At 37.6% G+C, this 288,358-nt stretch overlaps 4 protein-coding genes across 11 annotated transcripts; 3 read left to right on the forward strand and 1 right to left on the reverse strand.

The window, feature by feature from the left end:
• The first annotated feature begins 4,461 nt into the window (after positions 1–4,461).
• On the forward strand, positions 4,462–197,516 carry nkain2 (sodium/potassium transporting ATPase interacting 2). 3 transcript variants are annotated; one of them, XM_060864967.1, is made up of 8 exons: positions 4,462–5,114; positions 5,194–5,301; positions 79,905–80,042; positions 88,136–88,216; positions 154,800–155,000; positions 181,580–181,640; positions 188,016–188,097; positions 194,793–197,516. In XM_060864967.1, exons 2-8 carry the CDS (start codon positions 5,248–5,250, stop codon positions 194,800–194,802), a joined length of 627 nt encoding a protein of 208 aa, XP_060720950.1. In that variant the 5' UTR covers positions 4,462–5,114; positions 5,194–5,247; the 3' UTR covers positions 194,803–197,516. The 3 variants fall into 3 exon arrangements, with proteins under 3 accessions (XP_060720950.1, XP_060720951.1, XP_060720952.1); XM_060864968.1 differs by having other exon boundaries at positions 4,462–5,301; XM_060864969.1 differs by lacking the exon at positions 194,793–197,516 and having other exon boundaries at positions 188,016–188,101.
• Positions 197,517–206,996: 9,480 nt separating this feature from the next.
• rnf217 (ring finger protein 217) lies at positions 206,997–233,003 on the forward strand. Of its 3 annotated transcripts, none has more exons than XR_009648100.1 (7): positions 206,997–208,142; positions 219,183–219,413; positions 221,251–221,415; positions 224,896–225,097; positions 228,446–228,517; positions 228,660–229,535; positions 232,001–233,003. XR_009648100.1 is itself a non-coding variant. In XM_060866230.1 (7 exons), the coding sequence occupies exons 1-7, from the start codon at positions 207,291–207,293 to the stop codon at positions 232,060–232,062; spliced, it is 1,638 nt and encodes a 545-aa protein (XP_060722213.1). In that variant the 5' UTR covers positions 206,997–207,290; the 3' UTR covers positions 232,063–233,003. The 3 variants fall into 3 exon arrangements, 1 of the variants encoding a protein (XP_060722213.1); XR_009648101.1 differs by having other exon boundaries at positions 228,660–228,871; XM_060866230.1 differs by having other exon boundaries at positions 228,660–228,713.
• A 4,022-nt stretch (positions 233,004–237,025) lies between these two features.
• On the forward strand, positions 237,026–253,656 carry tpd52l1 (tpd52 like 1). Of its 4 annotated transcripts, none has more exons than XM_060866233.1 (9): positions 237,026–237,164; positions 240,935–241,056; positions 242,826–242,974; positions 246,724–246,825; positions 248,870–248,902; positions 249,281–249,295; positions 250,128–250,154; positions 251,279–251,339; positions 252,356–253,656. In XM_060866233.1, exons 1-9 carry the CDS (start codon positions 237,146–237,148, stop codon positions 252,482–252,484), a joined length of 657 nt encoding a protein of 218 aa, XP_060722216.1. In that variant the 5' UTR covers positions 237,026–237,145; the 3' UTR covers positions 252,485–253,656. The 4 variants fall into 4 exon arrangements, with proteins under 4 accessions (XP_060722216.1, XP_060722214.1, XP_060722217.1 ...); XM_060866231.1 differs by lacking the exon at positions 237,026–237,164 and adding an exon at positions 237,663–237,738; XM_060866234.1 differs by lacking the exons at positions 237,026–237,164; positions 248,870–248,902; positions 249,281–249,295 and adding an exon at positions 237,663–237,738.
• A 5,296-nt stretch (positions 253,657–258,952) lies between these two features.
• On the reverse strand, positions 258,953–261,934 carry hddc2 (HD domain containing 2). The gene is made up of 6 exons (XM_060864970.1): positions 261,824–261,934; positions 261,067–261,188; positions 260,839–260,941; positions 260,649–260,717; positions 260,409–260,547; positions 258,953–259,351 (listed from the first exon to the last, which is right to left on the reverse strand). The coding sequence occupies exons 1-6, from the start codon at positions 261,920–261,922 to the stop codon at positions 259,218–259,220; spliced, it is 666 nt and encodes a 221-aa protein (XP_060720953.1). The 5' UTR covers positions 261,923–261,934; the 3' UTR covers positions 258,953–259,217.
• Positions 261,935–288,358: the final 26,424 nt, after the last annotated feature.

A 288,358-nucleotide genomic window follows, 5' to 3' on the forward strand; every position in this document is an offset into this window, starting at 1 on the left:
AGCTGATGTGTTTTGCAGACATTTCACAACACTACACACTACACTTTTTTTATATAATAGTACATGGATAGTACATTTTATATAATAGTACTATTTTATATAATAGTATGGAGCATGTAACACTGCTTAAATCACACAGATCTGCCAACCATTACATTTAATTTCTTAACACATTTTATCTAGATTTAGTCAAGTGAAATACAAGAGAGATAATTTAGTTCCTGATTTAAAAATAAATAATAATAATAATAATAATAATAATAATAATAATAATAATAATAATAATAATAATAATAAAAACACTAGCATTTTACAAAGAAACCAGAAAGAACCTATTCATTTCTGCTGAAGACTTTCCTGAGACTTCACCAAGCACCTCAACCATTATAAAGTAAGGGTCTTCGTGGTAACGGTAACTCCACTTCACACTGGGCCACAGTACACATTTCTATCACTATCACTATCTTCTATCACAGTTCTATTGCTTATTTAATAATAAATGTATTATTTCAGTCTTTGTCTGAAAAGAAATTGACTGTACTTTCTACTGATTCTACTGATCTACTGACTACTACTAATTTCTACTGTACTATTCTATTTATTTACTCCAGTGAATCTAAACTGTTCAGATTGTCCACATTTAGTATTGCTCTCCATGTGCACATCTTTGTGTTGCATGTGGACAACAGCAGCAAAGATAACGGCTAGTACCAAACCCCAGGCTGTCACCCGTGTGCACTTAATGGACAGGCTGGTCCTCATTATGGAGATAATCAGCCACTCTTTCTTTCCCTATCTCTTTACTCACATGTCCGGCATGTCCTGCATGTGCGTTTGTGTGTGTGTGTGTGTGTATGTGTGTGTGTGTGTGTGTGTGTGTGTGTGTGTGTGTGTGTGTGTGTGTGTGTGTGTGTGTGTGTGTGTGTGTACGTGTGTGTGTGTGTGTGTGCGTGCATGTGTGTGTATGTGTGTGTGTGTGTGTAGTGTTGTATGAAGTCACCCCATGGCCCATATGCCATGCTTTTGGACCAGGCCCTCGGCTGGAACACAAGCAAGTGCAACAGTGAGCCAGGAAGAACTGATATGGTGCAGAACTCTGCTATGATTCCAACAAAGTCAACACACAAAATAATCTGTTCATTAACATGGAAAAAAAAAATTCAGGACCATTTCAGTTCCCAGGTTACAATCTGGGCCATGAAATGGACTTAACTGGGATGTTTACTAATTAATTTACAGCATATGCCTGACATTTAGTGTGACACAAAGGATAATTAAACAAAAAAGCACCCCCTGGGTCAATTGAGCCAATTAGATATAAGCAACTTTATCTGCAATTACAGCTTCAACTATTCTGAAATTCAATTCAATTGAATTTATTTGTATAGCATTTTAAACAACTGACATTTCCTCAAAGCAGCTTTACAGAAGCATAGAAACCGAAGCTACAAATTGTACAAAGCTAGCTAAAGATTGTAATTTTTAAAATTAAGTTGCTATTTATCTTTAACATCTATCCATAATGTTCAAGCCTGAGGCGACAGTGGCAGATGATATGAGGAAGAAACCTTGAGAGGAACCAGACTCAGAATGGAACCTCATCCTCATTTGGGTGACACTGGACAGTAAAAACGGTTTCTGTCAGGCTCTGTCAATCTTTGGGCCTAGGGTAAATTATATTTATGTCCTTTCTTCTTAGTAAATTTGCTCAAGTTGTGGCAGATTGGATGGAGAAGTTACCACAGTCTTTACCACAGATCCTCTATTGGATTGAGGTTTGGGGTTTTGATTCTGGAGTTTTTCACACTAGTCTGAAACAGAGCATGGGTTGACATAAAGAATTAGTAATATGAAAGCTGTCATGTGGACCAAGAAGCTCACCTCGATACAAATCTGGTTGAAATAGAATTGTGCCAAAATTCCCATGAACCAGAACCCGTACTCTGGACTGCAATTGTTCAGGAAGCAAATAAGCCTGTGTTATGTTTGAGCCAATGATAACATCTTTATTTTATGCAACACACCAGTACCAGGAGATGCAGGGGGACACTGTTGGACACAGAAGAGGTGAGATGCCTTGGGTTTTAACTCTGTCATGAAAGGCTGGGACTATTCCCTACCTGGACACTAGGGGGCATTCTGGCAGTTTTTGTCTTATGCCTTGTTTTTTTGAGTATCACCTGTGTTTGCCCCACCCTATCCTTAATCCGTTCCCACCTCTGCACACCTATTCCTTGTGTTTCAATGATTGTTCTACTTATTTATACCAGTTGTCTTGGGTATTGTCTTTTTGCTGAATCCTTGTCTCTTGTTTGTTCTCTTTGTTTACTTCTGTTTCTGGGTTCCTTTGTTTCCCCCTTTATTTTATCCCTGCATTTGGGTCTTTTTATCTGTTAAGACACCCTGTTCAAGGTCTGACAAAGTCACTGACAAGGTCAGTGTATCTTAGTGTTGTCCTACTGAGAGGTAGTGGAGACTAATGCAAAAATAGATTGATCATCTATCAAGTAGCATAAAAATGTGAGACATAAAACACTGTTTTTATTTTCATCTCCTTTAACATGTACAGGTGTCAGTGGACAGAATGTACATTTTCCGGAATGATCTCAGATATAATATATATCATGCTGTACTACAGTACACATGTTTTCCTCCTTCAATGCCATGTGTTGAAGCCTGGCATGTCATGTGTAAATATGCCATGTATAAAGTTATAAGAGAATTATCCAGTGTTTGAAGAAACATAAGCTAAGTTGGCTACATAACTACATAAATATTCCAGAGACATTTTTCAAATGTTAGCTAATTATAGCGCTACAGTTTTGATTGTGTAAGTTTATTATTTATTGTAAGTTTATTTTATCAGTCTAGACATTTGATTACTCATATTGTAGAAATTTAGTTTGGACTATTTAGGTTAGAGATTTAAAGAAGTTTTAAGTTATTGAGCCTTGAAATGCTTTGATGTTATAAGAAACTAGCATGCAGTTTTCTCTCTCTCTGTCTCTCTCTCTCTTCCTTTCTCTCTCTTCCTCTCTCTCTCTCTCTCTCTCTCTCTCTCTCTCTCTCTCTCTCTCTCTCTCTCTCTCACTTTTCTGGGCCTCTGATATCAGTAGCAGTACATAGTTCACCAAATCTAAATTGAGATGGATCATCTTTGTATCATTTTCAAATGCTTTCATAGGAATGTAAAGAACTGAAAACGAGCAAAATACATCTCAGTTCATTACAAAATGTGATAGCAGAATAAACATCACATTGATGAACAAGAGTTCCACAAATGTTTTCAACATTTTCTTTATTTGCATGTCGTCAGCTGACAAACTGAAGAACATGCAGGGATTTTTTTAAACATATATCAGAAGTATACCATTATTTCATCTGTGTTATGAAAAAATTAACAATTTTACTAATGAACTGATTTCCCCGGATAATGAAGTGTGTAATTATTATGCAAATTAGCTAATTAGCCTGTTGTAATTGAATGAGAAGTATTTTAAACACATCTGAGGGATAATAACATCACACGAATGTGCAACCATTTCTATAGTTTTCAGCTTGTGTCAGTTGAACGGTAAGCAATGAGTCTGGCACCATGTGGGGAGCCATATGCACTGTATGACCCAGACATACAAAGACAAAAAAAAACCTACTCTATAACACAAAAGTGCATGAATGAAGATGCTTTGTACATTCAAGAGAGACACTTGGCTGAAAGAAAATATAGTTTTAGAATGTCATGTCAGTGATAATAAATAAGAAAAGGATAAAAAAAAAGAAGAAGCAAAGCTCTCCCTTTGCTCCTTGTGATTAAGATTATTGTAGTTTTTTCTTCCATTAAACACAAATGTAACTTTGCAAGAAATTTCCGTCGATAACATACAGTAACAATAAATACAGCAGCCATTATGTTCTGCACCATAAACACCATCAACACTAAATCTAAACATCTAAACATATTTAATGTGCTTCATGATGAGCTTTTTCTTTGAAGTAAAGGATAGAGGAGGATAAAGAACCACACGGGGGTGTGGTCAGGTGTCCACATACTGTATTGTTGCCCATGTTTAGTCTCACATTTCATAAGCATTGTTTTAAGAATTGTCAAAATTGCACTGGTCAAACTATTAAATACTTAAGGAAGAAACAGGTGATCGTTTTAATACCATTTCAATAATAACAGTGTTTGTTGGCAGGTACTTAAATACCAGTTTGACCCCTGGATATGGATACACACGGGATGGACCGTAAACATTCCAGCCAATCTGGCAACCATGTGAGAGATCAAGCGGTAACCCAACCCTGCGCCCCGTAGCGCATCAGCATCAGCATCAGCGCGCGCGCAAGCGAGTGAGTGCGAGAGAGAGAGAGAGAGAGAGAGAGAGAGAGAGAGAGAGAGAGACACCCCCACCCCCGTCGCGCGCCCGGGTTTCTTCAATCTGGAGCATCAGATGGCAGCGCTGCATCTTTCGTCCCTAGGATTTTTCTAAGCGGTGTGAGCGCGCGACTTTTCTTTCTTTTTCCTTTCTTCCTTTGTTTTTCTTTTGTAAATCCCTTCAGCTTTATAAAGCACCGATTCCTGATCTCCCGAGGATGCACATCGTGTTAGAGACGCGCACTCTCACACTCCGTCCAGCGTCATCTCATTCCGTACGGATTAATGAATTCCCTCCGGTTACCGTGTCGTGCTCCGGGATATAAAACCTGACAAGTTGAACACTCCGTTCTCTTGAAGGTTTTGAACACGACAAGGAAACATCGCGTGCCTATGCGTCCTGTTCTATTCTCTAGGAGGAGCGATGAACGTTGCTCGGTCTGCGTGACCTCCCCACCGGAGTGCTTTGTCTCGTGGAGTAGGCGAAACGGCGCGAGCGTTACGTTGCTTCTTTTCCACACGCACGTATGCTATTTTGCCGCACAAAACAATTTGACCAACTCGAAAACAAGTCTCTTGCATTTTTACAGAACTAACCTGTCATTCCGTGTGGGAGAATAACACTGACATTTCAGGGCTCGTGAACAAACAGACTTTGGAAAGGTGTGAAAAGGGCGCACGAGCTGTTTTAACTCCACCGGCTGGATATTATTGTTGGGAGCAAACGCAGGAACGTGTGGTGAGTGATAGATATTAAGGCATGACATCAACAGGAGTGAGAGATTAAATTATTCAAGTCAGCCTGGTGATTTTGGTAGGAGTTTTGGTGTGTGGCGCAAGTCCAGTGGAGCAGCCCGGAGTTCCGGAGCATCATGGGCTGCTGCAGTGGTCGCTGTACACTGGCCTTCATCTGCGGCATGCAGCTGGTAAGTTTATTTCTCACACTAAGCAACCTTCCATACATTCCACAAGGATGCAATGAACCAACACAATTAACTCTTACAGCCTTTAATTAGTGAATCAATAAATGAACACCAGCCAGGCTTTAAACACACAAACACAGCTTGTTAATTCAACCCAACACTCTCATGGACCTGTTTTCAGAAAGTAGGCCGGTTTTAGGAACCGTGTACGGACCTTTTGGTACCAAAATCGACTTTGTCTTCTCTGCTCTGGGCTAGTGGTACCATCAAGGGGACATTTGTACCTTCTTTACCTTCTACGTCAGTGATGAGTAAAAGAAACTTTAATGATTTCTAATCCATTCCAGAATCAAACTTCAAGCTGTTTGTGACAATAAACAAACAAATACACTTGATTGAAAGGTTTAAAAGGTAATTCAATGCACACGAGCAGGAAAAATCGACAAATATCGTACAATATCGTCTTCATGTCAATATTTTCAATAGAAGATACAGCCACCTTTAGCTCTCAAAGGGAAAAAGAAAGTAAAAGCTGAAAGATATTCCCAAGGAACCTTTTGCTTTTAAATCTTAAATGTCTCAAAAACCATATTAAAGACTAAAAAAAGTTGAATGAACGATTTAGTTATAAATATAGTTACAGATTTAGGCATAAATATGTTTAAACCTACACAGAGAATGATCCAACACTTTTACATCTCAACACCAATTTTTGGATCACTTGTCATATTGTATTTAAATCTCAATATATTATCTGTTAAATATTATACAATGTGGAATTTAAGCATACAAGCTAGAGCTATTAAAATATTATGTAAGACATAATTAAGCAATATATAGTCATTTCTTTTTTCTCACACCTAAGGATATGAGCACATCTTTTATTCAAAATACGATGCATTTGCAATAATAAGATTTTTTCTGTGTGCTTTCTCAGTCATTTTGGAGTTATCTAAAGCTCTGTATATGATCGTATATGTATCTGTATATGATTTTACATAGCAAACAATTTAAAGACTGTGAAGCTGAATAGAGTTTCATTCCTTAATTCATTTATTTCTATATTTATTTTTCTATAAGAAAAAAAGGGATTTTTTTCTCAATATTGAAACTGGATCAAAGTTATTTCTATGCTTTATACTTTATACTTTCTGATTTAATACGGGTTCATTTTATAGTGTACATGGAAATTTGAGAGAAATACATGAAAGACAAACATCACTACACGTTCGTATTTGTGAATTAAAGTGTTAAATAGACTCTTACAAGGATGAATTAACACTCTCGTACGAATCCAAACGCACACAGAGTTAATTCCAGCTATGCAGGTTACTTCACTGCTGCAGGTGTTAACCTTGCCGTGTAAAATGTGGGTCATGCAAGGCCAAGGAGACATAAAACAGGCAATAAGAGAGCAATCTTAGCCAAATCTAGTCTAACACTAGGAGGTCTGTTTCTGTCTCATAGGCTGAAGCGTGCTGCTAGTGAAAAGGCGTCTGGGTTAAGCTGTTAGCCTGAGGTGACTATTATTTATGCTCATCTTGATTGGCTTTGAAACAGGCAATTAGCAGTCTGTCCGCTGAAAAGAGGTTAAGAAAAGTCCTACAGTGATGATGCATACTGTACTCTACTCTACTGTCCTGAATTGCACTCCATACTGTGCTTGAGTAAATGTTGTCTATACTAAGAATGCGTTTTTTTTTTTAATCATTTCTGGTTCCTGTTTTTTTTTACTGCAGCTTAAGCAATCGAAGTGCGATGAATATTACCGTCGCACTAAAATATGCGTTGTGTTTACCCCCCATGAGCTCGGTTCTGCTGCAGGATCGTTTATGAGCTGCAAGAGTCAGTACATTAAGCTGTACCTGATTACTTCTTTAGCAGACTCATTTGCTTTGCCTTATCTGAATGCACAAGGTAATGTATATATTCATGACTGCATTATTTTTTGGCGGTTTGAAGTGTTTAGTGAAGAGTTTAATTTGTTGGTCTTTTGTAATATATTCAATAATTTTTTTTATTTTTTGCAGTTTTACTTATTTTGGGCTCTGCATTATTTACATTAATGTTTTTAACTAGTTTGTAATGTACAGAATGTACAGTGACAAACTTATTACCAAATACTTATCTACGCGTTTACTCGAATTTATACAGGGCTTAAACGAAAAGACATTAACAAATCATTTTAAAGTTTTTTTTTTCTAAAATGACATATTTCTCCTTTAAACCTGTGAAATTGAACAATACCTTGAACGTTTTCTGATGTTCTTAATACTGAAAACTGTTAAATCATGTTTTAAATTTGTCCTGGGACTCGTAGTAGTCTCTAGTCTTTAAGCTATAAATCTGTACACATTCTCTGAAGACATTCAGCTGTTGGCAGTTTTTGTTGGACTTCATGTTAAATAACTCACCAGGTCCAGCGCTTTTTATAACTCCCCTTTTAATTTGTGTAATATGTAACTCAACAGATTTTAAAGTCGTTGGTGATTTGTTGGCAAATCCTCAGCAGAACTAAATATCGGAATACCTAAATATCGGTATCTAAAAATCTAAAAATCTCTGCAATATTCTAATCAGAACAGTTTGAGTGTAATACAAAATGTACTGCACATTAGTGCATCAATAATTGAGTAGCCTAACATTGAAGAACCACTAAACTCTGATTAAGAAGATATTTAAAGCACTGGGTTGCTGTGGACCATGCTGTGGAAGACCAGTTCACTTTGCTTGAATTTATGTTTTTTTCCTTTTAACAATTGTCTCTGGTTTAAAGGAGCAATATGTCTTTTTTCCAAGTGAAGAAAAAAATGAGTTAAATATACACAATTAATGTTTGTACGTTCATTGTGGTTACATTGTGTCTGTTCGAAGCCCTGAATAAAATCAAAGCCTGTTGTCTCACTGCACATGTAATCAGGTTCATATTTTATTCTATAGTTATTACTTGCCATCAATTTACATTATTCAGATTAGTAATTAAAAACTTCCAATCATCCATCCATCCATCCATCCATCATGCAATGCATCCTTCCATCTATTCATTCATCCATGCATCTTTCAATCCATCCATCCTTCTGTCCTTCCACCCATCCATGCATCCATCCATCCATCCATCCATCCATCCATCATGCAATGCATCCTTTCATCTATTCATTCATACATGCATCTTTCAATCCATCCATCCTTCCGTCCTTCCATCCATCCATCCACCCATCCATCCATCCATCCATCCATCCATCCATCCATCCATCCATCCGTTCTTCCATCCATCCTTCCAACCGTCCGTCCTTCCGTCCATCCATCCATCCGTCCGTCCATCCATACATCCATCGATCATTCCATCTGTCCATCCATCCATCCTTCCAACCATCCGTCTGTACTTCCCTCCATCTATCTGTCCGCCCTTCCATCCAGCCGTCATCTGTCCGCCTGTCCGTCCATTAATTCATCCATCCATCTATTTTCTGTACCATTTATCATACACAGGCTCAGATGGCACCTGGTGTCTAGCCAAGGTTGAACACATGCAGAGTTTACATGCACAAGGTGGAGGCTGGCATCAACCCCCAAAATCTGAAGGTGCAACGAAATCACCTTTATATGAGCAGCTTAATATTTTTTAAGGAAACTATATGTAATACAGGACAAAGTGGACCAGTACATTTCCAAACACCTTTGTGTCCTCTGGGAGAGACTACAGGCTCATTGTGACCCTGTTTAGGATAAACGGTAAAGAAAATGGATAGATCGATAGACTAAGCCTTTTCCATCTGGGGTGGACTGATTTTCAAGAATATCTGTTATATTATTAAAAATATCTGTTACTATACACTTGCTTGGAAATACTGAAAAGAAGATTGTAGGTATATTTAACATATGATGATGATCATCACAGGCCTATATTTAATACTATACAACATTGCAGACTGCACCTTTAAGTGTATTTGTATTCAAGTTTTATGGATAAATAGAGCATCATGCTCAGCATCTTGTACCATAGTGCTGCTGAGATCTTAATTCTGATTGGTCAGAAATTTCTATATTAATGATCTTCAGGATGAAGAGATTTTTGTCTTATTAACTTCACGTGAGAGAAAAAAGAGCTATTTTTAAGGGAACAACTGATAATCGCTGCTATATATTTCATTAAGTGTAATCATAAGTTCATAAAAAGTATGATATGTTGTTTTTTACAAATTGTTTAATAATAACTCAGCAGAACTGGCACTGGTGCTGTTGATTATATTCCTGTAACAGTAGGTTCTGTTGTGGGTTTTTTTTTTCATTACATAACACACTGTCTGGCCTCCTGTATGCTGACTCACCAGAGTGGGCACTGATGGTCTGGCTGTGCCCAGCTGGCATGCTGAATCAGGTCTATGTGATGTGATGGGTCATTTGACATTAAACAAAGCTCGTTTAAGCTAACGAGCTGACTATTTTGCCCTTTAATTTATTCAGATTGTGCAAGGTGATCTCATCACCTGGAAGAGGTTCAGTAAAGCTTACAGTGCCTTTTCTGCTCGTTGGCAGCGAGCTGCCAAGAAATTAGCGCTAGTCATCTTTGCTGGGTGCAAAGCTAAAAGCGAATCTAAAAGTGCGGTAATCTGCCTTACTGTTAATGTATGAACACACACATACACACACACATCTTTTAGAAATGACAACCAACAATTATCAATGTAATCATAATTGAGTAATCATAACTGAGTCCTTAGTTATTAGATGGTTTGTCTGGTCCCTTCAATATGGCTTATCAGTAGCTGAAACATCAAAACCTTGAATCCAATGAACGTGTTAAAAAGCTCCTATAAGACACATAAATAGATAAAAATGCTTATATAAATCAGATAAAGCAACGTACAGCTGACACAAATACATCCAAAAAAAGTTCTCTTGGTCCATATAAAGTTTGATATCTATTATACAACTGCACCTGCTTTATCAAATTATTATATACTTCATAGCATTTGATATTATTTATATTTTATGTATCTCGGAAATGTCCGTCTGGGTTTTCTCTAGGTTTTCAGGTTTCTCCTCCCAAAACATGCTACCAGGTGTAGGTGTAAGCATCTTGGCTGTAGATGAATTGTATGGACTGGTTTTCCATTCAGCAGTTATTCCTGCCCATTACCCAGTGACCCTGGGATAGGCTGTGGATCAACTGTGACCCTGACCAGGTTAAAGCATGCTTTGATATTAAAGATAATAGCACCACCTCTGATAATAGCACCACCTCTGCTAGAATAAAGCTGGTCAGTTTTATATCTCTTACTCGACAGCAACAAATGCGATGAGGAAAAAGGGTTGCTTTTCAGTCTTTAATATAACAATTCTAATTTTTCTTATGGACAGCAGAGGGCTTTAAATATGTGGCCAGACATCTTATGAACATGATGCACATTCTTTCATTTTTGAAATATGTTTTTTGGGAAAATAATTTGATAGGAATCCTTAGCAACCTCACTACACTTTCTTCTTGACTTGCTATTTGTTGAGATAACTATATTGTATGCTACTCATTTAAATGTATAATTATTATTATTATTATTATTATTATTATTATTATTATTATTATTATTATTATTATAGTAAATCTCTCTTAATTCCAAATTATTTCATCCATGGTAGGTGTGTTAATCATGGTCTGCTTTGAGACTAGCATGTTATTGCTCCTGATTACTACTTCCTGTTCTTTTGTACATCATTTGTTCTCAGGTCAGCACATCAGTAAATCTTGCAGCATTTTTAGCACTGAGAGTTATTTTAAAAGCCATATTGAGAAATATACTTAAACCACCATGTAATTTTATCCCCGTTGTTGTGTTATGCCACAACAGCGCATGTGTTCACATTCCGGTTTGCGTTGCCATATTGTGATGTTGCGTGTTCGTACACGTACTGGACTTTCTCTTTGTCAAATGAGCTAAGCTTGAGCATGGCCGAGTCGAGCCAAGAAAGGAAAATACACAGAAGTTATTCCCTGCAGTCCATTAGCAGCTCATCAGACTCACTGAACTGAAATATAAAGCAGCGCATGAACTTTCCACCTTATTGATTGAGTTTAATGAAAAGTTAGTTACCGTTGTTTCAGTAAGAGCAGCTATAGAAATGAATTCGCTGAGCTAATGTATACGGCTATAATGTATGCAGCATTAGCGCAGAGGCTACTGTTATCTGATGCTAATCATAGCTTCCTCTGGTTTAGGTCAGACTTGTATTTCTAAGGATATTTTAGATACTTGAAGGCCATAAATACAAATAAATATATAAAGTTTATATATTATAACTATATACAGTAAAGAATAAATAAATCAATTATATTTAAATACCACACAAACACACACACTTACCGAGATGTATACAGATGTATTTTGTGTATTATTTAAAAGTTTCTATATATTATATGTATATGTATTAGAGCAATTATTAAAACGGCATCGTATTACCTAGTCTAGTCTTTGCAGTTACCTGGTTACTGAACTTTTTTTTTACTGATTTTAACAAATTTGATAGATTTTAACATTGTCCATACTACAATTCTACATTTGAAAAATCACAAGTATCAAATATTGATGGATAGTCAGGGCTTTGATATGAAAAGTGAGAAAATATGATGAGGTCATTCCTGTAAGAGCCAATATTATAAATTATACTCTAAATAATTTGATTGGTTGAGTGGCATTCCAAGGCTGCTTTGTATTATTAGTTAGTAAAACTGCACTGGGATGTGTAGTGGAAATTTTCACTGTGACTAGAGTTTGCAGTTGTTTTCCTAAAACAGCTTCCAGCAGATCGTTACACTGTGGGATTTTTACCAATTTCACCAGAAGCCTCTTTAGCAGGAATGTACAATGAAGTGTGGGTTAGCTAGCCAGCTAGCCCATGTGCTGTAAAGTGAGTGAAGCTTCTTCAGGAGCAAAAATCAAAAGAACCTTCGGTCATATTGTGTCTAAAATTTCACTTACCTGACATGTTGTATAATAGCAATACTCTGAAATTCAGCATGACCGCATACTACGGAAGTGTGATGTTGCTTAAATTCACAAGCTGCATGAAAATAAGTAACCATAATGACCTCACCGTTAAAAAAATTCCATATAAAAACCTAGACACTATATTTGCATGCTCTTTCTGTAAATAAAGCCAAAGAATTATATTGTGCTGGATACTTAATAGGTGCACAGATAGTGCCAACATGCTATAATTTAAAATGCCAAATAAATCATTGTTCCAGCATATCCGAATGCTGCATTTCTGGCATAGAGACAAGTTACAAATGAGCTCAAGAAGTAGTGACTTATATAAGTAGTCTAAATAATGTGGAAAATTCTCAACACCAACTTAGGCATTTCAGAAAACCAGCCAAATTATTGCAATGCTAAGAAAAGCTCACCTAACAATAGTGTAAAGCACTTTGGACGTACCACCGGAGCCCTGTGTCCATGATAACAAAAATATGAGAGGTGTTTGTGTGAGGAAAATTGATGTGTATGTGTGTATAAAGAAAAATAACATCTGCCTGGGAGGAAGCTAAAGAGACCGTAAAACCTTGGATACACTATATGACTTTTTAATATTTCTAAGGGATAATGAAAAAGCTCAGCATTGCACACTCACTGACTGATTTACGCATGAGTGTGTGTTCTTGATTTTTTTATGGCAAATTGAGGGATAATGCATTATCCAACTGGTGACTTGATGATGAACTGAGCTGAACACACAAGACTCAGATAAAAATGGCAGCTTTATTATAGTGCCAATGGCATTCATTTTGAGTGACCGGCTTTCTTTTAAGTCAGGGCTCCTGAATCTATCCTAGGTGTGAAATGAGAATACACCTTAGATAGAAATCCAGTCCATTTTAAGGTAACCAGTCTACATACTTGTGAAGGAATTTTATGAAGAGAACATGCAAAACACACAGCCAGTAACCTGATCTCGGGATCAAACCCCAGACCCTCAAAGCTCAGGGTCTGGGGTTTGATCCCGAGATCAGACTAAAATCTATTATTATTGGCACTATACCCATTATTGCGAGATTGTGGGTGGGAAGAAGTGTTGTACAAACATGTTATAGAGCATTCATGTACCTTCCTTGTTCATTCATCTTCAATAACCACTTGGCCAGACTTGTCAGGTATTGACACCCTACCCCCAGAATACTGGGTGGGAGGCAGGTCTACATCTCGGATGGATAGTAATTTAGGGGTAAACTATTTGGGAAGTCAGAGAACCCTGTCCTGTAGGATCCAGAGGAAACCTACACAAACACATGCAGGAAATTCAAGCATGGATATTTATATCAGTTCAGACTGCATTTTTTGGCAGGCTGGAACAATGTGATCATTTCTAAAGTTGGAACAAACAACTTAGAAAGACTTGCTTTGACTGAATTGAGATGAGAAAAGCACATTTTGTTCCCAATGGTGATGCCTGCTTTGTGTTTTGAGCTTTTCATCACCATAGAGAGACAGAGAGATCTGTCAAGGTTTATAGTTCAATCAGATTTATTTCTTAAGGTTCAGGAGTGCCATAAAGATAAGGAAGATAGAGACAGTTCCAGGCATCATGAGTAGATGACAGAGGTTTATGGCTGGAGATATAGAAAAGGAGATATACCTTTGGGAAAAAAAGGTTACCTTAAGGGATAAAATTGATGGTTCATGGGAAGTAGGGATGAAGATTATGGTGGCACAAGGCACTAGGAACATGGGATACAAGGAAGAGATGTCAGTCCGTTGCAGGGCATTACTCACAACAATACTCAAACTTCTTTACATGGAATTTCAGAATTACCGGTCAACATCCTGGCATGTATTTTAGAAGTGGGATGAAACCAGAGAACAAGGCAACGCGGCTCAATTAAATAATACAAATCATCATGACACATGAGGGACAGGTGTGCAGAGGCGGGGAGGAAAAGACAAGGGCGTGGAGAGTGGCCGAGCGACGTCCACAGCCGAACAGGAGGGCCGAGCGACGTCCACAGCCGAACAGGAGGGCCGAGCGACGTCCACAGCCGAACAGGAGGGCCGAGCGACGTCCACAGCCGAACAGGAGGGCCCGAGCGACGGCCACAGCCGAACAGGAGGGCCCGAGCGACGGCCACAGCTGAACAGGAGGGCCCGAGCACAGCCCCCGACACACCGCAGCCAGACCCACGTCTCGGGAACCAGGAAAAGGGGAGGGAGGGCAGGGAAAAAAAAAATCCTCCACAAAACAGAAAAAAAAAACCCCAGAAAAAATCCAAGGGCAAAACACGGGCCTGCAACACCCCCCGCGGACAGGAAGTGAGGCGCCGTCCCCCACGGAAACCGGAAGTGAAGCGACGCCCCCCGCCGAACAGGTGTGGGGCGATGTCACAGGACACAGAAAAAACAAAACTCGGGCTGGTGACATGGCCCGCAACCAGGAAGTGAGGCAGCGCCCTCCGCGGAGAAACCGGAAGCGGAGCAGCGTCCCCCACCGAAAAAATGCGGACCGATGTCACCAAAACCCACGAAGTCCAGGGGGAAAAAAAATCCAATAAGAAAAAAAAATGCTCCCAAAATCGGCCGGTCCAGGCTGCAGCTGTCCTGCTGGGTCCTGATCTGGCGGAATCCTTCTGTCACGGATGCGGGGGTAAAAATGGAACCAAATGCAGGACAGCTTAACAAAAACAGGGTTTATTAACTAAAGGAAAACGAAACAGGACAAAGACAACAAACGTAGACAACAGCAGACAAGGACAACAGAGGATTCCGCGCTGCACAAGGCAACGCGGCTCAATTAAATAACACAAATCATCATGACACATGAGTCACAGGTGTGCAGAGGCGGGGAGGAAAAGACAAGGGCGGGGCAGACATGTGCACAAGGAACATAAACAAAAGGCACATGGCCAAAGTCCAGGCAGAGTCCTGACATTCTTGGTGTAGTGTACAATAAATCTACCTAAGTGCAAACCAAAGTTTCTCTTACAAATAGTATAGCTACCCTATCTCTAAAAGGCTTGATGGCATAGTGCATTGAGGACCTACATGGTCCTATGCTTCTTTAATTTATAGCATTTCTCATGACTTATATTGTGAGAAAGTACATGAATCTGTCAGGGATTCCAGAATTGGTGCCAACTACTGCCTCTGTCTATTCTAGAAATTCTCTGAGATTGTTCTAGAGAATGTCTCTGAGATTATTCTAGAGACTTTTTATAGTAATATAAGTTACAGCCCAAGATCTGTTTGCCTCCAAGTTAAATTCAGTCTGCAGTCCCATGCCTATAGATTTGTCACAGATCTATAGCACATTTGATCATTTTGCAGCTCTAAGCTAATTAGACTTTGAAATTCGATGCTGCTAACCCTTTAATGAAGACCACTGTGCAGTCCTCACTTAATTGAATTGGCATTTAGCAAAGTGTACAGTACAGTGGATAATACCTTTTCTCCTCTAGCAGGGTCTGAATAATCCTTACCCTTGTTTAGCCTAAAATACACACGGATTGAGTGTTTAGCATGAAGAACCCAACGGATCTGGGACTCATTATCAAATGCATCTCATTAGCATGTGTCCGCTTACCTCTCTCCTTTATATAATATAGCTCAGCTAAAAGAAAATGCATTATTTTGTCCTTACTCAAATAAAGTTTATAGTTGAGACTTGTTTAACGTAGCTAACATTTAGCATAGAGTAAAAAAAGCATGTGTAAACCATTCCACACTTGCCTTAAAAGAAATAAAATGACAAGTGTGAAATACTTGTAAAGAAAGTACTGTATCTAATACAGTTGGGAAAAATATCTCCTTCATAGCTAAGTGCTGAGGAGAAAGTGATTTAGTTTTAAGATGGCCACTATACTCTCTGTACTCTGTTTCTTCTCTGATATGCTAAGCAACAAAATTTGCTATAATTTTCATGAATAATAGTGTATCATAGAGTGCCACATCCAAATAAGCAAGTTTGTCTTTCAGTTTGTATGATTCTAAGCTTTTAGCTAGCTACAGTATTAGGATTCCCTTCCCTTTTAGCTACTAGCAGACCCTTTTAGCTACTAGCAGACTAAAGCAGTAAGCCTCAGGAACAGAACATGTCTCATTTGATCATTTATTTTGTGGTAGAAATGGTATGAATTGCCTTATTGACCACATAGGACAGAAAACATATTACTAAATGTCAGATATGATAAATTATGAGAGTATAACATTTTTCATGGAAGCTAACTAAGTAAAACCATATACTTATTTATAATGGTATAATGCATTATTGTGGGTTTTTTTGTTTGTTTTTTCAGGCTCAGTCAACTTAGAGCAGTCTGCAAAATCAAATTATTCTTGGCCTTTCATAACCGAGAGAAAATCAGCCATGCCTTTATATAACTCCTGTAACTCTTGATTACTTAAATCCCTGAACAGAGGTGACAGTCTCTAAGTCTTGATTACGAAATATGAAATGCCCTTGCTAGAAAACTGAGATGCCGCAAAACGTGTATTATAGCCTCACTTGCGTGTTATTTGTTATTTAAAGATGAATGTATTCTTATATTTAATTAATGTTGTCTTTAGCTCTCATGGGATTGAGGTTATAGTAAAGGATAAGGACATTCAATGAGTGAATGCTATCATTTTTTTAGAAAATTGCATTGAAGTTTGAACTTTAGTCATAACCTATTGACTTCTGGCGCAATCTATCATCAAATGAAATGATTTGGGGCAAGTTTCCATGAACACACCAGGGACAAACTATCATCACATATCAGTTTATACTGTAGTCAAGTCCCTTAGTGTGTTAATTTGCTTTACAGATAAAATAAAACATAAAGGTTCTGTTTACACTGGTTATTTTATGTGTTTTGTTTAGAAAGTTTGCAGGTTAACAGGAAGTAAAAATATAGATGCAAATGCATGAAGTTTCTTATGAGATGTTATACAGATTTTATAGTGTATGTTATAAAAATACTTCATACGTCAGTCATACTGCAAACAAAATAAATAAATAAAATAATAATAATAATAATTATTATTATTATTATTATTATTATTATTTAATTGGAAATTCTATGAAATTTACAATTTGTCAAAGTAAATATATTTTGTAGAAAACAGAGGAACAACACAAGAAGCCGTCATGTCTTATAAGCTGAATTTAATATTAAGATGCACAATAGACAAAGGGGCATATATTTTTATCTAATTTTATAAACTTCAGTTCAATTTTATTTATTTGTTTAGTGCTTTTAACAATTGCCATTGTTTTAAGGCAATTTTAAAGAAGCATAGAAACAGAATAAAAATGAAAAATAAGTTTTAAATGAACTTACTATATATCTCTAAAATCAATCTCATATAAACAAGCTTGAGGTGATGGTGGCAAGTAACTGTGAGAGGAACCAGACTCAGAAGGGAACCTTATACTCATTTGGGTGACAGTGGACAATAAATAAAGGAATTGTGCAACCAAGAGCTCCTGAAGAACTAATAGGTCAGGGTTCAGGTCAGGCCAAAGGCTTTAAATGTTAACTAATGACACAACTCATCAAGTCATTGGGAAGTCGTGGCCTAATGGTTAGAGAGTTTGATTCCTAACCCTAAGGTTGTGGGTTCGAGTCTGGGGCTGGCCATGACTGAGGTGCCCTTGAGCAATGCACCGAACCCCCCCCAACTGCTCTGGCACCGCAGAATAAATGGCTGCGGTGTGAAGTGTGTGTGTGTGTTCACTGCTGTGTATGTGCAATTTGGATGGGTTAAATGTGGAGAACGAATTCTGAGTATGGGTCAACTTACTTAGCCATATGGCACGCCACTCACTCACTTATCAAGTTAGGATTAAGGGCCTTGCTTAATGTCCCAGCAGTGTCAGCTTGGTGGACCTGCGATTTGAGCTCACAACCTTCTGAGAAGTATGAGGTATCTGAGGTAGTGCTGGCCATTTTGCGAAAGTCTTCTTGTTTCTTACCAGAAAGCTGCCTTTTTTTCTTTTAAAGCCTTAAACACAAAAAGTGGGAACAAGCATTTCTGGCTCTAATGGATACAAACTGCAGATATTTGAGTCAGTGAGGAACCGGAGGTCACTGAATAATCTGCTGTCCATCATGGACAATCTGTCTCACCCACTCTACAACACAATATGGAGGCAGTGGAGCTCATATTCCAAAAGACACATTCAGATTCATTGTCCCAGAGAAGGTTACAGGAAGTCATTCTTTCCATTCGCAATAGCATTATAGAACAGCTCACCTGTGGGTTACAGGTCTGAACAATTTCACGTTGTACTGCTACAACAATTAACATCATTATATTCTAGAGTCTCAAAGTTCTTCATATTCATTATCTACTGGCAGGTTGTACGTGTACTGTGACGTAAAAATACAAATATATGTATCTGTCAGTGACACGGGGATAAAAACAGACCCAAATGCAGGATAACTTAAAGAAAACAGGTTTTAATAACTAAAAAAACACGAAACAGAGACACAGACCAGCGACAGGACAAAACAGAAGACAACAGGGGATTCGACACTGCACAAGGCAACGCGGCTCAAATAAATAGACAAGACAATCAGAAACATGAGGAACACGTGTGCAGAAGCTGGCAGGAAGAGACAAGGGCGGGGCAGACACGTGAACACAGAACATAAACAAATGCACGTGGCCAAAGTCCGGGCTGAGTACTCCCAATATCTGTATATGCCTATATATTGAGGGAAAGTGGTTGATCACCAGTGTGGGCAATTGGTAGTTTAGTGGTTAAGCCATCATATTACTGAATGGAAGGTTGTGAGTTTGAGTCCCAGGGCCTTCAAGCTGCCAACCATGAGCAAGGTCCTTAACCCTCAATTGCTCAGCCGTATAATGGAGAAGTTGCTCTGGATAAGGGTGTCTGCCAAATGTTTAATTTACCTTATGTTTTTTTCTTACTATCTTGTTTTTGTTAACATTTCACAACATTAAACGTAACTATAAACCCAAGGTTGCTATTGAAAAATAATCAAATTTGTTTCAGGCTAATTCACATTACTGCTAATCCATCATTTGCATTTTAACGGCTTCCCCTTCTATAAAAAATGATCAATTACTATTATTTATTGTGAATTCTTTTCCATGTAGTCACTAGATTCACAAGCTTTGGTTTGTACATATGAGAAAACGAAAGGTTTAGGGCTTGTTTGAGCTTGAACATTGAAACATTGGCTAGAAATCTGTTTCCCCAAAATCTTTCAAAATCCTAGATGGAAAATCTAGTGAAAGATATGAATTTTATTTCTGTATTTTCACACATATTGCAGTATAACAGCTAGCATGACTTTGCCTGAGGTCTGCCATACAGTTTTTGTCAAGGTCACAGATGCAATTATTCTTTTTCTGTTTATCAAAATCTGGCCCCATGTACAAAAGAACTCTATTAAATTTGAGAAAGTTTTGAAAGTAAACATGATATTTTTTATTTGTTTTTTTTGCTGATGGCTTTACCCATCATACCAGTCTCCTGGAAAAGGTTACAGCACGGTGCATTTAATTTAAAACCGTTTGAAATTGCTCTGAATTTGTGCCAAGGTTTTAATGTACCCATAGCGAGAAATCATTTAAATACTTATTTGTTTGCACTATTCTATCCTGATGTAGAATTTCTTAACTTGTCTTCGAAGAAAAAAAATAAAAATTAAAAAAAAATAAATAAATTAGCAGTGTGTCACAACCAGGAAGGAGGAAGACAGACCTGTACGCAGGATAGCTTCAAATGAATGGGGTTTAATAAATAATAAAGACAAAACAGTAAAAAGAAGATAACTAAACAATACAACGGACGAGGAAATAATAAGGTAACACATTCAACTAATGATTCCGCACCGCCATCGGCAACGCAGCTCAGTTAAATACACATGACAATAATTGACAATAAGGAACAGGTGTGTGGACACAGGGAGGAGTGAACGAAGGCAGGGCAGACACATGTGACACGGAACAACAACAACAACAACAACAACAACTGCACATGGCCAAAAGTCCGGGCTGATTCCTGACACAGTGGTGGTTAAAGTGGTTAAGGCTTTGGCTTAAGGCTTTGTTCTGAGAGTTGTGGTCACCCATCAACACCTCCACCACCCTCTCCTTCACCCTCAGCACATTACCAAAACCTCCAAAATCTTTCATCAGTGTCATGACTGATATTTTGCACTTGTGTCTATTTTATGCTTTATTAGAAGTTAAACTGCATACAATACAGGAGATAAAATTCAATTCATTATTGAATTGAATTATTATTATTCAATTCAAAATTCAATTGCATTTATAAACATGTACAATAGATGCTGTATTGTCAGAAAGTATTGTAGTGTTACACAAATCTAAATGTTGATTAAATTATTAATAAGAAAACCAGCAGTGACAGAAGTGTTGGCTCCAACAGTTATGGTGCTTGTTTGTTGATTGGAATGTTGAGGGTTCAAGCTCCAGCACTTCCAACCTGCCACTGTTGGTTCCTTGAGTGAGGTCCTTAACCCTCTGTGCTCCAGGGGTGCTGCATCATGGTTGACCCTGCGTTCTGACCCCAACCAGCAAAGATGGGATAAGTAAAGAAAGAATTTCACTGTAACGAAAATGTGGTGATAATAAAAGGCTTCTTTTCTATTGAAGTCAAAGTTTGAATGGTGTTAATGGTGTGCATGTGAAAGAGTGTGCGTCTTCAAGGTTGAGCAAAGACTGCACTTAATGCATGCTGGGAGATGACGGTAAATAGCAGCATGACCGAGGGAGGATGACAGAGAGCTGCCTGTCAGCCAGCACAAGTCCTTGACATTTGGCAAGCAAAATGAATCACCTTTCATACATGGCCACCCAGACCTGAAAAGACAGAGAGATTTAATACCTCTTCACACATTATAAATCACTCCTGGCTTAACAAGACCAATAAATACAAGTGCAGTAAAGGCGCTTTGAAGGGTGACTTTGCTTTTGTATGCTTGTACACCTTGCTTTCTGGCTGTAAGAACATATTAACCTTTTCTCTCAAGTCTTACAGTCAGCATATTGGACCGGAGGGTTCGGTGAGGTTGGATTACTTGTGCTTTTTATTTTACATCTAGGTTCTTGGTACATTCACTTTTGTGTGCGGTGTAAATCCCGACAGAAGACAGTACCTTTACCTGCCCTTTAATAATCAGATTATCAGATTACTCGGATGCTCGTGTAAAATTTGTTATCTGAAATCCAGATCACTATTTTAGACCACGCATCACGTAATAAACATCTTGATATGTGTGCACTGTGTGATATGATACACAAACATGGGATTTTGTTATTTTTGGTGTCTTGTAACATGACAAACTGCATTTTATTTGGCTTATTAACTTAAATAGAGAAAAATGAGTTCGTTAATACCAAACATCCACACAAGAAAACATGAATATTTTGATGGTTGTCAAGGATCTTCGAGATTTCAAATCTCTCTCTCTCTCTCTCTCTCTCTCTCTCTCTCTCTCTCTCTCTCTCTCTCTTTCGTCATACACACGTGACAAGGAGCTACGCATCAATTTCAATGACGTATAATTTTTTTCTTACATTTTACTCCGCTTTTCTTTTTACACCCCCGCTGTAATCACGTTAAGCCGATTTTCAGACTTTAGAACAATAATCAAGTTACACAGCACATGCATAATGTTTGTCTTATATATATTGCTGTTTTTCTTTTTTATAAGCCATCCCTTTCGAGGTAATTGCACTTCAACTTCAACCAAAGAGCAAGAAATTTGAGATATTGCTTTAAAATAATGCTTTCTCCCTCTCTTGTTCTTAGATGAATATATAAATGTTTGCCTAATCCAAACGGAACTACAACGTTGATGTTCTTCACACAAACATTTATACGTTCATCATCTGTAAAGGTGTTCCTGGCACAGCTCGTTAGTATGTAGTGATGCTTACAAAACTCCATAAAAGTTCATGTATCCAGACTGCTAGCAGCACAGACTGAACAATTATGGTGCAGAAGTGAAAGTTATTTTGACTAATTATTGTGAAGATAATAATGATTAATAATATGTAATATTCATACTAATAATAATAAGTCAGGACTGAATCTTTTGTGAGGCATTTGTTAGGACTGAGGCATTTGTGTACAACTTACAGCTACACATAGATACACCATTACTTTAGAGAGAGAGACAGACAGACAGACAGACAGACAGACAGACAGACAGACAGACAGATAGATAGATAGATAGATAGATAGATAGATAGATAGATAGATAGATAGATTTTTTTTTTGTTGCAAAATTGTCCTTGATGGCACTCTTAGCCTCTTTCTAATGAACTAACATGAGGATGTGTTTTTGATAGAGACCCCAAAGCAACTCTCAAAGCAGCCAAACTGTTTTAAGATTTATACAACTGCACAGAGAGAAGTATGAGTCGCTCTGGATGAGGGAAGCTCCGAAATGCGGTAAATGAATGAATGAAATGAACACCGGATATATGTGTCTTCTAAACCATGTAAACGTAATAAAATAAGGTATTTTGAGGAGGGCAGGCTCTGTGGTTGGAACTGAGCTGGACACACTGGTGACAGTATCAGAGAGAAGGACCCTTGACAGACTGCCCTCTATCCTGGACAACACACACCACCGTCTGTACAGTATATTCACCAGGTAGAGGAGTGTGTTCAGTGGCACACTGCTGTCTCGGTCAGACTCTACTACAAGACTGAGGGACTCTTTTGTCCCCCTGGACATTAGACTTTACAATATCTCTCAGGTACAACAGGGTGGAAATACACTGAGGAGTGACTCAGTATCTTAGTTTTTCATCTCTATGTACTTGTCTGTACTTGCTGCTACTGGACTTTAAATTAATTGCTTTAAATTATATCTAATTGCCATAATAAATTCAAATTTGCTGCTACTGGACTCTAAAAAAATAAATAATAAAAAAAAGAAAGAACTAATTTTCACATGTTTTAGTGGTTGCTACTGAATGCTTGAATTTCCATCTATCCATTATTATCTATCTATCTATCTATCTATCTATCTATCTATCTATCTATCTATCTATCTATCTATCTATCTGAACTCCATTTATATTAAATATACTATTTAAAATTTCTATGCAAATGATATGGTTTGAAGAGTGAGGTCTAATTACTTATCACTTATTAGTATTTTTTCATGATTACTCAATTTTCATGTAAAATTTCTTGTGTACACACACATATGAACAATTTTTAAATAAATCCATTTGCATCAGTCTTGACAAAAGGGGTTTGTTAATCTGATTATCACAAAAAACCAGTCTAGTATTTACTTGTAGTTCATATTGCTATCTATGAACACACTTTTCACACCATTTTCTATAAGCAGTAAAAGTCTCTAAGCACAACCCTGTACATAGCCACGGATAATTAATATTAAATGATTAATTTAAGACTCTGTGTTTCGTATGTTTGTCTGTCTTGTATTTTGAGATGTGTCCAGGGTTTGTTAGTGGAGCTACTACAAGAAATTCAGTGTGCAGTTTTCCATGCGTCTTCTGTACAAATGACAAATAAAGAATCAGAATTTTGGATTCCTGGTTAATTCATTCCCTGTGTTTACCATATCTGTACCACATACAGAAGATACAGTATATTGGGTTTATCGTGAAGCTGCTGCCGATCTACTGAGGTGTCGCAAGCCATGACGTGAAAACACCAAATCAATTTTGTTGTGACAGCAGCCAGTGTTCCCCTCCATATCGAAATGAAAATGCATTCCTTCATATCGATAAATAAGAAACACAGTCTTGGCATAGTCATGGTTATCAAAGATAGAGGGAAATCAATAATTTTTTTAGTCACACTCTGCTCTGTGATATGAATGCACTCACTTTTGTATTGAAATGAAATACAGGCTACAGGAGGTGTCGCTGCGGGCGGCTCTAACCTGCCACGAATTTACTCTTTAACCAAAACATTTCAGGTGTTCTTCAGTGAACCAAACCTTCACTGAATCAAACTGGTCCTAAAAGATTCATGCAGCTCTTTGGATTTCTAAGATTTTGGTTTTTACCACAGCGCTGTTAATTCTTCATTTTGATTGGATTCGAAGGCGTTAACATTTCTGTGCTAAACTATCAATTCACAGTCATTTACACTTTACACATAATTTAAGCTTATTTAGAAACAAATGTAAAAAAATAAAATAAAAAAGTCTTTACCTGTACACCGGCATTCCATTGTGACTTACCAGACATTTTTAATCAGTATAAACAAGAATTATTTTAGAGACGTTTGTTTTTCCTTCTGTTGATTATACAGAATTTTTGGAGCATCTCAGAGAGCAGAAATAGATTTGCGATCACCATTTACTTTAAAGATACATAGATAGAAAATATATATTTTTATTTCATTTTCTATAAATATATTGGCCAGGGGGGGCTTAGTGGTTAGCACGTTCGCCTCACACCTCTAGGGTTGGGGGTTCGATTCCCGCCTCCATCGTGTGTGTGGAGTTTGCATGTTCTCCCCGTGCCTCTGGGTTTTCCTCCGGGTACTCCGGTTTCCTCCCCTGGTCCAAAGACATGCATGGTAGGTTGATTGGCATCTCTGGAAAAATTGTCCATAGTGTGTGATTGCGTGAGTGAATGAGAGTGTGTGTGTGTGTGTGTGTGCCCTGTGATGGGTTGGCACTCCGTCCAGGGTGTATCCTGCCTTGATGCCCGATGATGCCTGAGAGTCACAGGCTCCCCGTGACCCGAGAAGTTCTGATAAGCGGTAGAAAATGAATGAATGAATGAATATTGGCCAGGTTAAAAAGTGAAATACTTGAAAAGAGAAAACTACAAATTCTTAAAGTGTCTACTGTCATAGAAAGTATTAAGCACCACTGGGAAGTGTGACATGACCAAGAAATCTAATGCTGAACATGGACCCAACAGGGGTCCAATTTTCTCAAAAGTTTGTATACCATTAAATGAGTACCATTATGCCCATATTAAAGGTCACCCTATTGCGAATAAGAAGGGAGCAATGCAGCACAAAATATGCAAAGATTGGAGGGAAAATAAAATGCAAAATTAAAATAACAGTCCTTTGAATAAATGGTACTCGTGGGGTTCATGAGATTGCCATGGATAGGGCAGCTTGGAGACTGTCACACCGCTGCGTCAGCCAGCTTTGTGCTCGGGAATTTATCAGCGATCATTTAAAAACTTGGTCAGGAAGGAATTACAGTTGGGTCTGTGGTGAGCTTGGAAATTGCGCTGACCTGTTAGTTCCTCAGGAGCTCTTGGTTGCTTAATTCCCCTCTACTACAAACTGTTGTAGAAAGGACATTATTTACATTGACATTATTTCCTGTCCAGTTTCACCCAATTGAGGATGAGGTTTACTTCTGAGTCTGGTTCCTCTCAAGGTTTCTTCCTAATATCATCTCAGGGAGATGTTCTTCACTGCCGTCTCCTCAGGCTTGCTCATTAGGGATAAATGTTGGAGATTTCTAGTAACTTAATTTTAAACTTTAAATTTTACAATTTTTTATTTAATTCTGTTTCCATACTTCTGTAAAACTGTTTAAGACAATGTCAATTGGTAAAAGCGCTATACAAATAAATTGAGTTTTGGGGCAACATCTCATCACTGATTATTTTCCTATTACATCATGCCTGGAGTAAAACCCCTCCATTAGTTGCTATATTGCTGTTACACTTAATAAAGGAAAGCACTACACTACAAGATACTGTCATTGTGATCTGTTTAAAAGAAATGTTTTTTTCAGCTATCTGTATGAAGCCTGAATTAAAGGGCGGTGTGTTTTAAATTCGTAAAAGGAACCATATTGATTATTTGACTAAACTAGAAACACCTCACAGAAATTATTCAGAGGAGGAAACATCTGGATTAGCAGACTAAAGAGATATCTACGTATTAAAAGCGATGTCTGTTTGCTAGTTTTAATGCACCTCCAGGCAAAAAGACACTAATAGAGAAAAACTGCATTAATGTGGAACATGAGTAAAAAGCCTCTGCTGCATTTACTGTAGGCCTAATGGACTGTTTTTACCTGAGCCATTTTTTTATCCGCATTTGACGATTATGTGCTTAGAGATAAAAAGAGCCTTTGAAAATAAAAACCGCTTACCCTTTAACAGAAAAGTGCTTCACGTACATCTTTACTATCTGTCTAAATTGTCTTGCATGCTGCGTGGCATTTTTACAGAGGTGTGTTTTAGATTCGCTAATGCACCATACATTGTTTTTAATAAAACAGTCTTTAATAAACCTGCATTCTATTTCGTATTTCTTCAGAATTGCTGTCTAAATGCATTTAAACAATACTGTATTTAGTAAATTTGAATGAATGAGATATGAAATATATTTACATCTATGCATGTTCTATATGTTGGGAGTTTTGTATGTTTTCTCCATTATGGTATCGATATCATATAAAAATGCATAAAGGTTTGTTGTCAAACTTTCTGGATGATTAATGATTTCATGTTCTTCGTGGATGATGCTCCAGAAACGTTTTAACAACAGGTGCTAAAAGTCTTATATTAGGTCTTAATTGAGATCACATGATTTTGCTCATTCAGTGAGGATTTAAGGCGTTTAGAAAATCTTCAAACAGTGAAATCTGAAATTTACTCTGTCAGCGCTCATGTGAAGTGTGGAAGAACTTAAACGTTGTGTCTCATTAGCGTTGTAAATGTGTCTCCTCGCCGTTATCTGATGAAAGATAGGATGAGCCTGATGACATATGTAAACATCGCCCTAGCACAGGCTGGAAATCCTTTTTGAGCGTGTAGCTCTGAGTGTAAACAGAACGCCACCGTTGTAATCATCGTTCATCATGTTACGTTCATTATGTCGGAGCTATTAAACTGGCTGCTTCTTTAATTGCGAGCTTATAAATAACAAAGAACGCCATGTTCCTGTCATGTGCATGCGCAAATATTGTTTTCAGCTATTAATTTAATATCATGATGATTGTGGTTTATTCAGTGTTTACTATCTAGTATTTAGATCTATTGATGGGCCTTGTAACGTGGTGTGGCAGTTTAGCGTTTGAGGAAGAGTTACCTCACCGCGTGTCTGAGAACGAAGCCATCTATTTTCCTTTTGGCTACATTTCAGCACATGGTGTAAGAGCATCTTCTCCCAAGTGCCTCTGCCCATTGTTTAAGATCTAATAATAAACACTTCCAATGGTGCTGTCAAGAAATATGAATGCCCATAATTCCTCAGCACTACCTGTCTCTGATAAATCCTACAGGATATTTTATTTCTTTGTCTCTGCAGCGGTTGTTTGGCTCTGCCTGCAGCGGGAAAGTGGGAGGATTCGGTCCCCTGAGACCCGAGACAAAAGGCGCTTATGCGCTTTGACTGAATGAAATGAAGCAGATGAACAGACTGAGGCTGGGAATCAGCCTGACTTTTAACTTTATATATTCCTCTGGAGTTGCGTGTGTGTAGGAATTCAAGTGCGAGCTTGGTGAATCTTCCCACAAATAGCGACAGAGCCGAGGAGGCCTGGCTGGTGTGTGTGCAGTCTCGCTGAAGCTTTAGTCATCGCTTTCCTGTATCCATAGGAATTTTTCCCCTCGTATCAAGATATAATAATCACACAGTGGGCGGCAAATTGCTTTCTCGGGCAGAACCTGAAGTCTGTAAGGAGTGTGTAGGCTCTTGTTGTGTATGGGGGTTTCAATGTTTTCAGTATAAGCAGCAGGTTGAGTTTCCACTCCCTAGTTTGTGCAGGAGATTTCATCTTATCTACCAGCAGTAAAAAAAAAGAAGTGGAATCCGCCTCTGGTGTGCTTCCTCTTTTGTAGCACGCGCCGTGAAGCTGGATGTCTTTAGCGCTAAATAAGACTCTTTGAGAAACATTTAAAAAACAGAAAGGAGCCAGAAGTGTGGAAGGAGCTCAAGGACTCGCTATTTAATATGGTTTGACTCACTGAAGAAAAGCCATATTGAACCTTCTCTTTAGTTCTCTGCAGATTAATGGAGTGTCATTTACGTTGTAAGTGCTAATCCAGTTGAGTAGCATCTTGGCAAGCTAATATTGGGCCACAGATCACAGTGATGCTAACACTGGTATTGTACCACAACATATTTTTTCAACTGAAAAATAAGCTTTCACTTTTCGACTAAAAGATTAAATAAAAAAAATTAATTTTAACCTCAGGAAACATGACGGGATGTCCATCAACATGATTTTTGGAAACTCTAAAAAGTCCTCCTGTGAGCACAAACAAAATATTACATAGCTAATATAGCTAGCTGGCTAGTTAATTGCTAGTATTCTAGCATGAATAGATCTCATGTATACATGTGTGATTTCAGTAGCATAATTTGCATCACGAGATTCAGAGCATTTTATTTAACAGCAGCGATATTTGACAAAATATAGCAGCCAAAACCAAAATAGTTAATCGCTAGCATTAGCAAGGTTAGCTAACTTTAGCATTTTGATGCTAAACATTGTTTGAGTGGCATTTTTTAAACTCAGTGATTTAACTATGATTTTTTTACAGATCAAAATGTGGAATATATAAGTCTGTGCTGAGTTAACAAATTAGTTGAAATCTGTTTGTACTGGTTTGTCCTGCCATGAATTCGTCATCTCTTATGTGAAATGTCCTTCTGCTAACCGCTGGCAGCCTTACAGTCATTTCCAAACCACACTTACACTCTATAAAACCTTTAATTAATGGCTGCAGTGGCATTACACAGGGATTTGGACTTCTGCATAGCACTTACCTTGATTACAGAAGCTGCATATGCTTGCATGCTATTCGGCTAAAGGCTTGACTGTATGGCCGAAGAAATCGACCAAGATTAGAATGTCACTCAATGTTCAATCATTTCAAGCATGAATGTTCAGTAATTTAGATGGTTTTTAGCACCTCAGTGTATCAGTATTCTTTGCATGTCTCTGTCTAATGTGGTGTTATTATGAAGCTTGAAAAAACTCCAGCTAAGATGTGTGTTTTGAAACATAGCTATTTTCCCTAATATGTGTATTCTAAAAAAAAAAAAATAGCAGGCTTCATCAACGCAATTTTTGAGTGACACGGATTTGGCTCAGACTTTTTTTTTTCCCCCAGATTGAAGGATTTGTTAGTTCTGCTGAATTGATCATATGGTAAATTTGCTTCAAGCCACTTCCAAGAAGAATCCTCTGTGCACAGGATAAATTGTGATAATGTTTCCCGAGCACACGGAAAGACGCCTCTGCTGAATACATTAACAACGCTATATACACATTGTGTGAGGCAAATTAAACCAGGGTTCCTCTCAGCCCTTATGTTTGGGGTATCAATAGAGTGCTAGCCATGACAAATTGATTGTTATGCTATCCTGGATAAGGATTTTAAGTCAGTCTGTGAGATCATCTGAGAACTGGGATGGTCTGACAGGAAATACTGTCAAGCATGGCCAGGCAGTGTAGCTCACTTTTCATTTGCGGTCTGTTTTATTAATTATTGTTTGCAGTACTGGTGACTGCCTCTGTGCCAGGCGGGTGATATTATTGCATGCACAAATGCACAGGCGACCCCTAGGGTACCGGAGCTTTATTTTCAAACCTCAATATCATGCCAACAATGTCTCCTGGATGCAAATTTCATAAAAAAACTTGCATTTGCCAGTTGAGGAAAGAAGATGCAAACAGTCTGGATTGGCAGACATTGCACATACATGTTTGTGAGAGCATTTGAAGGCTGTACTTTAACAAACAGAAAACTCACATTTCAAGTACTAGAGCTGAATGAGTTTGTGTCTTAGTTAGAACAGTACTACCAAAGATGTCTCTTGTTCCTCTATGAATTAACATGCAAAATAACCTAAACTGACCAACCTTAATATAGATGTACTCTATATTTTTAGGGAATAGTAAAGACACATGACTACTCTTCATGCCTGAGGACCTTCAGGTGGTACGAATGACCACCCAGATTTGGATGAGTTCCAGTTTGACTCTAGATCCGGGCTTGTATTCTTTCATTTATTTTTTTGCTTATTGTATTTTTTTGCCACTGTTGCCTCTAGCATTGCTCATTTGGGATATGTTTACTTCTCTATTTGGATTCCTTATGCTGTTTTGTGACAATTTCCATTGTTAAAGACACTGTGTGAATTAAATGGAATGCAAAGGCAGAATTTATTTATTTGTTTATTTGGTTTATAAGTTTTATTTAAATCTGTTTTTTTTTTATTCTAAGGTGAAAACTTAAAACGGGTCATTTGACCCAGACAGACTGCAAAGATTAATGTGTATACACAATTACACATGTTTTTAAGATTTACTACATTCACACAGCTTTTAAAGCTACAAATTTCCACACTCATGATGTTGCTAACACGGGCTGTTCCCTTGCTGGTACCTTTTATTCCCAATATTCCTGCATACCTTTCAGTTGCTGAATACTTTCTCCATCAATGCACTTCCTAAAGAAACTTTAGCCCAGAATGCAGGTCACCCTACACCTGACAGCATGTGGGTCATTTGGGGACTTTCGCTCACAAACCTCTCAAAACCTTAATGGCACAAATAACTCAAACAAACATTGAGCAGTTCCCATGAGTCATCATGCTCGTCTTCTCTGGCAATTGGAGGCACTGGTTTGGATGTCAGTGTAGATAGTGATGAGGTGATTGCCGCCTGTGACTTATAAATACAATTTCCTCGAAACCCCTGAGCTATGATGTCTTGATTGTGCTGGAGGCCGAGGTGGTGGCATTTCACATTTCTGACCTTGTGAGAGGGCTCAGGAATGATAGAGTTCCTTGAGCTAATAATGTCTTTTGCGGTTCCTGTGGGAAAGCCTCTTCTCGATGAAGAACACTGAACAACAGAATTTTTGGAGTTGCCATTAAAAAAAATCCCCTTCCACAACAAAAATTCTGTTTAGTTTTATTCAATTAAATTTTATTTATTGAATTGAATTTAAATTTATTTGTATTGTATTTGTTTATTTAACAATAAACATTGTCTCAGCTTAATAGAACATAAAATATTTATGTAAATTCATTTGCATTTATAACTATTTATCCCTAATGACCAAGCCTCAGGCAGCTGTGGCAAGAAAAATCTCCCTTAGACGGTATAAGGAAATAACCTTGAGAGGAACCAGACTCAAAAGGGAAGTGTGAATATAAATTATCATAAACACCAGAGAGTGTGATTATAAAAAAATGTCTTTTCATACAATCAATTAGAATTGTGTAACCAGGAGCTCCTGAGCAACTCATAAATTAGCTGAATTCAGAGATTCAACACCAACTCCTCAGTGCCGAAGTCTTGAATGCTCAATGAAGGAGATACAGCAAATGCAGAATGTTATTTTGTGTATTGACTATGAGGTTATTCTCCTCAACGTCATTCTATTCAAATGTCCGAAATCTTCATGAAGAAAAATTTAACTGGAGCTGGTACATCTCTAGATGCCTCAGGATCCTTCTATATTTAGTGCTCTTCTATGTATTGAGTTATTTTGAGCTCTGAACTTCATATATTCTCTTATCACTGCCTGTGTATAGTCTACTTTAGATGCACTATTTATACACTATACTGTAAGTCACACTTCTCCAAAGAAAAACAATACACTGTCACTTGGTAGGAAAACAGAAATTGGTGTGAATCATAGACTGGAGGCTCTTGCGATATTACAGTAGTTTAAATGACACTGCGTGGTTGTTCTTTTTCTGTGTAAATTTGCGACGCATACCACGTATTTGCATATTTCTGTGTGCTACATTTCACACGTCACTGTCACCAAATCAGCTTGAGCTTTTCTAATCTCTAGCATAGCCGAGCACTACTGTCTTGTTGTATAAATCTTTCTGTACACACAAGTACACGTACACATACAGACACACATACAGAGGCCACAAACTGCATAATGGGCAGAAATTAATTAGTGAGCACTGGTTGAATTCTGAGGTTCAGGCCCAGAGCTTGTTGGTGCACAAAGTGTTTAGCTGGATAATGAGATGTGGGGGCAGCCTGGTTAAAGCAGCTCCAGCTCGTTTAATAGGAAAGGTCATGGATGTCAGCTACCATTATTGTTCGTCTGCCAGTCTGAAAGAACAATGATCTCAACATGCTAATAGTGTACACTTTACCCGGGCTGTTGTTAAACTGTCCAAAACTTCCCCCTGCCTTTACCTGATGTGTGAATTGTATCAGCGTTTGTGGAAAAAACAACAGCACTGTGGCCTACATGAAGAGAACAAATGATGCTCCAGTACAAAAACAAGAGCTAGTGTCACATCCTTTCTTTTTCTTTTAGATTAATTCAATATATAGCCTGCTATTAGATCACATACAGACTTGATTTGAAAAGGGATGTTAATACATAGCTATTACACATACTGTATCTGGATAGTGAAACTCATCTTATTATTTATATACCTAATTAGGTATTCAAATGATACATTAGGAATAAAGAAAGAAAGAAAGAAAGAAAGAAAGAAAGAAAGGATATTTTTAATTTTGTACTGAGTAAAAAATTGTCTTTCCTTATTCATTTTTGCTCACATAAAATTAAGTAGTAACCTTCTGGAAGTGCTATATATAAAAATACTTAGGCTACCGGATACTTTTGTTCTAGTAGAGAGGTTTTCTAGAAAGATAGAAAGAAAGAACATTTTTAATTTTGTACTGAGTAAAGATTTTTTTTTTTGCTTATTCATTTTTTCAATTTTGCTTATTTATTTTGTATTTTGTAAAAAATACTGAATATGGATGCACTCAAAAAGAGTTTTTTTTTTTTTTTTTTTTTTTTTTTTTTTTTAAATAACCTGTCAGTTTCCGTAGCTTTAGCCTTGCTTAAGCCTGTTTGGTTAGTCAGCTAGCTGGCTAGAATTAGCAAAAATACTATGGATTAGCAATAAATATTTATGGAAATATGTTTCAAATCCGGTCAGGTTAGTTCGTGTTGGCCAGTCAACAAGCATTAGTAGTAAATAATATTTGCATTCATGAAAATAGCTTTGAATTTCAGTCAGCAATCCAGTCAGGTTAGCTAATATTAGCTTGTTAGCTAGTGAAAGTAGTAAATATTATGAACATCAAGTTGGCTAATATTATACATCTAGCTATCTAACAAACTAAAAAGTACATAGAATATATACATGGAATATAACTTTTTTATGTCCCACATTCTTTCCAATTACAATAATTTTTCTGTGAAATGTTTAAGTAACCATTTTAAAATGTTTAAATTTGAACAGCTTCAACTGCTCATTTATTCATCACATGTTAAATTTTTATTTATTTATTTATTTGTTTGTTTGTTTATTTGTTCATTTATTTATTTTGGTCGACACAATTAGCTGGAGAAACTGGAGCACCGTTCTGGTCTTCATCAGCAGCCATTTGTGTGTGTGTGTGTGTGTTTAATTGCCTGGGTCTCACTAGTGCTGCTCACACACATCACCTCACGCACACATTCATTCAGTCTCCAGTCAGAGGGCTTACATGACCTACACAGCAGTCATTTCAGTTGTGAAAAGTTTAATTGACTGTCTTGTTGGGGTTGTTTAAGGTCCTTAATGATTTAGTAATTAGCTAGCACCTCATACACACTGTAAATTAACGAAGAGTCAGGCATCACTGTAGATGCTTTAACAACCTTGGCACTGTATGTGTATATGCTTCAGGACACACCGAATTTTTAGGTCAGTGACACTTTGGATGTTAGCATCAGCAAATACAGACAGTTTTGAATTATATTCCAGAATGAATATCTTTCAAAATGGAAGATGCTAATAGTCAACATGACTATAAATTTCTTATAGGGTTTTAAGTTTTAATTATTGAATGATATGAATTATGGATTAAGTCTAATTTTAATAAGCTGATTAGCGTACAACATGATGCATCATGATAAATAGTTCACCTGTCTTCATTCCCTGTATTTGCACATCTGAAAACTCTTGTGGTGTAATTTGGAAAATAAGATCATAAATCTGATAACTGATAACACTAACATAGAATAAATGTTTGGTGCTTTCTTTAAAAAAAAATGATTGCTTATACTTTTTGATAATGGTTGAAAAATACCAAGGTTAATATTTCACTTCATTTACCTCATGAAATGACTTATAAAGTTAATGTAGTTTATTCTGTTCTATTTTATTTGGATGAAAGGTTGAAAGGTTCATTTGGATGAAAGGTTACAGCCATTTGATACTATTAGAAGGTTGTGAGTTCGAATCCCAGGCTGACAATGCTGGGCCCCTGAGCAACGCCATAACCCTCAATTGCTCAGTGACATAAAAATATAAGTCATTCTGGATAATGGGGTCTGCCAAATGCCACAAAGGTAAATGTAAGACTTACAACATGAGGAAGATACCTCAAACCAGAAGTGAACCCATCTTGTACAGGATGATACCAGATTGTGAGTTATCAATCATTACAGCAGTGATGATTGATACACAGGAAAGGGAAACATTTCTAAATGTGTTGTAAGGGTAGAGAAGAATCCAGTTAGAAGCATAAGGCAGGAATATTTATTGTCATTAGATAATGCAAAAATAATTAACTAAAGCAGGAATGTGAGTTTTTAGTATGAAACGGTTTTAGGAAAATCTTCGGTATTCTGTAAATAGAAGCGGGAGTACAGGAAGATAGCAGTAGTAGAGGATCAGGATCAACTACTTTATTCATATCAAACACAATCCAACCTCATTTTTTGAAGTAACCGCATTAAAATATGAAGGAAACAGCAGTTTTTACTATTTGTAAACACATTATATTTTGCAGTGTCAACATAAAGGCTGTAAAAAATTTAGGAAGTTTCTGAATTTTATAAGAATGAAAAATAATATGATTTTGCAAAACATGTACAACATAGTTTTACGTACATAGTTATGTAGACAAAAACTAGCTTATGTAGACAAAAACTTGCTTATCATTTGACTGGTTTAAAAGTAAATATATTTGCAGGGTATAACCTTAATTTTTTTTTTTTTATTTATTTTTATTTTTTTACAACAGGCAATGTTGTGGTTTTATTTTGATATAAAAATCATTTATTTTTATGGTTTTTCTAAAAGAAGGCACACAAGAAGGCACAACATAAGGCTTGGTGTATGTTTGTATGTTTAATGAACTATGTATGTTTAATGAGTAATTGCTATCAGTACTTTAGCTAACAGAGGCACTAAAATACACCTAAAATACTAAGATACTAACTGAAATACCATTAGTGTTGGTAAAAGTGTTTACATTTAATTTCAATTCAGTGAAATTTTAATTCTACAACACTTTTAATAATGAACATTATCACAAAGCAGCCACAGAGATTTATAAAGTTATAAATCTATGCTAAATGATCAAGCCAGACGGGATGGTGGTGAGGAAAAACACTTGAAAAGGATACCGATGTTATGAGGCATTCATTTTAATCTTTAATGTTATGAGATGTTGATTTTGCTACAAATTTGTAAAATTATATTTAATTCTGAACGTCAATACCAATAAATTTATGTAATATTGAATGGTTGCTAAAAGGGAAGTTCACATTTGGAACACATCCTGAAAAGTTCCTTTCACGTTATCGATATTAAAGAGAAGTGACCGAATTATAGGACGGTAATTGAGAGTTATTTCCTATAGGGAGGTTGAGGAGAAACAGGTCATTATGGCCCCTGGTGTTTAATTCATTCTTATTAGCTGGCCTGGGAAATGAAAGGTCATAGCTGCTGTATTGGGTTCTGCAAAACCTCAGCATATCTAAAGACCTCTACAGCCTGGATTGTGCATTGACTCATTAGTCATTTTGGATGAAACATCACCTTTACACATTTACACAAACCCACATTCACTTTGGGAATTATTAAAGGCCTACTTACAAAGCCGTACACGTCCTATGCTAAGCAGCCCTTAAAACATAGGTTCACACACTACGGCTCATTCTTCACTCTTCCGTGACTGGTAATTAAGTGCTGAAATTTTGATGTATTCATTACAGCAAAGCGTACCAACAGCAGCGTTCACAGCACTTTATGGGTCATAACTAGTGTCACTGCTGTCAGAAAACTGTTGATGGAGGGAAATTATCATGCATTTAGAGAGCATAATTAAAGGAGCATGGACACTTGGGAGCGAATGAATGCTGGTTGCATTTTGAACAGTATTCTACAGGGGGCTTCACAAGACATTTTAGAATTCAAGAACATGATCGGTCAAATGTTTCCATCGGACATGATTAATCCCCTTTTTTTACTTTTCTTTCTTTTTTTATGTTTAGTTCTGACTAAACTGTTTATTAAAGGCCACCCCCAGTGTATACTGTGGTCATGTCACATTGTAGTAGTCAATGAGATGTTTATGCATTTTCTGGTGTGTCTACCAAATTTGAAGCAAAATTTTTACAAAAAGTTATCAACTACCAGTAATGGGAAATGTTCTAATCTGCATGCAACTACGTTTTCTATGACAAACATGGCAACCCAAGTTAGGTACATTTTACATTTTGCAGCCTGGGCTAAAGGCATTGATGGACTGGAATACACACCTACCATCTGGAGCCATCACTTTTTTTCATGAGTAATATGTCACATTTTTGACCCTAAGTAACAATACGTAGGTGTTTTTTCCATCTGACTAATGATGGCTGGAGATGAAGACACCAGATTGCAGAAGAGCAGCACTGCTGTTACTCAGTGACATGTGTTGATTTAAAATAAACATGCCGAACACAGCCCTCTGAACTGACATGGGCTTGAGTAGTACCCCTTAACAGCGGTCCAACCCTTGGCCAGGCTTGATGCTGCTAAGATAGCTCTCACACTCGCTGGCAAGTAAACAAGACACACCAGCAGGCTGGAAATGAAAGCCTGAAGAGTGATGGGCAGCAAAAGATATTGGCTGACACAGAGAGAGCAAGAGAAAGATGAAGAGACAGGGTAGGCTGCGAGGGTAAAATGAGATTGTAAGAGATGGTGGAAGAACAAGTCCAAAGAAAGAGCAAGAAGAGAAAGCATATTAATGAGAGTGTCTTGGAAGGAAACTGAGGTTATGAGTGTGTCAGGATGTATAGGCTTGACTCTGAGTGTACAAAAGTGAGTTTGAGAGAGGACTGATCAGGTCTGTTGGAGGGCTTGTTGAAGATTATAGGGGATTGTTGGACAAGAATCTGAGAGTCCCAGGGTAAGGTTGCGGCTAAATGCTGAGGATTTCAGAGAATACTGAGGAATAATTTAAGAATTGTAGAGGAAATATGAGGATTGTGAGGAAGTATTTGGGTAGAAGCTTTGGATTGCAGGGATGTGATTGGGAATATCATGAGGACTGTGGTGATAAAATTGGGTATTATCTGAGGATTTTGTGGACGTGTTTAAGAATAAGAAGTTTATTCTGGGTTTTCGACCATTGGGATGTGTTTCAGCAATAGCTGTGGATTGTTGGAATATATTTGTGTACTAAGACGATTGTAGGGATGTTTTTGGGCTAAAGCTTAGTATTGTTGGGATGTGTTTTGGAAAAAAACTAAGTATTGTTATGTTGGGTTTGGGGATTATCAAAGAATTGTGGAAATCTGTTTGGGTTAATATTGAGATTGAGATATATTGTAGGCATGTGGTTGGCAAAAAGCTGAGGAATGAAAGAAAATATTACACTAAATGCTATGAATGATGAGCATGGAAATTATATTGGGGCTGTAAATTTTGAGTGTTGCAGTAAACAGTTGAGGAAATAATGGTTTGACAAAAACATTGAGAGAATCGTATGGGAATATGAGTTTATGTTCAGAGAAATGCTAAAGACTTGGGGAGAGTGTTGTAAGGAAATATGAGGGTTTTATGGATATATATTGTTATAAATCAATGAGAATTGAGACCCTGGTTGCTGGAAATACTAAAGGTTTTGGGGCAGTGTAGACAGATGGCATAAAGTAGGGTAATGAGAGAATTAGCAACTGAGGGTCAGAGAATGTTTGAGTGGTTAGAATAAATTGAGCATTGTGGCAAATTGTTTAGATGAAATGCTGATGATTGTGAAGTTGTGTTGTGGGGAAAACTGAGACTCTGTGGTCAAACACTGGTAGAAATATGAGGACTGTGGGAAACGCAGGGAAAATGCTTTTTGGATAATGAAAGGAAGAAAGTTGTGATAGGGAAACAGATTGCGAATGGGAGAAAATGTATAGGGAGGCAGGGATTTGGATTTCAGAGAAGTGTTTGGAGACAGGGGATTTGGGGATAGTGTTAAGCAGAAATCTGAGCATTGTGGTTGAGTGTTGTGGGTTGTATACTGTATGTGGTAAAGCTTGAGACTGTGAGTAATATTTAGTTTCTCCATCTTATATGCAATGGTTGGACTGACAATAAAATTTCACTTCAGTGCCTGACAACTGTGAGGAACAGAGTGAAAAGTTGAGGCTTGTGGTGAAGCAGAGGCTACAGAGTAGATAAGAGAAGTGCATCGTGGTTGTTGATGGCACCTGGAGGGGTGGCTGGAAGACAAACTGTCCCTGGCTGTCAGGCCTTCAGCTTTGATTGATTGCTTATCTGTCCTTACAATTTATCAGCTTTATTGCACCAAGCCCGTGTGTAGGTGTTTGCCAATCTGTGCATGTGTGCATTGGAAGAGACAGACAGCAAGCATGTCTGGCAGAAACAGTATTTTTCAAGGAAAGGTGTGCCTGGATGATCGCCAATGTAATGAGACCTCAACATCAAATTTCTAATTTCTAATATGTTGCCAAACTCAGCCTATGCATGGAGACTAATTATACATCTTCATATGAATTATTATAAGTAATAATATGTTACAGCAGAATTATTTAATTTAACAATTCAACATTACAGTTTATTGATAAATTTAATTACTGAATGTTTGTAGAAGAAGATAGTTTCTGTTATCACTTACAATCTAGCAGCTGAAAATGGATGTTCACTAACTTTCTGTTTAGTTCTCTGCATTTCGTTTTCATATTAGTTAATAAGACAACAAACACAATGCAGACAACAAACAGAAAGATGCAATGTTGCCTTTAAACCTTTTTACTGGATACTCCTTATCAATTGTCTTCTTTATCAACTCCTTTTCAACAATTATACTGAACACTCTTTTTTTTTTTTTTTTTTTTACCAAAAAATGTATTTTTCAAAATGTTCAGCATTGATTTTCTTCGTCACATCACACTCCACAGTGGTGGTTAATGGTGGACAATGGTCAAATTTGTAGTTTCATTTTTTTTTAGTATTTTTGTTAATAAAAAAACATCTGTTATTTTTTCCACACAGATATTTCTAAAATTTGAAGGCATTTTCTTTAACCACTGAAATTGAATATAAGGTTATCTCAACAGAGGGAAAAAAACGTCTAACACTGAAAGTCACTGTGACAAATAAAGTAATTAATTTATTTATACAGATAAAAATCTCCTAAAAGTCAGTCTACTGGTAAAAGTGGCTTAACACTTTTTTTTTTAAATAATATAAAGAATGTCTGCCATTCAAGTAGTAAGCTTTTAGTAAGTTTTTTTCATACTGTCAGAGCTGTTTTTATAGACAATTAATCAACACTTTTTGACATATCAGATTTCTCAGTTCAACCCAGGGAAAGATTTTGCAGCAAAAGTAGATTCTAAATTGAAAAAATTCTATAAATCAATAATAAGCAGTCTGTTTTAGACGGTCTTAGTGTTCAGTTTGCTATTAATGTAATGAAATGTTTTAAATGAATCCCAATTTCCTCTTGTTATTTATTACCCATTATTTGTTTTCTTCAGAATAAAGAAAATGATAGAATCTTTTATTCTCTAATCAGAAGCCTTCATGCTGTGTGTCTGTGAAAAAAGCCTGTATGGGACCAATATCTTAAGTAGCACGAGACTATGAGCCTTAAACTGCCAGAGTTGAACATGGATGGAAAAAGCGGACAAACTGCATTATTTAGAAAGCATTGAGGGGAAGCTGCCAATGCAGTCAGAGTTGAGAGGATTGGTGAATATGATATCATATGGTTGTATTAGCCAGCATCTTTAATGCTCTTTTAGATTACATTTATACCATTTGGAAGATGCCATTGATCCAGAGCGACTTACATTTTATCTCATTTTTATACAAAAGCAATTTAGGATTGTGGAGTTTATCCACAGGTGGACCTGTGGATAAACTCGCACACATTAGTACAACACCTTATCCACTAGGCTACCATATCCCCAGACCACTTTTCCCTTTCTCGCTGTTCGTAATGCTGCTACAGCCCACTGCCTTGCATGTACTTGATAAAATGCTAAAAATATGATCATTTTCTGATCATATCATCCACTGATTTAATTTGCATGCTCTAATAATTCTTGTCCAGTGTGGAGCCTTTAATCATATTTCATACCTCGCTTGATTCCTTAAAGTCATCTTCACAATAATCGTCATCATTGCCGCTTGTGACTTGAACCGTTCCAATCATATAAGACCAAGGTCACTGGAAGGCCTTAAGCAACACGCAGGCAATCAGGACCCTCTTATTGCCGTGCATTCTATGACAAGAATGAGACAGTTTGATTTTTTATTAGCGCTCTTTATTTCTCCTAGGCTGTTGTGACTCCACCAATCAGTGAGAAATTACTCTGATTATATTCAGCATATGGGGAAATAAAATCCCATTTCCCTCTTCAATCTGTGGATGATTCAAAGCAGCAAATTGTGCTGGACAGGAAAAGGTGCTCGCTAAAGACTGATTGAGGTTCGCCATTAAAGGAAGACCGTTTTCAGCTTTCTGATTTATTCAGACTTTTATCAAAGTTGAGAATTAGGCAAACAAATGCTAATGTTTGACTGCCACACGATCACAGTCACAGCAGTCATGTGCTTGGTGATAAAGGCTGATACTAATCCAAATGAGCGTGTTTGCTAAATTGATATGCAATCATAAAAGCAGTGATTTTAGATGTCAAACCCAGGGTTGAATCTCAGGAGTCTGTGGGCCAGGTATTGATGTTCATGTTTGATTTGCTTTCACTGAGAAGGAAAAGTGAAACTCTTTATTGCAATAATTGCTTTTGTTGGGAAAAGGAGGTACAGTCTCTTTAGACTAGTCTCCTAGGGCATGTAGAAGATTTAGAAAAGTAAAAGTACAATTATATTAACACTTGAGTGTTGCTTATTTGTGTGTGTTTTTTTGTTTGTTTGTTTGTTTGTTTTATTACTCGCCCTAAAACTAGTTAACGGTTGTGATGTGACTTAATTGGACCAAGTCACATTACCATATTTTTAATACATATTCATATCATTGTTACTACAGTTATATTCACAAATACACAATGATACTTACAAAAAGATTATATCAGATACAATACTTGTTTAGTAATACATTAGAATTTGTTTTGGTCTTTACAGTGTTTATTAGAGATATTGCTTTGTATCACTCTAGAAAGAAATAGACAATTGTACTAAAGAACACAGTAACAAGTAGAAAAATTAAACAACATTGTGATATCTCTTAATTATGGATTGAGGTATTTAATTTTCTTCAGTAACACATGTGTCTGTGGCAGTAACAATAGCTATCTAGCTGCTAACTAGCCATTTTTGCACAAAGGTAATAAGGTTTTTTTTTAAACCAAAAAAAAAGTGTGTATGCTAGTCTTTACACAGTTAGCATCATAAATGTGATTACTGTGAACTAGCGTAGCTGCTAAAATAATTAGCTTTTTTATTGCAGCTTTATGGATAGAACAAGCATGATAGTTTTACAAGTGTATCTGTTTTATAAGTCTGATATGGGCCTGTATCTGTTGTTGTTGGTGTTTGTTTGCTGTTGCTGTTCTTTCAGTGTGACAGGACAGTGTGGGTGGGTGAGCGCATGTCAGAAAATTCCTAATTAAGCTACACATGGTACAAGAAGTAGGAGAGAAAGTCCTGAATATTAGAATGCCTTAGTGTTTTCAGAACATTTCAGAATGAACTGCTTAGCATGTACAGATTTGCTTACAGTAATTATATTTGTTCAGGGAAAGTAACATCTTGAAGGTTCTTTCTTCTTTATGATGAAGCCAGCATATAACAGCAGATGAGACTAGCATATGTGAGGTGGATAAAGAATGTGATAGCATATGTATGAATAAGACTGAACCAGACTAGTGTATGTTGTTGGATGAAGTTAGCATATGCTGGGATGTGACTATTGTATTTTGGAGGAATATGCTAGTATATGTTATATGTTGTCAGTGGATGAGACTGAGTATGTGTGTGGTGGATGAAGCTAGCGTATGTGGACAAGACTAACATATGATGGTAGACAAAGCCAGCATATGTCAGGAGACAGGGCAGTCACACGTGATAATTAGCACATTAGCAACATGTAGTTTATAAACTAATCAGGTCTTTGAGAGGGATCTTCAGAGTTGAGAGAAAAAGTTTTTCTTTTTTCCTTTTTGGCAGTTGTAGTCAAACACACTCCATAGCGCAAATAGGTAATTGAATTTAATCAAATTGATTCCATGAAAATGATTTTTTTCCAGCATCTGAGTTCTTCATTGCCATGAACTACTTCATCTTCAATACAGTGTCATGGTCCCATGGTGATGTTTGATGTTGCTTTTGTTTCAATGCAGAAATTTCTTTTCTGTGTCTGCTTTATGTTAAGATGTAGCACTAAAACATGTGGCGTATCTTCTTATATAATCATTTATTGGAAAATAATTCTCATTAGTTAAAATGTAACATTTTGAGAAAAAATTGTCAATGAGCCAGCCATTTTGAAGGTAAGAGGCTCAGGGCTTAATGGTGAGCTAAGCCATATGATATGAGTCACTGAAAAGAATTTACATTACTACTCCTAACCTGTATGTTTACATACCACCTTCCTGCTCTCTTGCTTTTGAACTGGCCTACAAGACAAAAGGTTTGCAGATTCAAATATCACAAAGTTAACTTGGATAAAGTTGGCGCAAGCAAAAGTAACCTCTAGCAAAAGCAAATGTATCTTTTATGCCCTGCAGGCTTTTCCCTCTTTCCACCATGAGAATTTTATTGATGTTTGGTCTGAGCATTGTTTGAAAAAATATAGAAAAATCTAAACGGCTAGCTGTTGGCTCAGCCATGTGCTAGCATTGGATTCTGTCTCAACTTAAGTTCACTTTCGATAGCCGATGTGTTGGTTCAGTAGCTTTTTGGACTTGTTTCACTTCCAATAGACAGATATGAACAAGAGCCAGAAAGTTCAAGCCATTTCAAGTAAACTAACCCTCTGTTCCCTCGCTGTGGTTTATATTAATGACCCTCCTGATGGAACTGACTGATCGTCTCCAGCTGCACTGGCCCTGAAATACGCGGCAGTAAGGCAGCGATCGCTTAATTCTGCCGCCATGCCGTGCTTTTAAAAGAACGGATCAGCCAAGAGCGGCCAATTTCCTTCTCGCAATGGGTGCGTTGTATTGATGGAGTGGACGGGTCTAATGTTTTTAGCCTTCTGGGTGTCCATCTGTGAGCATTTCTCCAGTGTCATCACTGGTCTGTTTAAGTAGCTACAATGGCTTCTTCAGGCAGAGGAGAGATAATGCTGGCTATTTGTCATAGAGGAATTCAATTTCAGGCCCAAGATTTCCCTCGTAAAAGAGTTTCCAATCCATATATCAACCATTTAGTTGTCTGTTTTCATGAGCGGGAAATCATTTGTATGCATTTTATTTATTTATCGTGCTGGGAGTAGTAGCGGGAGGGGGCTGAGCGCCTTAGGGTTCAGAGAGAAAAATAGTACTGCAGACGATTAGCTGCGGAAGCAGGAGCGAGAAAGGAAGTCTACAATCTCTCTTCCATCTCTTTTCTCCCCACTGCAGTCCAGTTAGTGGCCATAACCTACTGTATTAGCATTCTTTTCATAGCTTGCCTGAATGTCAAGGGTGTCCAGATCCACATTTAAATGTGTTTTAATAACAATCTTGTCCTTTTAGCTCAAATATAACCGCTGTGAAAAGGATGAAAAGAATGAAACTAGCAATCATTGTGAATTATTTATTATCTCCGTATATCAGGTTATTGGATCACAGCTGATGTTCGGCTTCTCTGTCTCTACGTCAAAAAGTAACAGTACAATATCATAAAAACTACACATAACACAGCAAGCGTTGTGGCTCATTTCTCTGAAAACATTTATTTTTTCAGTAAAATTTCAATAAGAAATGTGATATCTATGAAAATGTAGTTGCTCTGTATCATAAGAACTTGTATCACTAATCACTAAACTCGATCGATCCAAAGAATTGCAATAATTGATGAAGAGCTGATGTAATGTTATATACTGATTAAGAAGATATTTTTAAATCATTTCTTTATTTGTTTGAATTGTTCCTCTATTTAGTGAACATTGGGTGAAACTTCAACCTGATCGTTTCATGTTAATGACTCAAAACATAGCAATCCAAAACAAATCCATAAATTAGGACAGAGAAGACTAGCTACTGGAAACATCCTTATAAACTCTTTTACTGTTTACTTCTCATTTTGTCTCAACTCTGTCAGACTTTTATGGAGGATTGTAGGTGTCACTAAATGCATATCACTTGCCATAAATTCTAAGCGATTTGCATTTATCTGTACCTGAATATTTTTTTGCCCAGTTTGGCTTAATCAACATTTTGTCAGGGGCTACTGGGACAGTCCCCTGCCAGACCACCAGACGGTGTTGGCAAGCGTTTCATCATAGCCAGCTTTTCTGTTTGTTATTCCCCACACATGAGTTGTGCCACACCATTCCTTTTGTTCTGCTTTCCCGCCATGCCACCAATTCCACCTTTACCCTAATGTTTTGCCCTATATATTTCAGCCCTTTTATATCTGTCTTCATCAGTCATTGATTTGTATTTGCAAGGTACAGTCAGATGTTGTGTTTCCAAGTAGGTTTTGTTACTCATGTTGTATTTGTCCTGTTTTCTGCATAAGTCTCATTTTATTTTACTTTTGTTAATTAAATCTGTGCTTTTGCTCGATCTTTATTTGGGTCTGATTCCCTGCACACAAGTGATTGCAATAACCACAGAAATCCGGGTTCGATCCCCGCCTCAGGCGGTGTCTCCTGACCGTTACACATTTACACCATTGCTAAAAGATTGATATATAAGGCCCATATTTATTTGTCAAATTCAGTCCTTCCCATGGTTCCATTCTCCACCATGCACTTGCTTTCCTAATGAGCATCTCGGTTTCCACACACCACCTCTCCACTGATCAGCCTGACCTCCAGGCTTACGGTTAGACGATTAGCAAGAACATGACCCTGAAAGATCAAAAAGAACCTGCACCTAGTATTCCTGTGATGAAGCTCTGCCACTGTTAATAGCCACCAACTCTTCTTGATCATCCTCGTGGGTGTGCTGTCTGGCCTTGTGTGCCTCTGAGTGTGTATCTGTATCACAGAGCACGCAGTACCATGTGCGTTCAGGAGACTCCAGCTGCTAGTGCTCAGTGTGTGTTCTGGTCAAGGTCGTCTGTTTGGATCGGCTTTTGCGTGTGTGACAGTAATTAATTGTGCCATTCTCTGCTTCGTGAAAATTTCCACAGAGGCCGCTGACTTTCAAAAAGTCTCAGCTGTCGTAACATGCCAACAAGGCTAATAAACCTGATAGAGAACCACAACACACTATACTGATGCTGCTCTTCATCTTGCTATTGTTTTGTCTCCTTTAATACTTTAATGAAATGACAGCTAAGATATTTTCTCATGACTTCTATTGGGGCATGTGTTGTAAAGGTAATTTCTCCTGTATGCTTCACAATAGGACCAACACAGAGGAAGCTTTTTTTTGGCTGTGAGTGACACCTATCATGGTAGTTGAGTCCAGCATTTAATATCCTCTGTTTGGCAGCTCTAATGTTGTTTGAGGAGCATTTGCTCAACAGAAGATATTTTTTTCATTTTGTTGTCACTCTTAGTTTAGGTGATGCACACACTATCACTAGACGAATAAACCGTCATCTAACATACGAGTACATTAATAGTAGACACTTACAGCGAGATATAAGGCTCTGTGTGGGAGGGAGAAATCTCTTCACTCTATTAGATCTTATTCCCTCTGCATTTTAAAATGACCTACTTATGAGAAATAAGCCAACACTCCCTCAACACTCTGAGGGACTTTTGGACAGCATAAACATTAGGTTATATTTAGCATATAACATTTAGTCCATATGGCAAAATTAGCATATCTTGGCACAATGTGTGGTGAACTGGGAAAATCTTTATATGCTTAAATATTGACATTATATACTAGAATCCTAAAGACTTTCCTAAACTGAAAATAGATGTTCAGAATCTTGTGCCTGTATGTCAGGTTCTAGCTTGTCAAACACTGTCATGGTCATTGTCACTGAGAAATTATGTGTATTTAGGGATGGGTTACACAAGACAATTTTTGATTTTGCATGTCTCGGAGTTTTTTTTTTATTTTTACAAGCGTCTAACTTTTAACCACAAGCAATTGCATTTAAATCTGAAAAAAAATTCTTTGCTATAATATGAAATCATTTAAATAATTTAACAACATTGATAAAGCTATGAGAAAATGGTAATAATTTTAAAATCATCAAACTTCTAAGATGAGTCTATTGGGAAAATATTGTTGCAGTTTAAATGACTAATTGAATTGATTTAATGAATAAAAATAATCTTCTAAACAAAAACAAACAATAAATAAATACATATGTATAGATGTTCTAAAATAAATAAATGAATAAATGAATACTTTTTTTTTTTACATTTCTTTTTTAAATTTTACAAAAGTCAATGTGTTACATTTTGCTGCTTGGCAGCTGATAAAACATTTATATAACTATATTTATAACTTTTGATATGCCAGATCAAAAGCATTTGATCTGGCATATCCTTAATATAATTAAATTAAATTAAATTAAATTAAATTAAATTAAATTAAATTAAATTAAATTAAATTAAATTAAATTAAGGGGGGCACGGTGGCTTAGTGGTTAGCACGTTCGCCTCACACCTCCAGGGTTGGGGTTCGATTCCCGCCTCCACCTTGTGTGTGTGGAGTTTGCATGTTCTCCCCGTGCCTCGGGGGTTTCCTACGGGTACTCCGGTTTCCTCCTCCAGCCCAAAGACATGCATGGTAGGTTGACTGGCATCTCTGGAAAAATTGTCCCTAGTGTGTGAGTGCATGAGTGAATGAGAGTGTGTGTGCCCTGCGATGGGTTGGCACTCCGTCCAGGGTGTGTCCTGCCTTGATGCCCGATGACGCCTGAGATAGGCACAGGCTCCCCGTGACCCGAGGTAGTTCGGATAAGCGGCAGAAAATGAATGAATGAATGAATAAATTAAATTAAATAAAAATTTTATTTATTTATTTGTTTGTTTGTTTGTTTGTTTGTTTGTTTGCTTTTATCTCATGCTCCAACATACTATAAAAAAGAGAGATTTAAAAAAAGATATATTTTAATAATATTTAGAGGAATAGCAGTATTTCTTCCTGGAACTGCTCTATCTGTATCTACTACGTAGGTCACTTATTTTGTTATTCCGATACTGCACCTTGGATTTTTGCACAATATTTACACAACACTCAGTGACCTTATTCCTTATCCCTTGGGGATCAATAAAGTCCATCCATCTGTTCGTCTGTCCATTGGTCCAGCCATCCTTCCATCCATCTATCATTTGTTCGAAGCATAGATTGGCATGTTGGTCATGTCAAGCATACACATGAGCTCTTTAGGATTAAATTGATTCATCAACACTCTATGCTCTGCATAAATATGAAGGAATCCTGTGTAAATGATGAACCGATCATAATCTAAAGGCAACACATTGTTACAAATTTAGCTGGATCATTGGATGTACAGTGAGTAATGATAATGTTCCCTGAAGCAGATAAGGCTAGTCGTGTAGCTCTTATAAGAAGAAGGAACAGGCTTTTACAAAGACAAAGGGAAGTGTTTACAGCATCTGTGCTGCAAGTTTATCTCAAAGGCTATGTAGCGTATTATTTTAATCTTATCGTCTCAGATCCGCCTTTGGTATTTATGCTACAGCGTGCTCTTGGCAGTCTGCCTGTCGGATCTTTATAGTCATTCCCTCGGGATGCATTATTATTGGCTCTATTTTTCTAGAACATTTTTATCTCTCTGTTTCAAATCTCATTTGCTGCCTCATTTTTTTCTGATCTTCTGGTTCTGTGCTTTTGCTTCTCAAAAGTCTGTGATGAAATTATAACAAGATGATGCCAAAAGAAGGAAGGTTTGTGTAGAGGTTGCAAGAGGGAGGGAAAAAAGGGTGGGTTAGACATGTTCATTGTTTAGTAGAGTTTCGTCAGTGATGGCTCAGTTCAATACCTGCCCTACAGCTGTAGAATCTTGTGACAAAGCCAGCACAAAGGTGTGTGTGTGTGTGTGTGTGTAACATCACAGCTAGTCTCTTCATCATGCTATAATAATCAGCTGTTGCACTTGTGTCATGTCCTATTTTTCTTTATTTTTCTGCCCCTGCTTTTGGAAAAAAAAGCAACCCAGCTTTTTCAACCCAGCTTTTTCAACCCAGCAAATTTTATTTATATTAAAATAAAAAATTATGAAGCTTAATTTTTTTTATGTTACAGTAAATGTAGAGGTCCCTGTTGCCCTTGAACGTCCTCATCTGAATACTTCTTAATTAAACTTGGATAATAATATAGCTTAAAAAAAACTTGTGTGACTTTTAAATGTCATTTCTTTATTTTTAATCAGTTCTTGGCAAATTCTCCAAAGCAAAGTTTTCATGATGGCAAACAAGTGCGTGTGCTTGATTAATGGCTCTATTTCAGTAAAACACCAGAAGTTGCACAATGTACTTGGTCACCTAATTCAATGCATTGTGCTCATTCAGCCTACGATTAGCATTGAAATGGCTGACATTGTGGTATAATGGATGAAATTAAAGCCCCAGTGAATGTTGTAGTCTTTATGTTGGCACAAAAGGGCAATTAATTATAATCCAGACGCATAATAAGGAAGAGGTGGATTTTTCTCAAGCCTGCCTTAGGCCCTTATTTCTTCTAAAGGTCCTTTTGAAGTGCCTTCAGATTCGAAAATTACAACACACCCCTTTTCAAATCTAAGAATTCCTTATTTCATTGAGGACAGATAAAAATTTCTGATTTTGTTATGTCATTATTATCATATAGAGAATAGAACGTGCAAGTGTCCCTTTTCAATATAGCCCTCCATTCTCCATTTGCCAAGCATTAAAGTCAGAATTAGCATTGTGAAGGTCAAGGGCTCTAAATAACACAACGCCTAATGTCAGCTAATCAGCTCTTCAACAATGCTCATTGAGGCAGAAATGAAAAGGAAGGTGTTTGCATGCACAATGGCTGGCTCGATTTACACAATGATTAGCATTAGAAGCGCGAGTGGCATGTTAAGAATACCACTTGGCTGTAATTAAGGTGCAACTGGAGCTGTTCTTTGGATTCCTGCCTTAGATCGGCTTCATTTTAAAATCAACATCGCTGTTTAGAGCTCACTTCCTTCCTCCAGTCTTAACTTCCACGTTTTATCCTAATGGTATGAGGAAGACATTGGGCTGATTGATCTGGCACCCTTTATCCTGTTGAAGTATCCTGTGGCAATGGCAGGAATCACGTCAATGGGGTAGAAGTCAAGTCGAGTCAAGTCAAGTTTATTTATAAAACACTTTTTTTAAACAACAAGTGTTTGTCAAAGTGCTGTACAAACAGAAAGTACACATGGTTTATTAATACAAACACACAAATAAAAGGAAAAATACTTAAGACACAGTAAAACAATAAAAGAAAGCAAGCAGCTCTCACATGGCATCATATGCCAGACTGTAAAAATAAGTTTTTAGGGCAGATTTAAAGACCTCAAGAGTTTGAGCCTGTCTAATATAGAGAGGCAAACTGTTCCAGAGCTTTGGGGCCACGCCTGCAAAGGCTCGGTCCCCCCTGCTCTTCAGTTTCACTCTTGGAACAGCTCAGAGCAAGTGGTCAGCAGACCTTAGTGCTCTTGACGGAGCGTACAGATTATTCAAATCTGATAAGTAACTTGGCACTGACCCATTAAGAGATTTAAAAACAAGCACCAATGTTTTAAAATGAATCCTATAATGGACAGGAAGCCAGTGAAGAGACGCGAGAATGGGAGAGATATGTTCCAGCTTTCGTGTGCCCGTCAATAGGCGAGCTGCCGCATTCTGGACCATTTGCAGTCTGGAGAGGGACTGGAGAGGTCAACTGTATCAAATGCAGCCGAAAAGTCCAGTAAAATTAAAATAGCGCAGTCACCAGAGTCAGTGGCAAGTAGTAAGTCATTAAAAACCTTCAATAGTGCAGTTTCTGTGCTGTGTAGTGCTTTAAAAGCAGACTGAAAAACGTCATGAATACCATGTAAATCTAAGAATGAGTTCAGTTGTCCAAATACAACCTTCTCCAATAGTTTGGATAGAAATGGGAGTTTTGAGATAGGTCTATAATGAGCAAAAAAAAAAAAAAAAAGGTTTCTTGATTACTGGTTCCACAGCTGCATGTTTAAAATATTTGGGTACAACTCCTAAAGCCAGGCTGCTATTGATAATAGCAAGAATTTTAGGACCAATGGTTTCAAATGAATCTTTAAGAAGACAGAGAGGGACAACATCCATACCACATGAGGATGGTTTCATTTTAACAAAGGTCTCTTTCAGTGAATCAAGAGACACCGACTCAAACTGATCAAAAACAGCAGAGCACTCAGTGGGAATGGATGAAAAAGTCGAAGGGAGCACAATATTAGCTCTAACAGCCTCAATCTTGTCAGTAAAAAAGTCTAAAAGTTTCTCACACATCTCGGCTGAAGGCTCTAGGCAGGCTGCTTGGGGAGTGTTTAAAACGAGTTAATTGTGCTAAATAGCACAGCTGGCTTGTTGGAGTTATTACAGATGACACTAGAAAGATACTTTGATTTCTCAGATTTAACAGTTTTTTGGTATTTAAGCAAACTCTCCTTCAATATATCAAAGGAAATCTGTAATTTATCCTTCTTCCAGCGGCGTTCCGCCCTTCTACACTCCAGCCTAACAGTTCGAGTTGTAGCATTCAGCCATGGTTGAGTTCTAGGTTTTGCTCGAACCATCTTAAAAGGAGCCACAGTATCCAAGATATTAAGACAAGTTGAAGAGAACAAAGAAGTCAGATCATCAGTGTTAAGGCTGAGTTAAGTTAAAAGCAAATTAAGAAAGGCTTTAGCCAAGGGTTTGACAGGACAACACACATGGATGTTAAAATACCCAACAATTAAGACCCAAAAAATCTGAAAACTCCTCAATAAAGTCTTTGTTATATTTGGGTGGGCGATAGACAACAGCGCACAACACCGAATAACTCAAGCTTAGTTCAAAAATACTGAGTTCGAAGCTGGAATAGGAGTAAGCAGACAGACGACGACAGTTTAAGTGTTCTTTAAAAATAGCTGCTACTCCACCTCCTCGACCCGTAAGCCGTGGAGCATTAAAATACGTACAATTCGGAGGTACGACTTCTGAAAATACACTTGACTCACCAACACCGATCCACATCTCCGTCACACACAACATGTCCAAGTCCCTGAGAGTGAAAAAGTCATTCAAAATAAAAGACTTGTTGGCTAGTGATCTAGCATTCACCAAGGAAAACCTCACTGGGGTTGAGTCTTTCAGCAACGTAGGTGCACGATCAAAGGATCGGAGGAGCGAGAAGTCCACACCACCTCTTCTAAAACGAGGAGGCCGATAAATGTTGGCCGACGGCTTCCCGTCCACGCCAGCAACTGTTACCGGCACCAGCCACCCATACGCGGGATCCCAAGAGCGCGGGAGCACATACCGGCAACAATCCACGCCAAGCTTCGACAAAATCCAGCGGGGATCAGTCTCTGGAAACAAGGCCATCAAGGTCTTAGCTCTCACCAGTAGGCCACCGCGTTTACCGCGGCGTCGCTTCTTCCTCCCGGGACCGCATAGGGTCCGACAAAGAAAGTCAGGTAATCCACACAGGAGTGGAGGAGGGGGTGAGTAGTATTTTCCACCCTGATTAACCTTATAGATCGCTGTATTTTCAACAGCCGATCTACTATAAGAAGAGTTTGGCGATCATACACCAATAGAGAGTCTGCAGTATTTAACACAGTCAATAAAAACACAACAAACATCCAAACAACCAGGAGCAGTAGACGGCCGGCCAAATACACTGGCGCCATCTTGGACAAAACATGTGACCATCCAGTAGAAGGGAGTGGGTGGTTAGGCGGTCGAAGGGTGAGTGAGTACGCAGGGCCCTGGAATGTAAGGGGCCCTCAAAGATCTGAAATTATTATTATTATTATTATTATTATTATTATTATTTCACAATTGTACATATAGCACATCTGCACCAAGGCTCTGTGTTGTTGACTGACAGGTTGGTGGTTCAAGCTCCTATTGGGCCCTTGAGCAAGGCCTTAACCCTCTATGCTCCAGGGTGTTGTATTATGATTAACCCTGTACCCCGGATGCCAACTTCCTAAGCTGTGATATGTGAAGAAAATAATTTTACTGTACTCTAATGTATATGTGATGAATAAAGTCTTCTTCTTCTACTACTACTTCTTCTTTTTCCTCACCTGGTTGACAAGCTCCAGCACACATCTGTTTTCACGCCTCCCTTGAGTTCAATATATGCGCAATTTGCATGATTTGATTGGTTGTCTAGGAGCGATTCCAAATGCTAATTGGCTGTGAGGGAGAGCGGACTCTGTAGAGATGCAGTTATTGAGTGAGATTTTTCGAGTTGTGACATGCACAAACAAATGTCCAAACAAATATTGAGGGAGAAGTAGAAAAAGAAACAAAGTGAGGAGGAACTCTAACCCCAAATCCACAAAATTCCTTCCAAACAATTAGGTAAGAACAAAAGTGTTTGAAGCCACGGTAATGTAATATGCTGATGTTATGTTGTAGAAATAAATGCTTGCTGCTCAGTAGTCTGTGTTTTCCTAAAAACCATTAAAGTTCTTAACAGCTAAAATGATCGAGCATAAGCCAAATTTTTAGAGATAAAATATTAGGAGATATATAATTGAAAAATTTGTTAAACACTCAATTTCATCTCTTTCATATCTAAAGTGCTTTATTTCTTTTTAGCTGTAACCAATTCATACACAAATATGATTCAGCATATGCAAATAATGTGTAATTTTATATGCTACTGTATAATACACATTTAATTTTTTAATACTGGTTAACATTACATTAGAGTGCTGTCTGTATACTTATTTAACCTAAAAAATGTGATAGATTATGGGATGAACAATAAAGGGCCACCAAAAAAAAGTGTAAATAAATAAAACTTGGAAATTATTCTAGGTGTTCAAATTGAAATGATCAGTACTACTCTAAAAAAAGCTGAAGCTTTTGATTGAGTTTTTTGGAACAGTGACTTTAACCCAAATCGTCTTGTTTTTTTGTCAGTGCTTCACCCAGATGTTGTCTCACTTGTCGTGTGCCAGTTCTTTAGCTTTTTTCGTGACGTAGTGGTGACATTTACCGATCGATCATCTGATCGATGACATGCAGGTAATTGATTGATGGGTCAAGCAATCAACATCTCTCTCTCACATGGCTTTAGAACAACACCATAAATCAATTCCGCTCCCAGCAGAGCCATACCATTAATGCTCAGGAAGTTTCAGGAACAGCAGGGGCTATTATGTTCTGGGATCTGGTATATATTTGACTCGAGAACAGGCTGTTGACTTTGCCAAAGTCAAGACATAAACACCAAGCGCCACAGGGTGTAGAATTACTTAAGCAGCTCACACACACTTTTTTTTTGTTTCCAGGAAAGTGGAACCCAATTCCAGGGATCCCCTTCATACCAGATCCTGCTTATTGAATTTTTGATTTAAAAAGGCCAGTCATTAAAACAATATTTGTAAATGTTTAAGGTTCGGAGTTAAAAAATAGACCTTTGTCCGCACTCTTGTATACCAAAGATATTTTTGACTCATTATGGGATCAGTGTTGACTATATGATACCTCCAATGGTTCAGTTACTCTTAAAGCACATCCTTTGCTAGTGCCTGATCACATCTCTTCTGCTGTGGGTCCTCTCATCTGCCGGACAGGTTTGATCCAACCTGATGTTCTATTTCTCTGTTACTTGGAGCTTTTGTACACATTTTGTGGATGGTCCCATGTGATCTATTTGTGCCCTGGACAACCTCTTGCTTCAGTGGATAATCTCATGTGGAGACTGTAGATTTGTACCCAAGAGCTACTGCCTTAATCATGTCCTCATCCCACATAGTGTGACTGTTATTCACAATGTACTCATACTGAATATCCTTTCAACACACTTAGACACTCATAGTTGTCCAATCATATCAGTGCAATGGACTGGAGTGGGTGCAGGTTTTCATTTTAATCAAGCAGAACCAATTCCCGATTCCAGTTTAATCAGTTCAACATGCTTTAATAAACTCAGGTCTTTTCAAATAAGATTGCAATTGCATTTTGGTTGAAAGAAGATCTTTTTGGTCAAATATACATTGCAGCACAGTAAAAAAAATGTCTTTACCCAGCTCGTTAGGAAGTTAGTGTTAGTGCACATTGTTAGTGCCTCTGGAGCAGAAAGGGTTAAGGGCCTTTCTCAAGGGCCCAGGATTGGCAGCGCTAGGGCTTGAAACCCCAACCCTTTAATCAACAACCCAGAGCCTTAACCATTTGAGCCTCCAGTCAAAAACCCAGTGCCTTAACAATTTGAGCCATCCCGACTTTATTCTTCTACATCTGCATATGCTACTGATTTATAATCCCACAGAAGAAGACGGAGTTGTTTTTTTGAATCAGACTTCTCCACCTTTATCATGTTGTCTCAGTAAGTTCTTGTTAAACACTAGGAAATTTTTTTCTTCACATATCATACCAGCTTAGGAAGTTTGGGCCAAAGCACAGGATTATCCAACATTGAAAGGGTAAACGACCTTGATCAAGGAACCAAGAGTGGCAGGTTGGAAGTGCTGGAGCTTGAACCACTAACCTTCCAATAAACAAACAAGCACCATAACTATTGGAGCCACCACTTCTGTTACTGCTGGCTTTCTTAATAATAATTAAATCAAAATCTGAATTTATGTAACACTACCGTATTTTATAATAATACAGTATCTCTTGTATCTATTTAAAAATGCAATTGGACTTTATCTCCTGTATTGTAAGCATTTTAACTTTTAGTAGAGCATAAAACAGACATGAGTGCAAAACACCCGTCATGAAACTGATAAAAGATTTGGGAATTATTTTTTCCACTTGTGCTGAAATATGAATTTTAGTGAAGGTGAGGGTGGTGGAAGTGTTGATGGGTGTTCAAGAAGTAAGTGGTGTGAATCAAGAAGTTTGTGTGAATGCTGTACTTCTTCCTAAATATGAAGACATAATAGTGATACTTTCTGACACACCACTTGGTACTTTATTCCCTTAAGCCACACTCTTAAAAAGCCCAGTAACTCTAACAAGTTTATAGTATGCAAATCCTTGCAACAGATATCAGGTTCTAGATCAGAGACTCACAGAATCAGAATCACAGAAGTAGAGGGACTAGACTAGAAGTTGCCCAGGACCAGGCTTGGTGAAGTTCCAGGAAATCCAAGACACTGATAAGATTGATGAAATGAGCTGTTTAAACAAAATGTGTTAGTGAGAGATATGGAATTAATACTTTTTTTATGTACAATATATGATCAGGCAGAATAAGCTGAAAGAATAGTATGCTCCATCGATTGGTGAATAACACGTATTTTCTAAATTCAGCTTGGATATTAAAAATACCTCCTCAATGGAAACTTGTAAAATTTAGAGAGCGACAACAATTCACAACATTGCTATGTACTGCAACAGCAGAAACTAAAGTAGAATTTCACATTTATAAATGTGTGATTTTTGGTATTATACAAGTACTTGTTTTTGATCAAAATTGCAAAATGCAAAATCAAGCAAACTCCGACAATATGCGTAGGAGCTTGAAATTTTAAAGTTACTGCATATTGGGGCCATGATGCTTGTGACATCATCACAACAGTCAAAACCTTTGATTCACATGTTTAGCATTAAGATAATTTAAAAAACGTACCGTTATTTGTCCCATGATGGGGAAATTTCTCAAGTTAGTACAGCTATCATAGAAAGTAATAGCATAAGTGTCTTCAGTGATATGAGTTTAAAGAATTTTGCCAAATCAAGTTTTCAGCATAAAAAAGACTGTTGTCTTCATATACACGGGTGTGGATGCGGTGGAGTCAATGAGCAAACTGACCATTCCAGTGCTTTTATAGAATTCCTCCCATTTCACTTTGAGCCTCAGGACAAAACAGGAAATAGCCATAAAATAATTCCACCCATAATTACGACATTTGTAATTAGAAATCATTTGCCCAACATGATTCTATAGGACATTTGTACACCAATATGTCAGCATAAACACAGTCACATCCCTGTTGAATAGATCAGACCTTCACAATCAACATATGTTCCTCTCCAAAGGGGGCCAGACACTAGAAAGTGTATGCTTGTGGCAGTATGACCTCACTAAAGCCTTGGCTGTTGAACATTCCTGAGTCCTGTGGAAAGATTTACATAAGAAGTACAGAGCTGCCTTATGCATATTCATGCTCTCTGACCCATCACACTCATCTCCTTGACCCAGAAGTTATTCAGCATTAGAGTTCCACTCGAAGGAATAGCACACTTTGTTGAAATCCATTGTGATATTGATGTGTGCAGACATTAGCTTATAAGTGTGGAAGTGCGGTTCAGCGTCCCTACTCCTGAGTGTTGTCCCGCCGAGAGTTCGAGTCTCATGCGCAGGCTTATTTCTAGGAGTGGAATAAATGCATGTGGCATAAAGATTTAGTTAGTAAGTTGGATGGGCTGGTGAACACTGAAATACTGATTTTTTTTATCCTAACATTTCTTTTAAGAGCATCTTCTGAAAATGTTGATGTCACAACCAGGGAAGGAAGGAGACGGACCCGTACACAGGATAGCTTCAAAGGAATGGGGTTTAATAAATGATAAAGACAAAGACAGTAAATGGCGAGGACTAAGGCAATACACATGACGAAACCTAACCTTGACTAGACGTAACCAATGAATCCGCGCTGCCATCGGCAACACGGCTCACTTAAATACAAAAAGACAATGAGACACAATTGGGAACAGGTGTGGAGACAGGGAGGAGCAGACGAAGGCGGGGCAGACACGTGACAACAATAACAATAACAACAGCACATGGCCGAAAGTCCGCGCTGATCCCTGACAGTTGATACTGCAATTTTCTTTTTTTTTTTTAAGTGTACTATTTATGTGCATGATGGGAACTACTGCTACTGCCTACACACACATAGACAGGAAGGGACAGACTCCATGCACTCCAAAGACATGTGTAGGATAAGTGGTACAAATAATAGATGAACGGATAGATGGATGGATGGTTATAAATGGATGAATGGATGGATGGTTGGATGGATGGATGGCTGAATAACAGAATTGTTACTGTATACTATTCAGTTTACAAAAATCAAAGGCATTAATAAAGCATATGTGGGTGTATTTATATCTTCATTTCCTCCTTTCCACAATATGTGCACTATCAAAAAGCAGTTCATGGCAAGTCGATCTCTTTCTAAGTCTTAATTCCACAAAGCAAGAAAGAGATCAGGGTTGTACTGTACCCTTGTGTGTCTGATTCACAATCTATACAGAGTAATAAAGCTGATTACAGTAAGGCTGGCTGTCTAGGAGAGCATCTGCTTTGTGCCTAAAGCAATATGCATTAATTAGAAACAAAGGTAAAGATCGATCTACTGTAAGTGAAAAAAAAATCTACTATTCTGCCCTAAAGATAGGGAACATATTTTAGAGAAGATACATGAACATTATTTATAAATGCTTAAAGTTGTATCTAATGTTAGTGCCAAATGCAGAACAAAATCAGGAAACAAAAAAATATTCCAACAGGCGGAGACTGGCACATGTCAAAAAATATTGGAACTGACAAAAATGGAAACTGCATAAAATCTCTCAGGCAAAATCATAGATATAATTAGGCTCAGTAATGTCACAGACCGAAGGAACAGAGAATATACCTAGTAACATGAAGCTGAAACCATATATACTGTAATTATAAAGTGCAAAAACCAAACATACGTTATTGAACATAATCAGCAGGCTGGTGACTGTGAGCGTGAAAGTGCTGTTGATTGCTCGGTATTGGAGTATGTGGTTGTCATGTTGTTGTCATGTTGTTGCTCACTATTTTTCCTTTCTGGAAATGAACCGAGCTCTCAGCCAAATAGCTTGTTATTGTTGATGTAGCTTTTCAATGATTACTTAGACACTAGCTAGCCTACGATCCTGAATGAAATACCATGAAAGTAACATGTTTGATCAAGCTATCAAATTTCTAAGATATATAGATCTTAGCAGTCCCCGAACTTGTGTTGTACGCTATACTTATTCACCAGCTAGGGAGCTGGAAAGCTGAATAAGACACAGCCCATGTTTGGGGGTCACTCTGTGTTTTGTAACCTGAAAAGCAACATCACTTTGTGTGACAACATGACAACAAGACGATCAAAAAGCAACTTTATTACAAAATTGCAACTGCATTACTGTATTAGTTACTGGGTTCTGAAAATAGGAGGAAAGTCATTCCAAATTGAAATAAGAAAGAGGTAATAGAAGAAGGAGAATGAAAAAGACAGCTGACTTTATAGTCTTTTTTTGCTAAACCTTGTGAAATAAAAATACCCAGTTATGTATCCCCTGAGCTGCTCCAGCTCCGCTCACTCCATCATAAACACTTTGACTCACAGTTTTTTTCATACCAGAGACATATAAATTGGCATTCTGTACATTACTAAAAATGTTAAATAGTGACCCATAAAAGCAGTCCCGTTAGTCTAATGTCTTTCGGGTGTTTTCATTGGTGTGATTGTTTTTTTGCTGTCGCATGGAATCTTTCACAGAGTATTTTATTATTTCTATAAATGCATAATCTGAGAAACACTGATCTGGAATTACAAGGGTGACTGTTATATTTCTGCTTCCTGGCATGTAATAGTGTATTTATGTATAAATTAGTATCCATGTTCTTAAGGCTTTCGTGCCTGGCCTCTTTTATACGCAATCGATACTTAGTCTACTTTTAGATATTTCTAGAACTCTCTCCGAACACTGCAGAGATTAAGCTAGCTTGAATAGTGCATTTGTGTTCGAGACTCTAAGAAAACAGAGAGAGTGAGAAAGAAAACTGAATCTATGAATCATTTATGATTCGGAGAGAATATTAGAATAGAAATCCAGAGATGAATATTTGCATCTGCATATTTATTTTTTTTCCCTGAAAAGAGCAGATGTGTGAGTAAGAATCATCTCAATATGTCTGTTTATTCTCACATTGGTATTTCATAGTGGTTAAGCTCTGCTGAATAGGTTTTTTCCAAGTCTACGATGTTCTCAGAGTAGGTTTCAGTCATAAAACTAACAAATTCAAACGCTTTATCCAAATTCAAAACCGCCCTAGTCAGACTAGTTTCTTATGAAGTGCACTTCTGAAGCAGATTGACATCAAGGAGCTTAGAAGTGGCACAGAAAAACCTGCTCTATGAAAAGGAATAAACAGAAAAATCAAAACGGTTGAAAAGAAAATGTGAGTTTAAGGTCAGCCAATTAGCAGCTCTTGGGTCGATATCAGCTGTGTTGATCTCTCTGACTCATGTGGGATAATGACAGTCTGAGAGCATTTGCTTTGACCTCTAAACATTGCAGAGCTCTTTAGACATTTTTAGATGTTTGATCCAATCAAGTGCGATCGCAACATTTATCGTCAGACAATAAATGTGAAAACGACTGCACATTTTTAGCACTCTCAGTAGACGCATGCATGGGACTGGGATTTAATCCAATTCCTGCTTGATCACAAAGGAATTTTGACCAATCCTGCCTCTGACCATGCATCCTGCACATTTCTGCTCTACTAGAAGTTATTGTTTGCACTTGTATGTGAGCTTTTCTGATGAACGTCCAAGATTTGGTTCTATTTCACAAAAAACATTTCACAAGCTACCATAAGCTCAGAAACCTGTCCTTGGCTAACAGGAGTGGAAACTGGTCTAATCTTCTGTTAGTGTAGACTATCCACCTTAAAGTGTGATGCTTCTCGGCTCACCATAGGTTAATAAAGAGTGTTTATTAGGAATATGATATTATGTGTAATATGCCCAATTGTCCCTCCTAACTATTGCTATAAGACAGCGATGCTTTGAATTTGTAAAAAAAGGTGGGCGTGGCCTGAGATCTGTAATACATGTAGGTACAACAATATTATAAATTTGCTAAAAGTCTAATTAGATGCTAATTATTTATCAACAATGTCAGGAATGAACAATGTCAGGAACTTGTAATGTAAATAAGTTATTAAAATTAAATAAAGTTATTCTTGTAACGTTATAAAGATCTAAAATCATATTAACTCCACATGCATGTAGGCTCTGTTGAACAGCAGTGGAAATAACTAAATTCTTGTATCATGAAGTCTTTCTAATAAACAACACAGCGTGACATTTTTCAGGTTTATGTCTTTGTTGGTGTTGTAGGAGCTGTAATATTTGCTGAATTGATTTATCTGGTTAGCATGGAGAAAATTGTTTTGTTGCGTTGCGTTGCGTTGCGCTTCAGTCACAAAACAGGCTATTACCGTTCTTTAGGATAACACAATAGCTGAAACACATTTTATTTGTCAATCCTAAAGCCGTAGACACAGATTTTCTGCACAGACATTTTAAATCTATCTGTGTTTCTTGATGCTATTGTCATTCGTCCTACTGTAGTTTTTTGTGCCATTGTGTGTTAATTCAGATTCTTAAAATGCGATATCACATTTTGTTCCCAATTCTGATGTGATCATTGTAAACCCTATCTTCATGATTTTCCGCACTGTATCGCTGCCACATGATTGGCTGATTGGATAATTGCATGATTGAGCAGGTGCACAGCTGTTCCAAATAAAGTAGACGGTGACTGTATATATAATTAGTGGAGGATGTTGGGAATAAAGAACTTCATTTGGTTAAATGAGAATGTTTCAACTTATAATGAATCTAATGTACATATGTATAATTTCCATGGACAGAAAAATATCAGCACATACTACATTACTACTAATTATTAACAGTAACAATTAGTCACACATGGGGGAATTAGTTTCCACATGGGTTTACCATGAATCTCCCATAAATATGCTGGTAGCAGGATTGGTAACTCTAAATCTGCCCTCGAAGTGAAAGAGTGTGTAAATATGTTTGCATGGTGTCTAGTGATGGACTGTGACCCTGAACGTAGTGAAGCATTTACTGACGATAAATAAATAAATCTCTGGGAATTTGCTCACACCGAGATGACAACACTAAGCACCACTAAAGCCGTGTTAGGGAATTTTCCTTTAAAAGATTCTCTGGAAGTAATACTATAGCTTGAGGCAAAAAAGTAAAATGCCTCCACATGCAGCATTTGTTCCCTCAGGCAGAAGTGTTCATTGTACAACCATCATGAATAGATGAAAGGTGCTGGAATGATTATCAGGAGTAGCTCAGGAATACACTGGTGGCTGGAACAGCAGTGGAGTTGGCATCGTCTACAGTTCATGGAAAATCTTTGTTCATGTTGTGTTGTGGAAAATCAAATCGAATCAAATGCTGTTTTGTACTGTAGTTATTTAATGTGTTTGTGGAAAGATTAAATAATGGCTCATTGAGTAAATCTTTATACTGCATACACCAGGATATTGTTGACCAAAGGCAATTCTTTGGCTGGCTGATACTTAAGAAGCTGCCCTTGGCAATTGGGCATCAGTGCAATCAAGTACAGTCCAGATCCAGAACATTTTTAGTGAAGTGGCTAAGGTAGGACACGTTATATGGCCAAAAGTTGTAGTAGTATAGTCACATGACAATCATACCCACATATGGGCCTTCCAGAAACTGTTGCATGAATGCAGAAAGCACAAAATAGTCTGTATTTGTATTTGTATTTGTATGCCTTATAATATAGATTTAAGATTTCCCTTCAGTAAAACCCTAGAGCCAAGCCCTAACCTGTTCCAGCATGACTATGCCCCTGTGCACAATATACAGAAAGTGTTCCAACGTCCACCTGAACATCTTCAGCATGAATTCAGATGAACAGCAACTGTGCACCAGGCTTTCATGCCTGACCTTACTAATGCTTTTTTGGATAAATAGACAAAATCCCCAAGCCATGTTTCAAAACCAGTGGAAATCTTTTCCAAAGGAATGGGGCAGTTGTAAGAGCAGGGATAAAATAAGGAATAAACTGAGGAGTGGCTTAGTGCAGATTTTCAACTGTATTTACTTGTGTTCATTTGCTGCTACTGGACATTTTACATTTTTATATTATATAAAATACTGTGTTAATCTTATTTCTCTGTATTTTGCTACTGGATGCATGATTCCCCCTGAGATCAATAAAGTATCTATCCATTCATCCATCCATCCAACTGGTTTCAGAATGGGATGATCAACAAGCATATATGGGTCTGATGCTCAGATGTCCAAACAATTTTGTCCATATGAAGTAAACATGTACAAATTTAAATTTTACATTCTACATTATTTTTAATGTTTGAAAATATTTAAAACACACTATTGTTAAGACAAGAAATATTTTTGTATACATGACCACTATTTAAGGCTTTTCATTCATTCATTCATTCATTCATTCATTTTCTACCGCCTATCCGAACTACCTCGGGTCACGGGGAGCCTGTGCTTAAGGCTTTTCATTCGTATTTTAAAACATATTTGGACCAAGCAGTAAACTTACCAGCCCTATTTAGTTTGGCATTAAGAAAATTTTTATGCATATACTTTATATATATCTACAATTACATGATGTATCAATCCTAAATATGGATTGAATTTTGATTGAATTCTGAATTCTGGTTTACTTTCGCATAGCTTCAGTCCATTTTTTTCTCTATGGACATGTATAAATATAATTTAAAGACAGTTTATAAAAAAGATCATGTGTAGTTTCAGTCCTGGGATGGCAATTAATCATTTGGGGATATATTTTTTCCTATTCAATCCATACTGAATACATATTTGATATACTGTATAACAAGATGCACATCCAGATTCAGTGATGTTCTGCTCCTGAACCAAAAACCATCCATTGTACAAATGAGATCCATATCAGGCAGCCTTAATCTGTATCAGCATTCAGGTTAGAGTTGACCTGAGTATCCGTTATGCAGAAATACTGTACACACAAGTGCTGAAAATACTAATTTGCCAATGGCTAAATCTTTTCCCAGATGAACAAGCGAACAGTTGTAGGAAGAACAAAGCGAGCAATAACTCCATGCAAAATGTTTTATAGTACTTTGGAGTCATAATACAGTCAGTCAGACTGCAAACAGCATAATCCTGCAAGTTGAAGAAGGCTAACTTGCTATAATAATAGTGATGCACAATAATGGCAGTAATAACAGAGCAGTGGTTGACACTGTGAGCAACAAAGTCATTGATCAACTTGAAAGGTACAAGGTAGATAGTTCTACACACAGACACACACACACACACACACACACACACACACACACACACACACACAGACTGAGAGTCCAATGCATATTTGAATTCTACTGGGAAATGAATCTTCTAAAAATAGTCACTTTTGCAATGTTTTTTTTATTATTAAAGGGCAACCTAATTTTATTAAAAATGTATATAAATTTGACTGAATGAGGGCAGCATGGTTCGTTTTTGTTTATTTCATACCAATTTGAAAGAAAATACAGTATATAAGATATTCTTATCCTTAATAACTATTCACACTGTATTTAAATAGTTAAAAAATGGTTTCAGTACTTCCTGTGTGGAGCTTCACAAAATTGTGGTCTGTATTATTTTCCTCATGATAGGAAAAACATAGAGATCAACAATCAACAAGTATTTGCCTGTTTAAGATAACAAGGTAACACATATAAGAGATCCAGAACAATAGTCAATCTCAAATCTGGTATCAGGCTCAGGTCATGTGATCAGCAACAGGTCACGGGATATCAGAGAACCTAATAAGACAGACCACAGAAGAAACTGAACATGTACTTTGTAAAGAAGGGGGAAAATGACACACAAAAGTTTAAATACATACACAAATTAATCTGCAAACTGGAAATTAATCATGACACATGGGAGCAACAAACAAGCAATAATACAGACAATACTGAAACATAAACCAAAACAAAGCACGTGGCGATGCAGACAAAACAAACACAATGGAGTTAAATCCACAAGGGACACAAAGGAACCATCAGCTGAGCACAATGAACCTGCAGAATGGTTTTACTCTTACAGCTATAAACTGTATTATTTTTTGATACATGATTGATTTGTGGTTTGGAACGAAATTATGCCGGCAATGATCCTGTCTTACAGACGTGCAGAACTGAATATTTAGATCAAGTGGAAAAAATATCCAGATGTCTGCCCGAACTTTGACGGAATATGACTTTTAGATTCAAAGCTGTTCATGTCTGTTCTGTATCCTGCCATCAAAACTCTTATTAATACTCCTGAGCACTGATTTATAGTGGCACATCTCATAGAGGTCTCTCTCCACATGTTGGCAGCTACCTTCCTATTCAATAACGTGACATTTCTGTTTAGAGACGTTTAAGCCGCCGGATTAGGGCCAATCATTATTTTGGTTCTTCAGGCAAGCCCATTTTTTATCTATTTATTTTTTACTCTGCCTCATTGAAATGCAAACGAATATTGAAATGAATTGTGCTCATTAACTCTGAAGCACATCATGATGAGTTTTATTCAGTTGCTGCCCCCTTTGTCCTGGAGCCATTAACAATATCGACATTTGTAGCAAACAAGTCTTTGTGCCTCAGGGTGATATCAAAGAATCTCCCAGTGTGGTTTCACAGTACAGTCTTTATTCTCCTTGATTTATTTTTTAAGTATTTATAGGCACTGTGAGGATGATGCTATGGGTGCTCATAATCTCTAAAAAAAAATCTCAGGCATTAAAAAAAAAAAAATATATATATATATATATATATATATATATATATATATATATATATATATATATATATATATATATATATAAATAATTAAAATATATTATAAATATATATAATTAAATTAAATGTGTGATCCAAACAATTAGGCAGGAGATAGCCTTGAAATGGTTTTTGGTGGTATCCACTTTCAGATGTTGTCACTGACACTTAATTCTGAGTGCTAAACCTGCACAGCTAACGGCCCCTTTTGGCAGCAAATGGCCGTTGAAATACTAAATTGAGGTATTATTGCAAAAATGGGTACATCATTGCAAAAATGACTGCAGTATTTCTGGAAAAGCATTCCCCTGCCATCTGTGAATCCCAGAGGTTTTATTTTGTATGATATCTTAGAGATCTGGTGCTTTTATGAGCTTTTATTTGGTATTGTACAGCACATATAGCACAGCCTTGTTGTAATTTTTCCACCCAGTTTATTCCTCATATTATCTTAAGGAATTTTTCTTTGCCGTAGTAACCTCAGGATTGATTATTAGGGTTGCACACAAATATAAATTTCAATATAAGTTTAATATTAAACCTTAAAATTTCAATTCTATATTTCTTATGTTCTGTTAAGCTGCTTTGAGACAATGTCCATTGTTAAAAGCACTATACAAATAAATTTAAATTGAATTGAATATCTAAAGATATAATAAATAATCTAATATTATTTGATTCATAGCTAGAGATTCATGATTATTTCGCACTGATATAAACTGGAATCAAGTGACTAAAAGGTTATAGACTGAAGACAAAATAATTTCATTGCTTGAACTAAATGTAATTCAAACAAGTTGCTAATTACTAAATTAAATTAGTTAGGTAAGTCAATATTGTAATAACATTGTAAAATCTCATGAGGATGGAAACTCTAGAGATTCCATAGAGCCTAGAAGACATGTCTTTGGACCTGGGAGAGCAAACCAGAGAACCCAGAAGAAACCTGTGAATCACAAGAGGAACAGCAGATTTAGTTGCTAGTTAGTTAGCTATTCAATAAAATATTGAAATTAAATATGAAGTATGAAGTCCACTGTATGAAATTCTTGTATGAGCTCACCTTCATTTAGCCAAGACTCTAACAAGTGGGGATGTGGCAGTTTAGTGTTTAAAGTGTTGGGTTAGCTTTGGCTAATCCCAGGTACACTAAGCTGCCACTGCTGGGCCCCTGAGCAGTGGCCCTCAATTGTATAAAATGAAATAAAATTGTAAATCACTATGGATAAGGTTGTCTGCTAAATGGCAGAAATGTAAATTGTGCAGATGAAGCTCCATAAATGGTTTTTCAAAACACACCTCATTTTATTGATCAAGTTTACTCAGGAAAGAAATCCCTCGTGTACTCACCTTCACTCAAGGCAATAAAGTGTTCAAGTCACCTGAAAGAAGCCAAGGACAACTAAAGGTTGTTTTCCTATTTCCTGTGTATATCTTCACATTTTCACTTGCAACAAGAGCGAAACGAAGAATTCTTTATATTGTTTGCTGAAATGACTTCGACGCTAATACAAATCTTTTTTGTGCTAACATGGAAAGGGTTTTTTTTTCTACATTAGTGTTGCTGAAGCCTCGCTGTGGATACAGGTCAAAGAGCGAGTGGTCGGAAGGACAGTTGTGCCTAGCAGATAATGAACAACATTTTTCATGTTCAGCTGTGTGCTCTGACAGCAGCTACGGAAGCTCTCCATGGAATAAAAAAAAGAAAAAGAAAAAAAAAAGCCCTGCACTTAAACACATAGTTTCTATCACAACACAAGGGGACAGACGTTGGAAATCATGAGCATGGTGCGTGACAAATGGCGTGTGTAGCCTCGAATGTCAGACATGCGTCATCCGCAGCAGAGCGTCAATGCCGAGCGCAGGCCAAATCACTGTGACAGCTTTGGAGTCGTGTGCATTTTTTACCGCAGCCTCTAATTGGCCGCATGCAAATGCACGTCCTCACTATGCTTCAGTGGCACATTGTACAGAGTACGCAAAGTCATGTCTCTTTTTATTTAAGCTGTCTACCTAGATGTTTTTTTTGGAATAAGTTCATGGTTTTTGTCACTTTTGCTTAAATGGTGTCCTTAAAGAGATTCCAACAATGTCATCATCACAAGTGAGCAGCTGAAAGTATTTGCACGGGTCGTTTGAAATCATTTCTTTCCTTCTGGGTAAGCAGAAAAATATTTCTGCCAGAACAAGTTAGGACATTTTTTTAAAGGTTAAGATTTTTGAAATACATTTTCCTGAAGAAAGATGCTTTTAAGCTTAAAAATGGCATCTATGGCTCAAAAAAGGCACTATCGAGTATAGATTTTCTTTATGGAAAAGAAGTTCATTAATTTTCAAGAACTGCACATCAGATTTATGGGGCCCACCATATGCACAATTGTTAGGTCCCTATAGTAAATCTCTAGCGTTGGAATGGAGGAAAAATCCGGAGAAGGTGAGGGGTAAGGATTGCAAACCTACAGGAAATAAATCTAGATGTTGTGACGAGGATGCAACAGTCATAGGTCACATGACAAAGCCAATGTGGCAGAGGCAGTATTACTTATTGTATTATCAGCCAGCAAATAACTTGAGTAAAAATGAGATTCTCAAAATAGCATATTAACCTAGTAACCTTTTATTAACGACACTGAACTGCGGTCAGACGTCTGTTAAAGAAGTGAATCAGCATTTTATCACTTTTCCAGCCATTCTTAAAAGAAAATTCCAATTTTATGTCACATACACATATAAAAATAGAGACAGAATAAAAATAGTCAAAAAAATGGAATTTAAAATGACAAAAATAAATGGAAATAGAAAGTGTAATAATCTGTACAATAACATGGAAATTAAGTGGAATTCTTTGCACTAGGTTTAAATTATTAAAATACACTGAAATATAAATGTATATCTAATTTTATGCTGTCTGACCCGAATTTTAGCAGCGGTGTGAGTGCATTAAGTGTCAGAAAACTATTTATTAGGTAAAAAATAAAAAGGTTTCCTAATATTGAAAGTTTATCATGAGCTTTAATGATTTGTGTTCCTTTGTTACCTACAGCAGGGCTTCTTGAACCTTTTACAGCCAGGGGCCTGTAAGAAACAAAAGGAAGGGCATTATTATGTGCATATCTCACACTGTTGGCTGGCTCTTATGGCAGTGAAGGATCCCGGGGGATCTAAACTGCCTACATCTTTCTGTTCTTTCATCGACCTGACTGCATTTTTTTCTCTTTCATCCTCCCTAGCAATCCTCTTTCACTGCTTTTGTTCAGAATTTTTCTCTGTGATGTTTTGCTCTGTTTCGGCTGCTTCTTTGATGATTTTATAATGTACTGTCCTTTCTCCTGTCTAATCATTTCTCATATGTGGGTTTATAGAAGTTTCATAGCTCAGGAAAAGACGCAGCCTGAAGTTTGACAGCATGCAGTAAAGATTATGAGAAAAATGTAGAATTATATGTATTTGTGTCTCTGAAATGTTCTGTGATGGTAGATTATTACTTAAAGTTGTAGTTAGGGATGTAAAAAGATACCTTTTTTTAGTCATAAAGTGATAAATCTAAATATACACATTGGAAACACATTTTTGGAAAAGTGTGCCAGCTGGAACGGTCTTGTCTTCATGGTAAATTGCCAAAACAAAGTGTAAAGTAAAAAAAAAAAAAAAAACGTGTGGAAGATACTCACCATCAAGAGCTTTCTGAAATCGCCTGTGGGAAACTGTGGTGCCTGAGATGGCTGGCTTCTCAGAGGTTGCGCTAATGTTTGATTGAAAAAGACAGAACAGTCAAAGGAGGTGCGGTGCAAATCCGACAAACAGAGCCTTTGTTCTTTGAGATTTTTTTTGTGTGGCAGCTCACTGAGTATGTAGACTTAGACATAACATTGGCTCAGAGATATGGTAAACATTAAAGTGTGGGAGCTGAGAATGTCCTCTCAAGCCATTCACTTACTAATAAGGCATGGACAAGTGGATGGATGGATGGATGGATGGATGGATGGATGGATAGATAGATAGATAGATAGATAGATAGATAGATAGATAGATAGATAGATAGATAGATAGCTACTTTGAATCTCTTAAGAACAAGCCTGTAGTAAAAAACTCTTGAGAGGAACCAGACTCAAACGGCAACCTCATCCTCATTTGGGCATTTCCACTGTCTGTCTGTCTGTCTGTCTGTCTATCTATCTATCTATCTATCTATCTATCTATCTATCTGTCTATCTTTTATAAAAATTATAAACTTTGCAAATTTTATAGCGCACCTTTTCTGCATGCCAAGTTTTAGTATATCAGATTGTGAATGTTAACCAGAGAGAACCAAAATGTCTGAGAATGCACTGACTTATTTTCATTTAAAACTAGAAATAAACACAGTTTTAGTATTTTAAAAGATTTAAAACAATTAAAAGACATTTTCAATATTTTGAATATTCAGTATGCTTCTTCTAGGTCACTATTTATTATATTGTTAAAAAAAAAAGTCCTTGAGTCTTATCCCTTCTTTCAAAGCACATGTTTAAATAACACTGATAGAGTCTCAATCATGGTCTCAGGCTTATGGACCCCACTGTGTATAAAAAGTAATCAAATTGTAAAGGTGACATGCAGATTATTCCGGATTATCCATCTGTTTCAATCTGATTTTTATATTTGATTGTTTTATTGGAAGATTAAGGGATTATACTTGATATTTTTTTGGTTGTATGTAAACACAGTATTTTATCAACACTTAAAAATTATTTGGTTTGGAGTTCTGGAGTTATTTCTTGGTGTAAACTGTTTCACCTAGTAACAAAATTCGAAGAACATTCTTAGAAATGTGGGCATTTCCCCTTAAAATTTAAGAGATGATCCTAGTAAAGATACACGTTATTCATAATGCATCTTAACCATTAAAAGGGCTCATAAGGTCAAAAATTGTTTGAATTTAACATGTTTAAGAGTTTCTTTAGCAGAGGATAAAAATGAGGAAGAAGATATGTGTTGTATACAATATTTAATGATTGTGAGTTAATAAAATGATACAGATTAGATTGTGTAGGGATTATTTTTGTGACCAATCATATTAGAGATAACATCTTTGACAAAGAACAGAAATATATATATATATTTATATTTAGATTCTGCCGCTGTGTCATTTAGAGATACACTAACATCTCCCAAACAGAGCTGAAATGCCACAGTGGCAGAAATGATATAATTTGTCTCTATGACATTCCTGCACTGTAGTCGGAGATGTTCACATTTACAATTACATTAAAATTATTACATTCATAACATACAGATGTTAGAACATCTCTAACATTATCGGTCACGAACGGAATCCCTACACGATATAGACTCAAATATCTTAACATAGAGACAAAGTAAAGGTTTATAATAGACCAGATTTAAACAGCAAGGATTATTTTATTGGACAACCAATCACAGTCTTCCAAAGAATGTGTCATACCTAGTAACGGGTTTAGCTCCGTCTCCTCTTTAAGATAAAAGTCGTTGTATTTTCCTTGCTCAGAGTTGCTCTGTGATCGGTCCTGACTCACTTTTAAGATAAGATTCATAGTTAGAAAGGTTTAAGCATAATTGGGAGTTCTCTGAGATCTGTGAGATCAGTTCTCTGAGATCACTCTTTATGAATACCGACCCTGGTGTTTCGCTTTCAATACGCTATCTACTTATGTGTTTATTTAAAAAGCATTTCATGGAGGTTTACTGTGCATAAAAAGAAGCAAGTCGTATGCGCTACAATTAAGCTTTTCTGTACTAGAGATGCAGTATGTGGTAAAGAGGGCTGATTTGAGTAAAGTGCTCACTTCAGCAACTCTAACTGAAAAGATTTTTTTTTTTTTTTTTTAAAGAAGGGTTTGTCACTGTCTTTCTTTCTTTCTCTTTCTTTCTTTTTTTGTGTGTGTGTTGTATTTATTCTGGTGTGTAAGGACAAGAGCTTGTTCTAATCAGTGAGACAAAAGCCAATCAATCAAGTCTGGTAGCCTGAACAGAGTGTACGCTCAATTCAGACACTAGTGAGTGAGCAGGCTTTAGGGTACACAGGCTACAGAGAGAACACTAATCAGGAAGATCCTTTAAAAACCCTGGACACTTCTCCTAAAAAGCTTCATCTTGAGCACAGGATCTTGATCATGGTTAACGTGAGGAAATTTCTATGACAGTGATGAACAAATCAGTAGTTTTTTTTTTCATGTCGGGTGACATGCTACTGTACATAATTTACATAGAAACAAATGTGAAAACATAAAAGATATAAAAGACACATGACAGTAAAATGTATAAATAGAGTGAATGGTGAATGTGGTAAAAAGCTGCATGTGTATACAGTTAAATGTGCAATATTTAATTTGATATCTAGCTTTAAATGTAATGCTGTGGTGTGACACACAAGGAATAGAGACCAATTATCTATCTATCTATCTATCTATCTATCTATCTATCTATCTATCTAGCTATCTATCTAGCTATCTATCTAGCTATCTATCTAGCTATCTATGTGTCTATCTAGCTATAGCTTTTTACTAGAGTTTTAGTTTTTTTAACAGTTTCATTACTCTGCATGGATGACTGATGACATGTGGGTATATGAAACACTAATGATAGTATTGTTCAGTACAAGGTTGACCTGCCACACTTTCCTACTTATGACACAGTGAACTCACTTAAACAAATTGAAGACACTAACCAGGCTTTTAATATCTTTTACATCACATGTAAAACCAGAAATTCTGTCCAACTACATGATCTGTCACTTTAGAAACCCGTTATTGTTATTAGTCATCGATAACACGATAATCATGCACTAATATCTGAATTTATTTTTACTTAGAAAGAAATAATTAATAAAATATGTACTAATCACAGACTAATGACTTATGAACTTTAACTACAATGTTAGTCTTATGAATTCATGCCTGAATAAGGACCACCATAAACGTGTTTGTTAGTTAATGTATCAGTTAACATGTACTAAAGGTGTAAATTACATCAAACATCCTCTAGGAGAAAGAATATGAATTAAACATGCATCATTTTAAACTGTTTCTATAATTTGCCATATGCACCTGCTTATACAGATATCATTGGCTGGGTGGTGATTACTTTCATAATCTACTGATATTCAGCAAATGTTTACTACTTGTTTTGCGTCATTCTCCATTCATTTCTCATTATGTCTCACTGAAGTACTAGTATGTGCTCTAAGTGGCTGAGGCCTGGGGAAATTCTGCACTTCTGATGAAAAAGAATACGGCGCACTGACACACACAATATGTCTGTTTTTATTTATAATATTAAGTCATGATTTACTAATGAGGTTCTAATACATGACTTCAAGAAAGGTAACTATGGGATAAATAAAATCTGTCTGTATGTCTGTCTATCTACAATAAAGTTTACAATAATAATTATAAAGCATCCTTCCTCTTGAATTTCCTTTCATGATCAATAATCTATCTATCTATCTATCTATCTATCTATCTATCTATCTATCTATCTATCTATCTATCTATAACAATGATTACAAGTTGAAGATAATACTGATGTTTATTTACCTTTCTTCAAGTCATGTATTTGTACATCATTAGTAAATCCTGACTTACTCATGACTTAATATTACAAATAAATAAAGAAAAACATCCATTTTGGGTGTGTCAATACTCTGTATATGATATAACGATATGCGTCTATATCCAGATAACTTTGTATCAGAAACAAATAACAAGCAAATCTTGAATATTATAATATTTCTCATTATTATTTGCATTGTTTCAAGTTGAAGCTGTCACACCTGCTGTTTCCAACCATATTGTTGCCTCTAATTGCTGGAGTGTTATCTGGTGAAGCTGTCACATTGTGTGAACCTGTCACACCAAAGCAGGATGAACAGAGCCTCGGGGGTCGTATTAGTGATAATGGGGACGTCCTGTCTTCAACCAGGGCACTCAGTGGCAATCTATCCAAAAGGCTGTTCACCCTTTACTGTCCATTCCACTAAAATATCTCAGAGCTTTAACACTTTTTACCAGTACACTAATGCCCCAATCAACCGGCAGAATGAAAATCGACGTTTGAATCAGTATAAACAAATGAATTATTTAGATAGAATTACACAGAATTTTAGTGGTTGAAGATAAACAACTTCAAGATTCAGATGTTTATTAACAAACACTTTGGGAGAGCAGAACACATCTCAGAGAGCAGAAATGGGTTTGGTATCATTATTTAATTTACATAGATAGAAGATAGAAACTTTGTGGGGGGAAAAAATGGAACATTTTAGATTTTTGGACCTTTTCTATGGATATATTGCCCCTAGCAGACTAAGGAAAAAACATAAACACTTATGAAAACTACAAATTCTTGACCTTCTGATTGTCTATCCATCCATCCATCCATCCATTTTCTACCGCTAATCCGGGGCCGGTTCGTGGTTGCAGCAGTCTAAGCAGGGAAGCCCAGACTTCCGTCTCCCCAGACACTTCCTCCAGCTCTTCCGGGGGAATACCAAGGCGTTCCCAGGCCAGCCGAGAGACATAGTCCCTCCAGCATGTCCTAGGTCTTCCCCGGGGCCACCTCCCGGTTGGACATGCCCGGAACACCTCCCCAGGGAGGCGTCCAGGAGGCATCCGGAACAGATGCCCGAGCCACCTTAGCTGACTCCTCTCGATGTGGAGGAGCAGCGGCTCTACTCTGAGCTCCTCCCGGGTGACCGAGCTCCTCACCCTGTCTGATTGTCTACTGTCATATAAATATTAAGCCACTGTGAAGTGTGATGTGACAAAGAAATCCGATGGTAAACATGGACACAACAAAACAGTTTAAAATAAGTTTGTATACTAAATGAGCCCCATTATATTTAATGTCACCCGATTTGGAACGGTCAAATTGCAATATCACATAAAATGTGCAAAACGTTGTAGGAAAAATAATAAAATTAAAAATTAAAATAACGACCCTTTGATTAAATCATTTCTGAGCATATGTGTCCTTTTCCTTTTTTTATTGAGTCTGTAATGATTAATTATTTTTCTTTCATTTTGTATTTTCCCCTTTTTAATGAGATTATAATGAAAAGATGAAAAGCAAACATTTAATTGTTCGATTTTTTTATACTTTTTTGTAACAAGACTATAATGAAGAGCATATATTTATATTTGTTTATTTAATTGTTTCTTTTAGAAGCTGCTAATGAAACATTTGACTTTTCTCCATAAAGCGTCTACCTATAATATGAAGATACCGTTTATTTTAGCGGCTGTTTTTTCACTACGCTTCTCAATTATCACGGAAATGCAGAAGTGCATAAGTTAATGCTCTGTTTGTTTTGCTTTCTTTCTGTTCTACACCTCTGAACGCTTCTGAACTTTCCCCCAATAAAGATTTTCATAGCATCATGAAGAGCTTAAGTGTCAATATTTCACAGCCTGGATTCTCAGCTTTAGTTGGTTTCTGTTGAATCTGTTAAGGAAACAGATGGTAAAACATCAGCCATCTTTTAAGCCGTCTGCTTTATGAAATGATTAGTGAGGCAGCATGGAGAGGTGCCAAAGCAACCGGAAAGAATGCACAGGATTTAGGTATGTGGAGTTAAAAAAAAAGGTGCTCTGCAATTATGATGAAAAAAAATAAAGCCTGCTCCAGAGGTGTCATCAAGTGCTGTGAGCCTCTGCAAAACATTACAACGTAGTGCGCAGAGTTCTGGGGGTTTACTGCGAAGTAGAGATTTTCCACCAAAATACAAACCATGCCCACCTATGCTGCATGACAAGAGCACAGAAATGTCTTAATTAACCATATCCTTCTTAATAACTTTGCCCAAGTGAGGCGTGCCAGCGGTGTTCCATGTCAGCAGAGCCGTGTTTATTATGATGGATGATGCAGAGAGTGTGTGCAGGATACACACGCTTGCCAGATGTACGCTAGCCGTGGCTCGTAGTTTGGGAGAGACAAGAGGAGACGAGTCTCGAGGGGGTGGTCACCAGCTGGTCAGCGCTGCACCCATGACAGCAGGCGCTGATTAACTCTGTTCTGCTCACTAGCTAGTAATAGATGGCACATTGACCTAGACCATCTTCTTCTGCAGTATATTGTATAATGTGCTTCACACCATGGAGAGTTGATGGCACGTCGTCATTTAATTAATGATACCAACAAGATGGGATTCATTCATTCATTCATTCTTACAGTAGCTTGTTTGGTGAGGAAATTGATACTAATTTTGTTTACTTGTTTTTAACTATTTCTACAATTTTCAATTGAATTTTCAATTATTTACCTTTTTACAAATATATCCGTCTGCCAGCAGAATTGTAATCGAGTTATCAGACATTTTCAATTAGTATAAACAAATTAATGATTTTCTAGCTGTAAGTCCAATCAAAAATGAGTCAGGACTCTGTTGGCTTTCAGTGTGAGATGCTTGTTTTCCCCTCTGTTGATAACCTTACATTGAATGTTAATGGTTGAAGATAAACACCTTCAAATTTTAAAAGATTATGAACAAACATAACAACTTGGGGCATCTCAGAGAGCAGAAATGGGTTAGATATCAACATTTACTTTGAAGACAGAAACATTTGTTTGGAAAAACAATGAACATTTTTGTTTTTTGGAACTTTTGTATGATTTTATTGTCCCATGTAGGCTTCTTAAAGCTGCGATTTTCTAGTTTCATATAAATTATTAAGCACCTTTTTTTTTTTTTTTTTTTTTTGGAATTAGTAGACTAGGTAAGATATTTATGAAACTCCAAATTCTAAGTTCCTACTTTCATGTGATCCACAAACCACCACAGTATATTGTGACATGACAAAGCAGTTCAATTCTGAAAGCAAAAACAACAAAGCAGGCAGAAAGTCCATTTCTTGGCCTCTGGTAAAATGAGTTACTTAAATACTTAGAATAATCAGAAAGTTAACTAAATCATTCATTTTGAACAGATTGTAAGTGTTAGCAGATGCTCCAGTACAGGCGGATGATGAATCCGTGGCATGAAGTGATGTCCAGTTATGTCACGATTATCTGTAGATTTGTTTTTTCTCTCACTAAGTGTGTGAACATAGTCATACTGACATCTTAACATGACTCACACAATGTGTTGACACTGAAGCCAACTCACAGCTTTTTTTAAAAAAAATCAAAAACACATGCTCAGGTTAAACATTATCTAATATTATGACATTATGAGTTTTCAACATTTAATATAAAGCCAATATCAAGATATAATCAGTAGTTCAACAACCATAGAAAGAATCTTAGCACTGCTTCTTATTGTTTTCACTAGGTATGTTTAAACCTAGCATCCATATCAGTACTTATGGATCCCACAACCTGCTGAACTACACACAACAGACACCGTAATCTTCAGGTACAACACACAGTCACCTCAGTTAAACATACTGAGGTCAAAAAAAATGGTGCTAGCCAGATTTGAGTAATATATTTTACGTACAATGCAAGGACAGATCACCAAAGCTCAACAAAACAAAATGACCAACACTATGCTAATGTCTTTATGGGTGCAAAAACATGGGAGAACATATGATATATAGCCTTTTTCTTCGGGACCAAGCTTTACTTTTACATTAACCCTTTCCATGAATACACTGGTCTTCGATTCTATTGTCTCCGACACTTTCAATCAGGACAAACTAATAAATAAATTTATTGCTTCCTGTTGGGTTCGTGTGTGTAGAGGACCATGACTCTGTGTGTTTAGCCACTGGTGAGCAGGGCGATGGGAAAGGGTAGGGGTGTGAGCTCCCAGCTGTTCAAACAATTCACACCTCTCTACAATAACACTGGTACAGAGATAAAACAGACAGGACAACTAAAGTGTTTTGATAATAAACCATTGTGTATGACTGCCACAATAAAAGGTTTCCGTTTAAATCTTTAGTATGCTAGGTAAAAGAATTACTAATAAACATCCAAACCTGCAAATTCTTTAACCCCTGTGTGTCTGCTTTCATATCAGCCATTAAACATTACAGTGAAGTGTGATGTCACAAATATTAAATGAAGTGATTAAAACAGGCTTTAAAAAAGGAAGAAAGAAAGAACTTCCCTGCAATTTTAAATAAAAAAATAAAAATAGCTGAGTGCTGATCTCATTTAAACAATTCATATATATATATATATATATATATATATATATATATATATATATATATATATATATATATATATAAATGATAAATTTTCAATTTGAATTGAGCCGTAATGAGCAGGCCACAGGTGACAGTGTGGAGGACAAACTCCCTGAGATGATATGCACTGCTTGGGGCAGTGGTAGCTCAAGTGGTTAAAACTCTGGGTTGTTACGTAATTGCGGTTCAAACTGCCGCTGTGGCCATTGAGCAAGGCCCTTAACTCTCTCTGCTCCAGTGGTGCTGTGTCATGTCTGACCCATTCTTACCCCAACCTTAAAAGTTGGGATATGCAAAGAAAGAATTTCACTGTGCTGTAATGTGTGACAAAATAAATGTTTTCTATTCTATGAGGAAAAACATTGATAGGTACCAGATCTGTGTGTCACTGGTTAGTGTGATTATGTCATTTCCATTATATAACTGTTTACTATATGGTCAAAAATAATCACATTAGGCTATATTCAACTTGCTTGCTTGATCAAACTTGAAGAGAAAAGGAAAAAATAACAAGTTGATATGAGGGACATCTTACTTAATAGAGAGGAGAGTTTACGAAAGATTATTACTGCTCACTATACATAGCAGGCTATAGGGTCTCAGAAGCCATTAGCATTAGCTCTGCTATTCCCAATGGCACTGGGTAAACCTTCATTGGGAATAAGACCTGACATTTTTCTTTTCCTTGCCTCTTGAAGTACTATTGCTTGTTGAACCCAGAAGCTGGCCTTGTCACTTTTAATTTGCAAGCTATCTGTGCTATTGCGGAACGATGGCAAGTCCCTAATTTCAGCCCCAATTAACCTTCATGTTCTGGTCACTACTTAGAAATAGATGTATCATTGACCTGAGGTGAATATCTAAATGGACTGTAGCATAAATACAGCTTTGAATATAATTTTTCATGCTCGTAAAAGAAACTGAAGCGAGCACATGAACTTCCATGACTGTAAGATGCTGTAAGTGTAGGTGTGAGGTGGCGAAGCAAGGGCAAAAAAAGTGTGGTTTATTTTTTTTATATTTTAAAGCAAGCCATTAGAATTATAATTTTGTGTCTGTTCCATTGACTTAACATGTATATTTCAGTCTAATTCAGTCAGCTTCAGTCTATTTTTCACCCTCCACAATTCTTCATACTTTCTAAATAGCTTAACTTTTTTTTTTTTTTTTGTAAAAATTCAGTCAGGCATTTAGGGTCCTATAAATAAGATCTACTTTTTGTATCCCTTTAACCAGTACACTTGTGTTCCTTTACTTTACTTGCCAGTGTGGAATAGAAAAAGACTTCTGGGACATTTTCAATCAGTATAAAGAAATAAATTATTTTACCGCCACAAGTCTGGTATAAAATAAAAAATTCAGGACTTTGGTTTTCAGTGTGAGACATATTTTCCCCTCTGTTGATAATCTTATACAGAATTTTAGTGGTTGAAAATAGCAAATTTTATGTTTATGAACAAGCACTTGGGGCATCTCAGAGAGCAGAAATGGGTTTGATATCACCATTTATTTTGAAAACAGAAAATTTGGATAAAAATAACTAACAATTTTTGTCTTTTTGGAACTTTTCTATGAATTTTGACCCACTACGTTAGATAAAAACAAAAATACTTATAAACTACAAATTCGAAAAGCCCTGCGTGTCTATTTTCCTATGAACAATTAAACACCACTGTGCAGTGTGACATGACAAAGACATTCAATGACGAACATGGACACAACAAAACTTCAAATTCCATTTGGCTTCTCGGAAAAGTGTCTTAAAAGATATATTAACAGGTTAAGTCTAGAGGTGTGTATTACTGGGAAGTTATTGCAGGCTAGAACAAATAGACAGCATATTTTAGCAAAAATAACAAGAAGGATTTAAAATAATGATGAACTGTCAGAGTCCAAATTCACACTTCAGACCTATTATTACGGGTTTTGCCAGGGATTTCTACGTTGGGTTTAATTGTAAACCCAATTTTAACTTTTAGCAAGAATGGGAAATGATTGTGGAAGTGAGCTAACCGGGACAGGAAGGTATGACCTTCTCTATAAGGTCATGCGGTCACAAATGAAGGACAGTGATAGACTGAGATGCAAAATATGATGGTTTGATCGGGACGAACATGACAGTTCCATATTTGGCAGATATATTAAATGTGGCTTCTAGCACAAACTGGACAATTCATCATCAGCAGTTTATGAGCAGTGCACCACCAAATGAACGTAAAAGCAAATAGAACTTGACTGCAGCTACACATGGGTCATTTCAATAAAAGCATGACAGCATTGCATTGATTTCTTGCTATAGGATTTATGACTGCTGTGTTCTTTATCCTTCAGGCTAGTTAATGACCTGGTCTAATTTTTGATTGGATTTAATCTGTTTCTGTTACAGATTAGCATTTTGGAACGGCAAATATTTGACTTTCTTGGTTATCAGTGGGCGCCGATCCTCACAAACTTCATCCACATCATCACAGTGATTCTGGGCCTGTTTGGGACGGTGCAGTTCAGGCCAAGATACGTCACCGGGGTGAGTTTAGACACTGTGTAGACATTAATATTCTTAATAAACAAAAACATGGGATACTATTAATGTTTTGTCAAAATTCATATATCATGCAATAATTTAAATAAAAAAGATCTATAAAAATATAGATATAATAGATCTATATAAAGATATAGAAAAGGAGAATATCTGTCTAAATATTAAATGTATGAAAGGGTAAAATGAGTGTAATTTCTGTAAAATTCTACATTATTTTCTGATACTTCTAAAACAACAATATAAAAATTATAATAATAGCAATAATAATAATAACAATAATAATAATAATAATTGTTGTTACTACTACTAATATTATTATTATTATTATTATTATTATTATTACCTTTTGGAGAATGTTCTTTCAAATTGTGGTTCTTAAAAGGATGTGTAATTAAGGCTTCTTAACTTTCTAAAAGGATTGGACATACTGTAAAACACACTGATAATGAACAATGTTCTGTTACAGAACATTTAGTTTCCTTTAAACCTTAAAAATCTATTAAAGATATAAAACTCTGTACTTTCAGAACCCGTATAAAATGTTCTTTAAAAAACATGTCCTACATCTCTGTTGATCCAAGACGCTGCTGATTCTCTGACTGAATCTGATCGCGCAGCATCGAAGACAATAATTCATTTTCAACAGGATGAGAATCAACGTTCCGATAATTTGTGTCATGTGGTGTCTGACTGAAATTAAAGGCCTTGTTATGACAGCATGTCAGTAAAATCAGGTACAATCTTTGAAAAAAAAAATTCCCCAGCTTGTGTAGTGCTTTGAGATATGGATGTTCTGAAGGACAACGCTATCACACTCAGGCTGTGTCAGCTTACCAATATATAGCAGATTTCTTTTTCTGCCTCGGGGATCAGTTCAGAAGCAACGACTTCTTTTTATTTTCTCTATCAAACATCCTGACTGTGGTGTGATCATAAACTAGTATGAAGAAATTTTGTGATAAGGAAATAGGAATTACTTTTACTGTTATTGGGTTTGGGAATCAGTGTCATAATGTCATGCTATATGCGATATCTCAGAGACCTTGCTTCTCTATTTTTATTTCCATGCAGGAAACTATAAAATACAGTGGTGTTATATATTTTTATTATTACATCAAACATGTCCCAACAATATGATGGATTTCCCATAAGTAATTGTCATGATGTTTCCAAGACACATATGTCTGCTAGACTTAAATGTTTGTTAACTAAGATAATAATAATCAGTTATATCAAATATCACACATCTCGTATATCATAAATTACTATAATGGTGCGTTCAAGTCATTTCAGGAATATTGTATTTGTGAGATAACCCACATGAACAGCATAACAAAGTCAGAATAGGGAATCTTTGCTTTTGAGTGGAAAAATTTCTGATTTGGGGGTGTGTCAGTAAAAAAAAAACTTTTTTAGAAGCTGATTTCAGACGTTTTTCAGACAAAATTACAATAAAACAAGATAATACAATGTACAGTGTTCAGTTATGGTACAATACTTTAGATAAATGTGTTTTAAAAACATTAACAAAGTGAAACACACCTAATGAGCATTCTTTACTTTTAATTTTCTAGAAGTGGACTCACAAAACCTTGCTGTATTTTCAAGAGAAGGCACTTATATGCTTTACTCTGACCAAAGAATGCAGTTGACATTGTAGTTACAACTTCCCTCTTTGTTATTTTAAAAAAATACATTTGAGCAGAAATTCCTAGCTAACAAGGAACATTATGAGAATATTCAGTAATATATATCAAAGGTTTTTGCAGTGTTCTCTAAACTTCAGGCTATAATGAGTTCTGGTTTCACAAGAACTTTTTGGAAACCATATGTTAACCTTCTGATAATAACCTTAAGGGGCTTTTTTTTACACCTGGTCACTTCATGCGTTTTCTGTGATCGGATAGCTGCATGTTAAAAAGACCAGGTCTAAATGCCCTCTGAAACGTTTTCGAGACAGATATAAATCCGATCGTTCAAACCACTTCAGGAGGTGGTCTGGGACACATTTCAGATGAAACTGGACAGGTGTAAATGAATGTGGTTGTTCAAGACACATACGTCAGCGCTATACTCCTCGCAAACCGAAGTACATCAGATAGCTGTCAGATCAGAGAAAACACATGAAGTGACCAGGTGTAAAAAGGCCCTAAATTTTTCTTCAATGTCATTTCAACATTTATATAATTTACCTTATGTGGGAAAAATAAATCCAAACACCTGGTTCATTTCTTGCTACTGGTTTCATTCAGAAAACTTTGCTACTTTAAAATAGTTAGATTTGTGTTTTTTCTGTCTCCAATTAGAGAATGTGCTGCATAAACATACACAAAAAAACCTGAACATGATGGGATTTTCATCTAGTTTCATCTAGCTCTGAAAATCACACACATCTATATGACAGTCAAAAGCTCTAGTGTTTAAATTGCAATAAAATGAGACCTACTGTTAGGGGGACTCCGGTTTCACTTATCCACTCGTGTAGTGGATGGGAAAGCGGACAGGTATCCGAAGAATTTAGAGAAAGCGTGTGGCTTGATAGGGAGTAATGACAGTGTAGGTATATAAATTGGTGCAAACATAAATCAGGGGAACATGCGGGGGGAAGCTTGTCACTGTAAATATATATATATGTATATACATATGAGTCCGGGTCATATGTATTACCGCTATGCACTCTGATACATATTACCACTCTGAGACTCAATCGAAAACCTTTTTTCTAACTCCTAAGGATATATCTATTACCTCTCAAAGCGCCACGCGATACATATTACCACCCTGAACTCTGGCACGCCGCCGAGCGCCAAAACTCAGGGTCTAAAATAGCATTGTGGGCAGGTGTCGCAAATTGCACTAATTGTAGGTACATGACCCAGAGCCTATAAAGAGGCTGGTGCTGATGTTACAGTGCCCCCGCCCTTTAGGTTCCCAGGCTCACTGCTCAGCCTCTCCGTAAAGTCCTAACCAGCTCTGGGTCCAAGATGTCTCCTTAGACCCAGAGCCCTCTCAATCAACCAGGTAATGAATACTTCTCCCGCCCAGCTTTGGCAGCTTGGTGGACCTGGGTTTCAAACTCACATCCTTCCAATCAGTTGTCCAGTGCCTTAAACACAAATGATCACATCACCATTGCAAGATGCAGGAAAACATTAACCAAAGTCATGAAATTCTCATTACACAATAAATGTATGCAATAATATGCACATTAAGTGTCCTTAGGAACCAAATTATTCAATACCTGTATCAGCGAACGCGGGATAAAAACGGACCCAAATGCAGGACAGCTTAACAGAAAAGGGATTTAATAACCAAAAAAAACACGAAACAGGACACAGACAAAACCAGACATGAAGACAAGAGGATTCCGCGCTGCACAATGCAACGCGGCTCAACTAAATAATACAAATAATCAATAAACATGAGGGACAGGTGTGCAGAGGCGGGGCGGAAAAGACAAGGGCGGGGCAGACACGTGAACATGAAACATAAACAAAAGGCACATGGCCAAAGTCCAGGCAGAGTCCTGACAGAACCCCCCCTCAAGGCGCGGCTCCCGACGCGCCAAACCGTCCTGACAGTCCCGACGGGTTCAGGAGGGGGGGAGCAAGGCACACGGCGAGGCAGGTGGGGGGAGCAAGGCACACGGCGAGGCAGGTGGGGGGAGCAAGGCACACGGCGAGGCAGGTGGGGGGAGCAAGGCACACGGCGGCGCAGCCAGAGTGGCCGAGCGACGTCCACAGCCGAACAGGAGGGCCGAGCGACGTCCACAGCCGAACAGGAGGGCCGAGCGACGTCCACAGCCGAACAGGAGGGCCGAGCGACGTCCACAGCCGAACAGGAGGGCCGAGCGACGTCCACAGCCGAACAGGAGGGCCCGAGCACAGCCCCCGACGCACCGCAGCCAGACCCACCTCTCGAGAACCAGGAAAAGGGGAGGGAGGGCAGGGAAAAAACAAAATCCTCCACAGAACAGAAAAAAAATCCAGGGGGTAAAACACGGGCCTGCAACACCCCCCGCGGACAGGAAGTGGGGCGGCGTCCTCCAAGGAAACCGGATGTGAAGCGACGCCCCCCACCGGACAGATGCGGGGCGATGTCACAGGTCACCGAAAAAACAAAACTCGGGCTGGTGACACGGCCCGCAACCAGGAAGTGAGCGGCGTCCCCCACCGGAAAAATGCGGACCGATGTCACCAAAACCCGCAAAGTCCAGGGGAGAAAAAAAAATAAAATAAATGCTCCCGAGCGGCCGGTCCAAGCTTCAGCTGTCCTGCTGGGTCCTGGTCTGGCGGAATCCTTCTGTCAGTGAACGTGGGATAAAAACGGACCCAAATGCAGGACAGCGTAACAAAAACAGGATTTAATAACCAAAAAACACGAAACAGGACACAGACAAAACCAGACATGAAGACAAGAGGATTCCGCGCTGCACAATGCAACGCGGCTCAACTAAATAATACAAATAATCAATAAACATGAGGGACAGGTGTGCAGAGGCGGGGCGGAAAAGACAAGGGCGGGGCAGACACGTGAACATGAAACATAAACAAAAGGCACATGGCCAAAGTCCAGGCAGAGTCCTGACAACCTGGAGGTTACAGTTTCCATCATGTATATTATTATTTCTTCTTCTTCTTTTTCTTCTTCTTCTTCTTCTTCTTCTTCTTCTTCTTCACTTACAGTCCAGACAGCAACTCAGATTTGAAAAGGCAAAAATTAAACGTCTTTTTATCAGACTACCTCTTTTTTTAACTCTGAGACTGAAATATAAACACGCAAAAAGTCACGGAATAAAATATAAAATATGGACCTTCTCCAACTGAATCTTCTTCACAGGAATGTAAAATTTCAAGCTGTTCTAATTGAAGTCAATGATCAGTTTTTCTCCAAAGTTTAAGATCAGTGGGAGGCTCTTTATAAACTGGTCCTTTGTTAAAGCCTCTTGCGTCTGTATCGTAGTCCCATCCCATCCCCACCCCAGGCGATGTGTAAATGAGAAAACACTTTTCTGCACCTGAGACCTTTCCAAGGCCATCGTCAATAAAATCCCAGCTTAGTCTGGTGCATTACTCTGCTATAAAGCTACACGGCATCCATCTTAGTCATGTTCTCAAGGTTTGCTAGGATTGATTTGCTGTTGCTCCGACTTTGTTGACGGAAAAGACATCGGCGCCGGTTTCTAATTCTCTTAATGTCTGTTTTTCCACTGAGCCAAATTGGCCTTCTAAGGCCTTCACACAAAGCAACAAAAAATACCTATGACATGTGCCAGTCTAGAGAACAACACTCGTCTTGCGCTCTGAGCGCTCTGAGTCACTCAGCATTGATACGTTCTTGCCTGCTAAAATGAAAGATTCTGGCTCAGCTTCTCACAGGTAACCGGAATTGATTTTCCATTTCTGGCTGACGGTCTACTTATTTTTCATTTCAGTCACATCAGCTATGTATGATTTGATCTAAAAGCACAGCCAGCTTAACATTATAGAGCCAACATGACAACAACATAAAAAAAGGTTACTAATAGTTGCCACTATTTTTTACAGCTTTACTAAGCACTTTTATTATTCTCATTTCCTCCTCAAGGACAAGCAGAGCATGTGTTTAACAGACTGAAAATCTTTTTATTTAATTTTTTATTTAAATCTCCATGATCTTGCATGCTCATTGTTTCTGATTTGTGTCATGCTGTTTTGAAAGCTTCAGCACGCACAGCGGGGAGCACGTGTGCTAAACACACTCCTACACACACTCCTACATGGCAACTCTGCTTTAGTGGGCAAAAGCAGGTCTCAGTTTTGTGGAGGACGGGGTTGAGGTTCACGGATGACACGATTAATTATGGAACAAACCTACTCATCCTTTTGCTAACCAACGAGTCACTCGTATGGGAAAAATGTCAGGTTTATCTAGCCTGTTAACATTCACGGTTTGAGATTAAGCCCTATTTGGACTGGATTTTTTTTTTTTTTTACAAAAACTTGAAAGTGTTTTATTTTTTAAGCACTTTTAACAATGCATTTTTAGCTTTAGAGGAATAGAAAAAATCTGCATATAATTATAGAATTTTAAAATGTATATTTATGTACATATTTAAATGGTATTTTTTTGTATATTTAGATCACTATTATATATATTATATATAATCACCAGTCAATATACAGCAAATTCCATTTTATCGTACAGCTTATTTTATTTACATTTACTTTTATTTGACTATTTGTATTTGTAATTCATTTTTATAACCCAGACAATCATAAATAGCATTTTACTTGTCGTCTTGCATGTCGTTTATAATTTATTTTTATGTTTTTTTTTTGACAAGTAAAATTTGAATTCTTTTAAAGTTGGCAAGGAAATATTTCATGAGATGATATGAGGAAGAAACCTTGAGAGGAACCAGACTTATCCTGGTGATATCGAATTGTAATTAATGCCATTGTACATAATTTCCTCGTTTGGCAGACACTTTTATCCAGAGTGACTTACATTTATCTTATTTATACAACTAAGCACTTGAGGATTAAGGCCTTGGTCAAAGGCCCAGCAGTGGCATCTTGGCAATTTAAATTCACAACCTTCTGAACTTTCAGTAGTCCAACATCTTAACCCCAGAGCTAGCACTTCTCCACAAGAGGAAGTGAAGTAACATCATTATTAACAAAATATCTCTAGGCTTTTAGTCATGACTGAATCTATCTTGTGAGTCATTTTTACAAACTGCTCACTTTTGTTAAGATTATGCCATATTTTGCCATCTAAAAAAAGCACATGAAGAAATAACCCCAGGCAATTTACTAGATCATATTGGAATTGAAATGGTGGTAAAAAAATTCCTTTAAAATCCTGGTGAACAAGGACTCATGTTATTTCTTCAGTATAAACTCTCCAGACACTCCAGGAAGCACTCTTTTTCTTACCTCTCCTACAAACATAAACCGAGTATTGGATGATCACAATACAAGAATATGTATATATAATGATTTGTAAAGCTGCTTTGAGACAATGACCATTGTTAAAAGTGCTATACAAATAAAATGTAATATTAGATTAGATTAGATTAGATTCAACTTTGTCATAATTGTCATTACACATGTACAAGTACAAGGCAACGAAATGCAGTTTAGGTCTAACCAGAGTGCAATAGTAGCAAGTGCAGGATATAGTGTTTACAAGAGTTAAATAAGTTAAATAAAGTGGTAATATGGAAGTAATTTACAGATGTGTGTGTACTATGAACATAATGTACAGATGGCTATAACTATAAATTGAAATTTACTGAAATTTACTGAAATTATAATCTAAAATAGGTCACGACAAAGATTTTTGTGTTTGAAGACAAACTTTAGATGTTTTTGAAGAAGCATTTTAGGCATCTCATAGAGCAGAAATGAGCATGCTATCACCATTTACTTTGAAGATAAAAACAATTGTGAAAAAAGATGAATATTTTTTGTTTTTTTCTGCCATTTTTAATGAATATTTTGCCCCCAGCGGGCTGGATAAAACAGAAATACTTTAAATAAAAAGTACAAATTCTGTGTGTGTTGTGTGTGTAGAATTTTAATATTTGAATATAATGCCTTTAAATTTCCAGTGCTTAGAGATCTCAGAGAGCAGAAATGAGTATGATATTATATGGTTTACTTTGACGATAGATACATTTTTAGAGGAAAGAAAACCAACTTTTATTCTATGAATTTATTGCCCCTAGTAGGCTAGGTAAAAAACAAAACAAAAAAAAACCAAATAATTAGGCAAAAGATAAATGTTCTTAAAGTTCTTTCTCATATCATCTCAGGGAGTTTTTGCACAATATTAGACATCTTAATTTAATGTTTAATGTTCCTTATTTTATTTTTGTGATTTTTTTATTTATTTTTGGTAAAAAAATAAATTAAAAAACATGTATGTGGAATTCTTACAGCACAAAGCCAACCCCATGTCTGTGATTTATACATTTGAAAATCGATTCTAAATTTTAACACAAGTTTCCTTCAGACAACATTGTTTGGAAATCTTAACTTGTCCATATAATACATTTATATCTTTTCTGTTGTTGTTTTCTTTTCCCCCAGTATGCAGTCTGGCTGGTGCTCTGGGTCACCTGGAACATCTTTGTCATCTGCTTCTACCTGGAAGTGGGTGACCTTTCCAAGGTAATGGATCTTCACTTGGTTTGTAATACAGGGCTGCAATTTATTTCCAAGGCATAGATCTGTTTTCTAGATAGCACAGAACAATCTTGCCAGTTGTTTGCAGGTTCGTTTTCATCACATATCTCATAAATTGTTCGCTGTAACGTCTTTCACTCTCAAAGAGATGTTCTGCATACGAGGTCACTGCCGAGAGCAAAATCCTTCCTGTCAACAGCAACAGCGAGCTAAAGCACTAGTTCCTGGTTTATTGTAGCCTTTCTTCTATAATACTTTCATATACATGCAAATATGTAAGAAATGCATTTTATTGCTTTTTTCACTATTTTCTTTGCCTCTGCTTTTATTTTAAAGGAAAAATGATTCTCCTCCATCTGTTATATATGTAGAAAAAATTTAGTATAATTAAAATGTCAAGATGTCAGATATTGTGCCCAATTAAATGCCAAACCAGGCATGTAAGTTGATTTTCGGATTCGTCAAGCACTCCATGTACCGCGTTTTCATTTTCCAAGTAGCGCCGCTTCCCCTCAAGCAAACGAGACACCTCCGGATCTTATTTTGATTTCTCGTTTTTAAAGCTTGCTCCTTATCATCTGTGCAAATGACAGCCGTTGAACAGAACTAGACTTCAACTACATGAGTGCCTCCCTCTCGCACCTTCATTAATCCAGGCCAAATATCATTGCTGCTGCTGCTGTCATCGCTTCCAAGGTCATATGTGTTACACACTTCATCCCGACTAGCGTATGATGTTAGGTGGTAGTCTGGAACAACGTCATTGGATAGAAGAAGATAGAAATAAACACAACGCCAGATGGCTGTTGGGTCATTTATGAGTTTCTGTCAGTCATGCAGCAGATCATGAAATAGAATTGTTAGAATTGAATGATAATACCGGGAGTGGTAATGCTGGATTACCCGACAGAACAGCACTCTATTCTTAATGATGAGAAATGGCCCGTAGCTACAGTAATGGGATTGTTTTGTTGGTTCCTCAGCTACAGATCTTCACTGGAGATTGATTACTGGATCATTAAATCACACCGTCGGTTGCGAGTCAATCAGAGCTCCAAGTCGGTCTGTCACGACTGTATAATCTTATCACTGATCTCGTATTTCACAAAAAAAACTTATAACAGACTAATATCTTTTCAATGCGTCTTTCTTCACACTGATCTGGTTATTTATAGATCTCCAGAAAGCCTTTCAGATCTATTTTCAGGTCATCTCATCTTCCTGTGATATAATTCTCTCACTTAGTTTAAAGACAGATAAAACATGATTATCTAAGAAAGAGAAGAAAGAAAGCATTCCACGCTTTTTTCTGAGTGAAAGCTTCCATCTGTTGTATCGAAGATGTTTTCAGCTTTGTTGATTTTATAAAATCTTCACGACTTTGCTTTACTGTCTGTTTTTTATTTCACATGAAAAGCTATACAATCAGTTACGTGTTGGGAAACAGTGTGTCTGGCTTATGATTTATAGTCGAGTCATAACTTATGTAGCAACAAATCCTTACATATTCTGACAAGAAAATTACATGATGTAGTAAATTCACCAAAGAAAACGTGACACATTTGAAAATAATTTTTTACTTTGAGGTTTTCTTAACTGACTCTGGTTAGTTACTCTGTTATTTAAGAATAACAAATGAGAAGCTCTGGTATTAATAAGCTTTTGCCAGGTCAACTCTGTCTTACACAGCAACGCCTACAAACATGGCCACCCTGAAACTACAAATCTCAGCTTCACACACCATGGTTTACAGTCTCCGGTGTTGTAACACACACACTTTACTAAGCCTTTTGTTTGTACAGCACACTATTATGGGTTTGTGGTTTATTTCCTCTGTTTTAATTTTCTACTTAAATTTTCTAAATATGCAGTAAAGCAGCTTATTAACTGATGTTTGTGTGAATGTTCATGAATCATACCCGTATAACAGTTTATTCAATCCAGCACAAAATAAAATCCTACATAACAACAGAACAACATACAGTAAACGTACATCATTTTTGTAAATAGCGGAACTTGCTGTAGCATCCCAAATGGTGCACTACACATGAGACACTTTAAGAAATTGTATTTTTTATTTTGAATATTTCTGTTTTTATCTTGCCTACTAGGGGTAAAATATTTATAGAAGCAATTAAAAAAAAGTCAATTTATTTTTCACACAAATGTTTCTATCTTCAGAGGAAATGGTGACATCAAACCCAAGTGCTAATTTAAAATTTCAAGTTGTTTATCTTCAACCACTGAAATTCCCTTAAATTCTCTTAAATATTATAAATGTCTTGATAGTTCGATCTTTAAGCCAGTGTCCTGATAAAATCAGTTAATGATTCGTTCATGTTCGCCAGTATAATGCCAGCCAGGACAACAAAAATGAGTCATGTTTATGAAGAACCTCTTTTTTCTTGAGAGCAGTCATGACATGCTGATGCTCTGCTAATGTCTATGAAATATTATGAAATTGTGGAGATACAGTAGAAATTGATTGTAATGCAGAAGCAGACTTCAGGGTTGGATGCCTATCTGTCCATTTGGATTAATATATATATATATATATATATATATATATATATATATATATATATATATATATATATATATATATATATATATATATATATTAGTATATATATAGTATATATATACTATATACTATAGGAGCACAAGGTGCTTTCCAGTAAAACAGCAATAGACAATAAAATATAAGAACACAATGAACATAAAATAGCAGTATATATAGAGAGACAGAGATCTAAAATTCTTCCTTTTTTTATCTGAACACGTATGCTCTAGTAGCTTCTGAACTGATGCTGAGCTGCTGAGATAAAGATTGTATTAATACTATCTTGCAGCCATTATTGCGTGAAATCATTGCGTGATTAGCTTCTTATCAAGCATTTACATTTTCCTCTTCCACTTGTAGCACGGTGCTCTTTAAGAAGCCAGGCCAAGTCAATGCGGTTATTTCCCCCCTAGGCTCACACCGGCCATTTGCTGTTGTCCAGTTAGATTTTTGAAAGCTTTGAAGATTTTCCTCCTGGCAGGCTGTCAGTGCTGCGGCACAGAGGAGTGAAAACAAAACAAAAAAAAATAATAATCCAAAAGCTTCAGCCTGCACTGCTCAAGAGCTCTTCCGCTGCTTTTAGAGGAGCCTTGCATCTTCAGCATCTTTACGTCCCCCAAGTGATCTTGTCAGTTGGCAGAAATGAAAAGTGGTTGGCAGCATTTCATCTCGTGTTAAACTGGCAAAATGATTACGGCAATACAAGATTATTCAGTTCTATTTTAACGAGCTAGCAATGGCGTATTAGTTATTGTGATTTATCTCATGTCCTGGTTGCATCTCACTGTAATGCATTTAACCAGGAATGAATTTGGCACTCTGTGGTGGCAAATGTAATTGGGTTAGATCAGCAGCATAAACAAATGAAGATTAATAGGTGAGGAATCCCCAATCTTGCTTGGTGCACTCCATCTCTCATGTGAAAGCAACCTGCAACCTCTTTGTGCCGAAAGGCTGAAATCAGAAAGTAGAAAAAGTGACCGGAGTGACACAAATACAGTTTTGCTCCTTGGGAAAAAAAATCCAATCTGCCATTTGCCATTGCAGGTCAATCTAATTTGCACTTGCAGAGAAAGGTAATATCGTCTGTCTTCCTCACAACACGGATGATGAGTCTCCAACCATGATGTCCTCATACAGCACACACAGATCCGCCCGATGTCGAAAAAATGACATCTTATCTTTGTGCTTAAATATTCAAGTGGTTACTGTCAGTCCCTGGCCATGGGTTGTGTCTTTATGTTTGGAACAGGATACAATAGGCTTTATAGGGATAGACTCTGAGAAGTTGTGGCAGAAGTAGACAAGAGAGATAGCGAGAGAAAGAGATAGAAAGGCAGAGCAAGTAAATAACACAGCAACGTCTTCTAGTCTGTGTGTATATTCAGGCAATTTGGCAGAAATTGTAGCTGTTCGTTGTGGCCAGAACATGAGACATTAACCAGCAGCTTAGCTGTGCCTAAGAACCCAACTGCTTTTCCTCAAGGATATGTGAATATGTAAACTTCTCTTCCTTTCTCTACTTTTGTGCTTAGTTCCATATTTTAACACAGGCAGATTTTCCGCAGACCAACCAATAAAACATTTTCTGCTTCAGAAATGAATGTATGGAGAATGTTACTTTGAATAAAAAAATAGTTTTTGTTTACAAACTACAAACGTTGGCTATTCTTAACACTTATTTATCCTTTATTCCTATGTTAGGAAATTATAAAATCACTTCAATCAATATATATATTTTTAATATACTTAAATACCCCTAACTATATATGTTCTAGTTTCTTCTTTTTATATATATGTATATGAGAGAGAAAGAGAGAGAGAGAGAGAGAAAGAGAGAGACAGACAGACAGTAAGAGAGAGAGTGACAGAGGAGAGGGAGAGAGAGAAACAGAGAGACAGTGACACCGAGAGAGAGAGAGAGAAAGGCAGACAGACAGACAGACAATCAGTAAGAGAGAGTGACAGAGGAGAGAGAGAGAGAGAGAGAGAGAGAGAGAGAGAGAGAGAGAGAGAGAGAGTTGAATATTACTATTGTACTATTGTTACAACTTGAAAAACAGAAAATCCAAAATACACATATCCGGATTCTTATAGAATGTGATATGTGAATAAATAATTAATGTATGAGCTTGTTAAACAAAGCATGAAAATGCTTTTAAAGGGTAAAAGAGATGCATTTAGTTCATAAATATATACAGTACATTCTAACAACCGCTGCTGTAATCATCAAGACGTTCACCCTTGGACTCTTACTTATGAACTGCTCATACTGAAAATAATGTCAACATACTCAGTACATGTTTTTCTTTACACTTTTACACCTATATACTGTAACGATGTAGAATCCCATTATTCTGTAACTCAGAATAAGACACATCTCCTTTTCACTCTGCTCCTTCTCAGGTTTTCTCCCTTGTCTCAGGCAGATTTTGTTTACACCGTTGCCTCTGGCTTGCATATTAGGGATGTAAATCTAATAGAAGGATTTATATAAAAAGATAAATGTACAAAAGGTAAAAGAAAAATAAAAGATGGACACTGGCATTGTGCATGAGTGTGAAGGTTTGACTGACAAAATAAATAGGACAAAAAAAAGAAACTAATATTTTGTAAGAAAACAGTCAGTGTATTAGGTTTCACAGATGTTCCTCCAGTAGCTCAAGAGAAATGTGACTAAAATAGTCAGTGCATGCTGAAAAGAAGAAAATCAATTAAATTACAGTATATCAGTTTATAGGTTTGTGCTTCATTTTTGAAACATGATATAAATATACTCTGAAGCTATTTTAATAGCCTTTATATCTGTCTGCAATCATTTTTATCCCTTGAGCTGCTTTTGAATTCACTCAGTTATAATATTCACCCAATTTCTGACATATTTAGGGCCATGGCAAAGCTTTGTTTAATTTGAAATAACTTTTTATTTTAAGAAGGTTTCTATTTTATACAGTAGGTTAACATGCAGTTGGGTCTTGTTGCAGAAGATGATTTACAAGATGATATATTTACACTCTTACGTCTGTGAAATAATCATTGCCGCTGCTTACTCTGATTATTAGATATATTGTAAATACAAGTGAAATTTGAACCTGCCCATCAATACAAAGTCATAATTAGTAATTAAGTAGAGGTTTTAGATATTAATACCCTAGTTTTTACCAATCTGTTAATGTTCTTTACGTCTTCATTAGGATGAAGGATGGGATGGTTTCACTGGTATAAATTTAAATGTCTATCCTTTGCCAGGGTGAGACTCCTTCACAGGCCACACAGACACTCTATGACACACTTTTTAACACACTACAGACAGTTTAGAGATGCCAATCAGCCTACGAAGCATGTCTTTGGACTAGGGGAGGAAACTGGAATACCAGGAGGAAATCCCTGAAGCATGTGAAGAACATGCATACTCCACACACACACACACACACACACACACACACACACACACACACACACACACACACACACACACACACACATACACACACACACACACAGGGTGGAGGTGGGAACTGAGCCCCCAAATCCTGAAGGTACACGGCAAAAGCTACTGTCCTGTCCTCTGACTCTCAATTATGTGAAGATTTAAATTAATATTATATTTCTCAATTATGCAGGTTTAAATAAAGTAAACACTTAAGAAACATAAGAAGTAGGTTTTTAAGAATTAAGGATAGGGCAGGGCAAAGACACGTGAACATGAAAAACACACTGCCGGAAGTACAAGCAGCAAATGTCCAAGCAACCCTGACAATCAAGTTCTGTGACAATAGCTCAGTGTTAATTATGTAAAACGCCTGAACAAATCTGATTGGCTGATGGCAGACATGTTTTTGGAATAACCATAAATCATCATCATTTCCATGAAATCCACTTACAGTCAGCACATTGTTGTTGTTCACCCACTTTTAGATGATCAGACTTTACAGCTTTTGAAACTTAACTCCACCACTTATCAATGCCCCAAACTTTCTTCTCAGACCTCCATTTTGCCTTGGAGTAAACATGCCTTTCAAGTTTCATACAAATCCATGCAACCAGACCAGAGTTACAGTACAGCTGCTTCAATAGACTAAACTCCACCCAATTAGGACTGATTGGCACGTGGTAGTTATATTTACAAATCGTAAATATGTTTTTGTGAATTTTGTGAAGCCGAGCTGGTGATGTGATTTCGACACATCATCTCATTTACTCTAATGTTTAACATCTATTCCTGTTAAAATGACCTGATTTAAGTTTTTGATTATTTCATGACATTGTCATTATTGTATTCTTTCCGAAAAAACATTTTAGGACAGTGAAGTGCTTGAGTGAAGTGCCACTGACTCACACCTGCACTGTTTTATTTCGTTGTTTGTTGATGAACCTCAGTCCCTTGTGCTGCTGCTCATAATGAATGGACGCTACATCTGACACGTTTGGTGTGGCTTTTGTGTTTTTCTGTTTTTGTGCCATCTTTGTTTTTTGTACAGCCCTTTTGAGCATATAATTAGTTTGATAGATTCGATTTGCTTGAAATTATTTGCTATTGCTGTAATTCCTGATCTCCAGGGCCTCTGTGAAATGGATGTCATAGTCAAAAAAATTTGCAATAGTAAATATGCAATGAAAAGACATTAACCTTAAAAATGTACAAATCCAATTGCCACAGCTTAAAGCTAGTTAATGTGAATTTTTAAGAACAGCTTTTTAAAAGGGATTAGCTCCTGCCTGGGAATTTCTGACTTGAAGTCCTAAAACTTCCAAAGAGCTGTTCTAGAGAGTGAGGGGTTTAAACATCGGCTTCTCCAGTGGTGACATTTCAGTGAAGATCTTGTGCTATGTGAGAGAAAAAAACAATCTTTTTAATCTAGCAAATGTCAAACTAAAACACTATCTAGTGCTCACAATGCTCAGAAGGATATTTTTACTCCGATTTCCTCTAGCTTAACAAGGCTTGGCTAGTTTCCAATGTATTCTCGGAAACGGTCCAATTTTACAAAAAGGGTCAGTGGGCAGTTTCAAAATATTAGCTATGATTTCTGAAATTTGGAAAACATGGACTGAATCACAGAAATTAGAGATAAAAACAGATTTCTGGTAAAAATGACAATTATTTTGTAATCTTTTTAGATTTTTTTTTTTTGTATTTTGTTATAACAATACAGTAGATATAAGATCATTTATAATAATACTGGACATTTATATGAAATACCAAGCATTTCAATCATTCACTTCAATTAGGAAAAGTCTCAAAAAATGCATCATTATTTTAGATTTGTTTGAACATAATACTGATAATAAATATGAGGTCCATTTAACTTTATTTATGATCTTCCCACATTCTGCACTGTGGATACATCACATTCCTTCAGGTTGTGCTCAGTAAATACATGTTTTTCGGCCAACCTTTTCTTGTGCACCCGTCCTTAAAAACTTTTAACAAGTTTGTCTGCCCTTATGAGTTGCCATTTGTCATATGGATATTTCTGTGTGGGTGCAGAAAGTGATATTGCTGTTAAAGCCAGAAACTCAATCTATAAAAGTCACTTGCTCGAGGTTTATCTTTGCCCTTTACTATGAAGGAGGCTTAAAATGCATCTCGCCCACGCTCTGTCAGCACACTCCAAGTGCTCATATACAGTAAAATGGAGAGATTCTGATAAACTGTCAAGGGGATAAAATAATGTGATAAGGTGATTTCTAGTAAATTTCACTGGGAAGTGGTGGGGAAAAGGCTGAGTCTGTCAGCTCCAGGCCCATCTGAACAAATGAGTTAGAGTCCATGCACTAGCTCAATAAGACCATCATTTCCCATCAGCACCCATCAATGCCACTGGGGCATGGAGGGAAAAGAGAAAACGGAGATAGTAGTCTAGCAGAAAAGAGGTCTGCCAGACTTGTCTGCCTATTTCAACATAGTTTGTGATGTATCTATTTCTATCTGTTAGTCAGTTACAAAAGGGTGCAAAGGTCCACTGACTTGAAATGTTCTTATTTTATCTGCTATCACCTATTTGGTTAGTGGCATGGTGAAACAGTAGGTAGCATGGCTGCCTCGCAGCTCCAAAGCTCTAGGATTGATCCTGAGCTTGTTTTTCCAGTCTTCTCTCAACCTCTCAAAAATACATGCCATGTATAAATTGACATGACTAATGCAGTGGACTGTTATTTCATCCAGCACGTATTCCTTCCTCACACAAAGTAATCCAGTGATTGAGGCATCAATATGTTACAATCATTTCAACCTTTTTACCACTACACTGTCAAAATTGATATACCGGACATGTTCAATCAGTATAAACAAATTAATTCTTTTACAAATCTGATTTAAAACGAATCAGAACACTGTTGGCTTTCAGCGTGAGACATTTTTACCCCTTCTGTGAAAACACTACAGAATAGTGTTTGAAGATAACACCTGAAGATTTTAGATGCTTATGTGCAAGCACTTGGGGCATTAATGAGTTTTATATAACCTTTTATCTTAAAGGTATAAGCATTTGTGTGGGGGAAAAAACTAATTGTCTTTGTCTTTTAGATTTTTTTTATGAATATATTTCCACGTATAGACTTCGTAAAAACAAAAATACCAATGAAAAACTAAAGATTCTTAAAGCTCACTATGTCTCCTTTCATATAAGCTATTAATGATATGACATGATGGAATGACATGATAAAGAAATTTCCCAGGCCATTTTTTGGCCTCTGGTAAAAAGTTCGATTGGTTACATCATCAGATTAGCTGTTCTAGCTTTTCACATGGAATTTACTTCTTTGTTGTAGGGATTTACATATACAGTTTAAGGAAGAATCTTTTGTGGTTCTAGATTTATCCTTTAAGGGTTATAGCAGGTTTCTGCAACAACTACAAACTATGGTTTCAATTTCTTGGCATCCCAGGAGTTCTAATGTCTAGAGATCTAGCGACCCTCCTTTAGACCTCTGACCATTTATCCATTACAGTACATATTAGGGAACATTAACCTGTTAGACTGTTCTTTTGAATTCTCATGAATTATCATGTCCAATTATTCAAGAACTGCGATAATAGTCTGTTGTGTCAGAACCATATTATAGACATTCAAGTACACAAACCTGAGGATAATGAGGTTTCTTTAATAATGTGATAGTGATTTTTATCACTGTGGTGTAATTAGTGACTATCTCAGACTCACAACCTTGAGTCTTCTAGCCTTTAGGAGGAAATCTATATATCTGATTTCCTATTATTTAAATGGATCTAACCCTTTGTTAAATAAGTAATTAAAACTTCCTGATACCGGGTTTTATTGGCCTATTACTAACCTCAGGAGAGCACTTGCCAACAGCAAATTAAAGTGCAAACTTTACAGAGTGTCAAAGTTACATAGGCCAAAGTTACCATCAATATACACTATATAGACAAAAGTATGGGGAGAACTGACCATCACACCTATATGTGGTTCCTCCCCAAACTGTTACCACAAAGTTGGAAGCATACATATTTATTTAGAATGCTGGTATGCTGCACATTACAATTTTCCTTCACTGGAACTAAGAGGCCTGAACCTTCTTCAGCATGATAGAGCATGAACCACTTTGCTACTAACAAGGTCCATGAAACATGGTCTGCCAAGGTTAGGGTGATATAAAATTGAGTGATTTCTAACTAGTTTCATGTCCAGTTTCACTATAATGAGGATCTTATCATTCACTTGCCTAAACAAGATGGACTTAACCAATGCCGCGATTCCTTTTTTCCTGCCACTGAGATCTGCCCGTGTGATATTCCTGACACGTGTTGAGCTCAGGCAACGCAAACAGCCTACAGTGAAACATTTCCAGGTTTCAGTACTGAGGTCAGTATTACAAATACCTTAGCCAAGCTTAGAATGTCAGCATAGGGGCAGATTTTGTGCCCTCTTTTACTATCATCACTGTATCCATCATGTAGGTGGCTCTGCATTTCATCGAGCAGAATTGTTAGTCAAGCCTCATGGTGCTGAACAGTGTGCGAAAGGGTCAATAACTTTTTCCACTGATTGACTTTCCATGCAAGATCAGGAGCTTTGTCTGGTTCATCACCTGATCATCGGCTTTTTGCTGCAGCTAGGATAGGGCTCTTTTAATGTTTGACCAGATTGACCATTGATCACTGACCATTGTAAATCATCTTATAGCACAAACAGCATACCATCCTTCTCTGGTATACAAGATGTTCTGAAGTTTCAATAATTACCAGGATGGCCATAATAATCTGGACATGTTTCTGTTCTAAAGTCAAATACCAGCATTACTGACTACTTACTAGGGGTTATGTCACAAGGGGTCAACTGTCCTATTTGTTCCTTACTAAAAATGAGATCAAAGAAATTAGCCATGTGGTTAGAAAGGAAATAAAATAACAGTATTTTATAAAAAGCATTTACATACTGAGGTTTAATTATCCTAAAAATCCTTAAAAAAAACAGCTAAGCTAAATATTTGTGATGCTAAGACAATAACAATCTATATAACAAGCAGAAAGCGAGTATCATTTAGTTAATTCATTCATTCATTCATTCTTTTTCTACCGCTTATCCGAACTACCTTGGGTCACGGGGAGCCTGTGCCTATCTCAGGCGACATCGGGCATCAAGGCAGGATAGACCCTGGACGGAGTGCCAACCCATCGCAGGGCACACACACACACACTCTCATTCACTCACGCAATCACACACTACGGACAATTTTTCCAGAGATGCCATTCAACCTACCATGCATGTCTTTGGATCGGGGGAGGAAACCGGAGTACCCGGAGGAAACCCACGAGGCACGGGGAGAACATGCAAACTCCACACACACAAGGCGGGAATTGAACCCCCAACCCTGGAGGTGTGAGGCAAATGTGCTAACCACTAAGCCACCGTGCCCCCTATCATTTAATTTCTTATTCTAAATAAAAATGGGTCTTTATTAACCAAAAAGAATTGCATTTATGCTTAAACAATCGTAGACAAAAATAATTAGCTAGCTACTTTCACTTTACAGTATGTCACTGATGTAGCTACAAAAAGATATTTTTTATATATATATATATATATATATATATCAGTGACAAAGTGAAAGTAGCTAGCTAATTATTTTTGTCTATGATTGTTTGAGCATAAATGCAATTATATATATATATATATATATATATATATATATATATATATATATATATATATATATATAAATAAATTGTAAAATTGTAAAAGACACTAAGAGACCCTTTACATGTGAGTGTGTATAGAAATGTGTGTGCACAGTGCCCACTGATAGACTGGCATCCCACACAATGTTCTCATGATAAATCCTGAATATAACAGAATTTAAAGAAGATCAAAGTGGATGAAAGAATAATTGAGTTTCTTGTTTGGAACTTAATTTGGGCTTGTAATCTTCTATTGGTTTTGAATGATCACCTGATTAAACCTGTTTTGATCTTTTGTCATTTGAGGGAACTCTACTGCAGGGTTGTGCAATGGAATCATATATTGTCCAGCACAAGGTGTTTATCATATTTTCTACTGGGGACTGTGATCACATATTATGTTTCTGTGTAGGAATTATTTAAACTGACCAATTATTCCAGTTTTGTAACACTTTCATGGCAATTCTTTAAAAAGTATTTGCTTGACAACACCAGAACAGTAATACATTCAGAATAGACTCGTTTTGAAGTGTGCTAGCACAAATGCTTTAATGGACTGTGGATTTTTGGCATGTTTTATTGTGGAGTTTATTGGAAGCTTTACAAGTACGTACTGCTTTTCAGGTTTTGTAAAGCAATTCATTGCCATTCCTAACTATCTCCTGAACCTGAAAAAAGAATGGTTCTTTCTTCAGTATGTGCAGTATATCAGCTATATGTTAACTGTGGTCATTTTTATTTCCTGAGGATTTATCAAGGGTTTTTCATAGTGTTTTTTCCCCCAGGCATAACCATTATCTCTACAGAAGGTCTTAATGAAATGTAGAACGCCCCACATTTCATTTTACAGTTTGTATTGGATGCTATAGGGGGGTATATCAAAGTTAGGAGTGGGCTGAACTCCAGGGTACCAAGGCACTTCATCTCAGATGAATATGAAGCTGTGTAGAGGGTTTTGCTGTCATTAGAGATGACAATAAGAGTTCCTATTCCAGCACACCATTAAGATCAGAGTGACACTAATGTGCTGGCCAGACAAAGAGCAAGCTTTTAGGAGCTGTACACCTGTATGGTGGAGGTGCATTCATTCCCTATACTTTTACTGTCAGATGTGTCATTAACCATTGCCAGATACCCAATACCCATAGCCAATTAGCAATATCATTGGGGTTTTATACAGTTTAAATAATGCTTATTTTGTCATAGTATTTCACCTTTCATGTTAATCCATGGAAAAAAAGAAAATTAATGAAGGTAATGATTTACACAATAGAGTGCAATAAATAAAGGAAAATAAATCAACAAATCCGTGATATAGGGAATGATTTCCTGTTAGGTATCTATGATTTAAAACAACCCTGGAACAATGGAAAGGTTTTCTACCAATATACTTGAATTACAACATACCTACTGTACTCAGTGCCTTAGTACAATATCACAGTTGAAGTAGCCAGCTAAGATGAGATGTAATAATTCTAGGTTTGCCTGCAATGCGTGTCGACTGGTTCTGTATTTGAGTGAAGAGCTGCGATCTCTAAATCTGACAGCGCTGCAACTTGACAGAAATGCAACCATAGTGATTTGTCCAGAGCACTGTGATTGGCAGAGTTGGAGGAGTCAGTCATCTGGAGCAGACCTTGTCATTTCCAACATGGCCTCCTCATCTTAAGGGTGACGCATCAGCAGAATGACAATAAAACAAGACCCAACTCACAGTGGCTAAGGAGAACATATTGCTTCCTCCTCTTTCCATGAATTTCAGTCTTTTTCTGCTGCTAAAATCCAAAGCCCACAATATTTAAAAAACCATATTGCTATGGCCAGAAATTCACTGTGTGAATACAATGGGATTTAAACATCACTGTCCACTTAAGTGTTGAATATTGCTACAAAAAATGGCAAGCGATTCACCTCAAGTCCACTGTATTAATTTAATCTCAATGAAAGGCTAGGTACAAAATCATAAAGGTCTATTATAAATATTCAGATTTATTATTCATGTATGGTATGTTCTCTTTCCTTACCATTGTGTGACTTGTCAAATACACAATTGAACGAACAAATTAATAACAAATTGATATATTTTCTTAAGTTATTTATAAGTTGTGCTGGTATAAGCTTCACCATACCTCAAATCTTTAAAGATCTCCCAGTAATTCCATTTAGAAACCTGGTAGCATTTCAGTTTGTGTACTGTTTCATTGCTTGAGTCACAGTGTAATGGCAAGAAAATGGATTTAATAGCCATTATTCTGCAACACACTTTCAGAGCAGGTCATAGTGCCTAGATCCCACTTTACCTCACAGGTACAGAAGTGTTTAATTGCTGTTAGTTTGATCGGATGGGAATTACAGAGTCCACAGGTTTAACCTGTGCTGAGAGACTGCTATTTATCTTTCCGAAATGTTTAAAATCAGATGTAACATCCAGCTCTCTGACCTCCAGAAACAGCTATTTTAAGTCATAATTCAATGCTGTACTTACTCAGTAATGTGTTATGAAGAGTGTTCTGAATAAGGTTTTAGGAAGAGATACTTGACTCATTCTGCTTGCAACTGCAAGTGAAAGCACTTTAGAGGTCATTTATAAATGTGTAGACAGACAGATGTGAATTGAGGTTTTGTTCAATCTTACAGTAAGTCTACAATGGATCCAGTTCAGTCCACCAACGGCAGTTGTGTAGCTGAATAGCAGCTGTTTTACTAGCAGTGTGGAGGTATAAGCCAATAATTGAATAGGTTTCTTCATATAGATTTGAGAGATTGTGTAACATGGGCTTGTTTCCTTTCTCACAAATCTATATTTTCATGTAAATACATTTATAATAATTTTTCTCCTGTCGCACAGAACTGTGACACAAAATTGAATGGATTGGTGGATAATTAAATAATAGATGACTAATTAGTTGTTTGGAAGGAATAGATAGATAGATAGATAGATAGATAGATAGATAGATAGATAGATAGATCATGTGCATTGTTGGATAGATGGCTGACTGGATAGATTGTTGTGTAGATGGATAGATGGACAGAAATGCGGATAAAGTGGTAGATGGTAGACAATTGAGTAGATAGATGGCTGAGTGGATAGATGAATAGGTAGATGGATGGCTGAATAGATGGATGGAAGACTAAATGGATGGATGGATGTAAAGGTGGATGGAGGAGATGATTCATAGATTTATGTATGGATGGATAGATGGATGGATAGATTTCAGGATAGATAAAATGATGATTCATAGACAGGTGGAGGGGTGGATCGATAGTTCATTCTCCACAGTGTGCACAGTGAGCAGTTTTGTATTTAATATCTCATTCTATAGATGAAGCTGGCTTAACCTAATCAAAGTGTACTCCTTGTTTTTAACATTTTTGTTTACACAAAACAACGCCTAAATCTAAAGGGAAAGCTTAACTGCTAATTGCCTGGAGGAAAATGGTTGCTGCTTAAGACATTTTAAATATTAAAATCAACTTAATTAAAGCCATGCTTTCATTTCTGTCTCTAGCTTCTTTTTTTTCCAAGTTGAGCCATGGTAAATGCAGTACAGTACAGTGAATACAGATTGAGGTTTTTATTAGACACTAACACACTTGCTTGCACATTAGGGTGTTTGTCATTGGGAGCTGTTTTGATTTTGGAAATGCAATAAAATCTACTATAAAACAATTTCTTCTGGACAGGAATATAAAAGTGAAAAAAGGAACAGCTCAGGAATTAATAACATCAGCTACAGTTGTGTTCAAAATTATTCAACCCCCACTGAAATTGATTGTTTTGGTCGGTTTGACATTGATTATGATCATTCAGTCATCCTGCTTACAATTAAATCAAAGAGGCACATGTAGGTCAGACAAATATAACATAACATTTATAATGAAATAACCACAAATGTCTTTTCTGAGCTCACATCATTATCAGTTTTATTCAACCCCCAAGTGACATTCAATCTTAGTACTTAGTACAACATCCTTTTACAGTTATAACAGCTTTTAAACGTGAAGCATAGCTTGACACAAGTGTCTTGCAGCGATCTACGGGTATTTTCGCCCATTCATCATGGGCAAAAGCCTCCAGTTCAGTCACATTCTTAGGCTTGCGCACTGCAACTGCTTTCTTTAAGTCCCACCAGAGGTTCTCAATCGGATTTAAGTCTGGTGACTGCGATGGCCACTTCAAAATGTTCCAGCCTTTAATCTGCAACCATGCTCTAGTGGACTTGGAGGTATGCTTGGGATCATTGTCCTGTTGAAAGGTCCAACGTCTTCCAAGCCTCAGGTTTGTGACGGACTGCATCACATTGTCATCCAATATCTTCTGGTACTGAAGAGAATTCATGGTACCTTGCACACGCTGAAGCTTCCCAGTACCTGCAGAAGCAAAACAGCCCCAAAGCATGATTGACCCCCCGCCATGCTTCACAGTAGGCAAGGTGTTCTTTTCTTGTTCTTCCTCCTCCAAACATAGCGTTGATCCATGGGCCCAAACAGTTCTAATTTTGTTTCATCAGTCCACAGAACACTATCCCAAAACTTCTGTGGTTTGTCCACATGACTTTTGGCATACTGCAGTCGACTCTTCTTATTCTTTGGGGACAGCAAGGGGGTGCGCCTGGGAGTTCTGGCATGGAGGCCTTCATTACGCAGGGTGCGCCGTATTGTCTGAGCAGAAACTTCAGTACCCACATCTGACAAATCTTTTCTCAGTTCCTCAGCAGTCACACGGGGACTTTTCTCCACTCTACGCTTCAGGTAGCGCACAGCAGTCGAAGTCAGCATCTTCTTTCTGCCACGACCAGGTAGCGTTTCAACAGTGCCCTTTGCCTTGAATTTGCGAATGATGCTTCCTATGGTGTCTCTTGGTATGTTTAACATCTTTGCAATCTTCTTATAGCCATTGCCCTTCCTGTGAAGAGTAATCACCTGTTCTCTTGTCTTCCTGGACCATTCTCTTGACCTCACCATGTTTGTAACCACACCAGTAAATGTCTAGAAGGAGCTGAGTATCACAGTCATTTTAAAGCTGCCTAATTGGTGCTTATTAGGCTTTATTGCTGCTCCCTGATATCCACAGGTGTTTTCAATACCTGACTGAAAACACTTCATTGAACCTCTGTTCTTCAGAGTGGTAGTCTTTAAGGGGTTGAATAATTATGTCAATGAAGAATTCACAAAAGAAACATTTACTACTGTATTACAAAACTAATTGATGTCATTTTAGTTGCATATGGTTCTTTAAGAAGTCCTTGTAGGATTTCATTCTGAATACAATTACAAATGTACACTAAATTCCCTAAAACCATTTACAGCATTGGGGGTTGAATAATTTTGAACACAACTGTATGTTAGAACAGGAAAACATTAAGAACTCGTTCCACTGCATATCTTTTATATAACACAATAATCAAAGTTCTGAAAACAGATATTGAAGGCGAAGACTAACCATTAGCCAGAGCTGTATAGTTTTGAAAGTGGAATGCTTGGGATTCCAAAAAAAAAAAAACAGACAGTCTATAGGATAGATAGTGAGGTATGTAGAATGTTGGATAGATGGATGGATGGATGGATGGATGGATGGATGGATGGATGTTTGATAGATTAGTGAAGGAATGGATGGATAGATGGATGGATGGATGGATGAATTGATGGATGAATGGATGATTGATAAATCAATGAAGGGCTAGATGGAAGAATGAGTTGATAGATGAATGGATAGATAGATATGTTACTGGAATGGCAGATGGATGAATGAGTTGATAGATAGATGGATAGATAGATATGTGAGTGGAATGGCAGATGGATGGATGGAAAGGTGTTTGGATGGAAAGGTGTTTGGATGGGTGGATGATTCATAGATTGATCGGGAACTGGAGATTGAGAACTTGCTAGTTGTACAGTGGACTGCTTAGGATTCCCTTAGAAAAGAAAGCAAACAAGCAGAATACAGGAGGTAAAAAAAAGAAAAAAGTGAAACTCTCAGCAGCTGTTCACATTTTGGTATAAATCTGTTGCGCAGGCTGTGTCCAAGCGGACTGCCAGAAAGGAAGCAAAAGCCTGTTTTACAGTAACGTAACAATAATATACATACAATGGCCACTTTAATAGGAATTCTTCTATAATCCTGCTGATTCATTCAATTAGCCAATTATCCAGCCATGTGGTAGCAGCATAATGCATTTAATCATGCTAAAACAGGAGAACTTCAAATTACATTCACATTGAACATCAGAATAGAAAAGAAACATGATCTCAGTTATCTTGGTATATTTCTCTGCTGTTTTATTTATTAATAACAAAATCATCAGACAAGGTAGAATATTAAGCAAAAGCTGTATAACTTCTCACGAGTCATGATGGAGGCTGTTTTGAATTTGCAAGTGTGAAATCAAGTTGCTCAGTCAATAAAACTACCACGGGCCAGTGTGCATGTTTTGAAGAGAAGTTCATGCTACAAGGCACGGCATGACACATTATAGATTGATCTATCACACCAAGGTCTAAACTAAACTATGCTGCATAAACACAAGCCACTTGGAAGTTTTAGCTGTAACTCCCGCTATGTATCGGCTGATATTTCTCTGCTTATTTGATCCAAAATCCAGAAAGTAGGTCATCCAGAAGCAGTAAGAAGGCAGACATCTCGTCTATTTCTCTTATGTTGTATCTGATTTATGTTACTGACTTAATTTTAGTGTTTTGCATTGTAGTATAGACTCAACATGTTTGTGCAAAAACCTTATGATCCATTTTAGACTAAATCCTTCAGAGTGACGTCTGAACATGCGTCAATAGAAGATATTAGGCATAAGGAAAATATGAGCTTTTGTATGGAGCAGTTAATATGATAATGATCATTAATTTGTTTACATTTAAAGGAACTAGAAATAGTGCAGAATCTTGAATCTGAATTAAATATTATAGATATTCTTAAATATTAAAAAAAAATTAAGGAGGAGAATGATACTACAGCCCTGAAATATCCATGTCTTCAATTTATATGATATATACAGACCTGTTGCTGCACTGTATTCAGGCAGAATCGTCTTTTTTGAGGATTCAAACCTGCATGAAGATAACGAATTTCAACAAATTGATGAAGAATCTACCAACGCCATCCAACATGACTCCAAACAGTTTCTTTGTGTGTCGTTCTATAACTCTTTCTTTCTCTCTCATTAGTCTTAATTTAAACCACAGCCATTGTGAATCTTTTTTCATTTTTGTAATGAGATACAATCAATACAATCACCCGAGCTGCCATATTCACTTGTAATCTTTCCCACTTTCAAAGTCTCCACACAAAGCCTCTTTTGTTTGCTTCGGATGGGTATTGTCCTCCTTCTTTGTCAGGTCCAGCTTTGTGTCTTTCTAGGCTTTAATGAAAGATTGAAGACTTAATGACACTCTCCCATGGTGAGGGGAGCACCTCGGAGCTCTCCGGGTCACCCGCTCTCAGCATATGTTTATCATTCAGCTTATAAAGAGAGCATTAACATGTGCATTCTCTGCGGCTGATGATTTGTGTTGTGTTCATGAAGGTCAAGGACAATGTTGTGAACATGTCACGCTCTCCCAGATCCTTCTGGCATCTGAGTTCTCATGGAAAAATTGGGCCATCCTTGACCGAGTGCCATCTAATCACATAAATCCAGCAGAGCCTTTGTGGAAGTAATCCATGGCACTACTAACTCAGCTGGGGCTCTTTTCTTCCCCACCTTCCTTTTCGTTTTCTAGTTTTCTTTCATCTATTTAGCTTTCCATTTCTTTTCGTTTCTAATTTTAGTGACACTTGTGGCTTAACACAGCATGAGCAACTTAACTAAAGCGTAGTGCACTTCTCTTTCCAACAAGTGTACCAGAGCACAATATGAATTTTATTCACTCAACATTCCTCTCATTTTCATCTCTTCGTTCCTTCTTCTGATGGTTCCAAGTATACACACTCACAGCCTATATTATTACTCCTTTCCTTTCGCAGCCTTCCTCATTTCTGGATGATCCCTCTGGCAAAGAGCTGTAGATATTCATCCTGGCATGGGTTGACCCAGAAATAGAAGGTGTATTTCTGGGAGCTCTGTCTCCCTGAGGGCCCATGAGCAGGTGAGGTCATGGAGATGACAGCAGTTAAAGATCACCCATGTGGGAGCATATCCAGCTGAGACTGGGCTTCAAGTCCGTTTCCACAGCGAACCCGACACATCTCCTATGGGGCTGCTGCCACGATCTAGTCAATCGAGCAAACTGAGGAAGCTGGTGAGCTGCCAGCCATTTCTCTACCCTCATGCACAGGATGTGCAAGACAGTGTCCAAATTCAATAACCTGCATACCAGTAAGCCTTCAGGCAAATGTCTCATGGTCCTTTGGTGTCTTGGAGGAACCATACATTATCCTTCGCTGACATTGCTAGCTGCCATGTGATAAATTAGCTTAGTCAATGAGATGTGTTAACAAATGAAGTGAAGTTTGCACTGGACAACTTTTCAAACTAAGCAACAGACAATTGCACTGTAGAAGTGTGAGAACATTTGAATTTGTGGCTGCTTCAACAGATTACCAATAGGAGAAGGGCGTAAGATGAGACAAATTTTTTGCATCTTAATAAGTGTTTTAAATCAGTACTTGTTCACTTAGTGGGCTCCAATTATCTGAACACACTCCTGAAAATACTTCTAATGTGCATTCTTTTCTACACAACACATACAAAAATTTTTATTACAGATTATAAAAATTATCTTACTTGAGTGAATCTTTTTTATTACAGATTACAGAGTGAATCTTTTTTTTTTATTACAGATTATCAACAACTTGAGTGATCATGAGCAGAATCCTTAAATGAATCATGATGAATCTACTTTTTTTGCTTTAATTGCAGTGTTTAGTCGAGATGGTATGGACTTGACAAATTCCAAAAACATAAAAATATTACCGAAATAATGCATAATCTTGAATATTAAATATTACATATATTTATTGTATTGTTTACTTTTTTTGTTCTAATTTCCAATTATACTCCGCATTATCCGTATGTAATCATAACTATCTAATATGACCACCATACATAGCTAAAAACCTGTACACTTTTCTTCATCATATAAAGTTTTTAGTTTAGTCCTAACACTCGGATTGTCCAGAATGATGACTTAAGCAAAAACAAACGAGTAAATGGGATTCAAGTGAATTTCGAAAAAGCTTATTATCCGTGTCCCTTGTTTAATATACAGTAAGATTGTACAGCACAGCTAGATGCTACCTGAAAAGGTGTTAGCCTCCTAGCAAATCAAGGTTCCTTCATGAGTTAGCAAGCTAATGTCAAGTTGCTAACTTAAATCCTGCCACTGACTTCAAACTCCAGAATCAAACTCCAGAATCCAGCTACACAGAATCCAGCTTTCTCCCTGCTGCTATTAGACTTTACAGTACAATCAAAGCTGCTCCCAGTGAACCAGTCACCATAAATATACACTGGATTACTGTTTAACTGCAATAATAACAATAACAAAGTATTTTAAACAACACATGTGCAATAACAGAAATTTTAAAAACGTGCAATATTACCTGTGTGCAATACGTCTGTTAGCGTAACTACTTACTTATGGTCTCTTTTTTCTTCTTTGTATTTATACATTGTGTTGTGTATATTCTGTATACTATATTATGTCTTTTTTTATATATATTTGCATTTCTTTCTCTTTGCTGTTGTAATAGAGAAATTTCCCCATTATCTTATCTTATCTTATCTTATCTTATCTTATCTTATCTTATCTTATCTTATCTTATCTTATCTTACACAATAAATCCCTAAGTCTAAAACATGCTGATTTTTCCATTATGTGTTTTATTGTTTGCTGTGCAGTTGTAGCTGGAGTCTCTCTGCCCCAGTTATCTCCTGATTGTGTGCATACATTTTGGCAGAAATGAGAGTAGCGCGCTTGGGCTAAACGATTGTGCCACACATTAGCATAAGATCCTCATTGTGTGTATGTGTGTGTCTGTGTTTGCAGCCCCGTGTTACTGCCTTGTTTGTGCATTTCATGTGTTGGTACCAGAAAATAATAATAATTCCCAAGGAGTTTAATAATGCGCTTGTGCAAATGAGGCGGTTAATGAAGAGAAAGTGTAATTGTGAGGCAGGGTGCATATCATGTGGAAATGATCAGGGGCGGTCCAGCTTGCTGTTAGACTTTCTGTACCAACACTCATACAGACACAGTCACTATGAACCCACATAGAGTTAAGTTTGTACTGTAAGTAATAGAAGAGCCCAGGGTAATAAATAAGATTTAGTGCACTGTAATGGTTAATTACAGTATGTTGTTATGTCTTTATTGCTAAATTTTACTACTAGCTCAGTGGATTTGCATATTTTCAGAAGATTTTTTTTTTGTTCTTATGTATTGCAGATTTTTCATTTTTAGGGTGTCCACCATTTTTCTTCATCTGATTTCACTCCTATAGCGTTGCTAGTCTATAGAGGAATCATTAGAGTCATTTCTGACCGATGGAGACCAGTAGATATCCATTTTTCCGGAAAACTTTGAAGATTCCTTTTTTATTGTTGTATTTTCCTCAGGACATCCTCCGTATCTCCATATTTCCAGTCAGTATCAGCAGATATTCATTTGTTCGACTGTTTTCACTCCTATAGAGTTCCTCTTGCTTAGAGGTACCATTAGAGTCATTTGTGACTGATTGTGATCAGTAGATATTCATTTTTCTGGAAGATTCTAAGGATTTTTTTGTATTTGGGTTATGAAAGATTTTTTATTACTCAGGATGTCTTCTGTATCTCCACTATTATTTACTATTATTACTATTATATTATTTATACTGTTATTTAGTCCGGCTCATCGGATACTCCATCACTGAGGGAGTTTTCACTCCTATAGCGTCCTTTGTCCTTAGAGGTGCCATTAGAGGCATTTGTGACTGATGGCGGTGCTTTAGTAATTTCTTATGGCAGGCTTATTAGAGATGCAAATGAGGGTGGCATTCTAGGGGTCAGCGACGCAAACTCCCATTGTAGGCATAGTGATTAGTTAATACCCACCTGACAAAAACTTTAGAGCTGCAAACTAAAGCCTTGTCTGTTTCACAGCCTTTGCTATTGTTTGTTTCGTTCGGGATCATGAACCGTGTAATGGTGCGGTAGATTGTTAGCATTTACAGTTTTGGTACAAGGTTTGAACAGAAAATGCAAGCTAAAATATGTGCCTTTTCTCTTTGTAATATGTTTTCTGGTTGCATAGTTGTTTTGTGTATGAGAAAGACCCAACAATTCAATTCAATTCAAATTTATTTGTATAGCGCTTTTAACAATGGACATTGTCATTGTAAGTACAGTCATCATATAAAGTAAGTACATACTGTATGTAATTTACATTTACAGCATTTGGCAGATGCCTTTATCCAGTGCAACTTTTTTAATCGTCATTTTATACAATTGAGGATTAAGGGCCTTGTTCAGAGGCCCAGCAATGGCAGCTTGATGGAATCCTGAACTTGTAATTTATGCAATTGAAGTTGTCGCAAGTCTCTGCAAACTACGCAAGTCGCATCTTTAAATGCTGCAAAATCATGCTTTTTGGCTGTAAAAATAACAAAAAGTTACTAGGGTTAACTATTAAATTATTTCTGGAAAATTGATTCTTCTCTATTGATGTGCCTTACATCATGTTTGTCTAAAGCACTTCTGTCAGAATACATTATTGTGTTCGAATTGTTGGCTGCACACAAATTCTACACATAGGCCAGGAATGCTGAGTGCAGAGCATCTTGTGGAGACTCATGTGGCATTGCTTTTTGTGTGTTGATTTAAGGTTGAGTAGAACTCTATGCAACAGTCTGTATTAAAGCACTTAATTAGCTAACTAGCCTACCATGTATTGCCGCATCACGATACCAGCCCCTTTTTATGGTTTCCAGGCAACTAAAATAAGTTCGTTGGCAGCATTGGAGCATCCACTAGCCTGAAGTGCTAGCTAATTTAAAAAGCTTAAAAAAGCTTTTTTTTTTAAAAAAAAAAAAAAAAAAAAAGCTTCTTGACTTGAATTTATCATTTGTCTACCACAGACAAGGTTTTGCTAAATGTCGGATTTGTTCTTTATTATTAATAGCAAAACTGTAGAATTCATAGTATTGACTTTCAAAGATTTTTGAATGTAGTAACTAATTTAAATTAACTTGAGCTGGATATGTAGTAAAATTTCCACAGGACTAATAAATGTGGGTGGGAATCAGGTTGGCAATCATGTTCCAGTCATGGCAGCTGCCACCCATGTAGCCTCACTCTTGCTTTATTAAAGTAGTAAGGAAAGGCTGTTGTTTGGGAAAATGTGCCTTTCGACCTTAAATTTAGCGTGTCCCGTCTTGTGCCCACGTATCCATCCATCCATCTATCCATCCATCCATTAAACCAACCCAGCCTCCTACGTTTATCACTTTGTTTGTCAGATCTGGTGGGAGGCCGCTGTCCTCATCTGTCAGAGGCGCACTCGCTGAAGTGTGATCATCCTTCTCATCCAGCGTGCTAAAGTCCTTCCCCCTAAAGGCTGTGGCGCTCATTCTTCACCCCTCATTCGTTATCTGCGGACACTTCCCCCACTCAGCAGCAGACTGTCAATAGAGCAGAGTGCTGATTGATTGCCTTTGTCATAATATTGGTGTGGAATCAAACACTCGCTTTTGCTCCGACTATATGTCGGCTATTGAAGATCATGGAATCAGTGTTACATGCCATAAATAACTAAATGTTCCACACATAATTTCTCAGTTTTGCAGAAATCAATAATGGACTTTGCTTTTCTACAAAGTTCATGAGCGCAGCAATAAAATAAAGCAGCGCTTTCCAGAATTAGCTCTGGCATTTACTGAAGTGGACATATTTGCTGACATGGAGGTTTTTTAAGTCTTTAGTGTAAAATTTGTAATTGGTTTGATGTTCCAACTTAATTTTTAGAAGCATCATTACGCAGTGCATTTCTCATTGACTTTACTGTATAAACGGCACAGTGACCCACAGAATCACACCAAACCGTTAGAACTATGAAGTGATTGCTTTCATGAGTGTTCCTCACAGTCAAGTTATTATCCATCACTGTCAAACAATTCATCTGCATTTATTTAAGACGTTTCATTTTTATATTTAAATATCCTTGGGAGTTAATGAACGGATATTTGACTAAAACAGATATTAACTGCTTGGAGAATAAGTTTAACGTGTAGCATGATAATTCTAGGTGCAGCAAGCGCTATTTTTCCCATGAATTTTACAGTCAGTGGCACTAAATGTGATTGAAAGCAAATCTTTCAGCCTGTTGTAGGAAGCGCTGTTCTGCTATGGTTTTGTGATGAAATCACAATGTTATGTCATCACCATCACTATCACTGTGACAATACAGGTGTACAGTAAACCGATGGTCAGTGCAGATTTCCGTGCTGTATTTTCTAAACCTCTGAAAGGAACCAGAAATGAATGCATCACACAAGAGCAGTGGCCAGTGTAAAATGTCACTGAACAGTTTGGACGTAATGCGTGCAGCACCACTTCTGCTGTAAAACTGACTTAATGTCCAGTTATCGGAAATGTATTGTCTTTATATTTTGTCCTACAAGCGTTAGACCTGACATTCCACTCCCACTCATTGGAGAGTTAATGAGAGTTCAAACCATTTACAGTATGTGTCAAACCGTTTTGCACAATGCCCACACTGTTTACGTTTGTGTAAATCCTCCAACACTATTATTAAAATAAAGCTGGTGTTGTTTTCAGATGAAGATGGAATATACTATAGAATATCTGAATTTGTTGAGAATTTAATACCATATTGATAACCTTGTAGGTGTTCAAAACCTTGTTTTGTTCGGTGTTACATAGCACCAACAATTGAGACTCCTTCCATTAAAGGAAATCATCACGATACGATATCACATTCGAGCGAGAGCATTAATATAAACCTGAGATTTGTCCTTCATCCAAAACTACAGTACTATTAGAACTAATGCTCTAGAAAATGAATTAAAACCAATAAATTAAAAAATTTAGCAGTGTAGCTGTATAAAATATCTAATACTTCTGTTGATATATTTGATTACTCACCAAATATCCTCAGTTTGAGTTATATTAAACTAATAATACGTAATATAAGTTTTCAACTGAGGCTAGCTAAGGTTTATACTGTATAACGACATTGATGTTGAACTGAACTGAATTGAATAATCAAGACCAAACCATGTAAATATGTCAAAATCAGAATAAATTAAGCACAAAACACGAACATGAGATCGTATCAGTTTCATTATAATTTTCCCCATGTTCGTCCTGCTTACTTTTAGCACCAGAGTAGATATTTGCACATACGAAAAGTTTTACAAAATTCTTCATTGCTAGTAAAGCTACCCATTTAAAATGCCTACTAGAGAGCAGAGGCTTTTAAATTTTTTTCTTTGTACTTAGCTCAATTATTCTATACAAACTTAGAATGCTGATTAGATTAGGCTTCGGTTATATAGCATGACACCAGTTTATTAGTTAGCCCTAACCTTGCTGAACAGAATGCGAATTTTTTCAGTTAGTAAGTGTGTAGGTGTGCAGTTACTGACTGTAAGTGTGTTGCTATGCACAATTTGTGAGGCCTTCTCCATCTCATCCATCACGAGTGTGAAAGGGAACACATTAGGACCACCATTTGACTAATAACACACAAGTCTTTACCTGGTTCTGTTGTAATCAAGTAGTAATGTTCTGTTCTCTTCATTTAAAAAGAAAAGGAGGAACATATTTAACCTTTATTTCTTTGACTGATGTCATTCTAAGCATCAGGCATCAACCAATTTAGTAACAACGTTCTAGGTTTTTGCTTTTCATCCTCTCTAAGCATGTGAACATCCTTTGATCGACACTTCTTGCCTGGATTTTTGTCATCCATTTCCCTTATTCATTCCCTTAGCAGCCCGATGATGACAAGAGCGAAAATAAACAAGCGCAGAACAGACAGTGACGCCTGAAATTCATATTCTTTTTTCATTTCCGTCTTGATCCTGCCATAATGACATTTCATACCGGATTTGGAGGGCTCGGGCCGCACAGGAGGGCAGCAGGAGCAGCACTGGAGCAGCACAGGAGCACGGGCGTGACGGATTTGGCATTCTAACTGAATGTAAATGACCTCCTCGCTAGGTCAGAAATCAGTCTGATGAACTTTTATGTTCTGCCGGATGTAAAAGATGGCTTTTTTCCTTCTCCTCAGAGAAGGCAGCTGATCTACCTGATGTTATTTCTCTCCTTGTAAGTGGCTTTTGTCACGTTAGACCAAAGGATCCTTGCGGGTTTGCAGAAGTCTTGGAGGTGTAGAGGAGATTAAAAGGAGCAGAGCGAGACGCCAAATTCTCAGACTGATGATCCGGACCAGGGGGAACCACACCTCCAGCTAAACACGCTCTCATGCACACTCTCACACACACAGGGTAACACACACAGGGATAGCAGATGTTTCTTTTCGAACATTCAGGAAGCTGTTCATCACTAAACCTACTTGCCTGTGCAAAGAAAAATAGCATCTGGATTCAATTCAAAATGACTATTTTGACTTATCTTGTTGCCTCTGTAAATTTGTTTTTGTAGGTGCTTGTAGGCAGGCACCTGTAAGGTTTGTTTAGTATACTTGAAGAAATGACATCCTATCCATGGTGAATTCCCTCCTCAGGCCCAGTGCTTAGTGGTGAGATTGTCAGAAGTAATGAATCTTGAACAATATGACCATGGTCTCTTTCTTGAAATTAATGATTTCCAGTGCTACATAGTGCAAATAACTGAGACTAGCTCCATTAAGGGAAATCGTTATGACAGATAAAATATCACATTCGAGCGAGAGCATTAGCATAAACCTGTGATTTGTCCTGCATCTGAAACTACAGTACTGTTAGAATTGCTGTTCTAAAAAATGAATAAAAATCAATAGATTGCAGAATTGTCCTGATTACTCCTAATTTACCTTTAGAGCATTTAGCAGACACTCTTATCCAGAGTGACTTACATTTTTCTTATTTCAGTTTATACACCTGAGCAATTGAGGGTTAAGGGCCTTGCTCAGGGGCCCTGCAGTGGCAACTTGGTGGACCTGGGATTCGAACCAGTGACCTTCCAATCAGTAGTCGAACACCTTAACCACTGAGCTACCACCTCCAAGAAGTGTTGATGTATAAATAGTATAACAATATTTAATACTGTTGTTGATATGTTTGTGCTACTCACCTAATGTGCTCGGCCTTGTTATATTACACTAACATGCAATATAAGTGTTCAACTGAGGCTAGCTATAGCTTACTGTACACATTTTTACTCATTACACTGAAGTTGAATTGAATTGAATTGAATACCTATGGGGGGCACGGTGGCTTAGTGGTTAGCACGTTCGCCTCACACCTCCAGGGTCGGGGTTCGATTCCTGCCTCCGCCTTGTGTGTGGAGTTTGTATGTTCTCCCCGTGCCTCGGGGGTTTCCTCCCCCGGTCCAAAGAAATGCATGGTAGGTTGATTGGCATCTCTGGAAAATTGTCCGTAGTGTGTAATTGCGTGAGTGAATGAGTGTGTGTGTGTGTGTGCCCTGTGATGGGTTGGCACTCCGTTCAGGGTGTATTCTGCCTTGATGCCCGATGACACCTGAGATAGGCACAGGCTCCCCGTGACCCGAGGTAGTTTGGATAAGCGGTAGAAGATGAATGAATACCTAAGACCAAACCATGTAAATGTGTCAAAATCAGAATGAATCCAGCAAAAACCACTAACATGAGATTTATTCAATATCCTTTTAGAAATGCTTTTTAATCAGCAAATGTTTCATTTTCATTATACCTTTTGTCGTGTTCCTTTTAGCGACAGAGTAGATATTTGTACATACAAAAAGTTTTACAAAATATTTAATTGCTAGTAAAGCTATCCATTTAAAACATCCATTTGAAAGCAGAGGCTTTTGAATCATCAGAACACGGTGTCCCTGTTTTTATTTGTTTATTTTCTTCTGCATGTAGTGATGCTTTATACTGCGTTATTTTCTGTAGAGCCTTCATAAAGCAGATGAAGCGGAGACGTCTCGCTTGAGCCTCTCTCTCACTCTCTCTCTCTCTGTCTCTCTGTCTCTTTGTGTGAGCTATGATTCCATTAAAAGCGTGTGTGGATTTGGGTGCATGTGTGAGTGTGTGTTGGGCGGTCAGTGCCTCTCAGGCAGAGCCAACCCAAATTGTTTGTCTTTGTGTTATTTCCGGCCGGTTGGGCCTGCTTGATGTGCTCGGCCTCTGTCACTTTTGTCTGAGGCGCAAATGGTCCCAGCAGGCTGGGCTGCATCCACCATCGCAGGAGCCCCGACCTCCCCTGCTCCCTCCCTCTGTCTGTCCTGATCCAAACGGGCTTTCTTCATCTGCTCCTGCTGGAGCCGTTTCACTTGGCTCGTCGTAGGTTTGGGAATGGGATATGTGTGGGTGGGGGTGTGTGTAGGGGGGACCTTATGTCGATGGGGGAAGTCTTCTTTCTCCCATTCTGCACCTGCTCCTCACAAGGTGATTGGAGTAGATGGAAACTATTCTTGCCTTAGGCACGCCACACCATTGAAACCTCCCCACCTTCTCACACACACACACACACACATATATCTACCCTCACACTTTCACATACCCCCCTACTCCCTAAAACCACCCCAGGCACCCGACTTTCTCATTTCGCAATTACGAGCAGGTCACTAGTGTTATTACAGTGATGGTCGAGCTATTTCACAACTCCTCTCTAAAGGTCTCCATTATTGGCATCTCATTGTGTGAAGGAGGGTGCAGGGAGGAGTTCAGGCCAATTTTATTAGATTTGTCACATATGACTCTGTGTGCAAACACACAAGCTTGATGAGCATGAAATGCCTTTTTTTCTGAAGGGAGCAGCTGTTCCCTTAACATAACACTTTATCAAAAATGAACATGGCTGACAAAAACAGCGTGAATTAAATTCAGGTCCTGGTTATGCTTCTGATAAATAATGAAAGTATTAATTTTTGAACTGAGAACCAACCATCAGTTTATTTTCAATTTGAAATAATTCATTTGTATTAATGAACGTGAAGTCAGGGCTGCGTAAGGGTGACTATCTTCATCCACACACTCTATTTGGAGAGTAAATGATAAAACTAAGCTCCAGAGCTGTGGCAGAGAATAATAATGACCAATGTGAAATGATCAGCACTTCCTAAATGGAGCTGGAGCTGTGAGTTGTAGTCATTAGTGAACAAGTGAACATTTTTTATTTTTTAATGCTTCAAATGTGAAAAAAGAAATCCCCTCCCCCACCCCAAAATGTGCTTAGACAAAATATCTCTGGTGTTTTGAGCTAGAGTGAGGCTAATGCAGCTAACAGGCACAGAAAGTCTAGCAAAGTTTAGCATTAAAATAAATCACACACTTTCTCCTCAGACAGCATGGAGTTGTTTAAATCTTAAACAGAATTGTTTATCTTGTAAAAACAGTAGCATTCATGGTGAATTTGAATCATTTTCTCCTTTACCATGTGGTTTGCTGTCGCTCTGCACTGTGCTGGAGCTTATACATAAAGATGGTTATATATTTAATTCATACAGATCAATTCTGATTTTTTATGAAACGTTTTTTGTTTAAATAGTAGTTCTGAGGTGTCCTATGAGGTGAATGTGTGATGATTTAGATATCCGTGACGCTAACAGGAAGCTAGCATATCTTGAGAGGTACATTAGTTTCATTGCTTTAATTTTATATTCATCCATCCATCCACTCATCCATCCCTCTATCCATCCATTTTCAGTAGCATATTGTAATGGACACGGACGCAGGATAAAAGGGACCCAGATGCAGGATAGACAAACAGAAACGGGGTTTAATAACCAAAAGACACGAAACATAACACAAACTACCAACAAGACAAAACAACAGTAGATTCCGCGCTGCACCAGGCAACGCGGACTAACTAAATACTACTAACAATCAAGACACATGAGGGACAGGTGTGCAGACCGGGAGGAGCAGACGAAGGCAGGGCAGACATGTGACAGAAAAACATAAAAAAAAGGCACATGGCCAGAGTCCGGGCCGAGGCCTGACAGAGCCCCCCCGCAAGGTGCGGCTCCCGACGTGCCAACCCGTCTTGACAGTCCCGACGGGGTCCGGGTGGGGGGAGCAAGGCACACGGCGAGGCAGGTGGGGGGGAGCAAGGCACACGGCGAGGCAGGTGGGGGGAGCAAGGCACACGGCGAGGCAGGTGGGGGGAGCAAGGCACACGGCGGCGCAGCCAGAGAGGGCCGAGCGATGTCCACAGCCGAGCTGAAGGGCCGAGCAACGTCCACAGCCAAGCTGAAGGGCCGAGCACAACCCCCGACGCACCACGGCCAGACCCACCCCTCAGAAACCAGGAAAGGGAGGGAGGGAGGGAGGGAGGGAGAGGAAAAAAAAAAAATCCTCCACATAACAGGGAAGTCCACAGAAAAAAATCCAAAAACAGGGCAAAACGTGGGCCTGCAACACCCTCTGCGGACAGGAAGTGGGGCAGCGTCCTCCACGGAAACCAAATGTGAAGCGATGTCACAGGACACCGAAAAACCAAAACAAAACTCGGGCTGGCGACATGGCCCGCAACCAGGAAGTGAGGCGGCGCCCCCTGCGGAGAAACCGGAAGTGGGGGACGTCCCTCACCGAAAAAATGCGGACCAATGTCACCAAACGCGTCAAGTCCAGGGGGGAAAAATCAAATAAGAAAAAAAAAGGTACTCCCAATCGGCCGGTCCAGGTTGGCGCTATCCCGCTGGGTCCTAAATGGCGGCATCTTCTGTCATGACGCGGAACAGAAATGGACCCAAATGCAGGATAGCTAAAACAAAAGGGATTTATTAACACATACACAAAACAGGAACACAGACTCGAGACAGGACTAAACAAAACTAAGACCACAGTAGATGCTGCACTGCACGAGGCAACGCGGCACAGTTAAATACACAAGACAATGAAGACACAATAAGGATCAGGTGTGACGACAGGGAGGAGCAGACGAAGGCGGGGCAGACACGTGACGAGAAACGTAAACAAACGCACGTGGCCAGAGTCCGGGCAGAGTCCTGACACATACTGTATATACTACACAAGGTCACAGGGAACCTGTAGTCTATCCCATGTTAATCAGGGCACAATGTGGGGTACATCCTGGACAGGGTGCCAGACCATCGCAGCACAATTAGACTCAGAATTAGAGATGAAATTCAGACTACAATTCATGTCTTGGTCAGGGAAACAGATGTCCTTCCATTTTCTGATTAATGAGCTGTGTCCATGTTTATTTCTCTGTCTACACAAAGCCCACCTTGACACACATACAAACATGGTCATCCATTTATTTCCAGTATGGCTCTAATTTATAAACTGTCTGTGATTGTGACGAGCTGCTTTAAGAAAATATGCTCGCTGCATGGCGGAGGCAATGAAGGGCTTCCTGCTGTAATTGGTCACGGTGTGTGTATTTTTTCTCAAGGTAAAGTGCTGCGTTTTGCTTGCAGAGGTCCTTGCTGGTACACAGCCATCTGTTCATCCATCCTTTTCCTCTAGCAGCACTCATAAATTGGGCTTGAGACCAAACAGTGATGGAGAAAGCTTTTACCTCGATTGAATATGGTCCAGTCTGATTAATACGGCTCAACAAATTACAATAACAGGCTCGAACTGGATTTTTTTTCCCAGAGTTATTTAGTTTATGCACAAACAACTTCATTAGTTAAGGAGAATAATTAGTGGCATTAGTCAAATTAAAATGCAGCCAAAGGTCAATTATAAAATGGCACATACAGTTGTGTTCAAAATTATTCAACCCCCACTGAAATTGATTGTTTTGGTCGGTTTGACATTGATTATGATCATTCAGTCATCCTGCTTACAATTAAATCAAAGAGGCACATGTAGGTCAGACAAATATAACATAACATTTATAATGAAATAACCACAAATGTCTTTTCTGAGCTCACATCATTATCAGTTTTATTCAACCCCCAAGTGACATTCAATCTTAGTACTTAGTACAACATCCTTTTACAGTTATAACAGCTTTTAAACGTGAAGCATAGCTTGACACAAGTGTCTTGCAGCGATCTACGGGTATTTTCGCCCATTCATCATGGGCAAAAGCCTCCAGTTCAGTCACATTCTTAGGCTTGCGCACTGCAACTGCTTTCTTTAAGTCCCACCAGAGGTTCTCAATCGGATTTAAGTCTGGTGACTGCGATGGCCACTTCAAAATGTTCCAGCCTTTAATCTGCAACCATGCTCTAGTGGACTTGGAGGTATGCTTGGGATCATTGTCCTGTTGAAAGGTCCAACGTCTTCCAAGCCTCAGGTTTGTGACGGACTGCATCACATTGTCATCCAATATCTTCTGGTACTGAAGAGAATTCATGGTACCTTGCACACGCTGAAGCTTCCCAGTACCTGCAGAAGCAAAACAGCCCCAAAGCATGATTGACCCCCCGCCATGCTTCACAGTAGGCAAGGTGTTCTTTTCTTGTTCTTCCTCCTCCAAACATAGCGTTGATCCATGGGCCCAAACAGTTCTAATTTTGTTTCATCAGTCCACAGAACACTATCCCAAAACTTCTGTGGTTTGTCCACATGACTTTTGGCATACTGCAGTCGACTCTTCTTATTCTTTGGGGACAGCAAGGGGGTGCGCCTGGGAGTTCTGGCATGGAGGCCTTCATTACGCAGGGTGCGCCGTATTGTCTGAGCAGAAACTTCAGTACCCACATCTGACAAATCTTTTCTCAGTTCCTCAGCAGTCACACGGGGACTTTTCTCCACTCTACGCTTCAGGTAGCGCACAGCAGTCGAAGTCAGCATCTTCTTTCTGCCACGACCAGGTAGCGTTTCAACAGTGCCCTTTGCCTTGAATTTGCGAATGATGCTTCCTATGGTGTCTCTTGGTATGTTTAACATCTTTGCAATCTTCTTATAGCCATTGCCCTTCCTGTGAAGAGTAATCACCTGTTCTCTTGTCTTCCTGGACCATTCTCTTGACCTCACCATGTTTGTAACCACACCAGTAAATGTCTAGAAGGAGCTGAGTATCACAGTCATTTTAAAGCTGCCTAATTGGTGCTTATTAGGCTTTATTGCTGCTCCCTGATATCCACAGGTGTTTTCAATACCTGACTGAAAACACTTCATTGAACCTCTGTTCTTCAGAGTGGTAGTCTTTAAGGGGTTGAATAATTATGTCAATGAAGAATTCACAAAAGAAACATTTACTACTGTATTACAAAACTAATTGATGTCATTTTAGTTGCATATGGTTCTTTAAGAAGTCCTTGTAGGATTTCATTCTGAATACAATTACAAATGTACACTAAATTCCCTAAAACCATTTACAGCATTGGGGGTTGAATAATTTTGAACACAACTGTAAATCGTGTTAGACCGATCTGTCACGGCGGACATGATAAAGCTACAGCTTATTGTGTTCCAGGTGCAAAATAATAATAATAATAATAAACATAAAGCTTCCTGCACACAGGTAAGCTATTGAGCAGATTATTCAGCAGAGCTCGACTTGATACGTCTTTAAATTTATCATCACACTTTGACTTGAAGTGAAACTTGCATCATGTTTTAATTAGAGCTTCCTTTCTATCAGTTTTTATATCTATTAGCTTTATGTATGAATTAGTCACTTCTACGTACTTGCTTCGTACTTGAGAATGACCCGGTGTTGACTGATGTTATTCCTTATCAAAGGAGATAATTGAAATCTAAATAATTCAGCATGCATCATCAATATTGGATATGTACCACATGTCCACACTTTTTGCATGGGTTTGGATTATATACATGAAATTAAGCCTTTGAATGCCGCAGGTTACAATTATTACTACAATTCATAATATTAAAAGTGATTTATTTACAGTTACTGACTTGATACCATAGATTTAAAGTTCCTGTTTACACAATGAGCAGTTGTTGACTATTTACAGTAGTTATACAAGACATAGTATTCAGAATCTCGCTGAATCTTGGGGATGGGTTCTCTTATGCTTCCTCAAGGTTTTTTCCTCATGCCTCATGGAGTTTTTCCTCTGTACCATTACCTGTTGTCATGGATGGCTTGGACTATTCTCTGCCTAAACACCAGGGGGTGTTTAGAGTTCTGGCAGGCTTTGTTTATATCCTGTTTTACGTGTCTTTGTTTGTTCACATGTATTTGCCCCGGCATGATCCTTACCCTATTCCCACCTCTGTAAACCTGTTCTGCATGTCTCCCCAGTTACTTCCCCTATTTATTCCTGTGGTCTTGCATCTGTTATTATTTATTTATCTTTTTTGCTGTGTGCCTCATGTTTCCGGGTTTTGTTTTTTTGTCTAATGCCCTTCTTTTAAGTTCTCTTGTAACCTTGTTCCCCCCTTGTGTTTCCCTGTGTTTGGTTGTAAAAGATGTCATTTCTTTTAATAAAACCCCTGTATCCTTGTTATATTTGGATTTGAGTCTGGATTTCGTACCCCTTGAAGGAACCCGTGACTTAATCAAATCTCCAATTTCAAATTTCTGTAAAGCTGAAAGTCACTCTTTTGTATTAACTCCTGTAAAAAACATTTTTCAAATTAAAAAAAAAAAAAACATTTAGGTTAAGCTTAGGATTCGTAACTTTTCTTATCTCTTTTATAAAACATTTATACAACACTGAATAAAATCCTTTTGTGAAAAAAATATAGGAAAATACTGTGAAGGGGAAAAAACTCTCAGACTTTTTTATTTATTCAGTATTTATTATATTTTCAGTGCAAATATCAGTTTTAATATCTTGAATTTATAAACCATAATATGGGTTCTTAAGCTTTAACACAGGCATATTTTAAAAATTACAACTGATTAGGTTCAAATGTTTCCAACCACAAATTAACAACATTAGAGCTTGTTTACAGGTTTACAAGTTGTTGCTGGCTTCTAGTAAGAAGTAATTAGCTTTCTGCAACATTGTGGTACAATTTTGGCTCTTTCCACCTGGCAAATCATCTTCAATTCCCCAACATTATCAAAATTCCTCTTCTGTCTTCTCAATTTCAAGATCCTCCATAAAGTTTTAATGGGATTCAGGTCCAGAGATGTGAGGCCTTCTTGAGTTCTTGAGTTATTTTGGCTGCATGTTTAAGGTCATCATCTTGTTGAAAAATTCTCCTCACATACAGTTTCTTGCCGAATTAACTTAAATTCTACTTTACTCTGTCACGATACATCAAAATCAATAGCCTTTTGTATGTTTTGCTGTTTTGGTTCATTCTCCCAATTCTCCCAGAAGAGAAGAGAAGCAAAGTGAAGAGTAGAATAGAGTAAAGAAGTGTAGAACAGTGAAGATAAACAAATAATAAAGAAGAAAACAAAAACCCTAAGTTTGTCACATATACCTTATCTACAAACATGCTATTATATTCATATCCCAACTTTGGAGGTACATTGGCAGCTTGCACCTTAATCCTCTAATCAACAACCCAGTGCCTTAACTGCATGAGCCACCACTGCTGCCACTGCTGCTACAGAGAAGAGATTTTATTACAAAAGAGAAAAGAAGAGAAGAGAAGTGAATAGAAGAGAAGAGCAGAGAAGAGAAGAGAATAGTCAAGAAGAGAAGAGAAGTGATTAGAAGAGAAGAGAGGAGAAGAGAAGAGAAGTGATTAGAAGAGAAGTGAATAGAAGAGAATAGTCAAGAAGAGAAGAGAATAGTCAAGAAGAGAAGTGAAAAAAAGAAAAGAGAAGAGAAGGGAATAGAATAGAAGGGAAGGGAAGAGGAGATTTTATTAGAGTAAACTTTATTAATCTTGGCGGGGAAATTCAGTCACACCTGCGCAACAGAAAGGCCTCGCTCTAACGCAAGAGCAGGATAAGACTGAGGATAAACTCACACACATCGCTAATAAGAAGAATGATTATACTGTACATATACACTGTGATCTGTGTAGCTGTTTACACACTGACAGTGAGCTCTCTGTTCAGATTCATTGTACTGTAATAATTTCACATGTCAGCATTTTCAAACTGTACAATAGATGTATGATGTATGATGAGATTGTGGTGTGTGTGTAAAATAAACATGCAGTGGTCATAATTAAGTCATTTTTTATTTACATTTCCAAACTTTTTCATCTGGAATGAGTTTGACTTCGCTCATACTATGCTTCAGTCTTCTTGAGTTTAGAGCTGTCATCCTGCATGCGAAGTATAGTCAAGAGTGACAAACCTGCCGTCTGTTCTCCTTCTCTCACTCACTTCCACACACATTCACACACAAGTCCTTGTGTGAGCGAGAAGCATAAATCAATATCATGTAAGTGTGGCAGGGTGCGGTGTGTGTGAGCTGTGGCTATGAAATGAAACTGATAATGAGACTCGATGCTGGTACTTTGGCTTGCAATAAGACGTGCATTATTTTCTCCAGAGACTTCGGCTTTTACTTTCGAACTCTGGCGACTGCAATAGCCTTTGTAAACAATTTATTTCTTGTATGACATAGCACGGAAATGGTTATTGCAGCTTTGCCTTTCTTTTGATGCAATTTGTAAATCATTAATTGTTTTCTTTTCCTTTCATTGTTTTCTTTATTGTCTGAAAATCCATTTGAGTGTATTTAATAGGGTCTCTATTTGCATACTCCACAGCTGCAGGGTGGAATTTAATGATTGAGCTTTACTAATAGCTAAATATATACTGTATATATATTTATGGTGTGAAAATATCTAGTGGCTAACAGTGGAGCACTTAACATGCAGTGCACAAGGTAGGGTTCAAGCTGTGTGTCAGAACATGCGAACTAAAGGATTATGGGTTAGGTGAAGTGAAATATAAGCTTTAAAGGAATAAATATGAGTGGATAAAGCATCCAGAGGTCATGGGCTATAATATTATTGCTTACATATGAACCAATTAGTATTTGAGATTCTTAATATATGAGAAAGATAATGTAGATAGGTGTCTGAGATCATGTTTTAGGTTCTGATCCACAGTGTTTGGTGCCAGTGGGTTGTAATGCCAGGTGGGTGAAAATGCCAGATTGACAGTCATATGGTGTCAGAGGGCAGATTGTAAAACACGAGCCAGGGACGATCCTATGGTCTTATTTTATTTTTACTTTTTTTGTTACTTTTTTCTCTCCACAGGCGTAATCCAGCAGGAAGCATCAACATCTGTAATCATTAATCCTGTTTGTTGTGTGTGTTTGTGAGTGTGTGTGTGTGTGTGTGTGTGTGTGTGTGTGTGTGTGTGTGCAGTCATACACAGATTTTGACCCACCAACAACCTTGTTTTCTAAAAATGAAACATTGTGCCTCTCTATGACAGTAATTAAAAAATTAATGGCAATAATTATCTACTTAAGAATATTACTTCATTCATTCGTTTGTTTGTTCATTTATTCTTCTGCTTGGCAGCATGTATTTTTGCAAACCCTTTAACCCAAATTAAGATTTAATATTCATTCATATATGCATATTTTTGTATAATATGTATATATTTTTACATAATTTATGTCATTGGGTTTTTAAATCATGATTTTAAAATGACATTATTTCACATACTATTATTTCCATCTTATGTAATGTAACCAGCATGTTTTTTTTGTTTTGTTTTGTTTTTTTTACCCCAGTGGCACATTGTGGTAGTATTACATTGTGGGTCTGAAAGCCCCTGCATTTGATTCAGTACCTACAACATTCGATTCAGTGCATACTGTGTTTGATTCAGTATCTACTACATTCGATTCAGTGCATACTGTACTTGAACACCTACCTACTGTGTTCAATTCCTACTGCTTGGCCATTTATATAGTAGGTTCTGATCAGTATATGTAATGTTATGAATACCATCCCGATATACAGTACTACATCCGCCATCTCATCTCAATTGTTTTTTTTAAAACATTAATAACAGTTTACACATCTGTTGTTAAGCAAGTACAATCTAACCACAAGGAACAGCATGTAACACTTACAGGTACCAGAGATATATGTTACTTGATTTGATACTTATATCCAAGTCCCTACACATTGCTCTATGGATATATATTATGAATCATTTGATTTACACTTGAGTTACATTTTAAAGAATTAATGATACATGGAATGAGATGTGGAAGAATGGGAACAGATCTCCTCCAGAGAGGAACCCTCCACTGCATGACCCACTTTTTCCTTCTCCAAGTACTTGAAGCTACAGAGAGCTGAAAAAACAGGATTTGGGGGGAGTATTGGATCACGTCCTTGGCACGAGTCAGTCCCACAGCTAACCCTTTCATCCTGATCCATGGTTTCAATTTAATTTGCACCATCATTTCCAGATTAGCCCCCTTCCTTGTTGCTGCTCCCTCACTCGTCTGCTTTGTTTGATTTCTTTGTGTGCTTAATAGACTGGATTCACCATTGATCAGAACGCTGACCTGCTTTTGACCTCGTGACCCACCCTTTATTTTAATGCCTTAATGTCCTCTGAGAACTTTAACATCCTCATTATAACATCTTAATACATCTGCCCCAAACTGTCCCAGCTGTGTGTATGAGTTACATTAACGCTTTCTCGTTTGCTACCCTATGGCTGTAGCCCATATTTGCATTAGTCCTGGAAGAAGGACATATCTTCTCTTCCATGGACCATTGCCTCTTCCAGGCAGATTTGTTGGATGCATCCGTAGATAGGTTTCGGTGTTTCAGTTTAATTTCCGTAGTGTAAAATGAAATGTGCCGGCATCTGTAAATGATTTCCGCACATACTGTCCTGCCGTTAATCTTTCCTGCACCTGTTTTTTTTAAATAGAGGAGACGATAAAAGCTCTGGGCAAGTTTATATTACACTCTTTCTACAATGTCAGCGGGAAAATATGAAGATGTAGAAGTAATTGAACTACTGCCAAGACATTTTCATTTATAGGGTTTGTTTCTCCCCTGGCATTATCTTCCGCATCTGCCCTCATCGTCTTTGCTAGCATGATGGTGCAAATCTGTAAAGCGCTACTGATTTGCGAGGTCAAAAATCATAATTCTCCTGGTTCATCACTGTTAGAGTGGGTGATATCTTCAAAATGATTACTTCTAAATTTTTTACAGTAATATTAAATCACAGTAGCAAGGGTTGGATGAATCAATAGTGCAAATGCCCAAATATCATGTCAGGGCTTTTAGTCTGTTATTAGCAGTTCCACAGTGTCACAGCCACCACAGACATCCCCCTGCCCTTCAGACAACCAAAGGACACCTTACCCATTGTTTGAACTTTTTCTTCTGCTGTTTATGCCATTTTATCCTTTGATTATGCTTATTTTTTGTATAGACTCATTTGTTGCCATATTATACCAGTGTTTTGCCTGTTTAGACCAAATAGCTTTGGTTTCCACATTCAAGTTTTTGCCTTGCCTTACCTTGCCTTGCCTTGCTTTGCATTGCTTTACCTTGCTTGCCATGCCCTGCCATGCCCTGCTCTGCCCTGCCCTTGCCTAGCCTTGCATTGTCATGCTTAGCATAGCCTAGCCAAACTTAGACCTTGTGTTCTTGTTGTGTTTTGTTTCCTAGTCTCTGTTTGTTCTTTAAGTTCTCATCTCATTCTAATAACCATAACAACCAGAAAACCCCTTTGAGGCAAGGTTTTCATTTGGGATGTAGCTATGTTTAGGTTTAACACGTTGTCTGACTCGCCTTATGCTGTAACTCTAGTAGAAGCATAATTTGCTGATGGTTATACAGATAATAAACTTAAAATCAGGAACATGCAGATATTTGGCAAAACTAACCCAAAAGTCATCCTGTGACTCTCCTGATAATATAACCCACTTAACAGCAAAACATATTGAAAAGAAAATAACAAATTACATGAGATGTGAGAACAAAACACTTAATCTTATTGATCTCACTGCCAAAACATTGGCCTACTATTTGCTTACTCTTTGACACAGACACAAAGACAATGTGCTACATTAGGATTTTTGGTTGAATATCATATTAATGATGTCTTTATACTTATGTAGTAAATTAGCTGACTAGCAAGGATTACCGCAATTTTAAACAATGCTAGTCACAACTTTTTTGTCTGGGAAGCACATTTGCTACTTTTGATTGCAAGGTGGGTTTGCTAATATTAATAATGAATGGAAATAGAGTTGAATTTTATATAGATACCATTTTTATGGACAAACTCATGAGATGCCTTTGTCAAAAGGCATTTTAGAAATATCCCAAACTTTCAAAATTTTCATTTCTACCACTGTGCCACCCACCACTAATTGTTTTACGTTATTGAAATTTCTGATACGAAGTCGAGCTGTTCTGCAGTTTTATTTCATGCTTTACACAACAGCATGGTGAAATAGGAAGAGGAAGTGCACAGCTTTAATCAACACCCTTCACCTCTCAGGCTTCAACAACTGCATCTGATGTCAAGATGGCTTCACAGATTCAGGATCCAGCAGCCATGAAAGAAAGCTTTGCACAAGTTTATACTGCACGGTTAGAAAAAAAATACTAATCTTCAATGAAACCTTTATGTCAAAAAGGTTCTAACGTAACAAAAAACCCAGTTAGCACAAAGAGTTCTTTAAACTAAACTTTTCTTGGCATCATGTATTGGCATTATTTTGCTATATTTTGCAATTGTAAAATACTTTATTAAATATTGTAAAATATTTTTTATAATTTTAAAGTAGCATTTTAATAATATTTTTTTAATTCAGTATATTGCATTCATTTCTTTTTGCAAGATTATTATTTCTATTATTATAACAAGAAATTACTCAACAAATGATGAAAGAATGAACCCATTAAATGTTTTGCACAGAAAGACCCCTTTATGTTTCTTTTGATTAAACAATTAAAAATATCATCTCAGGGAGTTTTTCCTTGCCACTGTTCCCCTGGCTTGTTCATTAGGGATAAATATAAATTTTAATTTAAAATGTAACCATTTAATATTCAGAATTTGTATATTCCTGTAAAGCAGCTTTGCGACAATGGATATTATGAAAAATACTAAAGAAAGAAATGAATGATAGAACCCTTTAAAGCTTTAAGGTACTTTATAAGACAATATGACAGAAATTTCTGTAATTACTGTATTTTGCTTCTCTGTTTGTATTCGTTTAGACTATGATGGCCCAGAAGAAATAAAAGCCACTTGATACTTATTTAATCCGAGTCAAATATAAAAGCTGTGCACTCCATGAATCTCCAGTGGTCATTTTTATGTGTGTATGTGGATACATCCACTTGTTATACTGGCCCAATTATTTGCTTTCTAGCCCCAGATTGCTAGCAGAATCTGAAGGTACATTACTCTCACTCAAGGTTCTTGCTGACACCCTAGGTTTCCAAGGCAAAACTACAAGCAAACCAAAGCAGAGAAAATGACTAGTGATGTAGGGTTACTAGTAGCTGGTTACTAGCCAGGATGGATTTGTTTGGGAAAAAATACTGACAATAGAATCTGTTTTGTTAAAAAATGGTTCTGGTTAAGGGAAAGGACAAAAAGTTGTATATTTCAGTTATTGTATTGCAGTTGCACTACACAAAGAGTGGAGCAATTTCTTCAGCTTCAGCTAGCATACATTAGAATGCAGCTAACTGCATATGTCTTTATCTTATCTCATCAGAATTCTTCTTATTATTAGGTGCTTTCATCCTTTTGTTTGTTTTTGATTTTTGTATAATTATATACTATACAGAACATTTTCACACTGAAAATTCCAAGAAGAAGAAAAAATTCAACCAAAAAGTATGGAATGTTGGACACTTCACACACTCAACCATCAAAGCATTACTTAGAATTAGTGTTAAGTCTGTAATGAACTCAGAAATGACCCGGACTTTCTAGTTCCTCAGGATCCTTTCAACTACAAACTGTTGTAGAAAAGACATTATTCAGATTTACATTATTTCCTGTCCAGTGTCAACCAAATGAGGATGAGGTTCACTTCTGAGTCTGGTTCCTCTCAAGGTGTCTTCCTTGTTTCATCTCAGGAAGATTTTTCTCACCACTGTCGCCTCAGGCTTGATCGTTAGGGATAAATTTTAGAGATAAATAGTAACTTCACTTTAAACTTTCCAATTATTATTATCTTTCTATACTTCTGTAAAACTGCTTTCAGACAAAGTCAATTGTTAAAAGCTCTATACAAATAAAATAAATAAATAAATAAATAAATACTTACTGTATATAGCTGAAGAGCTACTAGGCATGGGCATTGGATGAGAAAGCATTTTCAAGATGGCTAATGACACTCCGGTGTAAAAGACATCCTGGAAATAGCTTTTTTAAATTAGCTCACGTTGTGTGATTTATTATTCAACACTTTAAAAATGATTCCACAGAAGCTAGGGGCATTGCATGACGTGTATTGCTCTTTGTTTGCTGTTGACTGACAAATGACTGTTAGAAAAAAAAATAGACAGTATGTAGTGGTGCATAGTGTAAAGTACATAGTTTATAGTACATTATTTGGGACTCTCCTCATGTAATAAAATGAGCAGAACGACCAAAAAAACACCTTCCAGGCAAAGAAAAAAAAATACTTATGAAACCTTTATGTCAAAAAGTCACATCATGACAAAAAACCCTGATGGCACAAAGAGTTATTTAATGAGTTCTTTCTTCAACACGTATTAGCATTATTTTGCTATATTTTGTAATTGTACATAATTTTTTAAACATTGTAACATATTTTTATAATTGTAAAGTAGCATTTTAATAATAATTTTTGCATTCAGTATATTGCATTCAAATTATTTATTTATTTTTTATGATGAATATTATTTCTTTTAGTATAACAAGAAATTACTCAACAATTTATGAAAGAATGAACCCATTAAATGTTCTGTACAGAAAACTTTCCCAGGCTGCAATGACCCCTGTCATTGTCTAAGGGGCAGAAGGAGTTTTTCCTTTCCACTCTTGCCTCTGGCTTGCTCATTAGGGATCAATATAAATTTGAGATATATTATCACATATTCTATGATATGATATATATTATCTCAGACATTATCTCATAATATCTCATAATATTATTTCATAATATAAAATAATATCTATAAGATATTTCATATTCATGTATCTCATGTTCATCTCATATTATCTCATGTAATGTTATGAGATGTTCTCTCATTTCTCATTTTCTACCGATTATCCAAACTACCTCGGGTCACAGGAAATCCCAGAGGCACGGGGAGAACATGCAAACTCCACACACACAAGGCGGAGACGGGAATCGAACCCCCAACCCTGGAGGTGTGAGGCGAACATGCCAACCACTAAGCCACCGTGCCCCCCTGTTATGAGATGTTATCTTATGTAATATGCCTTCTATCTACATTACCTAATGGGACTAATTAAAAGCTAATTAAAAATATTGTCTCAGAGTTTTTCCTTGCTACTGTTGCTTGCTCATTAGGGATAAATATGAATTTGATAGATATTATCTCATAATATCTCATAATATTATCTCTTAATATCTATAACATATTTATGTATGTCATATCCATCTTATTTTATCTCATGTAATGTTATGGATTTTATCTATATTATCTAATGCAATATCTAACAAATATATATATATATATATATATATATATATATATATATATATATATATATATATATATATATATAAAATTGTAAAAATAAAAGAATCCTACCCACAAATATCCACACAAGGCTGCTTGTTGTTCTTCAGTACATCAATACTGGGGGGAAAAAAAAGAAGATTTTGTTTCTTTTGCCACTTTATAATATAAAGATGTGTGCTGCAGCCACATGATAGCTAACAAGAACGCTAATGTTAGTGACCTGCTGTCAGGACTCTGCCCGGACTCTGGCCGCGTCCGTTTGTTTACGTTTCTTGTCACATGTCTGCCCCGCCTTCGTCTGCTCCTCCCTGTCGTCACACCTAATCCTTATTGTGTGTTCATTGTCTTTTGTATTTAACTGTGCCGCGTTGTCGCATGCAGTGCGGCATCTACTGTGGTCTTAGTTTTGTTTAGTCCTGTCTCGAGTCCGTGTTCCTGTTTTGTGTATTTGTTAATAAATCCTTTTTGTTTTAGCTATCCTGCATTTGGGTCCGCTTCTGTTCCGCGTCATGACACTTGCACAGCTGGATGGGGTGTGATGAGCTCTTGCTCACCCAAATCCACAACCAGCTTTACCCTACACCACAGTTTTATGAATGTAGATGGGCAATAAATAGCTCTTACAAAAAAAACAACAGTTTTGGGAAATGTTGATTTAATTTAAGCTGTATTTAGCCTTTATGAGTTTAATATTACTTTCCCCAGCAGCTGTCATGAAACTATTAGACTCAGTAGCAAAAGCCTTGGTGCTAGAACACTGACTGCATATGGAGTGTGTCTTAGCGATTAGCACTGCCTCGGTTTAACCATATGGACTGTTAGGGAGGAGCTAAGGGTCTGTTAATGGAAGCGTGGAATTTAATTATTCGTGTGTGTTCAATGGCCTTAGTGCAAAATTGTTCTATGAAATCTAATTTCATCTGATCTAAGATCTACCTTTTCTTTTCATCATTGATAATCAAGATATCATCAGTTCACCAGGGGAACATGAGCTCAGCGGGTGACATCATACGTGCAAGCAGTCCTCATTTTGAGCATCTTTGTATCTCTAATCTTGTCCTTGTGTTTGGTTGGTAAGTTAACTAGCTTACAAGTAACCGGGTTCTGCCAAGCTAACAAAATCTGACTTGAGGGTTAAATTGGGATGTGGTAGCATTGTGGTTAAGGTGTTGGGCTACTGATCAGAAGGTTGAGAATTTGAATCTCAGGTTTACTATACTGGCACTGCTGGGCCCCTGAGCAAGCCCCTAACTCTCAGTTATATAAAATGAGATCCAACTTAAGTCGCTCTGAATAAGGGGGTCTGCCAGATGCAAATAAATGAAATGTATGATATGAACATCTCTTTCATATCGAAAACCATTAATATTATAATGTTATAATAAGCCCTACGCTTGACTACTAGGAAGGATTAATTATTGTTAACAAATGTCTTAGCAGCAGCAACACAGATAGTCATAAAAATAAAAATAAAACATTATGGTATGAAGAAGTAAATCTGGGACTGATTTTCCCACCCAGACTATAGATTCATGCCAGTCTGTCTCTATTTTCTTTCTCCTCCTTCTCCTTTCTAGATTCCCTCCTTCCCTTCACTATATCCATCTTTCTTTATCCTCTTTTCTTTTTCTTACTTGTCAATTTCTTTACACTGTTCCTGTCTCTTATTCTCTCACACTCTTAATCTGATACAATGGCTGAATGTCATACAGATGAAAAGTTTGCTGTAATTTTATTTTTGTCCTATTTTTCTCTGAGTGCCGTTCACACGTCTGCTTTTTGTGTCTTTCGGCTTTGATCTTCTCTCTGTGCCTTTTGTTTTTTGATCCTGCATTGGCTGTTGGTAATAGAAATATAAAAGCCAGAGCTTGTTCTACATAAAGCACGCCACCACCTCGCCCACATAATTCACAAATGTCATGTGATTCCCTCTCAACTGAACTAAATTCAACTCTCAGAATTATTTCCGCTTCGTTGGCGTTTCTCTCGCTAGCTCTTTCAGTCTATTAAACACGATTAAAACAAGTTTTCACGAGTGTTCATTAATACCGAATCTTCTTTCTCTGTAATAATAATCCACCCTTGGCTGTGTTTATGTTTGCATTTCCCTAAAGGTCAAATGTTTAATTACATTTACATGAAATGAAGAAATGAATTCAGTGTTGATTCAAATTTCTTCTTGTTCTTTTTTACCTGGAACACAGAAGAAGACAAATTGCGCAAAGCTTCTATCTGCTTCATAGATTTCACTTAATTTCATAGCATTTCTGGAGATATGGGTGTCCTTGGTTCTTACTTTGTCACCTTTAAACATCATTGTATCAGGACATAAAGAAAGGACATGAAGAATTCACTTCATTTTGGAAAAAATGCCTGGAAACAAACTGTAAGGCAGGGAACCAGCTTTTCCTCCATGTCCGTTTGGAGTTGATGAATGTCCATAATGGCTGCAGAGAACACCTTGACCTCATCCTCTTCTTATTTAATCTAACACCACCAGTGAGATTGAAGGGTTACACTCTGTTTATAGCAGCTGGGTAAATTCAGTAAATGTAAGGCCATCTGAGTTTCCAGGTTTAAATGTCATAGCTTTAGCAGTTAGCTGAGGTGGAGAACAGGAAGGTGTTAGCAATCCCACCCACCCCTGCCTACCCCCAGATGACTGGTTTTAGTGGTTTCCTCCGTCTGGGTAATAAATGGGGTGAATCCACAACATCCACTGTGAAAAAAGTGAATTAGCACTCTAATATCAGACCACCAAAGAGATCAATACGGCAGCCAGAGGTACAGATGAGAAGGGCTGTCTGAACGATTACACTCTCTCTGTTTTAAAACACTCGGAGTCCATATATAGAAAGACAGTGGCTCTTCTAACTGTCAAACACACGCCACAAGTATCATTTTGACTTCGGATAAACGTTTAAAATCACTCTGAATAAAACAAATAGAACCAAGATACATGAGTTGGACTTGCACAGGATGCACTGAAAAGAAATGTTATTGAATTTATATAATATAAATGTTCCACATGATTAAATTGAATTACATTAATACAATTTGTTTTTGTACATCTGAGATGATTTGCGTGTGTAATTTCAAAGCCCTGAATAAAATTACACTAACCTTATAGAGGTGAGGATCAACCCCAGGACGCTGGTGTATTGGAACAGCCACGATACCGCTATACTATTCTACTGCAGTGGTTTAATCATTAAATCATAAATTTAATACTATAGTTACATATAACTCTATATAATTCAATCCAGTCATTGGAAATTTGTTTAAATTCATTTTCATCTATGCAATGAAATTACTTTTTTGATGCGAAACAATATTTTCCTTATCAGAAATACCTGTACACCTGCATTTTTATGGAGTTAACCAATCATCCAATCACAGAGCAGTGCATAATCACATGCAGGTTCAGACCAAGAGCTTTGTCTTGTTCATGTCAAACATCAGAAAATGTTAAAATGTGATCTCAGTGACTAGAGACTGTTGTGTGTGAAATTCCGAAGAGATCAGCAGGTTCTGAAATACTCCAACCAGCCCATCTGTTACAAACCTCCATGCCACAGTTAAAGTCAGAGAGATCACAATTTTTTGCATTCTTGATAACTGCAAAAATATTCAGGTGTGAAGGTGTTCCTAATAAAGTGGACTGTCGGTGTATATCTTAAAAAAAAGATATCTTAAATCTGACTGACCAAATACTCTATTTTAAACTGAGAGGAATATTTCTATTTATTTATTTAATTAATTGTTTGTTTGTTTGTTTGGTTGGTTGGTTGGTTGGTTATCAGAAAAATGAAATAAAAGCACCAACTGTTACATGCTGTGTACTGTAATTCCAAGGATATAATGAATTAATAAAGTTTAAAAAAATAATTATAATAATAACTGAAAGAAGCAAAATAAATAGAAAGCAACTAAATAACTGTAGGTCTGAGCTATGTTTGCTAACTACCATATTTCTTTAGTTGACTAGCTTGTTAACTAGAAATTTAATATAGAAATGTTTATAAATCTCACTACTAAGGCTAGCTTGCTAGCTAGCTAAAATAAGCTGTATTTAGAAATGTGTATAAACATCACAACTTGTGATAGCTTGTTATCTAGCTAAAATAAGCTATATTTAGATATGTTTAGAAATGTCACTATTAATGTTAGCTTGCTAGCTACTTAATGAGCTGTACTTACAAATGCTTTGAGATGAGATGTCACTGCCAATGTTTCTGAGTTCCTAAATATTTTGTAATTCTTAACTTGTATTGCTGACATGCTAACATGGGTTAACTCCAGTCAGATTATTGTTACTGTTTAGTACGGTGGCCGGGAAGTGCAAAACAAATTAACAAATCCGAAAACAAATTAGCAAATCCGAAAAAACATTAACAAATCCGAAAACAAATTAACAAATCCGAAAACACATGAACAAATCCCAAAACAAATTAACAAATCCCAAAACACATTAACAAATCCCAAAACAAATTAACAAATCCCAAAACAAATTAACAAATCCCAAAACACTTTAACAAATCCCAAAACACATTAACAAGTCAGACAACCCGGAAGCGGTTGGTATAGTTTGTGAATGGAAACTTACCATCATCGAACGAGACACCTTTCATTCACCTGTATATCTTTAATGACAGTTGTCTTGTCCAATGATCGGTAAGTTTTGTCATGATTCAGCCCGGACTTTTGGCCATGTGTTATTGTTGTTGTCACCCCGCCTTCGTCTGCTCCTCCCTGTTTCATCACCTGTTCCTAATGTTGTCATTATCTTTACTGTATTTAAGTGAGCCGCGTTGCTGAATGCAGCGCGGAATCATTAGTTTCATTATATCTGGTGTGGTGTCTAGTCCATGTTAAGTGTCGTCATCTGTTTTATTTCTGTTCTCGTCATGTTTTTGTACCTGTCTTCATCATTTATTAAACCCCCTTTCATTCGAAGCTATCCTGCCAACGGGTCTGTCTCAATCCAGCCCCCGGTGGTGACAGAATGATTCCGCCTTAAAACCCAGACCCAGCAGGATAGCTTCAGCTCGGACCGGCTTTTTATCTTCTTCTTCCCCTGGACTGTTCCGTCAGTCCTTCGAGCCCTTTTCTGTTTTTTGCTGACATTGCTCCGCCCTTTTTCTGGTGAGGGACGCTGCTCCAGTTTTCGGTTCCGTCCGAGGCGGACGTCGCCTCACTTCCGTCGCGGAGGACGTCACTCATCCAGGTTTTGGCTCCTTTTTTGTTTTTTGGTGCCCTGCGGCATCGCCCCGCCCTTTTTCCGGTTCCGTCCGAGGAGGGCGTCGCTTCACTTCTTCCGCGGGGGGTGCTGCAGGCCCAGGTCGATGGATCTTTCCCACCCTCCCACCCTTGGTATTCTGGTCATCAGGACGTCTGTGGATATCGCTCAGCCCTTCAGCTCGGCTGTGACGTCATTCAGTCCTTCATCTCGGCTGAGGATATCGCTTGGCCCTTCAGATCGGCCATGGAAGTCGCGTGGCCCTTCTGCTCGGCTGAGGACGTCGCTCGGCCCCTCTGCTCGGCTGTGGACGTCGTTCAGCCCCTCTGCTCGGCTGTGGACGTCGCTCGGCCCTCGCTGCTATGCCGCCGTGAGCCTTACTCCCCCCGCTTGCCTCGCCGTGTGCCTTACTCCCTTCACCGGCCTCGCCGTGTGCCTTGCTCCCCCACCGGCCTCGCCGTGTGCCTTACTCCCCCCATCGGCCTTTGCCGTGTTCCTCGTTCCCCCATTCGCCTTCGCCGTGTTCCTTGCTCTCCCCATCTGCCTTCGCCATGTGCTTCGCCTCCCCTCCTGGACTCTGACAGGGTTTGGCGCTATATACCTACCGCTTCCGGGTTGTCTGAATCAGTGCACGAAGCACATTAACAAATCAGAAAACACATTAACAAATCAGAAAACACATTAACAAATCAGAAAACACAATGACATTTCAGACAACCCAGAAGCGGTTGGTATAGTTTTTGATTGGACAAGACACCTGTCACTCAAGGTATACATAAAGTTCAACAGTCTGCTGCAGGGAAAAGTTGGAATGGATGGATGGAATGGATTACTGTGGATTAATTCTGTTATTTTCTTATATTTAAACGGAGAACTTTACACATTACACATAAGATTCCATACCTGTATATCTTGAGTGACAGGTGTCTTGTCCAATGATCGGTAAGTTTCCATTCAAAAACGATACACTACCAATTCTGGGTTGTCTGACTTGTCGTTGTGTTTTCGGATTTGTTAATGTGTTTTCGGATTTGTAAATGTGTTTTCGGATTTGTTAATGTATATTCTGATTTGTTAATGTGTTTTCGGATTTGTTAATTTGTTTTGGGATTTGTTAATATGTTTTGGGATTTGTTACTGTGTTTTGGGATTTGCTCATTTGTTTTGGGATTTGTTAATGTGTTTTGCACTTCTCGGCCACCGTAGTTTAGCCACCTATGAAAATATTGTAGTAGTTATTTAATTGTCTATTACAGTACAGTACATTAGTTTAATTTAATTGATAACATTAGCTCATAACTACCAGTATCAATAATATCCAGTGAGCTAATACAAGCTAACATGACAAAATATGCGTGACAAGATTTTTATTTAAAATATATATATTATGTGCAATTATAGGTTGATTGGCATCTCTGGAAAATTGTCCCTAGTGTGTGATTGCGTGTGTGATTGCGTGAGTGAATGAGTGTGTGTGCCCTGCGATGGGTTGGCACTCCGTCCAGGGTGAATCCTGCCTTGATGCCCGATGACGCCTGAGATAGGCACAGGCTCCCCGTGACCCGAGGTAGTTCGGATAAGCGGTAGAAGATGAATGAATGAATGAATGTGCAATTATGAAGCTAGTTCTGAGCATCTACTCAGAAACATTTGAAGAGTGCCTTTGAATTTAAAAACAGGATTTAATTTGCAGCCTAGAGGCTAGATCAAGCACTCAAGTACATTTTTACTATATCTTTGATTGGTTTTTAAATTTAAGCTGATTAAATTTTAAAAAAGGTTTTTTGTCCAGACAAAGTGCTCATCCTTCATTTATTTGCAGTGAGAGACTGGCAGGTAAAGGATGAAAACGTATTATCAGCTTAGGCCAGGGATTCCAGTTTATTAGTTAAGTTACTTGACAGCGAAGTAAAAGATTAATATGGCTAATTTTCCTGAGATAATAACGATGTCGCAGCTGATGAACTACCAACGTCTGAGCAGTGCTGTTGTAGAATAATGAAATAGAGTTCTTCTTACTAATGCAGATGTGTATACAGATGTGGTCAGATAAGGAAATGTATGTAAGGATGCAAGTTGGCATTTGAAAATGAAAATGAATTTATCTAATTGCATTCATGGAGCTGTTGATTGAGGAGCGATCTAAAGCTTCAGAATTCAAATAGAATTATTTAATAAGATAACAATGTTAAAAGATTTAGTTTCATGAACAAATATCTTTGGCCTTGGTGATGTTTTTGCAGTCTGGGCCTTACTCTGAGCTAACTGTGTAGCCCTGAGATAAGCAACATAAGACACAATAATAGAACACTTTGGGTCACATGGTGACATCAAATTTAGCAAATATTTTTTACTGAAAAATAGTATGTGTTCAAGTATGTGCTCAAATACACACCAGTGCATCCTACTCAAAAACTCTCATTTATTCTCTCTGAATTTCTCTCTCACTGTCTCTGTTTCCCATTCTGTCTCAGTTTATTTCTCTCTGTCCTCTCTCTCTCTTTTTCTCTCTCTGTCTCTGTCCTGTCTGTCTCTTTGTCACCTTCACTCTGTCTTAGTCTCTCCCTCAGCCTCTCTCTCTGTCATGTCTGTCTTTCTCTATGGTTTCTGTCTCTCCGTCTCTGTTAGTCTGTCTCAGTCTCTCTATCTCTGCCTCTCACTATCCTTTCTGTTTGTCTGTCTGTCCCTTTGTCTCTCTCTATCCTGTATGTCTCTCTGTCTCTGTCTCCCTTACTCTGTCTCAGTATCTCTCTATCCTGTCTGTCTCTCAGTCTCTTTGTCTCCTTCACTCTGTCTCAGTCTCTCTCTCTCGCTGTCTCTCTCTGTCTATCAGTCTCTTTCTCTCCCTCACACTTTCTTATTCTTTCTCTCTCAGTATGTCTCTAAACAAACAAACAAAATACAACAAAAATATACTGTCAAATTAAGAGATACCATTCTTAAATGTTACCAATTTTTAAAGTTATGGAGGCATTACAGTGAGCAGAAAATTTGTTTACCAAACAAAAGAGGCAGAATCATTGATTTCAAAGAAGGCTTTGATTCATTTCTGCATAATGTGTCTCTCTCTCTCTCTCTCTCTCTCTCTCTCTCTCTCTCTCTCTCTCTCTCTCTCTCTCTCTCTCTCTCTCTCTCTCTGTAAACAGTTTAAAACACTTGGAAAAAACTCAAGCTTTTTTCCCCCTGCTTGAATTGATATAAGATGCCCCCGTGGCAGCATCATCGGTACACAGATGCTATTCTTACGAGCGTGTCATGGTAACATTTCAGCGTAGTGAGCAGACACATTCTCCCTCCTACTGTTAAATATGTACTGTGCATACTGCAATATTCATAAATGTAAACAATCCTCCATCTGTTATTGGATATATCTGAAATATCTCGTTTCGCCCTGGGACAGACACATAGCACTTAAAAAGAGACAGAAATAGAAACTTTATTGCGGCAACAGCTCTTGCACCTGCTTTTGTTTTATTCACTGTGGGTTAATTCAGTTCTACCAAATGAGCTAATTTCATGCTCTTGTGAACAGACGAAACTCCTTCACTGCTGAGGATCGTCTCCTGCGCAGCTGCTGGAAAGAGAACACAGCGCATGGTGATGATGTGACCTTGTTTACAAGGGACCTCATATTATGCCCTGGATGGATGTATAACTCTTGTCTTTCACTCTTTGTTAGTTACAGAGCATGACAATCGTGCTTGGTCTGTGCATCAAGCAGGTTAGTTACAGCTATTAGAGCAACAGTATAGAAACACTGCATGTCTTGTTGCGTCTTGGAAGGTCATATAAAAATGTGCATATAGGTGGAAAATAAACGGGACTTTATCAGTCTGTCAGACCAAATGCAAAGAATTACCAGCCACAACATATATATACTATAAATACAACATATAGCATATATACTATATACATATAGAGATTTCTAATCAAGCCGTAAAAAGAAAAATAAATATCCTAAACCACTAGGATAACAAATAATTGCAATGCAGCTACAGTTAATTTGTGTCTGAAATGCAAAATGCTGCATTAATGTTTAATTTGTTATGTCTTAACAACAGACATTAAGTTTACATGGTAAATGTTTAGCAATGAAAAAATCAAAATCTGAATCTGAATAGGAATTCAGTATGAACTTATGATGAGTGAATAAAGCATGTACTAATCACAGACTAATGAAGAGCTAACTTTAACTATGATGTGATACTTATGAATTCATGCTTCAATAACAACAAACATAATTACATGACAGTACATGTTTATTAGTTAATATGTTAATTAAAACGTACCATTAGCTTAAACTACATAGAAAAATGCTGAATCTATCACTTTTTTTTTAGAAAATATTCTTATAGATTAATAAATTAGATGATTTAGATAAATTATTTAGATTTTAACAGAATAAATGAATAAATGTTACTGGATTCATTTCACCCTTGTGTTTGAAGTAGCAAACACCACGGACACGGACCTAGTGCCCCAATGCTTCACCCACAGCATGTACTACTGTACTATCACAGTGAGATTAAAAAAGAAATGGATGGACAATGAGGCAAAACGAGTTGAGATGAAATGATCAGTGTTTCTAATTATTGTGCCTTTATTCATTTGATAAGGAAGATAAATGTAAATTATGAAAGTTATCCAGTGCTATCCATTATGTATTGTTTGTATATGCAGTTGCAGATAGATAGATAGATAGATAGATAGATAGATAGATAGATAGATAGATAGATAGATAGATAGATAGATAGATAGATTGTTAGTTCGCTCGTTTGTTCATTCGTACGTTCATTCATTCTTTTGTTTGTTCTTTTGAACAAACAAGCAAGCGAACAAACAAACAAACTTTATAGTCATAGCATAGTACAGGTACCTAGCAACAAAATGCAATTTAGCATCTACCAGTAGTGGAAATAGTAGAAAATGTGCAAAGGAACAAGTCCAGATAAACATGTCAGTATATGTACAACAATATATAAAAGTATGCAGGTCGTATGTGCAAAATGGGAATATGTGATGGTTCTATAGACACAGTACAATATGTCTAATATGTCTAAAAAAATAATTATATATTTTGTGCAAATGTGTGCATTATGCACATTGATTGTACAAGAGTAACCAAGAAATATTCATGTATGTACAGATAATTTGCATAAATGGATGTAAACTATGGTAAGCAATGAATGTACAGTTATATTCAATTCAATTAAAATTTATTTGCATAGCACTTTTAACAATTGACATTATCTCAAAGCAGCTTTGCAGAACATAAACATAAAACAAAAGGTTAATATAAAGAATAATATAAAGATTAATATAATACAAAAATTCAAGGTTAATATATTTAAATGATTATATATATTTAAATGTATTTGTATTTACATTTACCAGACACCATTATCCAGAGTGACATACGTTTTATTACAGTTTGAGTAATAAATTACTTTTAATACTTTTAAAAAAACTATTAATTGAGGGTTAAGGGCCTTGCTCAGGGACCTTCCAATCAGTAGTACAACAAATTAACCACCACATCCCCAATGAGCAAGTCTGAGGTGACTCAGGTGACTTTGGCAAGGAAAAACTCCCTTGAATGGTAAAGGAAGCAACCTTGAGAGGAAACAGACTCTTAGGGGAACCCATCCTCATATGGGTAACACTGGAGGGTGTAATTATGAATATACAGTCTGACAAATGTTGTATTGATGAGGAGGTTGTTGTGGAAGGTGGAAGAAGGCTGTTTTTGTAATATGGGTGATGTGATTTTCAAAAGACAAGTTGCTGTCTAATATAACACCCACGTCTTTCACTGTTGAGCTATAGTGTAGAATGCAGCACTAAGGTCAAGTAGAACTAGCAGTGACATGCAGTCTTGGTCCGAATCTAAGAACAAGTCATTTCTAACTTTAAGAAGTGCACTTTCTGAGCTATGATGGGGCCTGAAACCTGATTGAAACTCTTCAAAGATATTCTTCTCCTCTAAGAAGGAGCACAGTTGAGCAGGAACAACCTTTTCGGGTATTTTAGACATAAACGAAAGGTTTGAAATAGCAATTCAAAAATTATATGCAGTTGTAATAGGTAGAAACAGATTTAAAGGCATGTACAGGGTGGAGCAGATCTGCCATGTGATTACATACAGTGAAGTATTAGTGAGACAGTTCAGTAGGTTTGTGGTTGTGGGGAAATAACTAGCACTGAATCTGCTGGTTCTGGTACAGATGGTCCTGTATCTCTTTCTGGATGGAAGGAAGTGAACACTTTGTGACTAGGTTGGAAGGAGTCCTTGATGATATCTAATGTGGTAAAGAGACTCAGTGGCAGGAAGTTGTGTGCCAAAGATGTGTTAGGTGGTTTTCACTTTGAAGTGATTTCTTTACCCACTCTGTGGAGTTGTCGTAGCACACTGGGGTGGCATTCCGGTGGATGCTCTCCATTATGCAGCGGTAAAAGTTGGTCAGGATCTCGGGTTTAGATAAACTTACATGGCAAATTATAAAAAAATTATTTTAATTATTAATTCAGGTGTATGTGCAAGATCTTTCATGTACTGTTATCGTAAATTGTTAATAAAACCAGCATATTGCATTGTCCCAAAAAATTGTAATTACAGTTTGCCTGGAAAGATAAGCATAAAAACCCTTTTTGAATTAATGTGTAAATCCATAATATGGTAGCTTTTGAAAAATGTACATTTTATCTCACCAACATTTACTCAACACTGTAACTTAAACTCATTCACTCTCTAAAATATGCAGATTGTTCAACAGGAAGTTGAATCATCTAAAGTTTTCAATGATAACGTGATATTGACTGGCATGGTGATATTGAAAATAACCCTTTTTGTAACCCTGTTACAAATTTAAAGATCTAACTCAAACTTAATAATGTCCTCATGCCATTACCATTGATTTTGCGTATTTCATAATTATATTTAAAAAGAATAAAACTCTCTCCTGTTCCATTTGACCTTGTTGTTCAGTTTAAGAGAAGAGTTATCTGAAGAAGAAACCTTGTAAAACTGAGATAATGTTGCTTGAAGGTTAAATGCTAGATTCAGTGTTGAACTTGCAAGAACTTAAACATAAAACATAAATGTGAAATTCAAGTGAAGTGTGAAGTGACATTTTGTGCCATGACATGTACACATTTGATTAGAAAATAGCTACTATGTTCACAGCATACATTTGGAGCCCTTCTACTGGAAGACATAGATATAGATAGATAGATATATATATAGATATATATAATAATACATGGATGTTATGGATCCATTGCTTATCTTGGGAAACCCGGAGTCTCCTCTAGGGTACTCAGGGCACAGGGTACAAGCCAGGGGACACTCTGGACAGGGTGAAAACTCATCTTAGGCCACAATCACACACACACACACACAAACACACAAACACATACACACACTCACACCCCTGAAGCAAGGGGAGAACATAAAACTCCACACAACAGGGTAAAAGTGGGATTCGAAACCACAACCTCAGAAATGCAAGGAAATCCTCTGACCTCTGAACCACCCATGCACATAAAAAAAAGAATAATATATGTTGTCATAAAAGTCATAATAATAATTATTCTGTATAAACAGAGTTTTTCTGTACTCATTAGCTAGCTACAAACATTGTAGCTGTGTTTCTTTGCACCTCATGTCCCTATTTGTCTAGTCTTGATACTATGTAACCGTGAAGAGACGTCATAGAGATGTTCTGCACCAATTCAACAAACCGCTCTTGTTTAAACACTGTATGTTGTGTTTAGGTTAGGTGTTTGTATCCCTCCTGTGAGTTTTGCGTAATCATATGCTGTCCATATGCTAATGGTGAATTTTACATGAGTGCAGAAGCAGCTGAGATTTTAAACAAAATGGCCACCAGTGAGTATGTCACTGTAACAATTCCCTGCCTCGTGCTCCGCTGCTGAACACCAGCAACGAAAACTCTTCGCTGCTTGTGTTCTGTATATGTGCTGCATTGTTCTGTTTACTTTGTTTGTTTTCATTCATGTCTATTCTCTGCCCATGCCTTGTTACAGGTTGTTTCCCAATTGTGATTAATCTCACCTGTTCTATGTTTCATTTTTGATTTGTCTGTGTATTTACATCCTCATGTTTCATGCTCTCAGCACAGAGTATAAGTGTTGTTTCTTTGTGAACCTGGTATACAAAACCTTGCATCCTGTTTTCTGGTTCTTGTTTGTCTTGTTCAGTCATATCTCAATTGGTGTTAAACTCTAATATTTTGTTCCCAGATTTCTGTGCTGAGCACCTGACCTCTGATTGTTTCATGCATTTTGAATTTGCCTCATGTTTCAGACTGCATGCCACCGTGTTTATTAAAAACCTTTCCATCTGCAGTGCGCATCGTCCTTCATGTTTTCACTGAGGTCTGAAAACCTCCATTCCTTGACAGTCCCATTATACCTTATACAATCTAGGACCACTGAGCTAAACTCACAACCAAAGATTATCCTTTACAATTTGCAATTGTGCCTGTAACCGCAAAACCAGGCAGACTATCATACAGTAGATCCAGCTTAACTCATCCCATTATTTACCAAAGAAGCAGACTGAACTTGCCAACTACTGTAATTCCAGCAAAAAAGAGCTCATCTGTGTTGTTGCTTCTGTCTCTATCTCAAAACTGTAATAGTTAATGAACCATATATTAAAATAAAGTACAGCAGGGGAAATTAATGAGCAAATATCTAGCAGCATTGAACACAGTTCAGAGAATCCCTGTTGTAACTGGATTCTGGAGCTTCAAGCCCAATGTTTGCTGCCTACACTACTTCTACATCAGATTTCTCATTAATATGATATCAAACATAGCTGGAAAATAGTAACTGAGTAAAAAACTTTTGTTTGAATGGTGCTAACATCGAAACCTGATTATTATCACTCATGTTTAGGATAGTTGAAATTTATTTTCTGCTATTAAACGACATTGTAACTGTGCTAGAAATAATGATGTCGTCCTGCGTCTTCAGAGAGAAAGACAAACCTGCCAATATCTTACAGAAAAAAAACGAAATGCAGCATGGACCTAGAAATTAGCACTAGAACCAAAATCTCTGTAATAAAAATAAAATCAGGTTAAAGATTCCCTGTATGCATTTGTCATATGCATTATGAACAGGTTTATCTGATTGGAGTAAAAGGTTAAGTATTACTGAAGCATTTGAACTTTAACAAGTCACATCATCATAGTATCAAACATCTCACCTGAGAGCTATTTATAGTCACATCAGACAAAAATAAACATACAACCAGACAAAACAAAGCAGAAGCCACTTGAATGTTGAATGTTTACTAATACTCAAAAGGGTTAACAGATTTTTCTATGACTCTTGTTAATCAGGATACATACAGTACAGTGACACATGTTGTTGGAAGAGAGAAGAAAATCTTGAGCAAGGAAATTTAAAAGTCATATTCAACAATTCAAACTGCTTTCAAATAATAGCCTGCTAAAGAGGAAGAGTTGTGTTTATAATTCCAATGGTTTTAAGGTTTAAAGGTTACCATCTACAAGACTTTGATGCCACTTTGAGGATTCTTGCTGGGATGGTTTTGACTTTTCCACACACTTCTTTTGTTTTGTTTTTTTGGGAATTTTCAATTTAAGTTTAAGGCATTTGTCTGATGCTCTTATCGAGACCATTTTTTCATTTTTTTTATTTTATACAACTGAAAATTTGAGGGTTAAGGGCCGTGCTCAGGGGCCCCGCAGTGGCATCTTGGTGAACCTGGAATTTGAACCCCCAACCATCTAATTAGTAGTACAACACATTAACCATTAGGCATCCACATTTATGCATAAACATAAAAAAAAGAAAAAGTTCTTTTTAACATGTACTGTACAGAGTTATAGAGGGAAATAATTTATAATCACGTCATCTTGTGTCACCCAGATGAGGATTGAGGTTTCTTCCTCATATCGTCTCAGGGAGTGTTCCTCACCACCATCACCTCCACCTTGCTCATGAAGGATACACTGATATATTTATAGATATAAAATTTCTATCCTGATTATTTCGTTAAGTAAATATTTATTGTTAATTCCCATTGCTATAAAAATGAATTGAATATATGTTAGAATTCTAATATAACTGATTTGATAATGAAGTTGGTGAGAGATGTTGATAGAGAACTGAAACAATGAGTGATGAGAACATTTTCAGGGGATTTTTAGAAGACTGACTTGCTCATTAATGATTTAAATCAGAATATCTGTAAAGTTGCTGTGACAGTGCGATAAAAGACCAGTCCTATACAAACTAAATGGAACAGAGGTTCACTGATGTAGAGGTCCATGTTCAGCTCATAATGGAATAACACAGTGGTGAACTTCATACCCTTCAGTATCTACAATCAGCTCTGCTATGAATCATCATCTTGGACAATAACTCTTCATGTACCGCACTTTTTTGTCCAACATTCATACATTTGAATGAAAATGTATACTGCCTAAAAGACCTAAACTCTGAGCTGTCTCTAAGCCGCTGTTTACTTGCCATACTGTTTTCTTTCATTAGTGTTGATGGTGTGGCTTGCGCACCTGTCTCTGCACCATGATATTTATTGCTGACCCCATGCTGTGTCAGTGTGATGAGAGTGAACATATCTCAGTAGACAGGTAATTAGAGGTCGCATGGTGAGCTGAGACTCCTGCACCTGCCTCGTCTCGCTGTAATCGTCCCTGACAATGAGCAAGACCGCAATGAGCTCTGTGTGCCACAAAAAACCCTAAATGTCTGGCTTGATATATTTTAGATCTATAACAGACCGTTAGAGTTGGAACAGCAATCAGTGCCCCAAACCAAAGAGCTCCCCCAAGCACCTGGGACAGAGCTCTCATTTTAGCACCTGAATTTCTTTTAGCCTTAGCTGTGGGCTTTAGATGGAATGATGTCTTATTGACCCAGTCAATGTCTCCATCTGAAAACAGCAGTGCTTTTTTCACATTTGATTTCTAGATTACATATACAGAATGCATATATATTTTAGATCAGAGTGATCTCCAATGCTGGATTCTGATTGGGCAGAAAATGTTCTAACAGCAGCTCTACTAACATGCTTATTTTAATTAATTTTTTGCTATATACTCTAAATGCATGTAGTAAAAAGATTTAATTGTTGATATGGTCAATGAAGACTTTTGTCTTGCCTTGTCGTATTATAGAGAAAAAAAAACGAAACCTTTATCATTAAATAAAGAGTTTATTTAACGTTGTTCTGTAACATAGAAATAGCAAAAGGATGAGAGGGAGAAAAGACAATTCAAAAAAGGAAGGAAAGGAAGGAGGGAGGGAGGAAGGAAGCAAGGAATGAAAGAAAGAAAGGAAGATTCAGTAAAAGAAGGAATTAAGGAAGGAAGGATGGAAGGAAGGAAGGAAGGATGGAAGGAAGGAAGGAAAATGAGAAAAGAAATAATTTTATTAAAATGAATGTGAAACTGATTGCATGAGTGAATGAGAGTGTGTGTGTGCGATGGGTTGGCACTCCATCCAGGGTGTATCCTGCCTTGATGCCCAATGTCACCGAGGTAGTTCGGATATGTGGTAGAAAATGAGTGAGAGTGAGTAAGTGAATGTGAAACTAAAGTCTTTATTTAGGGATATTTTCAGTATAATAATGTTAACTAGAAGATTAACAGTTTGCTACCTAACATGTGGCAAAGTTTTGAGTAATGATTGAAATAATGATCTGTTTACCTTTTTTTGAATCTCAGTGTTTCAAACATACCTGGTTTGTTTTGAAGGACTTTAAAAGTCTGAAGGGTTTCAACTACAGGATGAAAAAATCTTTTCCTGTCACCATCATAATCTTCTATTTTCTCCCTTTCTGTGTGCCAAAGTGCTAGCCTCAGGGAAATACAGCTGCGAATCAATAGATTACAGATGGATATTGATGACCCATAACTGTACCAAAGTTTTGGTCTCTTTCTGTTTTGATCCCCTCCAAATGCCCTTTTATTTCCTATTAGAGAAAAACACACTGTTCTATGGTGATATGGTGGGGAAAAAATAGTTTGACACCACCACTGGACTCATTAATCAAGAACAATAAAACCCCATGTGAGCTGTCTCACTTCAGTCTTTACTAGAAGATGCAACAGGTTTGGAAGAAAGGCTGTGCTTTATTTCCAGTATATTCCTTTAAAGTGTACGGAAGCACTGCACCTTTATAGATGTTTGCACTACATCAAAGATTTCTTGAATTTTGTCTTTGACTACAGTAAACTGGATTTGATCTAAATTTTTTCACAGCCTCTGTCAAGAGGAAGAAAACTGTAAAAGTGGAGGACAAGTGAAGTATCACTTGAGATTCTTTTGTTGGAAGCTACAAATAGATTTTTTTCTTTTTGCTTGAGTTTTGTGCAGCTACTGTAGGTTTGGGATGAAAAATAAATGAAAAATATGTTTTGGTGGCAAGAAAGATCAAGTTTTACCGTTTTCAGAAACCACAACTGGACCCTTGAATATGACCCATAATTCTTTATCAACTCCTTATAAGGATATAATTTGGAAATCTCTTTAGAAATAGTTTTGAATAAAAACATCTACAGTACCAAGTGGTTGAATGTGTATGTAAACACAGTGCCGTATTTCAATTTTAAAATATTTAACCTGTACGCATAAGAATATCTGGACCATCTGCCTGGGCATTTTTTTCACTTTGGAATGTACTGGAAATTTTAATTTGTTGTTTTTTTTACTTCTGAGTACATTTAAGAAAGCTATACTTCTTTAAAGGCAGACTTCAGTTGTTCTCAGAAGGAAGGAAGGAAGGAAGGAAGGAAGGAAGTAAGGAAGTAAGGAAGGAAGTAAGGAAGGAAGAAAGGAAGGAAAGAAAGAAGGAAGGAACGAAGTGCTTTTTAGTGTGGAGAAGGCAGGAATGGTGCTTAAATAGAGTGTTGCTGAGAAGCTGAGCAAACTAGTGGATATCCTTCACAACATATCATTCATTCACTTATTACTTATTGCAACCTTTTGTCAATTAGTGCTGCACGTTCACACTGCTTGAATCCCTGCCCTACAGAAGCAGCCGTGTCAAATAAAAACTTCAAATTTAACTTTATAGATTTCAGCGCAGACCGAGCTTGCCACACCACCCTCTGCACCATCATTAGTTTTGACCATGATTGGTGAAGTGCGACACAGTTGAAGGAAAACGGCTTCATCCATCACCATCTCGCATGTCAGGCAACAAACTGTGGATAGGAATCTTGAATGCCCTTACAATAGCTCGGCCATACCAATGAACAGCATTGACTTCCTGCTGGGTCTCACATAGAATGGCTGGTGTGTAGAACAGCCAGTCATGCTGTTTGGCTGCTGATGGATTATGTTCGTTCACTTGGCTGATGTTCAGCTTACCTGCTAGAAAGGAGTAAACATGCTTTCCATTCACGGTTCTTTGTATTCTGCTTGAAATTTGTTTGGTATAAAAGTAGACATACAATTCTAATTATATTGATATAATACTTAACAATTACATTGTCTGCTTTTCAGGAATCTTTGTAAGCCAGCGGTGATATTGGCAAAGGAAAAATGTTATCTCATGAGCTTATTACAGTACATCCGTTCATAAATGTGTATGCATGTAGATTTAGATACCTATAGAAACTATACTATATACCTATAGAACCTACCTATATACCTATACTTTTAGGTTTTCAGATCTCAATTGAAAATTTAAAAGCTATGATCAGTGTGCCACTAGAGCAAGATTCTATTAGCAACCAACTAAACAATGTGTTATAGTTACCGACTTCATTTTCCTTTTCCTTTTTAAGGAATCGACTTATGGGATGTTTTCAGTATAAAAAATGAATGATTTTCTGGCTTTGAGTCAGGACTCTGTTGGATTTCAGTGTGAGACCTTTTTCCCTCTGTTAGAAAAACCTTACACAGAATTTTAGTGGTTGAAGATAAAACCTTCAAATTTGATTTTGATATCACCATTTACTTACTGTAGTAGACTAAATAAATAGTAGATTTAAATAAAAACAGATTCATTGCAACCAATGTACTGTATATGTATGTGTTTGTGTGTCATTATATATATATATATATATATATATATATATATATATATATATATATATATATATATATATATATATATATAGTATATATGATCTCTATATGGATCCTTAATGCAAACATAGTGAATTTGTGTTGCTTCTTGATGGGAAATGTTTTCTTTTTATGGAAAATGGGTTCAGTCTGGCTTTTTTTAATACACTGCAAACTGTATAAAACCTCAGAAAGCGCAGACAGCTTGCTGCATGAAAAGATTGTTTAAAGGCACGCAGTTGAAATGTCAACTCATAGCTTTTTAGAGCAACTTCATTGAGCTATGGCCCATTGTGCAGCATCAGATTTATTTTTCTTCAGCCTTGCTTGTTTTAGAATGAGTGCTAAGGCAGAAGCTTTCTTTTCTTTTCTTTTTAAAAAGTTATTTGAGTGGAAATAAACACAATGACATGAAATTTTTGTCATATATAGCAAGGATTTTCTCACTTTCCAGCTGTTGTATATAATATAATAACTGCACATAGGGAAAAGAAATCCAGTATGAGAGAATCTGAGAGAAATTACAAATGATATGAACTGATCATCCAATCTACAAATTTGAACAGTATGTCCTCTAAATATGTGTAGATTTTGATTGAAAGCTAAGAGAAAGCTGTTCTCCCTATGTATGTTTGATGTTCATTCACTGTGTGAGGATCTAAATGTGTGTGTGGACTTTGTTTTGGACATTACCAAGGCTTCCCACATTTGCAGATAAGCAAATGTCACATCAACTGGACCAGCACACAAAAGTGCAGAGTTGGGATTGAGGAAATTGGAATCCCACCACTCACTTGTAGGATGCTTGTAGGAACACCTTTGCGAAAGCTAAATGTGGCTTAGCATGCATGGTCAGATTGTGAATCCCGCACACAAAATGAACAGCGATCTGAGCCGTGTGGAACTAAACAGCGTAAATCATTGTGCCACGAGAGGCTGACCAAAAGGTTATGAAATTATGAAGGATTAAATAGAAGGACAGCTCCTTAAATATGACAACAGATGTTCGGATTTGCAAAGGTGATTTGGGAAATGTTTAGAGATATTTGCTGATTGCAAATAGACAAAGTTCACAAATAAAAGAAGGGATATATGTGAGAGTAAATTCTGAAGCTGGAATATTTATAGTCAAGTCAAATCAAGTCAAGAAGCTTTTATTGTCATTTAAATAAAAATGTACACAGCAAAATAAAATATCGTTTCTCCAGGTCCAGGGTGCTACAAAATAAAAACACAGAACTGCAAGAGAGAACACAGAAATAAGAAGAGAAATAAGTTGTGCAAGACAATATGGTAAAATAATTCAAATAGGATAGTGCAGCACCAGCTAGTACACAGTTATGTCACGAGTTCTGCAAACTGTTGTAGAAAGGACATAATATACATTACATTATTTCCTGTTCAGTGTCACCCAAATGATGATGAGGTTCCTTACTGAGTCCGGTTCCTCTCAAGGTTTTTTCTTCATATCATCATTTTTCCTTGCCATCTTTGCCTCTGGCTTGCTCATTAAAGGAAATTCTAAGAGATATACTGTATAGTGGCTGAATTAAAAAAATGTTATACTGTTTTTGTACACACACTCCCAGTCAATGTTATGAACTATTATTGGTAATTAAATAAGGAAAGTAAATTTAACCATCAAATCTTTGCATTTAAGTGCTTCTTAATCATCCGTTCTAATTCTATCGGGACTCTAAATGAGTGCTTTGTTAAAGGCAAGTTCACTTATTTACAGAAGCCATCACTGTAAGACTGTAAGTTTCTATACAATACTGCTCTGTGTGCTAATGGGATTGTTTTATATTTCAAGGTAGAGTTTTGTTTCAGTTAAATAAAAAGGTGTAGTACGGTTATGTAGTGCGTAAAGATAATGCTTTATCCTCCATTCAGTCCTGAGCTTCGGTATTCTCTGTGTTTCATATACATGTCAATGTGGGTTTCCTCTGGGTTCTCCAGTCTCCCCAATAACATGGTAGTATGTGGACTGGCCACACTAAGCTGTCCCCTAGGTGTGTGTGTGTGTGTGTGTGTGTTTGTATGTGTGTGTATGGTGCCCTACAATGGACTAGAATCCAGACTATGGTGAATTCCGGTCTCATGCCCAGCGTTCCCTGGATTGACTGAATACCAACCGCAACCATGACCGGCATAAATCAGTTACTTAAGATGAATCAATGAAAGCTACATTTTTTTTTTAAATCACAGACATTCGTCAGTTTACTGACAAGAATTTCATGTGAACCCATGTCTTTTGACAACATATGACTGACATTGTGACATTGTCGTTCTTTGAACATTGGATATCTACAGGGGTATCCTGTCACTTGGTGAGAAGTTTCTAGAAGGAATTCTGGCTTCTACTAATGGCATTTTATAGTGATATACATCCACCATGTGATTTTGTGTTGAAAAGCTAATGTACGCATACACACAAGGACACAAGAAGGCCTAAAAATAGTATAAAATAGACACAATTTACATTTAACAATATTTAAAAAAAAAGATGCAACCAATATTTATGTGCACCCATGATAAATGAATAATCTATGTAAGTAAGCAAAGAAGGAAGGAAAATTCAGAAAAGGAAGGAAGAAGGAACATTGGAAAAAAGTAGGAACAAAGAAACTAACGATAAAGAACTAATGATGTCACTTGTACAAAGACAGTATCCAAGCATTGAAACACTGTGCCAATATGCCTGTGGTGGTGTTTATACCACAATATAAACCTGTAAGGACATTTAATTTACACTTTTTACTGAAATTGAGATGGCGTTTTTATCCACACAAGTCAGGCATCCTTTGAAATATCTCATGATATGTCATGTCATCACATGATATGTCATATGATATTTTATGAGCTGTTTCTCATGCCTGTTTTTTTTGTGTGTGTTTTTAACCCACAGGACACAGACTTGATCATGACCTTTAATATTTCCATGCATCGCTCCTGGTGGATGGAGAACGGTCCTGGGTGCAGGGTGACCCCCGTGACTCCTCCACCCTCCTGGGCTCCTGAAGACCACCGCTACATCAGCATAGCCGGCTGCGTGCTGGAGTACCAGTATGTGGAGGTGGCGCACAGTTCCCTGCAGATCATCCTGGCTGTAAGTGTTTCCCTCGACCCCTTATCGTTCACGCCTACTCAATCATCACAATTCACCCATGTACAATATATATAAAATACACATGCATCTGCTTAGAATCGAGGTGAAGATTATATATCATGATATACTGTATAGTTGTATAACAGATACCTCAGGACAGCGGGAAACAGGTTTTGATGTCGCATATCGATGACAGCGTTGCACAAATTGGCCTACTAATGGGATATTACAATAAGCTGAGCATGCTTTGAAAAGAATGAAATTTAAACATGTTTGTTTTGCATTCTGAATTAAGGCCCCCAAGGAAGTGGATTATTAATGGCATCATTTGCTTGAGTTTAAGAAATACAGTGTATCTATTGAAACTGTAGATAACTTTTACATTATGGATTGTGACTTTATTCAAGATCCAGAAATGTTAACAATAAATTAACAACAAAAAAAAAATTAAAATAGAGACAATCTGATTACTATATACAGCACATCAGACGTTAGACTCTGAGCACATCTGACCCCCTTTCCTTTTTTAGATTTACAACTACTGCCACCTTGTGGTATGGAGAGTTGGAGTTAATTCCTTTTATGCAAAACATATGCTATATAGCTGAAAGTATGTGGAGACCTGATCTTCACATTTATGTGGTTCTTCCCCAACCCCACAAAGTTGAAAGCACATTGTTGCCTATTGTCTAATATTTCTCTTCACTGGAACTAAGGCCCAAACCACCAATGCACTGTTGCACAAGGTGAGCTATATACAGTAAAGACATTATGTGGCAAGGTTTGAACAGTTGAACTCAAGTAACCTTCACAGAGCCCTGACCTCAACCCCATTGAACACCACTGATTAATTTAAACGCATATTGCATACCAAGCCTTCTTGTCCTACATGAGTGTCTGACCAGTCTAATGCTCTTTTAGTGAAATGGGCCAGAGACATGCTGAAAAACATGGGGGACCAACTCCACATTAATGCCCATTAAAATTCATTCAAGAAGCACACACACTACATGAGTGTGAGTATAATGTGCTTGCAAACTTTTGCCCATATAGTGCATAAGCTTCACTTTGTAGTTTATTCCACTTTGTAGTCATCTTTGTAGTTTATTCCAGCACAAGTGCAAATCATCAGTCTGATTTTATTGGTGAAAACACTGTCAGGGTTTTAGTAAAGCTATCCTTACATTTCAGCCTAAGCAGCAGCCTGTGTAGTAAATGGGAAACAAGGGCTTGCATTAAATATTCAGACAGTTTGTAATCAAGTCTGACATTATGTCAAAGCCTAGATAATTTTAACAGTGTGCCGAGACGTTCTGAAAATAGGCGCTCTCGTCCTCAACTCGACCAAGCTAGAGTTGTGTTCATGCTGTATTTATAGCCGTCTGCACTCTGACAGCTAATGGTCCTGCAGAGATTTTATATCAGAAAACAGTGGCGGAGAAAAACAACGGCAGCATTCTGACTAGGAGCCTGTTGGGAGCTTTTAGTGGCTTTGCAGCGCTCCACTCCTGGGACTGCAGGAAGTGCCGCTCTTTCCTCGTAGAGTATTCACAGCCTGTGTTCTCCTGCAGCATTGTATGTGTGTGTGTGGGCTTATACTCTCAGGTGAAAGACGATGCAGTATCCCCAGTGCATCCTTAACTCTCAGCCTTTCCTTGTAATTACTAACCTGGGGCTCCCAGTTGGCTGTGTGTGTGTGTGTGTGTGTGTGTACGCCAGTGCCGAGATCTTTCAGAACGGCTTAATGTATGCCATGTAATTAGGGAATGTGTTTATAAAACAGATCTGTGTATTTGCACTGTGCAAATGATCATGCTGAAGCTTGCGTGTTCACTCCTCCGGTGCTGAATGTGAGAAAAGATGCTACCGTCTACGCTAAGCATTTGTCAGGATATTGTGACACAATGTTTTATCCAGCTGCTAACACAAATAGTGTTAAACATTGTGGTGTATAAACAACTAACACTTTTGAATTTTAATTTTTGAAGGTCACACCGTGAGTGCAGCATTTTATCTATCCATTGAAGTATATTTTTCTCAGTAGTTTTTGTTATGTTTTTTTTTTTTGTGGACACTTAAAAAACACCTTCTAAGAGCAAAACAGTTCAAACAAAATGGCAGACTAAACTTTTTAGTCTTCAATCCAGTAGGTTAGTAAATCCACTTACCTATGTGCGTAGATTCATGCAGATACAGACCAAGAGCTTGAGGTATTGTTCAGGTAGAAATAAAAATGGCCAGACTGGTTCGAGCTGACAGAAAGGTTAAGGTAATTCAAATAACTACTCAAGTAACTGTGTTGAGCAGAAAAGCATCTCGTAATGTATAACATGTCAGACCTTGAGGAGAGTGAACTACAAAGCAGAAGAACACATCAGGTTCAAGTCCGGTCAGACAAGAAAAGCAATCTGAGGCTCACTGAGAGTTGAAGATTTGGAAAAATGTCACCTGATCTGAAGAATCTTTCTTTCTACTGCAGCTGATTGGAACCAATCTTCAAACCCGCCTTGAGTTCAGAAGCATGTTCGGGAAGAGTTCATACTGGTGGAGGTGGTGTAATAGTGTGGGGAATAGTGTATTCTTATAGTTCATATTGAGCCACCAGTCAAGCATCGCTGGAATGCCACAGCTTATCTTATCTGATGACTGTTGTTAACCACATGAATTGCTTCTAATGACTAATTCTAGCATGATAATGTGCCATGTCACAAGTGTCATGTCAAGCTGCAATGCAATCATGTCAACATGGAGCTAAACATTTCAGAATCCATGCCATGAAGATCTGAAGCTTTTCTGAGACTATACGTGAATTGGGTCATACTTGTGTTCACATATTACATGGGAAGTAATGTTAAGGAAATTGTTGCAGGTATAAATCTGTCTAGACAATGAAGCCAATAATGCAAAGAATACAAAAATAAAATGGCAAAGACGTATCAAAGAAACACAAGTAAAATGCTGCCCTTTGTGACATTCATTTGTGAAACAAATCTCTCATTATTGCGATTTTCTGTATGGATATTTTTCTCCGGTTGCTTAACTCAATTTCAAGCCACTAACAGAATAATTCTAAAATAAATTCATTTATTTTCAGTGATGTTCACCTTCCAACATATGAGCCAAAATAACTTGCAGTGGCTTGAATAAGATGAACATGATTACATTTGTGCTATAATAATTCTTTAAATATACTGAATACTAGAAGATTGCTTGACTTTTACTACAGTCCAGATATCTAGGCTCAAAGATGCATTTTAACAGCATTAAATATGTGCCAGATGGTGCGAAAAAAAAAACCCCAGCTGTCCACATTTCAGGTTCTGTTCCATACATAGACCTTGGACATCAAATGCTTAAGCACCTGCTTGCAGATCAAAGGTGTGCTCAGTGCGTTTCAAATTGGTAATAAGGCAGAACATCATGAAGGTAATGGCTGGAGTTATTGTACCTTTAATAAAGTTTAGTCTTCTCAGCGTGAGCATTCGTACACCCATGTGCAGGATCGATAATACAATGATTGAATTAAGTTTGCTTTGAAATACAGACCTGACAAGCTTCATGGATTTTACTGAGAAGCTCTGCATTTTAAAAGCCCAATACTGCAGTGCGAGTTATCACTCAAAGCATATGCCAGAAGGAGCAGTCTTATTTTTGCCATTAAGTAAAATCAGGAGATGAACCAATCAACATATGAATCTAGACTTTTTCCAGACATGACTATTCAATACATATTGCTGCTACCAGACTTCATCTTTTTTTTGGCACAGCACATATAGGTATCACACATGTTCTGCACTATACCTGCACACAACATTCAAATAATCACAAAGTGTTCGGTCACAAAAGTGCACCCACACCAAAACCCAAACCAAACCAACAGTTCAAAAATACTGGAACAAGCATAGAGAGGAAAAACTCAGCAAACAGTCCAAAGGAATATTCTGAAATCATAGTCAAACAGTCCAAGGTAAAATACACAAACACTATTACAGTTACACTTTACAGATAATGCTAAGGTTAAAAAACAATATTTGTTTCTCGTGCTTTCGGTGTCGCAGATCACCAGTGAAAATGTAGACCGTGTGGAATTATTTCATGATTTCTTTCATGGTTTTAAAAGAAAATATGTTTGATCGTGTTTCAAGGACATGAACAATGTCGTCAAGGTTTTTATCTCTGTCTGTGGTGCAATTTTTCTTGTTGGGATTATTTTCTGATTACAGTTTGGGAAATTATTTTAATATGCACTTGCAACACATCTTGATGAAGCTCATTTTCTTTGTGTGTGTATGTGTGTGTGTGTGTGTGTGTGTGTGTGTTTGTGTGTGTGTGTTTGTGTGTGTGTGTGTGTGTGTGTGTGTGTGTGTGTGTGTGTGTTGATCTCATTTAATCACAAACAACTATTTCATGATGAGAGCACATTCATGTAGAAACACTGCATTATTTATGCACGTCTTCGGAAGCCTCCAGATCTCAATTTTCAAAACGAACTCAGAGCATCTTAATATTCAAGATGTTTTCAGATGTCGGGATGTTATGGCTGCAATGTGCCACTATTTGTATCTGTATTTAAATGAATGCTTAAAAGATCTGTATTTGAGTTCACTAATCAGGCAATCAAATGGCAGCAGCACAATGCATTAAAAAATGTTCACATCAAACATGAACATGAAGAACATAAAGATAGAGTCTGATCTCTGTGACTTTGACCAGGTTGCCAGATGGGCTGGTTTGAGTATTTTTTGAAAATGCTGATCTCTTGGGATTTTCACGCACAGAGCTCTCTAACATTTACACAAAATGGTGAATCTTACAGAAAGCTATTTTAACCTCACATTCATACTGAAAGGCCTGAGTGGCCACTGGTTCTGATCGATTGTAGCGAAATTGAAACATTCACCAAACTAATGATAGTGATTAGTATGGTCAGTTTTAGAGATTTAACCAATTACTATGTCTGTATACTAACTAAATTATTATTTACAGCCAGTAATGATATTAACTTACTTAAAGGTAGAAAGAAAATGGTACTTGAGAAGGCTATACACCAATTTGTGACCTGGAAGTTAGAAGAAGAAGTCTTTATTTTGTAATAAAACTTTATTCCAACATTGCCAGCTTGGGCTTGAACCCCAATCGTCCAATCAACAACCCGGAGTTTTTCCTGATTATTTACTTTCAGTATCTGCCCTTTATTTTGCTCTGTTTTCCTGACGTTGGACCGACATTTTGAATTTAGCTGATTTTAGTTTACATCTATCTGCCTTTATCTCCATATATGCACATAAATGTTTTTAATTGCTTTCAATATCACATTTAAACACAATTTTGAATGTTTTGAATTTTTGAATTTTGAATAAAGGCTAACAAATCTAGCAAAATATAAATATAAATATAAATAGAATAGTTGTGATTAAAAATCCTGGGAATTTGGGGACTTCAATTGTATAAAGGTTAATAATTATGTGATAAATGGAATCAGGTGGGTTTTTAAGCTGCAAAATCCATGAGGTATAGAGAGGTCTAGACTCGGATCAAACGAATCAGCCAAGACAAAATGGACATTTATCCATCCAGCGTCTGCTCCCTAGTGACACTTTCACCTTGAGTGCTCCAATTTTCAGCACTCTTGATCCAGCATGTGTCTTCACTTTAGCTTGTCTGGCTGAGGATGTAAGATTTCCGAAAGAATTTTCCTAGTGTCTTCCTAAACCCATTAAAACGAGCTTGCCTGGAAGCAGTTTGTTCAGCGACAAAAGTTGAAGAGCAGTCTCATAATTGGACAGCGGTACATGTGGTGTCCCAATCTCCATGCCTTGTGATGCATCTCTTCCTTATTTCAGTCACTTCCTGATTAAATGGGAAGGAACAGTAAGAGCTTCATCGCTGTCTGGATGCACAGGCAGTGCTGTCACTCTCCACCCTCGAGCTCACACAGGCATGGATTTTCTTTGTTTTTTTTTACCAGAAATGGCACTGAAACAAAGAATCCGTTTGTTATCTTTTTCACACAATGAATGACTGACTGTTTGATTGGTAAACTGCTGAGGCAATTTATCTATCTTTCTTGATCTCTGCTCCAAGCCCACAATTTATCTGCATTTTTGCTTGTCATCTCTTTTTGCTAAGCACCAGGCATGTCACAGCATGCAAAGTGCCCAAGATGTAATTTCTTATCTCATTTTTTATTAATGAATCTGACCTTCAAGGTTAATTCGATGCAGTGATAAAGAGACGGAAGTACCGCGTCCTTTTTTTTATGTGAAGCAAAGCAATGCAGCTTAAACTCTTCCTCCCCTGCTGCTAAAACACAGACGGGTAATTATGAAATTTACAGAAAAGACATGCGGGAAACACAGTTAGCCATTTTCCTGTTTGCAGTGTTTCAGTTAGCTGCTAGTCAGCCAAGGTGGAGGCCATGTTTTTTTTTTCAGCCTGAGTAGCACCTTTTGCTTAATGAGGTTTCTTCCGGACCAGAAATGGATGCTCAGTCCTAAGTCATTCATTTCCACACTGCTCAGACATTAGTAAGACTGCATGCATCATTACGCCGTAAGGAAGCATCGGTCTGAAAGTAATTAAATAGAGCCGCACGATAATGGCGAGCTCACAGAGTGAGCTGATATATGAATCTGTGGATGATCTGATGATTTTTTTCTTTTGCAATAATCTTGCCATTCTCTTTTCTCTTTTTATGAAGATTTTTTTTTTATTAATCAAATAACAAGGTAATTCTTATGCTGACACCAGGCTCCCTTATTTGTTGTTTGTGCCTACTGTGTCACTACAGTAGTACCACTTATGCAGTGAGAGGAAGATGATGATCTCTTCCACTTAACACTCACCTTCATGATTAATACCCAAGAGGCCAGGTTTCCCTACTGTCTTACTTTTGAAAGGGATTCCGATTCCGGTCTGCCTATCTGGATGGATTGTCATATTTTTTATGCCAAATGTTGTATGCCATTTGTATCATTCTGGCTGAAAATGTGTGGCATTCTGTTAAAGGAGCAGATGCCTCAGTATTCACTGGGGTTTTTTCTGAAAAGCGCAGAGTGATGAAATCCCGAGCCATTCCTGTCTGCATTAACCCATGTGCACTCACCGTTCTTCCTGCCAGCTTCAACAGTCATTAGCCAAGGAAAATGTGTTAATTTATTTCAGAAGAATACAAAGCTCATGTTCAGGCTGTCTGAGTAGGGCATTGTAAGATTGCCCAGAGAAATCCGCCCAGGAGATGGTGAGATGACAAGTTAATGCTGCTGCTCAGTGATTAATGCGCTCTCTCTTTCTCTCACCTCTTGCCCCATGAGCTTGTGAGGTCCAGTGTGTTGCTACGCACCAGTGTCCACATCCTGAACCTATTATATTGATGTAATTTTGCAGAAAGGAGGAGGTAGTCCACTGTCCTTGAGTATTATTCTGGCCGTTGAAATCAAAGCCCAAATGGACTGTAATACTGCAAATTTTGGGTACAATCGATGCGCCCATGAGAAAAGCATTGTTTATTTTTTGCCAAGTTGCCAGCTCAGATCTGGTCCTCAGACACTGAGACCTCTCCTTGGGCAGATTTCTCCTTCACACTGAGAGGAAAGGAGAATGCTTTGGCAGACATGCACTGTCACATCTCTACAGGGGGGGTGAGGAAAGCTTAGCATGGCCGGATGCACCATCAAATGAGCTGTGTCCATCATACTCAGACAAAACATCCATTAAGATCCTGGCTATCAGAGAATGCCCAGATATTAGCTGGTTTTAAGTGGCTCAAATTCACCTCTGGACAAACAGAGTCCCTCCATTAACTTATCGCTCCAAAGCCAAACTACAGTATAGAGCTTGAACGTTGGCATGAAATTGAGATCTTTTTCAACTGACAAGCAAGAAGGAACCCTTGCTTGTCCTGATAGGTTGGACCTTTGCATCACTTCCTTTGTCTCCAGTTTAATGTTTTGTCCAGGGTCTGTCAGAGACCCAAGTTCTTTTTGTGAGCAGACATTTTATTTAACTGGGATAAGAGAATATGAGCAGAACCTAAAAATCATTGAAATTTCATTTTCATTTAAAGGCCAATCAAATAACCTTTTTATCATTTAATACCATATTACACAGGTTCCCAAACCGCTAACCAGAGTATCCCATGTTCAGCATGTGTGTTTTACCACACATTTAGTGTGTTTACCTGATTCAAACTCAGAAAGGATTGTTAATCAGTTGATTAGTTGAATCAGTGTAAAATGAGAGGTAAAACACTGAGTACTTCAATACCAGGGTGTTGGAAACCTACCTCTTAAGAGAAGCTTTGCCAATCTTGATTCCAAAAGCATAGCTATATCATGCAGTATGTTATTAAAGTAGAAATATTCTCAGCCACATGAGCACTGGCATTTTTTTCATGGTTATCCTTGTTGGGTATGGCATCTGTGAGCTGCCACAGCTGCTTAGCATGCTGTATGCTAAGTTGAAACCTCACCTAGTTACAAATACTGTCAGAGCATATCTTTCGTGTTCGTATGCTGGCTTCCAGCATGCCCACCTTAATGCCTCAGCTCTGCCAGGCATTACACACACACAGACACGCACACACAGACACACAACCTCTCCAGCGTGAGATGCTCTCGATAGGCTGCCATGAGCCACAGTTGGCCGAGAGCACCCTAATGAATGAGCCTATTATAGTCCGGCTCTACTGATGAGCTTCTGAGTGCGTTTTAAATGACACTCGTAATCCATCAGGCCTTGTTTAATTACAGTATGTCGTAGTGTGCCTTGATTGTGCTGATGTAATTGTTTGGAGGAAAGCTTAGTCTGGGGTCCATTAGGCGGCAGATGAAAGTCTGGGTCGTGTTCAGTAAGAGCTTTTTCTCTTTACCCCCCCTCCATGCCAAAATGTATCATATTTACTTTATTAATCGCCCCGCTTTGCTGGTTTTTACTCAGATGTGTAGTGCTTATCGAGTGGCCGGATTTGCCTCATCTGCAGCATGTAAACAGCACCTCGCTCCCCTCGCTTCATTTCCTCCACTGTGCTCCTTTCATGCTTTTTCCATCGTACATGTCGCAATTGGTTCAGAGACCACATTTATTTCATCACCTCCCCAATCCAGGCAGTCGTCATTTATTTCAGGGCTATGTGCAGCGGCGATAAGAAAATGAAGAGATGGACATCTACAAAGAGATCTCTGAGGGAAAATGTTTCCCCTGTTGAAGGGAAAAGACAAATACTAAGGCAATTTGTATGAAATAATCACAGCAAGACTGAACATTAAGAGAGCAGGAGAGAGAGAGAGAGAGAGAGAGAGAGAGCCTTTCAGCTAAAAGAAGAAATGTTACAAATATCTATTAACTAAAACAATTTTAATGGTTGTAACTCCATTCCACAATTTATTACTAAAAACCACAGCCATATAACGCTCTCCATCCATCCATCCATCAGTTCATCCATCTAACTTTGTTAATATGCTGCAAAATAAAACAGCAAAAAAAATATTTTAGAGCTCACAATCCACAGCATTTTTATTATATAATTATATCACATAACATAAGACATACAAATTATTTTAGGACCTCGCATTTTTAGCTACAGCTTATGTTAAGCTTATGTTGGTGATTCTCGTGTCTACTCTCTCTGTCAGGAAATATGAACTCTATTTCATAGAACCCTATAGCATGTAACACACTCACCTCCAGACCTGTCAGATGACCAATGGGAAAAAACAGCTTTATTATATCAGCAGTATACACATACTTTTCCTTTGTTTGTGTAACTTTCTGTCTATCTGCCCATTCATCCATCCAACCATCCATCTATGGCTGGTTCTGATTACGAAGAGGTTACATCCCCAGCCATTCCCCTGGTACACTACTGCACATGGCCCATTTTCTCCAGACACTGGCTTACTACAAATACACACCTCAAACTTGTTTGTGTTTTTTTGTATTTGACAATTAACCACTTAACCAGTAGGCTACCACTACCCCAAGAATGAAGCACACTCTTGGCATCAAAGAGAAGCTAGTTCTGTAATTAATTAATCATGTATTTAGATTTTAATGGTGTCTGTACTTGGGCATTGGCAATTGGATATCTTTTATTTATCATTCTCCCTAACCATGATTTCTCACCCATGAGTGAAACTATTCTTTGCTTTTTGTTCCCTTTAAATTACATACACTGTGAGGCCAAAGTACACAAAATACATAGCAAATGATCCAAAACCATCTATCCTACCCTCAGTTTCACTCACAGCAAATAGACGAATAGGTTAGAAAGTGCTTTTAAAAGTTTCTAATTAGACTACTAAAATGTTCTGCTCCATTTAGAAAAGCTTCTAAATGTAATTATTTTTCAATGGGGAAACAATTTTGTAAAGAAAATTAATTATTAACTACAGTAAATTACTTATTCTAAGTTATTTCTTGTTTACTCTCATTGTGAAGGAGTTTCCTGGCCACAATTATCAGCTTTTTAGACCAAAATATAGTTTGTCATGGCAAAAAGTGTTCATTTGCTATTGATATTTAATTTTAACTATGCCACCTCTCCTGTGCTTCATTAATCATTCTCTGTAAATAAATAAATAAATAATTGTCAGTGGTGTGTATGAGATACAATTTCTCAAGCTGTCACTCACTGACTAGCATGTGCCAAACACAAGACAAAGGAAAGGGTTCTGTTTTGACAAGGCCTGCACCATGGGAAAGAGAGTCCGCTTGCCTCATTACAAGTCATTCCCTACAGCTGAGCATGTAGAGCCATGGTCAGAGCCAATTACAGTCCTACACTAATTGCACTGGAGCAAGTACGAAGATGAGTCATGCAGAGCGGATTTCAGTCCAACAGGAGAGTCGTCATCCACAAACATCAACTCCAGGCCATAATCTTTAGTTTCTTTTGGTATCATGCATCTGTTGGTAGACGTCTCTGATCTCTAGTGGGCAGTAAAAAAGGATAGGAGAAAAAAGTGATTGACAGTAAGGTTGATATTATCAGACTGGGGAGGGGATCAGGGAGCACAGCAGTCTCTACTGTATTTCGCAAGCGCCATCAGACGGGAGCGGCTTATTCTTTCCAGGCTTTAATCACCCGAGCCGCTGGAGTAATCAGTGCTGCCGGACTGCTGAGGCAGCTCTAAGCGGGGCTCAGGAAAAAAGAGAGTGCATAATACAGTGAGCTAAATGGAGGGGGCATGGATGAGTGAGATGGATATACATACAAAGAGGAGAGTGAATGAGGTGGAGAGAGGGGGTTTGAGGAGAAAGAGAAAAAGAGAGAACGAGACAGAGGAGGTGACAGTTTGAGCGAGAGACAAAGAGCATGAGGCGGTTAAAAGATATACAGAGATGCCAAACAAGTGAGAGAGAGAGATAGTACTTTCTTTCATCCTTTCATCCTTTATTTTCTGCATGAATGAGTAAATATTGTAGCATGGCAGACCATGCTCCATTCCATATACTCACATGTATGCATGCACACACACACCACACACACACAGTCTGTCTTGACTCAAACCCTTGTAAATTGTACGTATTGTACCATTGTACCACTGCATTGTACATATGTGACTTCTGTGTTATTGGTTGAATATCTCTCGTTGAATATCTCTTTACATTTTTTAAATGTAAAAAATACATTTAAAGCACTTACTGTATGAGCCAAAATAGAGCCATTTTGATGGAATATGTCTATTTTAGTACTTGAAGTGTGGCCTTTTTTGTCTAAATGGGTAATATCAAAGGGGTGGTTTCTGTGGAGCAATGTTAGTGAAGAAGGAGTGGCCTATAGGCCTCAATCACATGACCATGTGTCCTCTGTGCATCAAGCTCATGAAGATGGAATTCATTCCCATGTAGAAGGGCTGGCCTCAGTGCCTCAATACTATTGACAAAGTCATGGCCTCTGTACCTCAATTCCATGATTGTGTGCCTTAATCCTATTAAGATAAAATTGCCTATGTTCCTCAATCCGATATACAAGGCGTGGTCTCTGTGCCTCAGTGCTAGTGATGATGCCGTGGCCTCTGTGACTTAATTTTATAAAGACAGAATGGCATCTTTGCCTTAATATCATGTAAAAAGTGTGGCATCTGTGCCTCAATCCCAGTGAAAAAGGCTCAAACCTTCTATAACAATCCCAGGAATGCACTCCAGTAAACAAGGTAGACATGACATCTGTTGCGTCAACCCCAGAGAAAAAGACATGATCTCTGTCCCTCAGGCCTTTGTGTCTCATTTCAATGAAGAAGGTGTGGCATCTGTGTCTCAATCCCATAAAGTAGGCATTGCCTCTGTCTCTCAATCCCATGAAGAAGGCATTGCCTCTGTGTCTCAATCCCATAAAGAAGGCATTGCCTCTGTCTCTCAATCCCATGAAGAGGGCATTGCCTCTGTGTCTTAATCCCATGAAGAGGGCATTGCCTCTGTCTCTCAATCCCATGAAGAGGGCATTGCCTCTGTGTCTTAATCCCATGAAGAGGGCATTGCCTCTGTCTCTCAATCCCATGAAGAGGGCATTGCCTCTGTGTCTTAATCCCACGAAGAGGGCATTGCCTCTGTGTCTTAATCCCATGAAGAGGGCATTGCTTTTGTCTCTCAATTCCATGAAGAGGGCATTGCCTCTGTGTCTCAATCCCAAGAAGGAGTGGCCTCTGTACTTGGTAAAAAAGAGCAGGATATGTAAATGTAGTATTTATCAATACACAGAGTCCCGATCCTTTCAGTCACAATTGCCAAACACCCTGTAGTGAATTAGTGCAGGCACACTGTAAATATTGATTTGGGTTGATGAATCTTTAAAGCCTCCTGCTGTCACACTGAGACCAAACACCAGTCTGTTATGGTTATAGGACGAGAGGCTTCAATTTTCCTCTGTGAATTATGATAAACCAGATATTATTCCAGATCTCTGCTTTGCAAAACAATGAGCCCTTACAGTGTATAAAATATTTGCAAGCAGCGCGCGTGTGTGCGTGTGTGTCATAATACTGCTTTGCTCACTGCTAGCCCTGGTTCAGAAAGGCATTAGATAAAGGATATTCACACTGACACAGAGAGTAAACACACTTTGCTTATACCAGCAGCAAGCGTCACTTTAACGTGCTATTCTCCTGTATTATATCACTCGTCTCATGTCGTCCTCTTCATCTCCCACAGCTGCCACCTTCAAATCTGCTTGTATGGTGCTGTATTTCTCAAACTGACCTGCGCTGTGGGAGAAAAGCTCCCTGATGTGTTCTGAAACGGCCTTCACTGCGCCGAGGTCTGGAGGAGGTCATGGAAGCAATTATCACCCAAGTTCTGCCCCAACCAAATTTTGACCCCAACTTCTGCTTCAGCCTGATCTATTTTTATGTTCATCACTTTTTTTATATATTTTTTTTAATAGCTAATGAGAAACAGGACGCTAGGAAACCATTTAATCATTAGAACATAGTGAGATGTGCATCAAATAGAGCTAACCTGTCTTATATCTTCTCAAAGATAATGATTATTGAGCCTAAAAATAGTTTATATAATGGTATAATGCTGTGTTCATAAAGGCTGGGAATCCTGTATTTGTAACTTTAAATTTGTAACACCATAGAGCATGTAAACAGTGTAAAAAGTACTTTCTGAGCTACTGATTTTATGGCTTCTTCCCTGTGTATGTTGCATTTTATTTAAATATTTCCAAGGACTCACTCTGAAGTCTCTTTTCGGAACATTGGGTATGATATGGGATTCCTGACACCATGCACCACATGTATTCGCACCTGTGGGCAAGTTATCATAACCAATTCACTTACTGGCATGTTTATGTGAAATAGAAGGAAACTAGAGATCTGAGTTAGAGTAGTCTGAGTTCAGGATCAGTATCGGAGCTTTTAGGGATAATGCTACCCACTGTGGCACCTTATTCCTTTTGGTGGTTTTAATATTACAATTTTAATCTGTTACAGTTACATACAGTATTTTTGTATCAGTGATAGATCTACATTACAGATATCCCAATCTCAGCAGATAAGAAATAAGTATGTTCTGTGACTGTTTTTATTCACTTCAACACAGTCCTACATGCAAAGTAGTGATTTGACCTGTATTTTTGGGGCAGATCAATGTAGTGCCTGAATGCATTACAGCAAACAAAGAGCAATTATGCTATTAGCTGGATGACTCGGCTTTTCCCGTGGCCGATCAATCCAAAGGCGAGAGCTAAGGGCTGCATAATGAATTATTATCAAGTGAAGGAAACGCGTCGCCACACAAGCCAATACAGATTAGCTGCTGCTGAATTAAACTCAAACTTGTAAGTGCTTCAGCAAGAGACAGCAATATCACTCAACATGGGCCATTGTAAGAATTTCTAAGCTGTGTATTCAGTTAAGGGTGTGTGTGTGTGTGAGTGTGTGTCTGTACATGGGCTTTTGGAAATTTACGATCTATGTTAATTTACATATTTTGGATGGAGATGCCAACTAATTTTTGAAAGGAGGCATAGCATCTGCTACTGTCCCAGTGAATAAGGTGTTTCTTCTTTTGAAGTCCAATTGAAGGATGTGTGACCTCCATTACAGTACCAGTAATAGAGGTGTGGCTTTTGTTACGGTCCCAGTTAAGGAGTTGAGGCCTTCTGGACCTCTCAGTCATCAGTAAAGGAGGACATTTCAGTCCTAGTTAAAAAGGTGTTAGCAACTGAATGACGGTCGAGCAGAGTTCAGTCTTAGTAAATGAGGCACTGATTAAACTTAATTAGTTTAAGAACAATGGACATCAATGGACTTCTCCTGGAAGCCTCCTGGCGTCATTCAAGGCGCTTATATCTTGGATCTGCACTACACTTCTGTCAGTCCTTATCACATATTCAGTTTTTTTTTTGGCATACAGTATAAATCCAGACAAATGTTATCTGTCCTACAAACAAGACTTATAATACGAACTGCTAGTTCGTATAGATTAAACAGGAGAGACAAGTGTTACATGGTTTCTGCTGTTGCTGTTTAGTTTTAAGTCCACTGTCATTCTCTTTATACCTTAAATTCCTATTGTATTGATCTGAACTGTTTCCCGTGAATCTCTCTTTTATTTATTTATTTATTTATTTTTACTACAAGGGAGGGCAGAGCCAGTAGAAATCTGTGATCTGCGAAGTGTTCTATTTTTTCCACTTCCTGTCTGAACTGTGTAAAGTTTAAGGCGGTCTTCAGATTTATCTCAGTGTGACTCCTCAATTGAACGAGTGCGTTAGATAAAGGAGCTCTGAGCCCGGGCAGATTGGTGTGTGTTTGTAAGAGAGCCAAACAAAGACCTCCTCTTTGTGTGTGAGTGTCGTTACGGCCGTGTCACAGAGAAGCCTATTTTCCCCTGACGGCTAAGTGTCCGCTCGAATGTGAAAGTGGAAAATTGGGCTTGATGTGCTGTTTGGAAATCAAAGTAGTGGCGATGAAAGCGAGGTCCTTTACCCACTTTTTTGCTCTGTGGGAATTCTGCCGTTTGTCAGCCAAAGTGCTCTCGCAACAGAGCATTGATTTATAGATCGCGTCCTTTTAGAAACACAACCGGGGCTTCAGACCGTGCAAAAGATCGTTGTTTGTATTAAAACAGTTATTGATAAAATTCTATGTATGAACATAATTTCTATTCATGCTTAAGGTGACGTGTTGGAACGTTTGAACACTACTACACATCACTGGAAAAATTTGTTGTGCAAACAGTTTCTCTTTCTTAGCTTAAAAAATGCAAATAAAAAATACAACATAGGATTCATAATTTTTATTATAGATCACTCCAATTCTTACACTTTTCACCAAACCAAAGTTCAAAAGTGCAAATCCTCCCCATTTAAAAACACAGACAAGCAATGCTAAAAGTTTACACTGGCACCAACTAGCGCATGAAAGAAGGCACTAGCTATGAAAGAGTCACATTTATGGAAAAGGAGCCTTTTTACAAAAATCGTACCAGGTAAAAAAAGAAACTGCGTCATCTTCTGTCCTCACACTGCTGATGGTCCTTGACATTTTCATTCTCAAAAACCTCAGCTTTTTTTTTTTTTTTTTTTTTTTTTATTTTAATATTTATTTTTTGCTAAATAGTTGTTTAATTTTTCAGATATCAAAGTATTCTGGTCAATAACTTGGCACCAACATTTGCATAGCCTTTAACTTATAGAATTGAATTTATAGAAATTGAAATGAATTAAGATGCTAACATCTGGCATATGGCTCCTTTTTTATTTCTTTACGCTTTTAACAATGGGATATGTAATGAAGCAGCTTGTTAATGTAGCTGACAAGTAATGGAAGTCTATTTCACACAAAACCCCTTCTGTAAATATGTACAGTACCAGACTTGCAGAAGTGAACTAGCATGCCTCAAGTAGCTGAATGATGTAGCATCATGGACACCATTTTGGATCATCCTGCCCCCAGGCATCACCCCCAAACACTTAAACCAGGAAGGAATATGATGTATAAATGTATAAATTAGATTTCTAATTGCAAAATTAGTTATTTACAAAAAAAAAAAAATAATGATGTTTATCAATGTTGTTAGAAGTGAGAACATAACATTTTGGGTGGCAAATAACTTCCATTTCAATCTTGCCCCGGTGCAAAATTAAAGAAGGAAATATCAGACAAAAAACAAGTCTTGGCAAATAAACTAAATTTGATGTGAAAAGGAAAAACTGGGTACAACTGGATTTTGCACTGAATGTTTTCTTTAAATAGCACTAAAGGTACACGTTTGAAAAGTCATCAAAGAATAAAGAAAATAATCAAAAAAAGTAATCAAATCAGGTTGAACATATGCAATAAGTTTCAAAAGTGGAAACTTTTTATCCTGTGATATTTCATCAGATATAAGACCATTTGTTATTCAGAAATACGTTATTTAAAACTGAGACCAGTCCTCATATGAAATTAAAACCGATCTAAACATGAATCTGTTTGCACCATTTTCAAATCGTTGCATCACCACATGCACAGGAATTTCTACAAACGCAGTGTTTTGCATCTTTGACTACATGACAACAGGATGTTAGGATCTGATAATATGGTAAAAGATGGCCTGTTACTGTGATTAAAAATAGAACCAGGCAAACAAAAGAACGGGTTTTGCTCTGAGCCCTGAATGGCCTTGCTTGCTCTACTGCACTTCCTCTAATTCAGATGAAGAGCTGGTTTAGGGAGTTCCACTGCAGAAAATTGGTTCCCGCTAGCAGGGTCGAGACAAGCACAGGTTAATTTCAATTAGTCCGGAAAAGGGCTCTTTGCAACAACTATACTCGAGTCATTTAGCAATAACGTCTCTGCAGGTGTCACTGAAATGAAACGTGCAAACAGTCAGTGGAAATGTCTAAACTGATCCGACTTCAGTTTCTTTATTTGGTTAACGCTGTCTTTTGGCAGTCAGTGCTCATTTGATGTTACTTTCTTTGTGTGGTTTCTTCTTTCAAGATAGTACCCCAACCACGAAGGTAACTCTTCCCCAACAGCATGCTCCCACCACCCTGCTTCACTTTAAGAGCGGTTCTCTGAGCATTGTTGAATTATATTGGACTTGGGGCCAAGGCCATCTGACTTTTTTGCCTTTTGGAAAACTCCAAAGAGGATTTCAATATCGGGGCTGTGATTATCCAGTGAAAGGCTTCTCCCATATGAGATATAGATCTTTCCAGCGTCTTTAGAGTTCAGGCCTCACGGTTGCTTTTCTGGCTAATGCTCTTCTTATTCGTTCACTGGTGGATGTCACTTGTGTGGTTTTTCTTACATTTTTCAATAATACATAGAACAATGCTCTGTGGCATGTTCAAAATTTGGGCTATTTCTTTACATTTAAATCTCACGGATACCTTGGACATTTCTCACAGATACCTTAGGGCATGTTTGAGTGTAGCTCTTATTTTGATGTGTGTGTCAGTTGTCACCTGTTTTGTGTTAGGCAATTAGTCACTCAAGTAGTTAGCTACCTGTTTTATGCCCTATTTATTTATCTAGCGTTTGTTTGATACCTGTGTATTTATCTAACCTACTATATACTGGCCTGGCCTAGCCTCAGTTTTGTATGTATCCCTGTATTAGATAATTAGATCTATTGTTTCTTTGCTTTCCTTTGCTTTCATTCTCTGAATCTGGATGATACTTAACTTGTTAACTGATCATTTTTCTCACTTGGAACTTTGTGCCATGTCTTGTTTTGATAGCACCTTGGTCACACTGTTAGTTTAGATATGTTCTCCCACAACGTTAGGGGCTTTTCAGGAACAGAGGTATTTACTGTATAAGGAGATCATATGCCTATTCAAGTAAAGGGTCTGTACATTTTGGCAGTGAATAGTTAGGAAATTATGGGTTTATTTGGAAGCTGTATTGATTTTCACCTCAGTTCAGAATTATGGGGTATTTTGTGTAGGTTCTTGACATGTCAGCACAATTTAGTGTATTTTAGCTTAAGGTTGTATCATGGTAGATAGGTTCAAAGGGTGTGAATACTTATGTAAGTCACTGTAAGACTTCTTTAGTGGAATTGTATCAAAGGCCACACCTCCTTCACTGGGACTGTTATAAAGGCCACACCTCAGTGACTGGTACTGTACTTCGAATCAGTCACTCAATCATTAATCAAAAAAAAAGAAAACATTTGCAATTTGTTGGTACATTTAAAGCATTTAGTGATTCAGTAATGGGCTTTGCTATTCCAGAGCTTAGGATTAATGCTTTAGGTCGTCTTGCAAAAATGTTACATTTTTACCGAGTGCCATGTTCATAATCAATACTGTGGGTCACGTAGTCTAATAACAAGAACAGTCACCTGTACTCTGGATCTTGTGAACTGTGTGGACTTTACAGCAGGTGGCATGTAAATCAGTACACCAGTGGAGTGCATGAGCGCCAGGAAGCCCAGATGGATCTGACCAAACAGTCAAGGACATAGAAGATGACTCAGTCAGACATGTTCAAAGTAAGAGAAACAGCAGGAGAAAAAAGTATAAGCATTATTATTATTTGCTAAATGAGTTTCAATAAATAAGTATAAAAATAAATAAAACTCCTGGTGATCATTTAAAAATACATAAAAGTTCACCAAACTAGAGATATTTTCTAACATAGTACAGACGTTACTGTCTATATTTGTCTGAAATACCGGTAGGAGGCATTCCCATTAGAGATATGGGACACAGCCAATCCTTAAGTGGTCGGTCACCACCTGTGAGCCATTTGTGCTCAGAGCCTAGGGAAAGCCATTTGTTTGTCCTTTTTCTTTAGTTTTCTAAAAAGACATTAAAACAAGATGATCGATTATGTAGGAGAATAAGTGCAGCCATATGGGAAATCATCTACAGGGATTTATAGATATGTTTCAAATTTATCATCTTTAGACATCATTTCAACTTTTGCACATTTATGACACTTTGATGTTTCAGATCATCAAACAAATTTAAATATTAGTCAAAGATAACCCAAGTAAACACAACATTCATTCATTCATTTTCTACCGCTTATCTGAACTACCTCGGGTCACGGGGAGCCTCAGGCATCATCGGGCAACAAGGCAGGATAAACCCTGGACGGAGTGCCAACCCATCGCAGGGCACACACACACTCTCATTCACTCATGCAATCACACACTATGGACAATTTTTCCAGAGATGCCAATCAACCTACCATGCATATCTTTGGACAGGAGGAGGAAACCGGAGTACCCGGAAGAAACCCCCGAGGCACGGGGAGAACATGCAAACTCCACACACAAAAGGCGGAGGCGGGAATTGAACCCCCAACCCTGGAGGTGTAAGGCGAACATACTAACCACTAAGCCACCGTGCCCCCCTTAAACACAACATGTATTTTTTAAATCAAGGTTTTTATTATTATGGGAAAACAAAATCCAAACCCACATGGCCCTGTGTGATAGTGTTTGCTTTCCTATTAAAACATAACTGTTGTTTATCAGACCTGAGTTAAATTTCTCCAGGACTGATTACTGCCATACCTGTTCGCAATCAAGAAATAACTGACATGTTTTTTTTTTTTAATACAACTGAGGGTTAAGGGCCTTGCTCAGGCACCCAACAGTGACAGCTTAGTGGACCTGGAATCGAGCTAGCAACCTTCTGATTTGTAGCCCAACACCTTAACCACTAGGCTACCACATGCCCAGGTTTAGGGGGAAAGCACATGGCGCCATGTAGGTTTGGATTTTGTTTTCCCTTAATAATAAAAACCTTCATTTAACAACTGCATGTTGTGTTTACTTGTTATTTTTGACTAATATTTAAATTTGTTTGATGATCTGAAACAAACATGCATGTGACAAACATGCAAAAAAAAAATAATAAAAAATCAGGAAGGGGGCCAACATTTTTTCAAACCATTGTATTTATTTGCCTTTATTTGTGTGTAATTTATATTAATACTTGCTCTGCAACATTATATGACATGTACATCACTGTGAATTAAGGACAAAAATAAATCTGACAAACTGTCAAAACATCAAACTCTGATAGCTCTGGTTCAAAAATTTCTCAAATAACTGGATGATGCATATTAATTCTGCCGCCCCCACTGCATTAAGTCGTGGGCTCAAGTTACATAATCCGTGGCCATGACTTTGGTATTTGTCTGGTATTCATAGCCACTGATATTAAAAGGAAAATCCTTTCAGAAACGGTGGCTTCAATTTTATTTATAATGCAGTCTTAGCTTTTCAATTTCCACTGTGCATCAATTTTATTAATTGAGAGTGGAGATTCTTTTCTGCAGTGCTCATCATGAGTGAGTAAACACAACATGCAGATGTATGTGTGGCCCATCAGTTTACTAGAAGGATGCATCACTGCTGCATACAATCAAATACGTTTCATTAGTTCGACAAAATGAGCTTAATGTGCTTTCAAAGCCATTTCTAGACTATAACATGCCACTGTTACTTCTAATGTGCTTTTAATTCTGTTATTGTAGTTAAATGTGTTAACAAGAAAAAAGATGCAAGCCAGACAACACAGGCTATGATATACAGATAAGGCACAGAAAGAGACTTAAACAGATGCTGTTAAGTTTTGTCAACAGAACAGGTTTTATACAATCCTGAGAATTTAAGTACTTGCATTTTGAATGTCAAGTGTTCAATCTGTGAGAACGACCCAGATATGTACATTAGTGTATTTGCAATTTAGTTCTTAAATGCATTCAATTATATTCTGTCTGTTTATTAGAGCCGTAGTGCTTCACTTCCTGAAATAGAATCTCTAAACATTGTTCTATCTAAAGCAAATGCAATCAAATCTAGTTCCTGTTTCACATTCCAACATCTACACTATTCTTCCATTCAACAAAATAACTTTCTCACTAGATACATTTTATGCATGCTCATTCTCATTTAAGTCTCAACCATGTTCAGTGAATCTTTTCCGCAGTGATAAACCAGGCAGTAATGAATGTCTGAGCTCCATGACTGCTAAAAGATAAATATTAGGATTAACAGCTTTTATTTAGTGGGTATTCATGCTTAATGCATGTGAGTACCAAGAGTATTGGTACTCACATGCCCAGTATATAACGTACACCTTTCTGTTGTATGTTCTGGGTCCACAATTAATCAGAAGCAGATTTCCTTATATATGAAATATACAGGATATGTATACAAAGATGGACAAATAATCAGCCCGGGCTTTCACTAGAAGCAGATTTCATCATTAGGGTTTTTTTTGTAGTTAAGCGTTAACTAAGTAGACTAAAATAAATCTTGCTGGCATTTTTCAGAAAAAAACCACTGCTAATTCCATCATCTGCTGCACTACACACATCAACCAAGGTGTCTTCTAATTGATGACAGAATGCTTTTTATTAGGCAGATTTATTTCCCAGTACAGATTAGGGATGTTCAGATAAAATACAGCTAAAGATAAAGATATAGTTATATACTGTATGTATGTGTCAGGAGCAACTGGGGCAGTTCCATGTGTTTCATCATAGCCTGCTTTGTTTGTTATTATTGTCCTCACGTGTGTTGTTGTTTCACGTTCTTATTGTTTTACTTTTCTGATGTTTCTCCAGTTTCCTGCTCACCTTGATGTTCTGCCCTATATATGCCTGTCTTGTTTTCTCTGTTTTTGCCACTCATCCCTATGTTTGAGCTTTACGGGCTGATCCTATTTTGGTTTTCAGGTCCCCATGTCATAGTTACATCTTTGTTTCATGTTGTATTTGTGCTGTGTAAGTCTATAGATACAGCTATCGACAAACATATAACTTTATATACAGCTATAGATAAAAGTACATCTATATATACAGGTATAGACATAGTTTTATATACAGCTATAGATGATACAGCTATAGATAAATGTACAGCTATATATAAAAGTACATCTATATATACAGCAATAGACAAAGGTTTAGCTTTATATACAGTTATAGATAATGATACAGCTATAAATAAAGGTACAGCCTTTATTTAGATTTAAACACCGCTAGAGATCCTAACACAATCCTAACAAAGTGAAACATTACAGTAACGTAATACAGATGCTTCAAGGTTAAACCTCATGTGTTATTCCACCTTCACTGTACGACTAACTGTACTTTGATTATCATGACCCTGACACGAGCCCCACACCCACACACACTCACATGTACAGTTTTATCAGTTTCTGCTGCACTCTGGGAGATCTGGTCTGGGATTCACCTGGATTCACTGCTTTAACACAATGCTTCTTTTCCAAAGTAGGTTGGCATTTTGAAGATAAACATATTAAAGATTTAAGCCAGTAATCTGGACTGCAGACAGTAAAGAATGGACAGGTTTAAGCGTGTGATGCAAGCTTAAGATACTCGCATTGAGATCAATCATTGCTCCTGGACTTAACCTCCATTATTTAGAATCTCCTCTACATGCATTATTCACACCCATGAAATCTAATTTTAGTTTTCCATTAGGGAATAGAGCAGCTGGAGGAACAACTATATGGAACTGTGCTCTGCGTTTTGTGTGTGTGTGGTGTGTGTGTTACCTTTATGATGACCTGCTTGGGTCCACATTTCCGGTCCACAAATTGGGTTCATAATCATACCAAACAATGAGAAGTTGATAATCTAGCTCTAACTGGTGTGTGTGTGTGTGTGTGTGTGTGTGTGTGTGTGTGTGTGTGTGTGTGTACTGTGCCCAGTCTATAGTCCTGTGTGAACAACCTGTCTGTTTTCCTTGCGTGTGTGTTGTTAGTGCTGTGCTGCCAGGCAGAGTGGCACAGAGGGAAAAAAACGAGAGAGAGAATAAGAGAGAGAGAGAAAGAGAAGCCAGCACATTATTTTGTGTAAATGAGGCCGAGACCTTGAGGTATTGCAGGAATCTTAAATCTGCGCTCGCTCCGATTTCCTGCCGCCCCGCATTTATCTAACAGCCGTGTTGGAAATGGAGTCCCAAAGTGTCGGCCATATGTGTAGTTAATTGAAGCACTCAGACGATAAGGGGTTGGAGGTTTGGAGACGCAGTCGCATTTCCCCAGATGAAAGTAAATATGTAAACTGCACAGAAGCTTCAGATTAGCAGCATCGCTACATGCGTTACCCCTTATACTCTGTTTACTATTACCAATAGTGCTCATTGATACATGCTGTGTTTGTACAGATGATTTAAAGCTGTGCAGTATTTCAGTGGTTGTTAAAGACTGTTGGGAGGATTCACAGAGTAAGAATTCATTGTATGGTGTAACAGACTACAGGTCAGGTTTCCCATCATCCCATGTCACTGCTGCATCACAGACCAGAGTAACACACACAGAACACAGTGCATGCTGCCCTCTTCCAAATCCCTGAGCTCACAGATGCTCAAGATTGGCTAGTGTCGCTGTGATTGACAGGAGAAAAAGAGTCTGCCATCCCTTTTATACAAAGAGCCAGGATAGCTGTGGCATCCTTAGGATCAATCAATGAACAAAATCTTTGGCTGATAGGATACTTTTCTGTTGCCCCACAATTTTATTTTAACTGCCACATTAACTCAGAATCTCAACTATTGCACTGTTACCGAAATATTTTGCTCATGTTGGTAAATTCATTCATCTTCTACCGCTTATCCGAACTACCTCGGGTCACGGGGAACCTGTGGCGACATCTCAGGCGACATTGGCCATCAAGGCAGGATACACCCTGGACAGAGTGCCAACCCATCGCAGGGCACACACACACACTCTCTTTCAATTACACACTACGGACAATTTTCCAGAGATGCCAATCAACTTACCATGCATGTCTTTGGACCGGGGGAGGAAACCGGAGTACCCGGAGGAAACCCCCGAGGCACAGGGAGAACATGCAAACTACACACACAAGGCGGAGGCGGGAATCGAACCACCAACCCTGAAGGTGTGAGGCGAACGTGCTAACCACTAAGCCAACGTGCCCCCCTTTGGTAAATTCAATAGATCATAAATTATACAGATATAAGACACCCAAACACTCTTTTTCATTCACTGTCTGTCTCTCTCTTTCACTGTCTGTCTGTATTTCTCTCATTCTGTCTGTCTGCCTGTCTCTTTCACTCTGTCTGTCTGTTTGTCTTTCTTTCACTCTGTCTGTCTGTCTCTTTTTTCCACTCTGTCAGTCTCTTTATTTCACTTTCTGTCTTTATCTTTTTCATTCTGTGTGTATGTCTGTTTCTTTCTCAGTCTGTCTTTCTGTCTCTCTCTTTCACTCTCTCTGTCTGTCTGTCTGTCTCTCTCTTTCACTCTGTCTGACTGTAACCAGCAGTTACTCTGTTTTGATGCAAAGCTCTGGCTGCATCACCAGCTACTGTATATTCTTCCCACTGAAAAAACATGCTCTCCTCTCTCCATCACCTCTGATCTCTTTATCCAACTCTGCTTTTCAACACCTTCCTCTGATCCCTAAATACCTTGCTGTACACAAACACTTCTTTGACGCTTTATACCATCTTAACAAAACAGTTCAGCGTTAATCTTCCCCCTTAGCATGGATAAATAAAGCCGTCAGGAGTGCAACAAAGCCACTTAGAAGTCTGTATTCAGGGTGACGTTATTCACTTGGAGCTTTTTTGAATTCCTCTCTAAGCGGTTTAATGCAGCACTTATTTGAAACGTCTGAATGAATGAATAATTCTTAGGTTATTATATTACTTTATTACATTATAACACATTTTATAAATAAATATCTGACGAATAAAAATTTTGCATAACAGAAACATCATTTGAATTAGAAATCTTAATTTCATTCGAAAATCATTTATCTTGTAAGCATCAGTATGTGATGTGTGAGTGGAATATAATAAAGCTTTATGCTCATTATTAATTAGTCATTTTCTAGGGGTGGTGCAATACTTTCAGATCAGTTGCATTGGGTTTAACAGCAATGAGCCTCATTTATCATGTTGGATATGAACAGATCTGTGTCGAAATTTGGTATTCATGAAAATCGTGTAAATTTAGACAACGTACTTATCCTACTCGTGCTCCTGAGTGTTGTCAGGAGTTTCTCTGACAGTTCCTTGCTAGACCACCGGGGGCTAGCAAGTGGTTTATTCATAGTTCACTGCCACGCCCTTTTCCTATTGTTTTCCCTCTTTCTCACCTGTCCCTTGTTTTCCCTTGATGCACTGCTTTATATAAGTCTGCTCCTGTCATTGTCACTGATTCACGTGAAATGAGTATTTTGTCTTTAGATGTAAAGTTATATGTGAGCCGAAACGTCGGACGCCGTTTTATTCAGGTTTTTATGTATAGTTATGTTCTTTTGTTTTGTTATGTTTTATCTAGATTATTTTAGTCTTCATTTATGTTAATAAAAGTAGTGCACGCACTGAGACCCTGCATTTAGGTCTGATCTGCTAAATGCTGGAGATTGACGTTACCGCAGAGATCCAGGTTCGATTCTTGCTTCAGGATGTGTCTCACACACACTATAAGTGTGTAACTAATGTAAACTTTAATCAACATTAAATCTTAGACTTCTTCTCTGATGGTTGCCTGTGATGCAGTTCATGTTTTCAAGATTTTTACCTGTTTCTGCTTTTAAATTAAACCATTTTGTTTCTTTGTTTTTTTTAATTAGTACAGTAAATTAAAGCAGTAATCTTAGGAATTTTTTTTTTTTCTGTAAAAATCACAAATTAGTTTTTTTCTCATTTACTGATGCCATGATTTGTTTGGTTTTGTATTTTTTTTTTTCACTGTAATCGTGAATCAAAATAATTTCACTTTTTCAGGCATTGCCCTCATACCTGCTATTTAAGCAGCATTCGTCAATAATTAACAGGCGTGAATACTGTAAGGATTCTTATGTCCATGTAATGACGAAATCACACATTTTCACACAAATTGAATGAATGAAATGCAAATGCATTAATAAATAAAAAATATCTAGTCTGGTCCACAACACTGATAAACTGCTACACGTGGATATTATTTCTATACTATGTAAGAGGTCACATGATCAGGTATAAGTTTATGCAGGCTGTGTGATGCTTTCCACAAGGTCAAGGGTCACATCCGTAATGCTGAAATCGCAGCTTATTGCCTCAGTGTTAATAAGATTCAGTAGCTTTCTTTGGAAAGCAGGTGCTGTTCTAACTGATGATTGTGTGTGTGTTTTCAGCTGGCTGGGTTCATCTACGCCTGTTACGTGGTGAAACTCATTTCAGAAGAGGAAGACAGCTGTAAGTATAAGTTTGAAGCAGAGTTATATGCTTTTGCATATCTTTTGTCCTGGCGTTTATTTTTTGTTGTTGTTGTTGGTGGGTTTTTTAGGATAATGTGATTCAGTAGATGCAGTATTGAGTTGCTTTTGAAGTAAATTCCCTGTGTAGTAGCCAGACGATGCCTCTCCCAGCATGCATCACAGATAAAAGAAGCATAGTCCCATTTTTCCGTTGAGGAACATGAGTGCACCTAAGCACCGCTATTTCTCTTAGCGCAGGATCTTTAGCCTAGTTTCAGTGACCCAGCGTGCATTTGGATTTAGACATTGGACGGTTTAAAAGATTGCTTTTATCGATTGTATACTTCCGGCTCATGGGCGCATGCTTTAAAGGGTGTGCATGGGAAACAATCCCATTTGTTATATTCCAACGCTGTGCTGCACTCGCAGTGCCTTTAAGAGGCATGAATTATTCTCTTTAGCCGCCGTCCCATTTCACTCAGTCGAGCGAGCACAATAATTAGGACAGAGGTTTGTTTGGTGTTCCCCTGATTTCTAATTAATGTTTATGGCTCTGAGACATGACTTTGTAACTCATTTTTTTTGTCATGTTGGAAAGGGAGCTAGCAATGCAAGCATGTTAGATCAATCATTCTCAAGTCCAGCTCCAGGTCTTGTCTGGTCTTGTCTTTCACACATCAACAAGCAACACACACACACATATATATGAGAGAGAGAGAGAGAGAGAGAGAGAAAGAAGCATAGGCTCCATTTAGCATCCTGACTAGCTTCTTTGTGCCATGTCGATGCATTTTCCCCGTTGCTTTGTTTCATCATCAGAACCATTAAACCAGAGTGCAATTAAGCACATCCGTATTTAGAGTGCTACTCTTGCGCTTCACGCTCTGGAAACACTCCTGCAGTCATATCCGTTGTGCTAGGATATAAATAGACAGTGTATATTCAGATTTTGAATACATCACTCGATGCGATACAGGTTGTACACACACTGCGAACACGTCATGTATCTAAATGTAGATGATTTATTAGAATTATTAACACAAATTTACCTCAAGCTTAAATTTGGCTTCCTTTTTATTTTTCTGCAAATAATTGCTGATTTACTTATAAAGGATCTGACAAAAGAGCAAGACATTTTTATTCTTTTTTTAGCATTTAGTAAAATCAGGATTGAAAGGATAAAATTTTACATTTAATTAGTTTTATTACTAATGATTAAGCCAGAGGTGGAAAAATTTCTCATTTGAGGAGGAACATCGAAAAGAACCAGATTCAAACCTGACCCCATCCTCATCTGAGTTCTATAACTGAACACTACACAGTCAAATATAATTGTGTAACCAGGAGATTTGAGCAACTTTTACATTTTAATAACTTAGCATCTTTTAAATATTTTCTGTTAAAGTTATAAAATGTTTCATGATGGAGACTTGAGCGCAAATCTGATCGTAACAAAAGCAGTCAACATAAAAAAACAACTGTGTTCGATATCAAGTGTAGTCAGAAATGCTAATAAAATTGTAGAAAACTATTTTCATTTACTGATATATATAAGGGGGTTTTTACACCTGGTCACATCATACGTTTTCTGTGATCCGATAGCTATCCGATCGTAAAAAGACCAGGTCTAAATGCCCGCCGAAACGGTTTCGAGACGGATATAAATCCGATCGTTCAAACCACTTCAGGAGGTGGTCTGGGACGCATTTCAGATAAAACTGGACAGGTGTAAATGCATGTGGTTGTTCAAGCCACATACGTCAGCTCTATAATCCTCCCAAACGGAAGTATGTCACTCGCGAATCGTGCGTCGCGCCAGAAAGAAACATGTTTTCCCACCAGTGCTGGCTCCGATCTTTCACCCAGGTGTCTCGTTGGGTCTTAAAATGCACTGCTGCCGCCAGCGAAAATGCAGCAAACAGTAAATGCTGTTTTTTGTAGCAACCGCACACACCAAAGTGTGTTCCATTTCAATTACCCCGGAAATGAGGTAAAATATATTTGCATTTTGGGCGGGAGTAGAAAGATCAGATTGATATCCGATTCGCCGAGACGCATTTATGTGGCCTAATGTAAATGAAACAGTTTTAACAAATCAGATAGCTATCGGATCAGAGAAAACACATGAAGTGACCAGGTGTAAAAAGGCCCTCAATGAAACCTTTAAAGCACTTTATTAAAACTTTACCGCAGAGGAAACACAGATTGTTCAAAGAAAATAATTTGCTCTTATGAAATTCTGTTTCGTTAATATAAACTCTACAAGTTTATTTACCCTGAGCTGTAAATAAAATCTTTCTCTCTTGTACAAATAGACTGTAATTTAATCAGCGCACATTAAGCCTGCTGCTGAATAACGGCTGGAATGTCTTCATCAGCGACGCCGAGACATTCTGGGGAAATGTCCATAATTGAAAATCTCTCCTCCCAATCACTGCCAGTTTGTGTAGAGCGAGCACGGTGTGTGCGGTGGAGTGATTAGAAATGTCCAGGGCATATTGGGAGGTTTGATTTCCTCTGCTAAGGACTGTCAGGTCTGTCTGTAGCTCTTCAATTTTCCATATGAAACATTATTGTTGTAGATTCTCCTGCGATGTGAAAGATATCGGTGGCTAATCAGGCAACCGTATTGGCTATTAGGTGCCTAATTAATACAGCATAACAAAGCACCCTTGCTATCGATGTAATTTCGGCAACCGCCAAGAGTAATGTGCTGAGGTCCAATTAAAGAAAAGATTATGAAATAATTTAAAATAATTCAGCCTTCAAAAAAAAAAAACCTGTGAAACCGAGGCAAAAGATAATCAGGAAATGGCTCTCAGCTTGTTTCACACACAGTCCTTGCATGTGTAACAAAAGGAATTAGGTCTCATGCTTCATTTGGGAATACGCAATCAGCTTTCTGGTATCACTGAGCTAAAATCGAACTTATGATTAGCATTGCACTGTGCACAGTTTACAAATCCAGCACAGGGTGAGACAAACCAACAAGGCTCATAAAGGATCGGGGAAGCGACATGTGCTTCAGTTTCCATCTATTTTCCCAAACCCTGCCTCCTCCATGATCCTACGCTTTAGAACCAGTCAATAGATCAGCTAGCCAGGAGGCATTTAGCCATTTAGCTGGGTCGGAAATGAAAGGTGTTGTAAGAGCATATTAGTACTTACCCTTCCAGACGTAATACAGTATACGATAAGAACATACAAAAGAGGCTTTGCTCTACACTTATTTTCACACCTCATTTCAACTTCAATTGAACCGAACATTATGTCATGTTATTCGATTCGCTCTGCCTTTTCTTCAGGCTCATTAAATATATTAGCACTAATTTCAATTGGTGCGATAATGCAACCGTTGTGGAGCTGCCTGTCCAATTTACGTAGTTAGGTGCTCTCTTCTAGCTCCTTTTTTTTCAATCATTGCTGTTCAGTGAACCGGCAAACCTTTTAAAGAGTCGAGCCGTGTTGCCACCAAATCAGTACATTAGCAAACCATAAAGTAAAATAATTCTGAATTTGGGTTTTTACTTAATAAGTATTATTTATAGAGCGTATCCAAAGTCACATCTTTGTGCATGTGTGATGAGTTTTTATGGTGTAGCATTGTTAAGATTAGCATTGGAGCTCCTATTTTGGTGGTAGCTCAGTGGTGTTGGACTAATGAAGAATTTATTTTTTGTCACATTTACATTACAGCAGTGTTATTATTTTTCGCAATATCCCAGCTTGTTAGGAAATTTGGGTAAGAGCTCCCTCAGCGGAGCAGAAATGGTTAATGTTCTTGCTTAAAGGCCCAACAGTGGAAACTTGTATGTGCAGGGGCTTGAATCCCAACTTTCCAATAACCAACCCAATGCCTTAACCATAACCATGCCTATATTACACCTAAGGGCATTTTAGAGCACCCAGTTCCCTGGATAACCCTGAGGATACTGATTCAAGACAAAAGAAGAAATTGTAGAATACTATTTGGGTAGTAACCCGAGTTCAGTATCAAACAGGGACTTTAAAAAAAAAACAATAAGGCACATTTTTTCACAGTGGTCTTTGAAATATTTTGAGTTTGTGGATGAAAACTGATGCTACCTTCCAGCCCTTATGCTGATGTTCTTGACGATGATGATGATGATGATGATGATGATGATGATGATGATGATGATGATGATGATTATGGCAGCAGTTCTTAGTTGTAGCATTTCAGTACAGGAACCTAAACCAGTTTACTACATCAAAAACTATTTTGCTCTAGAAGAGTATGGAATGATCCCAGATCACTATGCAGGCCTCACCACACTCCATTCTTAAAGAATGGAGTTATTCTTAAAGAGTTCCTGAAATGCTTTTGGATGGATAAATGGTCTTTGGATCCCAATAGAAAACTTTTAACTGAATATATCTTTTGAATATTTCTGAATATATCTTTTGAATAAACCTTAAAACAGTGCCATTACAATTGAGAAACAATTCCTTGAATGACCCCACGAGAAGACTACACTCTTAAAAATAATTGTTCTTAAATGTTTTTTGGCAGAGTGTATAGTTCTCTGAAGAATCTTTAACATCCATAGAACATTTCCATTGCACAAAAGCTTCTTTGTAGCTGTAAAAAGGTTCTTTCAATTATAACAATGAAAACAGGGGTTCTCTTAAGAAAGAAATGTTTTTTTTGTGGCATCACTCCAAAAAGCCGTTTTTGGTCCTAGAGTGTAAAGAAAAGAACCATGCAGAGAACTCTTGTGAAAAGCCCTGTGTTTAAGGGTGCAATGTTTCTGTAAAAAAAAAAAAATGCATGCACCATTATGGTTGGATCTTTGCAGCTCTTGTTACGAACACCAATAAGACCATTAGGTCTAATTTCATAATGAGACCATTATGGTGTGGATCATGGGCTTTGTGGGTTTGTGTGTCTTCTCAAACGCAGCCATCAGAACACTAATAATCCTCAATCTGTGCTTCTTCTTCTGTTAGTGATGCTCAAGAGATCAGCTCAGCTAATTGTCCTTCTTATCTTCTGTGTTCATTTGAAAAGCTGCCTTTGCCAGAACCACAATGGATCTTTATCACTCATTACTACCTCTGTGTCTTTGAAACAGCTGGCCAGCTGCTGCTGCTACTGGCAGTCCATGGCTTTAGCTGTCAGTCTGTGCTATTTTAGGCCGTCTGCTACTCCAGAGACAGGAGCTGCCTCGGATATCACACCCTCACAGGCCTGCACAGGCTTCAGACACTGGCCAGGATTATTTCACACATGGATACACACAGACACAAACACACACTGTAACTTATTGACTCGCTCAGGCACACGCAATAAAAGATGAAATAAAATAAATAATAAAATAATAAAACATGATGGTGTGTGCTTTTATACGAAAATATTCAACTACCAGTCGCTGTGATGCAGAGATACTTGTACCACCCTGAAGTTTATTATTTTCCTGTAAATGCATCATGAAGCTTTTTAATTCGCTTAGACAAGTGAAAATTGCCAGCAATTGTTTATACACAAAATAATGACACCTCATACTTTTTATCGATTTACAGTCCCATTTTATATTAAAATGGAACATCTGTGAATCAGGTTAATTCCTGAAATCACTCAAAGCAATAAACACTCATTCCATCACCAGCCTTTCTATTTTAAGTTATGATAATAAAAAAAAATCACTGATACTGGAGTCTCCTTCCATAGTTCTGTATAAATAAATACAGTTAGCCTCACCATCTCAACAATTTTACACTTGCTAAATAATAACATATTTTTAATCTATTTTACTAGTTGTTTTAAAGGTTTTCACACTGAGTTTAACCCTGGGTTATTATCATTCTAAACACAACTTTTCACTCTGGTTTAAGAAATGTTTCACATTTGTAATTTCGTAGCGGTGTTCACATGGCACTGATCTAAAGCTCTGAAGCTTTGTTATGACTTGAGGCTTAGCAACAGACACCAATCAGAAACTTTACATGAAAACCCTTCACAAACACTTCACAAAAATAGCTCGGAAGCATGATGCAGTGAAATACTGAACATTGCGGAAGTGCAGAAGCGAGTTATGAAATACATGCCACTGAAAAAGGAGTGGATGAAATACAGGACACTGAAAATTAACTGGATATCGACAAATTCCTGGTCAACTACACAGTATTCTGTTATCCCAAGTTGTGTGTGACCCAGCAGCAGCTATTTTAAGTGCTAAAAATCCTTATATATTGTGGTAACGTAAGTCCCAGTTTATGAGCTGTTGCTATCGAAACAACTGATAATTCCTCAACACCTTCTGACAGTCAGCTTGGAGAATTCAACAGCACTCTGTTATAATCATCTTTATAGTTAATAACCTGCTCTCTTTTTTTCTTGTATTTATTTTTCTAGTTGACTTTATAGGTGGCTTCGACTCCTACGGGTACCAAGGACCACAGAAGACATCTCATTTGCAACTGCAACCAATGTATATGTAAGTAATGGAAATGCAAATTTGCAGCTACGAGTCCTAAAGTGTCCCTGTGTTGCTACTCTTCACTTTTATTATCCATTGGTACGGAAATAATAATGCCTACAGTGCTTCCTGGGTTCTGCTTTTGCCCACTGTGGGCAAAAATCCTTCTATCGAGAGCTCAAGTTCATGAAGATTCAGTACCATATTCACCAGTTTCCAGCTCACATTTTTACTTGAAATTGATGTTTGTAGAAAAAAGTTTCACTGTTATGCCATGAATCATAGATTGATAAAGAGAAACCTGCAGGAGTTCACTGTATGATCAATAAGAAATAATATCACTCTTAGCCCGGCTCAGATAATAGTCTGAGTCAACATGAAGAGAGCTGGGATTGTTTGCTCAGTGTCTGTTGACAGCTTAAAAGTTTATGAGGATGTGGCTGGATGCACTGAGGTGCTTTTGGTTAGCCCTGGGAGATTTGAAGGGATTTGGTTTATTGACACAGATACAACATGGATAGTTTTATATACACTCAGGATAAGTCTCTGTACTTAGTGAGCTGTCAATGGTGTAACCAGGAATTCATTTGAAGGCTACGATTATTTTTAGGTGTGAGGTTTAATTCGATCAATCTTGCCATATTAGTAACTTTTCTCTGGGTAGGAAATAGTTCATTCATGACACTTTACCAAGAAAATAATACCTTAAAACATATTAACTCTCAAAGGCAGAACCTTTCTGTGCTAGTCTTTTAACGCTAGTTAAAAGTGTGCTAGTCTAGTGCTAGTCTAGTATTTCATCAGCTGTCACTTTGATATCCCAATACTTTATATATAGTACCTATAGCAGGCTAATAGCTTTCAAATGGAAACATTATTCCAGTTGGTTAACCATTTTAACCAGTACACTAATGTTCCATTCCTCTTGAATGTTTGGACATCAATCAGTGTTTTTTTTTTTTTTCCTTTGGCTGCTCCCTGTTCAGGGTCTTCACAGCAGATCACGTGGTCCGCATATTAGATTTGGCACAGGTTTTATGCCGGACGCCCTTCCTGATTCAACCCTCCCATTTTTATCTGAAATCAGGACCGGCACTGGAAATCGAACACTGGCCGCGGCAACGAGAGCCGCAAATTCCATTAATTTATTGCTCTTAGTAGGCTAGGTAAAAAAGCTACAAATTCTTAAGCATCTGAGTGTCTACTTTCAAATAAGCTTTATGTTAACCACCACTGTGTAGTGGGACATGACAAAGACATACAATGATGAATCTGGACACAACAAAATAGGAGCAATTTTTTTTCCCTCAGGTAAAAAGAGATAATCATGTAACTAAGAGATACCTTCCCAATAAAAATCAGATTAAATAAATTATCCGACGAATCCGTTTGACATCCCGAGTAGTTCGGAATCATAATGTTGGCTCTGTTAAACTTTCTTGAATGTCATTATAATCATTGTAAAGACCCTCATTATCGCACAATTGCTGTGCAAAACATATTATTAGACACGTATATAATCAGCTGCACAGTGTGTATTATGTTAACCACTTACAAAGAAACATTAATAAAAAGGTCAGAAGGGGCTTGAATCCCAAAATGCCAAGCCCCTTGTTACACCTCTGGTTTACACAGAAGAAAAAAAGGCAGTTGTAGCTCTTAAAAAAAAAGATTGCATTAAACTCTACCATCATTCAACTGGTTATGTTTCTTTACTGACTTTATATACATGTTATTCTATTGTGTCAGTTTAAGCCAAACTGCAGTCACACACAGTCTGAGGAAATAAAGCTGGTGTGCAAAATACCAAAGCTTTATATTTCATATATATATATATATATATATATATATATATATATATATATATATATATATATATATATATATATATATACGTGTATATATATATATATATACATATATATATATATATGTATATATATATATATATATTTCTGTAATCAGTAATAATGAAATAATGACCATTGAACCACTTTGCATTGTGTGAATTAGGCTGAACACTGAAATTACAGTAGAATGATTTAGCCTCCAATCTACAATGATGGTCAATAATCAGATCTATACAGGACTGAGTGTCACTTCTCAGGGAGGGATTGTGTTTGATTTTGTTACACATAATGAATGATGTCGAAATGTCGCTTTTGTTATAGGAATGGTCTGTGCCTTCTCGGCATTATCGCATCACGTCTATTACTCACGGCATGCTTCTTCGTTCCTTCAGCTAACACATTGTGCCTGAGGCAAACAAGCTCCATGTGTGCTCTTCGCTTTACTCACAAATGTCCTGCCACGGATCATATTAAGAGCCCTGATGACGGAATTTAAAGTGGTCATGTACATTAACTATTCAATTCAATTCCGTTTTATTTGTATAGTAATTTAAACAATGGACTATGAGTGTCTTTTTTTTGTTGTGGTTTTGTTTTGTTTTTTACTTCTGTTAGATCCTGAGCATCACAATTTTCTGTGAGGATTTTGAGAATTATCCTCAAAAATGTGAATTAGATTTGAATTACTCTGTGAATTTAATTTGAATTACTGAATTATCTTTGAATTTCTTATTGAAATTTTCAATTGAATTTGAATTTGAAATTCTTGTTCTGGGTCGCCACAGGAGATCACGTGTCCGCATATTAGATTTTGCACAAGTTTTACGAATGCACTTTCGGACACAAGCCTCCCATTTTTATCCAGATTTGGGACCGGCACTGAGAGTTAACTCTTTAGTGACTGGGTTAGCGCCCTGCCCGGGAATCAAACCCGGGCTGCAGCAATTAGAGCGTGGGATCCTGCCACGGGATGGTGAATTTGATTCATTGAGAATGGAAATTCATTGGAAATGTATGTGTTTTGAAGAAGGTGTTTTGAAGAAAACGTATACATTGAGAAAGGAAATTCATTGGAAATGTACTGTAGGTGTTTTGAAGAAAACATACTGTAACTGCAACGTCTTCACATACAAAAGTTTTAACACTTTTGAAGGTAAATGTAAATATATTAAATATTGCAAATTGTGTGTTGTGAAGACATCAGGTAGTATGACATTTTTTACTGTAGTTTCCTATCCTAATATAGACGTTCTGTTACATCTGTAAAAGTTACAGATTGATGCATTAAGCCTATGAATGATTTTACCCAAAGTCACCTCTCTGAAAGAACCCAGCACCTGGCACAATCCCTCTGGTATGAAAACACAGAGCAGGTGTTCACAACACGCTTGGTGTGTGAATGACTCTGACAGCAGTCCACCATTCTCGGACAGTACTCTCCCTCAACTGAGTTTGACCCGCTTGGCATTGAGCCATGCCAGGAAGTCGGTGGAAGGTGGGATGGCACATATGGCTGTGGAGAAAGGCGGGGCTGCCATGACTCACCTTCCGGCACTGTGAGGGTCGAACAGCTACTCCCAGTTGAACCGCCTCTCATTATGAACTGTGCGTGAGGTAACAAGAGCAAGGTGAAGAGCGCACGTGGAACTCTCTGCGTCCATTTTCCCACAGGCACAGCGTGTAGGCTGATGAGTGGAAAAGCATGCTAAGGTTTAGAGTTACGTGTGGGCAATGTTAATAAGCCAGAAAATATTTTTGTTCTTGTGTTTTTTTTTATATTTCATTCTGTAAATAAAAAATCTCAGTTCTCTTTAGATAGTATCAGTATTAGTTAGTACAGACCTATAGTGTCAGTAGATCATTTATCACACCCTGTACTGCACTATGTTCCCTTCGATCCTCCGGCACTGCTAGATTGATAACACAATTTCTCAAAATACAAGGCATCAAAACACTTCTCTGTTCACACACCTGGGTGATAGATGTCCGAACAGTCTAAATGTCTAAAGACTTTCCTGTTTCTGAAGTACTTACACTAGTACACAACTTCCTCCTAATTTTTATACCTTGAAGCAATTTAATGGGGAATGTGGTATCCTAGTGTCTAAGGTGTTGCACTACCGATTGGAAGGTTGTGAGCTCGGATCCCAGGTGCACGAAGCTGTATAACTGAGATAAATGTAAGTCTCTCTGGATAAAGGCATCTGCCAAATGCCTTAGATGTAAGTGTAAAATGTAATTATCATGATTTCATAAGTGCTATCGCTTCATCTCTAAAGTCTTCGTGCTTGAAGTTTTCACAATCATGAAAGGTATAAGGTTTACGTAGCTACCATACCCTGGGTTTAAAATATATGATCATTCTGCCAGATTACAGCTAAAATTGCACATCATACATTCAAGCCATCATAACCAAAGACCACTGATGACTTTGTTAATCTTTTATAGCATGAGTGCTGCTACAATGCTCGTATAAAAAACACCATTAGGAAAGATAGGATTAACCCTCAGGAGATTATGTTTGCCTGCATGACGAAATATTTCATCTTTTATGTTAAAACAGAAAGAGAAAGACGTCAATCGATCAGTCGTTATACAGTAACAACTTCAATTGAACCAATTGAAATGCAAAACAATTATTCCTGGGATGAGTAATATGCCTGAAACCAACCTAGGGTACAAGTTTTATGTTATTGTTTTCAGCGAAACTGACAGGACTACATTTTTTTCTCATATCAAACTTCACAGTGGTTCTTAAAGACTCATATGAAACTGGACACTCAGCGCTGTAAGAACCTGTAGTTTTTTCTAAATAGTTCTATTATTAATTTGTGTACTGGGGGGAAATATTTTAACAGTAAAGTTTTTTTTTCCACACAAACGTTTCTATCTTCAAAGTAAATGGTGATATCAAAGCCATTTCTGCTCCCTGAGATGCCCCAAGCGCTTGTTCATAAGCTTTTAAAATTTGAAGTCATTATCTTAAAAAATTAAAAATCTGTGTACGGTTATCTACAGAGGGAACAACAAGCATCTCATACTGAAAGGCGACAAAGTCCAGAGATTACTCATTAAAAATGTCTGATAAGTTTATTAAATTCTGCTGTTGGGTTGATGTCAAAAGCAAAATTTTAACAAAACATGCTAACTGACAGAAAATATTCTACAAGCTCAATTAAAGAATATTTCTTTACACAAACCTGTTTTCTGCACAAGCCCCAGATCACGATGTAAACAGAATGGAGTCATTTTGTTACCTCGCAGGTCTATCGTTATGACAGCCATTATCACAGAGTCTGCCATAATGTGGCCAAGATTATATTAGGATTATTGGTAGGTGAGAGAAGCAATAATCTTATGGTCCTTTTATAATTGCATGTAACTTTAGGATTCGATGCAACTAAAGAAGCAAAAACATCTGTGCATGTGCTTCACTTCCAGCTTTCCCAGTTGCTGCAAACGGCTAAAATGAACAGGTTTTTGGTTATGAAATAAATTAGAACATCTCATGCAATTCCTGGATTCATCCATCCTTGTCTGTGGGAAACATCTGCCTTAAAATTGGGATTAATGAGGATTATATCTATTCAGGATATGTAAAAAGAGGATTACAGATAAGGTGCACAAGCTCACTCCAGTGAATGCTTATCTCTGCATGTGTGCGATCGGTTATTTCAGATGTGCTGTCACAGGGTTTGCCATCTTTACAAATGTCAAATTTGACTGAACTACTCTTTTGCACAATATTTTTTGTGTACATAACACTTTATACTTTGATATATATGGAGGAAATGGACTCTACTGTCTCTGCAGTGAAAATTCATGGCAGTATGTATTTTGTAGTGTAAAAGTGGCTAAATAAAAAAGGTCACATGTCCAGTAATTAGCCAGTAGGGAAAAGGGCAGGCAGATGAGCAAACCTGAATGTAAATGAGGCTGTAAACAAAAATAAATAAAAAAATTCCCTGTGATACCCTGTGGGAGAGAAAACAGCCTAGAGTTAAAGCTGCCACACAGATCATGAGACACATTTTGGCTGAACTTTAAGGAACAATTTGGCTCTTAAATTTATATCCCAGGAATGCCTTAAAGAGCCAATGTTGGGCCCTGGAGCAAACTCCTTTACCTTTTTTACCAGTACACTGGCGTTCCATCCTTTCGCCAGGATGGAAATTGACTTATCAGACACGTAATTCTTTTCTTGTTGTTGGATAACCTTACATTTCAACAAATTTTAGATGACTGTGAACAAGCACTTGGGGTATCTCAGGGAGCATAAATTGGTTCGATTTCACCATTTTCATTTAACATCATACATTGTAACTTTTCTATGAATATATTGTTCCTTATATTTTTTAATGCATTTTTACACTCTGTAAAAATAAAAACCTACAAATTCTTAAAACCCTGGTCTACTTTCTAAATATGGTATCTATTTTAATTAGACATTAACAACCACTGTGGAATGTGACAGGACAAAGAAATTAAATTCTGAATTTGTACACAACCAGAACATGTAGAAGTTATATATTTTGGCGTCCATTAAAAAAAAAAAAAAAAAATCAGAATGGATTATGCTTCACTTACAATGCATTTTGTACATCAATTCTGCTAGATAAATAAATAATGTAAACTGTATTATATTTGACAAGTAATATTGCCATTTCTCAAAGGTTATTTGGATGATTAATGGTTTTAGCTTTTGTTTTACCTTGAAACCTTTACGCTTTCCATCAGAGAATAAGAACCCTTTATGGTGTTAGATGTTACATGAACATATGTCATCTAGGAATGTTCTTGTATTTGAGCGCTTTACCTTTCCAGCTTGTTAACATTCTTTATTTTATTTTTTTTTCTCTCCAGGTCAAAGTAACAAGGACAAACTGCCTTATGAAACGATGAACTTCTGTCTCAACCTTTCGTCTTTTTACATAAATGTCTTAATATGATAGTGTCTTAAGAACCATTGGAGGAACGCAAGATGTGGCACTTTAACTAGTCAACAAATGGAGAACACTAGAGCCAAGGCATTGGATTTTCTCAGTTTGGAGCATCGTGTCTGGCTGGATTAAGCAGGAGCAAGAGCGCCACCATGTGGCAGAAACTGCAGAAACACAGCACAGTGGGGTTCGAGATAAAAAAGAAGAGAAAAAAGAAAAGAAGAGGCTGCATTCATCTCTGTGGACATGAACACGAGGGATGGAACCAGGAGACGAAAGAGTGCTGCGTTCTTATAGACTCCATTAGAAAAAAACTCACTTACCGAATGTTTCTTAACAGGTCCGAATTGGCTCTAGATATCTTATGTAGTACTTGAGTGGTTAATAGAGTAACTTAAGGAGAATTATACATACGTGTTTACATATGGTCATTCCAGTTGTTGGAATACCGTTACTAGGTTGTCCTGATGTCTGATAACTGTACTCTGAACATGTTTTTAATCTGTATTATGGATGTTTTCATCTTGAAAGTGCCAAGAACAGTTCCAACAAACCCAAAACTGCCCAGAGACTTTCAACAGCAGTCAAAAATAAGAGTAATAATAATAATTATCATAATAATAATAATAATAATAATAATAATAATAATAATAATCATAATCATAATCATAATAATAACAATTCACCTAGTAATTTCATTGGTTGGATGTGGTTCGCAGGTCAGCTGTGTTTGTTGCATGAAGTGTAATTTTGAATAGCATATTTAATTTGGATCGACGGCAGGAACTAGCAGAGCTTTCTTTTAGAACAAAAAAGATTCTGTGAATATGAATATTGTGCTTTCTAAGACGCTGTTCAGTCTCGTGAAGAAGAAAACAAAGCGAAAACTAAACCTTCTTCCTACCTATTCTATTTTTTTTGTTTGTTTGTTTTATTTCTAACATGTGTGGCAGTGTTCAATCTTTTTCTAGTAGACTAATCAATTGTTTTAAGGGAGGGCCGTTCTGTTAAACTGTATATAGACATTTGGAGAGGGGAGTAAAAGAGAAAAAAAATGAGAAAGCTGCATTTAGTAGTGTGATGTGAGAAGAGTGTGTGGTAGAGTTTGTGCTGTGGCCAAATGTGCTAGTGTGTGTGTATGTGTGTGTGTGTGTGTGTGTGTGTGTGTGTGTGTGCGTGTGTAGAGTCACCATCGCAGGAACCCATGAGGAGCCCTAAAAGCAGATGTGCTTTCTCTGCAGAATTGTTCCTTTGACGTCACAGAACTAACAACATTAGTTGTAGTCCATTAACACACCGCACACACGACAGACAAATCATTTACAACACAAAGCCATTCGCGTCTTTTAACTCCTGAGCGAACTGAATGGCCTTTTGTGGAAATACTCTGAACCGTGCTTGTACGTGAAAACAAAAGAAACCAAGTTCCTCATTTAAAACTGCACTTTCACTCCCTAATTATATTTCAATTATATATTAAGTCTGGAATGAAACATGAACGTAAGGAACATCATTTAGGTCTCACAAATGAAACCACATCCCATAAAAATAATAAGATGTGTGTTTTCTGCGTGTAGTCACACACCTTTTTTTAAACTTATAAAGCAGACGTCTCTGTGGTCAGAGAAAATTTTCCAATGTTGGATAAAGTCTTTTACTGAGAAGTGCATGACGCTCCACTCCAATTAATAACACTTTGCCTCCTGCTGACAAGCCGAAATGAGCCTTTTTTCATCACTACCCTCATGAATTGCACTGAAGCTTTGATGATTAATCAAGATATTGCAACAGAGCCATTTTTCAGTCTTTATTGGCTAATAATTCCCTACAGTCATTGCTCTTTGGTTATAGACGCACAGGATGAATATGAATACGCCAGACGATATTGTGAATTTACGCCGTAAAAAGAGATCACTGCGTGTGCTACATCTGTCTTTGTAATTTGGCTTTGGATATGAAATATTAAAGCAACAAAGGGTAAGCGGTGTGCAATTGACTCAAAAAAGCAGAACTCACAAGATTCATTAGTTTATTACTCCGAGTTTATCAAATCAGCTTGACTGTAACACCAGTTCTTTCTACTCAAAGTGTAAATATACTGCATCTCTATTCCAGACATGGTGCTTGATCAACCCTAACAACAACGGCGATCATGCCGTCTCTCACTCTGCCAGCTGGTGAGAGGTTTACAGGATTGTCTAGATGTACAATTTGATGTCACCAGTTTAAATGCGAGACTGGGAGACCATTGTGAATGATGATGCTACTTCTTGGGTTTTATTTTATATACATCGATATGACACCTTTCTGACGAGCTTTATATACCAAACATTCTGTGTTTAATGAGTCTACATTTCAAAAGAATGGCCTTGTAATAGTATTTAGAAGGTACTTCAGAATTAGTGCAATCAAATTTAGGTCTGTCGATTTCTATTAAGACATTCTAGAGGTTTTCTTAGTATCTTAGTTTAGACCTCATCAACCACTAGACAGTCCAAAATCATTTATTCCAGTTTCTACACTCTTAATCTTTTGGCACCAATGTTTTTCCACCTGGAAAAAACCAAACACATGGACTATTTGGAGGTTCCAGAGGTCTGGATTAGAATTTTTCATTTCTGCAGATTTAGGCTGGAATGATTGGGTTCAGTGCTGTGTTCAATTTTTTTAATAGACCTTGTATTTTTTTCTAATTCTGTTCCTTTAAAAGAATGACTGTAAATATAATAAACCACACTGGAACAAAACTGTTGTTTTTTTGATTTGTTAGTAAATGAAATTATGAAATGATTTGAATGTCTGACTGCTGCTTAGGTCATATATATGATGTATACACTATACTACAGAAGTTAATAGTGCAAAATTTAAGGTCAAATGATTCAGGTCAATGAAATTCTATTTCTGTTGCACTTTCAGCAAGGAACAATGTCTCAAAGCAAATACAGTATACAAATATAAAAATTAAGGATATATTAATATTTAAATTTCCAAAATGCCAGAATTAAACGACAATCCTGTTGTTAGATAAATGATTGTACATGCGATTAAAAACCTGCAATTTTTAACAGTCCACCTAAAAATTGTGAATATACATTTACATTTTCAGAAAGTTGGGATTGTTGACTTCGTGTAGAGAGGACTAAAGATTTAAAATTATTAAGCAATTATAACAGTGATAATTCAAAAATAAAACATCACAATAAAAGAGAATGCATTTTCAGTTCATTTCATAGTTATACTGATCAGAGCCTGAATATGTAATAAGTCTATGATCTTTTTGGTTTAAATGTGATCAGCCAAATTTATACATTTCACAAAAGTTTAAAGGAATAAAGATGTATTTTAACTTTAAGATCATTTTGCTCACATAGATCCTATGAATGTCACATATTTTCATACCTTTATGGGACCCACAAAAAAATTCCCATTTTCAGCCCATTCCCATTCCCATGCTCCCTGTTTATAACGCAAATGGGCCCCAGACATCAAACTAACACAAGTACAGTACATTGAACCATGACGGATTCTTACCATGTAACAATAGAATAAAATCATTTATTTTGTCACATATACTGTACATTACAGCACAGTGAAATTCTTTTTTTGCATATCCCAACTTTTAAAGGTTGGGGTCAGCCACGATACAGCACCCCTGAAGCAGAGAGGGTTTAGGGCCTTGCTCAAGGGCCCAACAGTGGCAGCACTGAGGATTGAACCCCAGTCCTCCAATCAACAACCCAGAGACTTCACCACTTGAGCCACTACTATCCATCAGAAACTGTTACAGGTACTAGTTGCGACTGTATTTAATTGATAATTCAGTTTATTTCGTCCATTTAAGGTGTGTTACAAGATCTTCAATGTGAGCAGGTTGTGAATCCTGGGATGAGCACAGGACAATCTGTAGGATTACAGTTGCAGTCCTATAGGATCCAAATAGGATCATTTGCAAGGATTTTAAAAGACTGTTCTAGAACATTCTAACATACTATTGGCATATTCCGAAGCTTCTCATGGGCTGTTGGTTCATAGATTTGTCTTTGCCACTTTGCCATCAAACTTGTAATACACAAGCTTTCTTCAAGTTTCCAGTAAAAGAGAATAAAACTACTGCATGCAGACATCAATGGTTTATACTTTGTACTGCATATTTGTGCCCTCAAGACCATTAACCTGAAGAATAAGCAATCATAAAGTTTAGGTTCCATGGAACTTGTGGATGTCTGTAAGGCATTTGTAATGACATCGATTCATATAAAGCCACTGATGGTATCAGGCAGCTCCTGTTTGCTCATACGCCCATGACTGATGAGTTATTGACAAACCTTCATGATCCACTGCTTTCTGAACATATTGTTCTTGGAAGATTCCGACACTCGTGATTGCATAAGAAGGGTTAAAAACCATTTCAGATTTGTTCTCTCTTCAGATTTTGTGCTAGGCATTTGTAAGAATCATAGCTACTGTACTGCACTACTGTTGTTTGTACTGTGCTTGTGACTTGAATTTTTAGAGATCAATTCTCATTAATTTCTAATTACAATCTGTCAGAGAGCCACCACTTTTCTGTTCAAAACTTTTCAATGTTACATGCTCATGTCTATGTTTGGATTCAATTCATGGCTCACTTGAGGGTCATACTGAATAAAGGTAAAAATGGATCATGTAAACGTTTTCAGCCAACATTGTGTTTTGTTCAAACAATAATATATAAATTCATTCTCTGATTTGAACATTGATCAAGCTCCTCAAATAACTGGGATTTTTTTAGACATCGGTGCATCTTTGCTTCAAGCATAGAGATAAAAATTTTCAGGACAATTCCCTGAACACAGAATTGAATGATTCTGTTCTGTGTATTTTTTGTCCTGCACACTCTTGCATACTCTTACTGGAAGTGTTGCACCATGTTCATGAGGAAATGATTTCATCCCAATGTGTACATATAGAATGTGAATTTGCTCTAAGTTCACTGTGGCCAGTGGTTTTGTACTGTACATAACCCACAATGTCATTCTACTGTCTGGTAATAGTTGGCAGATATTAAGTGATTGAAATTTCCTCCTACTGTGACTGTGTTATATCATCGTAAATACAGCATGAGCCAACAAATGAAAATGGCATTCCAAACATTGCACTATATAAACATATATAAATTTTTTATAGTGGAGTTTTACCTTAAGCGATAAGGCCCCAAGTCTCTGGAAGTCAGTGAACTTGGCATTGTAACCTTCCATCAATATCATACAACCATAGTGTTAAGGATTAAATGAATGAAATGATTCACAGCATTGATTCAGCTTGATTATCAGAAAGGTTTATTCATAAAACAACAGCTGGACTGAGTGCTTGTCTATACTTTTTTGCTCTCAGAACTGCTTTAGACACTGCTGAATAACTTTGCTTCTTTAACCTTTTGCTATATTTAGCAGCCAGTGGAATCCCAGCTGTAAATAATAACCAAACCTGTGTAAAAAACATGAAGCTTATTCAATCTTCACTATAAATCTTAATGCAAAAAAGAAAAACTGAATATTTGTAGCAGGCACTGGTAGATCGTTGATTAAGGCTGAGCTATATCGTGATTAATCCTGCGATCTGAAGACAGCTTTCTATCAAGCCTGGATATGTAAAATATAGAATTTCTCTGTTCTGTAATGTAACAAATAAAGGCTTTTTGTTCTTCTTATATTAGTTAGCCAACCGATAAGTAAAAATTCCAACCTTTTATGAATACAACTTTAAGATCCTGTCAGAAATCCTCTCAGGTTACCTTATGTTTGCTAACTGGCTAGCATTAGTAGTCAGGTTTACAAGCATGTAGCAATACAACTTGATATTTGACTCAACAATCAACTCAAAGTTGAATCATTATTAACATTATTTTTTTTCTCATTAAACAACATTTACCATGTAGCATCTTATTTGATATTTAGGGTTCTATTTATTACTCATAATAACTCTCTGGTGTTTATAACAGTTTATAATCACACCCTCCAGTGTCACCCAAATGGATGATGTTCCCTTTTGAATCTGGTTCTTCTTAAAGTTTCTTCCACTTCCATTTAAGGGAGTTTTTCCTCACCACAGTCACCTCAGTCAAGTCAGGCTTGTTCATTAGGGATAAATACAAACACATTCAAAAATATGTGAAATATTAATCTTGAACTTTTGTTTAATATTAATCTTTGTATAATAATCTTTTTGTATTATGTTAAAATTGCTATACAAATAAACTTGAATTGATCTGAAAATTTTATTGAATATTGAAAAATGTTTTTAAAATGGAGTGTCAATTTGTCTGGATGATCAAAGATCTCATATTGATTTTTACAATTTTAACTGGATATCATGTTTTTGTTTCTGCAAAGTTATTGGAAATTACAGACGGTGTGTTGGGAGGTATAAAATCTTAAAGGAAAACATAATAGCATTGCCTACATTTAAAAGTATTGTATCTTTTAACATAAGAAAGCATCCTCTGAGTATCTTAATCTGTATTAGTCTTTATTAATGGTTAATAATTCATAGCACACAACATTTTAAAGCTCGCATATACTGTTCTGGTAATTACAATAAAACGTTGTAAACATATTTATATGCTTACATCAATTCAGAAACATTCTCAAAAAATATCACTCACTCTCACTCACTCATTTTCTACCGCTTATCCGAACTACCTCGGGTTACGGGGAGCCTGTGCCTATCTCAGGCATCATCAGGCATTAAGGCAGGATCAAAAAATATCACAAGAAATTAAATTCTCAAATAGACCTGAAAAGAAACCCCAATGGATCACTTTAAAAAATCCTGTAGAAGTGCTTCTATAGCATATTTTCCTCCCATAAAATCCTCTAGGAATCATATAGAAATGGTTTGAAAATGTGATAACTATTCTGATTTTTTTGACAAAGGAACTCAAGCGCTATATAATTAAATATAATTAATTTCTAGCCCTTCTAATCCTGTCTTTTATTGTAAAAAAGTATTGGTTGTCTAAGGTCTAGCACAGTCCTCGGCAAAGATTCTTAAGACATATTCACTCATATATTCTCATATGTCTTTTCTGGTTCATATTAAACTTTCCTTCCAGTCCTGCTGCTACACACAGTGTGTTTATTTCCTACGTAATATTTAAATTGCTGTATGGATCAAAACTGCAGCGTGTGTAAGATAATGTATAGTGTAGTGTAATGATTCACCTTTGTGTCTAGAAATGATGGCAGCTTTTTTCTGTGTGACATTAGGGAACGGCTCAAACGTCAGAAATAATGACGAGACATAAAGACCTAAAGATTTAAACACACTCTTAACGGATAAACAGCTTGTGATGGCTCCATGGTTTCTCGCTGAATATATTCTCTCTCCAGGAATCTCAGTTTACCACTCCTACACTTCGAATGTGACTGATGGCAAGCAGCAGCATTAATTAGTTACTGGCTTGTCCCACCTTTATGTGAGACAGCTGTCATGCTCCAGCAGCAGTGTGTGAGTGACGTCCAGCACAATTTAACGAGCACCTGCTGACTGTTATTCTAGCAGTTTTCACTTTAGTGCTGTCTGTGTTTTTACAGATTGTCTTTCACCTAACACAGTTCAGGTTTACATTTGTTAATATGGAGAATGCTCTTATTATAAGACATGTACGGAACTGGACAAGGGTCTCGTTCATAGTCATGATACACACAGACCTGGGATTTTACTTCACAACCCGAGCCAAGTAAATCATCAATTAATTTTCTCAGGAACTTATCTGCTGATCTCCACTAGATCCTCTGATAAAAACTTATCTTGTCAGTTAGGTGATACCTTCAAGGATACATAAAGCTTTTGAGGAATTTTGCAAGAATTGCATGAACTTTAACAATTTATTAAAAGTGTTAAGCGTGAAGCTTTAAAGATACATCAGTGGTCTGAAAATACTTTTTTGTTTTTTAAGTTATAAAGAAAAAAGCTACAAAAGCTACAAAGGCTGTACCCTTGATGTTCCAACACTTTGGTAGCTTGATTTCTGAGAATGTTGTGAAATTTTTCTTGGTCTTATGTCTTTAATAGCTCATTTAAAAAAAATATGGGTCAAAACAAAATGAACCAGGGATGAGTTTCCATTCAGATAAATCACGTGTAAAACAATCATATGCTTTTCATATGTGATTATCTCAGTAATCTGTATGTGGTCTGGTACAATTCTCCACGTTATGGTCTGAACTGAATATCCATGTGTGATTTTTAGTAAGCACCTGACATCATACAAGTAATGTGATCATAACATATAACATATTGTGAAATTTAACATATAACATAACATATTGTGAAATTTAACATATAACATAACATATTGTGAAATTTTGGAAAATGATTTAGTTTCATGGAATTATTCACATGTGTGGTTTGTATTGAAACTTTTTTAAGTTCCTCCTTGTGGGTAGTTATTTTTTTTGTACTGAACAATGCAGATTGGTCACACACAAGCTTGATAAATGTATGGTATGATGAGACTATAAGTCAAGTTAAGAGTTATCTTCTTTGGAACTATGCCACTCTCATGAATAATTTGATGAGATCCTCATTAAGCAAAACTGAGCAAAGTCTGGGCTGACAGGTGGGCCCTAGGTGGGCTGTTCTTGTGACTGGGTGGGCAATGTTTGACAATAGCCACATGTGGGTGTGATGATCAGGGGTCTTCATCCACTATCTATCTATCTATCTATCTATCTATCTATCTATCTATCTATCTATCTATCTATCTATCTATCTGTCTGTCTGTCTGTCTGTCTGTCTGTCTGTCATCTAATCTTCTTGTTTATGTTACATGCATTTATACAAATGTATTCATGCACTTAAATTACTTCTACTCATATCAAATCAAATCAAATTTTGTTTGTCACATACACATACATACAGAGTACGACATGCAGTGAAATGCTTTTTGCATCTGTCTGGTATTTAAACATAAGGAATGCCAAAATAACCAAAAGGAGGTAGATAAATAAAAAGGTATACACTATATAAAAAGAAACTATATGAAATATGAAAATATGAAAATATAAGTGAAAAATAATGTATATACATATACATAAATATTCATAAATGTGTGTGGTTTTAATTATTGTCCTTAAAGTGTCCATGTGTGTGCTTCAGCGCCCCTCAACGCGTTTGTGCCCATAACTCCTAAACCGTATGTCCAAATCTCAAGTGCTTTATAGCATTGGAATCCTTGGCTCATGTCTTAAAAAATGTATATCTCCGATTTCATTCCTCCCCTGAAAAGTTTTTCGCTATAGTGCATTTTGTCCGAAACCTACTTTTGTGAACTAGTCCTAGGTTTTTCGCCTGATCAAGACCAATCCAGTTCAGTAATATTCTCTGGAGTCTCATTGTCAATAATTATCGAAAAAAAGTCGAAATTCTGATTCAGGGTCCTTAAGGGGCCCCAAAACGTTTGGACTGTGAGGAGCCAGTTTTACTAAAATGTCAATAACCCAAGAACTAAATGAGCTATCAACACCAAACTTGGGACACATGTGAAAGAGGTCACAGTGAGGACACAGTTCAAAAACCGCAGTGATTGGTCACTTGGTGGCACTATAATGAAAAAATCACTAAAAACAGCCATTTTTTAAAAAAAAAGCCCTCTAGCGCCACCAACAGTCCAAAAACCCAAAAACCCTCTTAAGACAAAAATTCTTAAGATTCTGCTTCTCTCCCCCGAGCACATTCAGCTTCAATTAAAGGGCTCTATTGTTGTTCATTCGCTTTTAGTATGTCAGACTGTTCATGTATCCCAATTTCTTAGTTATTTTGTGTATGTGACTTTCAGGTCAAATACACTTGCGGGTCAAATACACATTTTGTGTATGTGACTTGGGAAAACGTCAAAGCTTCTTTAGTTGATTTAACACAAGGTAACACTCTTCTTTTAGTTTACCAAAAACATCTTCTGTTGTATCATAAGCAAAACTTTGTGGTTTATCATGAAAATAGTATCCAGTAAGACTGATATCATTCTCAAAATAGTTTGGCTTTAGCCATGTCTCTGTTACATAAATTATATCTGCTGCTTTTTTGGACATGTGAAAGAGGTCAAACTGAGGTTACAGTTCAAAAACCGTGGCGATTGTTTGTTCTTGTTCTCTCTATCTCTCTCTTTGCTCCACTATGTATCTTTTCAGATCCCTACCATTGGACATCAAGATAATTGACAGGAGATGTCAATCTTCATTATCCTGTGTGACATCACAGTCTGAACACAGTTCTAGAATCAGAGTTTACCATGTTGTCATAGCAACATGGTAAACTCTAGAATCAGAGTTTACCATGTTGCTATGGCAACATGTTGCAACTGTGTTCGGACTGTGATGTCACACTCCCTAAAGGCCTTAAACGCTTGAACCCGGGAAATGCTGCTTGCAGCTGTAATTACTAGGGTTCAAGCGCGAAGCGCTGGAAACCTATTGTTTTTGTTAGGATTTTTATTATTATTATTATTATTATTATTATTATTATTCCGCCCTAGAAATGATCGTGCAGCCCAAACCGTAAGGCCTAGAGAGCTCAAACTTGGTCAGATGGTAGTACTGGTCACAGTTACTCAGGGCGAAAATCTCAGCGGAATCGGACAAAAACGTGTTTGTCCCCATAACCCCTAAACCCCTAAAACCCCTATGTCCAAATCTCAAGTGCTTTATATCATTGGAATCTTTGGCTCATGACTTAAAAAACTTATATCTCCGATTTCATTTGCGCCATTAAATTTTTTCGCTATAGCGCATTTTATCCGAAACCTACTTTTGCTAACTAGTCCTAGGTTTTTCACCTGATCAAGACCAATCCAGTGCAATAATATTCTCTGGAGTCTCAATGACAATAATTTTCGAAAAAAAGTCGAAATTTTGATTCAGGGTCCTTAAGGGGCCCCAAAACGTTTGGACTGTGAGGAGCCAGTTTTACTAAAATGTCAATAACTCAAGAACTAAATGAGCTATCAACACCAAACCTGGGACACATGTGAAAGAGGTCAAACTGAGGTCACAGTTCAAAAACCGCAGCGATTGTTTGTTCTTGTTCTCTCTCTCTGCTCCACTATCTATCTTTTCAGATCCCTACCATTGGACATCTCCTGTCAATCTTCATTATCCTGTGTGACATCACAGTCCGAACACAGTTCTAGAATCAGTGCTCTCAGTGTTCTAGAATTAGTGTTCTCCCCAAGCACATTCAGCTTCAATTAGAGGGCTCTATTGTTGTTCATTCGGATTTAGTATGTCAGACTGTTCATGTATCCCAATTTCTTAGTTATTTTGTGTATGTGACTTGCGGGTCACTGTGTGTACGTGACTTGCGGGTCACTTTGTGTATGTGACTTGCCGGTCACTTTGTGTATGTGACTTGAGGGTCACTTTGCGTATGTGACTTGCCGGTCACTTTGTGTATGTGACTTGGGATTGTTTGAAGGTGGGATTGTTTCTTCGCTTTATGGATATGACTTTGTTTATTTTAGGGAAAACTGGAGTACTTCACATGACATATATTGTGCAATTGTGTAAGCTTTTCTGTATTAGAGACACTAGGTTAGAAGCGGGTGCCACCCTCTGTAACTTGCGGGTCACTTTGTGTATGTGAAAATCCTTTAAGGCCTTAAACTCCCTAAAGGCCTTAAACGCTTGAACCCGGGAAATGCTGCTTGCAGCTTTAATTATTATTATTATTATTATTATAATTATTATTATTATTATTATTATTATTATTATTATTATTATTATTATACTTCTACTACAACAACCACCATCTTTCTCACAACAACAACAACGTTATAACATTAATAATGATAATCATCTCATCCATAACACACGTACCATAGTATTTTTTATACAAGCGCCCGTAAAATTCGTGCTTTATTTTGTTTCTTTCAAGAACGAACGTTGATCAAACGTAATTTTATACACACACACGCAGACCAAAACATCTGGACATAACAAGCACGTACACACGTAACAAAACATGTGAATATTGCGACATTTGAAACGACGACATTTCCTGGAATTACTATTATTGTTCTGAGGTAATATTTGATCCGCTTTATAATCGCGCTCGTTATACCGGCTTTACGGTAAATGTCATCTAGAACTATAATAAGGGAGCGTGACGCTTGACAAACTGATATACTCGCTCTCTCTCTTTAGCTTTCTTTACCATGACTTATTATGATGCGTTTTGAATTCCAGTGGGACAGTAAGGTGTGTTTGGTTCATTTTAAAAGAAATGACGTCGTTTACAACGGCTAACGGGAGCTGGGATGAAGTGAACAGGGATTTGTTTTTGTATCTTGAGCCGGAAGTGGAAGCTTCATGGCAGTTGCGCGCTTGTTTAGGAGTTTAAAACAAGGCAATTTCACAAATGTGGACTTTTCTGTGTGTCGGGAATGGGAGATGATGTCGGCTGCGTGAATGTGGCCTCGAATAATATGCTTAGTTTTACTGGAGAAAGCGTCGATAATGTCTCGGACGTGGTTGTTGAAGTTGGGACGCAAAGCTCTGATTTTGGAGAGAAAGACGAAGAGACCAAGGAGCCGAGTGTGGACAATGTTTTGGACTTTCAGTACTACAAAAACGAAAGCAGGGATAAAGACACGTGTAGAACAACGTCACCGGTAGAAATCCTGAAGAGAAATTTTGGAATACGTAAAACATCTGTAACTGGTGGTGACGGTAACGTGGAAACCCCGAGAGAGTCGGACAAAGTCGACTCCATGCTGGAGAACTTGGACCACAGAAGGAACCGAAGGACACGATATAGCAACTCTCTACACGACGAAGAGGAAAATCCCAGATCAGAAGTCCCAGATCTCTTAACATCCTTGGAATTAGAAGATCCAGAACTTCATGTTTCTGGAGAAAACCATGATTCCACAAGCGCAGTTGAACATCACCGATCCAAAGAGCACGTCTACTGCACCGTATACTGTATAGCCAATGACAACTATAGGAAACCTTCAGAAACCACGCTGTCGTCGGAACATGGAAGTCCGTCTCAGTCGGATGTGTATGTTTTACCTCATACAGACTCCTCAAATTCAGATCCAGAACTTGATCATTTTCCAGAGATGTACACGTTGAGCGACCTTGCAGAACCTCCAGTGTTGAACAATGTTCTCTACGTGGGTAACTTTCCCTTACAGTGTCGCGTGTGTCTTGTTGTCAGATCCATCACTTCCCTGCACTGTTGCAAAAAGCCGGTGTGTGAAGAGTGTATGAAAACATACATCACTTCTCAGGTACCACCTTGGCTTGGATGCCATTATTTCTTCATTTCTCCTTATTTTATATTGAAACTTCCTTTAAAGTCGATTTTTTTTTTTTTTTTTTTTTTTTAACCAGGAGAGCTTATGTTTGTGTAGGGTGTAAACAGAACTCTCACTGGGATTGATCAAGCTGGCCAATTTACAACAATTCAATTTAATTCAATTTTAATTTCCAATAGGTATGAATACTAACCCTTGCCTGTATGTTTACCTTTTTTTTCTTTCGATATTAACTTTGAGAAACATTCGGGTCTTCGAAAAAGATAAACTAATCCTGCTTTTGGACCGGACTTCACTTTCATACCATTTTGATGTGAAAACAAAAAGGTGAAACTTTACCTCAGCTTTCATTAGCCTATGTTTTGAAATGCTAAACTTCAACCCTGCCTCGTATTTACCGTTTATTAGGTTTTGATTTCTAGAAAAGCTACTTCACCTCAAAACCTAACATAAGTTTTGTACTATTTGATTCCAAATAGGTATGAATAGAAACGCCACCTTACCACATAGCATTATCTTTATGTAAAATGACCCATCATGTGGTTTGTGTGACTTGGTTCGCATTGTAAATGTGAACCAGTGTAGAATTATTTACCAATGTAGAATCTTTACCAGTTTGCTGATCTCCACTGTTTCAGAATCGATCGCTGTATTAAATGTCTAGCTCTCGTAACTCAAGAATTTGGGGATTTTTTGGACCTGTCTTTCAATTTCAAAACGGTTTCCACTAGAATCTTGAATTTATCTGTCGTTATGTTTTGAAAAGGTATAAAGTTCCACCTCAAACCTTAATCTTTAAAGTTCCTTTACTAAGAAGCTCTCGTGATATGGCCAGAATAAGGAACTTTATAACACAGCTGCCTTCCATTTGGTGCAGATTTTATCTCTCTAGTATTCCAAAAAAAAGTGAAGGGAAAATATAATACAATACAATACAATTTCAGGCCCTAAGGCTTATAATTAAGTAACTACATATAAAATGACACAAAATCATTCAAGTACGTCGCACTGCCAGTAGAGGCTCCTTCAATGTTAAATAAAAGTTAAGTCCCAGTGGATTAGCCGTTGCTATAGAAACAGTATTCAAGTATTGTTGATGCTAAGTTTTCAGTGTAGCTCAGACGTGATCCATGTGTTTGTGGGTGGTTTACAAACCTAAAAGCTAAAAAAATCTTTTAGAGATTGCTTCCAGTGTAGGGAAAATGTTGACAGGAACGCAGTTTCTGTCTCTTTTTTTGGTCTATTCTTCTACTATATTAATGGCCGCCTGAGCTCAGTCGTTTTCAGTTTAGGCTCCTGATCTAAACATTCTGCTTTGTCATCATCATCAGCAAAGCCTAGTGCGGGAAATGTGAACGTGAAACGATAGCATATTACAGCATACATGAAAAGGCCGTATAAACTGACCAGAAATATTTGTGTTGCGTTTTTGCTAGTCGGATGACAGCTATAATGCAATTCTGTCTTGACAAGAAACAATGAAAGGTTCCTTCCTGAGTGTTTGTGTGCGTGGAGGCACAGGGGAGGAGGCCGGAAGTCGTGCTGTACTGAAATTGATTGCTTAATCACAGAGCACAGCCTCTGGAAGCACTAATTACATTAGCGTGTAGTTCAGTGGAAGGGCTGTGTGCAGGCCGCAGGCTTCAGAGATGGCATTGGCGTAATCGAGTAACACCGGCTTGCCTGTTGCAGCTTTTCTTCCCTAATCTCATTTGCACTCGTATGAACAATCGTTCAGGGGTCAGAGAGAGGCTGATCTGATGAGGACAATCTTTTCGTCTGATGTTTTCTTGACTCTTTTGTAGTTCCAATTGTCCTGGCAAGTTTTGCTCGGTACTTTGTGGTACGTGGGGGATAAAAATGAAGGTCGGACAATAGCGACTGTGTAATGTCGATGGTTGTGTAAATTGATTTACTGCTACACATTCTGCAATATATTTTAGTGGGGTTTTTTTACGTTTGTTTCTTTTGAAAACCGAGTGCTTTTCCGTTTGTTTGTCAGGTTATCTATGCATTCATCCATTCATCTATCCATCCATCTGTCTGTCTTTTCATCCATCTGTCTGTCTTTTCATCCATTTGTCTATTCAACAGTCCATCCATCCGTCTGTCTGTCCATCTGCCCATCCATTCATCCGTCCATCTGTCTTTTTTCGTGGCCAATCAAGATTCATGAGCACTGCTTTTGTGGCATTATTTTTATTTCATGAAAAAACCTAAAGTTACATGGCTGAAGATAACATCAATTAAATTATCACACTGCGATTAGGCCTATCACTGTGTATTTCTGAGTTCTGGCATTGTATACTAAGGTTTTGTCAGGATTTGTGTCATGTGACTGTATGTGTGAGGCTCAGCAAGTCAGACCTGTTAAAACAGCGTTCGTCATTAACTGTGTGTCTGAAAGAGGTCATGATTTGTGAGCATTGCGTTGTGCTGCATGATAAAGTACAGCATTGTCGATGTGTTCATTCAGGAAGAATTCTACAGTTAGACTCCGCCCACAAGCCGCTCATCATAATGCGTTTCTATAGTAACAGCTTAACCAGGGAGTTGTATAGCAGACACAACACATCTACTAAGGCTAATAATATACGGATTAAAGACGTGTAGTAAAAAAAAATAGATCAGAGTTGCTATGGCGAAGTTTAAGTTTAAGAAGCTAATTATTTTAAGGTTAATAGATGTTGTTGATGTACTCGGTTCCTTGGGGACCTTTTGTTTTTTTAACTTTAAGAGCAAGAAAATAAAGCAGGACTTTGCTGTAAATTTGTTTTGCAGATGTACAAAACATTTTTAAAAAGATGAAAAATAAACAAATTTAAATGTCGGCACATTTCTGTAGTTTAAGAGGAATAAAACTTTAGGAAATGCTGTAATAGGAAAACAGTAATCGTATGCCATATCACACCACCTCCCTGTTGATTCATATCCCATCATATCATGCACTGAATGTTGTATTTATGTAAAATGAAGGGTTTTAGGTGTTCGATCGTGTTACACTACAGCTAGGTTAAATTCTCAAATCTGATTGGTCTGAGAGTGTGGATTAACTTTTATAACATGAACGATGTTCTAATAGGATATTGTTTCTATAGTAACAACTCAAACACTGAGACAGACAGACAGACAGATAGAGGGAGTGAAAGAGAGAGGCAGAGAGAGACAGACAGATAGACAGGGAGTGAAAGCGAGAGACACAGACAGAGGGTGTGAAAGAGAGAATGAAAGAGAGAGACAGACAGAATGAGAGAGAGAAAGACAGACACACAACAGTGAAAGAGAGACAGACAGACAGAAGGTGAGAGACGGATACACACACAGACAGTGAAAAAGAGGTAGAAAGACAGGGAGTAAAAGAGAGAGACAGTGAAAGAGAGAGAGTCAGACAGAGAGAAAGATGGAGTAAGAGAGATAAAGAGGGAAAGAACAATAATAATAATAATTATTATTATTATTATTATAACAAATAGATTTGGTTTAGTTTACAGAGCTGCTGTTGATTAAATGTCGAATCATTGATCTGGTGATGTTTGAGTCTCAGTGCTGTGTAACAGTCAGTGTACTTTATAACGTTTCTCAACACAGGAGAGTTTTCTAAGGTGAATCTTTTCCAGAGAGATAAAATTAGGAGCTGGTTAGTAAAGTGTTAATAAGCATGATATGACATTCAGTGCTAAAAGTCAAATTAGATTGTTTCAAATTGCTGTGGTCTGAGCAGAATGACACACTTCCCTAAAACCCTGCAGTTAGATAAAAAAATATGTTTGTATCACACACATACAATAAGCTCTAAAATAAATAAAAAGGGGAAAAAAGATTACCACAGGAGGCGTAACCTAATCAATCCTGAGTGGCCAGTTGAAGTGCTTGATCACTTCCTTGTTTGTTGTTGTTTTTTTTGTTTTTCTTCTCTTGCTCTGAGGATGTAAAAACAAGGACACGGTGACTTTACAGTCTTGCCGATCAAGCGTGACTGTTCCTTCCAAACCACAAGCCGAACACGTGAACTGACGAGATGCTGAGGGATTGATTCAGGCTCAAGGAAATCATTCCCTAAGCACTTGTACAGTTTTTTTTCTATAAATAAAGAACCGCCGTGAAGCGTCCACGCCGAGAGTGTTGACAGTGCTAGTGTTTTGTAAGCGTGTAGAAGAACCGAATGGAAACATATTTAGTTGCTGTTTGTTTGGTTAACCTTTAGAACCGGAACCGTTCCATTACACCTAAACATAATACAAAGTTATCTTCACTTATGAGTATGATAGCCTTTTTTTTATTTCTTTAATACCGTTAAGCTGGTTTTGTTTGGTTTATCTGATCGTGCTAATATTGCTAGGTTCTAGCGTTTCACTGCTAGCTCACCACGTCAGCTCAGGTGTCTCTGATATTCTCCAAACTGGTTCCACAGGTTCCTTTCTGCATGTTTGTCTATGTAAGAGCAAGAACACGGTGACGGCCATAGGTTATGAACACTCTAGGCCAAGTTTTGCCCTAGGATAAGAGTGCTCTGCTCATGCGCATTAGCAGGACCTGGGCTAATAACCCAAAGCATATGATAAGGAAAGTGATCACTTGATCACTGGGATTTTAGGCTTGGTATCAGCTAATGCAGGGTTTAGGAGCTGCAATGAAATGTGATATGAAAATCTAAACTTGTGAGCAAGATACACTTCATTTTTCCCAACTTGTGTTTAAGTAAAGTCTGTAAGATTTTCGATTGTTTAGTTCTAGCGCATCTAACTCACTGAGATGGTAGTGCGTTCAGCGAATACTTCTGGTCGTCACACCACAATCTTTCAGGCTTACTACATAAACACAGCTTCAGAAATCAAGTAAAATTGTTTTGACCTGTACTTTGTTGAAGGAGCTCATGGCCAAGAGGTCTCTTTTACTTTTTTTTCCCTCCTCAATCATCTTTTTGTTATCTTGAATTTGAAGCTGCTTGGTTTTTATCCTGGGTTTAGATACAGTGGCTGGGTAAGACCATTATAGGGAGTGACTTTACAATGAAGAAAAAGCGCAAAACTCTCAAAAAAAATGTTTGAGTCTTCCTCAATGAGACAGGATGTAAATTAACATTTTATTTATCACATATAACCATACACAGTGCACAATAAGAGTAGAATTACAATATAAAAATATGAATCAGAAATTTTCCATCCATCCATCCATCACATGATAGATTCAGTCAGGACTTACCGTATTTTCCGGACTACAGTTGAGGCCAAAATTATTAGCCCCCTTATGAAATTAGACAAAACTCTTGATTTCTCCATGGAAATGACCATTAACAACAAGTGTTTTATAGTGTGTTTGTTTCCAAAATAACAAAGACAAAATCTCCACTAAGTTTGATTAGGATATTTAATTGAAATAGTGAGTTGAAACAAGAAAGGGCAAAAATGAAACGTCCAAAATTATTAGCCCCCGGTCATTAATAGTCAATAGTGAACCCTTTCTGAGCCACAACTGACAACAACCTCTTAGAGTAGTTCTTTACTAGGTTGGCACAGGTTTCCTGAGAGATTTTAGCCCATTCTTCCATTGCAAATTGCTCCAGCTGGTCCAAATTACGTGGTTTCCGAGCATGGACATTCACTTTGAGCACTCGCCACAGATTCTCAATAGGATTGAGGTCTGGGCTCTGTGCGGGCCACTCCAGGACCTTGGTTTTGGTATCCTTCAGGAACTGTTGGACCAATTTCGATGTATGCTTTGGGTCATTGTCTTGTTGGAAGACCCAGCGACGACCTAAGGCTAGACTACGAGCAGATTTCTGCATATTATCCCTCAAAATGTCAACATAATTTTCTTTTTTCATGATGCCATGCACCCGAACAAGGCTCCCTGTGCCTGAAGCTGCAAAACAGCCCCACAGCATGATGCTCCCACCACCATGTTTAACTGTGGGAACTGTGTTCTTAGGGTTGAAGGCCTCACCCTTTCTTCACCAAACATAAGCAACATCCATGTGCCCAAACAGTTCCAGTTTAGTCTCATCAGACCAAAGCACAGACTCCCAAAACTCATCTTTACCTTTCAAATGTTCACGGGCAAACCTCAGTCTAGCTGTGATGTGCCGCTGTTTGAGTAAAGGGGTTCTTCTGGGACGATGGCCCTGAAGCCCACCACGATGAAGAGCCCTCACAACTGTGTTCCTTGAAACATCAACTCCAGAAGAGGCCAGGTCAGCAACAATCATCTTGGCAGATGTCTGGGGCATCTTGCTGATATCTCTGACTATTTTCCTCTCCAGGGTTCTTGAAATCTTGCGCTTACGACCACGCCCAGGTTTGTTTCTTACAGAATTTGTCTCCTTGTACTTGGCAATGATGCAACGTACGGCGGTTCTAGACACTGTGAAAAGCTTGGAAATGGCAGTATAGCCTTCCCCCTTATCATGAGCCTCCACTATCTTCTTTCTGAGCTCAAGACTGATTTCCTTTGTCTTTGGCATGGTGAGTAAAAGTAGTCTCTCCCAATAATGTGTTCAAGTGCCCTGTTCCTTGGAGTCCTTTAATGCTGATTGAATGCCCAGGTGTTGTTAGGAAGCCAATTGACTGCACAGGTGTGGTTTGAAAGCTGATTGATTAATTAGGTGTGTTTTGAAAGCTGATTGATTAATTGGGTGTGTTTTGAAAGCAAATATTCACAAGGGGCTAATATTTTTGACCACCCCATTTTCACTATATTTGATTATAAAGCAAGCCTAAAAATGTATTTTATATTCCAAAATGTACCAAAAGCTACTAAATAGCACTGGCGAATGTTTGATTATATCAAGTTTTATCAATGCTGCAAACATTGGAAAGATCTTTAGGAAAATGTTCCAAAATTCCTGGGGGGCTAATAATTTTGGCCTCAACTGTATAAGCTGCAACTTTTTCCCCATGCTTTGAACCTTGCGGCTTAAACAATGACGCGGCTAATATATGGATTTTTCCTGCTTTCATTTTTTTTTTTCAAAAAAACACATTCTGTGACGTGCTCAGTTTTTGGTGGCATGAAGCTTTCATTAGACCAATGAAATGGCCGAACGGGTTAACTCCAACACCGAAGGAGATGACTTCAGTGGTTTCAGTGCACAGGAGGAGGAAGATAATGACCAATGACTTTTTTGGTAGGCTACTGTTTACTGCTAATTTTTTATTTTTTGTTACAAGCTGGGGGGCACGGTGGCTTAGTGGTTAGCACGTTCGCTTCACACCTCCAGGGTTGGGGGTTCGATTCCCGCCTCCGCCTTGTGTATATGGAGTTTGCATGTTCTCCCCGTGCCTCGGGGGTTTCCTCCAGGTACTCCGGTTTCCTCCCCCGGTCCAAAGACATGCGTGGTAGGTTGATTGGCATCTCTGGAAAATTGTCCGTAGTGTGTGATTGCATGAGTGTATGAGAGTGTGTGTGTGCCCTGCAATGGTTTGGCACTCCGTCCAGGGTGTATCCTGCCTTGATGCCCGATGATGACTGAGATTGGCACAGGCTCCCCCCGTGACCCGAGGTAGTTCGGATAAGCGGTAGAAAATGAGTGAGTGAGTGAGTGGGTGAGTGTTACAAGCTGTGTTTCGTTAAAGCCTATTTATTTTTGTTACAAGCCGTGTTTCGTTAAAGCCTATGTAAAGTTAATTTGTTTCAATGTACCTGTAGGGACCTGCGGCTTATAAACATGTGCGGCTTATTTATGTTCAAAATAATAATTTTTTTTAAAATTCAGTGGGTGAGGCTTATGTTTAGGTGCGCTCAATAGTCCGGAAATTATGGTAATATAAGAACAAATTACACCTGAGCCTATATAGTAGTACGCATTTCGGTAGAAATTTGAATACTAATAAGGTACAGGAGAGTCCAAAGGTGTACACTAGATGAAGAACTGTTTGAATTTTCAGCAGGTTTTAGAAAAACAGTAATTTAATAATTTTTTTTGTGGTATAATAAAAGAAAAACAAGCTTCTCACCACGGGAAAGGTTCTTTCGTAAGACGTCGTTCTGTTAAACGGATCTGATTACAGCAGACTGTATATTTTCTTTCAAGCACCAGCTCACATCTTTGAGAAAGTGTGGCAACATTTATACTCTGGAAGCTCTCTGATTTGAAGAAGGTGACGGGGTGGAGCAAAAGAAACAAAAAAGGCTGCAATGCTTTAAGACCAAACACACAGACAGAATGAATATTAATTATAATGAGAACATTGTAGATTTTTAATGAGTAACTGAGCTTCATGTTTTAATTGAAAGCGTTATTACATCAAATCGTTGAATTCCTTAATCAAATCGGTCAGGTTTGAGGTCATGTTCTCAATAGCATGGAAATAGCAGCACATCCTTTATAAAGCATGATGGTTTAGTGGTGAGTGCAGTTGCCTCAAAGCTAAAGGGTTGAGGGTTTGATTCCCAGCTCCTTCCTGTGTGCTCTGTTGTGCTTCAGGGGTTTCCTCTGGGTTCTCCAGTTTCCTTCTCCAGTCCAAAGACATGCATTGTAGACTGGACAATATGTTTGTAATGTATAAACATACAGTGTGTGAGAGATTGTACCTTGCGATGGGTTGGTATAAGGTCCGGGGTATGTCCTATGATAATTTGAAGGTTCCGTGCCACCCTGGGGAGGAAAAGCAGGTACAGAGGATGGATGGATGTTATTTTTATCAATTTTGGCTGACACTGAAAGTCACCAAAGTCATTTTGTGTTTTTGTTAATAAACTTGCAGATTTTTTTTTAAATGTCAATAAATAATATTGTACTTAATGATTTCTGTTAACATAACTCTCAGCCACAGAGAATTTACATGACCGTTATATAAAGCAGTCGCACTGCATGCTGTATTTATTCAATCATTGTCACAGTTATGCAAACGTACAGTGTGAAATGTCAGATTAGGATGAATTGTTAATCCCGGGTAAAATATGAGTGGTGTGAAACGTCAAACTAGATAACCCAGAATATTTTTTTTACCTGGTGGTAAAAAAGCCCCTGAAGAGTCAAAGAGGGTAAACAAGGCTGTGAGAATGAAAAGTCTGGTTCTATTAGAGAATTAGGACTGGATGGATTTTCACTTTTTTGTCACGCTCATTTCTGTGGTAAGTTACTGGGTTATCTTTCACACTCTGCTATCTTCTCACCTTGGTGTATGTGTATATTACTTAGCTACCCTGCTAACACTACCCATCTTGTGTCAGCTGGTGGCAGATCCAGCGAGAGATGAAAAGGATATCTCTTTCACCCGGTGTTTAGGATTATTCTTCTAATAACACTTAATCCTGAGGAAATGTAAGCAGATCATTACGTATTGACAGGTGCGTGTACTTGGCCCACATCCAAAACCAAGTACTGCTGTATTTAGTAGATTGTCAGTACACCATTTGTGTCACGACTCTTTATTGTAGCACTCGTTTGCAGCATGGTTTTGGGATTCTCTGCGAACGTGTAGTTCTTGGCAAAGGCATGTTTGTGATTCATCTGCATTGTACAGTACAGTGCGACACAACTCATGTTATGAAGTACTTTTAGGTGAGCATCGAATTAACATTAGTTAGAATGAGAACATTACAGATGATCAGCAAATGTTTACTGATTAACCAAGTTTCTTGTTTTTATCAAAAATGTTATCATAGCGTTGTTGAATTCTTTAATTCTAATCGGTCAGATTTGAGGTAATTTTCTCAATAGCATTGGAAATAGCAGCAAATGATTTATAGAGCATGATGACTTAGTGGTGAGCGCAGTTGCCTCACAGCTAAAGGGTTGAGGGTTTTTATTCCTCTCTGCCTGCTAGGATTTTATTGTTAGTAGAAACTACAAGGACGGTGCTTTGCTGTCTTTATTCCAGAGACTGAATAAATTTGTGACAGTATGTTGTCCTTGTGAGCTCTTTATATGAAATCTGTTTAATGTAGTATGGGAACTCGAACGAGCTGTTTCATTGAGTTGTATAAGTAAAGTCGAACAGGCTGATGGAAAATCCAAGCTAGTTCCTGGAAGAGTCTGATTCTTGGGCATGAACCTGGTATCTGGATCTGGTATGTAAGATATCCAAATGGAATGCTCAAGGCTTTCACTGCAGACTTGTAAAGGTCAGTGTGCACCGAGCCGTACGCCTTCACATTAAACTTCATTCAGCTGTTAAATTTAGTCAGAGCAGATTCCCTCAGGTGCTTTTCTAGACATCTGTATGAACTATACTCATGAACCACTTTCTAACTGAAACGCCGATCTTTGAGTCCCATCGGTCACTGTATTGTCTACTACAGTACATTTTATATTTAGTCATTCAGCAGACAGTGAAGCATGTATTACTGTGCTCTGCCTCTGTCATCACTTCAAATATTCTGAGGTACTCTGGGAATTTGTGCCATGTTTGTTGTGTCCGTGTTCAGGATTGAATGTCTTGGTCATGTTACACTGCACAGTGATGCTTAGCGACTCATGTGATGGTAAACAGTCAGGACTTTAAGTATTTCTGTTTTTAACCTAGCCAACTAGGAGCAAAATTTTTGTAGAATTTTCCAAAAAAATGTTTCTATCTTCAAAGTAAATGGTGATATCAAACCTATTTTTGTCTGAGACACCCCAAGTGCTTCATAAGCATCTAAAATTCAGTGGAAGGTTATCACAACAAAAGGTCTAAAGGTCGCCTACTGAAGCCAATGATGTCCTGATTCATTTTATATCAGACTTGCAAACATAAAATAATTCATTTGTTTATATTGATTTAAAATGTGTCATAAACCTCTGGCTGAATATAACACCATTGTAGTATGATGTATCAGTGTCCTACATTCATAGGGGTATTTTTTATTTTTTTTAATGACCTCTAGTATTAAACTATAGAGCTGGACATGAAGGATTGCACAAGTTTTGAATCTGTGTGCAGATTTATATATATAATATATATATAAAATATAATTATATAAATATTTATTTAGTTTTTAATGAGAGTTTTCAAACCAGTTCTTTGTACTCATGCTTACAAGTTCCTTAAAGCTCCATATGCCTAATGCTGTACATGTCTCTATCCTCAGGTTGTCTCAGGCCTTGCGGAGATAGTGTGTCCGATCCCTGAGTGCAGTGGGTACCTGGCTGAGAGCGTGGTGCTGGCCCACCTGGCCTCTGAGAATGTGGCGAAGTATAAGTACTTCCTGGAACTTGGCAGACTGGACTCGGGAACTAAGACCTGTCCAAAGTGTAGCTTGTTCACTTCACTGAAGGGACGCGGAGAGCCAACGCAAAGCAAAGTTGAGCCCAAGTACAAGGTAGAGTGGAGATTCTCATTGAACTGTACAGCTAGTTACGTTACAGAACTTTACAGAAATCTATACTTTACAGAAATCTATATTTGAAAGTAAATAAATAAATAAATAACTCCAATCTACAACAGTCATTACAATCACTAGCTATAATCACAATTTCAGAGGGTCTAGTCAGGGAATGCTAATTTTTAATGTAAGCTAGACTTTTATTAGTATTACCGTATTTTCCGCACTATAAGGTGCACCTAAGAGCCTTACATTTTCTCAAAAATCAGCCATGCGCCTAATAATCCGGTGCTCCTTGTGTGTGCACTGAGTTCCAAAAATCTGTAAAAATTTTATTGTGCGACTTTGGTAAGCGCTCCGCTTGATTGACTGTCGGATCATTTCCTGCTGACACAGGGACGTAATACATACACTACGTATGCTGGCAGCGATAAACCAATCAGAGAACATTACGTAATATGTATAGTACGTACGCTTACCTCCGCCACGCCTCCGGTAGGCATACTACCGGTATGTTGCAAAACAACATTTGTTTCTTCCTAACCATTATGGGCTCCACACTCCAGTCCAGTAGGTGGCGGTAAATGCACCTTAAGTTGGTTTGCCATCCGCAAATTAACATCAGAAGAAGAAGACAACATTTGTTTGTTTAAGGCCCCCTCGAAAATGGCACCAGTGAAGAGACAGGCTATCAAACTACAGGCTATCAGTTACACGGTTGTAAGTGGTAATAGAGCAGCTGCGAAAGATTTCAACATCAGTGAATCTATGGTTCGGAAGTGGAGGAAGCAGGAAAATGAACTGCGCCAAGTTAAGAAGACACCGTAGATGAGGACTTTGATGGATTTGTGGGAGAAGATTGATTAAAAAAATAATGTGTGTGTATTGTTAAATAGTAGAATAAAGTTGAACTAAACTCACTGTTTTGCTTCCGTTACCTTTTTTGTAGACCGTATGTTTTAGCATGCGCCTTATAATACGGTGCGCCTTATGTATGGGTTAAGTACAGAAATAGACCCCATAATTGAGACTGCGCCTTTTAATTTGGTGCGCTTTATAGTGCGGAAAATATTTTTTTATATAAATTATATATATTTTTTATATAAATTATATATAAATATTTATTATTTTATATAAATGTATATTTTATTTTCATTCATTCATTCATCTTCTACCGCTTATCCGAACTACCTCGGGTCACGGGGAGTCTGTGCCTATCTCAGGCGTCATTGGGCATCAAGGCAGGATACACCCTGGATGGAGTGCCAACCCATCGCAGGGCACACACACACACACTCATTCACACACTAGGGACAATTTTCCAGAGATGCCAATCAACCTACCATGCATGTCTTTGGACCGGGGGAGGAAACCGGAGCACCCGGAGGAAACCCCCGAGGCACGTGGAGAACATGCAAACTCCACACACACAAGGTGGAGGCGGGAATCGAACCCCGACCCTGGAGGTGTGAGGCGAACGTGCTAACCACTAAGCCACCGTGCCCCCTATATTTTATTTTATTTTATTTTATTTTATTTTATTTGTTCATTTTATTTTACTGTTGTGGGATGTTAGTGATCAACTTTTAACATATACCCCCTTTCTCTGATTAATAATAGGAAGGGTCATTGTACATGCTAGTATTCATATTAAAACTAACAGACCTAAATTAATTTTTTTTATTTCATAAATGTTTTTATTCAAAGACCAGATAAGCTTTACTCAACAACGTGCTGCTTGATTTCCATTATTTTCTTAAACCTCTAATTGTGGTTTTTAGGGTCAAATTTGTGCTGTCAGGATTTTTTGTTCTAATTCAGTGTTTGCCCACAGATCCAGTGCAGTAAGTGCGAGTTGGTGTGGTGTTTTAGATGCCATGCACCTTGGCATGAGGGTTTGAAGTGCCGTGAGTACAGGAAGGGAGACAAGCTGCTGCATAACTGGGCCAGCATTATTGAGCACGGACAGAGGAATGCCCAGAAATGCCCACGCTGCAAGGTACAACACACACACCTTTATTACAGCAGTGGTTTACATACTATACTATTTATCTTAATCTAACTTCTACTGAGTTGGCATTCTATTTAATAAATCCTGTAAGATTTTAGACATACCTCTCTCTGACTTTAATAACATACTATACAATTTAAAGTCTCCTATATCACCATCAATACACAGCATAATTATGCAATCATAGATAATGGATCATTTTCTCCCAACCTCAATCTGTGAGAAAATCTTTAAGTGTTGAGTGAATGAAGTGTCCAACATTCCACAGTTCAGTTCAGTTGCTGTTCTGGTAACGCAATGACCCCCAAACCTGTTAAAGGTTTTTGCTCCCAGACCAAAAGGATTGATTCTGATCAGATTTTCAGATCAGAATAAAAGATACAGAGAGCATTCAACTTAGAACTTTTGGGAAAATTCAGCTTGAGGGATTTAGAGGAGATGAGTTACGATTTATGTCGGTTAGGGAGAGAAGTGTAACACCGTGATGTTTACTTCTGTGTCGGATCATTTTGTCTAATAATAGTGTGAAATGAGGATGTTTGTTGTCTTTCTCACTTCCTCCTTCTTCTCTCTTTTTCTGTCTGTCTTGCTCTCTCTGTCTGTTTTTTTTGTCTCCGTCCTAACAATAAGTGGAAATGATCCATTTCAGGAAGTTGCAGCTCTACACAAAAGCTTTGCTTGGGTCTAACCTACACAGAAACAGCAACATTTTTCTTAAACTCTATTCGGATCGAATTAGTGTTACATGAGGAGATGGGATAATGTCATTATTACCAGAGCATCTCTGGGATTATAGTCTCATCCTAATCGGCCATGTCTGTAAATTAGAGTTATTGTACAGACTGCACATGCATGTGTCTGGAAAGATTTCAGCTCTTTTTATATACAGTATTTCCTGCTTTAATTGAAAGGTTAGTTAGAAAAACCAAAAACAAGTATTGGCTTGTTGACCTTCTAGATCATATGGCGTTACCACTGTGTGAACACCTTGTGCTGAAGATCTTGTGATGTTGTGATGAACACACTGTGATTTTTGCATATCCTGTGATCATACAGCATTGAAACCTCAACAGTCTGAGGCCACTAATGAAAATGCTGCTGTTTGGCATTCTTATTCACTTTTACACAAACGTCTACAAATGTGCTCTGCAACAACATGAGTGAAAAAGCAGAATCTTAGAAATATGTACATGAATTTCAGAGCTTTTTTGTATTTTTGTAATTTAAATCCATAATGATCAGGCTACTAGCATATGATGTGATTTATTTTTATTATTTTGTTTATTTCATAAATTACATAGACTAGTGTTTGGGTCAGATCTGTTGCCACAAATTTATTATTGAAGTCACAGACACTAGCTAGCAAGACTAAGGCTTTTGATTTCACAGGCTACTACAACTATTCAGCTATTTGTTTATACAGTAAAGCCTAAATGATAATAAAAACACAATACAGTTGTCAGAAATATCAACATTTACCTCAGCTGTGTTGATAAATAACTAAGAAAAGGTTGTGTATGGCTCAAATTGCACTGTAATTAGACTTAGCATGTTAGTATCAGCCATATACTGAACGTCCATGGGTTCTGCCATGATATGAGTATCGTCACAATTTGTTAACTGAATAGAATTTTAGGGAATAACAAAATGACTAAGCTTTTATGAATGAACGAAAGAAAACAAGATTCTCTTTTTGTAATAAAAGTAGTACTCAGTGAAGTATGAACCAAATAATGTTTGAGGTATTTATTACACAAACACACGTTTAGCTATAGAAACTAACTGAGATTAGCATGGTGGCTAACTTATCAAATATTACCTATGTTATATTTACTGCAGTTTAATAAACTACTGCTTATGTGAAGAGACAGATGGAGACAATACAATTTGACATACAGGCTAGTTAACTAGCCAGCTAGCTCATTTTCTTCCTATTGTTTATGGTCTAATAGATTGAAGGACAACTACAGTATTAGCTTAAATAGCTAATATCTAAGTAACTGTTAGGTTAAAAATTTATAAACCATTTATACTTCCACTTTGATGGCTAGAACGTTTAAAGTGTCACATAACCTTTTCTCAAATTCTTTCCATTGATGTAGTGCTACAGAAGTAAATCATTTCAGGAGGGGAAAATTCGTGCCTATAGCTTTAAGATGATCAGCATGAACAGGCAGAGACCTGCATTATACTTGGCTACACCACAACAAATATGCCCCATGTCTGGTCAGGAAAAGGTTTTATATACTTTAAAAACATGAAAAAATTCGATGTGGATGATCCCAGGTGAATACTCTATAGTTCCTGCTTATAAATAAATAAATAAATAAATACATACATACATACATACATACATACATACATACATACATACATACATACATAGGTAAGTTTCTGCTTTGCTGCAGTAGATAATGTCATCTGGATGCTGTAGATTTTTACCTAAGAACTGCTGCTGTAATCATGAAGGTCATGATTCTTACACTGAATATTCTTTAGAGTTTGACATTACAGTAGACAATTCTAGAGGTGTAATTCTTTATAATCTGACTATCCAGTTTCACCCAAAGGTCGACTGTTGCCCATTTGAGATCCTCTCAATTTACCTTCCTCGTTGTCTCAGGAAAGATTTCCTTTCCTCTGCATCTAAATCTACATGTATAACCTTGTCTGTACAGTAGTTAGAATTACAACACAAATATAGTATAATTGAATCAAACAGCTTTAGTGTATTTTGAATTGGCAGCACAACTGAACTGGACTGAAGAAGCAACACGTTTTCCCTCAGCGACAAACCAGTTTTAGAGCCAGGTTTACTGGAAAGCGTCTGTTCTCATTAATCACAGCTGTTCTGCTCCTGTTCATGGTTTAGATTTTGTCTCATCTGCTGAGTTGTTCGTTTTTGTTTTTTTCTTGGATTGCTCATGACATTCTCAATATCTGAGGTTCGGGAAATATTCTTTCAAAACAAAGACAGGAAAGGATGTGAATCAGCAATATCAAAAGCTTTGATTCAGGCAGCAACTGATAGAGAACACACACACACACACACACACAAAATGATATTTCAGTGAAAACATTATAGTGGTTTATGTCTAGCAACATTGTTGAGAGTTTTAATCTCTGTTTCAAAACAGTGTCCATTTTCAACATTGAATGCAGGAAATATAGTAATAGTAAAGATACTCTTTACTTCACAGAAGTAATAATGTATGCAAACAGATACAAAACAGATGAAAAAAAAGCCAAATTTAACCCATTAAATTTGTTAATGAAATGTATTTGTTAATAAAATTAGTTTCTGACCTAAGGCTTAACATCACTTAATCGCTTAACATCACTTATGTTTTTTTTTTTTAATAGCTAATAATAGCCTTTCCTGCTGTTCCTGCTACCCTTTTTGATGACGTTAGTGTTACTTGGTATAAGCAGTTGCTAAACCTAACCCTGTTATCCAACTTCATGCAGGTCCATATCCAGAGAGTGGACGGGTGCGATCACATGACCTGCAGGCAGTGCAACACCAACTTCTGTTATCGCTGTGGTGAGAAATATCGGCAGCTGCGCTTTTTCGGAGATCACACCTCCAACCTGAGCGTGTTCGGCTGCAAGTACCGGTATCTACCCGAGAAACCGCATCTGCGTCGCTTCATCCGTGGATCGGTGTGCGGTGAGTGTGTTTAGCTGCATACTAATTGGCACTGTTATTAAACACAACACCTTTCTTGTACAAATCTAAAAATCCATTTGTCTTTACAGCTATACATGTTTTTAGTAATGATCAAGCTAAAAATCATGATACACCACATTGTTTATAGGAGTCGGGTGAGAATATTGTTGATAGGCAATAGGGAAACATGGGCAGTAGATAAAAACTAGCTCAAGACTGAGGCTCATGACTAGCTAACAAATGGCTGATAGGTCTGTTTATATATATCTCACACACTAATGCACACTAGTCAAAAGGTTTTGGACACCGTTAAATTTTTGTTTTATTTTCAAGAAACAACATAATACCATAACATTCACTGGATATGCATTTATATCAACAATAATATACAGAAAATAAAAATTAAAGAATACTAGGCATTATATTGAGTAGGGATTCTAAATATTATTCTGAAAGTTCACTCCAGAACTGTTGCAGAATTGTCCACAGATGATCAACACTGGCTGGTTGTCTGGCCTTAACCTTTCTGTCAAGTTCGTTTCATACTAACTCGATAAGGTTAAGGTCGGTGACTGTGGGGTCCATGTCATCATTTTCAGCTTTCCTTCTTGTTCTTTTTTCTTCATATATTTCTGGCAAAGCTTAGATGTGTGTTTCGGATCATTGTCCTGTTGAAGCATGAAGTACAATTGTACATGACTGTACAATTCAGCTCCAATTCAGTTCAGCTGGACATTGTGACTGAGATGCTTCTTTTTTATAGCATTATACCTGTATACAGATACAGTATCTCACAGAAGTGAGTACAACACACACATTTTTGTAAATATTTTATTATATTTTTTCATGTGACAACACTGAAGTATTAACACTTTGCTACAATGTAAAGTAGTGTGTGTACAGCTTGTATAACAGTGTAAATTTGCTGTTCCTTCAAAATAACTCAACACACAGCCGTTAATGTCTAAATCGCTGGCCACAAAAGTGAGTACACCCCTAAGTGGGCCCAAAGTGTCAATATTTTGTGTGGCCACCATTATTTTCCAGCACTGCTTTAACCCTCTTGGGTATGGAGTTCAACAGAGCGTCACAGGTTGCCACTGGAGTCCTCTTTCACTCCCTTTTGACGACGTCACATGCCCCTTTTCCACCAAAAAGAACCAGGTGCTGGTTCATAGCTAGCACTGGTGCTGGTTCAAAGTTTGTTCCACTGGCGAACCTTCTAAGAACCGGTTTGCCTTTCCACCGGCTAGAGAGCCATCACACAGAGCCGAGTCTGACGTCACTGTATACGTGTCCCAGCAACTTTAGCGCGGCAGCGGCAAACACAAACACATCAACAATGGCGGATGTTGCTTTACTGTTAATGCTCATGGCTTTGCGAACCTACATTAACACCCAAACGCGGTAAATCCAACGTGTACGTGCAGCTCCATGTAATCTGTATAAACGGAGGTTGTAATCGAGAAAGTACATAACGTTATTTTATCATTAACACAGAAAATTTAGCCTTAGTATGTAGCTACCTACTGTCAAGTGTGCTGATAATGTATCATATTGCGGTAAAGAAAAAGTGTATTAAACATTAGTATACTCAAGGTACATTATCAAATGCGCTAACAGTAGCCCCGTCCCCAGCCCCTGACACAAGCGGTTCTTAAGTCTAGACCAGCAGCGTTTTGGTGCTACTTAAGAACCACTTTTCCTGGTTCAGAGCCGGTGCTTTGGCTGTCGAAAAAGAAAGAACTGGTTCTAAATTAGGCTCTGGCTCCGAACCAGCACTCAAACTGCCTCGGTGAAAAAGGGGCAACACAACTGGCGGATGTTAGAGACCTGGCGCTCCTCCATCTTCCGTTTGAGGATGCCCCACAGATGCTCAATAGGGTTTAGGTTTTGAGACATGCTTGGCCAGTACATCAACTTTACCCTTAGCTTTTCTTTAGCAAGGCAGTGTTTGGGGTCGTTATCATGTTGGAATATTGCCCTGAGGCCCAGTCTCCGAAGTGAGGGGATCATGCTCGGCTTCAGTATGTCACAGTACATGTTGGCATTCATGGTTCCGTCAATGAACTGTAGCTCCCCAGTGCCGGCAGCACTCATGCAGCCCCAGACCATGACACTCCCACCACCATGCTTGACTGTAGGCAAGACACACTTGTCTTTGTACTACTCACCTGGATGCTGCCACACACGCTTGATATTATCTTAACCAAATAAGTTTATCTTGGTCTCATCAGACCACAGGACTTGGTTCCAGTAATCCATGTCCTTAGTCTGCTTATCTTCAGCAAACTGTTTGCGTGCTTTCTTGTGTATAATCTTTAGACGAGGCTTCCAGCCATGATGACAGCCATGCAGACCAATTGGATGCAGTGTGTGGCGTATGGTCTATGTAGCAAAGTGTCATTTCTTCAGTGTTGTCATAGATATAATAAATATTTACAAAAATGTGAGGGGTGTACTTACTTCTGTGAATGATGAATAAAGGTTAAATGATGATATTAATGCAACAGATCAGAAATATCAACATTTACTTCAGATCTGTTGGTAAATTATTAAGCAATGACATTTTTTGCGTTATAATGAGAAACATCATCGGCGAGTCACCATTCATGAGCTGTCAGAAATTTTGAGCTTCAAGCAGGGGCCGTTAATCATTAAACATAAAAAACAAATCAAGCTCTCAGAAAACACGCATTAAGTTAATGACTAGACTTTTTGGGTTATAGAAGGAGATCTCAGTGAAGAAGCAAGAAAGGACATTTGTTCCTCTTTTTTTTTATTAATATTCATTTACTAAAACAACACCAATATGCTCACATGGCTTTGTCCACATGTGGATACGTGTCATGTTGAGTCAGACTTCATGCTGTACAACAGTCTGGATAAGGGCCAAATTTATGGCCAAATGCCATAAACGTAAATATAATTGTGAATAATTTTTTATTTTTTAATTGTAAATTTTTTTGATTGTTTTAGGCTGATTAACAAAAGTGAAATTTATTTAGACTGACGTGTCTTTTGATAAACTTCAATCACATTCTCAGCAAAGCTGGTTTATATTTAGTCACGTACAAAACTCCATAAATGGTAACATTCACAGAGAGCTGTAGAAGACTAAATGATGACTAATCGTGAAAGACCTCAGTCAGTCTGCCAGTAATGTAGTCTGATGAATGCAGCTTGTCAGCTACACACACACACACTCCCACACTCCAATGCTGACACTTTTTACAGGGTGCCATTACTTTTGCTGTATATAAATGCATAAGGTTTTTTCTTCTTTTTTTCTTTCTTTTTTCTTTGATATATGAAAAGTAACAAACTTGTGTATGGCTCATTCTGCAGCAGGTAAAGTGCTGGTGGCCCCAGTGCTCATTGTGCTGGTGGTGGTGATCGGAGCCTTGGCTCTGGTTATAGGTAAGAATTTCAGTCATTTCTCTTCATTTATTTGAAGTGGTACATAATCATGATATTTGTCCATATCTGAAGCAAAGATAGACATAAAGTCTTGTTCTTGCTTCTTCAAATATCCTTTATTGTTTATTGTCTCTCTTCTCAGGTCTGGTCGCATTCCCCATTTACTACATCTGTAAGAAGAATAAACACCCTAATGGTATGGGACGCTGGCTGTGCTGAGACTGCACTTCTCTCTCACACACACATGCGCACTACACACTGATATGGATGATGGTCGAGTGAACTCTCTGTTGTTTTCCTTTACCTCCAACACACGGTTGGCTTCTCCATCAAGGATTTTCACAGCACAACAGCGTATGTGAGAGTTCATCCAGTTTACACACTTACCTGTAGACGGAATTGACGCTTCATGTGCGAGTCGTTCATTCTTTTTACCACATAGAATGCTTTTATCTGGAAGTTTCAAGTGATTATTCAGGGGAAATGAGGGTGATGGATATGTCAATGTGTATTCAGTTCATACACACACACCCTGACCCAGCATGTTGCACTGCACCTCTACTGGAATTTTGCGCCATCATCAAAAGTGTGTGTGTGTGTGTGTCTGTGTGTGTGTGCATTTATTCGTTCGTTCCCACACTGAAGACAACAGCCGCTGCAGATTAGCCAGGGATCTATGCCAAATTCGGATGCTGAGCAGACTTAATGCCTGGGAGATTATCACCATGCCATTTGTATCAGTCCTGAGGCCTTGTTTACCCCTCACAACATGCATCGTGTATCTGCAGATCCATATCCAAACTTGTCTGTGCTATTACACTTGGTATTTATATGCATTCAGTGTTGGAGGTGCGAGGTGTAATTGGGAAGCAGTTAGAGGTGAGGTTACACTTGCTTTTCTTTAGCCAGCAGGGGTGCCAGTATTTATGATTTAGTTGTTGCATGTTTGCAGACAGTTCACTGAAGGGGAAAGGACACAGGATATGGAAAATCCGTGACCTCGAAACAAGAGGGCGAGGTTTGTAGTCGCTGATCAGTAAAAGCATAAGTGCTGTTTATCATTTATGCTGTTGACATTGAGCCATTTGTTGTCACACTACATTTTAATTTTTAGCATTTTAAAATGCTTGTGATGCAGTTCCACAGTTGCCACTTCGTTCAATGCTTTATCACATCAGGTAGATACGATTAAAAAAAATGCTGTTGTGTGTAGACAAATGTGGGTATAAGGATAGCCTTTATATTTAATATTTATATATTTTACATTTTTCACGAAAATGAGAGCAAATCATTTTGTCGTATGTCTTGCAATGGCGTTTGATTTAATTCTTAAAATTTTGATTAAAAAAAACAGCTTTACATGCAGAGGAGTTATACATACATACACACGTGTGTATATATACGTGTGTGTGTGTGTGTGTATGTGTGTGTGTATATGTGTGTGTATGTAATATATATTTATATATATATATATATATATATATATATATATATATATACATACACATATGCGCACGTGTGTGTGTATGTAATATATATTTATATATTAATTTGATTTAAAAATGTAGGGTTTTCCTAAAATGCCCCACAAAGCATTCTCAAACTGAACTGAAAATACTGGCACCTTTAATCAGATCTGGTGATAATTAAAAAAAAAGCACTGTATTGGTGTGAATACATGTAAATATCTACACCTGGGGCTTCACACCCAAAGGATGCCACAAACCCACTAAATCTAGGTCATGGTGTACTGTATGTTTTTCCATTAATCATAAAATCGCAAGTTAATACAAAGTGTAAACGAGGCCTGATGTTCACACAGAGATCTTCTGAAGGCTCATCTGCATTCTTCAGTACAGTTGAAGTAAAAATTCTACATACCCTGTATGAAAGGAAAAAAAAAAAAAAAAAAGATGAACAAGATAAATTGTGTCAGAGCTTTTTCCACCCGCACTGTGGAATTACAAAATAAAGGGAAAAACATCCAGGAACATTTTAGGAAACAAAAGAGGGGACTATATTGTGATTGCATAAGTATTGTTGTCTTTTAACCAATACTCTATTGAAGCACCTTCTGATTTTATTACACTACTCAGGGCTTTTGTGTAAGAGGCTATCAGCATGGCACATTGCAACTTGGCAAATATTTTCCCGCACTTTCTGCACAAATATTTAAGAACCTTTAAATTGTACAGACAGCTCCATGTCTGAGCTCTGACTAATCTGGATCTTATTTTGATTAAGCTGTTCCTTTGTTTTAGATGCTTCAGGTTGTTGTGGTGCAGAAAGGCGAAATTCCTTTTCAGCTTACTAGCAAACACCTAAAACTTTTGGACTAAAATGGACTGTTATGATTGTTTCCACCTTCATAATAGTCCCAGTTCTGGTTGAAGAAAAGCAGCAGTGAAACATAATGCTACCACCACCATACTTCACTGAGGGTAGGGTTCCCCCCCCCACACACAAACATACCTTTTGGAATTGGTCTCATCAGGCCGTAACACACTTTGCCACATGGACTGGAGTAACTTAGTTAAGCCTGGATGTTTTTCCTCTAGCCGTCCTACACCATGGCCCAGTCATGAAGAAAAGGAGAGATTGTTGAGAGTAATCAGCAAATCGTCGCTGTCAGGTGGAATCCTCGTATCTCCAAAACCATTATTTTTCAGGAAATTAAAATAATGCCGTACCTTATCTGCAATGCACGGGGTTTAGTCCACATTTGCGCCAAATTCCTGTCCTCAGACGAGCACCAGAACTAGCGGGGGTCAAGATTTTTTTTCTTTGAGCCCATTGTTTTGAAGACATTTACCTCAGAAGACGTGTTGATTCGTTGCGACTCTTCTTGAGGAGAAATATACCGCGAAGCTCTCCTGCGGAGTGAGGAAGAGATGGACAGTTGAAGTGTCCAATGGAATTATGAGATTTGCGCTCAAGCTATTTTCAAGACTTTAGATTGGTTAATAACTTGTAAAAATAACAGACCCACGTGGGGACTGACCAATAGCATCGATATGTGAAAAAATATGAAATTGACAAAATTTGGACATACGAGGTTTCCACCCGACAGCGACGATATGTCTGATATTCCTGCAGCTCCTTTAATGTTGCTGTAGGTCTTTTTGTAGCCTCTATGGTTTATTTTAGTAGTCTTGTCCTCGGGACATCCTGTTCTTAGTGATGTCTCTGTTGTGCGTCATTTGTTCAGGATGGGCTTTGCAGTGCTTCCAAGGTACATCTAATTTTTTAGAAATTCTTTTCTACCCCCAACGTCTACACTAATCTTTATCTGTTGTTAATCGGAATCACTTCACTGATGACCGCTAATTTTGTACATTTTTCTACAATGAAGAGTCATACTGATGGTGAAAAAAGTTCTGACTTGATTTATCTTGGTTTTGTTTCTTTACATCATAAATTCCAGTAATTTTCACAGGGGTGTGTAGACTTTTCAAAATCCATTGTATATCTGTTTGTTCCCAGGTTCATCCTATAGAAGTGAACCTCCAGTATATTTGCACACGTGTTCCGTATCTGAACTTTGACACCAGTGATGAGCGGCTGATATAATGGCGATGAATATCACAGACTCATATCCAGTGTTGTATATTACGCTCAGTGACTATAACGTGTTTGTTACAAACATTAACTCAAGAAAGGCACGGTGTCTGAGGCGAGACGAGGCGCTCGTAACACACCTTACCTACGGAGTTTCGGTGATGACAATCACACGTTTCCATCTAACATTCAATCAGGCTGGAGATTTTCATGACACTTTTATTCTCAGGGAGTGCATTCGGACATTCACACACAACTCTTTCACTCCTGCAATGGTGTTTGTCAGATCACAGCCTTGCTCTCGCATCGAGAATCAGAAACAAGGAAAAGGTCCATGAACTTTTATTTGAGACCTGCTGTTGCACTCTGCTGTGAGCCAAAGGCCCCGACTGGGTCACTTTCAGTGGTATTACTGATGTATTTCTGATGTATCTTTTATCCTTTTGTGCCTTTTAATATGCTGTAAATGGGATCGTTTTAGAGGGATTTTTTTAAAAAAAAACTTATTTGAATTTTGAGTCGCATTTGTCATGAGTGCATGCACACTTTCCAAATGATCCTGTGGTACATGTATGAGACCACTGCACAATCCATTTTTTTTTTAAATAATTAACAATTTTGGTATGAATACACCTTATATGTATGTTTTTTTTTTTTGTTTGTTTTTTTTCTTGATTTTGTTTTGTACCTCCCCAAATCCTCTTACAATGCTTAATCTTGTATGCTGCTGCACTTTATCTTCAGAGACTGACGTGTCAGTCAACTTCGGCAGACCATGGTTACTACGTGTAATTAAAAGGACCGGGGTGAAATACAAAGATTTGTTTATTAATCTTGACGGTGTGATAATAGTGACCCAAATATGTGGTTTTGGCCTTAATGCTAATAATTAAAAAGACACAATGCAACAAACACTGCAAGTAGAACAGCCTACCTTGTCTGTCTTTTTTTTTTTCGTCAAGCAGAATTCAGTTGCAAACCACAGTTTTGTAATCGAATTTTCAAATCCATCAAAATCTCATCAGTTCTCTCAAAAACAGTGAATTTCTTCTTTAAAAAATTTATAAACAATTGTCAAAGAAATTCTTTTTTTAATAAAAAAATTGTCAAGGAACCAGAAGTCTTTATTGCTGTAGGTAGGAAGTCAAGATACAGAGTAATCTATACCTTTACATACTTTATATGAAAAGAAAGACCAGACTTGAATAAACACAGTGTAGAGACATGCCTTTATTTTGTCAAATATCCATTACAGCAAAGTGAAATAATTTTTTTGCATATCCCAACTTTGGAGGTTAAGGTTAGAGCACAGGGTCAGTCATAATACAGCACCACTGGAGGAGCAGAGAGGGTTAAGGGCCTTGCTCAAGGGCCCAACAGTGCCAGCTTGGCCGTGCTGGGACTTGAACCCTAATCCTTCTATCAACAACCCAGAACCTTAATTGCTTCATTCACCACTTGGACATGTTTCATCTTGGACATGCGCAAACAGAAATAATAACCACATTATTTCCAGTCTACCATTAAAGCAGCAGCATGTCATCACCTATATCATTTTCAATGTACAGCACAAAGAAGGAGTGTGTAGTGATTTTTCAGGTTGAATGCATATACTCCTGACTGTTCAAGCAATGATTTCTTGCCCTGGGGTCTTTGAAGTAAAAATCCACATTATGCACTATACCAGCTGTTGAGGAGTGTTTGGCTGAACTCTGCCAGACTGTCTGATGGTGAGAGGTTTATCTTGGGTACACAGGCTGGGAGATTCACTCTTTAGATGTTCATTCATCTCATACTTCTAATGATTAGTCAGATAAACAGCCTGGCTATTAAACATCCTGTTTGAAAGAAACTGAATCTAACAGGGCAAGATATCCATGTCAGGCCTGATCATAGGGGCAGGTGGGGCAGAGCCGGTGTCTTAAGTCTTTTTCCCAGAGGCCAAAAACTGTAATTTGTGTATTATGTTTTTAAGCCCTATGTCACACTCCACAGTGCTGCTTAATGACTCAAATGAATTAGAAGCCCTACAAAAAGTTTTTCATAAGTATTTTGTCTTTACCTAACCTACTAGTGGCAATAATGTCATAGAGAAATTAGACAAAAAGCACACAGGGTCCATACAAATGTTTGTATCTGCAAAGTAAATGATATCAAACCCATTTCTGCTCTCTGAGATGCCCCAAGCGTTTGTTCATAAACCTCTAAAATGTGAAGGTGTTCTCATCAACCACTACTATTCTGTGTAATGTTATCCAACAGAGGGAAAAAACATTTACTTAAACTAAAAGCCAACAGACTCCTGACTCATTTTAGATCAGACTTGTGGACATAAATTTATTCATTTGTTTATACTGACTGAAAATGTCTGATTAATTGATTTAAAATCAAATAGGCACAAAGCTGGATCACAGGACATTGCTGCATAAAACACAGGTGAGCAAAAACCTGTTTCAAAACTGTTTAGCCTTTTAGGTCCTTAAATAATTAAGGATAATTGCCTAAGGCAATTAAGGCATAATTGCCTCTTTTAGTTCATTTCTGTGATTTGACAGCACACATGTAGAGCTTGGATTTCCTTTTAGAATTTGAATTTGTTCAATTTTTCCCCTCTGCAAGTAGTTTTACATAATGTCCTCTTCCATGCATTTCATTTCCTGCCCAGCTCAGCACTTTGTATGATGGTGTCTTTGCTTTAAAGAACTGCTTCCTGAGCTGAGACGTGTGCCCCGAGCCTCACTGACTATGACATGAGCATCCTGTTGCTCAAGGTGCCATGTGTTTAGAGAAGTGGGAGGAAATTGTTTTCCCCATTAAACGTATTTGCTGTTAACAAATGCCTTAAAGTAGATTTTCTATGGGGCGTAAAAAAAACCACAGAAATTTAAAAATAAATAAATCCTGAACAGAATTTTAGATTGATGTATATTAAGTCTGTTACCTAGTGAACCAGTGTTGATGTATTAATCGATAGAGCCGTAAAAGCACTTTTGTACATTGCTTTGGATAAGGAAATCTGCCAAATGCCGCATATATATATCAAATTCAAGCTACTGACGAGTTTAAATAGTTGTCAATATCAGAAGATACACTGAGCTAAATATTTCTTGCAATGTTTTTTCATGTCAATAAATAAATTCACAATAAATAATTTAAACTTATGATTTAACTGTTCCTCCAGCAACATTTCTTTTTAGATTATTTACCAAAAACAATGAACAGACAACATTATGTAATCTACTTTGAATATATGGTTAGCTAAACAGCAGTTAGTGGTTATTTCCATAACCCTGACCAAGATACTGCTTCTACTGAAGACAAATTATTATGATATTCAGAGTTCATAGAATTCAGAGAAGAAAACATTTTAAAAAAATAAAATGTTAAGAAACACATTGTACATGCAACGGGTCATAGAAATGAAACTTGTGAGCTGTTAGAGATACTGTATTATTTATAGCATATTACATTAAAAGTATGAAGTATTACAGATTACTTAAACAAGTCAATCGTAAAAATCGTAAAAAATAGTGTTTAATTCATTGTATTTCATTTTGAGTCATACATATCTGACTTAGCAACCGTTAGCTAAAACAAAATGGCCGCTCGTTGCCGTGTTGTAACAGCGGGAGGCGCTGTTGCTCTAAAATAACATACATCCTTCAAACGACGCTCTAAAATAAATAAATAAATAAATAAATAGATTAATTAATTAATAAATAAGTCCATTCATCTTCTACCGCTTATCCGAACAACCTCGGGTCACGGGGAGCCTGTGCCTATCTTAGGCGTCATCGGGCATCAAGGCAGGATACACCCTGGACGGAGTGCCAACCCATCGCAGGGCACACACACACACTCTCATTCACTCACACACTACGGACAATTTTCCAGAGATGCCAATCAACCTACCATGCATGTCTTTGGACCGGGGGAGGAAACCGGAGTACCCGGAGGAAACCCCCGAGGCACGGGGAGAACATGCAAACTCCACATACACAAGGCGGAGGCGGGAATCGAACCCCCAACCCTGGAGGTGTGAGGCGAACGTGCTAACCACTAAGCCAATGAATTAATTCCTATTCATTTATTTATTTATTTGAGTTGTGGTTATTGTTCTTCTTTTTAATGAGAAATGTCTGTTAAACTGTGACCACGTCTAACTCTCTGTACGTCCACTTTTTAACGGTCAAACGCTCCTCCCCCATGTTGCCAGATTGATACATTATAAATAAAGTGTCGACTGATGCTCTAAACAACGTATGTTAAATGTTAGTATTGATGATGTCTATTATATTAGTACTGTATATTTTATAATGTAAAGTGATTGTAATATACATTTTAGCCTAATAATATATTGTAATGTAATAATATATTTTACAGCATTTTTTCTCCATGCTTGAGTTGCCATTTGTATATAATTGAGATTACATTTTAATATATTTAACGTTAAAAAATAAATAAATAAACAAACAAACAAACAAACAAATAAATAAATAATAGGCATTTTATCCACCGTGTACTTTACAACAACCTATTTGCATATTTCACATAAAACATTATTACATTATTAAAACTGTGCACCCATCCCAATATAACTATATAAATATTTTATAAATCATGCATTCATTCATGGGTGAATCTATTCAAACATCTAACGCTTGAAACACCATGTGTTTTCCATAATACATAAATAATATATGATGAAAATGATATTTCTTTATTGTTATTTAAATAATATTTATGAACAATATATTAATAATAAATATAAATAAATATATATTTATTATAATATATTATTATAATGAATAAATAATAATAAATATTTTCAGGTGTTAATTTTAGTTTATATTCATTCAATAACATGAAATATTTATATATATATATATATATACTCCAACCTGGCAACCCTGTTACTTCCGTAGTAAGTAACAGGGTTCCGTAGAGGTGATTTGGCAACCGGAGTTAAATGTAGGAGTAGAGCTGAGTTAAACGGGCTGATTTTAACTCCACTAAAATAGAGTTATTGCTGGCTCTGCAACCTGAAAACAGTCATTTTATTGCAGTGACATGGAGCACAGACAGCAAGGTGAGCTTTAGCTTTTCTTTTCTATTTGTATTCTGTAATGTAGGTTATATTACTGTTAAATAAAATAGCTTTTAATTGATTCAGTTTCTGGTTTGTATGTAAAGAGGTTGGTCATTATTAATACTGCTTTGGGTTTACAATGCATGCAAGTGCTCAGACATTTTAGCTCAGACATTTTATTGTGTTTAAGAGGTTTTATTGAATGCCTAATGCATACCAGTTTTAAGCTTTTTTTTTTTTTTTTTTTTTTTGTAAACATTCACCTAACCATGTTCATGGGATTTCTGGCTATTTTATCCCAGCTGATTGCTGCTGCATCTTATTTTAGCTTACACGTCTTTATGGATGTGGTTTAGAGTACCATATGCTTGACTCAAGGCCATTTCACTCACTCAAGCCCAAACAGCTGAAATCTTGTGACTTGGTTAAAGAGTGCAGCTGTGTGTAAAATGTCTGGCACTTAATCCTGTCTTTAAAGGTTATATTGAAGCCTGTGTGTTGCCATGTTTCTGCATGTTTATAACCTTGACAGAGCTGGCTTCTAGCATTCTGACCCCTGAAGAAGACGAATGCGGTAAGATGATGAAAAAATGATGAATAAGAAGAAAGAAAAAACAGCTTGTGATGAATGTTATGGTTATGAATATTTGTGTCTGTGTGTGTGTGACTTTGCAGTATACATCTGTCATTTCACACAACCATAAGTGGAAGTATTCACTCTCAACATAGTCAGAAAGGTGTGAGATCAAATCCCAGTAATCCCTGTGAGATTTCACAGATTTTATAAAAACAATGAGTTTTATGACAAATCCATGCTCATATACCTCATGCATTTGGAACAGTAACCACAATCTCTTTCAACATATAATCAAGTCTAACTTTCACAACATTTAGACGAGTCACCCTTCGTCTTAAAATTTCTAGGTTAAGCTCCAGGGCAGGGTTTCAGCACAGTTTTAGCCTTTTGGAATCCGACCACATTTTCTTTGTTTAAATTTGGTTTTGAGTTCAGGTTCTGATATCACAAATAAGACTACACATTTACATAATTTACAGTCTTGGTGTTGTACTTTTTATGCTTGATGATTTTCTGCCAAACTGACAGTCATTCTTTGTTGTATATATTGTTTGCCAGAGAGCTAAGGATCAACGAGGTAGCTACAGAGAGCTTAGAAAGGGGCGGAGTCAGGTGTATAGCTCAAAACATCTGAAAAGTAAAGAATTAGATGTATAGCTACAGACAGTAAATGGATGACTAGGGAGAGATTAGGAGGGGCAGAGTCAGGTATATATTCTTCAAAGGAGATTAGGCGGAATGAGTCGCTAGGTCAGATTGCATGGATAGGCGGAGCTACGTGTATCTCTACTGAGGAGGACACAGCCACACCCATAGCTACAGAAGGCGTGGTTAACAGAGAGGGTGGAGCCAGAAAAGGTTGTGTTGAGCCAAATGGGGAAGATGTAGAAAGACTTAATGGATGGAACCAGGTGTATTGCTACCAAAATGCTGAGGGGGAAGGAAACAGGTGTATAGCAATAGAAATGTTGATTTGGGCAGAGTGATGAGAGGGAGGGACTAGGTGTATGGCATTAGAGATCTTAGGAGTGGAGCAAGGTGTACATGAATTAGGTGGAAAGTTAAAGAGTATGGAGCTGAAACAAAACTGTGTACAAACTGTCAAAATATTACAAATAATTATTATAAGACACTTATAACAAGTTAAACTTAAATAGAACTAACTATGGATTTGACAACAACAAAATTCACCTCTCCTTCCTTGTCAGATTCCTTGTAACAGCTGACTAATGAATACTTCTGGATAACATGAGTGTGACCTGTTTTTAAAAATCACTAAGCATTTTAAGTCAAGTTATTATTAAACTCTGTCTCTTCTTCTTCTTCTTCTTCTTCTTCTTCTTCTTCTTTTTCTTCTTCTTCTTCTTCTTCTTCTTCTTCTTCTTCTTCTGAAATGCTGATAGTTATTCCCATAGCTGTTCTGCATGAAGTTTGATAATGTGGTGTGTTTTTGTGCAGACACACTTAGAACAGAGTGTCTTCTATTGTGTTCCTCTGTGTTGTGTTAAATTTGCATGACATTAGAATCAGGCATAGACTCAGTTTGTGCTTACGCACATATAAGTTCTGCTTGCTTACGTCATCCTTACACTGTAGACCATGTCAGTTTGTTTTCTTTTTTGCTAATCAAATGAAGATGAAGAAGATGAACTGCATGCAGGTAGGTCTTTCAGCATTGTGTTAGGAGAAGAATGTGTTTCAATCTTGTCCTTGCATCAGAATCTGATAAAAACTGATCACGGATTCATATCTTGATGCGCACATCCAAGTCAAATCAAGTCAAGAAGCTTTTATTGTCATTTCAACCATATATAGCTGTTGCAGTACACAGTGAATTGAGACAACGTTTCTCCAGGATTGTGGTGCTACAGGGCTAAAGACAGGGCTAAGGACTTAGTAAGTAAATCCTAGCCACATAAAGTGCAACTGTGCAACCTGGTGCAAACAGTGCAGGACAAGACAACAAGACCGACAAGACAGTGCAGGACAAAAGACAGTGCAGACGAAAAGTTACAAGACAATACAAATAATACAAAAAAGACAATACACAAAAACAATAAACAGAAACAGTGCCAACCAGTGTAAATACTGTATGTTCAGACAATATTGCGTGCAGTTATACTAGAATGAACACAGTTTCTTAGCAGCAGGTCCCAGAGATAATGTTAGGATTTGTGCAAAAACAGCAAACCATTTGTGCAAATCCAGCAATAAATTAAATCCTGTCCCATAATCCCCCCAGATTGGAGATGATGCAATGATGTGGTGAGATTTCTGCTTCCTGATACTACAGTGTCAGTGACCTTACTTTTGTTGGCAGCTTAATCGTTGCCTAAAGCGCTGGAGTAAAGTGTATGTTTATCACTCAGTAGTTATAAATGATCATTGGTTAGGTTGAACGACTCACTGGGTAGTAATTTACAGAAGTTACTGAAAATCACTTGAATGATTTGTTTACTCTTTTACTCAACCCTTCATTAATGCCAGAATCAACACTGTTCATTTAACTCCATGGCCTTCTGGTGTAGTTTAGAAATTACTGCTTGTAATACTCCTTAAATTTGTCCTGCAGAATCAGTATTCAAAGGTATTCATCAACCAAACTTTAATTTGAGAGCAGAGTGACCTGTTTGATAGACATTGTACTCTGTGATTGAGCATGGAGTGCTCTACTTCACCTTTATTCTCATTAGAGTCTGTATTAATCTCCTATTTAATCACCATCCAGTTGCAATGACCTTAAAAATACCTGCTGGGTTTCTGGTAAAATGGAGTCTATTTCTCCAAAAATCAAAATAGAGGCTTCTTCCTTAGAGTTGTTGACATAAGGCTTGTTCTAAATAAGTGGCACTACATAGTGTGAACAATTAAAATGAATTAGATCTGGGCTGGATTTTTTTAGGAAAAAGTTCAGATGATCAACCGTAGGTGTAAGAAAATCCTAAAACATAAGCTTTAAAACAAACGAGATGTTTACATTCAACAGATGATGATTTTTGTGACATCATGATTGTTGGCTGTTGTGTAAATGCAGTGTAGGATGTTTTCTTTACTCTGACAATTTCATACAGTAGAATTACATTTATATGAAACCTATTTTCGTGTAATTACACATCCTGATCTTCAGTACTAACTGTTTCTATGTAAGAAACAATAAACGACTGACTTCTGCTTTATTTTTGTGTTTCTGTAGTCTCAGGACTCATGGGAAAAGAGCCAGCTGAGGAAGTAGAGGAGGTCATGGATTCACATGTGGACCTGAACAATGTCATAACAGAAGAAGAGAGACAGGAAATGCACAATGAGCTGACAAAGGTACTTTTACTCATGTTTTCCATAGAAATACACTGCCATGCTGGGGAGTTCACTTTGAGTTAACACATCAGAGTTTTAGGAGCTGATGTTCCATGTAAATCTGAGGTAAAACTTTGACTCAGTGGTGATATTCTACTTACTTTTGCTTTTGTCTGTCTTCCTTATGATAGGCTAACAGGTTGTACCTCACATGACCAAAGTTATAGCTCAATGGTTAAGGTAATAGGCTACTGATTGGGAGGTTGTGAATTCAAATCCCAGGACCACCAAGCTACTACTGTTGGCCACTGAGCAAGGTCCTTGACCCTCAAAGAGAAAGGTCACTCGTGGATCATCTATCAAAATCCTGTAAATATCCAGATTTTTTTGTATCCTGAAAGATCATTTCTGTATTGAGGATTTTAGAAGAGCAAACAGAGCAGGAACTGCAGTAGTTTTAACATAAGGAAGGTTGTGACTGCAAAAAGCAGCATTTCCACATTTTCCATTCTCAGTAATGGAGTTGCAGAGTAGAGGAAAACCCTCCTTATTTCACTTTCCTTTCATATTGCAGTTACCTGAGCACCTGGGACAAGCTGATTTTATGTCATGGCTATTAGTTTGTTGATTCATAGTTATCCCATGGACAAGTAGACTCTACAATCTCAAATCAGTATTGACTTTCCCAAAACAAATGTGGTCACTTGGTGTGTTTGTTTGAACATAATTCTCTTTACAGTGATGTGACACATCTCAATGCTGGAACTGCAGCTCAAGCCTCTTAATCTCACCCCTGCTACACTACAAACATCCACAGACAGCTTTAATTTTCGTGAATGCCATGAATGAAAGAGAGTCTTTTGAGAATCAGGAACACAATACTCAATGAACACAACTTGCTCATAAACTGTAACTCTCCTGCTTTACTTCACAATGCTGATATTTTTTGACGAAACTTCCACTTCCTAGTTTGAAACGGTTTTTGGAATTCGTTCCTGTTTTGTTGTGCCCATGTTCTGTATTGACTGTCTTTGTCATGTCACATTTCAGAGTGGTGATTGTTATAAAGCTTATATGAAGGTAGTCACTCTGGGATTAAAGAATTTATAGTTGTTCAAGTATTTCTGTTTTTATCAAGCTTACTAGTGGCAAAGGATTCATAGAAAAAAATCCAAAAAACAAAAACATCTTTTTTCCCCACACAAATGTTTCTATCTTTAAAGTAAATTATGATATCAGACCTATTTCTGCTTTCTGAGATATGCCAAGTGATTGTACATAAACATCTAGAATCTGTAGCCGTTGCCTTCAACCAATAAAATTCTATGTAAGGTCATCAACAGAGGCAAAAGCACACGTCTCACACTGAAAGCCAAGAGTCTTGTCTCGTTTTATATTGGACTGGCAGCTAGAAAATCACTCATTTGTTTACAGTATACTGATTGAAAATGTCTGATAAGCTGATTTATGCTGCTGTACTGGTTAAAAGGGTTAAAATATGAACGCTTGAAAGGGAACAACCACTTCATGTTTAAAGGTTTTAAATATTGTGAATAACTTTAATTGCTTAAATTTTATTCACTTTTAACTGCATTTCACATGCTAGTAAAGTACATTTATACACTTTACTAGCAAATTAGTTGGCTGTATGCTAATGCTAATGTATATTGGCTACCTCTTTTTAACTTAATAAATTACAGAACAACAAAATCATGTGACCTGCAGCAGAGTAGAGATTCTCATTTCTGAATGATATGTTAAAAGGCAAAAACCTGTATTTCTTTTGCCAGCTGGAGGAAGAAATTGCCACACTGAAACAAGTTCTGGCCTCTAAAGAGAAGCATCATGCTGAGCTGAAGCACAGGCTGGGCATGACAACGTTAAGTGAACTGAAAGAGAACTTAAGCAGGAGCTGGAATGATGTTCAGTCAAGCACAGCGTGAGTAACCTTCTTCTTATTGACACACCATTTTTACACAGCTATAAAAAAATTGCATAGCCAGTAATTAGTGTATAGCTTTTAACCTTAGGCATGAAATAGGGTCACATTTTCAATGTAACTTATTCCCCCTATCAGTCCTAATGCTGCTTTTGTTTAATATTCTTGGTGTGCATTTGATTATTATTCTGTTTTAGTGCTGTCCCAGTTTGTTACCTGATTGTGTTCACCTGTCCTGTGTTAGTCCTAGATTAGTTTGTGTGTGCACACCATTGTTTGTTGTGAAGTCTTAGTGGTGGCTCAAGTGGTTAAAGCTCTGAGTTGATTGGAAGATTGGGGTTCAAGCTGCCACTGTTAGGCCCTTGAGCAAGGCTCTTATACCTCACTGCTCCAGGGGCGCTGTATCATGGCTGACCAGGCACTCTGACCATAAACTCTAAAGTTTGGATAAGCGAAGAAAGAATGTCACTGTGCTGTAATGTTTATGCAAATTCCATTGATCCCATTTGATACAACTGAGATTTAAGGGTTAACGACTTTACTCAATGACCGAGCAGTAGTCCAATGACTTAACCACTGAGCTACCACTTCCCACTAGAACTCCACCTCCTAGTTTGAAAGGGTTATAATAGAATATTAAGTCTTACGATAAGAAACTCATAACATTATGCTTCCACCACCGTGTTTTACAATCAGGATGGGATTGTCAAGGAGATGGTTCGTGTTGGCATTCATGCCACATTTGTAAACTCGGTAGTGCCTTAATTAATGGCGCAAAAATCATAACCAACATTCATAGCAGAGACACAAAACACAGACAATGTCAAACAAAAATAATACGTAATTTATCAACATCACACAAGCAAGCGTGCAGCTATACTTAATATTCAGCCCGGCTGTAAATCAGCCTACAAACGTAATGTCGAGTATGTGACATTTTCGACAAAGCACAGACAAATATTTGGTTTATTTTTGCTCATAGTGGAAATAGATCCCAAAGGAGCTACACTCACTTTATTGTTCCTTGGTGAGCTGGTTTGCTAGCTCACAATGATTTGTACATTAGTGTTAAAAGTGGTTCTGTTAAAAGTGGTGCAAACTCTATCGTAGTAGACTTTTAGGTACTGCTTCTCACTATACATTACATTCAGATGTGAAGTGAAGTGAAAAAGAGCTTAGATTTCTAATCAAAAAATGTTGAACCCAAGGAGCAAAAAATTCAGATTTAATTTTATGGTTCTTTTGGTCTCTTATTAAGAGGTGACATGTCCATCTGTTTACAAACAGGACAGCTTTTTTTTTAGTTTTTAGATTTGTTGTATGGTTTTCACACAACTATCTATAACCCTAGCTCGGGACATACTCATTAGGGCAAACACACGTTAACAGCAGCCGTCTGTAAGCGGGATGATGTCATCAGTGCTGCTAGACCCTCTGCACAGACCACTTAGCAAACAGTAACACTCCTGTACGGCCACAGGAGATCCACTGAGTGGAATCTGATTAAAATTATCCCCTCTTCATAATTTGGACAAGGCTTATTTACAGTAGGTAAAAAGCAGTCTTGGGCAGCTTTGGTGCTCCCAAAATAAAGTCTGTCACATTCAAAAGACAGCTCAAGGATGTCAGACCTCTTAGCTTATGGATTTTGGACAAATTTCAAGGCTGTGTCACATGTTCCCTCACAGCCCACATGAGATGCAGCCAGATTTTTTTCTGTTAAAATGCAAAAAGTGTTCAAATAAAAGCAGTGTGAACAGGTTAAGATATCTTCTTTGCGTTATATCAGAAATTAGGCTAAGCAGTTAAAAAAAGCATTTTAAAGAATTATAAGTTCACAATGATAAACGAGTTCTCACTTATTATCAGCGAGAACCACATCAGTCTCTGTATCGTTACATGAAGTGACTCATGTCTCATGGCATTTGAATGTGAGCCTCTTTGTCCTCTCTTCACTCATCTGATCTGTCTTTATGATTACAATGGTGGGTAAATTAATCACTGATTAATGAGTCGGTTCCTTTCTGCTCTTCTTATTCGTGTCTTATTAGGTTTTGTTTTACCAGTTTTTTATTGTCTACTGCAGTCTGTACAGGTTGCACTTCCATGTTTTGATGATGATGGTGCATATGTATGGCAATTGTTCTGACAACCAGTATCTGATTGCACACTGAAATGAACCGGATTATATCCATTTTACTATCAGCTTGATGAAATCTTATGGAAATTACATCTTGGATAAGAGCAGGGTTAGAGTTATTAGCCTCTGGGGTTAACCCCACATTGGTTGTTGAACTCATTACCCATTTATGATCTCTGCAAACATTGTATATTCATGGTTTCTTAATATATTCATGTCAAAGCACAGGATAATACTGGGTATCTAAACTCAGTTTCCGTTACTGTCATTTTAGCTGTTTGTCAGAATTTAACAAGATAGATATACAACAGGTTTTCCCAGACCACCACATGTATAAGCTCACTGATGCACATACACAGCAATACTGCTGTAAGAAATCTAATGGAAATGTGATGGAAAAAAGGTAGCTCAAGCCATCAATCCGTAACCAATAAACATATGCAACTAATTTTAATTTGGGGTGATAAAAATAAAGGTTTGCTAAAACAGTATGCAGTAGCGTTGCATTTAAATAAATAAATAATTTTAGTTTCAAAATGAATTACAAGTGACAAATATAAATTACAACTAAATATTAAAACTAATTAAAAAATTACAATCTAATAATACATTTTAATAAATAATAAATGTTTTACAAGTTGAGTACAATGTTTACGAATCAAATCAGCTGCCTCCTATCAGAGGTTGAAACTGCTATTAAAAATGTTTGCAATATATTTATTGTTAAAAATATATATATATTTTTTTAAAAACCTGTGATATGGAAGATGAATGTATTGTGACATAATTTATGATGGCATGTACATTATATTGTCCCGTTGTCCACCTCTACTGTCACCACTGAACATTTTTTCAAGGACGTCATTCCGTGAGCCACAATCCAACCGTGTCACTTCTGAAGTGTGTATAGCCTGGGCAGTGTCTGGCTTTCTGTATGACCCTGTTTGTGTTTATTAAGTTATAAAGTTACACATAGTGACGCTTCGTCTCAGGTCGCAGGTGCCATAGTGAGGAGACGGAGGTGGAGAGGATCAGATAGCACAGTGGGATCAGTTCACAGTCCAGGTCTTACACGATGTTTCCTTGTACCTGTCTGTGTAGCCTAGTCAATCAGCCATGAGACATTTGTAGTCCGAACTCTACTTGCTTATGAGGTTAATGTAGCCAACAAATAAGGAAAGCTTAAGTCTGAATCATTACCCAAACCTCAAACTATTAAATTGTTCAGTGTCTCAGTTGCTATTGTGGACATAAAAGACTTCAAATGGAAGAAGCTATTTTATAATTACATATTATTTGAGGCCTAGGAGGAATTAAATGTTGAAAAAGAGTGTGTGTCAGACAGAATAGTTTGCAACACAAGAATCTTTGTCTTTGTCTCACCATATCATACCAGCTAAACTGTAGAACTTGCCACATCACAATATATCAACAAAAACAAACCAAATCATAAGAATCCAATTATTTGGTCCTTTTGAATTTATGTAGCTCACCAAAGCAGTTCTTTCTGATGAGCTTTCTGAAAAGCAGTCTCACTACTTGACATTTTGTTTCTCAAATGCAGGTGACTAATAATATTTTTGTGTGTGTGTGTGTTTGTCATCTACAGATATAAAAAGACCTCAGAGACCCTGAACACAGCAGGCCAGAAGACCACAGCAGCTTTTAGCAACCTGGGAACTGCCATCAGCAGAAAGTTTGGAGATATGAGGTATAGTAGCTTTCGCTTTTTGTAGCCTGCTTCTTCATTTGTTCCTGCGTTTGCTTTGCTTCCTTGTACTGTCCTTCACCATCTTGTAGAACAGCCAGGAGCAACAGCTTTCTCCAGTTAACAGCACAATAATGCATAATGTCCTTAGTCATCCCCTGATCAGGACAAGCTAACTGCTGTGTGATGCCCGAGAACATTTTACTCCAGATAGTCTGTCTCAGATTGTGTTACATAAGCAGTTTTTCCAGGCTACATTCAGCATCAAGGCTTGGGCCTGGACAGAATTAGTGTCATATATTTTCTACTAAACCTAATAGTCTAGGAAATCATTTAACACTTGTGACATTACTAATCAGGACATTCTAAGCGCACTTATACTGGGCATGGCCTAATATTCTAATAAGTATCCTTGATTGACATCACTCCAAGTTTCCATGACTCCTAGCCAGCTTCACAACCAGAGACAATTGCATTTTACTTTGTTAGTTTGGTTTAATTTAAATTCAAATTCGAATTTTGTTTGTCGCATGCCCAATCATACACAGAGATTGGGCACAACATACAGTGAAATGTTTATTTTATTTCACTATTATAAAAATAAATATACAAGTTATAAAAAATAAAGTCAAATAAATATAAAGTCAAATAAAAATAGTCAAAAATGGAATTTAAATTTAAAGTAAAATAAAATAAATAAATAATATACAGTAAATAGGATTAGCAACACAAGGATATTATATACGTATATATATATATATATATATATATATACATATATATATATATATATATATATATATATATATAATAGTCTATAATGACTCACAAATGTGTGATTATGTTAATTTAATGCTATGTTATTAAATGTTACAATGAGACATATTCTTGTATAATTATTCACTCATTACATCAAAATTATATATAACACATAAATACGTACGTAAAACATGCAGAAAGTCATGAAGAAATTATTTGTGAGAATTCTAACAATCACAGGCTAGAGTTTGGTACGTCACCACTAAACATCAAACGGTCTAGTTTCATTGGCAGAACTCAGATGGAGATGTCACGCTTGCCTGTCTTCAAAACTTGAGAGCCCTGTTATACCGTTGGAGCATCTATGGCTGAGACTACACCAATGTTTATCTAGAATAAATGCAATTACTGTATGGATTTCTGTCATGCAGTTCCTTTAAAAATTGTAATATGCTTTTCAACACCCAGCCACGAGAGCGGTTACAGTAGCTGTCTCAAATGATGTGTAGACTTGAAACAAATCCTAAGTGATGTTTTCACTTGGATCAATGATCTGTTATTTGAATCACATCTGAGACCAAAAACAGCTTTGAAGCTCTCAGTCAAAACCTAAACAGAAGGCTATTATGTCTATAGTTTCTCATAAATAGCAGTGAGATCAAATGGAAAGAAAAAGGTGGCCTGCTTAAGTGTCTTGTTTTCTCAGGTGCTTTTTCCGAGACCAGTAATCTCAAATTTGTCTTAAATATGAGATCTCAAACATTTAAATATGGTAATGAGTATGTGAAAAAACAACAAAATGCTGGTGTAAGGAAACAGTAATGCAGTTACCACAACATCCTACAACAATTTTTGCATTTTTCTTTTATTAAATAACACACTAGTTATCCATTTATATTTGTAGCTATTTCCCTTAAAAACTCTTTTTTCTTGCAATTAATAAGTTATTAATCAATCATGCTAGATGTTAGACAAGATACTGAATATACTATATTTACTGTAATACTGTTTAAATGCAGCTAATATAGTGCAGCTTTTTGTTATTATCTAAACACCATAAAACTGAGATGTAATTATTAAGTCTCTGCCTATATCAAAGAGAAACCTTTAAAGAGAATTTATGTTAGTAATGTTCCAAACTCCTGTATTCTGTCTCAGATAAAATTCCCAATTGTGAAAATTATCTGTTTTCTCATCCGACAATTACTACAGTTGTTAACACTGTTCTTTCCCATGATGTTGGAATTGTGTTGAAAATAAACCTTTTGTTCTGCTTGATTTACTTCAGCATGTTTGGCCTTGACTTACTCAGTGGCAGGAGGTATGTCTTTGTGTGTTTGTGTGTGTGTGTGTGTGTGTGTGTGTGTGTGTGTGTGTGTGTGTGTGTGTGTGTGTGTGTGTGTGTGAGAGAGAGGGAGAGAGAAAGAGTGAGAGAGAAAGAGAGAGAGAGAGAGAGAGAGAGGCCAGAAATCATAATTCATCAGACTTTATTTCAGTAAAATTCACTATGACCTTTATCTACCTACATTTGCTAGTCTAGTGTTGGATTTCGATAGTGTTTGGACTGCTGTGCATGCTTTGTGTGTGTTCTGAGAAGGTGTGAAATTACATTGAGTTAATAAGCACCCAATGAGTAAATGTTTGCTGGGATTAAACCGTCTAAATGTTTACTTTTTTTCCTTATGTTGCACTTCGAAAGGCTCAATTCAATAGGGTAAGATATGTGGACTAACCTGCTTGTTTTGAGTGATGTCACTACTTTCTAATCGATGTTGTCATCCATACGAAAGAACATCCTGTTTCTTAATGGTGTCGTCATTCCTACTGCATTGATTGTTGAACCCATCAAACTTATATATAAAAGAATGTATTATTTAAAAAAGATTGTAAAAATTTGTTAAACTAGTAAAATAAAGTAGTGAGGACTAGAAGCAAACTGGTTAATGAAAATTCCTGTCACATTCTAAGATAGCACCATGTGCCTGGTTTTCATCTCGTGTCCAAATCAAGTTATTTTAATTGTTAAGTGACCATTTCTAAATAAATAGCTAACATAGCTAGCTAGTAACATAGCTTTTTCTTTTTAAATTGGCACTGAGATTAAGGCCTGTGTGCAAGTCGTTACTATGGAAACAATAACATATTGTTATACAAGCTCATTAGCACAAACCTGTGATTTGCCCTTAAGCCGGAACTACTTTCAGAGTACTGTGATATGATGTTAAATGTAAAGTCAAACTTTACATTATTTTTTTCACTAAGTAGCCATATTGAGCCATATTGAGGCCTCAGAGTAGAGTCTGGCTTGCTTTGTAGAGCTGCACATAGTTCAGTTGTACTGAACACACATTGTCCTTGGGACATGCTGTGTGTACATAGCACACACTTCTGATAATGTGGCTTATTTATAACTTAGCAGCCTTTAGTAAGAAATACACTACTGTAACCTGCAGGAGAGCCGTGTTCTGTTTGCTAAGCTGTATTTCTTTGCTGTATCATCATGATAATGTGTGTCTTTTTCACCTGACCATGCTAACTATGGACAGCTACTCGGTCAGCTTACCCACCATGAGGTAAATGTGAAACAGTGTACATCAGTTTATCAGAAACATCACTTCCTCATAATGATTAGCAGTGAAGTAGACTGAATTGAATTTAGAGCAGGGTATGAGTTACACACGAAGGGTCTGAAGGAGCCTGGCTTTTTTATGACTTTGAAGCACAAAGACAGGGTTGAGAGCTGACAATGAAAATAGTAATTGTTAAAATATGTAACAAATTTTGTAATAGAAACACAAGAAGATTGCACTTTCAACACTATTAACAATGGGCCATACATTCTCTTCATTGCTTGGTGCTCCCTCAAGGTTCAGTTTTTAAGAAAAAGCCTGAAATATATGTTATTTAACCAGACAAACAAATCCCAAATGGCTAAAGTTGAAAAGTAATTCTGCACTGTGAAAAATTGATAACTGTTGCTAACTGTTAGCCAGTTAATTAGCACGTATGATGACCTTTGTTTTGATATGCTAGCTGATAGGCAGTTAATTAGCATGACACAACAACTGTTAGATAATTATTTTTTATGACATGCTAACTGTTAGCCAGTTAATTAGTAAGACATATGCTGTTAGTCGAAACTGGTAGCCAGTGAGTTAGTATGAGATCCTTATTGTTATTCATTTAGTTATAGCATGATAACTGTTAGCCAGGTAATTATGACACCCTCAATGTTAAATAATTAGTTTGTATAACATTCTAACTATTAGACAGTTAATAAGTATAACGAGAACTGTTAGACAATTAGTTTGCATTTATGTACAGTATATAGTTCATATTAACCAGTTAATTAATATGACATGTTAACTGTTAGATACTTACAGTAGATACAATCTGTTAGCCACTTTATGCCCTGATATGTCATTAGTATGCCATGTTTACTGTTAAACAGTTAGCTTACCTAGCACCCCCAGTGTTAATATGACAAGCTAATGGTTAGCCTAGTAGTTTGTATGACATGCATGAAGTGTTAGCCAGGACTAAAGTAATAGCCTATAATTACAAACTAGAAAATGCCTGTATTATAATGAAAGTATCAGAAACGATGATATTTTAACCAAACAAAATATATTTCAGCACATACAGTGAAGCATTGTGTGCATCATATATGTCTATTTATTTATTTTTATGTCAACAGGAACTCACAGAGCTTTAAGTCCTTTGAGGAGAAGGTTGAAACTACAGTTTCGAACATTAAGGTGTGTGTAAGCAAACAGGGTGTGGATGACTGCTGTTGGTCAATATTGACCTGAGTTTCAGACAATCCTGAAGCATCAGTGCTGTCAGCCATGAATGCATCTCTCTCTCTCTCTCTCTCTCTCTCTCTCTCTCTCTCACTCTCAGATCTGTTAATCCATTGCTGTTAATCATTAATGTGTCTTAGTGCTGGCAGCCTGCCAACAATCATGTAAATTTCTGACTGTGTGAGTAATAAGAAATGTCAGGAAGCTATGTCAGAAATGTTATTCAGCAAGCTAGAGATTTTTTTTTAATTTGTAAATATACAAGTAATTATACATATAATCATAGCAATTTTGAATTCTAAAATCTGATTGGTCAGACAGTGTTGATTCATTTTCTATAACAGCAGCTCTGAGATTAGTTTCAACAAATACAGAGACTAAAGGTTACTAAATCAGATGCTGATTTTCAAATGTGTTGAATTTAGAGTTCATTATGAATGTTCTATACATCTGTTCCTGTGTAGGAAATGCTTATTGTACACCTCACTAGTATATACAAATAGTGCTCTCAGTCAACTCTGTCTTTGTACCCAAATTCCCAGAACAATTCACATCAATTTAGATTTATTTGTATAGCACTTTTAACAATGGACATAAGAAATATAATACATGAAAATTAATATTATACTATATATAATTTATATTAGACTTATTTTTAAATGTGTTTGTATTTATCCCTTATGAACAAGCCTGAGGTGACTGTGGTGAGGAAAAACTCCCTTAGATAGAGAGAAAGAAACCTTGAGAGGAACCAGGCATTGTACTTAGCAATTTGAACCCAAAACCTAACAAATCAGAAAATATATCCCCTTTAATTCTTTCCTAGCAGGATCTGCTTTTCTTTGCAGTGTGATCTTTTACCAGGCACAATACAATAAGAAATGTTGAATGTATACCAATCAAACACCATTTTTTGCAATGTTTTGAACCTAAACATGGTCCTTATTTGTCTTTCTTTTCCATCTGAGCAGTCAAAGGTTGGCGGGAGTGCTAGTGGAGGAAATTTCGAGGATGTGCTCTCATCAGCAGCTAAGGCCAGTGCTCAAAACAACATTCCTTCAGCCTCTGCTAACAACCTGAGTGAAAACAAGGAGTGCTAATAAGGCCGGACATAAATTTGTTAAGAAATCTACAGCCTGCTACAAGACTGGAGATGGAGCTCTGGCACCCCTCTGTGGTCAGGAGGATACACTGCCTCCATAGGAAAGACTTCCTGAAGTCCAGACTGAAGAAACCAAACATTGCCAAACATTTCACTTTGGCTGTTTTTTTTTTTCTTTTCTAACATCCCCAAAACAGTTCACCTTAGGATAAACTACAATGATTAATGGTCAGGTGAGGCTTGTTCGAAATCCATATGGAATGACCAAAATGTACCCATAAGGTTTTGCAATAAAATGCATTTTCCTTGTTGAAGCCTTAAACAAATGCTGGTCAAAACTGATAAGCATCAAACCAGGCAATATTACTAAAATATAATATTTGTTGTTAAGGCTTGAAGTGAGCCTCCAGTGTTTCAATTTGTTTAGTTTTAAAAATTTCTTAGTTTTTGTATAAGCTCATACTGTACATTTGGCTTCTAGCTCAATGCCTTAAGGTAGAAAATTATTATTATTTTCACCATCCCAAACAAAGTATGATTTCAGTATGTTTTGTGCTTATTTTTAGACTTTATTTTTAAAAAGTACTCTAATTCTGGTTTAGAGTTATTAGTGTGACAGATGTTTTGTCAAAGTGGCACTAAAACCAACCTAATACAAAAAAGCAGAATTCAGAAGAAATCTATAAAATCTATTAACTATTAAAACAATATCCTGATACCTCAAGAAATAAAATAAACCCACAGCATCCAAACACACCCGGCAAACGAATTACATTACAAGTGATTTCAGATCATGAGGTCATGATTTGTTTCAAGACCTTTATTTAAATCCCTGTTGAGTATTTTTGTTAATATTGTTATATAAAATAAAATATAAAAAGGCTGTGTCTGGGGAGGAAAACATTATTGTAAGAAAACAAATGTTGGGACACATGGCCAGGTCATCAACTTTCCCATCTACCGGTCCGCTTGTTTTTTTCTTGTGTGTGTGTATGTTGGACGTAGCTGTTTTAAATTTTTTTACTCTATATATGAAATAAATTCCTAAGGTGGACTAGAAACAGTACCAGGTAACTTTCACCTGGAGAAATTCTCTGCTGCTCCTCTGTGATTGTTTCTTCAGTGCATAAAAATAAAATAAAATATTCTTATTATGCATTCTACATCAAACGATTGCAATTGTGTTGTCTTTGTTTTGAGCTGTGGCTCATTAAACACTGGTGTTTCATCCATTCGTCTTGGTGGACAATAGTGGAACCCAATGCAGTCGTCTGCTCATAGACCAGAAACCTTTCTGCTCACAGCCAGCTCAATCTCCTCTGACCTCTGGTCATCAATGCATTTCAGAATGAAGATATGTTGAGCTGTTACTCACTAAATGTTATTTTAATTTTCACAACATTCTTCATGTTCTCTGAAATACTCAAAGTACTATGACATGGTGACTGAGATCACATAATTGACACATTCTATGATGTTTGATGTGAAAATGAACTGAAGCGCTTGTCTTGTATCTGCATGATTTGATGCATTTTAATGCATACAGAGGGGATGACAAAACTCTGTATAAGCAGGCCAGGAACCTACTGACAAAGGAGATCAGAATAGCCAAACGAAGCTACTCTAAAAAAAAGCTGAAAAGCAGGTTTTCAGATAACAACTCTGCATCAGTGTGGAAAGGCTTGCAAGACATCACAAACTAAAAGAGTCCCCCCCCCCACCCCCCACCCCCAACTGAAGCAAACAAAGACCTGGCTGATGACCTCAACACCTTCTACTGCAGGTTTGAGAATAACACCTTCACACCTCCTATCCAACCCAGCCCAATGACTGACATTACACCTCTGGGAACCCCATTAACAACTCCTCCCAGCACTCAAGTTGCACTCATGATTTGTGAAAAGGATGTGAATCGGGGTCTCCCCCTCCTGTCTCAAAGCATGTGCTTACCAACTGGCTCCTGTCTTCACTCATACCTTCAACAGATCACTGGAGCTGTGTGAAGTCCCCTCCTGCTTTAAACTCTCCACAATCATCCCGGTCCCCAAGAAACCCTCCATCACTGAACTGAATGACTACAGGCCTGTCGCTCTGACATCTATCGTTATGAAGACCTTTGAACAGCTGGTATTAGCCCACCTAAAGACTGAAACAGATGCTGGATCCCCTACAGTTTGCCTACCGTGCAAACAGATCAGTGGACGACGCAGTCAACATTGGACTGCACTACATTCTGCAACATTTGGACTGCCCAGTGACATATGCCCGGATTCTGTTTGTCGACTTCAGTTCAGCTTTTAATACTATAATTCCGGAAATTCTAAACTCCAAACTCCTAAGGCTCACTATACCCCCTTCCATCTGTCACTGGATCACCAGCTTCCTGACAGGCAGGAAACAACAGGTGAAGTGGCTGGTGCAGTCAGAACAGTCTAGAGCTAAACACCCTCAAAACTGTGGAGATGATATTGGACTATAGGAAAGACCCCTCCCAAGACCTGGAATGGGAGTGCAACATAAACTCCATCATCAAAAAGGCCCAGCAGAGGATGTACTTTCTATGCCAATTAAGGAAGTATGGTCTGCCACAGGAGCTGTTGATGCTGTTCTACATTGCAGTCATTGAATCTGTCCTGTGCACATCCATCACCATCTGGTTTGGTGCAGCAACAAAACAGGACAGGAACAGACTGCAAAGCACAGTAAAAACAGCAGAAAAAATTATTGGTGCCCCCTGCCCACCCCCAGGACTTGTATGACACAAGGACCAGAAACCGGGCAGGAAAAATCACTACTGACCTTCACACCTTCGACAAAACCTCTTTCAGCTCCTCCCTTCTGGCAGGCGCTACAGAACTTTGCTTACTAAGACTGCCAGACACAAAACAGTTTCTTTCCCCAGACACCCTGATCAACAACTCACCATAATTATATTCACTGCTTCATATCTGTAAGTACTGCATTATCAGAACTCTCAGTCATCACATCATATATATATATATATATATATATATATATATATATATATATATATATATATATATATATATATATATATAAAACACACTACTGCTATATATTGTACAAAAAGCATAATATTGCACAATATTGTTATTTCAGTGAGAATTTAAAACAAGAAGAGTTTTATATTATATATTATATGACTACATAGTAAGCCAAAAGTTATGGTATTATTAAATGGCAAAAGTGGACACCAAAATTTTATGCATGATGTCAGTCTTGAATCAAATCAGTTCATGTATGTGTGCATTCTCTACAGTGTGTCCAATAAATGCAGTCATTAATAAAAAATATTCACAAGACAAAGACCAGATCATTCATTCATTCATCTTCTACCGCTTATCCGAACTACCTCGGGTCACGGGGAGCCTGTGCCTCAGGCGTCATTGGGCATCAAGGCAGGATACACCCTGGAGTGCCAACCCATCGCAGGGCACACACACACTCTCATTCACTCACGCAATCACACACTAGGGACAATTTTCCAGAGATGCCAATCAACCTACCATGCATGTCTTTGGACCGGGGGAGGAAACCAGAGTACCCGGAGGAAACCCCAGAGGCACGGGGAGAACATGCAAACTCCACACACACACAAGGTGGAGGCGGGAATCGACCCTGGAGGTGTGAGGCGAATGTGCTAACCACTAAGCCACCGTGCCAGCCGGGTGCAATGCAAAATGCAAAAAATGGATTGTTTGCATTAATATTTTGTTTGTTCTATCAACTCTGGTAATAAGAATAGTGAAATTTCACTGCTTTTGGTTGCCGTATTTGCGGCTTTCAGCCGATTAACGTTATAGATAAATGCCTCCAGCTCTGACTGCGCGTGCACGCTGCGTGTGCCTGTGCTTCTCCGTAGAGCATGCGGACGTGCGTAATGCAATCTAGGAGCAGTGATTCGCTAAACCTCACTTATTGCAGTCGCACACATTTCTTCTGATTTTATTTTGTAGCAACGAGCAGAGCCGATCCTGACCTCCCTGGGGCCCTAAGCAAAATTCTGCTAAGGGGCCAGCCCTCCTACCTGACCTGTGAGCCATGTAAACCATTTGCCACACATTCACACTTGACACCTCACTGCTCCCAGTACAAACCTCCCTCCTTAAAGAAATCCATCTCTCGGTCAAAGAGTAAAACAATACAAAATTGAATGAGGTATAAACAAATCTTTAGTGAATGGAATATTTTAAATAGAATTTTGAGTTGAATATTAGCAATTGAATTTAAAGTGAATATTAACATTATCATAAATAAGCAGAAAATAATAAAATATAACAAAATAATATAGAATTATTATTATTATTATTAATATATATATATATATATATATATATATATATATGTACATTGTCATTTAGGAGTGATATCACGCTACTTTTTGTACTGGTCCCCACACAGATGCTGCTGGAAAGCGCGCGTCATTTCGTGCACGATTGCACGCGCATATGAACGCATGTTCAAGCGCGGCGCGGTCATCGAGCTGCCGTTTATAAACACCGTTGCCCTTGGGCGTTTATTCACGCGAATGTTCACGCAATAAATTGTTGTGTGACAGACAGACAGGCCAAGAGATGCATGGCAGCACTGCACAGCTAATGTAGCTAGTCAGATAGAGACTAGAGACAGAATCACATCAACTGAACTTTACTGTTATTTGCTCTTGCTGACATCAAATTTGAAGAGAACACAAGTTTACCTGATTGCATTTCACTCTCATTCTGTTTCTTTTTTCTCTTTTCATGGCCAGATGGACAGCTCCGCTTCATATTGTCATCTACACAGTAAACATTAACACGCGCTGTAAAATGAGGCAGGGGGAGGCGGGGCCCTGCGTAATTTGCGGGGCCCTACGCAACTTGCGTAGTGAGCGTATAGGGCCGATCGGCTCTGGTAACGAGTAACGAAGAAACTGCAGGGGCAGTTCTAGACCTTTTTAGGGTGGCTCCAGCCCCCCTGTCTGTGATCTCAGCCACCCTAAAACTAAAAGTATAATTTCAAAATTAAAAAATAAACAATAAAAATTACGTTAAAATGCAGGACGTGTCGTCGATGGGAAAGAAAATTATTTATCAGTTTGATCCAAGAGCGATTTTTTTTACTTTGCTTTTACGCGCGTGCGTTGTAGTCTTTCAATAGTGCGTCATCAGCCGTCTGCTTTATTTGAACGGAGAAGCACAGGCACGCGCAGCGTGCACGCGCAGTCAGAGCTATAGGCATTTATCTATAACGTTAATCGGCGGAAAGCTGCAAAGACGGCAACCAAAAGCAGTGAAATTTCACTATTCTTATTACACTATTCTTATTCTTATGATAGCACAAACAAAATATTAATGCAAACAATCCATTCAATACTAAATAAAAATAACATTTATTGATTTGGTCTTTGTCTTGTGAATATTTTTATTAATGACTGCATTCATTGGACACACTGTTTGTAGAGAATGCACACATACATGAACTGATTTGATTCAAGACTGGCATCATTACATCATGCATAAAATTGTGGTGTCCACTTTTCCCATTGCAAATAATACCATAACTTTTGGCTTACTATGTAATATATAATATAAAACTCCTCTTGTTTTATATTCTCAATGAGGGCTAAACCCCCCTAAAGGTGAAATCCTAGAACCACCCCTGCTTAGTGGAAATATATCCGAGTAAAAGTATACATTTTATCTAGGAAATGTGAAATGAGACAACGTTTCTCCAGGACCATGGTGCTACATAAAACAAAGACAGGGCTAAGGACTTGTAAGTAGTCCTAGTCACATAAAGTGCAACTGTGCAACTTGGTGCAAACAGTGCAGGACAAGACAAACAAGACAGACAAGACAGTGCAGGACAAAAGACAGTGCAGACACAAAGTTACAAGACAATACAAAAAGTACAAAAAATAGAATACACAAGGGACAATAAACAGTAAACAGAAACAGCGCCGACCGACCAGTGTATATACTGTGTGAATACTGAATGTTCAAACAATATTACGTGCAGCAACATCAGAATAAACAGTTTCTTAGCAGCAAGTCCTTAAGTTGCCGAGGCTGCTTTTTCCTTCTCGATAGGTGAGAACGTTGGTTTTGCTTTGTTTCACAGAACTAATATATGCCGTCCTTTACATGATTGTGTGTCATTTTTGCTTGTTTGTTTACCTGCAGTCGTATTGTTCTTCCCTTCAGCTATGATAAAGACATTTCTTTCCATTAGTTGCCTGGGTTACAAATGCATGTGTGGGCGGGGCTATCAGTACAGGGGTGGGATCCAATTACATTAGGGGCTCTGGTGATTTCATACGTCAACATTGGCTTTCAAACATCGGACACCCTACCTTTAACCCTCAATTGCTCAGTTGTATAAATGAGCAATGCTGTAAATGCAGTGTGTTGTATAAACATCACTATACGTGTTTCTTAGTCACTACTTATAATAAAACTAATAATTTACTTTTGTACAATTTTTTATTTTCTCTTTCAGGTTAAGAGTGAACATTTTAACAGCATTTTCTTTTGTTAACACAACCATAGTAAAATTAAATATTGTAAAAGCTTTTTTATATTTCAATAAAAAAATCAACAGTAACAACAATTATCACTTGTCAGACAACAGCATTATCAGAACAGTCTGCACTGAGTAAATACGGACAGGTGTAATGAAGATGAAATATGAACTATAACAATAATAAAAATGTACAGTACATCATACAGTCATGGGGAGTCTGTCGTTGGTGTGTGGCATTTTTGTTCTTCTGTTTTCTCTGATGAAGACACAGTCATGTGAAGTGCTCTTTCCTCATTTATGCTCTTCACCAGTGATACCACTTCTGGGTGATGGAAACAGCCTGTGGCAAACAGGAAATTGCTTTTAATACATCAGTTCCAGAAATGTATTATAACTGCTACATATGAAATGTCACTAATGTCTACTGACAATTGTGTGATATTGATCAAGACAGCAAAGGCAAATATCTAATGCCTAGGGTTTCATAAAAAAACTATGTACTGTAAAATCTAATATTTGATACTATCTTTCAGTTTCAGAGGAGAATATATATGCATATACATCTGTGTTTGATCGTATATCTTGAGTTGTTCTTATCTTACAGTTTACATATTCAATCTAATTTTTAAAAATTGGCATATCTGGGGGGGCACAGTGGCGTAGTGGTTAGCACGTTCACCTCACACCTCCAGGGTCGGGGTTCGATTCCCGCCTCCGCCTTGTGTGTGTGGAGTTTGCATGTTCTCCCCGTGCCTCGGGGGTTTCCTCCGGGTACTCCGGTTTCCTCCCCCGGTCCAAAGACATGCATGGTAGGTTGATTGGCATCTCTGGAAAATTGTCCCTAGTGTGTGATTGCGTGAGTGAATGAGAGTGTGTGTGTGTGTGTGTGCCCTGCGATGGGTTGGCACTCCGTCCAGGGTGTATCCTGCCTTGATGCCCGATGACGCCTGAGATAGGCACAGGCTCCCCGTGACCCGAGGTAGTTCGGATAAGCGGTAGAAAATGAATGAATGAATGAATGACATATCTGATAGTAAAATACCCTCAATTCCATTAATTTTGAAAAATTTAAATGTATTTAAATTGACATATATATATATATATATATATATATATATATATATATATATATATATATATATAATTTGTTTCTTCCTATGAGTAAAAAGCTAGTAGAACTTTTTTTGGACTGTAAAAAGTTAATGAAAATGAGTAAACATTAAACAACCTTAAATAAGACATATCCGTCTGTAAAAAAAAATAAATAACAACTACTTAAGATTACCAAAATGGAACTACAAATGTTTGGTTTATGATTATACAATAAAAAAAGTAAGAAATACAAAAATAATCAAACCAATTGCCTAATTCATAAATGATAGGGAATGTGGTGAAACCTTCAGTGGAGATGAAGAACTCCTGCAGTCTTCCTGGGTTGCCCTCCAGCTCCTCATACTCATGAGCCTGTAGAATCATCTCCAGCTGGTCCAGCTCCTTCACCAATTTAGCCTCAGGACTCAATTGATTCTCATACTCCTGTAGAAAGAGGAAACAAACAGGGCTGCTGTCACCACAAAAATGGTCAATATATACCAGTAGTGGTTAGTGTAGAGATGTCTCATTAGATGTCCATGAACCTCCCACAACTGGTACAGCTCTTTACGTAGATCTTCAGGTAGCAGGCCAGTAATGCGAACCATGGCCTCCTGAAAGAGTAGAACAAGGATACTTGTAAGAAGGCCAGAAAGTACGGCTGATGATTGACTCTCATGTGGCGCGAAGTAACTGAGTATTTAAAAAATAAATAAATAAAAATCCGATCTACACCTTTTCTCTTCTGTGTTTCTCAGCTTTGCTGATGTTGTCGGCTGGAGCGATGTCTCCTACAATGCACTCAGCTAGGTCATGAACTAAAGCCATCTTCATGCATCTGGAAAAGTAATGTTAAATTAATGAGTGTCCTTAATCTAGAGCACAGTGTTCAAGACACAAATCCTCTATCGATGTGTGCTGCATGCTCTAAACTGACCACAGAGAAAGCGAGCACTCATTCACCTCTCTTTGTTTAAACTGGTGTCTTGGAGTGTTAGTGCCATCATTGCCATCCTGTACATGTGATCAGACACACTTTCAGGTTCCTTAACGTTCCGGTAAACCCAACCAGTCCTTGGCACACTCTGAAATGTGAAAAGGGTAAAATGTTAGGGTAGAAACAAATCTCTCGCACGCACACACACACACACACACAGAGTAGATAATTAACATTCAGGGACTTACGGATCCCAAGCTATGGGCATCATCATCATCATCCAGTACATAATACTAATCCAATACTGATCCAATACTGATCCAAAACTGATCCAATACTGATCCAATACTGATCCAATACTAATCCAATACTGATCCAATACTGATCCAATACTGATCACGCTCACAGTAATGTGTGCGGGCCTCTGAGCATTGTTTTAAGTCATGTGAATTGTGCTTAATATTTCTAACAGCTGCTTATTTCAGGTGTCTTTCAAAGATAAAAAGAAAGCAAGATGAGTTAATTTATTGCTGTTGACTCATGTCTTAAAGAGGATGAAGTTTTGTTATAAGAAAATGAGTAAAACACACAGAATGGTATGAAGTAGTGAGGCTGAGGATGACTGCTTTCTAGCCCAGACTTTAGATTAATGTTTAGATGACAGTTTTAGATTTCAGTCAATTTTTCAAAAGTCAGTAGTGACTGAGGCATAAAATAAGTCAGTCAGACTTGCCTTAAAGGCACACATTTTGATTCTGTACACATAATCTATAAATTTCATACCTTTAATTGTCCTACTAGTTTCATGAACTGCAGCATTTTGTCCATGTTGTTTCTGTAACACGAATAAAACGGTTGAAACGCCGGTATCCGAGTGCGCATGCGTCGAACGACCGCGCAAGCGCAGTACAAATCGAGGACGTGACGTAACACTGTGTTTATATAAACAGACCACAAGATGGCGGTATATGGATATTTTAAATAGTTTTATCTGCTTATTGTCCATTTTGACGACATTATTTTGGTTTCTGTGATCCCAGGTCTTGCTGCCAAAAACATTTATCACATGTTTCAGAATATTATGGTCCAATGAACTCATCTTCTGAAGTTATAGTGTAACACTCTGGCTTGGTAAAATATCTGTGGAAAACTGATAGCTGAAAAATGGAAACAAGTTTTGATATTGTTGTGTGTTAGAACTTTCTAGTTTGACACTTTTTTATGTTGTCTTCATCGGTTGGGGAAAAGCATTAATCATTTTTCAGAAGTTTTGACCTTGACATGCAGGCTACAAAGTTTCCTCAAGCTTTCGAGATCATCCTCAGTGTAAACAGATATTTCTCTAAAAATGTGAAGTAAAAATATTTATATATGTGTGTATAACACATTACTGTATTTACTTTTATTATAGTCTTGACAGCAGTAATACATCTTTACCAATGTACCCCACATTAGATCCAACAGCCGCCACCAAATTCCTTGTGTGTGTCAACACACTTGGTCAAATAAACCTGATTCTGATTGTGGATTGATATTAGGCTTCATGTCACAACATCATTATGAACTAAGGGGTGTGGCATCGTTGTGTTTGTTCTGTCATTATTGAGGGAACAAAGTTTACATTTAATACTGGAATAAATTAAATTGAATATGTTATCAACATCTAGAAATTTTAATGAAATCTCCAGCATTCATTCATTTATCTTTTATTTATTTTATTTTTTTTATTTAGTAAGCGCTTGATCCTGCTCATGGATCACTACAAATTGTACTGTGCTTTCCGGGTGGATCTTTTGTACCTTAGTGTGTATAATTTCCCAGAGTGTGCATGTTTTCTTACCTACTTTTACATACACCTCAATTTTCATGTTAAAGACATGTAATAAAGGATGTACTGTACTTCAACAGTGAGCACCAGTTTTGAGAGAATACTTCTGCTTGTCATTTAATGTCAGATTTTCAAGGGAATTAATTTCTGTGAGATGGAATATAAGGTCATTTCATGAGGCTCAACACCCAACACTTCAGTGTAAGCTTAAGTGTAAACAATAAGAGGTATTTCTTCTATGCTATAGGGAAGCGGGGACAGAGTGTATTACCGACTTGTTTATTTCCTTCATCCGAGTTTAGCTTCACAACAAACTTCACAGAAAGCCAGATTCTCAAAATAACCGTCTAGTGAGGAAGGACAGTGGTCACGTCACAGCACCGTGATGATGCAGGATATGAGGATCTTCCTTCCAGCAGAGTCTCGTTGCTAAATACAGAGTGTGTTGACACACACATTAAGCCTGCATTACGTGGATGTCACACTCTACCACCTGTGAAAGATGCCATTTCCTGGAGCGTGTAGACAATACAACTCTTCCTGGGAGTTGTGATAGGACTGCTTAAATATGCAACAGGAAGGATGTGGCGTGGAAACAACACGTGTGGCAAGTCATGTGTGATAGCTTTAGCTTTGTGGCCTGAGAGAAGCCGTCAGGAGATCTGAATTTTATTTGATTTATTTTTTATTTTTTTGCTGTATAGATTTTTACCTATTTACCAATGACTGATTTCTTTTGAATGAATCCAGTTCTGTCTTTAAAAAAAAACATTACAAAAAAACAGGATAATGTTGTAGAAAGAAAAACGGGTGTCGGAGAAAGACAAACATCCACACATCTTTTGTTGGCAAAACAATGATGGCTACACATCTCTTTTTATTTACAGGAAACATGTCAGTTTTTTTTGCTACCGTCTTCCTCCTGTGGCTGTAGAAAATAGCCCCATCCGGCTGGCCGCTCATCTCTCTCTCTCTCTCTCTCTCTCTCTCTCTCTCTCTCTCTCTCTCTCTCTCTCTCTCTCTCGCTCTCTCTCTCTCTCTCTTGCTCTCTATATCTCTCAAAATTGTCCTGCGCCTTCTATATTTAACCTACTGGCTGTGTTACATTTGAAATGTTAGCCTGACCTTTGACCTCGGTTAACCAGAAGGGCACTAAAATTAGCAACGTGCCCTAAAATCATTCTGGGAACTCTTCAAGGGGATTTTGGTGCTCGGTAGAAGTCGTGAGCCGCTCCCTGGGAGAAACGTAAATCAGAACAGTTTCTCATGAGAATGCCACAGACACATGCTTGCAGTGTGTGTCGGGAGAGAGCGTGTTGATGTCCGCAGAAGGCTTGCACTCACCGCTCGGCTGTGTTATCTGCAACGGTGATGAGATTCTCGCTCTGACTGCCGATTGACAAAGTAAAGATCCCTAATAGCATTCCAACACTGAATCCTCCAGCCTCAACATTTTGACAGAATTCATAGTTGTGGCTTGTTTTAGTATCTTCACCCATCAACAACCAGCAGCCATTATACATCATACAACCTTCTGTACTATCTTCTACATGTCCTTTTCATGTCCTTTTGTATTCTGCAGTTGTTCTCTGGAGAAAAATCTGCTCGATGCACTCTCCAAACTAGACCAAGAGTTAAAACCACTGCAAAATATACAGTACAATTAACATTTACATTAAACACAACATAATAAGTCGGTGTTAAAGCCATCTTCCGTACACACCTTGGAACACACCTTAATGAGAAATGAATAAAATCTCTTGAAATCACACACACTAGATAATATGGGAATTATTTTCTAGTTTTCAAATGATTGATTTATAAACTATACATGAACACATCTAGCTGCTAATTATCTATACTCTGTGACATAGACGAGATATAAAAATTTTTTATACCCCTGTTAAAATTGCAGGTTTTTGTGATGTAACGATAAATCACGTCAGAGCTTTGTCCAACGTTAACGTCATATTGAAAAAGAAATGAACAAAAAAAATTGAAAAAAAAGAGATGTTTTGTGAGGGAACCAAAAAAAAAGAAAATCTTTTTAATAACCATGGTAACAGACGTGTGCACAGTTAGAGTCTAATAATTTAGCACATCTTGCTTTGTCAAGTTTATTACACTCTTCCATGAAAAAAAATTATTAAGGATCTCCGGTGACGTGCACATTACTCTTCAATCCATTCCAAAGTTTTTAAAAAGGATTGAAAACAGCTGATCTTCTTCTTCTGGTCATTCCTTTGTTGGATGTGTGCTCTTAATCATTATCATACTGCAAGGTGAATTCTTTTGCTTCATGTACAGATATAAACAGTGCTCTGTGGGTTTTGTGAAAAAAATAGATAGATTTAGATTCCATTTAGCGTGACTAGAGCCCCAGTTCCTGATGAAAAGAAGCAACCCTATAAAAAGATACTGCCACCACCAGGCTTCACCCTGAGGATGGTGTTCACACTGTGATATCTTTGTGACATATCTTGTGGAACTAATGACTGAAATGTTCCACATTGGTCTTGGGGCTTGTTGTGGTTTCGTTTTCTTCACATTTTCCTCACACCTCTGGGCTTCGAGGCTTGATTCCTGCCACTGATTTGTGTGCATGAGCTTGCCACTGATTTGTTCTCCCTGTGCATTGGGGGTTTCCTCCAGGTACTCCAGTTTCCTCCCCCAGTCCAAAGACATGTGCTGTATTCTGATTGGCATCTCTATATTGTTTGTAATGTGTGTGGTTGTGTGTGATTGTGTCTTCTGAAGAACTAGCACCCCATCCAGGGCATCCTCTGCCTTGTGTTACAAGGCCCCTTGAATAGACTTTAGGTTTTTATAGGTCTATCTTGGTCTCATCAGGACACAATGCATTTTTTCCACATGGTTTTGGACAAATCTAGGTGGAATTTTTTTATGGGAAAGGGCTTCTATCTAGCCACCCTACCCCATAGCCATGTGAAAAATACAAGAGGTTCTTGTCACACTCAGGGAGCGACTAGTCTTGCCAGATATTCCTCCTTTAATGTTGCCGAAGGTCTCTTGGCAGACTCCAAATTTTCTTTTTGTACCTTTGTCAAAGCTGGTAGGACGTCCTGTTCTTGCGAACGCCACTGTGGTGCCAACGCTTTCTCCACTTGTTGATAACAATGGTCAATTCTTTTGGACACCTCTACCACCTCAACAGTAAGAGCCATGCTTTTAGTGCTTTACAACCATGGCTTCAGGGGTCAGGTGAAAAATCAGGAAAATGTCAAGAGAATCCTAGAGAAGCAGGTGATCTTTATTTGGGGAGTCAGTTCATGGTGAAGAATGATCATTATTTTTGAAAGTCACGCATTCCATTATAAAAGCGTATGCACACTAACACATGTAGGTTATGTTATTAGCACACAAAATCATTACCCACAACAAAACACCATCTCCACTTCTTCAGACCCTGACCTGATCTTAGCTTGACTTCCATTTCTCTGAATGACTCTCTTCAGCAGAAAGTGAGACTTTAAGCCAGCACGGCTTCCTGGAAGACATGCGTCTCTCTTTTCAGGGCATCACCATGGCAGCAGGTAACGGATCTTTAGAGTTGGAATCCTCCCAGTTTCCCTCTCTGGGCGTCACAAGACTTTGTTCACTCCGGCTCTGCAGCTCTCGCTTTGTGTGAGAGAACGGCTATGTGGTAGTTACAGCTAACAAATAGCGTCGGCGGTGCTGGCTTGTGGGCGCACAGAGGAGGGTCTTGTCAGTGCGGGCAGGGGTGAATAGAGAGAGGTGAGAGCGAGGGCAGGAGAAACACGAGCGCTACCTTGAAGTGAGCGACCTCGTCTCGGCTGTAAACACGGTCTGGGGGCAGAGACGGGTCGAGGGAGTGGGTGGAGGGGTGGTTACATGCCTTTCTTCTTCAGGGGGCAAAGAGGGAAGAAAAGGGAACATTGTCATTCATGGCTCCTGAGCTTTGATTTAGAGCTGCAAGAGGCAGTGGACATGACGTTCAGGCCTTTGAGAAAGGATGTGAAGCGGGAGGTGCCCATAAAATTGATTATTGATGCACATTAAAATATGTGAGGGTTTGTATTTCAGATACAAGCACTTTATTGGTAAAAAAGAAATGTAGTGGCATTTAGTAGCACAAGATTGTGTAAAGTCACACCTACATAAAAGGAAGCACATGATACCATAAAATATGATAAAATAGAAAAATCACATCAGATGTAGTGCTATACACATACAGAGCACTTTATTAAGAACACTTGTACAGATACACATTCATACAATTAATCAGCAAATCGTGTGACAGCAGGGCAATGCATAAAATCCTACAGATAAGGACCAGCAGCTAAAGGTAATGTTCACTTTTAGAACGGAGTATTTCTAAAACTGATTATCTTCTGAGAAACAACAGTGTCTATGGTTTATTAGTTAATGGTGCGAAATTATGGTGGGTAATTATGCTGGTGGAAATGTTTTGTTCATGAGTGAGGTCAGAGGAAAATGATGGTTCGAGCCAAAAACAAGGATACAGTAACTTATATATTCACTCTTTAAAAACTGTGCTGAACAGAAAAGCTCACAAACTGTCAAGCCTTATTGTGAATTGGCTACAACAGCATTAAATCACACCAGTCAAGAACAGGAAACTGAGGCTACTCTGGGCACAGACTCACTAAAACCAAACATTTTAGAAGATTAGGGAAAAAAATCACTTGGTCTTTCTCCAGTCTACCACTGTCCAGGTTGGTGATCCTGCACAACTACAGCTTCAGATTCTTGTCCCTGTTTTAGCCCATATAACCTTTCTGATCATCACATGTGTAAAGAGTGATTGCTTGAATTGTTGTATCCTTCCTCATGTCTTGAACCAACTTGATCTGACTATTTTCCTTTGATATTTCCTTTGATTTCCACCAACATAACTGCCACTCATTTGATATATATATTTTTTTATTGAAACTCCCAGCAGATCAGCAGTTCCTGTAATACACAGACCAGCTTGTCTGGCATTGAACAACCATGCCACACTTAAATTCACTAAGAACACATGTTTGATGTGGACCTTAACTGCAGCTCTTATTCTGTATGTGCATGATTGTATACACTGTGCTGTTGCCACACAATTGGCTGGTTAGATAACTGCATAAATGTAATGTATTGGTATTCCTAATAAAGTGCTTGTGAATATATGTTTTAGTGTTAAATAAAATAATGCATTTTTAATTAACAGCATATCTAATTTGCCAACAATTACCATTTTTATACATTTATAGTTATGCAAATAAGTTCCTGTTGTCACTTGTTATAACAATTATTAGTGAGTAACATAAAAGCTTAAAAAATCTTATTGAGAAACTGTTAAATTCGTTTTTGCTCATGGCAGGAAGCAAAGTTAAAGCTTTAACTTTGATTTTACAAAGCTTTAGATTCAGCTAGACATCATGCATCAGAAAACAGTAAAAGAGGCAAAAAAGCTCCATCAGAGGAAGCAGATGTATATGATGTTTGAAATAAAAGCAGTTGTAATTTTTACTTAATTTTTTAATATTACACATTTCTTTCTTTTTTCATTATTTTCATGACAACTGGACTAAATGAGAACTGAGAAAGCTCACTGCCCATTTCTCCTGTTGCCTTTCTCTCAGTTGTAACACTACCTCTCATTCCCTGTTTCCTTGAGTGCTGAGCCACTTCTCCCCTGTGTTTCAGAGATAAAGGGTCGCGCCAGGAGCCCTGCCCTCCCTGCTGCCGCTCCCACGGCTCCCGTTCGCCTTGTTCCCAGCCTCCAAGCCACACACACTCACACACAGTGCCACTGTCTGCCTGCCGTCGGCCCAACGCCACCCACTCAAGTTGCATAACACGCTCTCAATCTCACTCTCTCTCTCTTGCCTTTTCTGGCACTTGCCTAAAAAGCTTGGGAAAGACAGAATTCTGTTCTACAATGCTAAAACCTGAAAATATGGAGCCATTTCAGGTTCGAGCTCGAGTTCTGAGCTCTAGCTTCCAGTCGTAAGCAGGCAGTGCCTTATATGTGGAGGTGTCAAGCCTGAATAGTCGACAAAAATGTTAAGAAATTTAATAAAAGAATCACAAACACAATCTAATGCTAATCTTTCTGGATGACGGATCAGCAGGAATTCCATCATGTCTACGATAAGTCAGATCATGCTGCTGTTCTTTTAAATGGATCACCTCGGATGATCTCACAGTTTACAGAGGATGATGCAGATCTGAGAGAGCTGCTTAAGCAGGATGTTAAAATTTGAAAGTAACAGTGTAGCCAAAAAGAAAATGTGCAGCATTTACACAACGACTCAATCAACCAAGACGTGTTTAGTTTCTGAAATTTGACACAGTGTAAATGCCAGATTTTTGTGTAAATATTCAAAAAGCTGCTGCAGAGCTAGAAACAGTATCTTAAAGTCAAAACACGTTATTGTTTGGCACATAAATAGTACACAGTTACTTCATCAGACTCTGGTAAGAGACGTGGCCTATAAATTCAAGTCAAGTCAAGTCAAGAAGCTTTTATTGTAATTTCAACCATATCTAGCTGTTGCAGTACACAGTGAAATGAGACAACGTTTCTCCAGGATCAAGGTGCTACATAAAACAAAGACTTAGTAAGTTAGTCCTAGCCACATGAAGTGCAACTGTGCAACTTGGTGCAAACAGTGCAGGAAAAGACAGACAAGACAGTGCAGGACAAGACAGTGCAGGACAAAAGACAGTGCAGACAAAAGGTTACAAGACAATACACAAAATACAAAAAAGACAATACATAAAAGACAGTAAACAAAAAAAAGCGCCGACCGACCAGTGTCAATACTGTATGTAAATACTGCAAGTTCAGACAATATTGCATGCAGTAGTACTAGAATGAACACAGTTTCTTAGCAGCAGGTCCCTGAGATAGTGCTCAATGTATGAGTGTACAGTAATCTTTACTTTAGATCCAGAAAAAACAGTTGGCTAAATCTCTAACGCTGAGAAAGCAAATATCCAAAACTTGCATTATGCATGATATCCGATTGCCAGCCATAACTGCGGCACTTTCTGAACAAATTTGGCATGCTGTTTTAGTGGGTTTAGTGGGTACAAACTTTAAGTATCAAAAAGACAGTAAAACAGACACCAATAAAAAAATCTCTTTCGTAAAAGCGATGAAGTAAAAGAAAACAATGTTCACACTTACATTTGATCACATGACCTTTCCCACCTTTTTCTTCTAAATCTCTTTTAAATCTTCTCTCTCTTCTAATCTCTGACCACATTACTGGCAGCTGTATTTTTCAGTCTCACTAAAATTGTCCAAAAAAGATCAATTCCCAAAAAAGATCAATTATTAACTAAAAATTGTCACAATCCATGTTATCCTAAAATGTCAGTAAAGTTGTATGTCCTAATGTTGTATCTACTTACAACAAAAGCCTAGGTGGGGTAAACCTCTTTGATTCCTTACTGGCACAAACGTCTGGTCTTAGAGGTTTTGACATATGATGGATGAAATCTGTGTGGTTATGAACTGGTAGATTATATACTTCCATTACTTATTTGTCTTGGCTGGTTGACTACTTTTCTGAATAAACATTTTGCATTAAATCTGGAGAAAATCCCAGGAATCCCTGGGCATGAAGCAGAAATACATTCTGAATGGCTAAATGGGATGACAGTCCATCAAAGGGCACCACACACAGTTTAGACTTTCCAGTCAACTGGCATGTTTTTGGGAACCCAAAGGAAACCCACACAGACACGTGGACACACGCGCAGCTCCACACAGACAGCAACACAAGTCATGGATCCCAGGACAAGAACTGTGAGGCAGCAACACGGCACCGCCGTGTCGCCCAGGGAAAAATTGTGTAACTAAAAATAGACATTAAAGCTGAAAGCTGATGGGTTAATTTTAGGCTGGATCTGAGTCAGGATGGGTTTAATTCTAGATATCTTTGTTGACAATGTGTACGTGCCTTGACCCACCCTTCACTTTTCAACAAATACGCTCTTTAGTATAATCCTCATCTTATCTGATTGATAAAAGGGCTTTTTTTCATTACATCACTGCATGTTATCATTAGACAAATGCTGGGTGGAACTACTTAAAAAAAATCATTACATTGAAGATAAACAACAAATAAAAAGTCAGTATGAGATTAATGATTTGCTGTTTATTGAAGTACATTTTTGAGCAGTAAAACCTTTTTATATCAATAAATAATTGAGTGCCAGAATTGCCGAGCATGCACACACCCAATGCACATTAAATTAATGAAGAACCAGCCATCCTAAAGAACGTCATGTTCGCTTTGCACACGTTGGAAGCCTGGAGAGATGGAAATCACCCTGTTTGTCTCTCAGGCCTCGCTGTCATCCAGGCTGACCAAGAGGGAGGCTGTGCTTATATTTAGCCTCTCAGACCAGGAAGAAAAAAAGCAGGCCAGACCCGGTCACTCGATAAATAAAGGCCCCAGATCCTGAGAACGACGGCAGAGACTTAGCAAGGAAAACAATCGGCAAGCCGACCCAGAACGGCCTGAGAAAACAAACACGGCTGATGAGAACGCCGCTGCCTCAGAGCACCTCATTAGCGGCCAGATGCAGCTTTTTCCCCTCGTGCTTTTCAGCACCGTTTCCTCCTCGCACACAGACTTCTCACCTCCTCTCCGGCCAAAGTGTGTGCTCCAAATTCGGCTGGAACTCTTGTGCATGTAAAAAATGTTAGCAATTCTTTATCAGATCTACTGCTTGCTTGTTTTTATCTGAAGCACATACAGGCAGCTGCTTATGATTTTTAAAGCCTGGGATGAACTCGTCCTGTTTAATTGTACACTATACACTTGCTCTCACTTTCAGATAGACAGATATGGAAGAGAAAATATAGAGGGATAGATGGATAAATAGACAGACGAATGGACAGACACAGACAGAAGGATGGGCGGACAAACTAATAGATTGGGAAGAAAGACAGACAGATAAATACATGGATGGATGGATGGATGGATGGATGGACAGATTAATGCATAGATGGGCAGACTGATAGATAGATAGATAGATAGATAGATAGATAGATAGATAGATAGATAGATAGATAGATAGATAGATAGATAGATAGATAGATAGATAGATAGATAAATGAACAGAGTGGCAGTCAGACAGAGGGATAGATGAATTAATAGCTTTGAATGGATTTTCCTGGGTATATTTGTTTTTAAAAACAGATATCAGAGATTTGTGACATGCTCAGGTGCACAGAATCACTGACCTGAGTCATGGTTGCTTGCTAATAATAATGATTCTCTTACTTTCTTCTTCTCTTACTTTCTCTTATCACTTTTAGCCAGTGATGGAAAATGTTTAAAAAGCTGGAGGCACTATTATCAACACTTTCCCTTAAGTGTAGTTTCTCAGTACTTTTCCTCCCCTGCTTTTAGCCTTTAGTTTCTTGTGCTCGCTGGATGTGTTTTTATTTCCAAAGTCATTTGTCATGTTGGGGGATTTGATTGAAGCTCATTTATCTGGGTGTGGTTTACATTCTTTCAGACCCTCCACCCTTTTTCTCATCAGCTTTCACACATTTTAACAGGTTTTCTGTCTCATACACGTATATATGAATATCTAAATCAATGCTGTTTTTGTGTTGTGCACAGAGCTGATACATGTAACACAGAGATTTATTTACTTCCATTCTCCAGGAGAGAGATGGAGGCTGAGCATTGCCATGACTCTCTATCTCATGACTGTGAAAGAAATATAACAAAGAAACAAGGCATATCACATCACATACTGCTCTTTCTCTCCCTCTCTCTCCCACATGTGCATGTGTGTGCTGCATATTACTGAAAACACTGGCCTGCACAACAGCAGGAAGTGCACACACATTGTATTCCAGATCACACACAAACACACACATACACAGACACACACACACGCACACACACACATATTTGTACAGACTGTGTGTGGTTGGACTGATTATATTGTCAGCTCTATGTACAATTCATACATCAGTTTTTCTCTGTGCCATTTCCTTTACATTGTGTGGCAAAACACACACAAACATAGACACACACACACACACACACACACACGCACACACACACAAGCATGTGCACACACACAAATAAACAAGAGTGAGACAGAGGTACCAGCATGGAAATTGTGCTAAATGAATCATTTTAGTTTTTGACTCTTTAAAGCTGGTAGTTTAAGTGAAATACAATTTTGATTTATTCATTTGATTCACCAGTTTTGATTCATTTGATTCAACTCTCCAATACAAATAATATTGGAAATTAAAATATATATTAATGCTTGTTTATTTTCTATAGAGTTCTTATATTAATTGTTTGTAAAATTTTTAATTTATATTATAGAACTTTAATTAGCATGTTTACTGCTACCTGACATTAACTAGCTAACTAAGTTAACCGTATTAACTAACAAGACAAAGGTGTATTTTTTTTTATCCAAATTTGTTCTTCATAAAATGCAGGTGTGTGATTTTATTTTGTGTGTGTATTCACCATTACAGAGCTTCTTAGAAAGTGACACAATCTTGATGTTTCTTAGTATGTTAGGATCCATGGAAGTTAAGTTAGATGTGATTAGTGATATACCAACACATCTATGGTAAATGTTACTCCTATGATACTCCTAACAGTTTTGCCATTTGTGGTGTTAATCCTTTACATTCCTTTCAATTTTCATAAAGTTCATACGTAGTAACACAATGGTGATAATAATGATATATCAACGTAAATGCAGATATTCCTAGCAGGTGTGTCTGATTTTTGCTCCTTTTTTTCGCCATGATAAAAGATACAATGAAATCAACTCAATTCAATTTTATTTGCATAGTGCTTTTAACAATCGACATTGACTCAAAGCAGCTTTAATAAGAAATATAGAATAAATTAATATTATACAAAGGTTCGAGATTAATATTAGACTTATATTTAAATGTTTTTGTATTTCTACCTAATGAACAAGCCTGAGGTGACTGAGGTGACTGTGGTGAGGGAAAAATCCCTTAGATGGAAGAAGAAGAAACCTTGTGCTTTTGATTTGATCTAATGGAGCCCAAGGTTATGGGATATAGTATGTCTTTAATCTACATTGAGTATGAACTGCTAAATTTCCCACTGCAATATTAGCATTTTTTTGTAGTAAAACCATATTGATTTAGAGAAAAAACAGTATATCTCAGTTCATTCATTCATTTTCTACCGCTTATCCGATCTACCTCGGGTCACAGGGAGCCTGTGATCTCAGGTATCATCAGGCATCAAGGCAGGATACACCCTGGACGGACTGCCAACCCATCGCAGGGCACACACACACTCTCATTCACTCACGCAATCACACACTACGGACAATTTTCCAGAGATGCCAATCAACCTACCATGCATGTCTTTGGACCGGGGGAGGAAACCAGAGTACCCGGAGGAAACCCCCGAGGCACGGGGAGAACATGCAAACTCCACACACACAAGGCGGAGGCGGGAATCGAACCCCCAACCCTGGAGGTGTGAGGCAAACGTGCTAACCACTAAGCCACCATGCCCCCTTATATCTCAGTTAAATCTTGTTATTCTTGACAGGCTTGCCTTGTTTTTACTCCTTTACAGGGCCGGCCCTGCGCATAGGCAGAATAGGCAAATGCTAAGGGCGCCACCCACCACTAGGGGCGCCAGTGCGCCCAAATTATTATTTTTATTAATATATATGTATATGTATATGTATTTTATTACCTGAGAAATATTTTATTTATATATTTATTATACATATTTTATTGCTGTAAGAAAGGCAAGGAAAGCAAGGTCTCCGTGATATAGTTTTTTTTATATAGTTTGTGTGTGTTTCAAAATAAAGAAAAACAGGACAAAGCTGTGCAGTTTGTTTCTGTGTAAGTTTATGAACAAAATGATCGGAACACAATTGTCTGTGATTCCAGGGGCACCAGGTGAAATCTTGCCTAGGGCAGCAAATTGGCCAGGGCCGGCCCTGCTCCTTTATATTGCCCAGATTGCAAAAAGACATACAATGTCTAAATTTTGTTAGCTAACATTTACCAGGTGTCTATTTTTTATAGTTGCCTAGCAATCTTTTGCTCACCTTCCCATGTCAAATGCAAACATTTTTAATTGAATGTGACAGTACTGTTGATCTAGTCAACACACATCATGGTCATGTTGCTCTCTGAAATTTTGTTTGAATTTTTTTGGTGTAAGCAAAAAAAAAAAAAATCATCTAGATAGATGTGTGTGATTTGAGAAGTAGCTCTGTGAGAAACAGAGGAAGGGCTGTGTGTTCTCACATGCACATCTGAGGCTGTCCTATGAGAAAGGCTGAGATCCTAAGTGTGTGTGTGTGTGTGTGTGTGCTGGTGGGGGAGTGTAGAGCGGTGGGAATGTCACCTGATCGTTGGCCTAGTGGAGACCTCAGGGAGCCGCTGCAGTGTGTGTGTTTTTGTGTGAAAGAGAGAGGGAGAGATACAGGCGTGGGCTCACGTCACAAAAAGCTCTCTGTACTAAAGAGTCACTGCCAGAGGAAGTCAGTCACACTCGACTTGCTCACTGGCCATGAGAATAAGCGTGAGAGAAAACTGGAGGAGGGTCATTACTGCCGCCGACACACACACAGACACACACAGACACACACACGCACATGCACTCACACACGTATACACACAAACACACAACATATTGTTCTTACAAGGTATTTTATTTTTAATGTTTTAAAAAGCAGTTTTTACATATTGTACATAGGGTACATTAATAATAATAATAATAATAATAATAATAATAATAATAATAATAATAATAATAATAATTAATAATAATAACAATAATAAAATAAGCAGAAAAATGTCTAAAATTCCTAAAAAAAAAATAATATTAACCTAATAATAATTAAATGTAATGAATAGCCGGTGTCCAATGTAATGTACAAAACACTACAAAGTAAATGTTCATTAAAAGCTGTCATGCTAAAATATTCAGTTTAAAAAAAAAAATGTATGTAAAAATGCAACAAGGAACAAGGAATACCTAATAAAAGTACTTTAAAAGTAAATAATAACAGGAAAAAATGTTAATTGATATATCTGTAATTGTGATTAGTTAGTGTTAGTTAATTAGTGTTTCTAAATTAAGTAATAATAAATGATAACAGTACAATGTGTAAACAAAATAGCAACAAATCCTACAATGTTAAATAAAGTGTGAAAAGCACTAAAAGCTTTTTGGAGGACAGATGAAAAAAGTCAGTGTTCAATGTCCATGCTGCTTTACATAGCTAAAATCAAGGTGTGAGTTCAAGAAACCTGATTACAATCCAATGTTGTAAGCTTTATGCAGTCTGGTAACTTCCCAAATCAGATAATCACAGTATTATTAGTGTGTATGTAAACACACTCACTGTGTTCCTTCATTCCTTCACTTTCTCATCCCCTCTGAAATCCCACTCTTTCCCTACACCATGAGTTTCTGAAGTCCCTCCGCCTCTTACATCTTACACCGCTTTCTTTCTTTTGAATTCTACCACTATTTCAGTGTCACACATCTAAATGCACAGACTGTGTGTGTGTGTGTGTGTGTGTGTGTGTGTGTGTGTGTGTGAAGGTGTGTAAAAGTGGAGTGTGAGCCTTGGGGAGGGAATAGAAGAGATAAAGGGAGAACTGTGCAAGAGAAGGCCCAGAAGTTTTGTGTTTGTGTGTGTGTGTGTGTGTGTGTGTGTGTGTGTGTGTGTGTGTGTGTGTGTGTGTGTGTGTAAGTAAGAAGAAACACAGATAAAATGACAGAGGGAGTACGTGTGCATTGAACAGGGAGGCCATGAGAGTAGGAGTTCACAGATAGTAAAAGCGTGGGATGGACATCACAGACATGAAGGACGCTGTGTGTGTGTGTGTGTGTGTGTGTGTGTGTGTGTGTGCTATCATGACAAAAAAATGGGCAATAAAGAACTGCTCACTGTAACAGATCTACACACAAACACACACACAAACACACGGACACACACACACACACACACACCGACCTCCAACCTGATGTCACAAGAAATCTGTCCCATATATCAAAAAAAGTGAATGATGAGGTCAGATTTCAATTGATTTCAAAAGAAATCAATTCAAAGGGGAAAAGGAGAACTTTTTTTTTTTTTTTTTTTTTTACCATAGAAATGTCATTTGGTCATTTACAACAGAAAGATACATTTAAAGTTTTTACCACAGGAACCTTATTTAGTCAGGTTTTTACCACTATAACTTTATTTAATCATGCTATTACTAAGAAAGTCTGTTTAGTAAGGTTATTGCCACAAAAATATTATTTAGTCAAGTTGTTACCACAGAACGTTTACAATATTTACTCAGTTTTTTACTACATAACTTTATTTAATAAAGTTTTTTTACTACAGAAATTTATTTAGTAAAGTTTTTACTACATGAACATTATTTAGTAAAGTTTTTACCACAGTAACTTTATTTAGTTATGTTTTTACCACAGGAAGTTTATATAGACAGGTTATTATCACAATAACATTATTTGGTCAAGTTTTTACTGCAGTAACTTTGATTTAGTATTGTTTTTACTACAGGAAGTTTATTTAGACAGGTTGTTACCACAAGAATATCATTTAGTCAAGTTGTTACCACAGGACGTTTACACTATTTATTCTGGTTTTTACTACAGAACTTTATTTAGTTCCACAAGAACCTTATCACATTATCACATTATTTTCAGGAAAAAATGTTATTAATGAATTAATTAATTTATTAACACATAAACATCATTCAGTCTGTTTTTACAACAGAAAGTTTATGACATCATGCTTTCACTACAGCAATATTATCTAATCATATATTTACCACAGAAAGTTTTAGTCACATTTTTACAAAAGTTACTTTTTTTGCAAACTTTAGTTAAGTGTTTTATAATTGGAACATAATTTTGTCACATTTTTATCGGAAATGTATTTACTCATGTTCATACTTTTTTACTTTTTTTTTTACCACAGAAACATTTTTTAAAGTTTGGGTGTATCAACAAAGAACCTTTTATTGATGTGAAAAAAGTTGCATCTGTTTCCAAAGCTAAAATTTTTAGTTTGAAATTTTGTCGTATATGCTTTCTACACACAGAGAACAAGACAAGGAAGTAGGCTATTACCTCAGAAAATATAAGGCAACAAGTTCAGCGTATACTGTCATCCAGTCAGCCCCTGTTTACTGAGAAAAGGTGGTTTTTATATAGTTAAATGAATTTCAAGTTCCATTTTTACATATGTATAGAATCTTTCGATGTTGACAAAAGTGTATGTGGTTTTCTGGGTTTTCTTTTATTTATTTATCTAATTTTGAACACTATTGCAGGGTTTCAGCAGTGGATCTTTCACATTCCTGTAAATACACAAGCTTCCACTGCCTCACACAATGAAGGTGGCCAAAAAATTCCCTTGAATGTATCATTTGAATTACATAAAGCCCCTATTGTTATCTCAGTTCAGAGTTCCTAAACCACCTCAGAGTTGTTGATTTTCATTAGCCAGAAAAATAAGAACCTTCCCTCCCACCACTTTTCCTGTTGTTTCGCTTAAATGAATATCTTTCAGCGACACACAATTCTACTCTTCTCTTCACAGCAAGCCTTCTTAGTTTTTTGCATTGTGAGATGTAGTTGAAACTTATGCTTTCAGATGAATGCAGCCGAATTATTGTGTACAAACAAGGTTTCATGTGGGTAAACAGAAGTATAGATTTGTGCTCACGTGGGCTTTCAAATGTGTAAAATTGTTGTGATGCATAAGGATTAAGCTCATCTATCACCAGACGTGGGTAGAGCGTCCACAAGACTTATTTGATTTTATGTTTATTAATGCTAAATCACTTATTATGACTCAAATATTTATAGTATACTCAAATATTTATTTATAAGTTTATTTATTTATTTATACTCTTATTTATATTTAAATAAGAGTAGTGATGGGAGTGAAACAAACAGAACAAGAGCATTAGCAATGTACATAACATTCTGTGAAAAATTTTAAGTTTTATCATAGAGACAAATACTGGTTGCAAATATATACATTTAGCAGTTGACATTGAGCTGTTGATAACCCAGGGTGGTGGACAAAACAACAGCAACACAGATGACAAAGAAAGCAAGCTTAATCTACTTGGTAAGTCTGGAAATATTTCAGGATAGCTGTAGCAAACTCAGTCCCACTGCACATTGTGTAAGACTTGTCTGGTTGTGGAATAAAAGCTTCTATTAAAAAGCTAAATCTGATGCATTTGAAGGATTTCACTTTTATTTCATTTTTATGGTCTAGATGTGTGTGTTTTGAACTGGTTCCAATCCTGTCGCTCTTGTCCAATCCTATCCTGTCCAATCCTGTCTGTTCTTTTATTTACTGTATTTTTGTTTTCGACCTACCCACAATATTGTATAAGACAAACAAATGAGTCATTTAAACAACAACAACAACCTCCCTGACCAGGATAAAGCTGTTAGTAATGATGAAAGAAAGAATGAATGGACCCCAGTGTGCAACAGATATATTGTACATCCAATACCTTTCTCTGTACGTTGAACTTCAACCGTGCTCTCCTGCAATTCTTTTCCTTGGGTCCTTCTGAGATCCTATATGCAGCCTATTTTTTTTATTATTTATTTATTTTTTTCAAAATTGGCATGTTCTTATAAGTTGACATGTTTACTTGTCTAAGGAAATGTACTCTATAACTATTTTACTTATCTTTAATGTGAAAGTGTTGATTGGTAAAACAATGAAAGGTTGGTATGATGTCATCATTTTAAAAATGTGAGAACTGATTAATTTTTTTAGTAGACAAAATTAGAAATAGGTGGGTTATCTATTGAATTTCTTGAATTATCGACTACATTTATGTAAGAGTGAATAAATGAATAAATATACACATAAACACATACATAATTCTAGAGATTTCTGTAAATTTATTAAAAAAGAAACACCTGAAATATCACATGTACATGTACATGGGAAAGTATTCAGACCCTTAGCAACAACACTTGAAATTTAGCTCAGGTGTCTCCCATTTATCTTGATGTTTTTCTAGATGTTTCTACACCTTGACCGAAGTCCACCTGTGGTAAATTAAATTGGATTAACATGATTTGGAAAGAGGGGGGCACGGTGGCTTAGTGGTTAGCACGTTCGCCTCACACCTCCAGGGTCGGGGTTCGATTCCCGCCTCCACCTTGTGTGTGTGGAGTTTGCATGTTCTCCCCGTGCCTCGGGGGTTTCCTCCGGGTACTCCGGTTTCCTCCCTCAGTCCAAAGACATGCATGGTAGGTTGATTGGCATCTCTGGAAAATTGTCCCTAGTGTGTGATTGCGTGAGTGAATGAGAGTGTGTGTGTGCCCTGCGATGGGTTGGCACTCCGTCTAGGGTGTATCCTGCCTTGATGCCCGATGACGCCTGAGATAGGCACAGGCTCCCCGTGACCCGAGGTAGTTTGGATAAGCGGTAGAAGATGAATGAATGAATGAATGATTTGGAAAGGCACAAACCTCTAAATTGAAGCCTCATTGCTGACAATATGACATATCGGAGAAAAAAAACAAGCCATGTGGCCAAAGGGACTGCTTGCAGAGCTCAGAAACAGGATTGTTTCGAGGCACAGATTTGGGGAAGGCTACAAACAAATTTCTGCTCCACTGAAGATTCCTAAGAGATCAGCAGTCCCCAGAATTCTCAAATGGAAGAAGTCTGGCACAACCAGGACTCGTCCAAGAGCCAAACTGTGCAATAGGGGAAGAAGGGCCTTAGTAAGAGAGGTGACCAAGAAGTGATGGTTGTATTTAATGTTTAAGAAAAAGTTTCAAGAATGCACTTCAACCCTCCAAGCACTAGAAATACACTGGATGCTTGAGATACATGATATCCACATGAAATATATCTCACACACTGAAGGTGTGGACATGGTGTTTAAGCTGTGATCCAGCAGTTTGATATCCAACCCAAAGTTGACACACCGCTCCAACATTATTTCATCTGTGTAACCTGCAGAGGGAAAAGGCCCAGCCGTGCTCTGATAAGAGATAAGAGACGGAGAAATGTGCCGAAGCCTGATTAATCTGGGTGCTTTCCCAAACTGCCCAACATTCTCCTGCTCTGGTCGACTGCACCAAAAAGGAAGCAACATTTACTTGGTAATTGCTTGGTATTTACTGTATCAGTGTATATCTGTGAAATGGTTATAAAACTAATGCATGTGTTTAGTCCCAGTCCTACTTTAGTTAATAAGAGCAAATTAATAAAAATACAAATATAAAACAAGTATGTAAGTCATTATGTAATAAATAAATTAAATAAAATATTACAAATATCAAATATTAAAAATGAAATTTAAAACAAAAAATCAAAACCTATTTTTTTTCAACTCTTTATTTATGTAATTAGAATGTAATTATTTACGTAAATGAAGCTCTAGTCAGTAAAAGTGTGTCCACAAGTATATAAAACCTAATGAACATTTTACTCAATAATTTTAATTATTATAATTTATGATTCATTTATTATTTCCAGTATACCATCAGTTTCCAGTTCTTCTTTTTGATTGGTGTTTAGTGAAAAATCCTGATTAAACCAAGACAAAAGAACGATCATTAAGCTAGCATGAAGGAATCCCTTCACTTGTGAATTCTTTCATGTTCAGCAGTTCTGATTTCATGGAGGAAATTAGAGGACCTTTGCCAACTGACACACACCATGCCAGAGGACACACAGTCCAGGAAACCTGCTCCTCTCTGCCACATCACAGTGCACTACAATCTGAATCCCACAAACCGATGTCAACACGCAAATTCAATTAAAGTGTGGAATCTGTTTTCCACACAGAGCCATTGTATTGTCTGTGCAGATAGAAGTCACCAATATCTGAAATTTCTCATGCTTCTTATTTTAGACCTGAGGGGAACTTGAGAGAGGTGGCATTTATGAAGGTCCTCTTTCATCACAGGCTTTACCAGAGTCAAGACCTGGGGGCCATGTGGGCATAGATGGGAAGTTAATTCATTCATTCATCTTCAGTAACATCCTTATCCTGGTTATGGTCATGGAATGAGGTGGGAAATTATCTGGTTTGTGACAAAACATTTGGTGTGAGAAAAAGATTTGTTGTTGAAATAGAAATAGAAGGTTAGATGTCAAAGATTGAAATACTTTAAAATAAAGTAAAAGTATGCATAATTACAGTACTAAAGATTCTGTATTAGCTTTTCAGAAATAATTCATGAATAAACAATGGGATTTGTTTAGTCTCCTGTTTGTACTTGTCAGTTTTTGACACCTGACTGTAGGCTTGTAAACGAGAACAGTTTTCCCAGATTCCAGCCTGTGTAATGTATAGGTCCTGTCGCGCATTCAGATAGCCAACAGCTCCTCTCACGCTATTATATTCAAAGTAATCCAATGGTATTGTATAAAAGCCAGCAGATCATGTCTGTTCGTGCAGCTACTTACCCTTTCATTCTGATCATATGTCAGGTCTGGGTGAGATGACTTTATATGCTTTATTTATAATCCAATTTGCAATTTTATGACATTTACGCTGTGCAGGCTAATCTATGGATGCTTTGTTACTATCTGTGTCTGATAGTTTGAAGGTACTGGCTGTTTACATTAGCTAATTCATTGTATGTAATGGATATAAAAAAGTCTACAAACTCCTGTTAAAATAGGTTTTTGTGATGTAAAAATATAATAAAACCAAGAAAGATCATGTCAGAACATTTTCAGAAAATCTATTGATCTTTTTAGAACAAAAAAAAGGACAATAACCTGGTTACAGTTTAATATTAATTACTATATTTGCACCACACTGTAGGAACCTATCAGCATGGTACAGCTCTGCTTGACAAAATTTTCCAGCTCTTTCTTACAAAAACACTCAAGATCCATAAGAATTGTACAATGTCACAGATTTTTATTTGAATTTAGGTCTGAGCTCCTGCTTGGTCATTTAAAAACATTGATCTTCTTTTTAAGCCGAATAAGCTGTTCCTTTGTTGATTTGGTTGATTAATGCTAAAAATTCTTTTTCATCTTCATCTTACTGGAAGACACCTTAAAGTTTTGCACAAATTGCCACAGTTCCAGTTGAAGAAAAGAACAATGCTACCACCACCATGCGGTATCAAAAACATATAATTGGTCTATTCAGTCCATAACATATTTTGTCACATGGTTTAGGGATGACTTATTGATTGAGCTTGAATTCTTTTTTGTGAGAAAACAATATCTTTTAAGGTGAATGTGATTCTCAAAAACAAACCTTTGATACATGTCTTGGCTCATTAACTATATTTGAAGTACTGGGAAACGTGTAAATAATATTTTTAACCAAACTATTGTTTTAACCATGAATTAGATCCTGGAATCATTGTGGATGTAGATGATTTTCAGTCTTTTGCAATTGATCCATTTTCTGCAACTGGTGCACTAACTCGAAACGGGATAATTATCCTTATTAGCTGATGAGCTGTCAGATGTACAAGCTGCAAAAATACTGAATGAGCAACACAATGCTGTGAAACACAAGGCACTTCCAGCAGGATGTCATCACGGCTGGATTATCAGGCTGCAGCGGCTTCAGGTAGAAGGATGTGAGCTTTAAACAGAGGCTGCTGACAGAGACGGAGGCACTGAGCTCAACACGTAATTGCAATCAGCACTATCTTGCTCCTCCGCTGCCGGCCGATCTAATTGTGTTGTGTTGGACGTGGCGCCTTTGGGCCATCCGACAAGTAAAAAAAAAAAAAAAACAGGAAGGAATAGACGCCATGGGGATTCCACTGAGCACCCTTTCCCACTGTTAAATATTCAACAGGTGGTGGGAGCATATGTTTCAAGCCCAGATCACACGAGTGTGACATACTGCAAGCTAAACACCTGAGCCACAATCTCCATAAACACATTTACCACAATTAAGCAACCGCAAGGAAATGTGTGGTTAGAAGAATCAATTTATCATCAAGCAGACTTTCAGATTTAATTTCTCTAATTAATTCAGCGAATCAACTTTTGAATGAACATCTTTAGCAATACCTCAGATGTTATATCTATTTTGCAGTATTACATATTAGCGAATGTCTACATTTGTCGTATGGTACTTTAAACATATATATGCAGTGTTTTATATCTGTTCTTTGCAAAACATACATGGCTACACTTTAGTGGCTGTTTAAAAAAAGAAAAAGAGAACCTGCAATAAATAACTAGACTTACATAACCAACATAATCAATTCATGGCTAGGAATTTGAAACCAGCTCACTGTGACAAGAGACATGTAATGTTGATCCTCGTTTTTCCTCACAGCAGGGGCGTAGATTACACAGGGGACGAGGGGGACATGTCCCCCGCACTTTTTATAAAAAGTAAATTCGTCCCCCTCACTTTTTTAGTGGAGAGTTGTGTTCACCACAACCATTAAGTTTTAATGGATCAATGTATATAAATGCAGAGTGATTTAAAATTCAAAGAGACAAGAAAGTTTAAGATAGTCTATACATGACGTTCACGGCAATCAGTCACTCACTTGTCACGTCATCATCACGCGACCCCAGTACTGTCGCTCGAGTTGCACCCGCAGTCCAGCATTCAGTTACGATGAGCTCAAAGTGGCAAAAAACGCTTCACTCCTTTTTTATAAAAATGTCAAGCAGTGTAAGTTGGCATATGGTATCCGAATTGTGTTTCACAATGTTTAGTAACTCTGCCTGTTGCTCTTATTGAATAATTAGCAAGTTTAAATTTAAAGGATTATTCAAACGTTATATAACGTCTTTTGTTTTAACAAGTGTGTTATCAAAACCCTTCAAATAAGAATAAAGATAATGTTGAACTGAGATTTTACAGCATGTTTAACTCTATTATAGCCAATTCTACATAATATCAAGTTTGTGTCACTGTATGTACACGACAGAGACGAGGACGACGAGTAGTGACATTAAAGATGTCAATTTAATAATAAGGAGCAGGTAAATCACACATACATACAACGTAGTAAAGACGATAACCGACAATGAAAACAAAAAAAAAAAACAGATAACACTAGACATTTCGTCCCCCCCACTTTTTAAATGATGGCTACGCCCCTGCCTCACAGCCTGATGATACATCAGCGGTGGCTAAAGCCGAGCGTTTAATCAAACCTCTGTTGCTTCTAAAAGGGAGGACGCTTTTAAACTTTCAGAGTGTGATGCCGCACTTTTGTTGAGTCTATGCGTGAAATTGATGTGTTTCAACGTTGAGGCTGAAGGTAATGAATCATGGTTTACATGTCAGCCCAAAGAATGAAACATTCTTTCATGGGTAAATATATTCAGCCTCTATTCTCTGCGAACACTCTTTGATTTCCACCGCCTCACATTAACAAGGCAATTTCATTAGAGTCCTTGAAATGAACCACAAAATGTAATTAACCTCTATTTCACAAAGCCTTCAATGATCTCATGACATGTCTCCGGTTGCAAGATTTATGCTCAGTTCATTTGCACATACACACTAAATAAAAAAACAAAACAAAAACACACACACATACACACACACACAAAGAAAAACAAGCAGCCATTTTGAATGGCATCAATAGGCAGAAAATGGCTGCATCGTTCAGATATTAGTTTGTAGCAATTTGCATGATGGTGGTCCATCTCTTCTAAATAAAACTCATCTCATTTCAAAGCCCTTTTTTATTCAGGATACAGAATACACCAGTGAGAACAATTTAGATTAACTAATCTACCAGAGACGGCGGCTGATCACGTTCCACTCTCTTCGTTTGTGAACTTCCCTCGCAGACTTTGACCTTTACACAAATGCAAACTGTACGAGGAATTAAACACGAAGCCGAAATCAGCTGATCCAGAGAGACTCTGCAACCTCAAGGTCTTTCCCACACCCCCTTCCTTCTCTTCAGGAATGTACAGGACTCAAAACTCTGCAGCTTTGGAATGGGTGAGTGAGGCCACTTTAATAAGGCCCGAGTCGCAAAATAAAGTAGTTTGCATAATCATGAGCAGCGCCGACGTCTTTGGGTCATTGTGCAGCAAAAAATGAACCGTCCTCTCTCATTGGGCGAGTGGGCTGGCGGTTTTGTGTGCTCCTGTATGCCAGCCTTGTAGCCTATGAACTCAGATAATGGAGCTTTTCTTCATTAAACGTGACTGGATTACACACTTTTGCCATGCCCTGTCACTGGCCATTTAGAGATTTAGGTTTATATGGCAGATTTAAATATGGAAATAGCAAACAGCTAGCCAAAAAGCCCTATTGCGATGGTAATTTGTAATGAATAATTCGGATTTCATTATAATAACAAATTGCAGGCTTGTGAAGGCAGTCCTGTGGCGGGAGTGTCGTTCCGGATTACGTTAATGTCACACTGTAAGAGTGAATCGGACACTTGTAATTATTTATATTTTCAATGCGGAACATTTTTTCCCTCCAAAACGAAAGTCTTCAGTCTCTAGATGTTTTTCCCTTTATTTTTACAAGTGCATGGAAATCCAAACCATAAAGAGAAGTGTTGCAGTTTCATAACACCAGGGCAATAAAGGATGCACAACACACACTTTCTCGCATACTGCATTCAACATATACTCCAAAGTAAGCCATTAGCTTCCCTTCTCATGATGACTCATGATGGGTAGTCAAAACAAACGTGATATTTCATTATTCCCCAATCTACCAAAGCCTAATTAGAGGTTTCTGGCACGCCTGGGTCTTTTGAAACATTGGCCACAGCCTGTACCTATGGGACCTGGTTGGTTGTTTGTCTCTCACCGCTCTCTTACTTTATAAATAGACATGAACAATGGCTCAAAAAAAGCATTGTCTGCCCAAAAGACCACAAAAGTGTCACAAGCTGGAGGACTGGAATGACAATGGTGTGTGGCTGAGACAGAAATGTCTGCCATGTACAAAAGTGTGTATTCAGCAGAAAATGTGCTGCTTAAGGAAACCCTTTTTTTTTTTAAAGCAATACATTTTGTGCATTGCATAACAGCCATGGAGAACAGGGTCAGAAGAAGGACATTTCATTTAATTTTGTATTATAACACTTGATGTACGCTGTTATAGGGAAATGATTAACAATGGGGTGATGTGATGAGGCCCAATACTAAGTTGTTATTTTCCACATCATGCAAAGTGTTTTATTTCTCTTATACCACAGCAGATTACTTTTTTTACAAACAACATTGTGCATTTTATCTATTTATAGTTACATCCAATGATCCAAAACTTCCAAGAATAAAGTTAGCTACTGTTATAGTGAAATTATAACAATACTCAATCACTCATTTTCTACCGCTTATCCGAACTTCTCGGGTCACGGGGAGCCTGTGATCTCAGGCGTCATCGGGCATCAAGGCAGGATACACCCTGGACGGAGTGCCAACCCATCGCAGGGCACACACACACTCTCTTTCACTCACGCAATCACACACTATGGACAATTTTCCAGAGATGCCAATCAACCTACCATGCATGTCTTTGGACCGGGGGAGGAAACTGGAGTACCCGGAGGAAACCCCTGAGGCACGGGGACAACATGCAAACTCCACACACACAAGGTGGAGGCAGGAATCGAACCTTCAACCCTGGAGGTGTGAGGCAAACGTGCTAACCACTAAGCCACCGTGCCCCCCATTATAACAATATAAAAAGCAAATTATAATTAGTCATTCCTCACACATGTTTTTCTTTTGTTCTCTTTTGAAATTAGAATAACACAACTTGTCAACAAAAAATTCAATTGTATCTTGTCAAGTCTTCTGTGTTGGAAGTCACTGACACTGGACACTCCTTCCATCAAAATATTCCATCTTTAATTTCATGGAAAGCCTCAAAATTTTAACAATTATCCGTAACAAAGAAAAAATTACAAGACTTTTTTTTAACCTGTCCAACCCTGAGCTTATTTTTGTTGTTATTTTTCTAGAATTGTTTTTTTTAAGTGGAAATGGTCTTTTTAGTTTTATCGCTGATTCTTCCCATACTTCGCCTAGGCTGCATGTGTGGATACATTCAGGCTTTGTATGCTTAAGAAAAGATTTATAATTTCTGGGGCACTACACAGAACTACCAAAGGCACTACACAGAACTACACCTCCCATCAACCTCAGCACGTAATCTGTCTCAGTTTCGTTACACCTTGTTAGCACCACTATTAAAATTTTTGTTTTTCACCGTCAAGCTTTTGTTCAGGTTTTCCTGTGCTTTGTTGTCATATATATATAGTCTTTAGGATACTTTTCTATCCACAGTTCAGGTTTACACTTCTTTTGTTTGAGTTGTACTACATTCAAAAAACTATTAGTTGCATTTTTTGGTGAAAAATCCTGCTGGCATTTCAGTTTGTGCTGTATTTGTTTTTTTAAACTCTTATGCAAAGTCTACTTGTATTTTATTGGAAATAATGTCTTGTTATTGGAAATGATCTTTTCCAAAAAGTGTCTTTTGAAAA

Source organism: Tachysurus vachellii, chromosome 3, assembly GCF_030014155.1.
Source record: "Tachysurus vachellii isolate PV-2020 chromosome 3, HZAU_Pvac_v1, whole genome shotgun sequence".
NCBI lineage: Eukaryota > Metazoa > Chordata > Actinopteri > Siluriformes > Bagridae > Tachysurus > Tachysurus vachellii.

Bases quoted from the DNA above. Each gene is read 5' to 3' on its own strand.
- rnf217 (XM_060866230.1), top strand. From the start codon at position 207,291: ATGGGAGATGATGTCGGCTGCGTGAATGTGGCCTCGAATAATATGCTT. The intron at 225,098-228,445 runs GTGAGTGTGTTT...CTCATTCTGCAG, and splicing joins CATCCGTGGATCGGTGTGCG to CAGGTAAAGTGCTGGTGGCC. The intron at 228,518-228,659 runs GTAAGAATTTCA...CTCTCTTCTCAG, and splicing joins AGCCTTGGCTCTGGTTATAG to GTCTGGTCGCATTCCCCATT.
- hddc2 (XM_060864970.1), bottom strand. From the start codon at position 261,922: ATGCGCACTCGGATACCGGCGTTTCAACCGTTTTATTCGTGTTACAGA. The intron at 261,189-261,823 runs GTATGAAATTTA...TTCACATTTCAG, and splicing joins AACTAGTAGGACAATTAAAG to AGTGTGCCAAGGACTGGTTG. The intron at 260,942-261,066 runs GTGAATGAGTGC...TTACTTTTCCAG, and splicing joins ACCAGTTTAAACAAAGAGAG to ATGCATGAAGATGGCTTTAG.
- nkain2 (XM_060864968.1), top strand. From the start codon at position 5,248: ATGGGCTGCTGCAGTGGTCGCTGTACACTGGCCTTCATCTGCGGCATG. The intron at 88,217-154,799 runs GTAATGGATCTT...TTTAACCCACAG, and splicing joins AAGTGGGTGACCTTTCCAAG to GACACAGACTTGATCATGAC. The intron at 155,001-181,579 runs GTAAGTGTTTCC...GTGTGTTTTCAG, and splicing joins CCCTGCAGATCATCCTGGCT to CTGGCTGGGTTCATCTACGC.
- tpd52l1 (XM_060866231.1), top strand. From the start codon at position 237,678: ATGTTTATAACCTTGACAGAGCTGGCTTCTAGCATTCTGACCCCTGAA. The intron at 241,057-242,825 runs GTACTTTTACTC...TTCTTTTGCCAG, and splicing joins TGCACAATGAGCTGACAAAG to CTGGAGGAAGAAATTGCCAC. The intron at 250,155-251,278 runs GTAAATGTGAAA...TTATGTCAACAG, and splicing joins GTCAGCTTACCCACCATGAG to GAACTCACAGAGCTTTAAGT.